The 286,076-nt window shown below is 37.9% G+C and overlaps 22 protein-coding genes across 40 annotated transcripts in view; 13 read left to right on the top strand and 9 right to left on the bottom strand.

The window, feature by feature from the left end:
• The window catches only part of wwc3 (WWC family member 3), a 39,744-nt gene extending 12,415 nt beyond the window's left edge, over positions 1–27,329 (top strand). Inside the window, exons 2-23 of one of the 3 annotated variants that reach the window (XM_057338764.1) lie at positions 7,970–8,079; positions 8,499–8,702; positions 9,789–9,865; positions 11,949–12,028; positions 14,995–15,124; positions 15,569–15,700; positions 15,801–15,874; positions 18,810–19,058; positions 20,412–20,501; positions 20,782–21,329; positions 21,409–21,529; positions 21,843–21,920; positions 21,998–22,084; positions 22,178–22,373; positions 23,069–23,230; positions 23,836–23,939; positions 24,036–24,183; positions 24,277–24,441; positions 24,591–24,683; positions 24,768–25,004; positions 25,611–25,738; positions 26,215–27,329. In XM_057338764.1, the coding sequence (XP_057194747.1) occupies positions 7,970–8,079; positions 8,499–8,702; positions 9,789–9,865; positions 11,949–12,028; positions 14,995–15,124; positions 15,569–15,700; positions 15,801–15,874; positions 18,810–19,058; positions 20,412–20,501; positions 20,782–21,329; positions 21,409–21,529; positions 21,843–21,920; positions 21,998–22,084; positions 22,178–22,373; positions 23,069–23,230; positions 23,836–23,939; positions 24,036–24,183; positions 24,277–24,441; positions 24,591–24,683; positions 24,768–25,004; positions 25,611–25,738; positions 26,215–26,281 (3,280 nt within the window). In that variant the 3' untranslated portion in view covers positions 26,282–27,329. Of the gene's footprint in view, positions 1–7,969; positions 8,080–8,498; positions 8,703–9,788; positions 9,866–11,948; positions 12,029–14,994; positions 15,125–15,568; positions 15,701–15,800; positions 15,875–18,809; positions 19,059–20,411; positions 20,502–20,781; positions 21,330–21,408; positions 21,530–21,839; positions 21,921–21,997; positions 22,085–22,177; positions 22,374–23,068; positions 23,231–23,835; positions 23,940–24,035; positions 24,184–24,276; positions 24,442–24,590; positions 24,684–24,767; positions 25,005–25,610; positions 25,739–26,214 lie in introns of all 3 variants that reach the window. The other 2 variants (XM_057338765.1, XM_057338763.1) reach the window with 2 other exon arrangements.
• A 7,530-nt stretch (positions 27,330–34,859) lies between these two features.
• On the bottom strand, positions 34,860–50,904 carry lurap1 (leucine rich adaptor protein 1). Of its 2 annotated transcripts, none has more exons than XM_057337977.1 (3): positions 50,576–50,904; positions 50,174–50,377; positions 34,860–40,738 (listed from the first exon to the last, which is right to left on the bottom strand). In XM_057337977.1, the coding sequence occupies exons 2-3, from the start codon at positions 50,360–50,362 to the stop codon at positions 39,896–39,898; spliced, it is 1,032 nt and encodes a 343-aa protein (XP_057193960.1). In that variant the 5' UTR covers positions 50,363–50,377; positions 50,576–50,904; the 3' UTR covers positions 34,860–39,895. The 2 variants fall into 2 exon arrangements, with proteins under 2 accessions (XP_057193960.1, XP_057193958.1); XM_057337975.1 differs by having other exon boundaries at positions 34,861–40,738; positions 50,174–50,380; positions 50,576–50,902.
• A 2,163-nt stretch (positions 50,905–53,067) lies between these two features.
• Positions 53,068–56,834, top strand: ttc22 (tetratricopeptide repeat domain 22). The gene is made up of 7 exons (XM_057337973.1): positions 53,068–53,773; positions 53,849–53,904; positions 53,977–54,092; positions 54,714–54,829; positions 55,100–55,261; positions 55,692–55,844; positions 55,924–56,834. Exons 1-7 carry the CDS (start codon positions 53,213–53,215, stop codon positions 56,449–56,451), a joined length of 1,692 nt encoding a protein of 563 aa, XP_057193956.1. The 5' UTR covers positions 53,068–53,212; the 3' UTR covers positions 56,452–56,834.
• Positions 56,835–56,878: 44 nt separating this feature from the next.
• Positions 56,879–60,155, bottom strand: ttc4 (tetratricopeptide repeat domain 4). The gene is made up of 10 exons (XM_057337974.1): positions 59,870–60,155; positions 59,657–59,774; positions 59,387–59,548; positions 59,160–59,237; positions 58,862–58,986; positions 58,431–58,517; positions 58,000–58,247; positions 57,763–57,847; positions 57,590–57,672; positions 56,879–57,507 (listed from the first exon to the last, which is right to left on the bottom strand). The coding sequence occupies exons 1-10, from the start codon at positions 59,978–59,980 to the stop codon at positions 57,402–57,404; spliced, it is 1,203 nt and encodes a 400-aa protein (XP_057193957.1). The 5' UTR covers positions 59,981–60,155; the 3' UTR covers positions 56,879–57,401.
• Positions 60,156–60,929: 774 nt separating this feature from the next.
• On the bottom strand, positions 60,930–62,931 carry zgc:172121 (uncharacterized protein LOC337599 homolog). 2 transcript variants are annotated; one of them, XM_057337565.1, is made up of 9 exons: positions 62,816–62,929; positions 62,614–62,725; positions 62,477–62,544; positions 62,191–62,363; positions 61,959–62,065; positions 61,726–61,887; positions 61,385–61,590; positions 61,167–61,240; positions 60,930–61,075 (listed from the first exon to the last, which is right to left on the bottom strand). In XM_057337565.1, the coding sequence occupies exons 2-9, from the start codon at positions 62,683–62,685 to the stop codon at positions 61,011–61,013; spliced, it is 927 nt and encodes a 308-aa protein (XP_057193548.1). In that variant the 5' UTR covers positions 62,686–62,725; positions 62,816–62,929; the 3' UTR covers positions 60,930–61,010. The 2 variants fall into 2 exon arrangements, with proteins under 2 accessions (XP_057193548.1, XP_057193549.1); XM_057337566.1 differs by having other exon boundaries at positions 61,959–62,062; positions 62,614–62,931.
• Positions 62,932–62,941: 10 nt separating this feature from the next.
• nme7 (NME/NM23 family member 7) lies at positions 62,942–96,557 on the top strand. Of its 2 annotated transcripts, XM_057337564.1 has the most exons (12): positions 62,942–63,214; positions 66,336–66,437; positions 66,525–66,691; positions 71,771–71,881; positions 73,551–73,601; positions 74,077–74,284; positions 74,483–74,588; positions 79,289–79,353; positions 79,982–80,050; positions 81,318–81,419; positions 95,745–95,852; positions 96,484–96,557. In XM_057337564.1, exons 1-12 carry the CDS (start codon positions 63,212–63,214, stop codon positions 96,514–96,516), a joined length of 1,125 nt encoding a protein of 374 aa, XP_057193547.1. In that variant the 5' UTR covers positions 62,942–63,211; the 3' UTR covers positions 96,517–96,557. The 2 variants fall into 2 exon arrangements, with proteins under 2 accessions (XP_057193547.1, XP_057193546.1); XM_057337563.1 differs by lacking the exon at positions 96,484–96,557 and having other exon boundaries at positions 95,745–96,475.
• A 2-nt stretch (positions 96,558–96,559) lies between these two features.
• atp1b1a (ATPase Na+/K+ transporting subunit beta 1a) lies at positions 96,560–103,717 on the bottom strand. The gene is made up of 6 exons (XM_057337567.1): positions 103,497–103,717; positions 100,905–101,033; positions 99,012–99,167; positions 98,493–98,677; positions 98,017–98,100; positions 96,560–97,934 (listed from the first exon to the last, which is right to left on the bottom strand). The coding sequence occupies exons 1-6, from the start codon at positions 103,588–103,590 to the stop codon at positions 97,677–97,679; spliced, it is 906 nt and encodes a 301-aa protein (XP_057193550.1). The 5' UTR covers positions 103,591–103,717; the 3' UTR covers positions 96,560–97,676.
• Positions 103,718–115,781: 12,064 nt separating this feature from the next.
• dpt (dermatopontin) lies at positions 115,782–124,112 on the top strand. Its single transcript, XM_057338163.1, has 4 exons — positions 115,782–116,200; positions 122,659–122,784; positions 122,965–123,072; positions 123,239–124,112. Exons 1-4 carry the CDS (start codon positions 115,911–115,913, stop codon positions 123,303–123,305), a joined length of 591 nt encoding a protein of 196 aa, XP_057194146.1. The 5' UTR covers positions 115,782–115,910; the 3' UTR covers positions 123,306–124,112.
• A 12,507-nt stretch (positions 124,113–136,619) lies between these two features.
• On the top strand, positions 136,620–145,171 carry zbtb11 (zinc finger and BTB domain containing 11). The gene is made up of 11 exons (XM_057338855.1): positions 136,620–137,145; positions 137,881–138,092; positions 138,206–138,437; positions 138,521–139,536; positions 139,652–139,709; positions 141,660–141,895; positions 141,986–142,382; positions 142,531–142,648; positions 142,743–142,901; positions 143,465–143,640; positions 143,951–145,171. The coding sequence occupies exons 1-11, from the start codon at positions 136,836–136,838 to the stop codon at positions 144,466–144,468; spliced, it is 3,432 nt and encodes a 1,143-aa protein (XP_057194838.1). The 5' UTR covers positions 136,620–136,835; the 3' UTR covers positions 144,469–145,171.
• A 1,616-nt stretch (positions 145,172–146,787) lies between these two features.
• On the top strand, positions 146,788–169,815 carry dipk1ab (divergent protein kinase domain 1Ab). Its single transcript, XM_057338350.1, is given in 7 exon segments — positions 146,788–146,854; positions 146,857–146,888; positions 146,966–147,049; positions 165,332–165,466; positions 165,677–165,784; positions 166,442–166,618; positions 168,431–169,815. Coding segments are annotated over 7 exon segments (1,416 nt in total). The 3' UTR covers positions 169,244–169,815.
• Positions 169,816–170,003: 188 nt separating this feature from the next.
• rpl5b (ribosomal protein L5b) lies at positions 170,004–176,828 on the bottom strand. Its single transcript, XM_057338351.1, has 8 exons — positions 176,714–176,828; positions 176,188–176,257; positions 175,987–176,102; positions 175,559–175,693; positions 171,501–171,703; positions 170,879–171,056; positions 170,607–170,695; positions 170,004–170,164 (listed from the first exon to the last, which is right to left on the bottom strand). Exons 1-8 carry the CDS (start codon positions 176,714–176,716, stop codon positions 170,068–170,070), a joined length of 891 nt encoding a protein of 296 aa, XP_057194334.1. The 5' UTR covers positions 176,717–176,828; the 3' UTR covers positions 170,004–170,067.
• A 504-nt stretch (positions 176,829–177,332) lies between these two features.
• Positions 177,333–225,394, top strand: evi5b (ecotropic viral integration site 5b). 7 transcript variants are annotated; one of them, XM_057337606.1, is made up of 21 exons: positions 178,125–178,362; positions 188,566–188,792; positions 196,933–197,122; positions 198,389–198,613; positions 199,302–199,376; positions 199,565–199,690; positions 200,073–200,216; positions 200,443–200,532; positions 201,739–201,836; positions 201,921–201,981; positions 202,077–202,130; positions 203,058–203,090; positions 203,464–203,613; positions 204,132–204,263; positions 206,546–206,686; positions 206,885–207,043; positions 207,373–207,519; positions 207,921–208,016; positions 216,482–216,577; positions 220,392–220,512; positions 223,736–223,821. In XM_057337606.1, the coding sequence occupies exons 2-20, from the start codon at positions 188,647–188,649 to the stop codon at positions 220,473–220,475; spliced, it is 2,247 nt and encodes a 748-aa protein (XP_057193589.1). In that variant the 5' UTR covers positions 178,125–178,362; positions 188,566–188,646; the 3' UTR covers positions 220,476–220,512; positions 223,736–223,821. The 7 variants fall into 7 exon arrangements, with proteins under 7 accessions (XP_057193584.1, XP_057193589.1, XP_057193583.1 ...); XM_057337601.1 differs by lacking the exons at positions 178,125–178,362; positions 220,392–220,512 and adding an exon at positions 177,333–177,432 and having other exon boundaries at positions 223,736–225,391; XM_057337600.1 differs by lacking the exon at positions 220,392–220,512 and having other exon boundaries at positions 223,736–225,390.
• Positions 225,395–226,834: 1,440 nt separating this feature from the next.
• Positions 226,835–232,205, top strand: gfi1ab (growth factor independent 1A transcription repressor b). 3 transcript variants are annotated; one of them, XM_057337609.1, is made up of 7 exons: positions 226,835–226,907; positions 229,198–229,391; positions 229,794–229,994; positions 230,199–230,584; positions 230,672–230,809; positions 230,954–231,119; positions 231,386–232,205. In XM_057337609.1, the coding sequence occupies exons 2-7, from the start codon at positions 229,280–229,282 to the stop codon at positions 231,562–231,564; spliced, it is 1,182 nt and encodes a 393-aa protein (XP_057193592.1). In that variant the 5' UTR covers positions 226,835–226,907; positions 229,198–229,279; the 3' UTR covers positions 231,565–232,205. The 3 variants fall into 3 exon arrangements, with proteins under 3 accessions (XP_057193592.1, XP_057193590.1, XP_057193591.1); XM_057337607.1 differs by having other exon boundaries at positions 230,196–230,584; XM_057337608.1 differs by lacking the exon at positions 226,835–226,907 and adding an exon at positions 228,976–229,114 and having other exon boundaries at positions 230,196–230,584.
• A 12,616-nt stretch (positions 232,206–244,821) lies between these two features.
• On the top strand, positions 244,822–252,313 carry glmnb (glomulin, FKBP associated protein b). Of its 2 annotated transcripts, XM_057337952.1 has the most exons (18): positions 244,822–245,024; positions 245,356–245,481; positions 246,633–246,743; positions 246,837–246,945; positions 247,023–247,269; positions 247,724–247,826; positions 248,648–248,802; positions 249,573–249,626; positions 249,715–249,745; positions 249,841–249,930; positions 250,072–250,113; positions 250,209–250,282; positions 250,403–250,487; positions 250,805–250,914; positions 251,435–251,492; positions 251,600–251,735; positions 251,883–251,974; positions 252,057–252,313. In XM_057337952.1, the coding sequence occupies exons 1-18, from the start codon at positions 244,986–244,988 to the stop codon at positions 252,138–252,140; spliced, it is 1,746 nt and encodes a 581-aa protein (XP_057193935.1). In that variant the 5' UTR covers positions 244,822–244,985; the 3' UTR covers positions 252,141–252,313. The 2 variants fall into 2 exon arrangements, with proteins under 2 accessions (XP_057193935.1, XP_057193936.1); XM_057337953.1 differs by lacking the exon at positions 244,822–245,024 and having other exon boundaries at positions 245,366–245,481; positions 246,640–246,743; positions 252,057–252,311.
• Positions 252,314–252,471: 158 nt separating this feature from the next.
• On the bottom strand, positions 252,472–253,896 carry LOC130556709 (protein SPO16 homolog). The gene is made up of 4 exons (XM_057337957.1): positions 253,821–253,896; positions 253,189–253,360; positions 252,864–252,942; positions 252,472–252,604 (listed from the first exon to the last, which is right to left on the bottom strand). The coding sequence occupies exons 1-4, from the start codon at positions 253,894–253,896 to the stop codon at positions 252,491–252,493; spliced, it is 441 nt and encodes a 146-aa protein (XP_057193940.1). The 3' UTR covers positions 252,472–252,490.
• ghrl (ghrelin/obestatin prepropeptide) lies at positions 252,830–256,128 on the top strand. The gene is made up of 4 exons (XM_057337956.1): positions 252,830–255,284; positions 255,416–255,505; positions 255,610–255,718; positions 255,887–256,128. The coding sequence occupies exons 1-4, from the start codon at positions 255,081–255,083 to the stop codon at positions 255,889–255,891; spliced, it is 408 nt and encodes a 135-aa protein (XP_057193939.1). The 5' UTR covers positions 252,830–255,080; the 3' UTR covers positions 255,892–256,128.
• A 77-nt stretch (positions 256,129–256,205) lies between these two features.
• On the bottom strand, positions 256,206–261,361 carry tatdn2 (TatD DNase domain containing 2). 2 transcript variants are annotated; one of them, XM_057337950.1, is made up of 7 exons: positions 261,192–261,361; positions 260,442–260,773; positions 260,001–260,309; positions 258,668–259,639; positions 258,403–258,530; positions 258,054–258,237; positions 256,206–256,940 (listed from the first exon to the last, which is right to left on the bottom strand). In XM_057337950.1, exons 2-7 carry the CDS (start codon positions 260,760–260,762, stop codon positions 256,800–256,802), a joined length of 2,055 nt encoding a protein of 684 aa, XP_057193933.1. In that variant the 5' UTR covers positions 260,763–260,773; positions 261,192–261,361; the 3' UTR covers positions 256,206–256,799. The 2 variants fall into 2 exon arrangements, with proteins under 2 accessions (XP_057193933.1, XP_057193932.1); XM_057337949.1 differs by having other exon boundaries at positions 260,442–261,361.
• Positions 261,362–262,183: 822 nt separating this feature from the next.
• vhl (von Hippel-Lindau tumor suppressor) lies at positions 262,184–263,893 on the bottom strand. Its single transcript, XM_057337955.1, has 3 exons — positions 263,484–263,893; positions 263,254–263,376; positions 262,184–262,735 (listed from the first exon to the last, which is right to left on the bottom strand). Exons 1-3 carry the CDS (start codon positions 263,677–263,679, stop codon positions 262,542–262,544), a joined length of 513 nt encoding a protein of 170 aa, XP_057193938.1. The 5' UTR covers positions 263,680–263,893; the 3' UTR covers positions 262,184–262,541.
• A 574-nt stretch (positions 263,894–264,467) lies between these two features.
• Positions 264,468–268,945, bottom strand: crbn (cereblon). The gene is made up of 11 exons (XM_057337954.1): positions 268,850–268,945; positions 268,363–268,472; positions 267,899–268,101; positions 267,627–267,785; positions 267,287–267,443; positions 266,727–266,789; positions 266,559–266,643; positions 266,355–266,470; positions 266,187–266,251; positions 265,962–266,093; positions 264,468–265,828 (listed from the first exon to the last, which is right to left on the bottom strand). The coding sequence occupies exons 1-11, from the start codon at positions 268,920–268,922 to the stop codon at positions 265,651–265,653; spliced, it is 1,341 nt and encodes a 446-aa protein (XP_057193937.1). The 5' UTR covers positions 268,923–268,945; the 3' UTR covers positions 264,468–265,650.
• Positions 268,946–269,018: 73 nt separating this feature from the next.
• Positions 269,019–270,446, top strand: zgc:152986 (uncharacterized protein LOC101884054 homolog). 4 transcript variants are annotated; one of them, XM_057338943.1, is made up of 4 exons: positions 269,019–269,165; positions 269,370–269,437; positions 269,699–269,901; positions 270,048–270,446. In XM_057338943.1, the coding sequence occupies exons 3-4, from the start codon at positions 269,706–269,708 to the stop codon at positions 270,341–270,343; spliced, it is 492 nt and encodes a 163-aa protein (XP_057194926.1). In that variant the 5' UTR covers positions 269,019–269,165; positions 269,370–269,437; positions 269,699–269,705; the 3' UTR covers positions 270,344–270,446. The 4 variants fall into 4 exon arrangements, with proteins under 4 accessions (XP_057194926.1, XP_057194925.1, XP_057194927.1 ...); XM_057338942.1 differs by lacking the exon at positions 269,370–269,437; XM_057338944.1 differs by lacking the exon at positions 269,019–269,165 and having other exon boundaries at positions 269,390–269,405.
• A 1,372-nt stretch (positions 270,447–271,818) lies between these two features.
• LOC130556858 (FYVE, RhoGEF and PH domain-containing protein 5) lies at positions 271,819–283,866 on the top strand. Its single transcript, XM_057338177.1, has 21 exons — positions 271,819–271,977; positions 272,649–274,899; positions 275,171–275,273; positions 275,347–275,405; positions 275,629–275,659; positions 276,158–276,264; positions 276,689–276,809; positions 277,039–277,117; positions 277,435–277,485; positions 277,735–277,793; positions 277,936–278,007; positions 278,652–278,720; positions 279,827–279,910; positions 280,034–280,113; positions 280,201–280,294; positions 280,440–280,577; positions 280,670–280,772; positions 280,890–280,999; positions 281,656–281,778; positions 281,869–282,011; positions 282,565–283,866. Exons 1-21 carry the CDS (start codon positions 271,968–271,970, stop codon positions 282,599–282,601), a joined length of 3,924 nt encoding a protein of 1,307 aa, XP_057194160.1. The 5' UTR covers positions 271,819–271,967; the 3' UTR covers positions 282,602–283,866.
• Positions 283,867–285,791: 1,925 nt separating this feature from the next.
• Positions 285,792–286,076, top strand: part of prkcda (protein kinase C, delta a) — a 16,560-nt gene continuing 16,275 nt past the window's right edge. Inside the window, exon 1 of the mRNA XM_057338137.1 lies at positions 285,792–286,076. This exon is cut by the window's right edge and continues 32 nt beyond it. The gene's annotated coding sequence lies outside the window, so the exon portion shown is untranslated.

Below are 286,076 nucleotides of genomic sequence, written 5' to 3'. Positions count from 1 at the left end.
TAAAGCATGGATTTTAAAGTTAGACTTTGAATTTTGATGTCAATTCCACTATTGCACACACATATATTACACAAAGTATTTAGTTTAATTACATCAAAAGTAACTGTAATTAAATTACAGAAAAAATCAGAGTAATCCCTTACTTGCCTTTTTCAAGGGAAAAGTAATTAAATTACAGTAACTAATTACTTAGTAACTAGTTACACCCAACACTGGTTGCAACAGAGGATATTAGGCCATAAACAACATGTACCAGTTCATTCAGTCTCATTTTGACTCAATTGACTCGTTAAGTAAAGGGAGTGTTCATTCAGTACATTCAACCAATGAAAGGGCTCCGTTACTGCGTACATTCGAACGTTATTGGCTCAGCACCTGCGCACATACATAACGCTGCAATAATGTCTTGCTCGAGTAGTGGGTTTTTATTCAATGCATTCAGTGAACCTTAGTCTTTCAAAAAGACATCTCACATAAACTGTAGTACATCTCTTTAATCATGCAAGCATCTTACATACAAGGTTCAATATTTTAATGTGCACACAAACTCACTTCATTACATCTCTAATCTGTACAGGGCAGCGCTGGTTTGTTTCATATGCACCAGCTCATGTTAGCAGATATGTTAACGATGGATATAAAAACGTTTGTGCTTGAGTTTCGAAGTAACTCGCTTGCAATTGCGCCTCAAGTTTTTGTTTAACCGGCGATTGCGAAAAAAAAATAAGACACTTGATAAACCGCATGATGACAACTCGAGGTTAGTTTCACCTTTGTTTCCGCTTCCAGTAATGTTTTCCTCCTCATGTTGAGTTTTCTTTGCCAAGTGCAGTATGAAATGGACTTTGTACTTTGACGCGCATGATAAAAGCTGTACGCTGACTGACTGTTGTTGCGTTTATTTCTGCGTTCTGTTAGACTGTAAGATTAATGCATATCGAGTCAAAATGCCAATAGCTTATCATCGTTTTTGAAATACATTCTATCGCGATTCGATATGATATCGTTTATCGGCACAGCCCTACTGATGACTGGATTTTAGTTTTTTTTTTAGGGGGGGAAGTAGGGATGTAACGATTCACTCAGCTCACGATGCGATGCGATTCACGATTCTGATCTCACGATGCGATTTATTCACGATTTACTCACGATTTATTTTGAAAAAATGAGTTGAAACAAATTAGAAATGAACAACGTCCCTTGCATTATTTCTTAAATGCTTCACGTTTCTTTGTATGATAAAATAATGTTTTGTTTCAAATAACAAAACTAAACTGCAATTTTATAACAAATTAATAATAGAAAAAGTCTCTTTAATATAAACAAACTAATACTGTCTGTGCTTTTCTTGGATTTTTTTGCATTTAAGAAATATCAGCATCCACGTTTAGGTTTGCAGTGAAAATAGCGGCCCCTGCTGTTCAAAAAATGTATTGCGATTCAGTTCAAGCCTCAACCGATTTGAATCGTCGCTCATTATAACCGATTTTCAACCGGCTCACGGTGAATCGTTACATCCCTAGGGGGAAGCTATCTCTTTAATGTTAGTGATTTTGTCATGCGATTCATTAACCAAATGACTCCCAGTGTTTGTGGGACGTTATCGTAGTTGGGCTTTTGGAATCTGTTCTTTTGTTTTTGAAAGCCTTACAGAAAGAGGAAACTGACCCCAGGTTCCTGGTGAGAATGTGGGGTGGTCCTGTTTCCTGTCAGAGCTCCGCGTCTCCCATTTTGTCCAATGTACAGTTTGAGAATCTCGACTACATAGCCATGTTTTTCTTCTGTCCTTGGGAGAGTCCGATAAACCTAGCAGGAGATCTGTTGTAAAGCTGTAGTTTGGGCTTAGGAAATGGACATAGTGCTTGTGTATGTGGTGTTTCCTGCTGTGTTGTATTGTGGGAAGTGAGTTGACTGTGGTTGGGACGGGAGTCTTTGTGTATGTTTGGAGGCCTGTAGACTAAAACTGATGCTTTGAATTGTTTATCTTTGTTGAGTGTGAATGCTTAAGTTTTCCTTGTATAGTTTTTACTTTGGAAAGCAAATATTTGCCAGTATTAGTGGTATGGTTACATCATGCTTCTCTGTAATGTAAGGGTCATGTTGTCTAATTCTGATAAATTCCCATGTGACCCGATGAACTGCTGAACACACTCTGTTTGCTGATCTAGTTTGCTGTTTGACCTATTTTCCTTTTATTTTTTATTCCTTGCTGTTTTTAAATGCTTCTGTCAGCTAAATTGGGTATTGGAACCACACATGATGTCCATGTGCCTCGGTCACAAGTGTAAAATCCCCTCTAGATTTATTTTGATTTCTGTCAGTAGATCCTCCAAAAAACTACACACTGGACCTTTAACAAAGAAGAAACACATTTCTTAAAGGTGAAGTACGTACTTGTTTTGTTACAGTGCTTTGCTTCTTTGACAAAATAAGAAGTCGTAATTGTTTTGAAAGTCTAGTGTGTAATGTTTTGGAGGATCTATTGACAGAAATGCAATATAATATATGTGTCTTCAGAGGTGTATAAAGACATTACATAATGACACGTTATGTTTTTATTACCTTTGAATGAGCTATTTCTATCTACACACACTTGCCCCTTGCATGGAATTCGCCATGTGGTTTCTACAGTAGCCCTAAACGGACAGACTGATCTACAGAGCGCGTTTCGTAAATACATTATCTCCATCAGCAAAGAAGTGAAAATGGTACATGATCTTTGTTCTGTGAGAGCCACCGTAGTGCTTCGAAAGGGAGGGGTGGAGTGAGTCGTTGGTTGTAATTCGCAACCTCACCGCTAGATGCCGCTAAAATCTCCACATTGCTCCTTTCATCTTCAAAACTTTCAAGCCAGGAGTATGTTTCAATAACATCAATAAATTCAACCAAAACAATTACAACAATAGTCTGGTGAGATCAGTTTACATGGTAGTTACACTATAAACTGTTTATGTTGTAGGGCTTACACGTGAATTTTTATATTAGGTTAAAATACTTTCAATTAAGTTGCATTACAATAATCCAATATGGTGACCTAGTTTCACACCATTTCTCTAGAATTATATCAAATGACGAATTGTGACTTTTAAAGTGATAGTTTACCCAAAAATGAACATTTTCTCATCCGTTAGTCACCCTCTTGTCATTTTAAACCTGTATTACTTTCTTTTTTCTGCAGAACACAAAAGAAGATATTTTGAAGAATGTTGGTAACCGAACCATGGCAGTACCCATTCACTTCGATTGTACGGACACTAATGCAAGTCAATGGGTACTGCCGTGGTTTGGCTACCAACATTCTTCAAAATATCTTCTTTTGTGTTCTGCATAAAAAAGAAAGTAATACAGGTTTAAAATGACAAGAGGGTGAAAAAATGATGACTAAATTTTCATTTTTAAGTGAACTATCCCTTTAACAAAGACAAATTACGTGGAGGATGTGTCTGAATGAATAGTTCATACTTTTAGTGGGTTTCATATCCTCTCAAACAATATTTTATAACCTTGCTAACTAACCCCTTCATCTGCCTGCTTCAAAGCACTGCATTCTGGGCTTAATTCCAGGGTTGTCATAGTTGTAACAGTAAGGTTTTGATGGGGGGGATAAAGAGATTTTTGAAATTTGATGAGGATTGCAAATGTGTGAATGTTTGTTCTTGTCTCTTGGCAATGTGGCTGTGTTTGCCAATATGTCCATCAAAAACCTTTTGTCTCTCCGTTTAAGAAACTGTCAAAGGTGTGTTAGCTCCTGTAATATCTTAAATTTAGTTTTTATTTCACTTGTTGATCTCAGTTATCAAAAAATTACAGTAAAGCTCCCTTTTGTTTTTTCTTTTGAACATCTACAAACATAGTTCCTTGCTTTTGTAACTGATATAGGCATCAACTAGGAAACTGGGTTTACACACTCATGTAGCTGAACGGAATGTGTTGCATGAATCTACTCGAGTAGTGGCCGACAGTCAGATCGATGTGCATGCTTCTTCATCTTAAATGAAGAAGTCATCTTCATCTGATTGGGATTGTCATGCACATGCCTGGCAATAATTTCATTTTGGAATGGAGCCTAAAAGGTGGATATTCATGTCTTGATGTTTAACTCTAACTGGATTGCATTGAAATGTGAGGGATTGCATCATCGTGGTGACATCAGTGGGATTTTAAGGCAATTTGCAAAGCAATTTAAACTCTCAGTGCTGAATAACACTTGGATTACAAACGGGTCGTTGTTGTGTAAAGTGTGCGTCTTGAACCGCTATCTATTTGTGATGTTTTTGTTTGATTTAACTCGTCTTTGTTACATTAATCAAATTTACTGATTACTTCATTTTTGTGCTTTTGTTCACTTTGTAAGAATATAGCCATAGAGCGCCATACAGATGTTGTGTGCAAGTTGCACATAAGGAGGGTAATTTGTGTAATCGTCTTTATATATGAATAGAGTTTTTAGGGCTTTTTTGTTAAAAGGGATAGTTTAGTCAGAAATAAAAAATGTGCCGTTTATTCACCCCCATGTCGTTCAAAACCTGTAGGCTATGTGACTCTTTCTTCTGTGGAACTCAAAAGAAGATATTTTGAGAAATGTCCGTACAATAGACATTGGTTTACCAACGTTCTTTAAAAAAGTCATACAGTTTGGAATGATGTGAGGGGGAGTAAATGATGACAGAATTTCATTTTTGCGCAAACTATTCCTTTAACTAATGTTGTCAGAATGTTTAGAAAGAATATCATAAGACTTTTCCGTTTGAAGAATTGAGGAATTAAGGTCTTATTTTACTAACCGTTCACAGATTCTGCAGCAACCCTGGAATTCTTTTCATAACCCTGCTGTTATCTGACACAGTCAGAGAGATGGGTCAAAGCACACAGACAGTCATACAGCTCACCTCAGGGCAAACAGAGGTTAAGTGTTTAGCTCAAGGGCACAAAGACAGAGGGATTTGGATGTGGTATCCTCCTCCTTTGCATGCGTTGGATGTTCATGCTTGAAGTTTCTTCATACAACTTCATCACTCATTAAAATGGAACATAAAGGGGCGGTTTCCCGACTGGGATTAGTTTAAATTGGGTATAGGCCTTAGTTTAATCAGAAAATGTAAGTAGTTTTAACAAACATGCCTTACAAAAAACATTACTTGTGTGCATTTTGAGTCAGCACAAAGGCAGTGATGTATTTTGAGATATGTCAGTACAAGCTGTTTTCAGTTAGGACTGCTCTTACACTTATTTAAGTCTAGGACTAGTCTAATCCCTGTCCAGGAAACCACCGTAAGTGTTTTATGAAATAAACAAACTTCATATTAGTGCCAGTATTTGCTACAAATTCCCAGGGATACAGATCTAGTCTTCGGGGTATTTAAAGAATGGGATTCAGCTTTGTGGCTAAAGTTGACGTGGTGCATTAAATGTGTGAAAAAGTGATTTGTGCAGAGTATCCCATGTCCCGCTGGTGTTTGTGGGTTGTTGGGCAGGCATGCTTTCTGCTATGTGGAATGTGTTTATGGACCGTCTCTTCCTGCAGTGCCTATATTACACACATTTTTGACCCCTGGTGAAGAGATCAGTAGCTGTTGACTGACTGAACACACATTCATTAAAAATCTCGAGGAATTTTCCAGATTCTTTAAATATCTGCGTTGCGGCTTTGTTTGCTGTCTTTGGTCAACATATTACATTTCTGTCAATGTTTTACATTTCCATAATAACATTAAATAGCAAAAACGCAGCTAAAAGCATGCACATCAACTTGAAAAGGGTGCTCAACCAAAAACGAATCGAATGAAAATATATATACAAAGTCGTCACATCAAAGCTCCAAAAATCTCAAAAGTTTGAATTGACTTTCACAAAACGTGCTCGAAACGTCACACGTTTTGTGATAGTCGATTAAAACGTTTGGAATTTTTGGAGCTTTGGTGTGCCGACTTATTTTCACAATAACATTACAAGCAGTGTTGGGTAAATTACTCTGAAAAAGTAATTAATTACTAGTTACTAATTACATATTCAATAGTGTAATTAGATTACTGTACAAATTTAGTTACTTATTACTAATTACTTCTATATCCTACATCAACCTTGACTAGTTAAGTGATTCAAGGATAGACATGAAACAGCTTATTTAATTCATTCAAATAAATAATATTAAACTACACAAAGTACTCTTATTTACTGACCAAAGTATTACAAATGTGAGAATTATACATTAAAGCATTCATTTTAAAGTTAGACTTTGAATTTTGATGTTAATTCCACTATTGCACACACGTATATTACACAAAGTATTTAGTTTACTTGCATCAAAAGTAACTAATTAAATTACAGAAAAAATAAGAGTAATCCCTTACTTTACTTTTTCAAGTGAAAAGTCGTTAAATTACAGTAACTAATTACTTAGTAACTAGTTACACCCAACACTGATTACAAGCAACAAATTCTGGTTAGAAAATATTCAAACACTTGCCTGTTAAAGTGTGAATCTGTTGTTTGTTGTTAAAAGCAAACTGTAACAAAGTTCAATGTAGGGAAGAAAGGAGGCGGGAACCGGCGAACATTAACAAACTTTAATTCAAAAATAAACAAACAATAATCCAAGAATAAAAGGCACACAAACATAAACAAACTTAACAGTTTCCGGGCCCGGGTCCTGTCTCTCGATGGTCCGGTCGCTCGTCCTCTTATGCTCCCGAGCTCCCCCGTGAGGCATGCGGGGACCGGCGGTCGCACAGCTGACACTCGTTGCCACTTACGCCGCCGGCCCTGCCTTACTTGCCCCACGGCTCTCGCCCCGCCTTCCTCGCTACATACCCCCATCACCCCTCACAGGCCGGGGGGCAGCACCGAGCCTGTGCTTACTCCCCCCCCCCTTCTCCCATGAGGGCCCCAGTGACCGGGGCATGCACGGACGAGGCGAGAGAACGGAGCCGGGAGCACCCCGAGCGACAGGGACGAGAGAGGGGAGAGAGGAAAAACAAAAATCCGGTTCCCCGACACGCCGTCGCTCGGTCCTCAGCCAGCCGAGAGGCTCTTCCTCGCGGTGCTATGCGGTGGTGCGGGGACGCTCCGGGGCAACCTGATCCTCCTCCGCCTCCTGGCGGCCGGCGATGGCTTCGCCCCGAGGACAGCCGGCAGCGAGCCGTCCGTTCCCTGCTCTTCCCCTTTTCCTTGGTGGACAGTAGCAGGCTCCGGCCCACGGCAAACGGACCGAACTCCTCCGCTCCCTCTTCTACGGCCGCCACCCCACCTCGGCCCAGGAGCCCGGCAGCGAGGTCTTCGTCCCCCGTCGAGCTTTCTCTCTCCGGCACCACCGCTTCGGGCAGCCGCTGGCAGACCTCCTTCGTCCGTGCTGCCCGAACTCCCCAGCACCGCGAGGCCGCTTGGCGGCGAGGGCTCCTCGACAGCATGTCCCTCCTTCCTCCCGGGTTTCGGCACCAATGTAACACGATTCAATAGAAGGGAAGGAAGGAGGCGGGAACCGGCGAACATTAACAAACTTTAATTCAAAAATAAACAAACAATAATCCAAAAATAAAAGGCCGGCAGCCACCTCACGGTCGACTGCCGGCCACACAAACGTAAACAAACTTAACAGTTTCCGGGCCCGGGTCCTCTCTCTCGATGGTCCGGTCGCTCGTCCTCTTATGCTCCCGAGCTCCCCCGTGAGGCATGCGGGGACCGGCGGTCGCACAGCTGACACTCGTTGCCACTTACGCCGCCGGCCCCGCCTTACTCGCCCCACGGCTCTCGCCCCGCCTTCCTCGCTACACAAACAAAAAAAGAAAGATTTATTGTTTGACCTGTCAGAACCCATATATTCCGTTTTATGCAATGATATCTTTCTAACAAAAATGGCAATTGAAAGGCTAAAGTTACGGCCTTCAGAACAGTTGTGCAAAAAATTCCTGTACATCGTTTTTCTCTGTTTTTAACGATTATGTTCATTCTGGCATTCTTTCTCTTCCTGTAGGATTACCAAGCCCCTGACCTTTGCCGACTGTGTGGGGGATGAGCTTCCTCTGGGCTGGGAGGTGGTGTATGATCAGCAGGTGGGCGTCTACTACATCGACCACATCAATAGTAAGTTCAGCTCTTTAGTTCTGTCATTAAACGACATATTTTACACAGCTGGAATATTTTACACATTTAATTAAAACATGCTAAATACTGTGTGGCCTGACAGAAGTGCTCTGGAAAAATGATAGTTCCTGTTATTTCACTTTGATTGTTCAAATATGAGCTATATCAGTATGTTTATATCAGATAATTTCATAGTTCTTTGATATATTCCATGGTAATAAATTATTATGTTCATACTGTAGCACATTATGATAAATAATACCATGCGGTTACCATTGTGCATGTCCATAAACCATGGTATAATCTTGGTTCCATGTCCCAAAAAATATTTTTCTCAAATCCTTAACTTTAGCCTTTAGTCTTTCTGGCACGCAAGATTTACGGTATTGTGACTGTGGTTTGATGTTTCTCTCCCTCAGAGACGACCCAGATAGAGAACCCTCGTACACAGTGGCGCCAAGAGCAGGAGCGCATGTTAAAGGAGTATCTGGTGGTGGCACAGGAGGCTCTCAATGCCAAGAAAGAGATGTATCAGATCAAACAGCAAAGACTGGAGCTGGTACAACAAGAGATGCAGATCTTCAACCAGCTCACTCAGGATGACAACCGCTCCATCACCAGCTGTGAGATATACATACACGCTCTCATTTTACAAAACTGCATCCTACAAAATATAATTTTCTTAATCAGTGTTTTTGTCTAGTCTTAAGGAAAAATCCAAAAAAAAAAAACGGTTATATTTTAGCATCTTCAGTATCACCCATTTCTAGAATTTGTAAAAAAAAAAAAGGTTGTCTTGAGGTGTCAGCCTAAGAAGATTTTTTCGTACATTTAGTTATTTAATTAAATTCTTGTTTTGTTCTAAAAATACAGCATTTATTATTTTATTAGGTCATCTAATGTAATATGCTTGTGCTTGGAAAATGTAGTTATGACATAGTGATTAGGAATTAATAATTGGAGTTTAAAGATCACATGCATTGCTGATTCAGCTAGATCCACAGCTGTACCAGTCCATTCGTCATATTGTGTGAGACTTCAATGAAGTCATTCTTACTCTAGGCTTGGTTGTGTGTTACTCATTGGCTGGAATTTGTTTCTTTCCTCACCCATACATCCATGCACTCCTCCCTTCCTCTCCCAGCACACCCCTCCCTTTCCCTTTCACCTTTTACTTCCCTTCCTACTGCCATGCCACAGTTTTCATTTTACTTCCTGTCTTTTACTCAAACGCCTCTTTTGAATTCATTCAGACCTGACTCTTACAAAGAAATGTCATGGATTCATATGACTTGGGGCTTTGAGGACAAGGACATGGTACTAACAAATACCATCGAGTTTTGTATACAGTACGCCACAATCAAAACATGATGTGAAATAAAATATATAAAGGCTAAGTACCTTCTGGTGGTCATAATTTACATAAATTACACCTGCTACCTGTATGAACTGATCATACAACCACTAAAAATGACCTTAAGATTAAAACTGGTTTACTGGTAAAACTTGCGAAACTGGTTTAGAAGAATGATTTTAGTACTGTATAAAGATTTAGCGCCATTATTATATGCCGCTCAGTTTGATATTCTAATGCTATCAAATTCTTGATATGATCAAGAACCATGGATGGATACATTTCATTTTATGGTGCCTGTCTCAGTTTTCCCTACTCCTGTAATAGTTTTCTCTCTCATTTTTGTCTTTCATAGCTCATTCTGGTTCCTCTTCAAATGCAAAATATGACCCTGACCAAATCAAAGCGGAAATCGCCTGTAGGCGTGAGCGGGTAAGTCATTATCCTCTGAGAACAATGCTTCATACGTCAGGCCCGGGGGGAGGCAGGGCCCCTCATGTGCTGTGTTAAGGGTGTATTTGTGTGTATATGGGGATAACTTTAGGAACCGGAGGCCTATGTTTAGGTTCACTGCGGTTCACTTTTCTGTAATGGAGTTCACTGAACCTTTCTTGATTTGTGCTGTGCTGTAGGAAGTGTTATTGTGTCAGGAACCTTGGCATGCCCTGTGTATAAAGACAATTTGCATTTGACTTCCCCATATGAAAGGATAAAAAGGAATATATTAAAAAAAGGAGTTCATTCTCTCCTTTGCTTACTCTTGCTTTAATCCTCCTAGTAGCACGGCCTTGTAAACTAACGGTACTGTTTAGTGTGGTAACAAAATGTTTATATGCTCTCCTACTTGTAAGTCGCTTTGGATAAAAGCGTCTGACAAATGAATACATGTAAATGTAAAGGAATAGTTCACCCACAAAATGTTTGGACTCACCTCTGATGTTTCATACCCCTCTGTTGTTGTTTTTCCAACGAACCACAAAAAAGAGATATTGTAGATTTTTTAACGCAGCTTTTCAATTCCAACCTGATCTCATGAGAATTCGTAACTATTTTACAAGGTGAATAATTGTGAATTATTTGAATAAAAGCAATACTGAAGTCCCTACCCTAACCCCGCCCCTGAACCTAATGTAAATGGCACGAAAGCAAATCATACTCGACATTGTGTGATCAGTTCTCTTTTTGTGTCTCATAGAATATATTTGGATAAAAGCGTCTGCTAAATGACTAAATGTAAATGTAAAAGGAATATTAAAAAAGCTTCCGAGCTACAAAACACTGACAATTTGGGGATGCTCAATTTTTATGAGTAACATCAATTTTATAGACTTTTAGATTTTTAGACTTTTTTACTAAATTTACTACATTTTTACTTTATATTTAAATTGAATTAAATCTCAATACTTAATTCCATTCTTCAGTCTTGAATGAAGTTTTTTAATTTTGGTTTAATTATGCATTTTAATCTTAATTTCCTTTCTTAAAGTAGCAGTATGGGATTTTTTTTGATGATCTATTGACAGAAATGCAATATAATATCCAAAACTATTTCTTCATAGGTGTATAAAACCTTTCGTAATGAACAGTTATGTTTGTATTACCTTAGAATAAACGATTTCTATCTACATACAGAGCGGCCCTACACACATTGAATTCGCCTCCATGTTTTGTACAGTAGCTCTAAACGGACAAACAACTCTACAAAGCGCGTTTCCTCTCCCTCTACCCTGTGGTACGTAGTCTGGTTGTCCCTGACTTTACCAAGGAGGGAAAATGTCTACTAACTTATTCTTAACTGCTATCTTAGATCAAACGCCTTTTATCCTTTTTTTTTTAATGCTTAAAATCCACAGACCCTTTATTTTATGCAATAAATAAGAAATCGCTCTTTCTACAGTCTTACTAATGCCCGCATGATATCTTCCATGCGTCAACATGAGAAGACATGCTGTCTCAGCGGAAGACATCTTTTTGTACTGTGGTGGCCACGTTCATGTTTGGACTGTGAGATTGGTTGCAGTTCTCAAACTCACCGCTAGTGGCCGCTATAAATCCCACTCTAGACCTTTAAAATGTATATATTGTCTTGTAAAAATCCCTTGCACAGTCTAAAGACATTACCAGAATAACATTTCACCACTAGCTCTATATTTATGTTATTCTGTATGTGACGAATCTTAAATCTTGAAAATTTGTTGAAGAAAAATCGGGATATTATATTATGCCACACTCTGTCTACTATGGCCTAATATCTAATGTTCTTATTTCTGTGTGCAGATTACTACAGTATGGGTGTTCATATCTGGATGGTTTAACTGTATATTAAATGACCCTACATTCCTCGGTTGTGGTTTTGGGAGGGCTTTGTGTGCGTGTTCAAGGTTCCTGTATGTGTGTTGGGTGGGTCGGGAAATGTAAGACTTGTCTCTCTGCTGATGACTCAACTATTTTACAGTGGTGGCTCTGAGGGAATCCCACTATGTGTTTTGATGTGCATTGACTGTTGTGTTCACAGCTCTCCAGACTCAAACAGGAGCTGGCTCAGATGAGGCAGGAGCTCCAGTACAAGGAAATGGGAGTGGAGACGCTACAGGAGTGAGTTAAACTCGATCCTTCCTCGCATGTAAAATCTCTTGAAAAGTTTTTAAAACGAAAATTCTGTCATCACATACCTGCCCTTTTGTCACCACCTATAAGTTCTTCGCTGGAACATCAAAGTTTGACAGAATGTATAAAATGCTGTCTCTCAAACAATGATGGGATTGATGGGGACCAAAGTTTCAAAAGAAGTCCATATGACTCATGTATCGAGTTGTTCCAAGTTTTATTCCAATATGGAATTTATTGCCATATGATATGTTTGTGGGAAGCACAGACTGAAATTGAAGTTGGTACTCTTTGAAATCATGCCTTGGAAATACTGCTTGACAGCTACGACTATTCACTTTCATAAATGGAAAAGAGCAGTTTTAACAATCTAAGCAAGTATTTCATAACTCAAGTGGCCTCAATGATACAAAAGCAGCACAAAACTATTTTGGGTCATGTTAGAAGTGTTTGTGTTGCACATTTTCATCTGGGATTTCAATGATCAGGTGCGCTGGCTGGTTGATGGCTTTTCTATAGTTTAACCTTTCATTTTTTTAGAACGATTTGGGAATGTGTGCAGGGATTTTACACGAACTCCCATCTTCGTGAAAAAGGAGACTCCACCTCAGGAAGAGGATGCACCAGTTGACTGTGGGTTTCCAAGGCAGGAAGAGAGAGAGAGAGAGAGAGAGAGAGAGAGAGAGAGAGAGGGTGGGAAGAGACAAGGGGGGAGTGGGAAGAGAGGAGGAGGGTGCTTGAAAGCAGTTTGAAAAACACAGAGATATCTGGCAGCAAATTCCTCCATGCTTCCTGCATCCCAGTCAGGGCCCTTATCTTTTAGATAGAACATAACTGCGTTGCTCCCAGAATAGCAAGGTTAAGTCTTTACTCAGTGCTTTTTTTAAGAATCTAAGCAGAATTTCAAAGTTTCACACACAACCGCAACATCATTAACTATTCACAAAAACAAAATGATTTTAAATACTATAGTAAAACATACATGTAAATTTGCATTAATGTCTAGGTGGCCAATCCAGAATTCACAGGATAAGGTTCGGGTTTTTGTGGGACTTCAGATAAACTGTGTATAATTGTTGTATGTAAATATCGTAAAACATTTAGCTATTAAGCCACCATTCTTACACAAAAACTGTTTAGAGTTGGTGCAATAGGAGCCAAAGATTCTATTTAAATATCAAACTGGTCATGGCCGGGTTAAAGGGATAGTTCACCAAAAAATGAAAATTCTGTCAACATTTACTCACCCTCTTGTCATTTCAAACCTGTATGATGTTGTTTCTTCTGCAGAACACAAAAGAAGATATTTTGAAGAAAGTTGGTAACCGAACAACACAAGTCAATGGATACCGCCGTTGTTTGGTTACCAACATTCTTCAAAGTATCTTCTTTTGTGTTCTGAAGAAGAAAGCATGTCTAAAATGAGAAGAGGGTGAATGACGATAACCAAATTTTCCTTTTTGGGTGAACCATCACTTTAATTTACCTGATTTTTACAGTTATATTTAGAACGGTGAAAACAACACACTACTGTGGAATTTTTAATCGAGTCAAAAGCTGTCTTCCCCCTCTGTCTTATAAAAACTGGCAGCCATGTCTGTTCTGTCTCAGCAGTCAGTCGTGTATTAAGGTGTTGGGTGGGAGGGGTGGGCAGATGCTTGTAGCCTAAGGCTCGGGTGCTGGTCAGGCTGGGTTGTGAAAGGTTGGGGCTGGAGGTTTGGAGGAGGAAAACAAAGGTCTTCTTGTGTTGAGAGGTGGAGAGGAAGAGGCAGGGCAGGCAAGCTGACAGTACCTGCTGTTGGAGGACGGTGGCCTGGAGGAAGTGGGGGCTATGGCAAGAGCTCAGTCACTATACCACAAACCAGCTGATGTACAAACATAAGATCATGCTTTAAATTTGCGTGACCATTTTCATCTATCTAAATGCTTAATGACATAGTTTTGCTCTGTCCGATAGTATATGGAGAAATCAATTATTGGACATATTGACTTTCTGTGCATACTGATGGTATGGTATTTGGCATTGAAGCCATTTTTTGCAAAATGTCTATATGAAGAGTTTATTTCCAACATGAGATAAAATCATGTTTCTTTTATTGTGCATTCCAATTAATATCAATCAAACTGCAGTTGGTTTGTTTTTATTCCAGCCATAATAACTCAAAAGATACAGATAACTAACACAATAAAACACAATTAAAACATGATAACATAAAAAACATGATTTTTGAACATTTGTGAGTTATCTCATTTTGGAAACAAACTCTTCATACGCTCTTGTTTCAAGAACGGTATCCTGTCAGGCACACTCTGGACTAGAGGATAAATATCCCACAGTGCTTTGGCCACAGACATTCCCAGACGGGAGGGTTTTAGCATGGTGATCTCCAGTTTCACTCGCCTAATTAATATGCCTTTGAGACCAGAAGCTGGTTTAAGTTAAAACAATATTATTTCAACATAGCTAAATGGTTAACCAGTGTGTAAGACAGGACAAGATTTACTAAATCTAACCTCACATCTATTGCTCTCATCTCCCACAGTTTCCTTCAATCTTTCTAAATTTAATACATTTACATTTTCATTTAAAATGTCATTTACATCACAAAGATGATGTTACAGAGGAACAATTTCTTTGGGATCATTTTCAGAGCAAGTTTTTACAGTTGATAAATGATAAAGCATTGACAGCCAATCACATTCTTGGTGTTGAATGGGCATTAACATGATATTGTATGAATTGGATGGCGGTTCATAACTGCTTTTCCTGGCTCTGCTTTTATTAGCCTGCATTAATCTTTGACACATTTACCACAAACAATATTTAAGTTTTCTTTATTCTGTTTTATTTCTGTGTATAAGAGAGAAATGAACAGCATGTTTACCCCCAAAGCAATTTATCAGTCATTGTTCTTTTTCTCACACTCACACACAGATTCTCTGTTTTTTTACAGAATTGACCGGAAGATGTCCAGCAGTCAAACGAACTATAAGTTAGATGAAGCACAGGCCATCTTCAGTGAGCTGCGCAGCATTAAAAAGGCCATCAGCACCGGCGAGAAGGAGAGGCAGGACCTCATCCAGGTCGGCTACACCCAGTCCATCGCCTTCATAGATTCTGTCATGAAAGAGTTGCTGTTAAAGGTTTACTCAAAAATGACATTCCAGACCATTCACAGTCTCTTGTGAAACACAAAAGAAGATGCAGCATTTTGAGAAATGCCTCAGTGGTTTTGTGTCCAGACAATATAAGTCAATAGGATCCAATATTGTTTGGTTACAACATTGCTCACAAAATCTTCTTTTGTGTAATGTGTACTGAAGAAAGTCACACAGGTTTGGATTGACATGAGGGTGAAGAAATGATAAAAGGATGTTCCTTTTTGGGTGATCTATCCCTTTAAAACCTCCCATCTTCCCTTGAAGTTGCTTTTATTTAGTGAGGTGCTGCCATCTTGTGTTCCAAGAAAGAACCTGTTTGATGAATAATACTGTATTATTTGTAATTTTGTCTTTCATTGAATATAGAGCCTGGCCAAGCTGACATTGAACTTCTGCGACTCCATTAATGAGGTGGCCAACAATGCAGAAACGCTGGGTGACTCCTGTAGTGTTCAACAGTACACTGATACTGGCTGTCAAACGGATCTGATGGGAGAGGTTTGTCGGCGACTGTTTATGAGATAAAAGTTTTGACAATGAAAAAGTCTTATTATTATTATTATTATTATATTTTTTTATGGCGGCTTCTCTCTTACAGTTTGGCACCCCAGAGTCCTCATTACTAGCAGACAGAGTCAAACTCAGTTGGCAGTATGAGGAGGCAAAGAAGAAGTAAGTGGACTTATAAACAGATTTATATTTTATTTTATTTGTTTATATTTATTACAGTGCAACAAACTGGATACATCAGTGTCAATTTGCGACTTTATTTTTTAGATTTTCTGTATAAATATGTTGGTGTCCTTGCTGCTGTAAAACACTGTAGTGTGTAAATGTTCAGAATGGTTGTCATGGCAATGTGGTGCTGTTGCTGAAGTGTTCTGGAGTAGTTGTCAGGGTGAAGCAATGCTGTTGCTAAGGTAGTCCGTGTGGTTGTCAGGGTGATGCAATGATGTTGCTAAGGTGGTCTGAGTGGTTGTCAGGGTGATTCAACGCTGTTGCCGAGCTGTTATCAGTAATAATTGCATTGTAGTACAGTTGCTATGGAATTATGAGTTTTTGCTTGGTGGTTGGTTGTAGCGAGGAAGGCGGGACGAGAGCCGTGGGGCAGGAAGGCGGGGCCGGTGGCGTGAGTGATAATGAGTGTCAGCTGTACGCGCACCGGTCCCGCATGCCTCACGGGGAGCTAGGGAGCATAAGAGGACGAGCGACGGGACTGCCGACGAGAGAGGACCGGGCCCGGAAACTGTTAAGTTTGTTTATGTTTGTGTGGCCGGCAGTCGACCGTGAGGTGGCTGCCGGTCTTTTGTTCTTGGATTATTGTTTGTTTATTTTCATTAAAGTTTGTTAAATGTTCGCCGGTTCCCGCCTCCTTCCTTCCCTTCTATTGAGCTTTGTTACATTGGTTAACTAAAAATTCTGTCATCTTTTATTTACCCTTATGACATTCAAAATCTGTATACAACTCTTTCTTCTGTGGAACACAAAAGAAGATATTTTGAGAAATGTTTTTGTGGTTTGTGTCATACAATGGAAGTCAATGGGGTCAACGTTCTTCATAATATCATTTTGACTTCAGGTTGACTAAGTTAACTTATTCATTCAGTCTTTCTGAACTTCATGAAGGTTTGCTGATGATTCGCCTCATCAGGGGAAACTCACTAGTGGCTAGACTTTACATGCAATAATATTGCTGCTATTACTTTAGATTATAATAGCTTGTCTTGTATTAAAGTGCATGGGTGGATTGGTGTGGCCTACATTGCAGTTGGGAACTCCTCTATATTTTAGGAGGTATGGGTGCATTAGCTTTTGTCCCCATGCAGGCCACTTTACAAGATGCATGTTTCCATGGCAACAGAGCTACTGTAACTGCAAAGTGCCAGCTATGACATCAGAGAGAGAGCGAGAGAAAGGAAAAGAGGTGAAGCGAGTGAGTGAGAAAGCTGTGGAAACTTGCATGCTCTCTCTGACTGACTCACAATGTGTTAACTCCAAAACGCATAAACACAGTTAATTCACATGAAAACATAAAGCTGTCATTCCTTTGCATCTCATAATAAATGCAATTACACTATTATTACTTTAGGGTGTTATTCAAATTATTTCTTTATTTAGAAATAAAGCCCTCATCAAATCAGATTCAGGTTTTTTTAGGCTTTCTTTTATTTCATTAGCCGGGTTTCCATCCAAAGTTGCGAATTTAGCTTATGCGCAAAATTGGAATATCGCATAAAACATTTTCGAATAAGCACCGTTTCCATCCAAATAGTCAACCGTCACTTCCTAATAAACTGCCACTAAATATCAGTAAGAAAAGTAAGAGAAGCCACGGAATATAATGATTTTCATATAGAATAATACAAGCGCAAGCAGACGATTACGAAACACAATAAATGCGGTGCTTTTGTGGATGCCTGCTGTTCGGGAAACACAGTCGTGACAGTTCTAAGAGGCAATTACAGAAATACTTGACGACTTTGCTCAGGCATTTAAGAATGACCATAACAACATTTCTTATGCTGTGTAACAAGATCAGTTCTCTGGTTAGTCAGGTTACGCCGTCTCATAGTGCAATTACGTGACTTTTTGGAGGAATTTATTCGGCAAATGCGATTCCATCTCCCATTATTCGCATGAACCCTTTTTCGCAAAAATGAAAAACCACCTCAAGCGAGCGTAAAAACTTTTTGCGAATTAAGGGTTTTTAATTCGAAATTTGGCGAAACTTCAAAATGCGAATAAAACCAGAGTGATGGAAACCAGCTTACTGAGAATATATAAACATTCAAAATGTAGTCTCTCACTTTCACCAATATGGATCAACTGTTTTTATTACATCATTATGCTTTAGCTATATCGATATATTTTGATTCATCTATCAGTTTTAAATGATCTCCAAATCCAGCGTTATATCCACCGTTCATTTAACATTCATCACCGAAATGTAGTGAACAAACAAACACAGCTGAACTTCGCGAACGCAGTGCTCTCACTCTCTCTTGCTTCAGCTGGTTGACGTGTTTGCATGCTTCTTCTCCCGCTCTCCCTGGTTGATGCGTGGGCATGCTCTTTCTTCTCGCTCTGGCGGGTTGACGTGTGGGCGTGCTTTTCCGGGAGAATTGTCCAATAAGGGACTAAGAAAAGTTGTTACGAAACAGATTTTCATCTTCGAAAAAAACTTTCCGAAACCTATACTGATCGAGCACAGAAATACTATGTGATACTGTATGTCCAACTCGTTTTTTGACAGGTTGACCATGTTAAGCATGATAAGCCATCACGTTTAACGTTGTAAAGAAGTCAGAATGCATGAAACACAGTGGCACCCCACCTTTAAAGTTTTGGAACCTCTTGTGTATCCAGAGTCAAAATGTAACATTTCACCATTTTTGTTGACAGAAAAATTCAATAAAAATAAATATTTCTTACCAGCCATTAACCTGCATTTGCATTACTTTCACTTATAAAAATGTATTTTGCAACATTTTGCTTTTATTTTGCTGTTTTATTCTTTTGACATGCAGAATTGTATATTAGCCTCAGTGTGAAATTATAGAGTTGTTGCTCTCTGTGTGAAATGCTTCCTCTGTGTCTCTCTCTCTAGGATGTCCAGTATTCAGCATCAGTTGGCTCAGTTGGACAGTGAGAGCTGGTCTGGACGTGCAGAAGCTGACAGGGATTGGGACTGTCTGCTGCTGCTGCGAGAGAAAGAAGCTCTACTGCAGGAGATCACTTTGCTCAGCCAGCAGCAACACTCACCAGAGACTCTGTTTCAGCTGCAGGAGGAGAAACAAAAGCTCGAGGAGGAGGTGCACAAAGCCCAGATTGTCCAGAGTCAGGGAGCCAATCAGAGGTATAACCAGAGTCATTTTATACATTTTAAAGGAGACATATTGAATTTGTTGTTTTAAAGTAAAATAGTTTAAAGGAATAGTTAACCTAAAAACGAAAATTTGAGGAAATCAAAATTTAGCAAAATGAAAATAGTTACCCACACTCATGCATCATACAAGACGGACAAGACTTTTATTTTATAAAGATATCTGTGAATTCATATGCATATAATATATTAATACAAACAGGTCCAGTGCGTGAATAAATGTCGTAAGCGAAACTATAATATTACAACAAGCATATCGTCGCTGTCCTTCTGATACCTTGGATCTCCAAATTCAATGTTTTTTATGAAGAGGAACTGCATTTTTAAATGATTAAATACTGTGTTGGCAAAGTTGAGCACTTTTTAATCCTTTTATTGGTTAGATATTTGGAAAATCCAGTGACAAACATAAAGGATGACTAATAATAAGGATTCATGAGAAAAAAGAAAAATCACAAATGACGGTGATACAAGGATTCAGAAGGACAGCAGTTATATACAAGCATTAATTTCAAATATTACGACACATTTGTAACTTCATATCTCATTGGCCTGCGTCTTGTGACTAGTTGTCATATGTTGTTTCATCACAAGACATACAATAACCAGTGAGATTGGAATTTGAGTTATTCCTTTAATTTACAATGTTCTGTACGATTCTGTAATTTTCACAACACAGACTTAACAGCACACCCAGCCTGTTGGAATATTATAGAAATTAATCTACAAAAATGTGTAGTTTAGAAATCATACATGACATCCAAACCATGATAACGTCGGTCACTTATACAAAATGAATGCAGCAAATCTATTTGTGCCCTAGAAGAAATAATATTTTTGGACTTTGGATATACTGTATGGCAAGCCAAAAGGTCCATCATGAAAAAAATAAAAATGGCAAAATCTTGAACAAAGTAGAGCATGTTTTGTAAACATTAAATACCTCTATTCCTAACATGGCGGTAGAATTATGTACTTGTTATCTGGAAATCTTGCAAGCAAAATAGTTGAGTAAATGTTTTCTATATGCCTGTGAATGTATATACGGGTGCCCTTATATCCCTATTGAGCACAGCAGATGTGTTGGTGCCGGATCAGGTGAGACACATAAGGGTCATTTCAGATTGCGTCAATATTCATCTGCTTCCATATACCACCTGCATGTTTTTCTGTTGTGCTCTACATATTTATGTCTTTTCTGAATATCACATTATGAGCCACAAAATGTTTGAGTGAGATTTTTTTGATGTACTGTACATGATTGAGCCCCTTTTAAATGTGGCAAATCCATAACATTTTTACATGATGTGTGTATGTGCTTTGTAGGATATTACTGCAGGAGAAGAGGAATGTACTTATGAGACATCTCGAGGAGGCCACTCGTGTCACCACGTATCTACATTCACAGCTAAAGAGGTCAATCGCAAACACACACACACACACAGAGTTTAAACCCTCATGAACTTTCATCTGGGAAAAACAAAAGAAGATATTTTGAGAAATGTTTTGGCGGTTCTGTGTCCATCAATAGAAGTCAATGTGGCCGACATTGTTTGGTTACCGACATTCTTCAAAATATCTTCTTTTGTGTTCTGCAGAAAGAAAAAAGTCCAACAGTAAATGATAAAAGAATCTTCATTTTTGGGTAATCAACCCTTTAATAAATCAACATCAAACCATATTTCTCTTTGTATAGTCTCTCAGCCAGTAACCTGACGGTGTCATCCAGCAGCAGCCGTGGCTCTTTGGCCTCCAGTCGTGGGTCTTTAGCCTCCAGCCGTGGATCTCTCAGCTCCGTCAGCTTCACAGACATCTACGGCCTGCCCCAGTATGAGCGTCCAGAGGGCAGCTCTGATGTTCCAGACCCGTCTTTCCGCTACCTTCTCCCCTTAGAGACCCACAGCAGGGACGGTTCGGCCTTCGGCCCCAAACGCTCCCACGACACACCGCAGTCTCTCACCTCCCTCTCCTCTCGCTCCTCCCTCTCCTCCCTCTCCCCTCCCAGCTCCCCCATGGACACCCCGTACCACTCGGCCCCGCAGGACTGTCCTCTAGCCCAGATGACTGAGGAGTACATGGAAGTGGCCAGCAGGGGGCTTCTGGAAGGCCTGCGGGGTCAGACCCAAACCCATCTGCAGACTTCTCTTCCTGGGGAAGTAGAAGTGGGAGGCCCAGGCGCTACACACCACCTGGAGGAGAAAAGCCATCGTGATGGAGGTCTCCAGGGAACACATAGCTCCACGGGTACAGATATAGTAATGAGAATTTTGACTGTATCGAGTTTTTTTGTGTTTGTACATACTGTATTTGTGATTCTGTATAGGAGTGACTCTGCGCTGTAAAAGTGCGAACAGGACCAGCAGAAGAGCAAGACGTGTGTCTGCAGGAGTGAACGAAGACGTTTTGGCGACAGATAGTGGGGTTTTTGAAGCCTGGAGCAGAAGGTTGGAGAAGATTCTCTTTTAAAGATTTTAAAGGGACAGTTCACCCAAAAACAAAAATTCTGTCGTCATTTATTCGCCCTCGAGTCAATCAAAACCTGTATGTGTGTCTTTCTTTTTTGGAACACAAAACAAGATATTTACAGTCATACAGGTTTGGAATGACGAGGGCAGGTAAGTAAAGAATTTTTATTTTTGGGTGAACTATCCCTTTAAGGATCAAAGCCACCATTGCTACAGTTATTTAGGATGATGAATAAAAAAAAGCAGGAATTGTTAAGCGTGGCTTTAACATAATTATTCTTACCTCCAGCAGGACAGAAGAAGTTGATGAAGTTACTTTTGCTCAAGATGTCACACCCTCAGAGCCGGTTCAGATTCAGCTTGGCCTTCTGTAAGCATCACATACACATTTACCCACCATTCTCATTACGCACCATTCATTTTTATTTTTCACCTGCTCTTTTCTAGATACGATTCCAGTGGCATGTTTTTGCTGCTGCATGTCCTTCAGATGAGAAATTTAAGTAAGGCCATTGCCAAAGGTGGATGCAAAGTGTAAGTTGTCCTATCACATACTCACACCCCTCTATTATAGTGATGTGCCCTGCAAAAAAGTGACCTGTATAACTTAATTTTTTTCTTTTTTAGATTTGTAAAGATTCATGTTCTTCCGGTGGACTCCAGTCGGCCATGCACATACTACTGCTGTAAGGCCCAGGAGCCTCAATCTCTTCTCAGCTTTAATGAAGGTTTTCGGATCCCCCTGAGTGCTGGAGGCCCCGTGGCCCATGCCTTACAGCTAAAGCTCTGTGCTGTCGGGCCACTTACTCAGGAGGAGCTGCTGGTAAGACTTTCCAAATGTTCATTTAATCAGCATTTCTACATGTATTGTGGCCATTCCAGTCTAACATCTGTTGAATTTCAACCAAATCAAACCTCTGAAGTGACAGAAAGCAACAGCAATGTGAAGGACTGACAGCATGACAAAACACATGAAAACTGTGATAAAAATGGAGTTTATCACATAAAAAATATGTTTTAGCTTTTTCTAAATACATGTACAAATATTACTGTTGTAATATGAACATGTTTTCTTTGCAGTAATTTGAGGTCAAATAGAGGCCATCTTTTCTGTTATTTTTACCTGTTTCTCCAGTTTTCATTTTCTGCAAATAAATGCAAATAGAAACAATATTTTTGTTTGAAATTTTGTAAACAAAATAACAAAAATAATAATTTTATTTAAATGCATACCTATAAATAGTAAATTCAGAAGAACTGAAAATGGCCTTTAAAATAGCCTCTTAATTTATTCTGTAGCTGTATATGTTAGTTATGTAATTTTCGATTTTTAAAAATATTTAAAAATAGTTTGATTTGATGAAATTAAAGCATGATCATATATTGTACATAGCATTAGCAACATTTTTGTTCATTTTATCAGCCCTACTGTCTTTTAAAACGTTACAAATTCTTGTAAGTTCTTAAATTCTTGTAAGAATAATGTGTTAATCTGATCAATACCTGTTTGTACCTCAGGGTTCTGCTCAGGTCTCGCTGACGGACTGCACAGGCAGCACTGAAATGATCTTCCAATGGCACAAACTGCAGATCCATAGTATAGAAAACTACAGGCCTGAGAACAGAGGCCTCAGTCAGCCCAGTCGTAGAATGGAGCAGGAAGGACAAGGACCAGCTGAGGTGAGAACAGAACACGTCTTCACATAAGGAGGGCCAAAAATCCCTCCAAACATCCTTCTGATTAATAAGTATAATTGCTTTCACTACCCTTGTCGACTCTCTGTGCTTTCAATTTTTTTAATACTTTAAATAAAAAAAAGCTGTTTTATTAAGACTTTTTTTTCTTATTCTTGTTTGCGTAGTTCCAAATTTGTTTGTTTACAAAATAATACATTTAAAAAATATTCACGCATATGTATTTAGTTAAAGCGCCATAAAAGTAACTCTAAAATTTGCACACTGTTTTAAAGCCATCTAAAAGCTTTGTGTGGTTTTTTTATTTAAGCCATTTTAGGTGTATTAGTTTGACTGTAAACTGTCAGTATATGAAAAAAAACGAAATTACGTCATACGTGTTATTACATGTATCTAACATACAAAAACCTTTTCTTTCAATTGCAGGAGGCTAAATAATTTAGGTTTAGAAAAGGTTACCATTTGATGTTTTGAAAAACCATCCTTGTTGCATACATTACTGTAATTATTTTAATAACCCACCATAATGTTTTCCTTATTTTTCCTGGGAAAATAATGTCGTCTTCTCTCTGCTGCCCATTTTCGTGTAGCTGTCAGTGGTGACTCATTTGGAGGACATGAAGAAAGAGTTACAAAGAAGTAAAGATGGGCTGGAGGAGTTGGAGAGGAAGGAGGAGCAGGCCGTTTCTGAGAGGTCTACACACTACCTGCCTTTACCAATAACGTTTGACTGTCAAAAATGATGATTTAAAGTATGTTCTCTCCTGTCTAACTGCTGTGTGTTGTGTAGGAGTTGGCAGGCTGAGTCGGTGGACAGTGGCTGCAGTAACAGTACAGCATTTGTCATTCCCTGTCCTGAGAGTCTGTGTGCTGAAGGTATCTGCACGACCTCTGGGAGGCGCTGTTTACAGCCCACGGAGAGAAATACAGTTGTGAAGGTATTTTGAAAGCACATTTTGGACAGTGCATTTACTTTTTACATTTATACAAGCTATGGAAAAGGCTAAGGATATGATTTGTGTATATTTCAGGTGGACAAGGCAACCAACACAGAAGGTGTCTTTCCAGAGCCAATGAGAATGCGGCCGAAGGAGAGGGCAGGGCGCTGGGGTCACAGCTCACCATTCATGCGCAGCAGTACAATAGTGAGATCGCAGACATTCTCACCTGGAGCACGTAGTCAGTATGTCTGTAGGGTAAGTCAAAACATATGTTTCACACATACACTTGACGGTTTTGTTGTATGATGATGTTCGAGAAGATGTTTTGCCAAAAATGAAAATTCAGTTTTTAATATCACCTTTTATTTCGAATAGCTATTTACTTAGTATTTTCTGTTTCTCAGTTGTACCGTAGTGACAGCGACAGCTCCACTCTACCAAAGAAATCCCCCTTCATCAGAAACACTCTTGAACGAAGAACTCTGCGATATAAACAGGTTAAAATGACATACATCGCACATTTTCCTCAGTAACGTTTTGGATCATGGTGTTGTGCTAACGTGTGTTTGATGTAACTGCAGCAGTCTCACCGCTCCTCTCTGGCTGAGCAGCCCACACGTACTTCTCTGGACCTGGAGCTGGACCTCCAGGCCTGCCGTACTCGACAGAGGCAGCTGAGTGAGGAGCTGGCGGCGCTGCGGGAGCTCAAACTGCGACTGGAGGAGCCCATGCAGGGTCCCCGCGGTCCCGCAGATCTCCCTCATTGGGCTCTGCGGGACGAGCGGTTCCGAAACCTGCTCCGTGAAGCTCAGAGACAGGTACTGGACTGTTTTGCACTACACCGACTGCATATATTGTAACATTATAGCAATAGCCTAATGCTTTTAAGTCGCTTGACTCAAATTCTCCTGAAAAAAAAGAATTCTATAAAAGATTAAGAATTCTATATTAGGCATGGGCCGGTATGATATTTTGACGGTATGATAACCTTTAGCAAAAGTTTCACGGTATTGCGATTACAACATTAAAATGTGCTATTTTCAAATGTCTGCGTATACGAACAACAACTTTTCAACTGTTCACAAATACATTTTATTTTTAACCAACATTCATGGAACATATATGTCAGGTAAAAATTAAGTATAATACTCTTTCAAAAAATGTATTTTTGTCATAGCCTATATATTAGGCCTAAACATCAAACATTGCATTACATGACTTAATTGTGTATTTTTGCCTTAGAAACTGTATCACAGAAAATTTGAGTGGTTTTGAAACCTTGACTCTTTCAAACCTCTGTATTCCTTGAAACCGGTATTCAGCCCATGCCTAGATGACATACCTATTAAATGTTGGAGTCAAATTTATTATTCATAATCTCTCGCTTTTCTTAATGTCTCTGTGTTTTGGCATGTTTTTCTCAGTCTAAGCAGAGCAGACAGGAGCAGAGGCAGGAGGAAGCCGCTGAGAGGAGGTTGCGCAAAGCCTCTAAAGAGGTTTTACAAATGAGGGGCCAGAGCCACAAAGAGCCCCTTCCTGTGCAGACTTTCAAGTGAGTCCATCATATCGAGTGTTAGGCCAAAAGTTGAATCAAAATCAATTTGAAACCTAAAATAATTCAAAACTTAACTTTGTCGTACAACACTACAAAATGCACACCATACTGCTTTCAAATTACTTTTAGATTTGACAATATAACTCCAATATTTACAATAATTTAGATATCTGAAACTATATGATAGATTATGGAAATTAGACCATTGCTCTTTAAAATTGTATTTATAATGCATAATAAACTATAATATAGTATAAATAAATGCATTTGTATAATATACAGCCACAAAAAATAAACCACTCGTTTTTTTATTTACTCTTTGTAGGTACATGTTTAAGTAAAATAAAATAAAAAGTTTTGTCTGTAAACTATCTAAAAATGCTGATTGAAGGCATCAGCATCAGCATTAAGGAGTGGTCTCCTTCATTTTTTCCATAGCTGTATGTATAATTTCTCATTCTTTTCTGATACAGAGAGAAGATGGCTTTCTTTACTCGACCAAGATTCAACATCCCTCCCCTGCCAGCTGACGACGTGTGAGCGCCCCCTAGGCCACACTATCAAATATGAAGAATCTGTCTTTGTTTTTTGTATTCATGCCCATGAAGTAATTAGAACAGAAATGTAGTTATTTCAGCACAAAGATGAAAGTTATTCGATATGCAGCATTGGAACAACAGAAAGCTGTACAGAACAATCGTGTGTGAGAGCGTGTGTGTTATAGTAAGAATGAACACGTACACCTATATTTTATGTAATTATTGACATCTTGGCCTCCTGCTTGTTTAATGGGGGGAAATAACAGTTTTATAAAAGAACAAAGCATCTTTTTTACTCCTGTTTGATGTACTTCTGATATTTCGATGTCTACGCTTAAGGCTGGAAGACGGGAACAAAGTCAGTTTAGACAAATTCACTGTACTGTAACTTATTTTATAGTACTTTTCCTTGAAGGAAATAAAACTGCTCCCTGCTTTTTAATGTATTTTATAAAGCTTAAAACAAATAGCACTTACTGTAAGTGTTTTTGGACGTACAGTAGAATGGAATTTTTGGCTGATTTTGTTTCTGTTACCTGACTCTTTAAAGTTATTTACTTAATGTCACTTTTTTGATCCACTTTTATTGCAGTTGTCGTTGTCCCTTGTGCTGTTATTCTATTAAAATTATTAATATTAATTATTACTTTTCAATATATAGATATGAAACACTGTTTCAGTTTTTTATGTTATATGTAAAAACATCTTGAAGCATTAAACGGTAAAAGTGCAGCTGTTGGTGAATAATGATGAGCTTAAGATTGGGCCAATGCTTTGTTTTGTTACAGATGTCCTTCAATATATTTATATCTAATATTTAAATTATAACATTTGCATTTATAACATAAGTGGATTATAAATGTATAAATTGTCCAGTAGGTGGCATTTCCAACCGGTTCCTGTGTTCAGATTTGACATTGCAAAATTCTTACATTTATTATTGTGACGGTTATTGTTAAATATGATCATATGTATGCATTGCCTTTTTATGCCCTAATATGTACAAATCAAAGAAAAAGCAAGTGATGCCATAAATTATTTCAGTCCACTCCAGCACTTTCCCTGGCTTTGATGTTTTAAATAGATGCAATGCACATTCATCAGATCTGGAACATTAATGGAAATTTTAACACTATAAACATAAACTGTTGTTTAAAAATAGAACGAAATTGCTGTTCTAATCATTAATGATGTTTAAAGCCACACGTGGGCATAAAAGCCCCTCATTAAAGTTTCACTAAAACCGCAATTATCGCGATTATCAAAATTTTCCCCAACAGAAATGAAAGTGCCGCATTTCTGCTGAAACAAATTAAGTAAATCTGTTGTTGATAATCCTTAAAGTAATCAAACAGGAAAATTCTAAGTGTTTTACACAGTGTTGCAGTGATTATTATAAATGATTTATCCGTGCACACATTATTTTTTCAAAATTTATTTGCACTCGTAATCTTTAATCAAAAACATTAAACTCCTCTCCCCCTCTCAACAACAACTCCTGACCACATGACGTCAGCAACAAAAAAGAGGTAGGACTATACTCACTGTCCAATGGCCAGGCATTTTTAGCCCAACTTACAACAAACCAATCAAAAATGGAAAGGCAAAATAAAGCCCCGCCCTACATTTTTTCACATTTCAGAAGCCGTTTCACTCGGATATACGTCACGATACGGAAAAGAAGTCAATCTCAACTTCTGTTCACGGTGACTAAAAAAATAGACACCATGGCTGACAGATTTTTCCTTGCCACTTTTGGGGGCGTCATCATCGTCATGCTTAATATCATTAACAGTTTTGTTTCCAAAATAATTCAACGTTCCAGAAAACTGCTCATATTATCTGGTGTTCATAGGTAAAGCAGCTGTTGGACTTTTTTCTTTCAATCAATCAAGACTCCCCACATTCCCAGCTATGAATCTGAGCTTTGGGAGGCCTGGTACGTAAGCACTCCTTATCACTCTTGAATGATTCTCCATGGGTCAAGACTGCTCCTTGTCAGTGTGGAAGATGGTGTATGGCCATATATACAGTATGTGGACACTCAAATTGTCTTTAGTGCACTTACAATACACATGACCGGTTAGGTCTATATCTCTGTCTCTGTCAATAAAGCTGTTTCATACACAAATTCCCTACTGAGACCCTAAAAGTCATGACCCCAATTTAATCTGCTGAAAAACTCCCTAGTGGTTCCATTGCCTCAACTGTTCAATACAATGTAATTATGTAATGCATACGGATTTGCTGTTCTTATTTAATGAAGTCTTTACTTGTTGTTTCATGCCAGATGGTCACCTCTTGACTCGCCAATGGTAATGGAGCATGTTTGTACAGGTTCACTTAGGGCTGTGGGGCTTTCCTTTAACACATTTTTAGCAAAACAACTTGAAAATGCTATATTCACAATGCAAAGGCAGATAAAGAAGGTGAATCTGATATGACACACATGCAGTATATAAGTTTAAGGTGCATTCAAACTGGCATATTATGTTTTGGATTGAATGCGACAGTAAATCAAGAATCCAGAAGAAGTGTACAAGAGCAGCTTTAACCTAGGTGTGTAAAGACATCTTTAAAAGTGAAAGGAAAATACTGCTGGAGCATAAAATCCAGAAACAGTGGGTCTGTGTCTGAATGTTGATGGGTTTGCTGTCTGCTCAATTGAGGGAGAGGGAGATAAGGCAGATGGAGAAAAATGCACATGTGAGAGTTGTTTTAAAGCCAGGAGATACCAACCATTCATATGTAAAGATTAGAGTCTGGCAGACGAAGGAGGCCGAGATTCCACTTAAGATATTACTCCTGAGGTATGCTCAAAATGCTGTCAAATCTCAGAGAATTATGTTTCAATGTCTGACCCACAGCTGTTATTCTATAACAGAAACATATTTCATATCTTTTCCCACCTGTGCAGCTTGACTCCTGAGGTTTTTGTGGCTGTGAAAGGAACAGTATAGAAATGTATTGTTTAGAATTATTGTTCACTTATAATGGAAGTGTAAACAGATAATAAAGATAGTGCAACCTTGTGGATATTATAAAAAAATGGTTGTAAGTAAATAATGAGTCTGTTTATAATGCTGAAGTGAATAATGTCAACTGTAATACCTGTTTTTGTAGATAGATTCAAATTTTTATAGAAAATATAAATATTTTTTATTTATTGTTTTTTTTAATGTTAGTTTTTGTACATTTACATTTATTAATTTGGCAGAAACTTTTATCCAAAGCGACTTACAAGTGGAGAGCATATAAACATTTTGTCAACACGCTAAACAGTACCGTTAGTTTACAAGGCCGTGCTAGGAGGATCAAAGCTGGAGTAAGCAAAGGAGAGAATGAACAAAGTTTTTTTTTTGGACAAGAGACAAGACATAAGCAGTTATTGGTTAGTCAAATAAACGTGGAACAGGTATGTTTTGAGCTATTTTTTGAAAGTTGTGAAGGATGCTGCAGTTCGGGAGGTAACTGTGTGAAGTTTTAAAATTTGACATTTTGCCTTTAAAAAGACACTTAAATGAAAACCAAAAGTTTCATATTTCGATAAAATAAGTTTTAATGGTTATTAAAAGTATACGTAGGTTATTTACATTTTTACTTCATGGTTATACTTGACGATTTTAAGTAAATAAATCAGACGTCTGCAGAAAATGATTGCGTAATTTTTCAAAGTGACATGAAACCAGCACGAATACATGGTCTAGGAAGTTGGCTTGAGTTTTCAACAAGATTCTAAAAACATTCATCTTTTTTATCATCTCGCACGTCCATTTTTGTCATTGACTGAAGTGCTGTTGACAGATGAGTCATACACAGGATTCAATGCTTATTACGCATTTGTCTTTAAAAGTCATCTAATACAAGCCCCCACAGCCTCCCCCTAAAACATACAGGCATTAAAATGCCAAGTAAAGTAATCTCATCTGGTGAACGGCAGTTATCTCTTTCTACACAAACATCTTCCTGCCAGGCATGCGCCTCACCTCCCAGGAAATACTTCTTTGATATCATAGCAGTTATAAAAATAAACGGCAGTATCCGATTTGATTTATCAGTCAAGGTCAGGCAAAAGCTATCAGGTTTAAATGGTGCAATGTCTTTATCTAAGCATTTGCCTACAAAAGATACATCTTATTAATAACACATGCATCTTCGTGTAGATATTGTTCAAAATTTCAAATATCTATCTAAATAATGTAAAAAATAGGTCTTTCTGACCGTTAAGTTTTCTCAAACAGACTTGAGGATTCAAAAATAAAGTAAGGGAGTTTTGTCTTTGCAACAGCAGGGAAAAATAATGCTCAGTAAAATTATAATAAAGATACTAATCATTTCATCATCCATTTTTAGGATTGCAAAATAAATAGGTTTTCTGTTTAATGTATGTTGTTGAGCCAATGCAGTAACTAATAATATTAATAATTTTCAAATGAGTTTGTTTGATTTGAGGAAACTTGACCTTTGTTCGTTAAATTTTTGGTACTCTGTTGTCTTTTGATGTCATTTGATGTATACTGTATATTAATCTGGCATGTGAAGCAAAACCAGTTGAAAACCATGAATCACCTTCTAATTTTAATTGAGATTTTTTCAGAAATGCATGATATTCTCACAGTATTATTTGGAATATCTGCTCTCAAAAAGAGCGAACAAGTTAAAATTTGGCCTTCACTTCTTTTGCTTTTTTTGACCCTGTAAATCTTCTGCTCCATTGTGCTTCATTTCAGCATCAGTAGTCAAGGAGAGACCAGTAAAGACAAGGGACAAAGTCTCCCAGTTTCCCTGCTGCACTCTCTGTGACTGGAGTCTGTGTTTCTCTCTAAACTACACGCTGAGATATAGACCTGCCCTCCCTAGTGTATAGTATAACAACTTTACACCTGTTTCCAATTACTGTGGTATTTAAGGCACACATGAATGGCCGTTTAGAGACAGAGTGATGATGTGGAGAAGACTGTTTAAATATTATCCAAAATAAATGGGATATTTATGAGATATACGTAAGAAGTACAGCACTGTATTCAAAAGGATTCTGTTTGAGCAATACCCGATCTTACTCTTGAAAGTACTTTAACAGTTATGTAACTTAAAGTACAGTAATTAGGTTGATTTAGCCTTAATTAAAAAAAATTTTTGAAAATGTAATTTTTTTAGGTTGTCTGACAAAATACTGTAATTTAGCAGAATAGACTTTCAGATAATCTCATTAAATTAACAATATTAAACACATCTCAAAGCTTTATCTTGATATTAAACATGGACATGGAAGGCATGAACATCATTTTAGCCTATATAAGTTTCTTTGTTCTTCCAAACGCAAAGGAAGATATTTGGAAGAATTTTAGTAATCAAACAGATCTCATCCTCCATTTACTGCCATATAGGGAAAATAAATACTATGGCAGTAAATAGGGGATGAGATCGGTTTGATTCCTGACATTCTTCCAAATATCTTCCTTTGTGTTCAGCAGAACAGAGACATTTATACAGGTTTGGAACAACCTGAGTAAATGATGACAGAATTTTCATTTTTGGGTGAATTATCCCTTTAAGGTTGTTCAAGTCAGCATGAGACAGCATGAACAGTTGCTACGGTGTTTTCCCCCTATGTTGGTGAATAACAGTGTGAAAACCTTCTGGAATGAGAAGAAAATATACAGGGAGATTTGATTGGTTTGTCGGAAGTTGTAAGCAAATCCAGTCCCGCCCTCTTTATAATCAAATTAACCTTAGCATCCAAAAAAACTGCTTCCCTAATGATTCAATAATTTAAAACAAACTCCATGTGAATGTCTGAATTAATGTAATGTACAAATCTTCTTGTGACGTTTATGTGTTTGCGATCTCAATCTATCTTGAGAGCGTGAGCTTCATGTGGCCTTTCAACTCTCACAAAGAAAGATAAATAAGAAGTTGAGTTGTTATTGTGTTCTTCTGTCTGTTATCCATTAAAGTCTTCAGGAAATCAGAGGATCCCCCTGCCACTGGATGATTACATCATAGTGTGGGAACAGCGCGGCCTGCTTCTGCCCCTTTGTTCGCTTCGCCCTCGCTCCCACTCAACTGGACATCTCCAAAAGAAAACACCCCTCTCTGCCAAACAGCAAAAACATGTTTTATTTAAATAATATTTCAAAAACATTGGATGAACATATTACACTTTATGGTGTGATGTTGCCTCTGGGTTACAAAGCACAAAATGTATATGAAATGGCGATTAAATGGTTCGTTTTAAAAGAATGGCTTTTGATGATAAAAAGCTTTGATTTGGTACATTTTATACAAGTCAACCAATCTATTTGTAACTTTTACTGTTTCTCATTTAAAGTTCCAGTGTATGAAATTTTGGGGCATCTAGTAGTGAGGTTGTGAATTCCAACCAACTGCTCACTCCACCCCTCACCCCTCCCTTTTGAAGGACTATGGTGGCTGACACTAAACTCAGATTTTTGCTTCTTTTTATCATTATGTGCAGTTGGGATTTTTTAGATATCACATAAAGAATCAATTCACAAAACAAATGCTAGCTTTGTTTGGTTAATGATTATAGCATACTGATGGTATAGCCATAAATATCTGCAAAAACCGTAATTCTACAAATGTTTGAGCTGATTTTCTATCTCGCTCTCTAGTGGATGTGGATGTTTCTGCTGTTGTGGGCCGGAACAAAAAAGGCAGTGAAGAAAGGCAAGCTGCGGTTAGGCCACAGTCAAGGAAAGACTTACGGCATTACTGTCTGTCTCATGTGGTTAACTAAAGAGTTTCTCTGTGTCAGATAGCTCCACTGGGGACTGCTGCTTTATAAGAAAATAGTTTTGTAATAAACATCATAAAACACCACTGCACATTCATAATAAATATTTGAGTAAGCAATGTAGAATGTATATAAAACGGGCTTTACTGCTGCATGTCAGAGTGATTTACACAGTACATTCTCCATGATTTGTAGTTTTTCCAGCTACTATCTGGAAAATACTTGCAGACGTCTTTTTTTTAAATCAGCATGAGTAAGCCCTGGATAAAAGATCGAAACCAAAATAGCTTCTCAAATGGACAACCAGAATGGAAAATGAGATTTTCTGGCAGGCATCAGTCATTGTAAATCATAAGATTTAACTCTACACTACAGGTGCCAAACCTTTTCGGTGCTCGGGTGTTTTTTTCGAAAATTATGGATGAGCAAATGAATGGAATCTGAAACTGAGAGTTATACACGAAACCTGTAATAACAGCGCAGTGAAACATTGTCATCTCTCATATGAATCTTTGTAAATCTGCATCCTCTCCATGGTTTTTCAAAGGACTTTCATAGTCCTACCAGACTGCAAGCAAAGGGGGCATACATTTGCTATTGAAATCCCTTCAAATCTTAAAGTATAATTGTAAATATATTTATTTTGCTTCAGAACCCTCACTAATGTTATTTAAGTCAGTGAAAAAAATCTACGCTCTGAGTGATGTAAATAATTTTACGTGATTTAATATTTGTGCCCAATCTACAAATCATATGGTCCTCATTTTTACTTCTTGTGTGATTGTTGGAGAGCGCCACTGACTCTCTGTGGCTCCAGTGGCTTCTGGGATATGATCAGTATCTCACCAGCCAGTGTGGTTAGTGGAGAACTCGGCAAACACTCCTCTATCCAGACATAACAAATATGTAACAATATTTGGTTATGCACATTGATACAAAGACTGCAGAGGTTTATTATAAGGCCTTTCCATCACACAACTGCAACCACAATTAAACAGTAAAATAACCCTTAGGTCAAAGCCATACAGGGGGACTTGGTTGCTATGGCAACAGTTGATAAATATTTAACCTGTCGTATTTACATATTCTGTCCTATTGCAATTCGTCATTTCTGGAACGAGAGGCCCAAGCCTAAATTTAATTTAATTACAGTTTTAAGTGATGAAACCAGTTCTATATTGTTTGTGAAAAAAATAAATGTTTTTCAATAGCATGTTTACAATATGTGGTCAGTGTATACTTTTGCATCCTTGCTATTTAAAAAATATATATAAAAAACTAGGCATTTCCCACAGATCTTTGGGCAAACAGGATGTAACAAGCGAAAAAAATGTGTAAACTTTGAGCGGCTCTCCTTTTGTTGAGTAATGGTCAGGCGATGACAAACAGTAGCATGAGATCAAGGGCACTACAGGAAACAAGGACGATTTTCTTTCATCTTCTGAGTTCCTCATTTCTCCTGGCCAAAAGAAAAAAACTTACTGGCATTTCCCCTACAAATTGTTCTCCAAAGGTTTCCAAAGCCAAAAGCATCTTAGCAGAGTCTTACAGTACGTGACGTGCATATTAATCTAAGTAAAGACACATTAGTTTGAGTGTGGGAAGCGTTTTATAGAGTTATTGTAAGAGATGAAGCATGAGGCAACCTATAGATTTTCTTCCTTTTAAAAGGTTGAGCAAGTTGTTATCTAATTGACTGTATGTGTGGGACAAGTGATCATAGTTATAAAATTAGCGAATGCGTACAGTATTGGATACATTTACAGTATCCTTAAGGTGAATATAGTACAAAAATTTGAATTACAAAACCAAGGCCTTCTTCAGATCCTCTGTTTGTCTCAAGATTCTTCTAGCTCTCAATATTTTTCTCAATACTTTTTTGGCTTGTGGCCACTGTACATTTTTCTGTGTTTAAACATACAGAATATTTTTATGACTGCTATGTACGTTTTTTTGGTACAGGTTTGGCAACATACTAAATCAGTGGTTCTCAAACTGGGGGCCCCCAAGATGGATCCAGGGGGGCCACAGATTTTGTGGCATTTTATGAAATATAGAAATTTATCATAGATTTTATGCAATCAAACATCAGAAAAATGACACCACCAACCAAAATAATTGAGGTTTTAGCATTGTATAACTGAATGTTTTTGGTTTAATTAAAATTCTAAGTTTAAGATTATACGTCTTTATATGGGGGGCTGCAAAGCGATGCACTTAACACAAAGGGAGCCTTACAACGAAAAAGTTTGAGAACCACTGTACTAAATATATAGACTCCTCTAAATAGCCGGTCTGATTTAAAGGAGTCATTTGACACGGCAAAAAATAAAATTATCATTTGTTTTACATGTAATGCAATGTGTATACACGATTTAAGGTTCAAAAACGCTGTATTTTCCACATACCGTGCATGTTTGTATCTCCTTTGCCCCGCCTCTCTGAAACTCGCATATTTTTTACAAAGCTCATCGCTCTGAAAAGCGAGGTGTGCTATGATCGGCCTGTTAACCAGTGCGTAGTGATTGGTCAAATACTGCAAGCGTGTGACAGAAATGTAACGCCTCTTACCATATTTGGAACATCAGGTTCCAGAGCAATTGTGCTGACAGGTACGCCCGCCTTACTTGCGTATACATTTGGGTGGTCTTAGTCAACACATACCACGAACTGACATAGATTTGTGGGGGTGTGGTTACACGAGGCGTTTCAGGCAGGTCTGGGTGAGCATTCGCTTTTAGATACAATGCATCCTTTGTTCCGACACTTTAATTTTTGCAATTATACAGTACGTGTCTAATACATGCATGGGCAACTTATAACACACCAAAGACACAGAAAAACACGTATTCATGCCATATGACCCATTTAAATAGCTGACAACAATTGGAAAGTGACTTTCTTGGGATCTGGCATAGTGTGTTCATACCTGCCAACAATTTTGCTGAAGTAGGAAATACAATGCCATTGAGTGAAACTACTTTGCCCTGTGCATACTTGTGTCATAATCGAACACAATCTCACGGTATAATCAGATGTCAAAAACAGTCAATGCATATTTTTTTAGGATTACACAGCCCCCAAAACTGACAGCCGTGTGTGATTCATACTGTCAGATAAACCCAGAAAGCTGTTTTAAAACACAAACAAGTTTAATAGGCAGAGGAGGTGCACACATGCTTGTTGTATGGAGTGTGGTGAGGTAGTCTGTACACAGCCCATTTAACAAGAAGGGTTAGCCGACATGCTAACTAAGCACAAATCTCTCATTTGGAACCCATTAGGTAAATTAAGACCTTGCTGTGCTGTTTTGCCACCAAAATTGTCAATGCAAGAGCTTTAAAATTAGTTGTTTAAAACAAACGCTGTCATTAGTTTTGCTAAGAGGAATTAGCTCATACTGCTGACTAGCAAAAAAAAAGGAGATGCTTCAGTCCAAACATCCATTTATAATGTTGAACTTCAAAGTAATAGTTCATCCAAACATGAAAATAATGTCGTCATTTAATCACCCTCTTGTCATTTCAAACATGTCTGACTTTCTTTCTTCTGCAGAACACAAAATTAGATATTTTGAAGAAAGTTGGTAGCCGGCACCCATTCACTTGTATTGTATGGAAACAAAACCAAGTAAATGGGTACAAGTTAACAATGTTCTTAAAAATATTTTTTTTGTGTGTTCTGCGGAAGAAAGTCAAACAGGTTTTGAGTAAATGTAACATTTTATTTTGCTGTGAACTATCACTAAGTATTTATTTTAAATATACATGCTCCTCGGTGAGGGTTGAGTTTTTAGAGTATAGCCTATGACTCTTTCTTTTGTGGAACACAAAAGAAGATATTTTGAGAAATGTCTTTTGTGTCCATACAATGGACGTCAATGTGGGCCAATGTTGTTTGGTTACCAACGTTCTTCAAAATATCTTCTTTTGTGCTCTGCAGAACAAAAAAGTCATACAGGTTTTGAAAGACATGAGGGTGAGTAAATGATGAAAGAACGTTCATTTTTGTAAGAACATAGGACTTAAGATAAGAGGTTTCTGTAATGTTTCCTTTAGTATCCTTTATTACATTTCTGTCCATCCAGTGCAAGTCTCATTTCTCAAGTCTCAAATGCACTCTCTCTCTCCTCTCCTGAATCATGCTCGTGCCATCTCACACTAATACTGTATCTTCACCTGTTGCCTGCCAAAATTCATCTCTTCTCCTCCTCTTCACACAGTGGCTTCTGAGATTTGTACTGTCTCCATTTCCTAACCAAACAGCTGAGCAACACACACGCACAAGTTGCACTCATATTCAGTAGTCATGGAAACACTTTCCTAAAGGCACAGCCATTATTAACTGAGAGTGGGTGTGCGGAAGAAGAGAATAGTCTGTTCAGAGTTTAGTTAGAATACTGTCCTGTTATTCTCCACAAAACAAAGCCAGAAGTGCATATGCACTGCACGTAATACAAACGGAATACACAGGTTTCACATGTTTAAAATGATATCAAGTACCATATTACATACAATAACGGCCTATGTTATTTTTGCGAATACTGATAGTACTGCAGTTCAGTATTAGATCAAAAACATTTGACAACAATGCAGTTCTTCTGGCATACAAATATAGGCAATGCAGGATCATATTCAGTGAAAACACTGTGACAATCCAAATATAGTTACATCATATATAGAGATGATTGAATTGGATAGTTAGCCATCTCGGAGCAACTTTAAATTAAAAGTGCACTTTAGGTGCTAAATGTCATCCATAAATTTACAAATGCAAAGATCACAGCACGACCACTGGCCTCCATGCATTTGTATAGTGTGAAGAATATGACTCCAATGGAACTGTGCAGAGATGATATACTTGACATCTTTCACAAAACCGAACGGATCTCAAGGGAAAACATAACTATTTGGGTGGCAAGTTCCTATGAATTTGTATGATGTGAATTGTACACAATTTTAAGAAAAAGCATCGTAAAGGTCCACCAAAAAATGTATAAATGTGATCGTACAAACTCACACAAAATATGAATTACCACCAATTTGCTAAAAAGTAAAATAGTTATGAGTTTCCATGAGACTGTGTTGTCAGTAAATGATCTGGATGTACCTGATTTACATTAGATTTATATTACAGCATTTTTACTGATTTATTACATAAGCATTCTGACAGACAAATAGTACAAGCAGTTTTCATATAAACATATATTTTTCAAACAAGTAATGGATTGTACAAGTAATTGTCAAAGGCAACTCAAGGGTGTTGGTGATTTTGAACTCTGCCTTTAAAAGGGTGACATTGTAACAGATGGGAACATGCTTGGTATTCCGAATGGGTTTGTTCTTTGACCTTTAGATGTTAACTCAAAGAAACCCACACTGAGATGTCAATGCAGAGAAATATAATACTTTGGTAGTAAAACAGGGTATGATTTAAACATTCCCTCCTGTTTGAGTAGAGAAAGTGCTACACTTCATTTTGTCCATTGTTGAAATCACCAGCAAGGACAAAATGGTCGGCAACAGGATAAAAAACCATATTCAATCTACGAAGTAACAAAATAAACTATGGTTTTTTAACCTCTTGGATTGTTTTAGCTAAAGCTTTGGTCCACTCTGATGTTTGGGGGAAATTATAAATGTGAGCATTTGTGCATCATTGCTGTGATGAATCTCTATATTTTTGTTAACTTTAAAGTTTTTGAAGACTTTAACAGCTTTAAATCTCAGACAGGCTTAAAAGAGAAATATATCTGACAGGAATAAAACAAAAACAAATAAAAAATAATGAAGAACGCAATAAACTACTGATTTGGTAAAGACAATGTGACTCATTAATAAATACTTGTGCTAAAGTTGTTTAGATTTCAGAAAATATTATGTTTCACGAATAAAAAAGACACATCTAAACCCTAAACATCTACACAACTTAATGAAATCAATTCTGGATTCTTCAACATTGACCACAGTCTATTGATGTAACAAGTTTTAGCATCTTTCTGTTTCTCTAAGTGACTTAAAGCACTAGTTTACCCCAAAATGAAAATTCTGTTATGAATTATTCACCCTCTATTTGTTCCAAAGCTGTATAAATTCTTTTGTTTGGTTGAACACAAAGAATGATATTTGGATATTTGTTAGCAACTGACTGTAATTTTTTGTTCTGTTATTTTGAGGAATTTGGGAAAGCAAACTGTTCTGGGGCACATCTGACTACCATTTAAATTATTCTTAACATTCTTCCAAATATCTTTCTTTGTGTTAAAGGAGTAGCTCGTTTTCAATTACAGTTTCAACATAATTACGTATTATGTGAAGTCATGAACACGCATCGCAAAACAGAGTAAGGCGAGCATTTGTGTTTATAAAGCATATACATTTTTCTTTTAGAAAATGACCAATCGTTTCGCTAGATAAGACCCTTATTCATCGTCTGGTATCATTTAAAGCCCTTTGAAGCTGTAACTGAAACTGAAACTGTAATTTTGACCTTCAACCGTTTGGAGTCCATTGAAGTCCACTATATGGAGAAAATCCTGGAATGTTTTCATCAAAAACCTTAATTTCTTTTTGACTAAAGAAACAAATACATAAACATCTTGGATGACACGGGGGTAAATTATCATGAAAATGAACTACTCCTTTAAGTGGATCAAAGAAATGTATACAGGATTGGAACAACTTGAGGGTGAGTAATTCATGACAGAATTTTCATTTTGGGGTGAACTATCCCTTTAAAGAGATTGAGGTTGGTGTAATAAAAAACCAAGGTTTGTTTTTTTAAACAAAAGCTCAGTGGTGAGCAAAGAACAACACCAGGTCAAACCCAGCAAATCTGGTTTGATAATACTGTACATCATTACAAAAATGTGACATCATCCTGGGACTGCACCCAACGCCAGTGCGCATCATACTCCAGCTGAACTTTGCCATTCATTTTGCAGGTCTCCGGCTCGACCTTGCCATTCTTGTACGGTTTCATCTTAGGGCTTAGATTCTTCCCCAGCTTCTCAGCCAAACAGACTCTGGGTGAGTCTGAGCCAACAATTTTCTTCACTGCTTTGTCCAGGATTCCATTGGTTTTGTTGGCCTTTGCATTATTAGTGTCATTTTTGACAGAAGGGTGTGGTCTTCCCGTCTCAGACAACGCCTTCCAAACCTGAGCATCTTCTTTAGGAGCATTGGAACTGACTTGTGGAGATCTTGTACCAGATCCAGTGGCATTGGAACTGACTTGTGGAGATCTTGTACCAGATCCAGTGGCATTGGAACTGACTTGTGGAGATCTTGTACCGGATCCAGTGGCATTGGAACTGACTTGTTGAGATCTTGTACCGGATCCAGAGCCGCCGCTCATCCCACCTCCGGGACCTCTGGAGACCTCTGTCCCAATAGGGGTACCACAGAGTATAGAATCAGTGCCGCTGGAGGGGCAGTGCTCATCCAGATCATCGGCTAACGTGTCTAAATAGCTGCCAATGGAAATGTTGTCTAATTTATCATGGGGATCCTGCAGGCTGCTCCAGCTGCCCCTCCAAGATGTGTCGGGGCCCTCCCCCAAGCTATACTGGCTGCTGGTCAGACTGCTACAGCGGCTGGTGAGTGCACCGCGTTCCTCCAGAAGCCATTTTACTGCCTCAATGCCCTCGTGTAATGCTATCAACTGGTTCAGGATCTTGACATCTGCCGCTCGTAGATGAGCCTGTCCACAAGAGGAAATACAAAACAATTAGAAATGATGCTTTTTAAGAGTGATATCTAGTCAATAATATCTACAAACAAACTTACAATCATTCAAAAGATGTAGAAAATTAAGATGAGTTATTACAGTTTTAAAAAACTATGTGTCAGTCTAGTTTTTTCAACCCTACACTTTAAAAAATCCTGTAAAAAATGGTAATTTTTTGGCAGCTGGGGCACCAGCAGTATGACAATGACATTTTTATTTGTATAGCACAATTAATTACAGCTTCTGTCGACCAATGTACTTTCCAGTAAAAACACAAACAAGAAGATTATAAAATCATGCAAATATCCCATCAGCCATACGCTTAAGAAAATAAAAATGTCTTTAGCCTGGACTTAAACATATTATGAGAACCAGCTTGTCTAATAGATAGTGGCAAGGCATTCCAAAGCGTGGGGCAGCAATACAAAAAGCACGATCACCCCTGCACTCGACTTAGGGGTGAACAATAGATCCTGCTTGGAAGCCGAATGGATCTAGTAGGTCAATACTCAGTCAGTAACTCACAGAGATAAGTAGGGGCCAAACCATTTAGAGATTTATAAACAAGGAGCAAGATTTTAAAATCCACTCTAAAATGAACAGGCAACCAATGTAGTGAGCGTAAAATAGGAGTAATATACTCCCTCTTTTTAGCCCCACTCAGAAGTCGAACCGCAGCATTCTGAACAGGCTGCAAGCGAGATAGAGCTGTCTGGCTAATCCCAAAATAAAGTGAGTTACAATAGTCCAGTCTAGATCAAATAAAAGCATGAATTACTTTTTCAAAATCTTTAAACGAAAGAAAAGGCTTTGCCTAAAGGCCGAGAGATGGTCCTTCCGTCCACGTTCGTGCGCCGTCCGCATGACGCATTTTCGTCATCAGATGGGTCCGCGGATGCGTACAACAACGCATGCACGAGGAAAGTGAACTAGTCCACTAGGGGTCAATACACACACAGAAAGTGTGCAGTGTGCCGTTGTCGAAGAAGAATGGTACAAAACCAACACGCTGAAAGCAAGAACAGTAGCTAAGAAGCATATCCTTCTCCATACTGTTTGGTTGTTGTTCTTGTTGTCTTGCTGTTTGCTCGGATTGATTGCAATGGCCAATGACTTCCTCTATCATTAATTTGCAGTGGGTCTGTGAATGACGCGACTCAGCGCTGCCCTCTGACGGTCTAGTAGAGAACACATACTCATTTGTATTGTGCATGTGTCGGACTCGGACGCGTGTTTGTGCGCGAGACGAACACGGACGCGGAAAGTCAAGTATACCCGCGGCTTTAGAGAGCAGACACAGCTGAAAAAAGCAAGCTTTAACAACTGAAATTAAGTTTTTCATGTTTTACTTCTAAATTTGCAGTCTTTCTCTGTAATTTGACGTTTTTGACCGTATTTCAAAGTTTGTGAAAATCTTTTAATAAAACGGTAAAATTTCATACATTTTTCATACAGTTTGGAAATGAAAGATGTTTTTTTTAACGTTTTTTTTATAATGTTTAGCCTATATTTTTATTACAGTTAAAAATGTTTCCATTTAACGTTGTTTTCATTAACAGTATTTAAGATGCAATCCGTAACTTCCACCTCTATATCGCCATCACAGTTTGAAACATGAAAAGTCAAATAAAGTCAAATTGACATTTCCACTAAAATCAATGAATAACTCATTTTTGTTTATTTTTGGTTTATTTAAGGTTACGGATTGCATCTTTAACACTAAAAAGCAATAGGTCAACAGAACGGAACATTAAAACAGTACATTAGTGCTGATTGTTGAACAAATCAAATCAGCACAAGTTCTATGCTGACTGTAGCCGGAGGTCCATTACAGTAAATGCTGTTGAGATTTATAGATCTTCCTGACAACATCCATCCTAATTCCCATAGCAAATAGGCTAAGTAGTTTTTATCTTGCACATGTCTAATGCAAAGCATAACCTTAAGCCAGACTGAGACAGAATCTGCAAACTTTGTACTTATTCTGAACTGATTATTAGGAAAAAATAATAGTAAAATAATAATTTGATAATTAAAAATCATTTTACATATGAATTCGCCAAAACATTTCATAATAAATCTGTAAATTAATAAATGTTGTCCATAAGGAATAGTAATAAGAATGTCAGCATTGTTTATAGAACAAGATATCTTACAGTATATGGAAAATTATTTACATTCACATCAATGTCTACAAATGTCCCTTTGTTCTGGGTCCTCTGCGGTCAAATCAAAGGATATTGATCCTTTAGGTGGACTTAAAACAATTTAGATTTTTCCTCTCCTCTCTATATATATTTCTTAATAGATTCTCATTGTACGAGGCATCACATCAAAATGTGAAGAAACTTCTCAGAAATTCCATTACAACTAATACCATGCTTAATTTGGCAGCACTTTCAGATTTTTAGGAAGTTAGGCATTTACCACATGTAATGTGATCTACAAAGTCTTGAACTTTCTGGCACGCTGAACAGTTCTCAAGCCTAAATATATATCAGTTCCCCTAAAACACTCCCACTAACTCCCAATCAATCACACATCTCTCTAAGAGCTACTTGTGCAAGATGTCCTTTTAAGATATAAAAACACAAAACATAAAGAGCCATGAGAAGAACCCAGAGCAGCTGTCATGCTATGATTATAATCCATTAAAACAACATCATTTTCTGACAACATGGTATATTTCAGATGATAGCAAATGGTGGCTATAAATAATGTTCTTGAAAACAAAAAAACTCACAACCGGCTTTAGAACAGTTCAATTCACAGAGCCTGTCATATTCTTATCCTATACATGTAATTTAAAGCCCATAGAGATCTACTGACGTCAACCACACTAATTACAGTAGAAAAAAAGAGAGTAAAACACTTTGGAAAATAAGAGCGTGGGAGAAAAAAGGGTTGGGGAGTAGAGACAAATTTAGAAAACAAAATAAACATGCTGAAGAATGTATAGCTTAAAAGCACTGTAAGTCGCTTGACTCACTTTGGATAAAAGCTTCTGCAAAATGCATAAACATAAAGGAAAATATTGAAAAGGGTGAAAATATTGAAAAGCAATATTGCATTGCATTAGCAGCTCAAATGTTGCGGGTTTGATGTCCAGGGAACACAGATACAGATAAAATGTGTAAAATATGTCAAATGTTTTCTAATGTAAGCAAGCATAAACTATATGACTTTGTACAGTAAACAGGGAAAGCTATGTACAATAAGATATTTTGTGACCAGATTGTAACAACTCTGCTTTGGTTGGGTTAATGTGATTCTGCATCTCAGTCTGCGTCTCTGAAAACTAATAAACATACTCATAAATATTCTCTCTGTCTCAGCTATGATGTGGTGAGCAATAATCTGGCCATGCCCAACTCCTGTCTGTCTGCATCTCTATAACTGTAAAACTAAAAGATACAATGGCAATCCCTTTGGATATCCAAAATAAACAGTGTCAAATCGTTTTATTTCAAATTTGTTCACTGTAAATTTAATTGAAACATCTCTGTTGAATGCAAGATAGGGATTTCCAAAACATCATGTTTTTTAAAATGACTAGACAGGTTTCCGCAATGGTTCACCTGACCCTGTCTGAATGCATTTCATAGGAAGCGTGTACATAAGAAAGACCCATTCTTGTGTGAAAAAACAGCTAGGCTTTCAGGTGTCAAGATGTGTTTTGGAGTTAGACTATTTTTAACTTAACACAGTCTTAAAGCCACAATATGGAAGAATTTTGTTACGAAATATCCAAAAATCACTTGCACGGTGTGATATATTTCATGCAGTTGTGTACTTACGTTATCCCAAATGTTCCCAAGAATGTGCAAATCCAGAGAAATTCCTATTTAAAATAATGACCCGTCCCTTGTCTCCCTTGTATTTGTCGCAGTGACTTAATATCCGGTGCTCCGCACTACCCTCAGTTTCCGGCAACACGCAAATGCGGAAGTGGTTATACAGCATCTGGGACGCAGCATCTGTTGTTCTGTTATTATGGATCACGATTACTCTTTGGCGAGTAAAGGAACCCCAAAAAAGTGTAAACGTAGGCCAAACAGGCAAGCAGGCTTATGGACAAACAAAGAAATAAAACAAGGATTAATATCGGCGTGGCGTTTTCTAAATGGAGAGAGCTTCGCGACCAACTTGGACTGGACAGAGACTCCGCTCTCGCATGTGTTTTAATAGACAGGTAAGCACAATTTTTCTTGTACACGAAATACTCATTATTTTAATTAGTTATGAATGCAGTTACCCTATGAAATACAGTATATGTCACACAAAAATATGTAGCCAATAACGTTACTTGTAAATGCAGTGGGTTCGTTCCTATTTACTTTTTAAACGACGACTGTATGACTGTGTTAAACAGGTAAAACTGTGTAGCATTACGCTACCAAATCAATGGACAAAGTCCAATATCAGTCGCGGGCTAACGTAGCATTACATTCCTCGTTTCTTGCAAGCTAATTCATTGCGATGACATAAAATGAAATTCATTCATTACCTCGCCCGTGAACATGATGGGCGATCGCAATACGCCTCTGGATGGTGGAAACGACATGTCCCATGATTCAACTCTCTTACATAACGTCATTTAGCTTCACCTTTTGTTGTTGTTTCGAAAGTGCGCTATCTAGCGGTCCAAATATTCCATATTGTGGCTTTAAAACCAAACACTTGTGACAAGACAGAATATCAGAAGTGACACTTAAATATTCATCTGAATGTGTGTGGTTGTGGCAGCACATACAAAGCACATATAGTCTAACAACTTCAGTAAAACAAACAGTCTAACAGCTAAATTACAAAAAATTATGAGGAAAAAATCACATATATTAGACTCTTTAAAGGTCCAGTGTATGAAATTTAGCGACATCTAACGGTGAGGTTGTGAATTGCAACCAATGCCTCCACCCCTCACCCCTCCCTTTCGAAACACTACGGTGGCTGACACAGAACTAAGATATTGTCACATTTTCTCTTCTTTGCCAAAGGAGATAAACTATTTACGAAATGTGCTGTACAGCAGTTTGTCCATTTAGGGCTACTGTAGAAACAACATGGTGAATTCCATGCAAGGGGACCCGAGGTGAATGTAGATAGAAATAGCTCATTCTAAGGTAATAAAAACATAACACTTCATTATGTAAGGTCTTTATGCACATCTAAAGACATAGTTATGTATATTTCATTGCATTTCTGTCAATAGATCCTCCTTAATCTTACACAGTAGACGTTTAACAACTAGTGTGACCATTTCATGACTCATCTCTATTTTTTCAGGAAGATTCGAAGATATCATTAAAAAGTGAATTTATCCTAAACAAATGAAAACTATCATTATAACCCCGTTAAAATATACTGTGGCAACGATCACTGTTTTTATGAACCGAAGCTTCCATCCTTCCAGTCTGCAAAGCCACAGTGTGACCCACAGACTCTCCTCAGGGAGAACATTCCACAGTGTCTGAGGCTCACGCTGGAGAACTCTCTTTATTCTCACGGCCAGGAGAATGCCATTTCCCCCACTCCTTTAAACCATACATCTTGTGCTCAAATCCCTGAAGCTCTGCAGAACTCATTTTCCATGCCGTAGTGTCCTGCTCTGGTGAATATCACACCACGTTGCTGTGTGTGCGTGCGTGCGTTAATGAGTAGTAATTTATCTAACTGAAGGCCACTTTCTCTTATTACACAGTAGCACAGTTACAAAAGGCACTGATATATCATAACATTATACAATAGCCACATTTTACAATAACACATATTTTCTCAATTATGGCTTTCTGAGTTTGGAAAAAGCACATCAAAGATATGGAGGCTTTTAATCCTTGAGTCACGTACAGTATGTGAAGAATGTTGACTGCCATTTTTGACTACTCCACCTTGAAATACTGTAAAGTAAAACCACAGCAGTAAATTTGCCTCAATGATTCATATTGAATTTGACAAACTATGTTACTCAACAAATACAAGAATTAATAGGATTAGGCCTACCCAAAAATATGAGACCAAAGAAGACATTTTAAGAATGTTGGTAACTGAACAACAGCGGTACTCATTTACATTTATATGGACATAAAACCAATGCACGTCAATCCAGTACATCAGAGATGACGTATTTTTGTAGGCTAACCCGGAAGTAAGCGCCGCGCTGGTTCCCTCGACCGAAAGCCTATGTATTTTTCCCATACACTTTTGGAAGATCGCAAAAAATAAGCTTGGTGATTAACAAAGGTTTATGATGTTGACACGTTTTGTCTATCAAGATAATCTTTACAAATGATCACAACATTTGTTACTTTTGAAGCCGAAATACAATCAGCAGAAGTAAAAAGCTAACACGATGCTATAAACAGACTACACTCAAGGGCGCTCGATATCAACGTCACCACCACCAAGCCTCCGACAACTCTTTCAAACCCTGTTAAAAATGTGTTCCCTGGCAAGTAATTACTCCGTGAATGAATCCGCATCTACGTTTTAAGAGATTTGTGCCCATGTTGCATTATTTGTGAGCTTTATATGCGCGATGACGTCTAATGTCACGGCAAAAGGAAATAGTTGCTTTTAGCAACTTGTTAGCAACCGCCGTTTTTAAGACACAATAAGGCTTTCAAAAATCACAGTTGGGTTATAATTGGTGTGTTTTATGTCATAGAATAAAACGTGAACATATTTAGAGGTTTTGTTTACCACAGACCTTATTTCAGGCGATTTACCAAAAACCCATTCAAAAAACCCATAGACTTTGGGGCGATGGAACCGGAAGTCCTAAAATGCTAACTCGCTTATGGGGTTTGCATACAAAAATATGTCATTCCTGAGGTTCTCAATGGGCACTGCCATTGTTCGGTTACCAACATTTTTCAAAATATCTTCTTTTGTGATCTGCAGAGGAACAAAAGTAAATGTAAATGTAAATGTAATTGATGACAGAATATTCATTTTTGGGTGAACTATACCTTTAAAGTCTGTATTTTTTTGTCATTGTGGGGTCGAACCTTCTGTTTGACAGTGCCACTAGTGGCAGAGAAATAACCCACTTCACCTTCAGAAGAATCGTAAAACTTGCCTAGTCAATATGCGTCCTCGCTCTACACCACAGCAATATTACATAACTGACAGGATCTCCTATATATCAGCATGCCACCTATCGCTCTTGTCTTTTCTCTAATCTCCATGTGCCTCTCTATTCCTCTGTCTCATCTCCCTTCCCTCCATCTGTCAGCACAACATCCCCTGTGTTTCCCATCTGTGTGTCAAGCAGGGAGAGAGAGAGTGGCATTCACAGGCGGCCAAGATCCTGAAAGTCATTCAGGAGACCTCCCTCTCTCTCTTTCTTCATGCAGATCACAGGTGGCATAAATAACACGCTGCTTGTTGGACTTCCTGAAAATGATTTTCAGTGTTTTGTAATGGTTCACATACAGCTTATTTCGGCACACACCGTCATACACCTATTACGGTGCACATGAATGAATTGTGCAAGTGTGTGTGTGCAAGTTTAGTTATATTTATGAGGGCCAAATTTGTGAAAATGTCCACACATATGCAGTTCATATAACTAGAGATGCACCAATATATCGGCCAATAATCAGTATCGGTAAATAAAAGCCATTTTTCACACTATCGGCCAAAATATAGTTTAAAAACAGACGATGATCAAGGCCGATATATTTATGTCAATCAAAAGAGGACAGGAAAATGGAATGAATTTGTGGTCTGTAAAAATGTTAGGAAACATCACCGTTTTTTTGTTCAGTATTAACAGTCATTACATGAATGGATAACATTCATAAAGTTAAGAAATATTGATTTCATCTTCAGAATTGGTATCGGCAGATATCACTCTGAATAATCGGCTATTGGTATCAGTGAAGATATTTAGTGTCGGTGCAGCTCTAAACATACCCAAATCGACTTGTAAAGACATTTCATGTTGTCTAAAAAGCTCATAAATAGGCTAGATTATGTTTGTCTGTTAAATCTAATAATGTCAATATGTTTTTTTGTGAGTGTTACGTTCATTGGTAGGGTAAATATGACCTTATTACAATAACTATTGTGTCTAGCTTTGCAGTCTACGTGTGTCACTGACTAACATACTAATAGGGAACACTGTGAAATGGCATCAGGAGAAATATAAAACCCAAAACCATGTCTTTACGCTCAATGCAAATACACAAATACTAGATTGCAAGTGATTTTTTCATGTAGTCTCAAACCACTTACTCGTAAATTCTTGCCAGTGTAAATCAAACCTGTTCTGGCTTTCATTCTATACACAAATAATCTAAATTTGGGTCTATACAGATATCTGATACAGCAAACCACTGACATAATGTCTTAATCACTGAAGCATCCACAGCAATCGTCACAATGATAAATTAATAACGCTGGCTTTCACAATCCGTAATGTAGCTGGCAGTACAGTAGCATACTTCATGACAGCTTTAAGGTCTTTAAGAAGTCAGTTAAGTGCACCATAGCAACAACATCAGGGTCCATTTCCTTAATGGCTCCACATTCCACTGGGCAACAAGCTAATTTCCCTAACTACGACAATTCTTTATACAGCTCAGGGCATATCTGCCCCAAGAGCTTAAAGTTGCGTTGGGTTACAGCATAAATGCATATCAACTATAAAAAGAGCATCAACAAAGATATGTGGTTGCAAGCGATTTACGTAGCTGTTTGTTAAAACTGTCATTTCCCGTATGACAGTTAGGAGCTTGTTTCAATGTGCAATTTACCGTTTGGCAACGCTGTGAGAAATTCTTTTGTGTCTGGTTGATTTGGTTTGTGGAATGTGGGTTGGGACCCTTCGAAATGAGAAAACAACACAGGGTTCTACTTGGGAGTTCTGTTATGAAAAAACGCAATTACTGTATGTGGGTAAGAGCTTCAGTTTTTCAAATATTGTATAGAAATTAGACAAAATAAATGAAATTCTATACATATGTGACAAACAAAAACAGCAAACAGAAATCAAAGAGGCCAGATGCTTTATACTTCATTAAGTTGGAAAATGAAATTTTTGATGGAGAATAAAATTGTTTTATTACATTTTTATTTAGTGCTCGCTTCTCTTAATGACACAGAGAGTCTGTATTTCGGATGTAAACATTCTTTCCTAAGAAATGTACATTAACACATGCACACATGCACATCCATGTGGGTAAAAAATGACGCGCTTAACTTGCTGGGCAGGTCTAACTAACACATGGGTCAGCAGCTGTGGAATCCACAGTATACAGTGCAACCAAGTCCAAGTCATTTAACTTTACGTGTTGTCACACCATCCACATACTGTATGTAGCATGCAAAGTGTTCAAAAGAGGATCACCTTGTCAGACACTCTTTGATAAGAGATTTAGAGAATAATTTAGAAAAAGATCTTACCATTTCCAGCTTCAGTTTTCGGATCTTCTCGTCCAAGCCCTTTTTCTCTGTTTCTTTGTTTTCAGTCTGATGATGAGAGATAGTTTTGTGGTCCTCTCTCATCCACTTGAGGAGTCCTTCTGGGGTCTTTCTCCCAACTTTCACCTCCAGGTCCTTCAAATCTGGGACTGATGTATTGCTTTCCTCCATGATTATAAAAAGGATCTCCTTAAAGGGAAAGGAACACGGGAACAGCTATGGATTGCTTGATATGATTTGCTGCACAAATACTGTCTCTGACAGTATCATGCTTAAAACCCCTATTCACTACACTTTAAATAAAATCGCAGTCCAAAAATCCGCTCGTGCATACGATCAATTACGTAATGCATCTGAACGGCTCCATAAATTCAAGTGACATACCTGATTAATGTCTGAAACGTTCACGCCAGTGTTTTCTTTCCCAAATGCAGGATATGTTGTCTCCTTTACTGTGAAACGCAGAGCACCTGAGCATGATGCGCGTCTCCTCCGAGATTCGTCGTTTGTAATGTATTCCGTCTACACGCAGTTTAAACTCCACGGTTGTGCTAAGGATGCCATGACTGCATTCACGTGAATAATAGATGAAGTCAGGTCTTGACAGGAGATTTGCTCGGGCAGTATATGTCCTGATGTGGTTGAATCATACTGCTGCTGAACTGAATTCCACCTGCATGACAGCAAGGCTAAAAAACACATCGCAGAACGCATATAAGTTCAGCGCCGTAAATACTGGAGTAGACACGACCTGCGCAATTCACTCCAAGGAGACGTAACTGGTAATATCGTGCACAATACTTGTTTTTTTATTTTTTACATAATTCTCGTTATAGTTACCACACATTTACAGTGTTTAACCAAGATATTTGACAATGTGTTCATGTACGTATAAAAAACGTGAAAAAGATATAGAGCGTGTGCTTTATATGAATATCTGTCATCAAATGTTAATTCACGTGAAATTAGATATTTTCCTGTGTTTGGAAACAGGAAAATATGAACGATATTACAATTATTGGTAACACTTACAAGAAGTATTTATTATTGGTGGTAAATGGATTAGCTAACACGTTAGCTAATAAACAATTTAGTTTTTCAGTATTTATAAATCCCTGTTAATGTTAGTTCATGTCAATACAGTTATTCATGTTCATTCATGGTGCATTAACTAATGTTAACAGTGACAACGTTTGATTTTAATAATGTATTAGTAAATGCTGAAATTAAGATGAACTATAAATGCTTTATTACTGTAGTATTGTTCCTTGTTAGTTCATTTTAGCTAATGCATTAAACAACTGTTAACAAATAGCACCTTATTTTAAAGTGTTACCAACATATTAAATATGTTGAGGTTATAAATTCCAGACTGTAGTAGGCTACTTCTGGTAAATGCTGAATATTCAGCACCATTATCTGCTAACTTTCCCAACTGACATTTAAGATTTTTCCACCGCAGTTCAATAAGTAATATGCTTCCCAACCCGTCTAAACAGGAAATGGTGATTTTTTTGTGGTTATTTTTTCCATACCAATGATAAACGTTATGATCTGGACCACATATTATAGGTATGCGTTCATTTCATTTTCTGTCACACTAATGTTTTCTCAGGACTAAGACCAAGTATAGATGACGTCATTAAACATATGCCGCAGCTACTATCAGGATCTCCCCTCTGTTAGAGTCATCATGGACAAAAACAGAACAGGAGTGTGCTCACACAACAGCACATATTTCCTGTCTGAAGTAACCAGAAAATGTCACTGTTCATTGATACCACCTTCAAATGGGGCAGATGAGACAGAAGAGAGAATTTCTTTTATCTATACAGAAATATCAATTCTAATATCGACTTTCAGTGATCACTCTGCTTAAATGCATAGTTCATACCAACATACATTCATGTAATTCAATTCAAATGATTTTCTTTCTTTTATAGGCTATGATTTTGTAGAACACAAACTGAGATATGTTGAAATGTCTGAATCTCGAATGTTGAACGGTGGCTGAGACTATAATCACTAACATTTTAAATGTAATACTGTATATTGTGTTCCATGAACTAAAGAAAGTAATTCTGGTGTGGAACACCATAATGTGAGTTGTTTTACCTTAATCCATTTTATGTACATGAAATGTTATTAGGCTACATTAGGTCTCCACATTTATTAACCAGGAGACATGATTGACAAGTGTTTGGCAACTCCTTAAGACAATAAACCATTTTATTTATTTTATAAACCATCAACTCAAACTGTCAAGATCCAAAAACATCAGTGGAGACAGAACTTTTTCATGGAGACATTTTTGTCCATGCTACCTTGTATTCTTAACAGTTACAGTTTTTTGTGTAGGCTACATGTTCTCTATATTTGGTGAAAGGTTTCAGTCTAGTGGTCAAAGTGAGAATTGCATCTACAAAATTCAAATCATTAACTTTGCTGAAACTGAACCTTTTAGATAAAAAAGTGTATAAAAAGTCAAATTTTAGTTTTTCTGATCAAATAATTACCTAGTTACATATTTTATAACGCACAGTATAACAATGTTTAAGGTCTAATCATGATTATTGGGAGAGAAAACAGTACAAAGGGTTTAGGCTTACTGTCTTTTAATCCCGCTTACAAATCAGATTTATAAATTTAACATTTAAACTACAAGATTAGATTTTGCACAGGATTTTGCTTGTTTTTTTCTTTCAGCTTTTGGCTAAAGACAAACCACATGACACCAAGGTAGGTCTGTTAACTTTAATGGGGTTTTAGAAAGCATGTCTCATACATCACACACTTCCTCAAGCCAACACCCAAGATTTCCTCATTATTTTAAATAGTTCATTTAAAACAACAAATGTTTACAATGGGTGGGAAAACCTGTTACAGGAAGCAAGAAAGTACACGCTCTGTCTTGCATCTTTTTCTCCTCCTCTTCAAACCTGTATTTCTTGTCTCACATAGCTGAACTAAAGAGCCTCTATATCTCAGTCAATCATTGTTAGCTCGTGTGTGCATTTGACCATGGAGGACAGCACAGAAGAAGACATCGACTCTCTGATCGAGGGAATGGCCTACATCCCTGGCCACTTTCATTTGGAGCTACATCTGAACGGTGATCCCAGTGGACCGGCTCTCCTTCGACAGCGAGACACCCAGCTCAAGAGCGAGAGCCTGAGGGCTGAGCTGGAAGCTGAGACAGGACGACTGCAGTATGCCGTACGCAATATGCTGGGCCTGCTGGCCTTTCATATGGATGAACTGGAGGTGGCAGAGGAGGCCTTTCGCACCATCTGCCAGGAGGATCCTGAAAACCTTAATGCCTGGGCCAACATGGGATACGTTTATGAACGCATGGGACGTGAGCTGGAGGAGGGGGAGTGCATGGAGCGTGTGGCTGCCCTCATGGGCCCCGAGATGGGAGAGAACCAGGCGGACTGCAGGCTTCGGGTGGCACGGTGTTTGGCCGAGCAGGCGTACGCCCATCCTCATGATGTGGAGCTGGAGAGAGATGAAGATTCACGGGAGAGGTTGACAACTGCGCTGATGTTATACAACCGTGCACTTGATTATGGAGGGGAACAGGTAAGGACATAGTGTAACAGTCTTCCTAAATACAAGAAGTAGATACTTCGATTTTGAATTTGTCTTTATGTGCAGATACCAACAGAGGAAAAAAGAAGCTGGAACTTCAAAATGGCAACAATTTACATAAGGTAGATTTTCCAACAGTATATTTTGTAAGAATTTGACTGCATGAGGTCACTAAAACTTTGCTTGGGTTTCAGGTTAGATGGTATTGTGAGGGATTCAAAAGACACTGAAGACACAAGATTAATCTATTTCAACAAGGCCCTCAAGCTTCTCACAGAAACTATCAAATCTGACAATACACATCTCAAAGGTGATTTTTATCCATTAGACATAATGAAGATTTTAGTGCTGTCAAATCGATTAATCGCGATTAATCTATTCCAATATATACAGTATATATATATACATATATTTGTTTCTATAATGTGTGGCATGTATATTTATATGTATATATAAATGCACACACATACATGTGTGTATATATAACAAATAGTTATATAAATAAATGAATATTTAAATATACATTATGTATAAACAAATCTATATTACTCATATTTATATACATAATATACTTAAAAATATACATGTATGTTTGTTTATTTATACACATATAAATACACACCACACACATATATTATATAAACACAAACATTTCTTTTGGAATAGATTAATCACGATTAATCGATTTGAAAGCACTAGAAAATTTTCAAAGCTTATTCTATGAACACAGTCAGTTCCTCCATTAAGAGACAGTCAAACAGCAGCCTTTCCAGTTTTGTGTTGTCACTTGGAAACTTGTTTCGATCTTACATGGCTTCTTGGCTCCAGCTGACATTCATGCATTTCTTTCATGTATCTCAGATGCCAAGCAATAATTTACACGATGTCTAACGGCAGTTTCTTTCTTCTCCGCTCAATCATCCGTCTCTAGCCCTGGGCTGGTGCTACATAGGTCTCATGCTGGAACGAACGGATTTCACCACAGTGCCAATGTCAGTTCATGACTGTGGTTTCTCTGGATCGGACCCGCTTACATGCTATGGATCGGTACTGGATGTTAGATCTGGAAAAATATTTTGACTGTCGTATTTTCCGTTAATAAAACAATATATTATGAAGCTAATGTTATAGTAACCAAATAGGCATTTTCACTAGTCTGAGGTTATTCTTGTGACCACATGTGACGTGTACGTTTACTGTAACTCAATATGTGCAATATGATTAACTGTAAACTCATAAATAACAAAAAGACTTTGTGATTAATAATGCAGCATAATAAGGTCAAAGTAATCATATTTTCACTGCTCATTTCAACAGGCCATTAAACTCGCTGCAGAAGATGCATTCATACTCAACAGGCTAGGGAACGTGTTTTTCCTGTCCGGCAAACTGGACATGGCCACAGGTATCTGTAACATGGCATTGAGCATCCTTCCGGATGCTGAGCTCAACTGGCAAGCCTATTGCACACGTGCCAAGGTGAGAACTGCATGTGTGCCACTTAACCAACAAGTCATTCAGTAATTCAAAGTAATTACATTTCCATCTTTTTACTAACATATATATGAAAATATATGAACAAATGATGATTATTTCCTTACTTCCTAATCAACTGGGTTATTCAAACGAAATCACATGCATTGGATACATACTTAACACACCTCACATGCCTCTAGATAAAGGATGACTATGTTTGTCCAGACAAACAGACAAAAGCACTACTCATCAGAACCTCACCCTTGCGTCTCGCGTCAGACTAAAAATGTCAATATAGACCTTCTGAGTGTTTCAAATGTTTAAATGTAATTTCTGAAAAATATCTTTTGTCCTTTCTAATGATCTTCACGGGCACCCTTCCGATTATTTCTTAACCAATGAAAGTTATGAAAGCTATGTACTTTCTCTCCAGCTTGGCGTCACAATTTACGCAAAGGATCTGGATAAAGCCAAGTGTGGTCTAGGTGGTATCCCCGACCGTAAGATTCTTAAAGAAGCCCGTGTTGACCTGGAACGTGTTTTGGCTGTCCGACCCTGTTTAAGGACTCACCTGGAGATGGGTCAGGTACGGTCAAAAATGCCATTTAGTTACGAAAATAATACAGTCTCTCTTTATAAATAACACATCAATCACCTTTGAACAGGTTTACTACTACATGGGTGTGGACGCCCTGCAGGAGAGCCTATTGGTTGATGAGATAGCAATAAATCACGCCCTGGTCAGTCTGGCAAAAGCATTGCAGTGTCCATTGGGCTCCACAATCTCCAAACTACAACTCCTACGTGGTCGCTGCCTGTTGCTGAAAGGAGAGGAGAAGAATGCCATTGACTGTTTCAAAAAAGCGCTTGAACTGGAACACCCCAGTGTCCGAGATATGGAGGTCCTGCGCTGTCTCCTACAGGCAGTTCTCGTGAGCTTCACCCAAAGTGGAAGGGACACGGATGATGCTATTGTCCAGTTTGAGGAATGTTTAAAGCAGGCAGAGGAGCGATATGGGAGGAATATAGTCCAAACTGAGTTGAAGGCATTGTGCCGAGCACACACAGATGAGGTGACTGAGTTATCAAGGGATCTGGTGAGGAAGGGGAGGCTGGAGGTGGTTAAAAAGTTGCTGCAGTGCGTACAGCCACAAGGAATAAAGTACACACTGGGCAGGTCCATGTCAATATGAAAACGGTCTGTGGAGTAATGAAAGACAACCATAACATGATCATGGTCTAAATGGAGAAGGCATTACTCTGATGGGCAGTTGTGTTATATATTGTATGTTTGGAGTTGTGCACGTTACACTTTAAGAATACTGTAGCTACTCATTTCAAAATTGAAATATTCATTTTTGGTTGATGTTATACAGTCAACGAATTGAAACAATTACATGTATTATATTACTTTTGCTTAACTGTTGAACAATCCACTTTGGAATGTTGTCTTTGACATCTTTTCCTCCAGCGCATGCCACAAAGCTTGAACAGCCAGTTATACAAGACTTGAGTGTTTTGAGCTGGAGAAAAAACTAGTAAAAAAGTATTTTATACAAACCCATACCAAAAAAGTTTTGATGTACGTGTTTTGATTCAACTTTTTATCCAAATTTGCTTTTAATATAATATGAAACGTACAAAATGACAGAAATGCTAAATGAAAGCATTTTTGACAGTCGTCTCAGACAGCTGGATCTAGTATAGTAACTAAACAGCATTTAGTGGTACATGTGAATGACTAAACTTCAATGAATGACACATTGTACATTGTTTCCTCATCATGGAAACTAAATCAGTAATAGGTTAATGTAATGGGTGATGTAATGTAAACTATGTAAGGTGGAAACATTTTTTAGACTAATTTATTGTTCATCATTACCAGAACATTTTTATGTTTTTGTTTTAAACACAGTAAGAATTGTTTTAAAATATTATTCATCAAAAATGAATCATACATTTTAGCTTGATTTAAGAAACCTCTACACAATTCACCTACATAAAATAGGTGGAATATGCTTTATACAGAATAACTTTGCAGCTGAGGAAATCACATTCTTGCTGTGTGCTTGCTTCTCTTTTCCAACGGGTGGGGTGAACAAAATGTCATTTATCTGAAGGCTGATTTATGGCCAACGTCTCTTTAGAATTTCAATCTCTTCACCTTTTTTCCCGATAAAAACTGCTTACAAAATGGAGAGCCTGATACCAGCACGATAAAGCTAGGTGTTCCTGCCTTCACTGTGCACCTGGAAAAAAACAAAACGGAAAGAAAAACTTCAATTTAGGAAATGATAAAACAACATTTTTTTTTGAAGTCCTCTGATATACCTTTGGTTTTGGAGGACGCTAAGAAGTGGCTTTTCGAGATCAACTTGATAAAGATTTCCTTTTTCATGGTCCTCAAAAAACAGCTGAAAGAAACATGAATGTACACAGTTATAAATGGACCCTAACCAAGACAGGATAGCATTTTATTCAAAGTAGTGTATCTTTGGACTGACCTGAAGATTTTGTGGCCGATATTTTCTTTCTGTATCCCAGGGAGGCAGTTCTTCACCAAACATGACTGCCAAATGGTCTATAAAACTAAAGAACAAAATTAAAAATGTTTGCTGATCTTAATTTATAAAGAATTACTCCAGCATTAACGTCCTCATAAATGCAATTTGTCAACTAGTGAAAGATGCCCACACTCACATATTCATATGCATATAACACTGCTGGATTTCAAAACAAACCTGGAGTTTTCACAGAAGGCAGATATGAAGTCGGTCTGCTCATGTTCAGGGTAGAGGAACAGCACTGGCCAGTAGAGGACACCCTGCTCATCCATGTAAACATGAGCTCCTGTGGCCTCCTGTGAGCTGATTCCATCAAGCTCCAGATCAGCCAGGGCTCGAGATGAACCTCCATCACCATCATCATCCTCACTGTCTGAACCCTTGTGTTGTGATGCCTCGGGTTTCAGGAGTTTGATGCCACGCTCCTAAGGAAAAACAGACATTTAAGATTTAAGTCCTTCATAATTATCAGGGGCTTTAAGAGTGATTGTCGTCAAGCTCACGCCCATGGGGCAGATTGGCACACAACCAGCTCATAACATGCAAGACCAAGAGGAGAATGGCAGAATGAAGACCACCTTTGTGTCCGCGGTAGTGAAAATTCTTACCTTAATAGCAGCTAACAATGCGTCTTTCTCGTTCTGCTCCTTCTTTGCTTTAACCTTAGCCTTTCTGGCATCTCTCTCTGCTTCTCTCTACCATACATCGAGCATAAACCAAATTAACATTAATGCTTTTAAAATAACACGTCTTTATTTACATTCTATTTAAAAAATAACTTATTAGTCATATGGGTCATTCCGTGTCAAATCAACCAAATTTTGAATATTATAATATATATATTATAAATTAATTGATTACTTAATAACTATTCATCGGTGGAATTTCATATTTTGGCTTCCATCTCTACTGATGTTGCTCTTGCTTCTGTAAAAAGAAAAAAAAAAAACATTGAGCTGGGGACCTATGGTTGAGTTGACACGGAATGACCCATATATTAAAAACGATCATTCTGATTAGACAGAACAGGAGTTTATACCTTCTGCTTGTCTGCTTTGGCTCTCAGCTCCTGTAGATTCTTGTCAATGGGCAGCAGCCTGAGACCCTCATCACACCACTGTAATGCTTCTGAATAATGATGCAGCTCTATACAACATTGTGCTCCTAAACACACACACAATATACACAAAGACATACATAAGATTCTCTGTATATGGCATTTGGTACAAAAAAATGCCATGGTGGATTCCCACAACACACCAACAAAAAAAGTATACAATGCATTGAAGTATGAAGTAGTTAGTTTCACATGAAATAGTTAGTTACGTATATTTTACCTCTTAAAATGGCTTTAATGTGGTCTGGCTTTAGTTTTTTGGCAGCTGTGGCATCATTCAAAGCTGAACGGATATTGCCTGGAAAAGGACATTTTAAATGCGTACCTTATAGCACTGGCGTCAAACAGAAAAACCTCTTAACAGAATAGTTAATCATCATTTTTTGTGTAACACACTCTTTTGAATAGTTTGGTCGGTGTATTTGCAAGTAATTTGTAAGACTGTACCTAAATGGAAATGCGCAGCTGCACGATTGGTGTACAGAATAGCACTGAGTTCGAGGTCCACACAGTTCTTCTTCAAACCTTCTGTGTAGGACACAACAGCTTTCTTAAAGTTCTTCTCTTTAAAGTACTCATTCCCCTCATCCTTGTAGTTCCTGGCTTGCTCTGAGAAACACATCAGAATAGTTCCATGTATTATAACTTATTTTATTTCCATTTTAAAGACAGTACTGCATATAAAATCAAGACGTTACCAATGATTTAATAGCCTACCTTCAGGTGTTCTGTCATCATCATGAATAATAGACTGAATGCACGCAAGATCAGGGTGTTTCAGTGGGTCTATCTCCTCTGGAGCTGTTTTCATGAACATGGGCACCTTATCAAACTCCTGCGACATGCAATGTGTAACAGTTAAGCTGTAAACTCCAGTAACGTGAGCCTGTTGTCACGTTTACTGTTCATTAAGAAGCTGACAGTTCTTACCTCCTCCCAGTTGCCTTCATTAAACGCATTTTTGTACTTCTTTGTCTTGAACGACTCCATAAATTCATCCATGCCATCATCACTGTCCTCACCCTGCGCTGGTGCAGCCATATTTTTCTCTTTATAAATATTTCTTTAGGACTAATTTTTGCATTAGAAATAAAAGTAATCGATGTGTTTTATCTTGGAACAATGTTGAGAAGACCTCGCGAGCTGAAATGCTAAATTTTCAAAATCCACAATAAATCCGTAAACAGTACAGTTTACCACATGGCTTAGGCAAGACTCTGATGCGTTACACAGGTCAGAAACCCTTTAGCACCACCAGCTGGTCTGGATGACGTTACATTTCAAACAGAAAGCAGACTGAAAAACGAATATAAAAACAGATGTATCAGCATATATGAAAATGATTTATACTCTCTGTTGGATATTTTATTTACTCTTGTACATAGTTCAGACCTAATTATTGTTTGCATCAACTCAGTGTGGTCTTTTTTTCAGTTCTTTAGTTTCATTTGAAAAACGACTTGTCAAGCAAGAAGTGGTTCTGTGGATGTTTTTATAAGATTTTTATGATTCCACTTACGGTACCAGTTCTAAAGTGCACACATATATGCTCACTATGATATCTACTGTATAAACTGAGAGTCAGGCTATATTTGCTATGGCAGCACATTTCTTTATAACGTATGTTTATCATTTCTTTATAAAACCAGAAATATGTATTGTTTATAAGAGTTTTCTCATGGACCTGTTAAAAAATCTTGAAAAGAAAAGCAGTAAAACTGTTGATTGAATGATTATGTGTGTGGATCAGAAATGTGTTCGCTAGAACTATCCTACAGCAACCTTTTTCTCTTTTACTAGTTCAAAGGAACTTTTTTAAATATCCAGCTACATTGCTTTCAATGATTCAGACTCTTGGTGCTGTTAATCTAACATTTAGTTAAAATGATCTCAATAGAAATTACATCATGAATGCAGAATCATGTCCATACGATTATATAGAGGAGACATCACATTCACAAAAATCATACTAATGTGACTCAAGTATGTTGGTATTATTTTAATTTAAAAATAAAATATTTATACAACATCTGTGCATTATTTCAGAGTCGCACTGTTTTAAAAATTAAGGTTACACATGTAGTAGTTCTTTCTTTAGCCCTGTTATATCAGCAGGCCCGACACGGCAACAGCCGCCTGTTGAGAAAAAAGTAACCACTTCAATTATACAATATTAGAATTAGGAACAATCATATGCCTTTAGAGTAAAGAATATTTCATTACTTACCAAACCACATAGCACCTCTTTCCTTCCAGTCAAGAGTTAATTTAGCAAATGATGTCCATTTTTTTGTTTGCCATCTACAATTTACACAATATCCCAAAGTGGTATTTATTTAAAAAAAGGAATTAAGGCATCTCACACATTTTGAATGAGATTTGACATTATTTTTTCTATTAACGTAACTATTTGGTCTATCTTCAATGTCAAGAGCCATTAATTACCCTGTCTTGGTATCCCAGTCCTCTCCACTGTTGGGATAGACCACCCAGCTGAAATCTGCTTTTTTGTGTGACATGGCAGACTCTAGCAGAGGGGTCACCAGAGAAGGGGGGCAACAGTTTACCCCCACAGCAACTAGCTGTGAGGACCTACATGCCACCTGAACTGCCTCCGAAAACGTTCTCCCACTTGAAATATGATGGCTGTCCTGAAACAGATCCAAGCAGTTTTACTTTATCTAGCAGGGTCTCCCAACTGTTGCAAATGTGTGTGTTTTAAATGCAATTTATCACTTATGATGGGGTGCATGGGTATGCAGGGGTGTATCCATTGTCTCAGTCACCTTACAGGAAAAGGAAAGCCAGGCTTTAGTGTCAGGAAATTCTTTGAGAACTTCCACTAATGCTTCTGCCTCTTTAAGACATGGAATTGTTTCCATGGCAACAACATCAACTCCAGCCTTTACCAAACACCGGATCTGTGGACGATGCCAGTCTTTCAACTCCTAAGGGAAGAAAACAGGCTCTTGAAATGTTAATGCGAAGGGAGCCGGGGTGGAAGGAGATTTTGCCTTACCTCCACTGTCATTCTGTCCTCATATGCCCCAGTGTACTCTGACCCATCGTGTAGGAACGCTCCATATGGACCCACTGAGCCAGCAACCAATGGTTTTCTTCTGTCTTCTAGGGGAGGTGTGCATTTGATATTTGGAATCTTTTTAATCTCACCTTAGCTCACATCTGTTTCTGACAATCATGTAAATAATGCTCTAAATCGCATGAAAAACAGCTGTCGAAGTTAGACACACCTGATGACATGTCCTGAGACATGAAGTCCTCCACTGTGTCTTTGGCCAGTTGAACTCCTGACATCATCAGCTGCTGTGCCTCCTCAAGTCCAAGACCAAGATGTTTGACAAATCCCTCAATGCTGGCCTGATATGTGGCTGTTGTTATGACATCAGAACCACTTTGGAGATATCTTTCAAAAGCACATAATTTTAAAGGAAGTCAAATTAATTTAGGCACAAAATGAAAGATCCTAGATTAAAGTTTGTGGGGGTTTTTTTGTTGCTATTTGATGCATTGCATTACCTATAATGGACCTCCTTAATGGCTTTTGGGTTTGTATGCAGAAGTCTTGCACTCCACAGTGGATCTCCCTATAAACCCAAACATGTGTGATTACATTGATAATTACTGAAATGAACAGTTTGTATTATAGTAAGTACCTGTAATTGAAATCCATTAGCCTCAAGTTCTGTTGCTAGACCGCCATCTAAAATCAGTGGTCTGCGATCCATTTTAAATGCTGTTGTGGTATGCCCACAACGGGCTAGAGACCTTACAAGTACAAAATAAACTCGATTTTAAAATACTGACACCGGACTTTGTCCTAAATTCCTATAGGTTTGAAACATTTTAAGCTCATACTTATTGAAAAACGTTAGGGTTTAGCCAAGTGCTTTAATATTTCGCCAAAAAGTTAAACACAGCTTAAACTGAAACTAAGTGTCAAAAGTCCAAACCATAACAGACCCATGTGGTAGTTGGCGGTAAACGTCAGAAACTATTACTTCCGGGTTACGAGTGCAGCCGAATAAGCAAAATATTGGCTTCGTAAACGTCTGTAAATTCGTCTAAAAACAAATTAAATTGGTAAATGTTGCAACACTGCAGGCTATATATACACGTTTACAGAAGATTGTTTATTTAAACGGCATCGGTTTTGTGGTGGCCTGCCTGATGTTGCTATGGTGATGAGGCTTAACAGCGAAGCTAAAGGAAGACAATCAATCGCCTGTTAAACGAGTCAACAAAAAGTGTTAAATGGTACGTTGGAAATTATTGTATTTTTCTATTAAAATTCAATGTTCTTGGGTTGGAACTCTTATAAATTGTGAATATTTGTTGTTGTACGCGGGAAATATATACGTAGTTTAAACACCAATGTGTTAGTAACCTTAACCGATCTGTTTGTGCTGCATGCACCAAAATGTAAAATATCACTGTTACTGTTACTGCTATTCTTGTCTTTTGAGAGAGGAGCGTGGGGGTGCGTGTTTAGAAATGTTACAACATGAGTCTTGGCAAAATAAATTACAATAAATTACTTGTTGAATTATTTATAAAATTGTGGTGTGTTATGGCGGTACGGGCACATTATATTTTGTAAATACGCTTTGAATATCTATTTTAGGTCGTAGGTTTGTTTAACATCACGTGGCGCTGCGCAAACCGTTTGGCGAATGATGTCAAGCCATCGCGAGAGCGCAACGTCTGTACCTACTGAATGCTCTCATATGATCTGCCACTAGATGTCAGGAGCTTCATACGTTAAAAAAAGTTTTTAAAAGCATTTAGAAAGGTTTCAAAAGAAAAACTCCGACTCTATTAAAACTTTATGGCTCTTTTTTCAGCTGAATATGGTCTGCATTGGCAGTCTGGGTTTTCAGCTCCCTCTTTCTTAGATTTAAACATCTAGTTAAATAAATTCAACCAAATTTCATTAAGTAAAATAACATGCTTTTTTAGTGTCATTTGCACTACAATCTAAACTTTGTTATTCTCTGGGTAACATAATGCGTTTGTCCGTCATCTTCTTGCTCTGTTGTGCACCTACATTGTTTTATTTTCCAATTCACATTCTGTCTCCTTAAGTAGTGTACATCTATCCATCTCCACGCAGACAGCATGAAATGTTTACAGTCATAGCATAGGGCAACAGCGGGTGTCTGAGAAAGTTTTAGCTTCCAAGAAGAGCTCTGAGAGGAAAGCCCTATTTTTTCAGAGGTGTTAGAGGTAGTAGATAAGCCCAGCTATTTTCCAGTTCGATCTGGCCGGGATCATTAGCCAGAAATTTGTGGTTTTGTTGTTCAGGAATGTTCATTTGAAGCCATGTGTTCCCTCAATGTAGAGGAACAGCTGCAGGTTTTTATTACAGAACAACAGATACAGTAACATTGGATGCACATCATGGTTTGTTGATAGTACTAATATTAGCGTAACTAACATAATAGCTTTCTCACCAGCAAAATGTCCCAATTGATTTAACAAAAGAACCCTAAATCATGAACTTGATATTTATGTAATTTTATTTCCTTCATTAGTTAGAAAAATGCACTGTAAATTGTATAATGTTAAATGCTGAGAAATAGTGTTAAAGCATATTCAATGGCTATATTAATAAATGTGTTTATTGACCCAGTGTAAAATAGAGTGTCATCCACAAATAGTAAGGATGCTTAAGTTACTATACAGTACTGAGTATATAGAAGAAAAGTGTTTCTTAACCTGTGCCTCTGCTTATATGAACAAAGAAGGCTGTTCATTGTCAATACTATCTCTGTCACAGCTGACAGAGGTAAAAATAGCCTTTGCTTAGGAAAGGGGCCCTGCTAGATTTAAGATAGACCACTCAGTTATGTTAAAGGGATTCTCTGAGACCATGAAGTATGAAGACCTAAGTTAGTTAGGGATGAATGTTGACAGGTTTTTTCTATGAACATTGGAAAGCATCTCTCTAAATCAAAGTATTGCTGTTGTATGAGGTAATCATTTAAAGGTCCAGTGTGTCATTTTTCAAAGGATCTATTGACAGAAATGCAATATTATATACTTAACTATGTTGTCAGAGGTGTATAAAGACCTTACCTAATGAAGCGTTATGTCTTTATTACCTTATAATGAGCTATATCTTTCTACATACACCATGTGTCCCTTTGCATAGAATTCGCCATGGACAAAAAAAGTGACGACATCTTAGGCCCGATTCACATTTCACGTCTAAACCGCGCGGAAAACGCGAGGCGCCTCTTTCTCTCTTCCAATGACCAGCGGTGCGCACGCGGCACTCCGAAAAGTTGAACTATTTCCTATTTTCCGCGTCTACATTTAAAATAATTTCGCGGAAAAGACGTGAAATGTGAATCGGGCCTAAGACCTGTGTCAAACGCCATAGTGCTTCGAAAGGTAAGGGTGGAGTGAGCCGTTGGTTGCAATTCGCAATCTCACCGCTAGATGCCGCAAAATTTTATACACTGGACCTTTAAGTATCTGAAGATAGTTTCTGTTCATTAGTGTTTATTTATTTTGGATATCTGAATATTATTAATAGATATCATGAGTTACTTTAACAGGATTTAACTTGCAGTATCAGTATTCTGCCCATGCCCTGCTCTGAAGCACGTGTCTTTTATATGCTAGATTTCACCCACAGGGTGGCGATCTCAAGGAAAAATGGATTTAATCTAAGAACTCCATGTTTGTGTTCAAGGGTACCTCTGAAATGGTGTCAAGGTGAAACCAAGCACCTGCTATGATACATGTCTTTTCATATGTAAAAGATGTTTAGGATTTTCTATGTTAGTTTTCTATACTAGTTTTTTAGAATAAACAAAGAGATGCACTGAAATGCTGTACAACACAAAACTCACAGCGGATGAAACTCATTTAGGGTTTTTAATACACAAAGCAGGATTTTAGATCAATGAGATTTCACTATGGGTTGGGCTACTCAGCATGGCGTGACAGAAATGCAAATCAAGCAACTGACAGATTTTTTAGGGGTGTTTCCTATTGCCTATGTCACTAACTGTAGATTTGAAATATCAGCCAACATATTGAATAGAACACAAATCTCTTAATCTGCCAGCGTTTCTATATCCGAGCATCTCTAATGTTTGCACAAGTATACATTGCATTCATTTGGGAGCAGTAGTAACAGCTGGATTTTGGTCCCCATCTGCGGCGAAGCTTCTCATGGGATCAAAGGCTGATTTAAGGTCTGAACCCCTGACTCAGCATGTTAACAGGCCCAGCTGCCTGCCTGTGTTGAAGGTCAGAAAGCGGCTATTGCAGCTCCCTGTCCAAGCAAGAGGGTCAGCTCGGTGACATTCCCCCGCCGGGCCTAGCTTCACTGTGTGTTTTGTTGTTTCTGTCATGTTCCACACAGGAGGAACGCTTTGCCTTTCTGGCTGAGTGGTACGACCCCAGCGCTGCTCTCCTGCGACGATACCAGCTGCTCTACTACCCTAAAGATGTCTCAGTGGAGATGGTGCGTTGTGTTGCTCAGATTTCAGACTTAGACATCCAGTCGGGTTTGAGCTTTGTCCCCTCACAAGCATCTTTCTGTCATTTATAGTTTGATATGAAGAACCAGCGCACCTTTCTACGGCGGACTAAGTACGAGGACCTCCATCCAGAGGATCTGTTTGTTGGCAACCGAGTAAACGTCTTCTCTCGTCAGCTGAACCTCATTGGTTATGGGGACCAATACACTGCCAACAAAATGGGCAGTAAGAAGGAGAGGTACTTCCCCTGGACACACTACACAACTGTGTTCCCTATGTGCCATCTTTTAAGGGCACCATTGTAGTAAAGAAATTGTTCACATGAGCATTCTATAATCATTTACCCACACTCTATGTAGTTCTGAAGACCAAAGGTAATTTTGGAGGAATGTCCTGGTTGCTCTTGGGGAGTGAAGGACTGAGGCGTCCTAAGTGTACACATCGAATCAGTTAAAGTGAAAAAAGCAGTTGAAACAAAAGACAAATAGGTTTAGAAGCAGTTATAAGCATAGCTAAAATATTGGCACCCTTGCTTTTTTAAATAATGTAAAAAAAATTGTGAACATCCTAAAATAAAAATATGCTTCATGAAATGAAATTTTAAGGAAGGAATCAATCTAACTGTTATGTACAGTTATATTTGGATACTCATTCTAAAGGATCCCTTTAGAAAGAAAATGTTGAAATTATATTTCTAAAGTAACCAGAACATTGGATAAAGTTGCTATCACAGTAATAGATAATAGACAACCAGGAATGTTGTCCTACAGTTGAGGGGCAGTTTTTCCCACAAGTCCAATGAATTGTATAGTGACCATCCTGGTCTGACTAAACAGCAGTCAGTTGAGCATTCAGTTCAAGCAGGAAGTGTGTATTGCTTTGAGGAATGTACACCTCTACAGTCTGTCCAAATCTGTCCCTTTGTAACCTTTCCCAAATTTATATTCATGTCACACCAAAATGAATCTCCCAGGAGAGAATGAGCAGTGTGACATCAGTGTAGATGTGATAAATGTAGTGCGATTCATTAGAACAGTAATCAGTGTTCGGTGATATGCCCTTGACTGAGAGGAGCAAGAGCAGCTCATCTTCACTTCATAAGAATATTTAAAATGGACATAACAAGGCAGCTAATGACTTTATCATGCTAAATAAAAAGTAGGATTAAACATGCTTTCTGACAGCTTGGCTTAAAGCTACAATCTGTAACTTTTTTGGTCAAACACTGCCTCCTCGCGTTTCCCCAGTGGTAAGCAAATCGGTAAACGGTAATAAAGATTTATAATTTGGGATGTTGTGTACAATATTGCGGGAAATGTTTGACGATATTTGCCCTTAAAGTGATAGTTCACCTAAAAAGAAAATTCTGTCACCATTTACTCACCCTCAAATTCCAGGTTCCAAACCTGTATACATTTCTGTCACGATTCTCGTGGCTGAAGAACCCAATTGCAGGCAGGCAGTGGATGAAGGGGTTAACAAAGGATATTTATTATAAAAAACACAAAACAAAAACCCACGATGGGGTGCAAAACAAAACAGGAACTAGGAACACGGAAACAAAACAAGAAATCTAAACAAAACACTTCCCACGAGGGGGCAAGAAACAGAACTAAATCAAAAACGGGACATAACGACGAGGCAAAACGGGAACCACTCACAAAATCCAACAGACACAGGGTAAGTACAGGAATGATCCACGGAAAACATGCACATACAATCCACGCACAGGACAAAGAAAAGAGGGTATATATAGGCAAGACAAACGAGGGATATTACACAGGGCAGGTGGGAAACATTAGACACGGGAGGAAGGCAATACATGAGACGGAGGGGCGGGGCCAATGACAAGACATGAGAAACACATGAGATAAAAACAAACAACTCATGGTTTTCTCACATAAAACCTAAGGGCTCTGTCCCGATCCCGCCACACGACTAGAATTTCATAAACAAGACAGTGGGACCGTGACAGAGCCCCCCCCCTTAATGAACACCTCCGGGTGTTCACCAAGGGGTTGACTAACAAGACCTGACAGACTGGACCAAAGACAACAACCAGACAAACATGGTGAACAAGACAAGGGCAGACAAGACAACAAGACTAAAGGATTGGGGTGACTTAATAAAATAACAAACATGGGAGGGGGGTGGGGCAAAACAAGAGTTCATGGGGGGTAAACCAAAAGGATTGGGGGGAATAGTCCCAGTCCCCGGCTGCGCTCGAGGGCGCGGAGTCCTGGGGGACTTCGGATAAGTCCTGGGGGGACAGTCTTTGACCCTGGGAGTTTCCCAGGGGCTGGCTTGGGCCGGACTTGAAGACCGGCTGAGACGGCCAGGCTGGGCAGGGCTTTGCGCCGGGCTTGACGCCGGCTGGACAGGGCTTGACGCCGGCTGGACAGGGCTTGACGCCGGCTGGACAGGGCTTGACGCCGGCTGGACAGGGCTTGACGCCGGCTGGATCGCCGGCTGGGACACCGGCTGCACCGGACTGGACACAAGACTGGACATCGGGCTGGACACAAGACTGGACACCGGACTGGATGCCGACTGGATTACCGGACTGGACGCCAGCTGCTGCACCGGCAGGGAGGGAAGTCCTCGCTGCCCGCCGCTGCCTCTTTCTCTTCAGCCGAGCCACCCGCCTGGAGGTCGGCTGAAGGAAAGAGGCAAAGGGTGCGGCTGGCTCAGGCTGGGACTCCTCGGACGTGGACCCCCAGGATGCTCGCCTCCCACGCTTGCCAACAAAACTGGCTGGTGGTGAAGAGGCTGCAGGAGGTGAGGAGGAGGACGGTGTGGAGTCCCCCAAGGTGAGAGTACCCACCACACGGTCCTCCGGGATGGCCGCCAAACCGGGACGAGAGGAGATTGGATTATTGCTGGGAGAGGAGTCTTTGCCACACTCCTCTCGAAGCTGCAACCGTTCCACTAAATGTGGGAACGGCTGGTAAACCAACTCCTCCCGCTCCGGAAAAGATGGTGGGTCGTCCATCCCAGCCATGAGGTAGGCACTCACCAGTACCTCGGGGATGGATGCCTTCCTGGCCTCGACCTCCCGAGCATAGTCCTGTAAGGACCGATGGCACTGGGCAGGGAACGGGCCACCTCCGGCGTGTGACTGGGAGGCTAATGCCTCCCACCATACCGGATTGCCGGTACACGGCCACCGGCTGGTTGGGAGCCTGTCCATGGGGCTGCCTGCTGGGTTCAGTTGTGGCTGGTGGATTCTGTCACGATTCTCGTGGCTGAAGAACCCAATTGCAGGAAGGCAGTGGATGAAGGGGTTAACAAAGGATATTTATTATAAAAAATACAAAACAAAAACCCACGATGGGGTGCAAAACAAAACAGGAACTAGGAACACGGAAACAAAACAAGAAATCTAAACAAAACACTTCCCACGAGGGGGCAAGAAACAGAACTAAATCAAAAATGGGACACGACAAATTAACACGAGGCAAAACGGGAACCACTCACAAAATCCAACAGACACAGGGTAAGTACAGGACTGATCCACGGAAAACATGCACATACACGGTACAATCCACCAGCACAGGACAAAGAAACAAGAGGGTATATATAGGCAAGACAAACGAGGGATAATTACACAGGGCAGGTGGGAAACATTAGACACGGGAGGAAGGCAATACATGAGACGAGAGGGGCGGGGCCAATGACAAGACACGAGACAACACATGAGAGGTAAAAACAAACAACTCATGGTTTTCTCACATAAAACCTAAGGGCTCTGTCCCGATCCCGCCACACGACTAGAATTTCATAAACAAGACGGTGGGACCGTGACACATTTCTTTCTTCTGCTGAACACAAAGGAAGATTTTTGGAAGAATGTCAGTAACCAAACAGATCTCATCTCCCATTGATTCCCATAGTATTTATTTCCCTACTATGGCAGTAAATTGGGGATGAGATCTGTTTGGTTACTGGCATTCTTTCAAATATCTTCCTTTGTCCTCAGAAGAACAAGAAATGTAAACAGGTTTGTAACAACCGGAGGGTCAGTAAATGATGACAGAACTTTCATTTTTGGTGTAAAACGTAAGGCTAAATATGTAAACTAACATGCAATTTTATGTTTTAAACCAAGATAGAGGCAGCTTTAAAAAAAGTATGTTGTCATTTTTTACTAAGCCTTATATTGTTATAAACCAGGGGTCACTAACTAAAGGACTCCGGTCCGAATGCGGACCGCGAGATGCATCCGTCCGGACCTCAAAGACTTTTGACATAATAAAAAAAATGAACGCCTATGCATCGACATGCACGAGACCGGTTTGTCTCATTTGCTCGGAGTCTGTTGCGGTTGTCAAAATTGGAAACCTTAAACGGCATTATGAAATTAGACGTGGACACTTTGAAGAAACTTACCCGCAGCAGTCCGAGGTAAGGACACGGAAAATATATTAGCTGAAAGCCCAGTAGGAGCGATCTACACGGGCCCACCCTCACTCACTTACCGCCCAACAACAAGCATATGAATGTTCACTAAGAATACAGTGGATCTTAGGAAAACATAAAAAGCCCTTTACTGATGGGAAAAAAGTAAAAGAGTGCATGGAGGCTTCTGTGAAACACTTTTAGAAGGAAAATAAAGACATGAACTAAAAGAAAATATTAAACAAACCCCCCTTTCAGCTGCAACAGCCACAAGAAGAACTGAAATGTTATCAGAGGATGATCAGTCACGACTTGATGCTACTATTTGTTAATCTCAGTTCAGCAGAAAACAACACTTTAGTTTTCTTTTAAAGTTGTTGATGTTGAAATGAATGTATGTTCAGTGCAGGTTTGGAGATTAGGGCATTTTGCACATGTTCCTTCATTATATTGTTGTCAGACATCGTTATGCCATCGTATAGATATAAAAAAAACATCTATTCATATTTTTAGGTATTTAATTGTCCGGACCTCGGCTGGTAAGGAGGGTTCGTTTACTGGACCTCAAGCAATTTTAGTTGAAGACTCCTGTTATAAACCATTATGATTTTTATGTCATTTGTGAAACAAAAGAGGTGATTTGCATGCTTTGCATATAGTTAAAGGAAATGAGAAGTGCCACTGTCTAATTCCAAAAAGACCATACAAGCTTTGCATATGACTCATGTGTTATATTCTAAATTGTCTGAATCCATTCAATAGCTTTGTGCACAGACTGAAAAGTTGTTCCACCGAAAGTTATAACAATTACATTTTGGGCCGTTTCTAAATCAAATGTCACATTTGAGCCATTTTATTAACATTGAAGTAATGGAGCTTTTTTCACCCAGGTAGTATTTTTGTCTAATGTCTTTTTCAGGACATTGGCTATGATTAAGCCGGATGCAGTTACCAAAGTTGGCGACATAATTCAAATGATATATGATGCCAACCTTATTGTCACCAAAGTCAAAATGACCAAACTTACATGGTAAGCCAAAAACATACATTTGATATATTAATTGTGTTGAAAGTCTGAATGAGTCTGAATGAGCTTAACTACAGCATAGGTACAAAGGTTGGTAAAAAAAATCTAAGAAAGACATGCTTCAAGCAATTTGAGACTAATTATGCTAATTCAAAATTTGAGATGTTAATAGGAACCCAAGTGTGAATTCTCAGAACTGGTAAAGGGTGGAGATTTGACAGGTCACATGTTCAGGAAAAACGATGACCTGCTTAAATGTTGGCTTGCTCTATAGGTTGGCACATAGATTGTCAGGAGTGAAAGTAGAGATGTTGTACACTCTGTGGGTTCTGTTTTCTGGTACGCTTCTTCCAGAAATGGATTATAATAACAGAATAATGTATAAATCATTAACTGAGGTGAGAGGGAAGAGCACAGTAGAAATGTTGCAGTCTTGACAGATGCAGGCACTTTCATAGTAACATCACGAATTAGATGTCTTAAATGTTTAAGTTTAGTCTAGACAGCAATTAAATTAGATGGAAAGCAAATGAAGACTTCTCAAATCTTTCCTCTGAGATTTTACATATGTTTACATATCATATTACTTATGCTTCAGTAGTCTCAAACAAAGTCTGTGATGGCATACAAAAGTCATATTCTCATCCAGTCTTTAGGACCAGATTTCCTAACCTATGCTCTTGATATTTTATAGCTATTTTTATTCTTATGTCAACTCTAGTCTTATTTGTGCATAAGTTAATAATGAAGCATAACTTAAAATATATATTTTTTTAGCAATGAAAGAGCACAACAGTACAGTTTTCTTCTGGCTGATTTCTTAGCCCATTTTTGTAAAGGCCAGGGTACTGGGTACAAATCTCAGCATATAACACAAAGATTAGACATTTATATGCTGAGGTGACCCAAGAACCAGAGTTTACAATTTTCCTCAATCAAAATTGTGTCCTTGAAGACACAAGCCAAGGTTGCTTTGGCTCATTACAGTCAATTAAGTGGCATTTTCAGGGAATATTAAGAACAAAATGGCTCTTCGTGTCATTGTGTCTCCATAACTACAAATGTTGGAATCCGATTGAGCTGTCACAGTCAGAAGTTCTGTGAATCAAAGTATCTTATTTGTTCCTTTAAATTTCATATTCAGTTTCAGTGTAATAACTGTATATAAAATTCAAATTTTTAGGTCCTAAATGACAAGGCTAACTTTTTTCCTTGTATACTTTCAGACAACCCTTCTATAATAAAAAATTTGAGAGCGTTACAAGTGATTTAGTGCTATACATTTTTCGGAGAATAGAAAGTGCTGATGGTTAATCTTTCCTTTTCCTCTTGAAAAAGGCTGACTCTGTGATTTTTGTCATTGGTCGTGTTGTTTTAGCCTGGTCAGGTTTTGCGGTATTTAACCTTTCCTCAAAGAACCAAACAGCTGTTCATTGACAGAAGCAGAGTTTGTCTGAGTATGAATTGTTGCATGGAGAGTTTTTGGCATAAAACGTCATTTCAGAAATGAGCATTATAAAAAATCATTTTTATAGTCAAGTACAAGATGAAAGGCACTGTTTAAGACAAACTCAGGGTGAAAGATACAGTATGTGCAGATCTCAGTGTCACTGTAGAAGTCGAGAAATTAGTTCACTTATTAACCCTGTGTACTTTTATGGCTTTCTTACAGGAAGCAGGCAGCAGACTTTTACACGGAACATCAGTCAAAATCTTTTTTCAAGTGAGTCTCACCTGAGTGAATGATTGACTGGACTTATATGTAAGGATTTTGAAGGAGACATTGAGTCACATTGAGATTTCGTTGACATTGTCACAAAGACTTCGTAGGGACCTTCCTTTGACTTTGCATGTGTTTTTAACAGCAACACCGATCACGAACATTGCAGTTGGATATAGACATATGTAGTGTATTGTGCTGGATTCACACGAGCGGTGGAATTGCCGCACGCCAGCCGCCTTTAAGCCGATGTGGCTGCCGTTCACAAAAAGATAAAATAATTTATCTTCAGCTGCGCATGCCGCAAAGAGCCGTGCCCATGGAAGTTGCGTGATTTTGGATGCATGAGCGTACCACCTTGCGCACCGCCAACGAAGCGGCCTGCGTTTTGCCGCTTACCACATGTTTCCCTTTGAAAATTAACTGGACAGACGCGACTTAATAATTGTACATTATGTTTGTTTTTGTTCAATGGCAGTAATCTGGTCCAGTTTGTGAGCTCTGGTCCGGTAATCGCTATGGAGCTGATGGGAGATGAGGCCGTGTCGGTCTGGAGAAAAGTCCTTGGCCCGACTGATTCTGGTGTGGCTCGAAAAGATGCAGCTTACAGTCTCAGGGCCCAGTTTGGTACAGATGGCACAAAAAATGCAGGACATGGGTCAGACTCATTGGCGTCTGCAGCGCGGGTAACAAACGAGTAGACAGCAATTTTAGATTGTCATTGGTATTTAATCAAGCTGGTCATAAATAATTTATTGTGGTCTAGTGATATGCCAATAAAGGCAAAAAAAATGGTAGCGTTTCCATTCTGTGTATTTATGATACTCAATTGTGGCTTTGTATCTATATGTAGTAATAAAATGCTGCTTATTTTTGTCTGTTAGGAGCTGGAGTTTTTTTTTCCATCCACTGCTGGTCATGGCCCCTCCAACACAGCCAAGTATTCAGACTGCACATGCTGTATCATCAAACCTCATGCCATCTCAGAGGGTAAACCCAAACACTGATGCAACCAACTGATTTCAAATGAGATATACCATAGTTAAATATTTGCTGTTTGTAATGTGTCGTATGTAGTGTATTATTAACCCATCCCTGTCTCTAAGCTTTTCTGATAGGGCACAGTATCATGAGAGAACCATGACATGGCTGATATTTCATACTTCATCACTCCTGTCCCAGTTACTCGCTTACAGCTTTGTTCTCATTAAAGCTCCGCCCCCTCTGCATCCACTCATCTTGAATTCTGACCCAGTGTATACTTAAGCAAAGTCTACGTGTGTACCTCAGATTTATTAATTACCCTTTGGAAGTAAATTGACACAAAATAAAAAAGGCCTTTGGGAAAGGCCTCATTTCATCACACTAGCAACTAACTTTTTTAGTTATCCCAGAATCCTTGTGCTTCATTTGTGGTTGTCTTCTGTTTATATAACTGTCTTTATCCTTGCCTGGTCTGCTGTTGTTTTGCTTGTTATTATACGTTGATGAGTGTAGAGGACCCCAAAGCCACCGCGCACTCCTAACCGAGCCTTCGCTCTGGATTTGTCCAAATCCATCTCTTGATCCCTGTTCATAGAGCATGCCGCCAGGGCACTGACCTGTGAAATCTCAAATCCTCTCGATAGGACTGTGGTGGATATTTCACATAGTGGCCGTAGACTAAGCGGGCCGCTAGTTGGTTTTGTACATTGCTGGAAGCTGATTAACATGAAGGGAATGTTACACACTCATGCACAAACACACACACACACACACACCGGAGCCCCTGATATAGGTTGCCCAATCAGTCACAAACACAAAGAAAATGTGCTTTGAGACTTCAAAGTTTTGACCAACTTTATCTGTTGAGTTTTGGGATGTTTTAGAGTGATAATACATTCATAAATTGTTCATTTCACTGTCTTGTAGACAACTCAACACATTTTGAATGTCAAGAGTATCTCACATAAATGTTCAACAAAAAAATATCTGATAAATCTAGTTTTTTCTAAAGGCAGTGACGTCTCCAGCTTTTGATTGTCATAGCTTTTACTGAATTTTCCCACACCTACATTCGTGTCTATAGAAATATACACACACTCCAGCATCAGTGTCTGTGAGCAATGATTTAGAGAGGATTGCAGCCCTTGCTTATTTATGATTTGGACCCCACCATGCTTGCAAAAGAAGTAAATAAAAATAGGCAGTAATGAAAGTCTTTGCCGAGAGAGAGCAGCTACATGGCTGTAATTAGACAGATTATGTGGCAACTGCTCTGTTTATTTGGAAACCGCTTTTAGATTATAAACTACAGAAGCATATTATTAAGTCACTCTAAACAATCTGTTAAGTGTAGTAACACTGATTTTTACTCACAATTGTAATCGTAACCTTAGAAATGTTGTCCTATTGCCCTGCAATGAGGGGGGACCCACAAGGTTCCATATTGGGCCCAGGCTTTGTCCAATGCCCCATGTATTTTTATGAGGACCAACCGTCAACCTACAGTACTTTTTAATATAGCAATCACAATGAAACTGATAGCAAGTTCTGTGTAACCTTGAGAATAAGTACATCATGGAGTATGAAAAGTGCGAGTGCATTCTGCAGCTCTAGGTAAGGTGTAAAGGTCATGATTCTGTGAATTCCCTGTGCCTGACATATACTAGCAAACAGCATGCTTTAATTAATGGGTAATCATTTACTCAAAGCGGGTTAGGGTCATATCGCAGAGTTTTAGTGCAGATTTACTATCCCATTGTTTCTAATGTTTTTTTAATAGAATATAATGATTAACCAGTACCTGGTATGTAGTGTGAAGTGAGATTTGCTAGATGGGTAATGTTACTTTCAGTGTTGGGCATTGTTCAATAATAATTTTGAGATTCACGCCACATGGTCTACAGCAAGTCAGTTCCCAAATTGTAGGACATCTGACAAGTTCAGCCTATTGATATTAGAGCATCAAAGTAGTTTTGGCATTCCATTGAAATTGTTAGCCAATAAATGGCAGTCTTCTGGTCAGTTGGTTGAAATTACATGCTTAAAGTAAAACTCATATACAGCATTGACCTTCACGAAGTTTATCTCAAGATGACATCTTGACATCATGACATTTCTTCAACTGGTTTTGAACTGAAAAACCTCTCAACCAAAGCAGTTTGGTTTGTTGAGGGCTGGCTTATGACTGGAATAAACAAACGTGTTGCCTGGCAGCACTGATACCATTGCCTAGCAACAGGGCTGATTGTGTATAAAAGCTGCTGTCAGAACTGGAACCTTTAGGCCCGATTCACATTTCGCGTCTAAAACCGTGCAGAAAAAGTTGAAGTATTTACATCTCGATGCTGCACCGCATGCGCGTCGCGACCGTGTCGCCCCCTGTTTGTGCGCCTACTGCGCATCTACATTTAAAATAACGAATATGTGCGCGGAAAGGACGCAAAATGTGAATCGGGCCTTAGGGTCACCAGCGGTGCTGAGGCAGAGTTAGGGATGCATAAAGATGTCATTTCTGTGACAAAACTGATTTTTATGGGGTTTTTATTGCTAATAAGGCATTCATGCTCTATTTCAGCCGCAACACCTATCCTCAGTTTCTTAAGGAATGTAAAGTATAACATTTTAAATATGGTAAAATGATTCTGATGGTTTGTCATTGCTCTTTTCAGCTGTTTCACGTTTGATTAAGCGCTGTGTAGTATTTTCGTCAGACTTTGCCCTTTCTCCTGGTACTGGTGAATGCCAGCTATTATGCCAACTTGTCAGATTCAGGATTTACGTCCTTTGTATCAGCCAGTTTAATTGCTCTGTGTTAGAGACCGCAGTAACCCCTTCTTGCCCATAAAACATATCAGAATGCACTGTAAAAGTATAATATTACCTTTGAGGCAGTGCAGTTAATTCACGCAGATACAGGTCATACAAGTATAGATCCTATGCACTTAAATAGAGAGTAAAGTAAATCTAAACAGGTAACATATTTCAAGTGTCTTCCATTACAGTGACATCCTCTTGTTTATCATTGGTTGAAGAAACAGATAGTCTCACTCTAATTTCATGCCATTGGTTGAGCCACTTTTGCCGTGTCAGGCTGAGCAATTTTTAACGGCTTCACAGTATCAGAATTTTATATTATTTTAAGATAAATATGACACACTTTAAATAGCTGCATTTAAAGTCTTTTTTTTCACGCTGTGGAAACACAGAGACACAGAGAAACCTATTATTTGATACTTCTGAAGTAGAAATCACAAAGCCCTAACTGTGCTGATGGATACACTGTGTGCTTTTTATTAATATAATCTTTCATCACTCAGTCCAAAGACTCGCTCTCGTGTTATTGAGATCAAAGTCTCCCCTTTGAAGTCACTCCTTCGTGATCTCGTGAACTGTTTGTTGGCCTTTAACTCGGCGTGATCATATTGGTAAAATAGAAGTTCAAAAGTCATGCCACTTAACAGATGCTTTTTATCCAGTGTAACTTATAATTCTTTAACTGTAGGGACAGTCAAGGGCACAAAGTCAATGTAGCAGAGTCACATGAGTTTCTATGTTACTGTTACTTGGTGTTTGACTTGAAACCTTTGCGTTAGCATCTCAAGAACTTAATCATTAGACTTCCATTTAATGATTATTCTTCTAGAAGCACAGGTTATGTTTTATGTTACGTTAAGCATGTGAATATACCCTCTACACCTTGCTGTCCTTAAAGGTGTTACATAATATTCAGAAGCATTAAATGAGTAAGTTATAGATTAGTTCCCCAGGGATACTCTAATACCACAAGTTACTGTATCTTAAAGGGACAGTTCACCCATAAATGAAAATTCTGTCTTCATTTACTCACCCTTAAGTTGTTCCAAATCTGTAAGCATTTATTTCTTCTTATGAACACTGAGAAAGATATTTGGAAGAATGTTTGCAACCAAACAGTTCTTGGCCACTATTGACTACCATAGTAGGAGAATTGCTTTATAAATTTCTTTGCTCTGTTGAACACAAAAGAAGATATTTCAAAGAATGTAGGAAAGCAGTTCTGGGGCACTTTTGACTATTGTAATGGTAGTCAATGGTGGCCAAGAGCTGTTTGGTTACTGACATTCTTCCAAATATCTTTCTCTGTGTTCATCACAACAAATCAATTTACACAGATTTGGAACAACTCTAGGGTGAGTAAATGATGACAGAATTTTTGGGTGAACTGTCTCCTTAAGATATACTGTCAGATTTTATTATGCTTTTTGTAAAAGGTAGAAACGAGTCACTTTGCATTAAATATTACTTTTTATTTCATTTACTTTATTTATAGAGACTAGCACATTTTATTAACCTATTTGTTCATCTATTGATGAGCAGTAATGTCTAGCTCACATTCAGAAGCTAAAAACCACCCTAAATTCATGCATACTTCACAAATGAGCGCTTTGAAGGGTGTGGTGAATAACTTTTATATTAGTGTGTGGTTTGTGTCATTGGTGTCATAGACAAATATAATTGCATTATGGTGTATAAATTGGTGGATAATGAAGTATAAATTTGTTTTCTTTAAAGTTCCACTGTCTTCCTGTTTGTTGTTTGTGTTGATAATGTCTGTATTCATTTGTGCAACACAGCTTTCTGTTTTCATTGTAGGCCATTAGTGCATTTTATTTGTTGTGTGGTTTAAATGAACATCTTTCATTTATAGTGTTTTCTTGTTTTCCCAGCACTGACGGGAAAGATTCTTAAATCAATCACAGAAAATGGATTTGAGATCACTGCTTTACAAATGGTAAGTGTTCTGTGGAAATTTTAAAGTTTTCAGTTTTGGTCTGCTGATGTTGCTAAGTAACTAATACATGAAATGCTACAGATAGATTGTTAACTAATAATTTCAATAATTATATTTTATGTAATACATTTTTAATACAAGATTAGCTAAGGTTTAATAGAAACAATGATGTAAAACTGATAACATTTATGAATGTAAAAAGTCTCTGTTCATCAGAGAATGAGATCATACAACAGTAAACTTGATTGTTTTTTCCCTTTGGTGTAACCTGACCCCACCATCGACCATGTAATCAGTGACGAGATCAGTAGCCTCCCACATGTCCAAATGAGTCGTTAGCTGTCCAATTACAGGGCTGCAACTTGGTCACATGACCCTGCTGAAAATAGTGTACAGAGGATGCCCCTGGGCTAGATGGGATCAATGATGGTTTTGTTACTATTAAAAAGCTTGTATAGCCAGTGCTGAGTGTGTGCTTTATTAAAAAAATGATGTGATAATGTTATATTATCTCCTTAAAAATATTATTTTGATTGCATTGTGTAAATAATTCATGTAAATATTTTCTTGTATTTTCAGATTGAATAGTGTTTTATGTATTATTTATTCGGTTTTTATAATGTTGCAGTTCAGCGTGGATCGAGCCAATGCTGAGGAGTTTTTAGAAGTTTATAAAGGGGTTGTAGCAGAGTTCACTGTAAGTATAGGTTGCTTAACTTTCTGTACTCGCTATAAAAGATTTCTAGTGAAGAATGCATTTATAAGCCTCATACTTGCTATGGGTACTATATTCTGCACTTTAAATTGCTGTTTAACCATTGTAACTATACAAAACCCTGTTACAAGTGTAAACCTCTGTTGCCCTGTGTGGTTCAAATGAGATTATGTTTAATTATTCAGTGAGGGAAGTGGGCGTAACTGCATACTCTCTTGTCTCTCAAACCCCTCTGTAAAAGCATAGGCAAGGCATGTAAAAATAAACAAATTCTTGCCTCATGGCAATTTTATGTTTACTAGTTTTTTCTCTTCCCTTTGAATTTAAACCGAATCATCTATTCAAATAACGTCCACCCAAAACATTTAGACCAAAAATAAGCCAGTTCTGGGTTGAGGCCAGAGGCTATTTTGGAGTACAGGGCCTTTACTGTTGCCATGGAAACTGTCTCATCAACATACTGATTGCCTCACATTTACCAAAGCTCAGGCTCAGACTGCACGCTGCAGGTGCAAGGTGTCCAACACATACCCTGACTTTTCCACTATTCTGATCTGTACATGTGTAAAAGTTTGTTTGAACCTGCGAACAAATATGACGAATAGATTCCTCCTTATTTTTATTATCGCACATGTACTGAATGAAACACAAGGTCATGCAACAGCACAGCTCTTCTTGGGTAGCAGAGGTTGCAGTTACCACTGATAGTGAAGTGGAGACTTTGGATGAAATGGGGACAGCTTCTTTATCTTCATTCTGTAATGATAACCCTACACCAGCCGATTACTCATGTAGGTTATAAATAGTTTACGATGGTCATTTAGAGGATGTTTAATGACTGCGAATGTTGTGTTTGTAGATCTTGAAAGGTCTGGTTTAAAATTGTTTTGTAGTGTATAAGCTGCTTCCAGTTATAATTATTCTTAAAATAAAAAAGATTCCATTGTAGACGACGTAGATCGGAAGTTAAAATGGACGGTTTAGTGGTCTGTGCTTGTTGGGCACTCCACTCCAATGCAAACTGAAAACTAGTCTTGTTGCTGCTAACCTGTTCCAAGAACAGTAACAACAATTGTTGGCTTTGACATCCTTTAATTTATATTTATATTAAGCGGTGGACTGGTAACCTGAGTCTTCCAGCTGCTCCAATGTTATCCCAAGGTCTGTTCAGATAATAAGCTCTTTCATTGGTAGGAGCACAGCAGGTAGAGCGGGGAGAATAGTTAACTCTTCATTACTTGTGTTGCAGAATATGGTGGATGAACTTTGTTCTGGACCTTGTATGGCCCTGGAGATCCATGCTGCCGACGCACCCAAAGCCTTCCGTGAGTTTTGCGGACCGGTAGACCCTGTGAGTGACAACTTGAATCAAATGTAGTAAAAAAGGTGTATTAGATTTACAAAACAGTTAACACATGCACAATATAACGGTACCATTCATATATGGTACAAACATGTATAAAAGTCCATTTATGGTCATATCAAGGTATAAACAGAAGACTTAATAGTCCCTCAGTCTATTGGACCCATTGACCTCTTTTACATTATGTATCATGTACTCTTAAGCACTCTGAAGGCATATCGCCTGTACCCTTAAAAACCAGCTTTGTGTCTGCACGGCTAGTAGAAATGTACACCTCCGTCAAGATTCCGTCTCGTAAAAAAGATTAGTCTGCTCTCTCATGTTGCACGACGACTGTTTCGGTTCTCGATGGCTGCTGTCCAATTTGTTCCTAGTGCTGGAGGAAGCCTGGTACCTTCAGTTCACACTTTTGATGTTCAGTAAGATAAGAATTACAATCATTGCTTCTTGGAGTCCTTGGACTAGGGTTCATCGGCCTTATACTAGTACTAAAAGATTTGATAATGTGGACTTTGTCGGTTTCCCTGAAGTGCTCCATTACAGTCCATTTCCTGTGAATCAACAAGTGCGGTTAGAGAATTGAATTATAGGCTCTGCGGCGTTTAGTGTTTTAAAGATCCCATCAGAATTATTCTTGTGGATTTAATTCATTTTAAAGTGCTTTCCTAGAAGTTGCGACAATTGTTCCTTGCTAGAATAACCTAAATTATGAATAATTTATATTGCACTCATCTACATTTTTCCAGTAAATTGTTCTGTAAAATAAAATGCCTCCAAGACTTAGCAAGACCACTGCCCACAAACGTGATGTCAACTAAAGTTTATAGACTTCTTTACCCTTGTTTTCCACGCCTCAAGTTCCTGTTTTAGGAAGAAACATAAAATAAAAAGGAATTAACACAGGGATCATGAAAAAGTGAATTAATCAAACAAACAGGCTGCCGAAGATTAAATAAATGATTGCCTATTTTTAGAAGAAGTTGATAACCGGCCAAGTACATGGTATTGTAAATAATTCACAGTTTATACTTTACACAAGCGGATGTTCCTCTTTTACATACAGTTGTACTCTTTGACGCGACTGGCTTTGATATGCTAAACATGAATGTTGTGACCTTTTACAAGGTCAAAATGGATTGCTCAGTTGTTGGCCCCCGGAAAAAGCTCTGTACTTCTGAATTGACAGCCTCACCCTTGATCCAGCCCCTCCTCTTTCACACACAGAGTGGGAGAAAAAGAGCGTGAGAGTGTGTTGTTGGTTTTCAAATGCATGTCTGCCTTTAAACATCTACATGTAGTGTCTTACATCATTTAAGAAGTTTTGTAACTCACTTGGGAATGTTGTGGTTTTTGCAAAGATTCACTAATGACTTTCTTTTTATATTGTTTCCTGGCTTTTCCATTCATACTTGATGCTGGTGTGGTTGCATGTCTCTGGTGTATATGCTACGATGGGTAAAACACAGTGAAAATGTGTGTGTTTAGAATAGGCAAACTGTTCCTGTTGACATTCTAGTATAGACACTTCCTTTCTAGTCACCAAATCACACATTACAATAAACAAATACACAAATGAATTGTGTAAAGACACCTTACGCGTGTTAGAGCATGTATTACAACTTCTTGAGTCAATGAACATTTTGGAATATTTGTGTGCAAATGAGTTTACAATAGGTTTTCAAAGGAATTGTCTCAGTTTGCGATGACATGTTTTGTCTTTATATTTGTATATTTTCAGGATTACGTTTGTCAGTCCATTCTAGATGAGTTATACGGTTAATGGCTGCAGTTCTCTGACTCTGAGTTTAGATTTAAGACCATTGCACATTGAGTCCGAAATTTGCGTCCGAAATTTCCGCACGTTAAAAAATAAATACGACCTCACGTTGTGTCAATCACATTTACACACTGCCTCCGATATTTTCGTCCGTCATAAAAAAATTCGGACCGGGTTAGATTTTATGCGTTTTTCGCATCCGTCAAGCATTTTGAGTGGCCTTTTTTAACAATTCAGAGACACCGTACAAACAAGAGCCAAATACGAAAAACGCATACGAAAATTTCGGACTGTATGTGCAAAGACCTTAAGAGGCGGAAAAAACTGTTGAATGATTTTGCTCATCAGAAACTTGTTATCTTATATTTACTCCTTATTCCAAGTCATCTGAGTAATATTTACATTTACATTTAGTCATATAGCAGACGCTTTTCCCAAGCGATTTACAAATGAGGTAAACAATGGAAGCAACTGGAACAACATAAGGACAACAAAAAGGATAAGTGCAATAAAACTGGTCTCACAAAGCCTACCACAGTATAAGGAGCAAAGTTATTTTTTAAATTTTTTTATAGAAAGAGTAGAAAAGAGATAGAAGTCAGAACTGATCGATCAGGTGCTGACAGAAGAGATATGTAATCTAAGTCATTATTCAGCAATAATTTTCTAATCCAGTGAGCTGTTAACTGCTGAGACTTGACAACTGAACGAGTTACTCATACAAAGCTAAATTACTTTAGAAAAGTTGTTTGGACTACTTTAATGCAGCTTTTAAGGTGCTTGTCATTCTTTAGCTTGATAACCCAGTCCTTTTAATATGGAAAAGACGATATTCTTTTAAAAATTGTTCCACCAAACAAATAAAATAAAGACTACATCACATTGACAGCATCTACATTTTTGGTCTGTTTGTTAAATGGATTGTGTGAATGAAGGAGAGGCTTTAATGTTTGAGAAATATTGTCTGCATTGTTTGTGAAGGATTAGTTGTAGTTCATAAAGGGAGAATTATGTTCCTCACTGCTAACTGATTCTGAAGGCAGGCATGTTTTTCACAAACACAAAGATTGTAATAATACAAATTGGAAAGTTTTGGAGAGATCTTGACAGTAGAAGTGTCCCAGTTTTGTAAGTTTGGTGATGTGTGTGGTAGAGGTTGGAAAGAAAGGTCAAAGCATGATTATGTGGTTAGGTTGTCTAGATTCAGCATGCTTCACTAACCACTGTTTTGCCCGGTCACCCGGAGGTTCTCCTACTGTGCTTTCTCACTCTTTGTCCTTTGTTGCTCCGGCCGCCAAAGGCATTTTAGTTGTGTAATGTCTTACCAAATGGCACTCAGTGTTGGGTGTAACTAGTTACTAAGTAAATAGTTACTGTAATTTAATTACTTTTCCCTTGAAAAGGTAAAGTAAGGGATTACTCTTATTTTTTTTCTGTAATTTAATTACAGTTACTTTTGATGTAATTAAACTAAATACTTTATGTAATATATGTGTGTGCAATAGTGGAATTTGACATCAAAATTCAAAGTCTAACTTTAAAAATCTGTGCTTTAATGTATAATTCTCACATTTGTAATACTTTGGTCAGTTAATAAGAGTAATTTATGTAGTTTAATATTATTTATTTAAATGAATTAAAAGAGCCCTTTCATGCCTGTCCTTGAATCACTTAACTAATCAAGGTTGATATAGGATATAGAAAGTAATTAGTAATAAGTAACTAAATACTTTTTGGAAAGAGTAATTTGTACAGTAATCTAATTACACTATTGAATATGTAATTAGTAACTAGTAATTAATTACTTTTTGAGAGTAACTTACCCAACACTGATGGCACTGAAGTGAGAGTAACCTTGTAGAGTTATTTTTGATTCAGAAAGAGGCAGAGTTGTTAAGGAGTGTCACAGGATCGTGTGCCTTGTTGTGGAAAAAGACAAAACGTCAAATATTTTTCTACGTGCACAATGCTTTACTGTACCAATTGACCTAAAGGAGTCCCCAAAATGTTCTTGAATATACTCTCCCATCAATACAAATGGAAAGAGGCACTGTACTGTTTTTCTCGCACTTCTAATCTGGCTTTACAGAGCCACAGCATACAGTTTGACCAGCGTGGTCCACCTTGCGTATGAATGAGCTTTCAGAGCCATTTCTTTTTAATGAGACAATGAAACAGACTCAAAAACCAGAGCTACGAGTTATCACTTTAAATCAGTCTAATGACTCTCACTGACTAAATCGGTCTGAGCAGATCTTGACTAACTGACTGAACTTTACGTTTTTACTTTTGTCATGTCAACTCGAAATGAACCGAGAACTGTGTTATGATTACTTCCTGTATGGCCTGTGATACTTAAAGGTACAGTTCACCAAAAAATAGAAATTCTGTCATCATTAACTCACCCTCAAGTTGTTCCAAATCTGTATAAATGTCTTTATTTTGATGAACACAGAGGAAAATATTTGGAAACCAAACAGTTCTTGGCCACTATTGACCACCATGGTAGGAAAAATTACAATGGTAGTCCAAACTGCCCCAGAACTGTTTGCTTTCATTCTTCAAAATATCTTCTTTTGTGTTCATCAGAACAAAGACATTTACACAGATTTGGAACAACTTGAGGGTGAGTAAATGACGAGAGAATTTTTATTTTTGTGTGAACTGTTCCTTTAAGTCAGTGTAGTTGCTGACTGGTTGCTCTTATGATGATGTGTTGGTAAACATACACATTTTGTTGTTGTAATAAAGGCTACTTGAGCTTTAAAAAATACATTGAAATGCACATTATTTTGGTTAGTTTATTAAAGTATGTAGCATATCATTATTCATGCCTAATGAGAAATCCATGAATTGGAGAGTTATTAGTTTTCCATCACTCTTTCTTAGCAATCAAATCCATTTATATGAAAATAAACACCAACAAACTTTGTTAAACCATTTCTTTTGGGTTAAGAGGAGAACTTTTGCTGGCAAGTCTTGCAGCCTCAAAAATACCATGAGAGTTTACACTGACCATAAGCCAGCCTATAATCTATTTGGTCGTGAGCTTTGAGAATTTGGTCATGTTTGTATTCATTGTAACTTATGTCAGATGTAAAGATGTTTCACAAATGTTTTTGTAATGATCTCTGAAAACATTTGTTGTATTTGTGATGCCAGTTTTTAGGAATGGTATCAGTGATTCTGGAACACTGTGATTCTCTCCAGTACCTTGATGTTACAGATATTCTTATCATGTTAATAACGTATGAAAGCCAACACTGTGTTATTTGTGACCGTAGTAAAACCTGATCTTAGTAGCTTTATGAACTCAAATGTTCATAGTGTTGTCCTTTCGTATTTCTTCTAACTTTGAAAGTTTTGTTCAGTGTAACCAGATTCTCTGACTCGGATGTCTGCCTTGCCCTTTACTAGGAAACAGTCTAAAAAAACGTCCTCGAACAAGCAACCCAAACGTGTGAAATTGTAGTCTTCTGTATTAAATGAAAAAATAATGCCTCGGTTCTTTTTTCCTGCACTCTGTAAACACCATATAAATTCAGATTGTTATTTTCTGCTCCGCTTGATCCATTTACATTTTTCTATCAGTATCAGAACTGATGATAAGCTCAGAGACTAACTTTAGTCCAAGGTTGAAAAGCAAAGATGAGCTTGTTTTGTTTTGTTTGAGAACACACAAAGGTCCCCTTCTCTTAGTTTTACTTAAGTCTCATATGGTGTTTGAGCTCATGAATAATGTGCCAAAAGATCGTATCGACTGACAAAGTGCCAAAAGATCGTATAGACTGACAAAGTTCAACCGACTGCCTGTCAATGACTGACTGGCTTTCAGCTCAAGGTGCCAAAATACAGTAACTGAAGCTCCACTTGGAAACGTAGGTAACCTGTAACACGGTAAACAGTGAGAATGTAACCGTGTCCGGTTGTTCGTCACAGACTGTGGAGATAAGATACTAGATGTGTGGACACGTCTGCTTTAGACAATACGCCGTTAGTCTTTTTTATTGCTCTGCTTTTTGTTTGACATTTGAAAAGGCGCATGTTTCAATGACCTTCACATACATCAAAACTAAACACAATGCTAAAGTTGGTTTATGTGGGTAGAAATGTTTTTATGTAGCTCTATAAGAGTTATTTTTAGTGTGATCTACGTTCATTTTTTGGTAGTATCTGATGTGCTTTGCCTAGTATGGTGGTGTGTTGCCTTCTACACTTATAAGGTGTACAGCGGAACAAAACTCCATTGACCCTGCATTGACCTACACATGTCGACTGTACTGTCCTGTTAGGTGTCTATTAGAAAAATACATGTGCTACAAAAGGTTCTTCAAAGCGAAGACATAGAAAAACCACTTTTGGTTCCACAGTAATGTTTTTTTACATTACTTTAGCAGTAATGTTATTCTCTGGTAGTTTATGTGCAAAGCGTGATTCACCCAAGTACAAATGATTGAACATTATGTCATTTATGTCATTTCTGTGAATATTATAATGTTCTTCTATGTTGAAGCAAAAGTGTTTGAGTTATGCATTTTATCTCTGCACTACCTGGGAATTGAACATTTATAATGCCATGCTTTACCAGTTGAGCAATTTTATTTTCACATGTGAAAGTAACAATGTTTAAAGGAACAGTTCACCCAAAAAATGAAAATTCTGTCATCTACTCACCCTCAAGCTGTTCCAAATCTGTATAAATTTCTTTGTTCTGATTAACACAAATAAAGATATTGTAAAAATGCTTGTAACCAAACAGTTCTAACCCCCCATTGACTACCATAGTAGGAAAATTACTATGATAGTCAAAGGTGCCCCAGAACGGTTTGCTTTCCTACATTCTTCAAAATATCTCCTTTTGTGGTCAACAGAACAAAGAAATGTACAAAGCTATTTTCCTACTATGATAGTCAATAATGCCCAACTGTTTGGTTACAAGCATTTTTCCAAAAGTCTTTCTCCGTGTTCATCAGAACAAAGACATGTATACAGATTTGGAACAACTTGGGGTGAACTGTCCCTTTAAACGTCTTTCTGCAAAGTCTGCATTACATTGTGGCAAGTTCACAAAACAATTCATTCTGAAATCTGTGCCGCACAAACTCTTACTGTGAGATTGACGTGATCGGAGACCTTAGCATGTACTGTAATAACATCAGCTACTCTTTCTTTCCTAATAGTGGAATCCTTCAAAAGCTATTCAGAGCTTCAGGTGTTAAACCATTACAACCCAAGTCACTCATTTTTTGGTTTAAGTGGTTGAAGTTTGATTATGTTGACTTTACACATTTGTTTACACATTGAAAAGAAAAACATTTAATATCTAAATATATAGATATACTGTATTTGACATATTTTACAATACAATTAAGGCATTTGAAGCTTTGTAGTTTTCTTAACATTTTGTGAACAAAGAGAGATTTTGTGAGAAGTTAGGCAAGCTTTGTCACAACATATTTTTAATTATTTAATTATATTCAATTTATAAATTATTGTGTTTTTAAAGAACCACCCATAAATTGTTTATTAGGTAGGTATGGCAGAAACCCTACCTTGCACCCTAACAATATTTGCTCATGTACATTTCCCATTGTAAACCAAATTGTTGTTCATCATCATATTAGATTATTTACTTAGTCAGGGTTAAATTGTGTTCTCAGAGGGTGCTGAATGCTAGCAATGTGTAAGGGCTGTAAGCATGCAGCCAAAAAGCAGAGCTGTGGAGACCTGCGGTTTCCATGGTAGTGTTCTCTTGGGAAGCTACAGTGTCGTCATCCCACAGCATCGATTGCTGCTTAATTAAGGCCCTCTTACATCAGAGTGGCACCAGGAACACTGAGTGAGTGAGACATGTGACCGTGACTCAACTCGCGTTCTCTCACTCAATGTGCCCGTCGTTTGACATAGATGAGGGTTGAGCTACCCTTTCCCTCACATTAGAGCAAGAAATGTTTAAGGTGACTATTAGTAGTTTGAAATAGCTAATAAATAACACACTACGTTAGCCAAAAAACTTGTCATTTTGTCAATTGGTAAAGTACGGAGCCCTTTTAGGGACATGGGGGTGTAAAAAATGAGAGGGAAGAGAAAAATATTTTTTAAAGCTTTTGTGTTATCTCGCAAAAGTTTTGCGTTCCCCGAGAAACATTGCGTTCCCTCACAAAACTTTTGTGTTCTCTCGCAAACATATTTGCATTATCTCCCAAAACTTTTGCGTTCTCTCTCATACATATTTGCGTTATCTCGCAAAACATTTTGCGAGTTCGGACAAACACTTCATGTTTAATGTCCCGCTGGCAGGATTTAAGACTAGCTCCGTACATAAACATTGGTCTATAGTCGCAGATTCCCGGACCAATAACTCGTGAGCTAAACGTTCTTATAACACAAATGACACCTCATTCTAAGTAACATAAACAATGAACTTTAACTTAATTTCCCACAAATCGAGCCTTGATCTCAGGCGGGAGCCAGCTGAGACAAGACCGAAGGGATCGTCTGTAAAGTGCAAAACCCGAAGATCATTAGGCTACTAAAAATAGTCATTAACTTCAGTGCTACATACTGTAGAATAAGTAAAGCCAGTTTCAATTCAGCCGGAGAGCATTAATGTGTAAACTGAATTTGGTGAGACTACAGTGTGTAACATTTAAGTTATTAATGACTATTTTTGTAGTAACGCTTTTCGGATTTACAGCCACTTTGCAGACGGTCCCTTCGGACTTGTCCGTGTCGCCTGCTCATATACAGAAATCAATTTATATTCTCGTTTTGAGGAAGACTAGGTTGTAGATCCTTGTCTAAGGAATTAGGTGTTAGTTGTGTTATAACAAAGTTTAGCTCACGAGTTATTGGTCCGGGAATCTACTATGAACCGCTCCATTGTTAATGTACAGAGCAGGACAACAGGACGTTTTAATGTTTTGCGAGAGAACGCAAAAGTTTTGTGAGAGAACGCAAAAGTTTTGCGAGGGAACGCAATGTTTCTCGGGGAGCGCAAAAGTTTTTGCAAGATAACACAAATATGTTTGCGAGAGAACGCAAAAGTTTTGCGAGGGAACGCAATGTTTCTCGGGGGAGCGCAAAAGTTTTTGCAAGATAACACAAATATGTTTGCGAGAGAACGCAAAAGTTTTGCGAGGGAACGCAATGTTTCTCGGGGGAACGCAAAACTTTTGCGAGATAACGCAAAAGCTTTAAAAAATATTTTTCTCTTCCCTTTCATATTTTTTCCACCCCATGTCCCTAAAAGGGCTCCGTAGTAAAGCAATGCATTAGCAGCACAAAGGTCGTGAGTTTGATGCCCAGGGAATACACACATACTGATAAAATGTATACCTTGAATTCATTATAAGTCACTTTGGGTGACATTTGGATGCATCCCTCTTGCCACCACCTGTGAGGTGTTTTGTTTGTGAACACAATGATGATGGCAAGGCATTGTGATGTCACTAATTCCCCAGATGATTTTGCCTGAGACTGAGCTTTCGGTGTCCTCATTGGACACCACCATTAACAGCCTGTCTCTCCCAGACGTGTTAAAAGTGCACAATGACACTTGATATCGCCTTGTACAGCTAGTGAAACGTTTACATAGCCAGGGGCGGATTTAGTGATTTGGGGGCTCTAGGCAAATCCATGTATGGGGGCCCCAACTATGCGCCATTTTACTTAACTGCAACCCTTATTTTTCTTCCTCATCAATGCACACAACTTTTCACCCCTAGTCAAAGTAACAGGGGAAAACTAAGCTTAATAAAGCAGATACTCACTAATTAAAAAATAATAATAATGATTTCCCAAATGATAAATGGGGAAAAATACATCTGCAGGGTTTTTCCTGGCTCAAAATGAGGCGGAGGTGGTGCAACGCTCATGTAGGCCTACCGTCCCTTTAAGTGTCTTAACAAAACAGTTATATTAAAGTTCTAAAAAAATTTGATGAAATGCAAACTAATAAGTTATATAAAGCATTAAATTTATTCAAACAAACAGAAAAGTTGAAAATTTTAATATAAGCCATTTTTATAAGACTTTTTAGCCCATAAGTAACCAGTCTAACTAAATGAGCAATGCTCATTCACACCCTACGTTCTCTTGTAGTTCACTGTTGAACGATTCACTGATCTCTTACATTCTGTGTAAACGAATTGGTTAAAAGGAGTCATTTGTTTGCGAGTCGTTCTGATCGCAATGTGCGTTCATACTGGCGAACTCGCTGTGTACAGAATAACGCTGATTCAACGAGCCAACTTCACAGCTAAAAACATTATAATAATGTACAGAAAGTTAGTTTAGGAAACCATTTCAAGAAATTCAAGAAAATGTAAATTGAACGTAAAACACCTGAACAGCCGTGAAACACAGCTAATACAGCTCCTAATATAGCTCTTTTACTGAACTCTTCAGCGTCTCACTGCTGGTAACGAAACAGCACCTCCATTGTGGCGTAACTGCAGTTACAAATGACAATCTGTTTAATAATGCACGCAGTGTTTTTTGTGAAGACACTCGACATATTTTAGAATTGAGTCTGAGGCGGCACGAAATTTGTTTGAGGTGGCCGCCTCCAATTATCTGGGATTACTAGCCTATATACAAAGTGTGCCCTCTCTCCGTGTTTTTTGTGGTTTACGACCTTTCATGCATTTAAATGTGACCAAATATCTGTACTAGTGCGTACAGTACGGAGAGCCTTCGTACAGATGTAATAACGTAAAACATTAACAGGGATATGCTGACAATTTTGATGATTACTTAGGGCTCTACGTGGCTGCTGACATGGCTTATTGGTTAAATCCGCCCCTTCCTTTTGGGGGCCCCTGGTAGCTCGGGGCCCCAGGCGATTGCCTACCTTTGCCTAATGGTAAGTCCGCCCCTGTACATAGCACTGCTAATTGAGGTAGTTTGTAAACATCATTCAGACATAGGATTAGAGATTTAAACAAACCCCTGACCCAAAATGTTAACACTTGACAACAAATCTTAATGGTGACCCTGGAATAAAAAACAAATAAATAAGCTTTCAGTTGATGTATGGTTTGTTATGATGGGACAATATTTGAAAATCTGGAATCGTGAGTGTGCAAAAAATAAAAATATTTATTATATAAATCAAAATTCTAAGCTTTACATAGATACCAAACTTCGGGGTATTCCCGAAGAGCAGACAGCAACAAGCGAAGTTTGTAGGTGGGTTTCCAGACGATTTTGCTGCATCCACTCACAAAAGTGTTTGATATATTTACGGATACACAAATTTTGATATATTTACGGTAGAAAATTGACAAAATATCTTCATGGAACATGATCTTTACTATCCTAATGATTTTTGCCATAAAAGAAAAATCGATCATTTTGACCCATACAATGTATTATGACTGGTTTTGTGTTCCAGGCTCACATTTGACTTATTTTTCTAAGCAACTGGATTTTTCCCAAATTGATTGAATTAAGTTAGATAACTGAACATAAAAAAGTCGTGTTGTGGTAAAATAGATTAAAAACATAGCAGACATTCACATGCTGAAATCAGAGGTATAATTTCACTTCACAGTAGCACCAGGGTATTGCCCTGAAAATGGGCCCTGTTTTTTCAGTAAACAGAAAGATGAGGGTTTGTGAGGTAATGATTTTTACCTCTTCCTAGCCGGTAGTCTTTCGTCAGCGTGTCCGCTGTATTGACGTTCTCTTTATGTTCTGTATGACAGGGTGGGTGATAGTGATGGTTTGGTGTGTATTTACAGTGTCTGGCAGTGACTCTGTTTGTAAGAAATTTGATTTGATTGACGTCAAACACTAATCATTATATTAATATCAAACAGTCACTCATTAAAATGTGTGACACATTTTCAAAGGAGATCTATGTGAGAGAGGCAATATTAACCTGCTTATTTCAGTAGTCTGCGTGTGAGGGCCTGGCTGGATTTAAGTTCAGTAGCCGCAGGTCAGTTGTGGCTAACTAATGTAATTATATTGTGGAGGACACTGCAAATCAGCCTGGTATTTAATAACACAAAATTACCACAATACTACTGCCAAAATACATCTCTCTATACTACTGCCTCTATACTACAATACTACTGCCAAAATAGCATCTGTCGCTATTTACACTTAGTGCAAATAGCTGCTGCCTTTATTTATTATTACATATAGGAAATTATAGTCTGTATAATATTTGACCTGTGTTTCTCTCTCCTTTATCTTAAATGTGTGCTTCTCTGTGATAACCATGCTGTGTGTGTGCGCATGCGTATTTTGTGCGTATGGAGTTGTGTTTTATGCATTTGGGTGTATATGAACCTGTGTGCGTGTCTGTTTTCTGTGTCTGTTTTTTTGTTTGTTTTTACTTGTATAACTTTAATGTTTTGCTTATAGTCAATATGTTTCATGTACAGCTGCTTTGTAACAATGAAAATTGTAAAAAGCGCTATATAAATAAAGTTGAGTTAAATTTAGACTGCTAGACTGTGTATCGCTACTAACACACATGCCTGTGGATTTTTTTGTCTGTTTTATCTCAAAGATGAGGCGCATTTCCATTTAAGCAACCAGAGTTCTGTATTGTCACTATAAAGGGGCAAAGTCAAATCATAACAAAAAATACGAATGAGATCGTAGGAAATAGGAAGATACATTTATACATGTGAAAGATACCACGTATTAAAATACGTTAAATTGAAAGTCGTGCTGGGTAACATGAACACGAATTGTGACAATGTCACGAATTCCCGTGAGACTGTGTTGTGTATGTTAATACAGTTATCATTAAGGCTATCTCTAAACGTATAGTTCTTTGTGTGAATGGACCTTAAAGGGATGGTTCACTCAGTTTTTTATTTTATTTTATTATCATTTACTTACCTTGAATGACTTTATTGTGAAACACAAAATAAGTTATTTTGAATAACGTTGGTAATCAAACAACATTTGGCCCCATTGACTTCCATTGTATGGCCACAAAACCACTTAGACATTTCTCAAAATATCCTCTTTTGTGTTCCACATGAGGTAAATAAATGACTGAATTTTTATTTTTAATATCTATAGCCTCACAACCATGACAAGATTTTCTTGTGTTTTGAGAGAACATACAGCACCTTTAGATAAAGACAAATGTAGCCAAGGCATTTATTATTGTAACGTCACTTTTCAAAATGTGTTTGAAATACGGTGCCAAAAGATTAGAGTATAATAAACAAGCATAAGTCTCTAAATCTCTCCTGCTTCTTCCGTTTAAGCAGGTAAATCATACAATGCTGTCTTTATTTCAACCAAAACACCAATTTTAGCACCGACTTTCTCTGATGGCCATGTGTGGTCGCCGTCTCTCTCAATGCTTTGTTGACATGTTTGAACCGTGCAGGTCTTAGCAGGTACTATTTTACTGAAATGGAACTTCAGAGATCAAAATGGAGTAACAAGATGGGTGTGGCTACAGAAAGCCAATTTATTTACATTTAGATAACCCATCCCCCATGGGGTGGGGTGTTGAATTTCCTACTGGCAGAGATTAGCAGAGGACAGTAGAGCCAGCAGCTTGTGTCCTTGGGAACATTTCATCACATTCTGTTTTAGCCTTAGCCAGTTGGCCAGCTGAGCTCTGAATGAGAAGCACATGTGAGCGAGAATTAAAGTCAAGACCTGGTATTAGTCCAACATTCTGCTGAAAGGGCAGTGAAATATAAACTCAGAGTAAACTCGGCCAAGACCCCTTGAACTTCTGTCATGCTGTATAATGGCAGTGGAGGAGGATTTATTTAACATTCGTGGACCTTTCCGAAGTGATGTAGACTTGATCTTATACTTTTAAAAAATTTCTTACTATTATAAAATGATTTCTGATTTTGTTGCATGTCTGAGACTTTCAGGTTTTTTGGTCTGCTGTTGTTGTGGATGTTATTTTTCCGTTTGACGACTGAAAAAATGTGACCAAAGATTAAGATTCTTTTATCATTTACTCATCATCATCATGACTTTCTTTCTTTAGCAGAACACAAAATTATTTTGACGAACGTTGGTAACCGAACAACACTGAACCCCATTGACTTCCATTGAATGGACACAAAACCACTAAGACATTTCTCAAAATATCTTCTTTTGTAATCCACAGAAAAGAGTCATTAAACAGGTTTTGATCCACATGAAGGTGATTAAATGATGACAGAATCGTTATTTTTGGGTGAAGTTTTTGTCTTTAAGAGACAAAGGTGATTTGAAAACATCTTTAAAAGCTAAACTGGTAAGTGGCTTTAAAATCATATGGGGGATGGAAATAGTTTTATAAATAGCAGATGTTTGCAGTAAATAGGAAGTGTGTCCCGGTAACGAGAACAGGCACGTGTGAGTAACGCAATGCCATGGATAAAATGTGACGTTATCTGATCTCATACTGTTGGCCATGAGTAACCATCACAACACACGCATCATCATCACAAATGTTTTCATTCTGTCGCTCAACAGAGAATTTCCTGTTGCTCCATTGTTCTAGCATAACCCATTAAGGAGCTGTCATTGTGTTCTTTGTTCGCTTACAGGAAATCGCACGGCATCTTCGGCCCAACACTTTACGAGCTCTCTACGGCAGAAACAAAGTGCAGAACGGCGTTCACTGCACAGACCTACCCGAGGATGGGATTCTGGAGGTGAGCACATGCAAATCGCATTCAAACTGCAAAAGCTACACAGTCACATTTTTGTTCGCAGTTTAGAGGCAGAACTTGCTTTGATGCGCGTTGGGAAATATTTCTGGAGCCCACAAGAACAAAACGGCATCCATGTCTCATGACTGTCCACCGTAGGCTGGTGTCACGTCTCACAGGAAGGGAAGCAGGCATAGGTCGGTCTGGTCGGAGGAAAAAAGACATAGTTATGCCAGGGAGTGGGTTTGGCCCGGTGGACGTCATTGTTTCGCACAACTCCTGATCTGTTCAGCCTCCTAGCACAAATGGCCCCTTGTTAATCATTTGCCTGCTGACCGACTCAGCCGTGACATTCCAAGAGCTCAGGCCTCAGAGGCCCGGCACAAACTCTTCTGCGCCGAGCTGACACACACTGCTGTAACAGGCACGATTCAGGGAAAGTCAATTGTTTGAAACTTAAACAAGCTGGTGACTTGTTGCCGAGGCCTGATAAAGTGCTTAGTGAATGAAGTTCTGAATGCGCATCTGAGGTTATTTTTAGTGTACTTAGAAGGCTGCATTTATGATATGTGTAATTGTATAAACAGTTTTGTTGTGCTAATGTTGTTATGAAAGACTGATTTCTTTTTTGCAGGTCCAGTATTTCTTCAAGATTTTAGATGGGTGAGCAACTGTGACGCTATTTAAATAAAGAACACTTTAACAAAATCTCAGTTGTCTGTCCATTTATTTTTTCAGGTCTTACCCAGATTTAAATAACATTACAATCTTTTGACAAGTGTTCCGATGTACAACATTGACTTTTAAGAATTGTTTTGTACACAAACAAAATATCCTATAACATGGGGTACTGCTTTGCATCAGATAGGTTTCTAACCTTTAACCAGTGACTTTGGTATCTGGGTTCAAACATATTACATTTTCTCCTGCTGACAAAAATTGTACAACTGCATAAATATAAAATTCTTCCACCATGAAAATGGCTAAAACATTCATTAGAAAGTAACACCACACATCATGTGATGTCTCCAGAAAAAAGGTATAAGTACTGAGTTGCCATGGTGACCACTGGCCACTTCAGTCCTCCAGGCTAGACACACATTTCTACACTTAAAAGAATATAAGCCTTACACAAAAATTGTCATTAGCCCCAATTTCCCAAGTTGCAAGACAATCAAACGAAACGTCAAAAGGTGATGTACAAACATATTCCCCACAATCAACGAAAAATAAAGAAAGGAAAAAAGAATTTAACGGAGTGCAGTCATTTACACACATACACGCAGATCCGGGGAGTTCAGAGCGTACCATGCCAGTATTTTCAGTTTTTAAGTAGACAAAAACGAACACGCTCTCACTCAAACTCTCACATGTACTACCACATACGCACACACACACCTTGGACCGCTAAGGCTTTCTCACATAAGACAACAGAAATTACAACATGGCTTGGAAAGGACCACTGTATGCAACTACTGCACTGCAAACTCCATAAAGAGACCACACTAGGAAGAAATACTCAGGGGACAGAAACACTGCTCGCTACATCAGTAGTGGAATTACAATTTACAGTAATAAAATGAACGTCCCATGGCTCACAGAATATTCTCATTTACAGTAGAATAAATACTTTGCTATTGCTACTCTTCCTGTCATTTACATTCTAACCCTAGACATGCAGAGAAAGCTAGTGTAAAGCATACAGATTAAGTGTAGGTCCCGTATGTTGTGAACGTTGGTTGTTGTTGTTTTTTAATCCAATTGAATGTGTCTAAATGATCACGTTTTGAAATGGGCAGAGTGAAGGTGCTACTTTCGTAGCTATGGTCATGACTTGATCAGCATTTTGATGTCAAAGCGTCCCTGAGAACGGTCTTTCTCACTGTAGTGAATGTTTTCTCCGAATACTTTGCACTCGATGCGCATCTCGAAATCCTTGGTGATGTTCTGAAACTTGATGGCCACGAGAGGTTGGAGGTACTGCGGCTGTAGCAGCTTGCCGTAGTAAGGATAATACTGGAGAGGGAAACCAGCACCCATTCCCATGTATTCGATCGGTCCGAGCTTATCTGCTTCCTCGTCTCTCTGTTGAGAAAAGGATCGTTCGTGTTAGATCTTTCTCAGGAATGCTGTATGGAGGTCTTCTTAGATGTGACTGATGTCTTACCTTGGCTGAGCAATGGATTGGAATCAGATTGCCTTGATAGTTTGCGTGGATTGGCACAGGAAGACTGTCATTGTTAGCTGGAGCCTGGGAGAGAGTTTAAAGATTAAACGTACTCATGTTGCAAATAACAAATCCGTTTTTTACTTTACGAGCACATGACGCACACAACATGGCAATAAAATGGTTCATATTAAAGGAATGAGTTTAAATAAAATGATAAGACTATTCAACAAGGTAATAGCTAATGGGAAATAATAATAAACAATACTCCTAATGATTATTGTTAATTCCTATCTGTTAATAAATCTCAACAAGTTAACATAACTTAATTTAATACAAACCAATTAACAATGAGCGATAGTATTTTTAAAAATGAACATAAACCTTCATGACATTTCTTATTACAAGTGCCGTTTCTAACAAAAAAAAAACATTTTTCATGAAATAATTTCTATTGTAACAAGATTAAGACTCACCCGAGGCCTGAAGTTGACAATTCTATTGAGTTTAACAATGAGACAGGGTTTGCCTTCTTTAAAGCCATAGGTTTTGTCCGATGAGCCTGAGCAGTCTCTTAGCATGGACCTATCGAAACGGCAAGCCTTCCTGATGCCATCGTCGCTCTCCACATCTCCGCGATTCGTGTAGGTTCTGGGTACGACTGGATATGAAATCCATACAAGTCTGTTAATGCAACTGTATTAACTGGTTCCTACAACAACAGCTCATGAACATGCAAGACGGCAAAATGAGTCAAATAAAGCTCCAATTGTCTACATAAGCAGTATGATTAAGACGTGAACTTTGAAGTAAATGAAGATCATATGACTCAGAGCTCAGGATGGTTGTAGATCACTTCCTAGACGGTACCCATTTCAGTGATCTCTGGCTGACCTACTTAGGTCTCTTCAACATGCCAGCACCTTTGTTGTTTTTATACATATGATCTATAAACACACATACATATATAAAAAGTATCTTAGGACTCATTGTACCTCCACAATCCTCAAACTTTAGTTGATCGATCTGTTTCTCACTGCCGTACGGCAACAGAAACTTGTCAATATTTTCTATGTATCCCTTGTAACTATTCTCGTCACTCATGGAGAAGGTGAATTCTGCTTTTTCCGAGCGCGGGTTGTGTGATAGACCTGTGAAAAAGTAAAATGGTTCAATTTAGCTAAACCCTTCAGAATAACATGCAACAAATTTTCATTCAGAAGTGACTCTCTTTAAATTATCTCCCCATTGCAATGACATCTGACAATGCCCTTTAACCACGTCCATTCATTGTCATAGAAGTTTGCTACTCAAATCCTTAGCTTGGCAGTAATTTTCCACCAGCACAGGCTCACAGCCAAAATGGGGAGTGGTATGAGCAAAACCAGCAGATGAGAACGAGCAAACAGAAACCTTATATTGGCTGTAATGCCAGGCTGCCTTTCAACAGGCCGGCAATGACGTCCAATTCATGTGCTTGCAGCTATACTATAGCACAGCTAGCAGAAAAGAAGAGCTTCAGAGTGTTGCGTGTAAAAAAAGTTGCTTAAACAAGCTTTCAAGTTCACACAGACTCGGCCTATCCAGTCGAGAGTGTGTGAGAGTCTCCCAGCCTCCCCCTCCTCTCCACACGCTCACATGCTCCTCTAACACAATGGAAACTTTTAGCCCCGAAGAGGCGGGACTTGCGCAGGCAGCCTGTCTTTTCACCGGCCTTCTTCACAGCGAATAGCAGCACACCATGGTGATCTCCACTCATTCCTACTCTTGTTGTCTCTTTCACCAGACTTCAGATCTCACCGGTGCCTCTCTTAAAGGGGAAACAGCTCTTTCTGGCACAGACGTTTATGTTCGGTCGTGAATAAATCTAAATTTAAAGCCAAGACGGGAGTGTGCACTGTGCAAACATCCACTGGCACGGCTGGTGTGGCAAATGCCTGGCAGCCTGAGCGACGGGCAGGCTAACAACGTCTAAACTTCCACAGATTACGGAAAGCACAGCACACAATGCTCTCCACTGTTTCATTCGCCATTTTTTCAGCCAAAGCTCAGTTGCTCAAGTTTCCTTCCAGCAAAACAGGCTTACGGAAAGCTTGATAAACCTTAAACCTGTCGTAAACTATTTTAGTGGCATGTTTAAGTGCAGACAGGGTGTCAGAATTACAAGATATACCAGTTCAAAGACGTGTAGATGTGAGGAATGGGGTCGCTCTCAGTACTCAAACAGGAAGCTTCTTCTGTCTAGGGAGTGTGAAGGTCATAATGGCTTTCTGTGTCTCTTTGTAACTTCTCCCTTATACCCCCCCACAACCTCCACCCTCTCTCTGAGGTCAGACAGACCTTCAGAGCTGTCACAAGGTTTACAGAAACAATGTTAACATCCAGCATTATAGAACAGTTTGAGTGTGTATAAATCAGACTGACCTTTCCGTTTTCCATATCAGTACCATAAAATAGTATGTAATGTTCCATCGGTGTTGCTTTTTTATAGCTTGTGATGGAGAAGCTTTTTGTGAATCATGTCTCCAAATTGAAAAGGACCACAACAGTTTTCAAATGAAGGTATGTATGTGCATAATGTTAGCAAATGCCTTTGGCAGTTAAAATATTTGTGGTTTCTCTTTTGAAATGAAGCCATGCTTGAAAATAACAAAACACTGTTGGAAGCACTAAACGTGATAATAGAACATCCGAACCATCAACAACTTGACAACATTGTTAAAACTTTGTTGCATATATACCGGTCAAAACTATTTTTCACTTTAAAAAGTACACACAGTTCATTCTGTAACTCTTAGGGTTGCCACTTCATTCTCAGGGCTCTTTTGGGCCGATACTTGTCTTGGACGTGTAATATCTTTAACATCATGATCGATTTGGTTCTTTACCTGGGGGTGCCACCCTGTCCTGGTATGTGGGCTTGTAGTTGCTGAGAGTCAAAAGCAAGGCCTGGATGGTGCCAATGAATATTCCAGCCAAGCAGCCATAGAAGATTACATAGAAGATGAAGATTTTGACTGCAAGGAAAAGCAGACGGCATAAAATTAACAAACTGTTTAAAAATGACTTGGTTTTCATTTCAGTTTCCACAAACACACGCAAACATGATCTTAAATCTATTCAATGACATATTAAAAAGAATCGAAGTTTCATTTTGTTAGATGAGCCTTGAGCATTTAATAGAAAATACCCCCAGACTAAAGTTTTACTATAGTTTTATAAGAACATTAGAAGCTAATTAATTTCAGCATTCATAATAATTAGTGACAGTTTTGTTTTATTATACAAAATGTGAACAAGTGGTTTTGTTTCCAAAAATGTGCAAACTATTTCATGTCACAATCACGTCACAGGCCTTTCTAATATCCAAAGTTGAAGTGAACAGCTGTCTTAGGAGCCTTGCATCTTCAAAGTGACCGTATCAATGACAAAATCAAAACTTTCCAGGAATTCATCACTATGCAGTGTCTGAGGTGACAGTGACACCATCTTTAGTCCAGCTCATACATTACTCATAACACCACCTCCCAGAACTCAAATGTCCCCTGTATGACGCAACAACGGAAGATGAGCTCTGAACTGCAGCATAACGTTCGCGTGCCAGTCTGTACGCTTCATTGATAGTAGCAATGGCCCCCAAATGCATTTGCTATAAGCCAGTCCCTATTAAACATAACTGTGGTTGCCTGTGTGTCTTACACTTCCTTTCCTCCACTTCTGCCAATAAAAACCTTAGAAGCATTGTATTCAAAGTTGAATGTGTTTCCTGTAGATTTAAGTTGTGCTGAACAATAGTTTCAAGTGTGGGCAGAGAAAGAAGCTTGCCCCATCTTTTTTTAAATGGCTTTTTAATGCCAACTGAAGGCCACATTCACAATGACAAACAGAAAAAAAGCACAAGAAAACAGGAACCTTTCGGCTTTAAACCCATCGCAGTTGTCATGAACAGAGGTCTCCTTTATGTAACAAAACTGCGTAAATATACTTTCTTACAGATTTTCTTATGGCACGTGAACGTCAACCTGCGTGACAAAAAACTGCATATCACAGGGGGTAAGCGACAAATGACGAACTATTCATTCATGTTTATCAAGTAGGAGGTTATATCGACACAATGAAGTCAAACAAACTCTTTAAAAGAACAATACAAAGCTTTACTGAAATCACACGCGTCAGAAAATGTATTTCCTAAACTGACAGCTTCCTCTTCCTCGCTTAACTCGTACCGTTTACGCAATAGTGTTTGGATACTTCATGCCAGTAAATCTACATATCCCAAGCATATCTTACACTAGACATGTTAGTTCAAAAACGTACAACTTTAGGAAAGTTGTTACAGCTATTTATGTTTCTTTCAAAGCACTTAAAAGTAACGTTACACACAGTGACACTAGCAGGCTAAGCTACATGTGACTGCCACACTCCACGTCAGAGTAAACTCAACCCCGTTTCATGATTTTCTCCTTTATTTCACTGTTTAAACTGAACATTTGTATGATTAAAGATGATTTATTTCTACAACTTTTGTAAGCAGGCCTTTGCGAGTAAAACAAGTGTACGGATCGATACAACCATCAGAAGTAGTTCAGACATAGGCGCAAATGTTCAGAACTGATAAAACGATCAGTCGCAGATGGTCGGCCACTAAAAGCCTACATTTACATGACATAAATAGCCAAAAACCCGGCCACAGGGTGATTTATATTAACTAAAAAACCGTGTTTGAGTCCTCTCGAAGAATGAAAATACAAAATCACCTGGACACACGTTACTGTTATTTGCTTCTGTTTGACACTACTCACAACTTTCATGTAACCTGAACCACTTAGAAAAGTATACCTTATAGACAACTACTCGATTTTAGATCTATACATGATAATCTATCATATTTTAGGATATAGCTGACAGACCGTTTCTGTACTAAACCACAACAGAACTCAACAACATCATCTCGACCTTCAAAATGACCCTTTAACTTTCAAAGAGCCCTTGCAATTACGTTACATTCAACATCTAATAAAAACAAATACAGAAAACATTTTACTAGTGGGATGTTCGTGATTTGTTCATTCAATAATTAGCACGCGCACAAACTTGTGGCTAAGTAAACGTATTAGTCCGTGATCGCTTGATCATTTATTACAGGACTATAACTCAAACGTCAATAATAATACATTTCACAAAAGAGAGCACGTTCTGAAACGACGACATTGCTCTGTTTTTTTTAATTCTCGTAAAAGTACAATCTTGTCATAATACAGTGTCAGAAAGCCGCCACCTCGAGGCGTTTTTCCCCTTTGAAAACGAAAGTCACGACTCAAATAGCGTGTGAAGTCAGCTCAAACAGGTGTCGAGTCTTTCCCAAGTCAGTAACGTTACTGTGGTTCTATTTAACGTTGTGCCGCATCAATATTAACATCCTTTAAATAGTTTAATCCAAATGAAGAGTCGCTGAAGAGGAAAAACATCTTTAGACTTACACCAACTGGCGCCTGTGCGTCCTAAAAATTCCTTCTTTTCTGAATTCCAGATAAAGGTCTTCCATCCACCATCACCATCTTTATTTGCAGACATTTTCGGTATGTATTTCCCTTTTTGGTTATGTTTAATTGGGCCTTAGTGACTTCACAGCGATGTTTCCCCTTTCTAAATGTTGTAGAAAAGGACGAAGTCGTACCCGGTACCTTTGCTTGTACTTACTGTATTTATAGTCCGGTGCTCGACTCCGCCTAACGGCTGTTTTAATAAGTTACCTTCAAAAGAGGGAGGGCACATTCTGACCAATCACGGGCCGTTTTTCATTTGCGTAACAGCTTGTAAATGGGGGTGGAATTCATGCTCGCATGAGCACAATTCAAAGCCGTTTGTTCTTTCAAACTTTGTGAACGGGTTTCTTTACCTAAAAAATATAGCTCTTCCCACCCTGTTGTCATTATAATGCCATTGAGTGTCGTACACATTTCCATATCCTTGTAAATGCTTGAATTATGTACTGCATATTTATCGCAGATATCGAGGAAATGTCAATGGATGGGAGTTGACTGCTCACATAAAGTTTGAATATTAACAAATGTAGTGTTTACTTTCGTGGCACGCATTAAAGTACAGATGGCGCTATGATACAAATCACATTTTCATTCTCTTTTTAAATCTGGATTCCATGAAAATGAATAATATGTGAATTATGCTCATCTTGACATTTTTCTCTTTCATGCTGTTTGGGAGACTTTCCTGCTGAACTGTTGTGGAATAGCCAAGTTCAAGTATCTGATCTATGCCCCATTCAAGGTCATTTGTGGGAGGTAACAGAGGGAGTTTAGAGGTGAGTCCACCTACACTGAGTCTGTACACGTTGCTACAGAGTAAAATAGTTCTCTCTGCAGGTTGTGGGAATAAATGTAATTTCACTAGATGCTCTTTCTCATAAACCATAGACAAGCCACAACAAGTACTAGTCCTGTGCTGTTATTATTCCTTTTTAAAGCCCTGAATACTGAGAATACTGGTTCTTTCTGAGTTTTGGGGCAAAATCTGTTTTGCCCCAAAACTCTATAGAACATCTATTAAAAAGAGTGAAATGATGATTGCTTATCAGAATTAAGTGAAAAGGGAAAGAACACAAGTGTGTGGAAGGGTTTATACTTGAGTTGCAGTGCCTCCTAATGAAACAAATAGGTGCATTTAGTTGTTGTCTTTAAAAGGTGGGTGTGGAGCATCAAACATGTGCATGCAGGTGTTTTAACTGAGCCAAGTATGACCTCTAGTCCATATAATTAGTTTCACTGCCAAGCATCTTAGTATGTCTTATGAAGCGTCCCAAAGTTCTTTTTATGACAGAAGAATATGATAAGCTGTATAAATTATATAAAATTGTATAAAAAATTATAATCATATAAATACTATTAAAAATTAATGTTGATTTTTTTATGATAAAACATATACTCTGTCACTGAGCCAGTACAGAACTTCCTCGGAGCAGCCTTAACTCTGTTATGTGCAGTAAATACAGCAAAGGTATGTCAAAGTTATTGTTACAAATTGTAAAATGTTTTGAAAGAGCTGAAAATAATTGTGTTGATTGACACATTAGCCTCATTCCCATACTGTTTCAAAATAATATTATGCACAGAAGTTTTTCATCAAATTAATAGAAATAAATGTTCTTACTGGCCAGTAAGAAAGCAATAGCTTTGTGTTTACACAGATCAGGCTATTGGCAAGTCTTCTGAGAGGTGTTGCATTCCAGCATAGGTTTGCTGACTGAATTTAGCATGACCTCAGTCTATCAGCAATGTCTTACCTGCAACAGCGTTGAAAGATGGAATGGTATTGAACAGAAAACCCCGTTCCCCTCCCTTTGACACTATAAACTCCACTATTACTTTCGACTTCAAAAACATCTCACTTTACTAGCTGACAAGTTAAAATGACGACTATTTTTAGTTATTGCTTTTTGGTGTCATTGTAATCACAATCGTTGCATCGTCTATTACTAGGAGCTTTTTTATTATTTTTGTGGAGCACAGTTGTGATCCAATTAAAGCTGTTTAGCTTGATAGTCTCAAAGACTGCCTGGAGCACTAGACGTTTTAAAAAACAAAAAAGTTTGTGGCCTCATTTGTGTTTATCTTAGTAATTGCACTGGGTCACATTGCCACTAAAGAGTATGGACGGTGATAAGGGTTTTTCCCCTGGCCGCATATTGGGCCTGGGATAGATATCTGTCAACCTCAGCTGACTGTTGTGATCAGCAGCGTCAAAATTCGGCTGTGGATACCATTGCAGTAAATGACAACAAATATGGTGAAAACACTGTAATATTTTAATTATTGTAAGGGAAATGTATGTATTTTGTACATATCCTTGTTTTTTTAACTCTGAAAATTTTTGAAATATTAGAATTTTAGCTATATTGTGAAACACTTGGGGAAAACACTGCACAAGCATAGTGTTTTGGTGCACTATATACCACCTCTGTGTTATATTGACATAGAGCCATTGCTCTGGAATGCAACCCCTCCTAAATAAAAAATAGGCTTGATGAAAGGTGGAACACATTTTTTGTATTCTAATAATAAAACATATTAAAAGCATCACATTCTTCCTCTTAGATAACACAGTTACAGTGTCTACACTGGACGCGACACTACAAAAGACATTAGAAACGCATTATAATTTTACATTTTGTTCACACTGGATGTGGCGGTACGCTTGTTCTTACCAATAAGAACAAGCAGGTTGTCATGTTGCGTCGCGCCTGTCGCAACCGGTGTAGACATGGTGTAACACATCTTGAGTTAAGGCTGTATTTTGGGTGTGAGCTGATACTAAACGTAAGCCTGAATATTACAGATGTTGTATTATGCTTTCTACTGTGACATAGTATAGTAAAATTATACAATGACATATGTCCAGTTGTAAATTCTCATTTTTTCTTTTAAATATAAAGATGAAATTAAGCACACCTGAAAGCATGCCAATATAATAGAAACAGCTATCATCTACGTATTTTAAATAATGCATTGATCACTCTGAGTGCATGTACAGTATGTCTGTTGTATCTATGTCTGTGTATTTGCAAATAAGTATATAAAAAGTATATTCATAACAAATCATAACGCTTTTATGTAGTTTGGGTGCAGCCATGCCATCAGGATGGCCTTTACAGTGAGAAACACATAGAGGTCATTGAGGTTGCATTACACAATATTACACAATACTTGTACAATAAAGTTCAACATTTTGCAGACACTTTAATCCAAATCAATGCATTTGAGGTGTGCATTTTATCAGTCCATGGATTGTCGTGGGAAACAAACCCATGGCTTGTATACTGTAGGCCTACGCCTCTATGATTTGTTTATGTTTGCACTGCACCACCTCATTTGCATTAAAGATGCTGTACGTATACCTGTGGTAACACCACAAACTCAGATGTTGTTAATCTGAGCTGTTGTGTTTTGCTCTTTCACCTTACTGGAGACGACAGGTCAGCAGGGTGTCTGGCCTCGGTTCACCATGTACAATTAGATGAGCCGTCTAGGAAGCAACAATAGAGACAGCCAGCTAAGCACAGAGAGGGACACAGCCCGAGGGAAGTGTGAGCCAGACCAAATCTGCATCTAACTGATCGATACCCCTCCCGCTCTTAAAAACAGCATACTATTTGCTACTGTGCACTTTTACGAGTTTAAGTTTATAAGCATTTGTGCCTTTCGGGACTTGCGTACAGTATATCATAACTTCACATCCATAAACTCGTTTTGCAAGTTTTTGTTTGGTTGTTTGTTTTGCTTCTATTTTTATTCATCTTGAGCACAATAATATGCTGTGAAACAGAAAGTACTGTGTATACCTGTCAGATTTAAAGATGTCTGTCAAGACTAGGTTTGGTATTTGGACACTTCAGACAGTCTTGAAATTGTCTGAATTGCATTTCTTAAGAACATTATTGAATGTATGAAGTTCACACACGTGCCTTCAACAACAATTCATCACCTATAGATATGCTTCACTGCATTCCATAATCAGTGAGACAATCTATAGTTTCATTTTAAACAAACAATAGCATACTTTTTGGAAAATGGTTTGTTAAAGTATGCTTGTGCGTTAAAGGTCCAGTGTGTGAAATTTAGCGGCATCTAGCTGTGAGGTTGTGAATTGCAACCAACGGCTCACACCACCCTTCCTATTGAAGCGCTTCGTGTCTTTGCCGAAGGAGATGTATTTATGAAACACGCTCTGTAGAGCAGTTTGTCCGTTTTGGTCTACTGTAGAAACAACATGGCGAATTCCATATAAGGGGACCCACAGTGTATGTAGATAGAAATAGCTAATTCTAAGGTAATAAAAACATAACGCATCATTATGTAAAGTCTTTATACATATTGCATTTCTGTCAATAGATCCTCTAAACAATTACACGCAGCACCTTTAAATTTATCAAAAATATACCACTTTTTTATCTTGTATTCATTGTCACACTATTGATGATGGGTTTGTGCTTGTGCCAATAGATAGAATAAATTCAATATATTGTGTATTAAGTTATGTTCAAAAATCTTGAATTTATGAATCAGAAAAGAGAACACAAACTGAGTAAACTGAAACCCATCTATTTTGGACTCCATTTCCACCGGGCACTCCACAGTGACATGTGAGAGAAGCAAAGTCAATACTGTGATTTAAACAGAGCGATTGGTCTTGACATTAAGTTAACTCACGCTCCTCTATGCTGCAAGTCACCGATAGGTGGAGACCACGTTAACTCCGCCCATGAGTGGTGACTGTTTTAATGTAGTGCTTTAGTCACTCAGCTGTGTAAAAGTGCCGGTAGTGATATGCACATGAAAGGTCAGCGAGAGAGAGAATGTCACAGGGTCATATTTGTCAATGAAGAGTATAAATAAATGCAGTTATGAAAGAAGTAGATGCTGAATCTGTATTTGTATCTGTTGTCAAGTCTATTTACTTATTTTTGTCATGTTTCTCAGACATTGATGCATTTAATGTGCAGTTAGAGCTTAAGGGCTGTTCTGTAACAAATGACTCTTTGCAAATTATTGTTTATCTAATGGTAGCAGAGAGTGAGGGTTAAAGCGTCTCCTTAAAGTCTTCTACAAGTTTCGCATCCATCATGTACTTCTCTCCTATTATTTCCTTGTCAGGGCAGCTTACAGTAAAATGCTCACCACCTTCACAATGGCTCTTGACACTTCTTCCAAGAAACCATGATGCATTGCTCTAATGAGGTGGGCACCCTGGGGTGTTTTTTTTTCTCTGGAGGACCTCTTAATTATGGTGGCAGTGGTGTCTTAAAAAAAGCAACTTAGAGTATATTCAATCTGTATATTTATTTAATCAGTATGTGTGTTCATTGTGGATCGAACCCATGACCTTTGTGCAGCTTTCACAATAATCGAGTTACATGAGATTCTATTAGTGGGGTTAATAACTGGTTTTATTTATGTATGTTGGTGGCTTTAGACTTGGCTGATATCAGATTATTTACTTACATTCATCAAGTCAATAATTCCCCCAAAACTTATTGTTTCATATGCCCTCTTTTAAGCTTTGGTTGTTTGACCAAATAGTATTTGTCAGATTAAACAATTATATTATTTGCTTTGATAAGGCTATCGAGAAAGCTCTGCACTTAGGCAAATTGGTGTGAGATAAAAACTTTGCTCTGTAAAAATATCTCTAACATTTACAGATGTTTGGCACGAAGCTGGGTCATGGTAGTCAGATGTATGTGGTGAATAAATGATCCAAGTGTTAAAACCTGTTTAAATAATATACAGAAGAAACACTGTGCACAGATGTTATGCTATTTTCAGATCCTTAATCAAATGTCTGGATGACAAATGTGTTCAAAATTAACATATATGAAATTAAAATGTTAATAAATATTAATAAACTACACACATGTAAGCAGAAATAGTGCTGGTGTGTATTTGGGTCAAAGGGGTGGGGATACAAAATGTGCAGCCACACATAAACCGTGATAACCACATGAAATTGCATGTGCAAAATGTGCAGGTGTCTGCAACCGTATTTTGCACCCTACTGTATTTACTGTTTCCTCTGTCAGGTTTGAAAAGCTGCAGTAACTGCTTCAAACATTACAAAGCCTTACAAAGAAGTTGGTACTCTGACAAATCATACATCCCTTTGAAGCCGTTTGAAATAACAGGAGCTTCTGTCAGGACCACTGTCGTTAAATATTTAAACAAAAGCAGATATGGAGGAGATGGGATAGAGGTGGGCTTTGAGTGTGGCACGATTAAGCAGCTGATAAGGAGCAAAGAAAGGCAACTTAAATAGGACGCAGTCTATGTGTTGCAGTAGTGAACCGTGATAAGCTCATTAATAAAACCATGTTAGTATCGATAGGAAAACACACAAGAAACATGTGGGAGATGTTGTCTTAAAAGTTAATTGAATAAGTTCTTGTTCCACTATAAATGAATTTTTGCTCCACATAATGGAGAAACATGCATGCATTGTATTGTTTTATCTTTTCCACTCACTAAGTAAATTTCACAATAGTAAAAGTTTGAGAAAGCATGAGAGGCGTACAGCGGTAAAACTCAGTGCTTTATGACATACAATATATGCAACATTTTATGTACATATAAACTAAGTCAAGCCAGTCTATAGTCATATTGTTTCAATGATGTGAATCAGATCTGGATTCCAGTCCAGCGGTAGGCCTAAACCAGAACAATTTATGATGGATGTTGCTATTGTTATTATTTACCATTTACCTTTCAATTCTGTAGGCAAGCTGGTGTTATGTGCTACATTATATTGTTAATGTTGTGTATGGTAAAACAAAAGAAATCAGGAACCGTTAAAAAGTGAATGAATTGAGGAATGAATACTCACTGCCTGAAGGTTGAATCCCACTGCCCTAAATAAATGTACTTTTTATGGAATGATCAATCTAAAAATACTTGCCTCTGTGATCTGCCCCATTGTTGAAAACTACACAAGATGTGAATCGCACGTTATTTCCGAACATGTGCTATTATTTATTTTTGCTTACTTTGACACCGGCTATCTGATCCAAGTCACCGTGCCAGATTTAGACAGACACAAATAATCTTTGAAGCATGTTGCATTTTAAGTGAAAAAAGACCAAATTGTGAAGAAGTAGTTTAAGAAGTATTCCAATCGTAGAAATGTAACTACATTTGCTTTTACTTTCTACAAAAGCGAAAAATGTTTTTATGACATCTGATAAAAAATAATTTTAGTCACAAGGAGGTTTATTAAACAGGGAGAACGCATTTTTATATGGCTGAGGTATCAAGATGTACTTTCTTGCAAATACCTGGATAGGATATAAATAGTTTTATTTATTATTAGGAAATTACTGTTACTGTTATTAGTCTTCAGATTATAGCCATCCACTCCAATCTCAATGTTGTATTATGAAGTACAGTAATCTTTTGGTCTGCTTCGTCTTTTTCCACCAAGATGAATCAAATTGCTAGTATAATATTTTCACTAATAACACATGTTATGTCTATATCTGTATCATATTATGTAATGTTTTCACAATGTATTCATTGTCAATATTGTTGTAATGTATTGTAACTTGTGACATACGTCTGCACTGTTTTGTGTTAAATGTATGCTTTGTAGGGATGTAACGGTATCAACATTTCACGATACGATAGTACCTCGATATGAAGACTACGATACGATATTTATTGAATTTTGTGCAGGAAAAAAAACAAAACAAATGAAGACTTGGAAAAATGTGGCATAAGTGTTTATTAAACTATGACTGAACAAAGATCACATTTATTATTTTTAGATTAGGTCATTTTAAAGTGCAAAGAACAGTAATATAATAGCATAAAAATTAATAACATAAAAATTGAGAACATGAAACATGAAAAAATTAAAATGAAAAAAGTTTGAGTTGTTTGTCAACTTTTAACAACTCACAACCAGTCAGGTACTCGCCTCATTCACTGCTTCACTCACACACTCGCCTCATTCACTGCTTCACTCACTGCTATTTTTTTTCTCCTCGTATCATCATGAAACTTTTCGGGGTGATGTAACAAATGGCTCTTCATATTAGTCGTATTCCCCGAATTGTACTTCACCGCAGTCTGGCAGTGTCTGCATATTGTTTTTTGTCTGTCCGTCACCTTTTCTCGTTTCTTGTTACGGGAAAACCGAAATGCTTCCACACATGCGATTTATAATTCGCTTTAGCTTCAACTAGAGGTGGGCGGAATGGCCAAAAATCTATTTCAAGGAATGAGTAATTTTATTTCACGGTAACGATATATTTCATGAAACAATCTCCCATTATAATTCTATATTTTATACCTCATTTTTCTTAGATTGATTTAACTAATTTATTTATTACAGTTCATTTAAATGCTCACCATAGTTAAAATGTAGGTAAGTTATGAAAATGTACTAAAGATATCAAATTAAGTTCTGATAATCAGATGTATTATTTATTCATATTTATCTTCTGGCTATATCATATGTATACAGTAGGAAGATAGACAACATATATAACAATAAAGTATGAATATGCACAAACAATGAGAGTACAGTATATGACTAAACTGGTGTTCATGGGGTCTGTACTGTAGGTCTTTATCGCTCTTCACTCTCTATTAGATGAGCACTTTTAGTGTGTTGCGACTCTCTGTCTTTAGGTTTGTTTATTCTCGGGCTTGTTTTTGCACTGCGAGTCTCTGGTGACTCCTCACGCGTCTCCCAAAACTGGAGGTAGAAGCGCGTCACATCAAAGCGCTCACGCGCTCGCGAGCATCATCGCGCATTTCAATGCAAGTTTCACCTTGGCTCGCCTGAAGTTAAACTTTATAAAACTATTAACAGCTTTTCAAAACAACCTGACTTCTGAAATACGTGTTGAGAATGAGCTTTTTTAAATGCTGGCGCAGATCCCTGCACGAGCACTGCGGGTGAGAGAAGCGCCGGACTGGAGCGCATCACTAAACTACAGACTGAAAGAAGGTCAAAAGAATGTTTGATACGTTCATTTGTTACGGGTGGATTAATTCATTTGTTTTTTCAGAATAGCGCCTAATTTGCAGAGCGCCGAGTTAACCACGCCTACTTATTTACATTCCACGGAATACGTGGAATAGAAAAATCTCTTACGGTTGACATTTTATTCCGCGGTAACGGAATATTCCATCATTCCGCCCAGCCCTAGCTTCAACAATTTGTAAATCCGTTTCTATGCCACTAGCGGCATGGAAAAAAAATGCTATCGCGATACTTCGATATTTACAATACCGTTACATCCCTAATTTGGGTACAGTGTTAAATGTTTGCACAGTGGTTTCCGTGAAAAACTCTTTCATTCTGTGCAATGTAAATGTATTGACTTTGACTTTGACTTAGGTCTTAAAATATTCAACCAGTCACCCCACGACATTGTGGTTTTGTAGCTCTGTTAGTCACTACGCTGGTACAAAGTTTGCTTTGCATCCAATTGCTGATAAGATAAGTTAATGTTTAAGCAGAACAATATGATAACCTAAAGAATTCTGCAGAAGCCACAACTGCCAATTGTTATCTGAGCTTCTAAGACAAATGTTTGTGGTTTACTAGATTGACACTATGATCAGGGCCCTACGCAGGATTTTGGAAATACCGAGGTCCAAAAACTGAATTTGTCCCAAACAAAAAAATTCTGTTTCTTGATCTACATATGTGCATTTTAAAACGTTTGGAGTGCAAATTACATAACAATTGCTAAAACCATCTCTGTCTTTTCATGTTTATCAGTAATGAAAGTATACACATGGTCAATTGATATTTTTATACAAATACTACCAGATTGAAATACAACCTGCCTTTCATAAAGGATCATAATGCATTTGGGTTTGAAATTACATAAAGGTAAGAGGTTTCCATTTTTGAGTGTACTGTCCCTTTAACTTTTTTGTGTAACTACAGAAGTTGCAGCCACTTAGATTTTTATGAAAAATAGGTCAACTTAAAATAATATATAAACAGAATTAAAGAATGAGAATTGGTTTAAAATGGATGCATTTTAATTATTTGCAAATCATATAGTTGTTTTAATAGGCTAACCACAACCTATAAACACACCTGAGTCAAAGCCACGCAGTTTAGCATGAACTAGTGAAGGTCTGGTAATGTTTTTGTCGCGTAAAACTGACATTAAACACGTAAATGATATGTTTTTGGCGTTTTGTAGTTTGGATTACTGGATATTACAATCGGTCGTTTATTACAATCGGTCCATATCGCTCAAAACGTGAGTGCAAACCAGAGGTGTAAAGAGTACCTGAAAACCATACTTAAGTGAAAGTACAGATACCTTGCAGTGAAAATTACTCCATTACAAGTTACAAGTCACCAATTCCAAAACCACTTCAGTAAAAGTCTTTGCGTATCTGATTTTAACAGTACTTGAGTATTTGACTCATACTGAATGTAGGCTCAAAGCAGCACTAGTCCTCAACACTTAAGAGACTTGTCAGTGAAAAACAAGAAACAGTCGATTCGTGAGGAGAGCAATCGCATTTATTTTCTTAAATCATAATAAGACTGAACACCTCAAAATTGTAACAAATCATGGTCGACACCATAACCTACATCTATTACAAACACCCAAGTCTCATTTAAGCTCAAGTGCTCATAAGTAAGCCAACATTCTTCAAAAAGGTCTCTTCAATATAACGGATAAATAAAATAATGTTAGGTAAAATTAAAAAGTCAAAGGCAGCGGTTGTCAACTACCTGATAATGCACTCGTATTCACATAAAGAAGTAAGGGCAAAATTCACAAGAAGTACCTTCAATGCCCTTTAAATGGCAATATTAATTCTTCTGTAGCAAAAATAAACTGCTGCAAAAAAAATATAGGTGCCATGCAAAATGTAATGTGTAATTGCATTAGTCATTACAAATGTAGTGGAGTAAAGAGTACATATACTTGTTCAAAAATGTAGTCAAGTAGAGAGTAAAAGTTGCTAATATCTTTAATACTCAGTACAACTACAAAGTAGCCAAAAAGATACTTAAGTACAGTAACTAATTACATTTACTCCAATACTTTACAGCACTGGTGCAAACTCCCGGGCGCTCTGAAAAGAGGGAGAAAGCGATGCAGTCAGCGTTTTGCACACATTTTTAGACGCGACATGTCAATGGCCGCTAACATTTCTATGATAAAACATTAAACAGTTAGCTACTTACATCGCGCTCTTTCACAGTAGAAACTGAACTCGAGCTTGACTTCTGTCAATAGCAACTCTCGCCTTCTTTCATTTGATTGGACAGTAATCCTCGCCTTTCTTCATTTGATTGGCCAACTCAATCAATCAATGTTAAATAGCTGAGGTAGATCAGATCTGAGATCAGTTATCTAGGCGTTTTCTACTAAATTGGCATTTTTTTCACGTCAAAACTACCGAGGTCTGGACCTCGGGGACCTCAATGGTGGGTACGGCCATGACTATGATCTATGATTTTTTATATTTCAGGGGATCAAACTAGATCTGGTCTGAGAATCTAAACTTTGCCGGATCGCTTTGTCGGTCTGAACTGCAATTAAAAGTGTTGAATTGACACCTTGAATATCTTGTAAGTCAAAGGTCACTGCCATCATTCTTCATTCTAAAAGGTTAATGCTAATCTTGTGTCTGTTAACCTTTGGTAGATCTTTTTTGCTGTTTTTGTGTGTTAAAATGAAATAAAGAAGGGTAAAGGAAGAAAATACAGCTCATTGTACTCCCTTTGTGACAACATGCCCCAGTTAGTTATATTAACCGAAGCCATTAAATGTTGCTTTTAGCAATATTTAAACAGTAAAACAATTATGAAACACACACATATATATTTACAAACCTACAAACATAAATTTACATTTATTTTTATTATATAATTCACCACAGTTTATACCTTATAGCTACCACAGTACCTACAGTATATAGCTACTAACAGCATTGTGACAACTTACCCCTTCCTCTGCTATGGTCAGTAAAAAACATACTGGTATGACATATATTCCTAAATGATTCCCAAGATTGTTTGACTCTTTTCACACTGTGTATTTTATGCCAGAGTAGTGCTTGGAACAAACGTTCACCCTCAGAAATGCTATCTTCATTATATTAAACCGTTTACAATATGAGAAGTTTCTCTTTAAGACATCCCGCTCAGGGTCTACAGGACATTCATGGGAGGAGGCTAGTTACATCCTCCTTAACAATATGAGAAAGTTCAGTCTCGGATCATAACTGTCTGCTCGTGTTCAAGCCTTGGATCCAGACACAGAACATCTGGCCAGCACATCTCAGAGAGCCTTGAGGACAGAGGAAACATTGAAAGGTTCCACAGTGTTTCACTTCAGCATGAACTCAGCTCATGTTCTGCTAGCTCTGTCCCTGCTGATGCTTTTGTCCAGAGTCAACGCTCAGTATGGCTACCCGTATGATACGGGTGAAGAGTGGGTGAATACCTGGCGCCAGGGCTTTAACTTCCAGTGTCCCCATGGCGAGGTGTTGGTGGCCATCAGAAGTTACTTCAGTGCGGATGAAGGCTCTGACCGCCGGTGGACCTTTGAGTGCCAGAGGACTCCCCATGGCTGGGGTGAACCCAGTGAGTGCTGGTGGGATGATATCAACAGAGCGGGGATGGAATGGTACGTGTGTATGAATGCGGGTGCTAGTGTGCTGTCTGTACTTGTAAAGGTGTGTGTGTAGTGTGATTTGAAACAATTCTGTCAAACTATTTGCAAAGTTCTGAAAACAATGAAAATTGTGCATGCAAGAATCAATCTAATATCAAGTGTGCAGCTGAGGATTAAAAAATAGGTATAGAAGGTTCTGCACAATGCATCATCTGCTTTTTCGGGCAGTTTGGAATGGTCATCTATTTTTTTTATCTTGCTCTTTATATGATTTATATAAGGAAGTTCTGTGCAATGCATCATGTACTCTGGTTTTTGGACAGTTATTTGGAATGATTTGTGTAAACAGCTTGCACATGCCTTTATTTAATCCATGCCTGAAAATGTTTATTTCATGTTTAGGTTACACTAACTACATTTTAAGTGTTCTGTTTCTTATATGATTAGACTCAGATGTATGATGTTTAGAAGAATTCTTGATAAAACATAACTGCATTGTTTTCAGAGTTGAGCGGTTGGTTGCTGTGGCAACATCACGATTATTTGTTTGTCATTGGGAAAGCAGCTGAAACTTTCTCAAATTGGACTGAAGAGAGACAGCAGATGTTTGGACCCCAGGTCAACCGTTCTAAACCACAAACCTCATAAGAGATATAACGGCAACGTTTAAGAGCCTCGTGCAGTGCCAAAATGAAACAAACTGCTTGAAACATATCTCATTCATACCACCTGCACGGCACATTTGTGAATCATTTTAGTAATGTATCATTAAGAATAACACTATGTCAAATTACACTTCTACTTTTTAGATTTGTTATTATTTGTTGCATTAGAGCCTGTATTTGGGATTTGTTGAAGGGTCTTGTTTAACCCATTCAGATAATGTTCCAGAGGCACAAAAGACATGATTTTGCATTTGTGCATTTGCATTTATTCATTACAAAAGAAATTCATTCTTAACAGTAATATCAATCCACCCATCATCTGATACCATTCATCCCTATATTAGGGTCACAGGGAGAGCTTGAGACTTTTCCATCTTAGGTCAGGAGATTTTTTATTTGTTTATAAATACAAACATGAATCACTAGATCTATCATGTTTTTTTAGAAACCCGTTATTCCCCAACAGAATTCAGATGGGCACAGGCTTATTTGACACATAGGCCTATTGGTGAAATTGCAAAATGATGCATTATACCAAAGTCAGTTTGCAGAAGACGTGCCACTGGCCGGAAATGTTTGCAGCTCTGGGGGGCTACTAACGTCAAGACAACAGGCAGATATTACTAGAATCGCTGGCAAAAACCTGAATTAAATAGCATATTTCCAATTAATAATTCAACTTGACATGAACTGTGCCACAACTTGGTTTGCTAAGATTAAATTGTGCTAAAATCACCCTTTTCGAACGACCATACTAAGCATTGCATTTCTCTTCATTTATTGTAAAGGCAGTGGCGCATCTTGTTAATATCTATTATCTTTGATCACACCTCCTTTGTTTACATTTAAACACTCTCTTGTAAAATATCTCTGCAGTATGATGTCATGTGATATTATGACTTGTCTTATTAATGTCACCTCTCAGCTGGAGGTGATGAACTAAAAAGCGAACGGTTGCAGGGTCTGAACGGATTAACAGTGTTCATTCCCATTACTGCAGAACATCTTGGGCCCATCTATTTCTGACATGTTATTATTTCAAAGCATAAAAGCAACTGTGCTTTTAGTGAACAGTCTTGTTGTCCAGGAGACTCACTCATTACTAGTGCCAATATTAAACATGTGTGTCCTTTTACAGATGTTTTTTATTTTAATGCATTTTTGTTTATTAAAAAACATATGGTGTAGTTCATATAAACTCAGAATTTGTCTGAAACATCCAATCTGGTTTCTGAAGTATTCAGCTTGGTGTCAACTGATAATTGTAGAACAGTCTGCTATGCTCTCTCTCTCTCTCTCTCTCTCTCTCTCTCTCTCTCTTTAAGTAAATATAGGCTAATGCTAATTTAAGTGAATGCTAACATAAAAATAGCCTCAAAGCCTCTCAGCACATGCAGTTCTGATTGTGGATTACAGCTTTATCAGTTTAAAATGAATGCATAAACTCTTCTCTCATTTTTGCCATGTTTACACAAAGACTTAGGACTAACTGCGTAGAGGAAAATCGGACCATTTAAAGGCTTATGAGACTAGCATGAGCGGCATTAAACAGTGAAAGCTTTCTTGTTTCAAATCAATTCAGGAGGTTTGGAAAAACAAGCTTGCTCTCTGGTACTAGTGGTGCTAAACGCTAACATGCAACACAATGACAACGGTTGTTTGAGTTAAAGATATAAAGTAAATATATTTGATCATATAAAGATCATAATCAACAGTGAATGTATTTTTATTTCACTCTTTGTTCAGATAATCAAACTTAGTTTGTGAAATAGAAAATTGTATAATTTATGATGGATTTTCATATTCTAAGATCTAGGCCTTTAAAGGTGCTGTGTGTAATTTTTAGTGGCATCTAGCAGTGAGGTTGCGAATTGCAACCAACTGCTCACTCCACCCATCCCTTTCAAAGCACTACAGAGGCCGGGATAAGATTAAGACGTTTTCGCTTCTTTCCCGAATCAGATAACGTACAAAACGCGTTCTGTAGAGCAGTTTGTCTGTTTAGGGCTACTGTAGAAACAACTTGGTGACAGCATTCCATGTAAAGGGACCCACGGTGTAGGCTATAAAGATAGAAATAGCTCAAAGGTAACAAAACATAACACTTCATTATGTAAGGTCTTTATACACCTCTGAACACATAGTTATGTACAGTATATTATATTGCATTTCTGTTAATAGATCATCCAAACAACTACACTCCTGTCCTTTAAATGTGACTTTTAAATAACAAAGAACAAAAGAGACTTAATTTGTCTGACAATACTGTATCTTGCATCCAGACTCTGGCTGACCACAGGAACGTGAATGTTTGCCCAGAATGGTTTGAACTGAAATTGATTTACAGCCATCTCATCATTTTTCCTCAACCTTAAGGATAAAACGACAGTTGCTTGATTTCTTTAAATGTTTGAAAAGTGATAACATCGTAAATGTCTCAGACACTATTTTTTTCAGTGCTGTTTGGCTCAGGTTCTTCATATCATGTCCAGAAAGACATTTCTTTACGCAGAACACTTAAGACCACTTTGTGACTTCCTGACAAAAGTATAGCCTTATTTGACCGCTTCTCCAGCTTGTTAGAACAGGAAAAGTCTGGTTGCTGGGATCAGTCTCAGAGGGCGTAAGCAACAGTGCCAAAGGGCCATTCAATGTTCCACCTAGCCCCCCCCCCCCACCTTTAAGAGCATTGGGGGGAGATTTTCCAGTGGGTTAATTGGACTCAGCATAGTTTTCCCTGATCTACTGCCCACTTTGGGATATTTTCGCCTGAGACCTCAGCCCCCTGCTGTCTGCCGTAGACTGTCAGTGGACTATATGTCAGTCTTACCGCACACTTGGAAATTATATTTAAGAAGTCATACAATGCAATCCTAATTCAAGAAAGAAAGTAGTACAGAAAAACATTAGCTAGCAAATAATCAGGCTCAGTGAGAATACTCTCTACGTCCCATCTTTGACATCATTGACTTCAGGCAAATCTTCCGTTCTCTCACCCTCTTCACCTTATAAGAACAGTCACTTTGATTTGCACTATGAAGTAGATGACATTCCATTGGGAGAATGTCTTGGCCTACTTGCTATTGGTGGAACAGTTGCCCATGGCGTTAGGGTTGCTATGACAACTGTCTGGCGCCGCTGGTGGCCAGGGAGCAACGCAGAGCTGCTTGCGTTTTTGTTGTGATGACAACTGTTTGTATAGGTCATAAACAAGTGGCAACCCTAAATAAACCCATATTTACAGAAAACCTAAAAAACAACACCCTTATAGCAGCCAACTCAGGGGTGACATTTTGATGACATCACTTCCAAATGTGGAGAAACAATTGTTGGGTTCAGTAAACCTAGAAAATGTCCATATTTGACCCAAACAACCCAGCATGGTTTAAGTGGATACTTTATTCTAACTATAGTTTAGATAAACCAATTTATTGAATAAATAATGCACAGAAACTGCTGGATTTTGCACAAAGGTCATTTTAAAACGGCAATCTGTAACTTTTTTTGTTTAAAAATGAACAAAAACCTGTTGTTGAGCAAGTGAAGATGTGTTTTTTTTTTTAATTGTCTCCTTACCTTAACCTAAACCGCAACTGTAAGCTTATAAAAATGTTTTATACATTTAGCTGTATGATTTCACAGAAAATTTCAGTTTGATGTTATTTGACTTTAATAAAGAACATAAAGTAACCTGCAATTTTAGGTTTCAAACAGAGATGGCGATAGAGAGGCAAAAGTTACAGTTAAAGTTGCAGTTACATTTAAATTACATAAAAATATTTGGCATTAACAATGTCCCTATTCTAGATTTTTTTTAGTTAAGTTGGTTATTTTATACCTTCACTGTAAACTGCAAAATGTGCTCCCTACAAAGATAAATAAGTAACTTGAACATAGAATTTTTAGTTATCAAATTATTATTGTTTTGCATATACTAAACAAAATTAGCCTAAACATGTTTCTAACGACGATTATTTTGTTGACTGGACTTAGATTCTCAAGTTTTTGGCCACAATGCGTCAGAAAGTTTGCCAACTTACAAAACGGAGTATTCTGAACAACCAATATTGCAAGAGTTTGAAAGTTCCCAAGATGCATTGCAGCATGTTCAATTCTGTGTTTCTTATTTGTTTTTCTTTTAAAGATTAGTGTTTTAGTTCCTGCTGGCTTAATTTATGCTTTAATATCGTTGTTACTGTTAGTTATCTGTTGTGTTTAGAGTTTGTTTAATGAATGGTGGTTTTTGATTGTTACCATGGTTGAGGTGTGTGTGTTCAATATTGAGGTGTAAGTGCATGACACAGCAGCATCATCGGTACAAATGCACTCAACACAAACTGTTGCACAGTTATTTGATCAAAGTTTTGGTCTGTCTGAGGCAGAAAACATGTACAATTGTAGTTAAACACCAATAAATTTGTTTATTTTTAAAAAACCTATCAACTGTATATTCTCTATTTATGTTCGACCAACAAAATAAATGTTGTTCTGTTGTTCATAAGGTAAACTTGACTATGATGTGACAGCTGATACCTTAAACATAATTTTTTAGGTTGGGTGGACTTCACTCTCTGTTTGTTGAGTTAACTCAAAAGCGTGCTTGTGATAGGTTGCCTTATTATTTTAAGTTGACTCAACTATTTTTATTTACAGTGTTCAACATTTCTAATACCGTGAATTCAGAACTAATTTGATCGCCACATGTCACTTTAGTGTTTAAGAGGCTCTAAAACCATAACCAAAGAGTAGAATACCAAGAGGCGAAACCCTATAGAACGTTCCATTGCAACAAAAGCTCCCTGAGATGTCCGCCATTTTGGGGTGAAAGCGATTCGGCTTTTTGCTGTCGTGATGGCAATATCAGCTGCTTTGTTAAAAAAACATTAAATCTGAAATTCAACCTGAATGATGATCAGTGTTGGGTGTAACTAGTTACTAAGTAATTAGTTACTGTAATTTAATTACTTTTCCCTTGAAAAAGTAAAGTAAGGGATTACTCAAATTTTCTGTAATTTTATTACAGTTACTTCTGATGTAATTAAACTTATGTGTAATACTGTAAAAATACTTTGTGTAATATATGTGTGTGTGCAAGGAATGGACATCAAAATTCAATGTCTAACTTTAAAATCCGTGCTTTAATGTATAATTCTCAAATTTGTAATACTTTGGTCAGTTAATAATACTACTTTATGTAGTTTTATATTCTTTATTTGAATGAATGAAAAGAGCCGTTTCATGTATTTCTTTGAATTACTTAACAAATCAAGGTTGCTATAGGATATTGAAAGTAATTAGTAATGAGTAATTAAATACTTTTCGGAGAGAGTAATTTGTGCAGTAATCTAATTACACTATTGAATATGTAATTAGTAACTAGTAATTAATTACTTTTTCAGAGTAACTTGCCCAACACTGATGATGATATACATGATGACAAAAGCCTTGGCTCACTAGAAACCATGTCAGTTATAAAGCATTTTCACCCCAAAATGGCAGCCGCACTGTTTCCCAAAAAGTACCAGAGTTTCGCCTCTTGGTATTCTATACTCTTTGTCATAACTCTTCCTGTAGACGTAGAACAGAATGGCAAATGTTCCTCTCACTGTTTCTGTATAAACAGGAAGATACTCACCATACAAGGTCAACAGCTAAAGGCAGACACGTCATATGAGACTGACTCCTCTAAATACATTAATATTCAAAAGCTTGGTTACGAATGATTCATTCATTCAACAAATACCAAATGTTATAGTTCAGCATTTTTTCTCTTATTTGAATATTCTAAATTTCTACTGTCTACAGGTCCTCCGTTTGCACTAGCAATGGGCTGGTTGCTGGCGTGCAAAGTCAGTATTTTGATGCGGTTTTGGACCGGGAATGGCAGTTCTACTGCTGTCGATATGGCCGCAGATGCCCATATACCTGCTGGTGAGTTTTTCTGCATAAACACACTCTAAGGACCCAGTATTATTTAATATTGAACCGACATATTAATCACTGGTATCAAGTGCATTCTGGTTATTAGGTTAAAACTGGATTACAATTACTGGAGATTTGTCTTGTAAGTGATATCTTTCCTTTAATTGGGTTCTCGTGATTTATTTACAGGAAGACGCATGATGTCCCAGAGTACCACACGGAAGAAGGGGAGATGGTAATCCCCAGTTATGGCTACTTTATCAGAGGGGCTCAAACCACCTTCAGTGGTGTAATGAGGTATGTATGAGCAATTAATCTTCCTTTCCATTCAGGCCTGAGCATGTGGTCCTCATGTATTATTATAAAAAAATCAATTTTATTTAAATTTGATGCATTACTGTTACTGTTAGTGCATAAAAATAGTTCCTTTAATGGTCACCAGTCTGTTTTTCATGCTTTACAGGGATCGGCAGTGGAAGTACATCTTGTGCCGAATGACCGAATTTGATTGTGAATTTGAAAATTTCTAGTTTGCATTTTTAATAAATATCCTTGTTGACATGTGAACACAAATATGCTCACAAATCGCCCCAAGAACACTTTATTTAGCTTACTAACCTGTGTGAAGTAAAAATAGTCTTTACTTTAAGAATCTTTTTCTTCTTAATGTAACCCTAAAACTAACGTTTGCTGGTACGATCTCATGTAATCTGATTACTTTATTTTATAACTTTCATGGTACCTGATAAAACAAAAATGTGGTAAAAATATAGTATACCCTGACAATTACCTTTACTGTAAAAAACCCGTAATTTTACAGAATTTTACAGTTCTAACAAATTTTGCTAGTTTTTTTTAAACATGGTAAAACAATTCAAATTACAGAAAAAGACTGCAAATTAACCAAAATAACGTGAAAAACGTGTAATTTCACTTTTTTTCTGGTGCCCTAGCTGCCAGAAAATGTTTGTTTTTTATGGGACTTTTCTACAGTGTTGTTTTGGCTTTACAACAATTTCTGTCTGCATGGATCTGTACTAATTTTTGCTCCAATTTCTATAATAATTATGTCTGTGTATCATTTTTAGATATTTTATTTTTTAGATATTTTATTTTAATAAAATAATAAAAAAACTGCATGATGGTGACAGCATTTTGCACAATTATTAATATGATTCCAACAAATCATCCAATTCATTTTGGAATGGTTCTTGTTTGAGACCCATTTCAAAAAACGCTCAGATGGAGCCATAGGAAATTCTGAATCATCTGGATAAAATGGTAGAACTAATAAATCCCTTCTCTCGTGGTTTTCAAGAGTGTTTTTTCTGAGTTGCAACACACATAACAGAGGAGGCTGTTTACCTCTTCATCCTTCCGCATCTGTTTTCTACTATGCTAAAGCCAGTACGTTTTCTCAGAGGCATTTGTGGCCAGTTCTGATCTGCTCTTTGTGTGTAAAAGTGTACAGATGTGTTTTAGAGGTATAAATACTGAATACAATACTGTGTAGTTCTGGGCTACAAAAGAGTGTCTATGAGAAAACATGTTTGTGTTTGGGTGTGTCTCTCTCAACAAGTGGGACAATTATAGGTAATTATAGATAAGGGTGGTTGGGTTTTGTGTACATGAGGAACTTTTAACAGAGCTGCAAACACAATCCTCCTTATATGTAATGAGTTGCTGTTGTAAAAAAAGGTTGTCTATTGACATCAGCCTGGATCTTGCCGTGCATCTCTATATTTTGTCAGTAACTGACTATAGTGATTTTGGACCACAGTACTTGTTTTATCATCATTTAAATAATAGCATTTTTATCATCAATTAAATTAAATATATGTTTTTATCTCCTGTCCATCTGCACAGTGATGCACATTTTGCTTCCCTTTGGTTTTCCATAGTTTGCTTAGGTATTTTTAGCCATTTGAATAAGCACCAGGCACTTAACAAGATAAACTGTTTATATATATATAGTATAATATATAATATAATGTAATGTTTATTGCACAAAAATCTGAATGAAGCCCACACAAAATGTGTATTTAGAAGGTAACATGGTTTTAAATTTCCCGTACCTTTATCAGTAAAGGTCATGGGTCTATCCCCTGGCAATAAACAATTGCATAATCATCTTCAATGAGCTTCTATTTAAATAATTTTCTAAAAACATATCTTTCAATGACCACTCAAAAAAAAGTTGCATTCCTGATCTGTGATAAAGGTTAAGGAGAGGGCCACTGACACCACCATTCCCTTTGCTGCCTACTGAGCAGACGGTTGGGAGTAAGCCAGTGGCTCTAAACACGGTTTATTTATGGCAGCTGCCGACTTGAGGCATTGAGCCAAGCATCACAAAATGACACGGCTGTCCCCAAGTCAAGCATGGCGACAGTCGACACTTGGTCAGCTGCCCTAGACTTACTGTGCACTTCTATTGGAACAGTCCACTGCAGATGGTTTTATATAGGTCAGGCTACCCTTTCATTCAGTCTGGTGCACTTTTCTTTGCACCTTCATTGCGAGTTTTAATTACACAGAGTTACACATACTGTTTATATTATCAATAGCCAAATTCTGTTTGAATGGCAATGTTGTAATTATGGTTGTTTGCAGCAACAAGAATAAAACTTTAGTCAGAACTGTAATGGACTTTGGAACCTGTGCATAACTGTAATTATGAGATAAATACAATGAGACGCCATAAAAAAAGCCGGAGAAAATAGACAGATGCTAAATCCAGTAAAAGCTCTGAAGAATTATTGACTATGAGTTAGCCAAAGAGGTACTATATAGCTTACATTTAGAGTATTTGCTGTGTGTGTACTGTAAATCAAACTGTGACAATTATGAATAGATTCTATACTTTTCTGAACCAAAAAGAAGATATTCTCCTTCCGTTTATTATACCATAAAATGCTTGTTTTCCATGATATAAAAAAACATAAAATTGTGACAATAAGGCCACATCCACATGAAGCCAGAGCTTTCCCTATCCTTTTCACGGCATCGTCTCAAGAAATATCTGAGTACACACGCCGCTAATCCGACTCAAAACGATGTAGTATACACGCCAAATCAGTATGTGGCGCTGTAATTCTGCCACAATGATACACTGAAAACGGAGAAGAAGATTTGTACTATGTACTATGGTAGTCAATGGTGGCCAAGAACTATTTTGGTTAGACGCATTCTTCTAAATATCTTTCTCTGTGTTCATCAGAGCAAAGAAATGTATACATTTTTGGGTGAACTATTCCTTTAAGTTAACATGATAAGTTGAATGAACAAATTCAGAAACTGTAAGGTGTGTCAGCATAAAAATTTGAAACATCTATCTAAAAAAACATTTTTTACAGTGTTGATACAATCAATCAATGTGGGACAATGGGGCAAACAGCATCTAGGTTTGAACCAAAAATAACTTTGAACTACATTGTATTTATTTCTCTGTGTTGTTTAGCAAGACAAAAAAGAACATCTATACGACTGAAGAGAAAAAAAGCTCCGCTGTGGTATAGGTCAGTATAAATAATACCATCCCCATGTTTCTCAGGAGTATATATCTTCTTACAACTCTGTCAGGCTAAGTTATCTATTAAAAATACTACACCCCTAACCACTTCAATGTGTGAGCACTCAGACAGAGACTCCTGAAGTATACTGTAAGTGGCTTTAATTTGTTTTGCCAATAACTATTTGGGCTAAACAGCCAAGGAAGGAGGGACAACCAGCCCTGTGGTGAGAATTCAAAGAGGGCCCTCAAATGTCCTCTGTGGTAAAGTCTAAGCAAGAAGAATCACACCGATAAACATTAGTGTATTTTACTAACCTCCCTCAGTTGTGCAATAATCATGTTTCACTTAAAATGACAACTATAACATTGTTAAGATACACTGGACCCTTGGAATTAACCTTTGAACCTCTGTGACCTCTTTCATGACCTCTGTGGTTGACAGTGGGAGCGAGCTGGAGATCTGATTCATTCGTGTTAATGGTTCTAGAGCACTTTTGTGTTAACCCAGTACAGGAAACCTGATGCTGCTGACCTTACATACTCTGACTATGCCTGCATCGTCCCTCCTCTTTCCTCATATCTGCCCGGCCTCCCTCCTCCATTGTTCTTTGTGTCCAGTCACAAGACAAGTTAGCAGTACAGGAAAGGTGAAAGCAGAATCCTGTCTGATAATGTTTAATTTCCAAGCTGTCATCAGGTTTTCATTGCCTTACGCTTCTATGTAAAACAACACAAGGATACATACTGAGTACACAAGAACACAGGCCCAGTGACCTCTACAATTCAAGGTCAAACTGACATAAATTGTAATATTTTCTCTTATATTTTCTGTATCTGTGTGTTAGCTGTTTATTCAAAGGAATAGTTAACCCAAAAATGAGACTCTTTCTTCAGCAGAACACAAAAGAAGATATTTATCCCCATTGACCTCCATTGTGTGAACACATTTCTCAGAATATCTTCTTTTGTTTCCACAGAAAAATAAATCGTATACAGGTTTTGAATGACATGATGGTGAATAAACGATGACAGAATTTTCATTTTTGGGTGAAATGTCCCTTTAAGAGGTTAGTTTATCCTAATATAAGTTATTTCAAATTATTCACCCTCATGTTTGAAACCTATATATTACTTTTTCCCCCTTGAAACACAAAAGCAGATATTTTGAGAAATGTCTCAATGGTTTTATGTTCATAAACTCAATGAGGTCCACTGTTGTTTGGTTACCAACATTCTTCAAAATATTGTGTTCTTCTTTTGTGTTCTGCAGAAGAAAGTCATACAGATTTGTAATGATGTGAGTAAAAAATGCAATAATTTCTGTTGAACTGTTCCTTTAAGGATATATTTATACGTGATTTGACCCTTAATTTACTTTTTTCCTAATAGTCAAGTGGATTAAGTTATATTTTAACTTCAATAAAACCATAATGTACCATATAAAACACAATTCCTAAAAAGGATTTTTGCACTCCAAGGTGCATCACAAGAGTAGGCAGTGCTACAGGTGACCGAACCAATTCTAAGAAATCTGTCCAGAATTCTTTTCATCATAACTGCATGCCTGGATACACAGGGAAAACAATTTTCAATCCTTAAGAAATTACTTTCTCCTTGAATACAAGGTTACTTTCCATGAATGGTGTATTTAGATTTTATTGCAGCGTATGCTTTAAAGAGAACAAATACTGAGAACAAGAACTGATGTTGATTTCGACCAGATAAAGCATTGCATTTCAATAGGCTGTTTCCAAATGAGTGCTTTTGGAATGTTTTATTCACCATCGCATCTAAGCAAAGTCAGGATTAGGTCACATCTATTGTAGTCATTTGGGAAACAGCCTGCTGGTGCATTCTGGGAAACAGAGAGGCCCCAAGTTATAAGATGAACCGTTAGTGCCTGTTCGCACTCAAAAGTGAACGTGAAGTGAACGACAAAGAACTTATTATTAGGGGCCGTATTGTGTAATGGTGACTGCATGGTTGCTAGATTGAAGGGCATGAATCACAGGTTTACGGCATGCGATGGCACAGCCTAATGGGATGCCGTGACCAGCCCCTAACTAATTCTCATAACCCCGGTTTAGATACTGTGTCACCAGAATAAATGAAGACCTTTCCTGCTTTGTTTCTACTGTCTGGCAGGGGCGGACTGGCCATCTGGCGTTCCGGGCGTTTTCCTGGTGGGCCGCTAACGTATGGGGCCGGAATGGAGGCAGTGGCCGCTAACGTATGGGGCCGTAACGGAGGCGTTGGCCGCTTACGTATTATAAATGCGTATATAATAAATATATATAATAATAATCAGTATATAATAATAATAAATTATATGAATGCAAAAGACACGTATGCATGCAACCCCCCCTCCCCCCGTGGACAGATTCGGTGGAGGGCTGATGCAGGCCTAAAAATGCCAGAGCCGAATTTTCTTCCCAGTCCAGCCCTGCTGTCTGGTCAATATTTACCATTTATTCCATGATGCTTTTAGGATTTAAATAGCACTCTGAAGTGCAATGTAAGTGATATAAAAAAGGTTCATCACAGATAAACCATCCCTAGATATTTGTGACTCACTGTCAGACATAAATGAGTGTCTGGGGTTTTGTAGGATCTGCTGTATGTGTTAGGTGAGAGTTGACAGTGAAGTCTATGGAAACAGTGGCAGTACTTTGATCCTGTGGCACTGTATTAAAACTCCACTCTCAAGGCCTGGGAGTCTATGACTGGCTTGCGTAATGGAGTGAGGGGGGATTTCAGGGTGTTACACTTGGCTGTGGGCCCATGGAGAGACGTTTTCATTTTTTCAGCATGCTTTAGATTATCTCTGTTCTTTTACCCACTTTAACTGTTTCACAGTATATATTTAATACATTTATATTTAAGCAATTCATAAATATATATATATATTACTGTATATTGTATTACATATTACAATATATTGAATAATACGAAAGAAATTGCTGCTTTTGTCCTTGGTTCCAATACGTGAAATTGTATTATTTATAGGTCCAGTGTTTGAAATTTAGCGACATCTAGCGGCGAGGTTGTGAATTGCAACCAATGGCTCACTCCACCCCTCCCTTCCGGAGCACTACGTGGCTGACACAGAACTAAGATGTCGCCACGTTTTCGCTTCTTTGCCGAAGGAGATTATTTACAAAAACGTGCTCTGTAGAGCAGTTTGTCAGTTTAGGGCTACTGTAGAAACAACATGGTGAATTCCATGCACGGGGACCCACGGTTACATAGAAATAGCTCATTCTAAGGAAATAAAAACATAACACTTAATTATGTATGGTCTTTGTAACCTCAGAGGACATAGTTATGCATATTTTATTGCATTTCTGTCAATAGAAGCTACAAAAAATTACACACTGGACCTTTAATATAATGCATTATATTTTCCAGCATATTCCCATGTATTTTGTTTCATAAGGAATACGGTTTTATTTGCATACATTTTCATTTACATACAGGACACAAAATATTTAATCAAGCTTGTAGTTTTTATGTAACATTTATATTTTACAGTGTATATTTGAACTTATTTACATATATTTACCCAACAAAAGTTCGGTTAAAATGTACATATTGGTATATAGTATATAGTCAATATTTTATTCACCATTTTGGAGTCGCTATTTCTTTTTTAATGGTCCTGTGCTAAAAAAATATTAGTTGTTGTCCTCCAATTATTACAAAATCATAAAAAACTGCATGCATAAAACGACTGTAAATGTTTAGGTTTTTTGTAATAGTTTATCAATACTTTATTGGTTTACACTTTACAGAGCTTCATGCTAAAACCGCTTGTAAATGTCAGTTGTCCATACACATGAGTAGAACTTTGCAGAAATGCTGTTTGCATTTCAACACAAAATCAAACAGGAAATTTACTTTAAATGCAAAGATCAAAAATGACTTATTTGTGTTAATGTTCAATTTTTATTCCGTTTGGTTGAATACATCACAGGCACGCTTCTAGAAGGTCTTGCTCGTCTTTCAAGGTTATACTTACAGGCCCATAAATTTCTGGTGCCTCTGGGATTTTTCCAGCAGTACAGAAAGTCACCTTGAAGCATACATCGTCCTCTCCTGGACACACCTGAAACGGGGCACTTGTCTATGGAAGGACATTCCATTCTTCTGAATGCTTTTGAATGCTGAAAAGCTCACCTGACCTTTTTAGTCTTATGTAACCCTTGAATTACAAGTCACTCTAAAAGACGCAAATGGAGTTATTGTTTATATCATTTTTAGCTTTCTTGTATTGTCAGCAATAATGATGTTCAAAAACTCATTGAGGAAGTTTTTAGTCAAGGACTTTGACATTTTGACATAAATAAGCTGCATTATTAGGAACGTCCAGTAAAATATGCAGTTGGATGTGTTGATTCAAGACTTTCCACGTGTCTCTGATGCAATGAAAATGTTTGCTTTGAGCCCTATAAGAACCCTTGTATCCTTTCACTTCCTTACAGGAAAACCAAGACAAAAAAAACCCGAATCATCATCTATTGTGCCTTGGGGTAATGAAGATGCCATGTTGTCTAACGATAGATAAGAACAAAAGAAAATTCCCACATGAGATCTTATCAATGCTTCAATAACTTTCTTCTGCAGAACACAAAAGAAGATATTTAGAAGAATGTTGGTAACCAAACAACATTGGACGCCATTGACTTGATCCAATGTATGACCACACAACCACTGAGACATTTCTCGAAATATATTCTGTATGTTCCAGAGGAAAAAGTCGTATACAATTTTTGAACAACATGAAAACTTTCCTCCGGGTGGCCGAGTGTGTTCCCTTTAACTATTTACGTTTCTCTGAGTTGTGTCTTTCATTAAGACATTATTCATTATTATACTGAAGCTATGACTAGAATTATAAATGAAACTGCTTTCTTTTTCTCTCCACTTCCCCTTTCGCAAATCCATTCATTCATCAGTGTCTCTAATTTGTGTTTATTGCAGCACTTCTCTGGCATCATGCCATCTCTGTTGGCTAGCGGAGACTGTGCTGCAATGTTAAGCCCCAAATATAAAAGACTGAGTCTGATCCTGGCAAACCAGTTCATTCTAGTAAAATGAACCGTTAGTCACCTACCCGGTATTTATTGCTAGCTGCCCCATTTAACTGCACTATAAACAAGCAAACAGCGCTGTGGCATCTGCTAATTTAGCCACACAATTTCCCACAGTGCATCACTGATGCATTGCATTCTACTATGTCCAATCATGAGAAAAATTAGCACCCCCTGCATAAACAGACAAGCATTACACTACAACAAGATAATATTTTGATGTACAGGTTTTGAGATCAAACCTAATTAATAACCTAGATTAGATTAACAAAATAATACAAATGCAAACACAATTTTATTTAAAGGTAAATAAAGGGCAGGTCTATTTATTTAACATTTACCACTGAGGAACTTGTGATACATCACATCAGTTTCGGTCAGAAAAGAGATCTGATCAACAGATTCCACTGTTTTATTGCAAATGATGAGAAGAGTCCAGAATCACTTTCCTTTGAACCCACAAGTATATTTTGGGTCTGAGAAAGACAAACAACTACTTTCCCAGCTCAATTATTGTTCATTTATGGACGGAGGGACAAAGACTACTGTTCTTTAAGAGAACATAGAGGACGTGCGTAAATGTTGTGAATGGGCTTGTTCCATAGTTAAAAGCAATTTTTGCTGTAAATATGCTTTTTTAAAGGGAATTATCACACAGTATAAACAGAATCCCTTAAAGAAATAGTTCACCTTCAAAATGAAAATTCTGTCATTATTTACTCTTGTCACTTTTTACCTGTGTGATTTTCTTTCTTCTGCAAAAAAAAGAAGATATTTTAAATATTGCGAAACATAAGCTCTCTCTGCCAATCTCATATTAATATTGAGTACCTATACAGTTGTATTGCATACGTTGTATCTTCAAAGAGTATTTAGTTTGATCAAATTTATAAAAGAGAGATACAGCTGTACGATTATTTCCGGAAAAACACGAGCTGCTAGAGGTGGGACTAGGGGGGAGAGTGGGATGGAACTACAGCACGAGCAAACAACACACCATCACATTAATCCCTTCGTGTTTTGTACATTATGCACGTACACGCCGATTGCCAAGAAAACACAGACGTATGACTTAGTTTGACTTACCCTGTGCAGTTCATGTCCGGCATATTTTAGCACTGGGACTGCGCCATCTATCAGTTTCAAAGATCTCCAAATCCAGCGTTATATCCACCATTTATATAACATCCATCACTGAAATGCCGTGAACAAACAGACACACCTAAACTTCACTATCGCAAGAGAGGCGAGCTGCAGCGCAGAGCAACCCATCTTGACGCAGCGCAGATAACCTTGATGGTAAGCGGGTCTCGCTCGTCGGTTGGCTCGTGGGCGGGCTCTTTCTTTCGCCTTGCCGTGCTTTTCCGGGAGAATGGCCAATAAAAGGAATATTTCGAAAAGTTTTTATAATTCTGGATCCTGTGTCGTCACAGGGATCCAGAATTATAAAAAACTTTCAGAAACAAGTAGGAGTGCTGGGGGAGTGTATCAAGTACAGAAATACTACGTCATACGTCCAACAAGTTGACCATCTTAAGCATGAGAAGCCAGCACGTTTAACAGTGCAAACAATCAGAATGCATGACATAGCACGATACCCGGTAACCAAAAACCGTTGTTCCCCATTGACTTCTACACAAAACCAGTGCAAGTCAAAGGGGACCAATGGTTTTCTATTACCAACATTTTTCAAAATATCTTCTTTTGTGTTCTGCAGAAGAAAGGAAGTCATACAGGTTTGAAATGACAATAGGGTGTGTAAGTAATGACAGAATTTTCATTTTGAAGGTGAACTATTCCTTTAAGGCCTATTTATATGGGCCAGAGGTTATGTGACATTGAGCATTTACCTGTTGCTCTGCTTTATTTTCTTCTCCACCTTTTGCAATTTTGCAAAATGATTATAGAACATTAATATTTAATAAATATATAGGCTACTGGATGCAAGTGGGTCAAGACTAGGCTTGTCTCCTTTTATGGTGCCAAAGTCATATTTCATATACAAAAGCAAATTTAGTAAGCAAAGCAAATCAACTCTTATTAAGTTAATAAGAGATGAAACACTTCAGTGCTAATGAACTGTCTCAATGGAGCACTCAAACCATACACCAACATTTGTTGTAATAATCCACGAATCCACTATGAAGTTTGGGATGTTCATGTAAAGGAAAACTTGAGTGTACTAAAGCTATCCATGGCTTTTATAATATAATCACTATTCAGTGACAGTCTATTCTCTAGACATCCCTTTTTTAGTCACAATAAAGTCATAGACTCCTCAGGGGCCTACATGTTGCCATGTGCTCTAACAACTGGGACGCACCAAGAGTCAGGGCGCCCCCTTTCTGCAGACATAAGGTCAAACTTTTTTAGATGATTTTCATCTGATACCACAAGCAGAATGTCTCCACACTTTGTATGAGTCTCACATGTATCCGCTAAAGAAACGTAAGTATATATTTCAGTTGACTCTCTAAGCCACTAGCAGTCATTAGACTGCAGGAATTTGGAAGTTTTTCTGCTTTTCCAGCTGTGTCTGTGTAAGCACTTGTGTATGTCGGTTATTATAGAGTGTGACTTTATCAGTTCAGCAGGTCGAAAGTGTGCAGGGAGTAAATGGGTCTTCTCAATGGAAGGAATGTATCAGTGATAAGGACGATGGCTTGTGGACAAACTAGTAATAAGCCTTCACAGAGGAGTAGGTGATGAGTCATTTTGGTTGCCTAGCAACCCTCCACAGGGTTGTGGGTTATTCAGTTATCTCTGTCAGACAGTGTTCCAGTATACCTAGATGGAAAGTAAGTGGGGGGTAAAGACACCTCACACGATTTATTAAGAAGTATTTCTAGCTTCACCCTTAAATTAATGTAGTCATACAGGCTCAGAGGTATACATTGATCTTCATTAGGTGTTCACGGAGGGATTTGTAATCAATACCTACCCTTAGGAACGTATAATAATTGATTTTTATGCCTTTTGACCATTTTAATATTATAGCATTTTTTGTATTTAATATTTTGGTTACACTTTATTTTACAGTGCCCGTGTTACACTGTAATAATACATTTAAGTAGGCCACCTGAGTAATAAAAATGAACTACATGTAGACCAATTTGGAGTCGACGTCACGGTTACGTCACTGCCAGCTGCGCGCGCATACTGGTTACTGGTGGCAGAAAAACAGTGGAAACAAAGCAGCAATGAATGAAATGTAGGAGACAATTCCTTCAAAAATGTGTTTTTGTGTTATTGAATGTCAGAATAGGAATGGCAAAAATTATGGTGTTATTTCCTATGGAATACCGTCGTTGAATATGACATTTTAAGCTAAACAAGCCATTAAACGAACAGGCTGGACTGAAGAAATCACCCGGAATACTCCGTTCTCTGTGTTTATTTTATTTCAGGTAAGGTTTTCTATACTGTTGATCACACACAAGTGCAAAATAAATTATGTAACGTTAGTTAAGACCGATAATTTAGATGCTTTCTGCCACCAGTTCGGCTCCGCCCACAGAATCGCGTCACACTGTTTGCAAACAAAAAAATGGTCTATAGCAGGAGTCTTCAACTAAAATTGCTTGAGGTCCAGTAAACGAACCCTCCTTACCAGCCGAGGTCCGTACAATTAAATACCTAAAAATATGAATAGATGTTTTTTTATATCTATACGATGGCATAACGATGTCTGACAACAATATAATGAAGGAACATGTGCAAAATGCCCTAATCTCCAAACCTGCACTGAACATACATTCATTTCAACATTATCAACTTTAAAAGAAAACTAAAGTGTTGTTTTCTGCTGAACTGAGATTAACAATAGCAGCATCAAGTCGTGACTGATCATCCTCTGATAACATTTCAGTTCTTCTTGTGGCTGTTGCAGCTGAAAGGGGGGTTTGTTTAATATTTTCTTTTAGTTCATGTCTTTATTTTCCTTCTAAAAGTGTTTCACAGAAGCCTCCATGCACTCTTTTACTTTTTTCCCATCAGTAAAGGGCTTTTTATGTTTTCCTAAGATCCACTGTATTCTTAGGAAACATTCATATGCTGGTTGTTGGGCGGTAAGTGAGTGAGGGAGGGCCCGTGTAGATCGATCCTACTGGGCTTTCAGCTAATATATTTTCCGTGTCCTTACCTCGGACTGCTGCGGGTAAATTTCTTCAAAGTGTCCACGTCTAATTTCATAATGCCGTTTAAGGTTTCCAATTTTGACAACCGCAACAGACTCCGAGCAAATGAGACAAACCGGTCTCGTGCATGTCGATGCAGGAAGAATAAATGCAAATCTCTCGACCCATTCATCTCGCAAAACATGGTTTTCGGCGTCAACTTTTCTAACTTTTGAAAAGGACATTGTTTTTCAGTCACTGACTGTTACATCTGTCTGCGCGCTGTGCAGTGGGTCTGTCTCGACTCTCTTCACTCAACGACGTCTGAACTAGCAACAGTGCGCATATGTTAACTGTCCGTGGCGCCGTAGGACCCAAACTGCTACTGAGCGGACCTTGATGTGCCTGGTATAAATTTGATTGCATTAGAAAATAATGTTAGGCGTTCATTTTTTTTATTATGTCAAAAGTCTTTGAGATCCGGACGGACGCATCTCGCGGTCCGCATTCGGACCGGAGTCCTTTAGTTAGTGACCCCTGGTCTATAGGGTTAGGGTTTGGTTCAGTGTTAGTTACATGTAATTATGCATAATTTATAGTAAATACTATAGTAAATACATGTAACATGTGTAACAAGGGCACCGTAAAATAAAGTGTTACCAATATTTTAAATGTATTACGATTTCTTAACATTTTGTTAGACATATTATGTATTAATAATTCGTGAAATAATCTATTCATTAAATTAATAGTTTTATAGGCCTACGTTTTTATTTATATAGCGCCTTCCTAGCCACAATGCACTTTACAGAATATGGATAGGCTACAGAAGATGTCACATAATAGCAAACATAACGAACAGTAAACATGACACAAAATATCCTTGGACTAAGATCGACCTATGATTTCTTTTAGCATATTTAATAATTACGTCAAGAAAACATATTAATCAGGGTCTATGGGGGCCATATATATTTACTTTGACAAATTAATGTCTAACTCTAAGAGAGTAACATTATCCTTTGGGTAAAGAGCGCCCTCTGCTGTTAACGTGATAGCCTTACACACGAGGCCTGCTCATCCGCGTTTCCGCCATTTCAATCGCAACATCCGGTTGTGCAGCAGCCATTTTGTCTGTTCATGCAAGTCCACCCCACACGGTCAAAACTGACGTTCCCCCTTGGAAAACATTTCAGAAATAACACGCGCGATACTTTTCCTGTGTTATCCATGGACGTTGAAACGGGCTGAAAAAATACCCGACTGAATTCTGTGCTCGAGAATATCACTCATTTTCCGATGTGTCTTATTTTTGTCGAGTAAGTGTCATTAATCGGGGACATGTCGAACGAGGAGAGCTATTTAGCTATCCAGCGCTATTTGACTGATGAACGGGAGCCGTACGCACCGGGCACGCACGGCAACACCAAGAGGAAGATCCGCAAAGCTGCCGCCTGTTACATAGTGCGCAATGGGATTCTTTATTATCAGAGGCGACAGAAAGGCCTGGATGAATTCTCGGAGTTGGAAGTGGTGCTGCAGGCCGTTCGGCGGAAGGAACTCATCACGGAGGCGCACATTACGTCCGGAGGGGAACACTTCAACCAGCAGCAGACGTGGGAGATCATTTCTCAGAAATACTGGTGGAGAGGTACACTAATATCAATATCAGTGTTTCTGACTGTGCCTAAAGCATGTGATGCTCTTATCGTAAAAAGTTGTGACAGGTGTCATCTCCTAAATATTTCCTGCCTGTCTGTCATAGCAACTGACATAGGAGCTCAACCGATTAATCTTTGACTTTGACAGCTGTCTTTAAATATTGAAATATTAATGGGCATAAGATCGAGAACGAAAGTTACATGGATCTAGATAGGCAGAATTAATTCTAGATGCACAGAAATATTAATTCCATAAAAAAATGCACACTACCGTTATTTTCGGGTCACTAGTTAACGTCTTATTCCATATTTTACAAAAAAGTTATAAAACAATACAATTTTAACTTTGAGATTGTGTTGTGACACAAAATTGAATAGTTGAATGAATAGTTATATTTTAGGACCTTTAGTCACTCTTTACCTAGTATTTCTAAAAAAGATTATTTTGTCATTTTATCAACCTTAGGTTGTGAGGCAGAATTAAAATAGTTTAATCTAATCTAGGTGCTTATTAACTACTTTTTGTCCAAGTCCTCAATTTCAAAAACACTTATTAAAAATCCTTCTGTGATGAAAGAAACTAAAAGGCCTATGTTTTCGCGAATTTATTTTTGTGGACAAAGCTAATGTTAGACAAACTCCCTCCGATCAAAATATCAAGAGAAACATTTCACTCAAGTAGTCCTAAACTTTGAACTGGATTGTTCTTCATTTCTACAAAACAGGTATTCTAAAGCAAGTAAAGGATTGTATACGGGAGTGCGGTCATTGCCAAAGCAAACAAGAGAGGGTACGAGGGAGTCCTGAGCATGCCACGAAACAAGCACCAATCAGACGAAAGACTGCAGCCCAGGTCAGTGAGGAAGAAGACGATGACGCAAATGGTGAATTGGATGAGGAACAGCCTGCTGTTGTCGATAAACACGAACTGGTGATTGTGAGTACATTATGCCCACATTTGTGCCATTGAATCAAAATATGTCCTTTGAACTTTGCTTTCGTTTTATTGGTTTATAAAGTTCATGATAATATACAGTATGTTTCTTATAGGTGGACAGTACTGGTGTTGTCAAGCAGTTCTTACCTAAGCATGGGCAGACCATGCTGGACAAGCTAAACCAGCAGCGACTCAAGAATGAGTTTTGCGATATCACTCTGCTCATCGAGGGCGAAGAACATCGCGCACATAAAGCTGTATTGGCGTCCTGCAGTGAATACTTCTACGAACTCTTTGTGGAGAAGGGTGCTGTGACCAGTCATGAAGCTGTGGTCGACCTCTCGGGTAAGATGACCGCAGTTATTTTCTTGAATCTTGAATGATGAGGTTGCCTTCGTTGTCATGCGATTTCCATTTTTACCCACCAGGCTTCAGCAAAGCCAGCTTTTTGCCGTTGCTGGATTTCGCCTACACTTCCAATCTGACCTTCAACTTTTGCGTGATGGCGGAGGTGGCCACGCTGGCACGGCACTTACTGATGGCCGAGGTGCTTCAGATCTGCGAGTCTGTACATAAGAAAGTGGAGGAGCAGAAGCTGATGGTCTACCAGAGAGGAGACATCCACACCGTGGTGGCCAACCAACCTGTAACCCCTGAGCCAATCCCATCCATTAATTCTGAAACTTATGTGGTAACTATGCAGAGTGACGGTCAAGTTGTTGCCCACACGGGGCATCCCGAGGCAGGACAGTCCTTGGCTGTAATAACCCGTGAAGATGGGACTGCTGAATCCCTCGCGTTGCTCGCTGGTGCGACTGTAGATGGACAGACGATGACTGTTGTTACTCATAGCGGACAGGCTGGATCAGCCGAGTCTCTTGCGATGGTGGCCCACAGTGGCGAGGCGGTCGATGGCGAGACCATGACTTTGGTGACTCACTCTGGGCAGGCGGGCTCAGGTGAGTCTCTGGCTGTAGTGCAAGCCTGTTGGTCTGTAGAGGAGCCGCAAGTTGGTGACACTCCTGTAGCAGAGAGCATGCAGCCGGGAACCTATCTTATTACTGTGGATCCTGGCAAAGCTGATGCTTCTGAAGTTGTGCATTTAGCTGCAGCGGCGCCACCTGTTGTGCAGGCTGAGCCCACGCAGCCACCCGAGCCAGCGGCACCGCTCCCACAGGAAGCTCCGGCACCAGTCAAACGAAGGCCAGGAAGACCACCTAAAGTAAAGCAGCCAGAGCCTCCTCCCCCTCCAATGGAGGACCCTACGGAGATGGAGGGCATTGAAGATGCATCTGCTGCTGATGAAGAGAAAACGGAAATGGAAAGCATAGATCCTAACAAGAGATACTTGAGAAAACGATCTATGAAGGAAGGAAGCTATGTTCGTCTTCATATGGGTCTTGAGAATGAGGAGGAAGAGAATAGCTCTTCGCCCCCTATGAAGGTATGCAGGACGTATATCCATCATAATCATAAATAGTCCATATGTCTGTTACTTTTTTAATGTAAAGTATTAGCATAAATAAAAACACAATATCTGGGAATCTCACTGTCCCCAGATACCTCAAAAACTGGCCAGGAGAGGTCGTGTGGTTCAGACTATGAGGCAGATTTCTGGTGAGTAGGCATGTGACGATATTGTGTTTATTCATATCCTAATAAACGATGGAACGTTTATTGTGATATACAGTATTATTGCAGTATTTTTATACAAAAACAGGTTGAAAAAGGTACAGTTTGTAACAATTTTGCAGTAAAATATCCCAAAACCACTAGGCCAGTATTATATATTTTGTTCAGCTGAGTACTTACAATATCTCAAATGTATCCAACTACTTGAAAATCGGCATTCTAAACAGTGACACGGGCTGTGCAGTCGCCTGTCAATGGCGTCATATCCGCGTTACCCTTTGTTACCGCCTTTACTGACGGGGAAACCGCATGACAACAGTGTCGTGGACAAATGCGGAAGTAGTGTCTAGCGTCTAGCAAGCCACTAGCTTGTTTCGAGCAAACACTTATTTATGGACCACAATTACATGCAATTATAAAACTTTATTACGTTACCTCATCCGCTAACATGATTTCTCATTTCCGTCTGATTGATGGCCATCAGCGGTGGAGTTGAAGACAACAGATCCCAACATTCCACGCTCCTTCAAATCAAAATCAAATCCCTTTATTGTCACTCAACCATACACACAAGTGCAACAGTAGGTGAAAAACTTGGGTGCAGTTCCGACCAACATGGCAGTATGACAATATATTCACAGCGTCATCAAGCTACGCCGTTGTTGTTGTTTTGATCGTGCGCCCTCTAGCGGCGTTTTTTTGCAAACTGTTGCTTTAATAACAAATGTTACAACTTTTTTGCCAACAACAACAATACCCTTAAAGGGAACCTCCGACCAGAATTGAAAATTCTGCCATTAATTACTCACTCTCAAGTAGTTTAACATCCCTAGGACCTCCGTTTTTCCCCAGACACATATTAAGGAAGTTTTGGAAGCTTTTTGACTCCTCCAGGGATGGCAACGCAACCAAACCAAAGCACGCGTTCCCGAGAGCCACACAACGCATGCTTGTGGCGATGACAGCGTCAGCTTCCAACACTACCTTAATTTGCGTTCTGGGGAAAACGGAGGTTCTAGGGATGGTAAACTACTTGACGGTGAGTAATTAAAGGCAGAATTTTCATTTTTGGGCGGACGTTCCCTTTAATTATTCAAGTATAAATATTAATTTAAAACAATTTAATTTATTATCAATTTTAATTTAATCAGCATTTCTAGATCTATTATGGCCATTTAAGTCCAGTGCCTGTTGAATTTCAACAAAATCAAACCCAACAGCAATGTAAGAGACTGACAGCATGACAAAATCTTTTTTCACATAAAAAATAATCTATTTAACTTTTCCTAAATACATGTACAAATTACTTTTGTAATGCTTAAAAGTGAATAAATATGACGGGAGAGATATTGTTAGTAGTTCGCATAATGAAATCAAAATGATGATTTTACCTAAACCTGTACCTATAAATACCTAAATAGCAAATTCAGAAAAGCTGAAAATATTTTTTATTTGCATTTGCAATCAATTTTTGTCTGGGTGGGGATGCTTTAGTCTAGATAAAAATGTATAATGTGTTTTACTATAACAGGGCCCAACGATACTTTGATTACTTGTTCTTATTTTATCACTTACTGATGAGTTGTCTACAACCATATTTTACATTTCTGTGAGTTAGGCTAATAGTTTTAATTGTAACATAACCTTATTTATTTAGAATTCTTTTATTGTGCTTTAGTCACTCTCGTGTAATGTCTGTTTTATTTATACTCAAAGCCCCTATTTTCATTCTTACCCTCTTACAAAGTTTACACATAGTGTTAAAATTTGAAAAGGCTGATGACAAGTTTGATGAACATAAGCTTCATGTGCGCTCTTGAAATCTAAACAATTAAGATCATAAGAAATATTCACTGTTTTTTAAACTGTGCACAATATTGAGCCTTTTCATTATTGTGATGTATTGTATTATAATACATGTCTTCATTTCTACAGATGAGTTTTCAGAAACAAACCTCGAGTCTGCTCACGATATTGCAACTGCAGCAGAGGAGTCTGAGTCTGTTACAGTCCAGTCTGAAGCCGTAGAGGAAGGGACGCTGGTGGGAGACCCAGTAGGAACTGTGGAGGGAGAACACGTGTGCAATGAGTGTGGCATGGTGTTCCAGAGACGTTACGCTCTCATCATGCATGCTCTTAAACACGAGAAGACTCGCAGCTTCAAATGCAGCGTATGTATTCTGCCTTGACCTTTTGCTTTTCTGTCAGGTTGGAGGTTGTTATCAGCAAAGCTACACCTGACCATCTTTTTAACCTTTTAGATCTGCAATAAAGAGTTCCAGTATGCAGCCTCGCTCCGGGCGCATTTGGCCCGTCACAAGCATCAGAAGACCCAGAGAGGCAGCGTGACGCGATCCACGGTGGCAGAAAATTCTCAGGAATCAGAAGACTCGGCGAAGTACCGCACCAAGAGGGAGTTCGTGTGTGACATCTGTGGCAAGACGCTGCCCAAGCTGTACTCTCTCCGTATTCATATGCTGCACCACACAGGGGTGAGGCCGCACAGCTGTAAGGTTTGCGGAAAGAGCTTTGCCACCAAGCACAGCCTGAAAATGCACCGGGCGCTCCACGACTCGCTCAAGAGATTCCACTGCAACCTCTGCGAAAAGTCTTTTGTCACCAAGAGAAGCCTGGAGGAGCATACAAGCATTCATACAGGTACGCACATACAAAGTCATTTGTTTGATGCATCACATTGTTCAGTATTAAGCATAAATCAAATTGTTGCGGGAGCACTTGCGCTCCTAGTATTAACAAACTCACCCTGCAGTAGCGAATGGCTTAGTAACAGCAGTTTGTTTGACAGGTGAATCAAAGTACTTATGCACAACCTGTGGAGCGTCCTTTCACCGTGCGTCCGGACTGAGCAAACACCTCAAAAAACATCTACCCAAACCTGAGGTGCGGTCGTTCCAATGTACTCAGTAAGTCCTTAACAGCCCAACACACACGCAAACTTCAGTGCCTACGTTAAACCACCTTCCCACATATCCGACACCTTTTATTTCTTTGTCGTAGATGTGATAAGAGCTTCTTTGAAGCAAAAGACCTGCAACAGCACATGAATAAGCACTTAGGCCTGAAGCCCTTCCAGTGCCAGGTCTGTGGGAAATGCTACAGTTGGAAGAAAGACTGGTACTCGCATGTCAAATCGCACACTGTTGCAGAGCCTTTCAGGTAGGAAAAAGAGCAATGCCACTCTTGACACCACAGAGCAACTTGTATGTTCATTTTTAAAGATTTAAAGCGTTATTGTCATGCATGTATAGACGGTTTCAGCGGCAACAACATAAACAAAGGTAATGTGGCCCAAACCTAACTTCTGTTAAGCTTCCTTTAATTTAATGCAATTAGTATACAATGAAATATTAATCTAAATTAATAATGACACTATATATTAAACGTAAAGTAAATTGTTATATTACAAACCAGCCGCTAGCCAGACCGATAACCAAACACAAACCGGGAGTTAACTTCGGGCCATGCGCGTGCGTCGGATGAAACTGTCTGCACATAAATGGAGATGTGATGAAAATGATGTTGTGGTATAAATATGCAAATACACTTTTTTCTTTTGCTATACATTTAATCACTTATAAAAAAACATGAAATAACATTGTACAGTCTAAACGTGCTCAGTTTAGGAAACACCCAGTTGCACGATACCTGACTCTAGAGTGAATTAGATGCTTTGTAGAAGAGGACGACAAACTCCATGGCATGCGTTTTGTCTTTGGCAGGTGTAATGTGTGTGGGAAGGAGTTCTTTGAGAAGGCCCTGTTCAGACGCCATGTGAAAAAGGCCACTCATGGAAAGAAGGGCAGAGTGAAGCAGAACTTGGAGAGAGAGTGTGAACACTGTGGGAGGAAGTTCACTCAGCTCCGAGAATACCGCCGCCATATGAACAATCACCAGGGTGAGTGGATAGAGCTGCATAAAGGCATGTTTTAAAGAATAATAATGAGCATGGAAGAAGTTTTTGTTCAGAAATACCTGTGGTATTTTTTCATGTTGCTGTAGGTGGCACTGCAGGTCTCTGTATGAACCGACTAAACAGGAAATTACACAAATGAATCACTAGTTGAATCGAATCATTTTTCTGTTGACACATTATAATCAAACACCCTACATATGCTTGTTTTGTGTCAGTCTTATACTGAACTGAGATTTTATTTGATAAATCACTTTATATAACCGATGTCATGTTTCTCTGTTCTTCTTCTCAGGAGTGAAACCCTTCGAGTGTCTAACCTGTGGCGTGGCATGGGCAGATGCCCGTTCACTAAAGAGGCACGTTCGCACCCACACGGGCGAGCGCCCTTACGTGTGCCCATTGTGTCAGGAGGCCCACATAGACGCCCGGTCACTGCGGAAGCACATAAGCAAGTTCCACGGAGACCAGTTGCCCGGCAAGATCATGCTAGAGAAGGACACACTGCAGTTCCATAACCAAGGCACGCAGGTAGAACACGCCGTCAGCATCCTCGGTTCCGATCTGCCTCCTGAACTCCAACCTCCACAGCCTCCCACCACAGAGGAGATAGAGACTGTGCTCATCACCGAAGAAACCGTGGAGGCTGTGCAGGCTGTTAGCGAAGGCGCTGTAACAACTTTATCAGATCAGAGCATTATGCAAGTGGTGAACTACGTTCTAGCGCAGCAAGCTGTTGTCAAGGTGGAAGATACCCCTGAAATCATCCAGACCATGGAAGTGGAGGTAGCCCATGTGGCTGAAGTGGAGTGAGACGTTAGTACTCTGATATGAGCGGATTGAGGTTTTGTGAATTGGCTTCTCAGCTTCTGTTGGGAAGTGCATCATGGACCCGACGGTAAAAGATGACTGAACGTGATGGCAGTCTTATTCTTTTCTGAAATGATGTAAAAAAGTTATTTTTGTTGTAAAATGTAAATTAAAGTTCACTTAAGGACTCTTGAGTTTGCTGGCATCAACCTCTCCACCTGGGGTGTATGATTTTGTGTGTGTGGGCATGATGTTGATGCTTGATTTGTATCATAATAAACTAGCGTGTACAGGTTTGCGTAAACATAGGAATAATGTTTAATAATGTTATAATACAGTCATAAGCATACAACAAACAGTGTTAATTCCATTGTATACATGAAGCTTTTTGTAACTTGCTCATATTTTGTATGTATTAGGCTGAGTGTGATGGTTTTTTTTTCTTTTTCATCCATCGCAAGCTGACATAAAGGCTCTTACAGGCCTATTAAATGCGCTATAGGCTCAAATCCGTGGTATAATATGGTACCTCTCAATCCCAGCTGAGTACTATGTATAGCAGCAGAAATGTCAACCAAATAAAAAAGCTCATTGTCTGCAGGGATGCACCATGTGCTATATTGTCTGTTTTTCGTTGTATCTGTTATAAGTGTGAAAATATGTGAAGCCAACACTGCCAACAATACACTGTGAAAGTCACTTTACAAGTTTTTTAAAAGTGTGATTATGATGGTTTTAATATAGTAACGGTAGATGGTGGAAATATTGTAGATCTAAATCCATTTATTTTTATTACATCTATGGCTGTTGTTGGGACAGTAGTTTTAAAATGTGCCTTTTTGTTGAAACTAGTGAGTTTGGTCTACAGTAGACTTTTATCATTTCTTTCATGACAGTTATACCACATGTAAACTATCATGCATTACAAAAATTAACCATGGTTTTACTAGAGTAACCATAGTAACAACAATTAAAATATTTTACCACTAAAAATAATTTGACCAATTTCTCACTTTAGTCACCATAGCGTAACCATTATAGTAAACTATGGTAATCAATCCATCACTTTGGATGTGACATTTCCAGTCAAAACTTTTAAGTATAAATTCTCAGAATGTGTTTATTACCAATATATTGAATCATCTGTTTATACACTGCCCATCCAAAAAAAGAAGTCACCACCTGGATTTAACTAAGCAAATAGGTAAGAGCCTCCCATTGGATTGGAGGTCTAGGTTCAGCAACGTTATGTGCCCAAAGAATGAGGTCAGCTGACTGCCTGAATATACTGAATGACCAGTTTATGCCATCAATGAGTTTTTTCTTCCCTGATGGCACGGGCATATTCCAAGATGACTATGCCAGGATTCATCAGGCTCAAGTCAAATTGTGAAAGAGTGGTTCAGGGAGCATGAGACATCATTTTCACACATGGGTTGGTCACCACAGAGTCCACACCTTAACTCCATTGAGAATCTTTGGGATGTGCTGGTGAAGACTGCGCAGCGGTCCAACTCTCCCACCATCAATACAAGATCTTGGCGAAAAATGAATGCAACTCTGGATGGGACAAAATGGACATTCTGGACTGCAGAAGCTTATCGAAACGATGCCACAGCGAATGCGTGTCATAATCAAAGCTAATGGCGGTCCAACGAAATATCGCACGTTTTTGAGATGCACAATACTTTGTAGGATTTCTTTGAATTAAAATGGACAAACCAGAAGCAATTATACCCAACAAATGTAGAAGGGATGGCTCTTCATTGACCAAACAATAGTTTTTTTCAACGTGCCCATTTATGAGGAATACAGACCATTAGGATGTGACAATTCCGTTATGGGTGTAGTTTACCATATCTTACCTGACTATGGACAACTATGCTTTAGAAACTTTGAGACTTCACATGGGTATTTAAACCACCAACTACTGACATCTGACCTTGATTTTTTATCTTTAGGTTGACATTTGACATTTACTCTATACTTTTTTGCCTGAATAAAACCAGATGTAATTTTTATAAGGCATACAAGAACTATCCTAGTGTACAGTCTTAAAAGGCTTGACTGCCTAGTGCAAACTGTTTATTTAGTTTTACTTCAACTCATGTATCTATGAGCCATAATATTGAGAAACCCAAATCGATGTGACATTATTTCTCAAAATCACTATTTATGCACATTCTTATCCGGATATCATGTAAATATCAAAGAACACCGTGTAAATGTGTACAGACATCACTACAAATGTGCACAAACTTCCTCAGATTATGTTAATATCTGATGTGAGCTCGGTTGGTCATCCAGTGGATGCGCGCGCTGATGTTGCTCACCGCGCGTGAGGTGCGGCGCTTGAACGCGGCTTCAGAGGAACCTCGCAGAATCCTCATCTCTCTCTCCATGGCGAGAAAGACCTTGGCTTGGTAAAGGACACTGGTGGCTTTAATGTAAATGTGTTTTACATAATCGTCGTTATGCACTAATTCTGTATTTGTGCTAGGTTAGTGTTGTGAAATGTGGTGTTTCGATCATGGCACGGGGTCTGATACCGTGGATCTGGCTGAAGAGACCCGTCTATATCCAGGTAAGACGCGTTATAAACGTTATGCCACTTGTTCCGAGGATCGCTATAACACATACGACGATTCGTCTGTGCGCATCTGTGTACTTTGAATAATCTGTGCCATAATTTCGAGTAAACGAGGCAGGAACGCGGTTATCCCGTTTGGACTCTGAAGTTTCTGAAGGCTTCGTTTCTTCCTAAAGCTTCACTTCATTGTTGAGTGAATGTACCGCGTTTTACTTACACAATTCTGTTCAACCACGTTTTGTATGTAATATGTATGAGTGAATACATTACATTTATCCATTATTTCAAAACGTTCGTTCGTTTTTCTCGTGCTTCGCGATGCGATGGATAACATCGTCTGGTCAGTCGTTGCTGTAGCAACCGCGCTGCTATATAACATTTTTATAGCTGTGCTGAAAACATTTCTCTTACTTGTCAAAAATGTAATCTAATACAATATATAACCCATGAATTCCCAAACTCATCGGGGCGCTGTGTTCATGTGCGTCAAAGATTGACGACCTCATTTTACACCTCTTCTATAAATACTGAGTAACGTCAATACACGTGCACACTCGATGTATTCATCGCAAGAAACTTAACCTTGATACAGTGACAGTGGCATGTAAGGCAGGCTCGTGTAAAGTTTTGCTTCTGAACTGTCAATTCATTTGACAAAACAAATATAAAAAAGCCTTTTCACTGATAATGTACGTAGATTTAGCTGTTCCTACAGGGTCTATGTGTCTTTTGGATGCGATAGTGCTTTTACTGGAATTACATCACATTTTCTACAATTGACACGAAAAAATGGAAAGTTTGACAAAGTTGGACTGTACTAATTGCACATAAATTGGGATGCCAGAATCATAGCTCGCCACTTTCCATGGGTGAGCAATATAAGGCTCTTTGACTTTTACTGTCTTTTTACCAGCAACTATAACATCATTCCTTACCATTATACCTTTACACATCATAAACCATTTATCCATATTTTTTGGCGACTATATAGGATCCCATAGAACATGCATACTGTGGCGAAATATTAACCAACCGTTACTGGAAAAAAACGTGTACCTTGAATCCACTACAAGTCGTTTTGGATAAAAGTATCTTCCAAATGTAATGTAAATTAAGGCATTCTTACGTGTCACGTAGTCACTCTGCTGGCTAAGATAAGCAAGCTTCTCTTTCAAGCAAGCAAAATGTCATTCTTTTTTTTTCCCTGGAAACATTTTATTTTATATTTATTTTGTCCGTTTCCTTTATATGCTAAGTGCGACACAAACACATCACAACCTCAATTTCAGTAAATACAAACCGATCAGATCACTATAACTAGTATGAGTCATTTTTTCATTTAAATTCTTTGATTCTAAATATAACCAGCAATAAATAATAAAGCTTCAGGGACAGCAGTGAATGTTGTCTAAAGATCTTCCATCTCAGTCTTGTGCTGTAATTACAAGAAAAACAAGTGCTGAAGTGTAATCCTGATATACGTTGTTTTGCACCTCTAAACTGAAGAGATGGTTTGAGGGATGAGCTGTGCTGACTAGAGAAGCAGCCCTCCTTTAAGCATTTGTTTATTTTCTAAGGAACGTAATCCTGAATGCCTTCAGTGCTCTCCCCACACCCAGAGTTTGGCTCAATGTGAGGTGTTTGCTTGCTCCAGCATGAGAGTGCAAGAGAGACATTGAGAGCGGAAGTTAACATGAATGTGAGTTGTTTATGCAGTCTTCTGTTACCAAAACGAATCTCAGAGGCAGATATGAACTGCTTCGCACTGGTCTTTTTTGGGGAAAAAGGGAATACTGCTTTAAATGGTGCCTGGGGAATGTAAATACGGCTTCACTTGTTTTCTGAAATTGCCTTAAAATGGTATAAAATTGTATTTAATATTGTTCATATTTCTCTGTGCTAAATCCTGATGCTCCCTGTGCAGATTTAATTTTCGAAGAAAATAATAGAGACATTATTATAGATCTGTGTATGCCCAGAGGATCTGCTTTGGTTGTCTGACCTTTGGAACTACTGTGGACAATCTAAAAACAATCCTTCATTGGGTTTAAATAAGGCATTTTGTTTAGTGGTCATGCACTCAGGGAATTTATTATGAAACAACAGCTTTGTGCTCGGCAGCATATGGTATTGTGTTTGCTTTATAAAATACATGAGATTACTGCGGCTAGGTGTTTTAGGACACAGTAGCACTTGTTCCAGAGGTGATGCTTCTCATATTATATGAAATTCTGTCTGTCAGTTAGAGGCATGATTCACCAAAACTGTGGTCTGTTTTAGATCCAGCCCTTCAGAAATGCATACGTGATAACCAGACAAATGTTAAAAAAAAATATGAGCACATGGCATTGCTGTTCATGTGTATTATCATTAAATGAAAAATGAAAAAATATAGGCCTACAGTATATGCATATACATACATTCATACATACATACATGTTGTTTTCAAAAAAGTGCGAGTTGAAGACTGAAACAGTCAAAACCACAACGCCATAAGGAAAGAAGACCATTCAATGGAGAAGACTCCACAGGGAACCATCAGACAACAAGTCCAGACAGACTTTCAGATATCAAAGACAATAGGAAAACATGCGATCCACTACAATTAGACATAGCTAACTCGATGCAGCTGTATTGTAGTTTCATGGGCTTCCGTCCCACAGCATGCTTTATTTCTTCAGAATAACACTGATCATCAAGTGTATCACAAGTATCAAAATGTGTTAAATTTGAGGTCATACATTGCAATAAGGGTGAAGCTGTTCTATCAAGCCACCCAGAGAAAAGCAGAATATTTTTTATGTGACTGACTCACATACAGAGCACTTCTAGCCTAAAGACTTCAGCTATTTTGAATAAAACCACATGATAGCACAGTGTGTCACGGGCAATGCAACGTTATATCTAGTTATACCATGGTCTGTTTTAATACTGGATTCTGATTGGCTGGAAGGTGTGCATTAAAAGCCTTTAACGCAGGGGTAGCTCCAGTCAGTTTGATTACATTTAGAATTAACTGACAAAATAACCGTCATTTTCACCTGATTGATCTAAAATGACACTGTAAACATCAATAAAAGCTTTAACTTGGCAAATGTTGGTATAAGCGTGGTATAAGCCCTTCGCGTCGTGTGGTTCTTCGCATCCACGTCATGCATTAAAATCCTTTAATGCACGGCTAGCCATGAATTATCCCTTACTTATTACACGGCTCGTTGGAATGCTTGATTCTGATTGGCCAGTCGCGACATTTGCAGGTTCGTTATTCCCAGATAACAACCTCTCAAAACTAATAACACACGGTAACCTGGATGCAGCAAATCATTGTGACAGTTTTTTTTTGAGAAATTAAATATAAATATGTATTTTAATAACATACAGTATATGACATTATATTTACAAATGATTTAACCAAATTGCTTGTTCATGACATTTGAATGTCGTTTCTTACCTTAAAACCGAAAGTAAATGGCTTTTCCTCTCTGAAGGTCTGCATTCGGTAATAATGAGCTAAGAAAATATTTCAAATTCACATTGTAATAAGCGGGATAATGTACAAGCAGTCCACTGTCATCGCGAAATAAGCCCCTTCAGTGTGATACAAGACTCTCCGCTTTGCGTCAGGTCCTGATCACACTGTCGGGGCTTATTTCTGCGATAACAACCGGCTGGCTGTACATTATCTCTGACATATCAATTTGGTTGAACAAGATCTAAGCTCTTGGAGTGCCTCTAGCCTTTAAATGCATCAGAAAAAAACTCAAAATTCTTGTGAACACCTTTTAGGCCTCTGCTGGTTAATGTTTTTAGAGTTTGTTTTAAGTTAAGGTATACCTTATCTCTCTTAAAGGGACAGTTCACCCCCAAAATCTAAATTCTTTCATCATTTACTCACACTCATGTCATTCCAAATTTGTATGAATTTCTTTCTGAACAAGAAAGAAGATATTTTGAAGAACGTTGGTAACCAAACAACATTAGACCCCATTGACTTCTATTGTATGCAGCGCTGAGACATTTCTCAAAATATCTTCTTTTATGTGTTCCTCATATGAATCACATGCTTTTGAATGACATGATGGTGAATACATTTTGGGGTGAAGTGAACTATGCCTTTAAGTTGAAAACGTGTACCTTATTTCATCCATATTTCAGTGTCGTCTAGGGTTTTGGTATGAGCAGACGACCATTCTTCTCCGTTTTGTCCCTGTGAGAATACAAAACGAGGTCTCCTATTTACAGTGAGTGTCAGGCTGGTGCTCTTAGCTTCCAGTGCAGCCCAGAGGAACTGTGTCACATTCAATGAGGTTATATGGTGGGACAAATTTAAATATAAAAATATATATATATTGCGAGGACAGCGAGACGACAGTATACGATTAGTTCGTTTAAGTTATTTTGAATGAAACCATTATTCCAGAGATGAGCTAAATAGACTTCCCCCAGAAACCAAACCCGTAACTAAATCATTGTCTCTTTACAAATCTTTTGCATACATTTTTAACAGGATAAAATTGAATTAGCCAGGACTGACAAAAGATCCAAAGCACTATGTGGAAAAAACAACAAACATTTGTGACGCAAGTCTTCCCACCTCATAAAAGAGCAGCTGCTTTAAAATGACAGCTTGCGATATAGCGAGCGCGGAGGGTGAGATTTAACTTTCCGTGAATTGCAGTGAGCTCGTGCAGAGACTTAAAAGCCTTGCGCTACATGACAGCATGAAGACATCTAGGTTATCTGTCACTGTTATCAAAGATGAAACTGATCATCTTTTGCATAAGTCTCGCATAGTCATATCTGTGTTTTGTTGGAACGCTCTGTCCTGAGCTCCAGTTGTTAGATTGATGTAAACATTTTGGACTGTTGCAGTGTTGACTCAGTGTGTAGATAGATGCGTCCCACGAGGCAACAGGAGTGGGAGAAGCAGAATGGAGCATCTGATTGCTGGTTGTTCTCACAGATATGAGTCAAATTAGACCTGCAGTGCCTGTGTGACGTCTGCTTCCATCAGAATGTCATCACTTGGGAGCTGAGGAAATAAGAGAGTGAGAACTAACGCTATCCCCATCAGACTTATAATGCACCAGAAAAGCTTTCATTTGTTCTTCATGCTTTATGTATTCCCCAAGAGAGGGAGAGAGAGATGATTCTTGTAAATGTTTTATCTGCAGTTTACGGAGTAAAAGAAAATTATTTTTGTTTTTGAGTCCATGCACAGCAGCAACATCTCTCTCATACTCTCCATCTATCCTTGTCATTTTGTCTTGTCTGCTTCCTCTATCTATCTGTCGTTCATCGGCCTGATGGGGAGGGGAGCATTAGGGAGAAGGCAGCAAGAAATCGCTTTATGATCATGAATTATGGATGAGAAGAGCCAGCTATGAAAACAAGTGTCAGTGCAAAATTCTCCCCCACTTGATCTGCTTCTTCCCTCATGTCATCCCTCGGTGTGCCGCAGAGGGGTTTGAGGATTAAAAGCAACAGACATGCTTCGTATTCCTATTATGTGCGGAAGGAAGAGTACCTGAAATTGAAGGCTGATCTTTTTGAGTGAAAAGAGTGAGCTTGGAGCTGTGGGCACTAGAAGATTGATTGCATGCTGAGGCTTTAGTAAACTTCAGAGAACGCATCGAGCTGTTGGTCCCTCTGAAACTCATCTCACAGGGAATAAAGATGCTGCTGTCTATCCAAACAAGCTGTCAAACATGATCAAACGTAATTGCCAACTATATTCCAGGCACTGAATGTTTCATTGCTAATTCAGAACAAATGTACTATTAATAGATCCATTTAGGCATATTTTGTGATACAACCGTTTCTATTTGTAACCCTTTATAGTGGGGTGTCATAATGCACCGTTATTGACAATAATCGGGACTTTATAGCTGTGATTATTGATATGGTTGATACTACGCATATGATAATATCGTTAAAAAAAACTTTTTCTTAAGAGCCACAATGGCTAAAAACCTAAAAACACAAAATTATTTTGTAGTTTTGTTTTCAGTTTTATTGTAGTTGTGTTAAATGTCTAGTGTATGGAATTTAGCGCCATCTAGTGGTGAGGAATCAACGACTCACTCCATCCCTCACCCCTTCCTTTCGAAGCACTTGGTGGCTGACACAGGACTAAGATGTTCACTTCTTCGCCAAAAAAGAGTTACGGCTAATGCTAACGCACTAACTTCAGCGGAACGCAGGAAAGGAGTCCAGATGCTAGTTTTTTTTTATGGATGTGAAAGGGTTTTGTTAGCCGTTATGGTTTCTCCAATTAAAAAAGTATTACAGACCCTTTGATCTCCCTGTAATAAGAGTATCTCTGCTAGAAACTTCCAGACAGGTTTGTTGAGCCAAGTTGGAGCTAAACTCTGTAGGACACCGGCTCTCCAGGACCGACTTTGGACACCCCTGGTTTAGGGATACTGTAGAAACAACGAATTTGTAGAAAATGACCAATTTCAGAGGTTTTCAGTATAAAAGTAAATCAGGTTTAAATGTCAGGACTTCCTGTCGGGACAAAAGTAACGCTTGTTAATTTTCATATTGTTCATACTGTTAAATTGTTATAAAAAGGCTGTTTCAAATCTGTATTGACATTGCCAATCCAAAAATATTTCTTAACAATTCAGTTTAAGTTTTTACTGTGGGGTGACATTATTCTGACATTATACTGAAGTCATTCTACATTTATACAAAATACCACCTAGTATTGATAGACCACACCTTTGAGTTACTGACCAGAGCAAAAATATATCTGTATAAAAAATTATCTTTTAAAATTACATTTTTCTAAAAAATGTTATCGTCCACGCTCTCCCCTAACGCTTCATTATGTAAGGTCTTCTTTCACCTCTGAAGACATAGTTAGGTATATTATATTGGATTTCTGTCAATAAATTCCTCCAATTGGACATTTGATATTTAATGATATTTTGTCTTGCTAACTTTAGTTTTATTTTGAGCAATTTTGTTATGTGCTTTCATCATTTTATTATTTATTTGTTTGTTTAGTTTTTATATATATTTATATTTTTTTTTTCAGTTTTAGTTTTAGTTTAGTTTTTATTTATTTTCAATTAATAATTTTAGTGCCTCAACTTAAAATTATATTTAGTTATATATATATATTTTTTTTTTCAATAACAGAAGTGTCTTAATAGCTTCAGTAAACTGTAATTTAACCTTGACACAAAATTAACTTAGTTTTTTGTTCAATACATAATAATATAATTTTGGGGAATTGTTTTGGCCACCTTATACAGTAATTCATTTAAAAGGGTTATGTAATGATAAACAGAAAGGCTGGCTCAGATTAAATATAAACATAATATACATTATTTAAAATAAAATAGACTAGTAAGAAGTTACACAAAATCCTAAATCAAACAATTTAGTGTGGAACAGCCTAGTGTGACTATAGAGACCAAAAGAGTGAATCGTGTGATTTAAAGTTGATTGTTTGGAAGTACGAAGATGTTGGCCGAGGTTCTATTACTTAACAGAGCTACAGTTCTGGTAGGAACAAGACTTTGGTTACTAGTCAGATAGTAGAGATGGTGATCAGTACTGGAATTAACCATCATTCGTCATTTATCTTCATTTCATTCCAAAACTGTATGACTTTCTTCTGAAAAACATAAAAGATATTTTAAAGAACGCTGGTAATCAAACAACATTGGGCCCATTGATTTCCATTGTATGGACACAAAACCACAGAGACATGTCTTAAAATATCTTCATTTGTGTTCTTCAGAAGAACGAGTCACATACAGGTTTTGAATGACTTGAGGTAGATAAATGATGACAAAATGTTCATTTTTGGGTAAACTATCCCGAAAAGGCGTTTGTTACATGACTCAGGATGGATGCTGAGGTATCTGCGACTGGGTGAACGAATGAGACAGAAGCCCTTCTCCAGAAAATAGACACAGGCAGCTGATGCAAAAACAGACAACAGATCATATATAGGATCAGACAAGAGATCAGGTCTAGTGACAGAGAGCTCTAGGACCAGGGGCAGTAAAGTTCCACCTCTTTATGGTCCTGAAATTAGACTTAGCTCCTTCTTCCTAAGCAAAACAAAGCAAGAGAATTTACTGAAACTGTGAGGTGCGATATCTGTCATATTGTTGGTGATCAATTTCAGGGGTCAAACAACTGTTTATCATTGAGCCTGGTGGCTACCCGGTAAAACCAAAACAGCCCTCAACCACTGGTGTCTGCATTGGCCAGGTTGTAATGTTAGGATGGGATGGAAGTGCTAGTAACAAAAGCAGAAGATAACACTACATCTGGCAAATAGCACAGGGACATATAACAAGTAAATATAACAAAAAGATACAGATTAGGTTGATGATTATGATTATTATGTTTTGGTACAAAGGACTGATAAGCAAAGCCTTTGTCAACCAGATGCGGAACTACTTGACCTGCATGACGCAACATTCTCTCATTTGCCTTTATGTCCTCAGAACAACTTTGATTAAAACATTAGATAAAAGCCTTTGAGGATCATCAGGATACCAATGTTTCTGACCACCTTTTCCACAGCCACTGGTCCACACTCACTCACTCAGCCACTAATGAAAAGCCAACACAAAGCCTCAATCAATAACCTCTCATTACCCACTTCTGTTCGCCTCTCCCTTTGGTGATGACCGATGTTGTCCTGAGGATGAACATGCCACATTAGCCCAGTTGAAATTAATGTCTCGGTGCATTGACTGAAAAGGTCAGGTGTGGGTTTGTTTTTGTTTGTGGTGTCTTGCTCTTGTAATGGAGCGGGATACGTTGGATATACAAGGATCGATCTGGGAGAGAATGCATTTTGGCAATAATTTTTACAGCATGTCTCAACCATAGACTGTATAAAACGTGGATGTAGTGTCCGTGATGTCACCCATGGATTTCTGAGGAGCTTTTTTGAAGCCTAAAGTGGGAGAAGCTGGCCGTCGCTATCTTAGCAGCATGTCATGAAAGGCCAAATTAGCTGTATAGACCAAAATCATTTTTTGTACCAGGCTGTTAACATGTTTTTTTTCTGCTGTAAAGTTGGGCATTTTATCACGGGGCTCATTGAGATTCTGCTCTCTTTTGGAGCCAGTCTCTAGCGGCAAGTCGATAAATTGCAGTTTAAGTCACTTCCATGTTGGCTTCACAAGAGAAATCGGAAGGTTGAGGTTTGGTCTCAACAAGCCAAGCAAGTGCTTTTTGGATTAAACAGACTAAACCTGTGTTGATTTTTTAAATATTTTAAACACCAATAATAGTTGTCTTAATATGCCATTTAACAAGTTTGATATGCCAAAATATAAACTAATATTTATTATGTTAAAATTCAGAAAATGTATTTAAACTAAATAGGTCTTATAGAATAAACAGATGAATTAGATGTCCTAAAGGAATTCATTTATTTTAAAAGGAAATCATGCCCTGGACAAATTTGCATGTCATGAAATTGACCCATTTGGGTAGGGTAGAAAATGGACAAAAAAACGTAATGATTTGGCAAAAAAAGCCAACTACAGCAAAAAATAATATACAAATACGCAAAAAGCTTTGCATAAATTATTTTGTATAAAGTACTGTATACATTGACTGCAAGTTTATCACCTATATTTATATTATTTATGTTAATTAATATTATTAAAATTATTAATCATAATATTTTGTTGATTTTCTTTTGTAGTAATATTTTAGCTCTCGTCCTGGGCATCAAAAAGCTTTGAGCTTTGTGTGTTATCCTTAATGGTGCTGTGTGTCATTTTTTGAAGAATCTATTGACAGAAATGCAATATAATATACAACTATATCTTCAGAGGTGTATAAAGACCTTAAATAATAAAGCCTTATGTTTTTATTACCTTAAAATGAGCTGTTTCTATCTACATACACCGCGGGTCCCCTTGCATGGAATTCGCCATGTTGTTTCTACAGTAGCCCTTAACGGACAAACTGCACTACAGAGCTTATTATAGAGCTTTGAAAGGGAGGGTGGAGTGAGCCGTTGGTAGATGCCGCTAAAATTTATTCACTGGACCTTTAGAGCATCTTTAATATTATATTAAAATAAAGAGCCAAGGTTGGAACATAAAAATATTATAGTTTTAGTATTGTGACAAAAGAGGTTTGAGCATCTCAGATAACAGGCTATGGGGCGATTCACATTTCGCGTCTAAAACCGTGCGGAAAACGCGGGCCCTGCCGCTTTCTCTAGTCAAATGACCCGTGGTGCCCGCGGCACTCTGAAAAGTTGAACTATTTCCATCTCGATGCGGTGTCAACGCGCCTAGAAAAATGTGCGCGCCACACCGTATGCGCGTCGCTCCCTATTTGTGCGCGCCTGCCGCGTGTATACATTTAAAATAACGAACTTGCGCGCGCAAAAGACGTGAAATGTGAATCGCCCCTAAAACAGAACAGTTCACCTCCAAGTTCCACGTACCGAAGGCTTATAATGATAAGCAGGAGCAGAGGGGCCTTTTAAAAATACTAATTGAACGTTTATATGAAGAACCCTTGGCTCAGATGCATCCCTAATGTGGGTCTCATCCTCATTAAGCATAATAAAGTCTACAAAAACTCCACTTTTGTGCCTTATCTACTCCCCCATAAAAAAGACTGACCCACGGGCTCATGTGGTGTAACGGCTCATGTGAACTTTTCTCTGTTTCCTTCACCGATGTGATTGAAATTCCACGCAGTCTTCAGTTTAGCTGAGGGCTGGAGTGATGTGGGGGCTGCTGCTAAATTTTTCACACTCTCTCGTCACATCATCTGTGAGTTCACAGCAGCCGAGAAGCCAAATGCTGTTTGATACATACAGACGTGCTTCCGCTGACCGGTATGCGCTCGATGTACTAAACGACGAGGGCTCGCTGACACTGTGATCATTTGTTAATTCAAAGTGCTGCCATGGAAACATTTCCAGTCACTAGGGGGAGACCCATGAACCAGCGGCAAACTATAAAGCTTTTGATGTCGGGTACCCTCTGTTTGATATATGAGTGTTGCTGCTGAGGTTGAAACAAACGCAGAACTTGTTTTGAATAGTTTACATGTGTTGAGGGCATTATCTTTAATGTGCGTGTTTCGTAGCATTGAGGTTATGGATTCCTGGAGATAAGGGGTAGATCCGATTAATTGTTTTAATTATGTTATTTCAGGCCGACTGATTCAATCATCACTTTATCTTTGGACGTCTCAGGCTTCCTTAGTTCATTATACAAGATAGGGGCATGCATTTATAATTTATTACATCTAACCAAAAACGTAAGAACATTAGAAATACACTTTGCGCTAAACACATTAAACTGATTACTTGCAGCTGCAGCTGAGTCTTATGAATTATCCTTAGAAGAGAAATGGGTCATTCTCAGGAAATGGTGCCATTTGTGCCTGAGCATTTATGGACTATTTACATTTTACAGTTATTGACATTAGAGGGAGAACCCCCTGTCATTGCACCAGACCATGATCTCACAGAAATTCTGCGTTTTGTGTTTAGGTTGTCTTGGACAGAATTGTTTACCATTAGTGTAGTGCACTAACAAAGTAAATAGGGTCAATTTTGATTTCATGGGGACAAAAATGAAAATTCTGTCATCATTTACTCACCCTCTTGTCATTTCAAACCTGTATGACTTTCTTTCTTCCACACAACACAGAAGAAGATATTCAGAAAAATGTTGTTAACCGGTACCCATTCACTTGCATTGGTTTTGTGGTGTCCATACAATAGAAGTAAATGGGTGTCGGCGCTGTTCCGTTACCAACTTTCTTCAAAATATATTATTTTTTGTTCTGCGAAAGAAAGTCATAAATGACATGAGGATGAGTACATGATGACAGAATTTTCATTTTGGGGTGAACGACCACTTTAAGATGTTATTTGTATCTTTTGTTTCAGTGTGAAAACAAACATATTGCAGCTGTCCATATTTTGTTATTTTTATTTTTTGCCATAAATCATTATTATTATTTATGTTTTTCACTGGGTTTTGCTAATTAGAAAAGTAATAAAAGTGTTTGTTAACTTGCACAACACAGTATTTAATCATTTAATAGTGCTTTTTTAGTTCCCTGAAATACAGCTAATTTTAGAGTTTGACAATATCAAACAGACTTGCAAACATTACCTGTAATAATCAAGTGTTGTATTAACAAGCATGTCTTGGAATTATTTCCATAGTTCCTTCAGATTTTTTCTCAGTTTTTCAGTCTCTTCATGTAATCACAGACTGACTAAAACACAAGCAGGTATAAATAAACCTTTTAATTATTTATGGTTTGTTTGTGAAGCATCTTATGTGCCTCAGACTTGCAAAACGCCTGCAAATTCAAAATTTGTGTAGCACAAAAACGTTTCCTAGGAATGACCCAGATACGATTCATGTGGTAAAACTGTAGGATCATCCGGAACTTTCAGGCTTTCAGACATCCGGCAAACAGCACAGAGAAGATTGCTGTGGGAGGAATTCACTGATGAGAAAAACCTGATTTAAGTTTGATGAATGAACTTCTCCCAAACCTTGACTCTGGGCTCAGGGAGAGGGCTGCCTACTAAACTGAGGATTCTCCCTGCCTATCGCCATGGCGACAACTCCTCTGGGTCCTGTGAGGTATGAAAGGCTGTGCAGGACGCTGGCCTGCCACAACTCTCTAATGCCTGTCATCCTGGTTTAGTGAAGCAGTGAGCTTAAGACGTGGGGTGGTGGTTGAACCCTGAAGGGCACGAGATTTAAAGAGTAGAGAGGAAGATGGATTCTCCGATGGAAATGGCAGAATCTCACTGAGTGCCCGTAGCAGAGCGGGAATGATGGCCTGTCATTAGGGGAGCCACTGAAGAGAGAGACAGAGAGAGAGAGAGAGAGAGAGAGAGAGAGAGAGAGAGAGAGAGAGAGAGAGAGAGAACAGATTAGATTAGATACAGACTAACAGATGAGACCAATAAGTGGGTGACTAAGAACGTTCTTACAAAATTTATAGGGAAGAACATGTATATCATCTCCCACTTTTGCTGACTGTAAACACCGACCACACGATAGGCTCTTTGGAGCTGACCAAGTTTTAAAATGGAGCAGTTCAGATGGTCAGGTGTAGTCCGGTCAGCTGGGACCTGAAATCTCTTTACATTATCAGGATTTTGGTTATTGGTTTAGATTGGCCCAACATAGGATATTAGTGTTTGTACGTCTCCAGGCTCTGAAAATAAGTGAATTTGCTTTATCAAAAGAGAGCACAGATTAAATCTTACTCAGCCATGTGCCATGAAATAGGAGGCTGATTAAAAGAGGCTTAGAAATTTGGATGTTCTCTCAGATAAAACATAATCGCAAGATAGAAACTGGAGAGCTGACACAGTGCCATAAGCACATTATATGCTAGCTTGAGGAAAAGGGAAGTCCATCACTGTCAAACACACGTCTCATCATCATTAATAGACACAAGTGGCTCCATCAGGTCTGTTATTTGCCTGCTAATGCCCTGCAGAAAGCAAAATTGGCAATATGCTATGAGATCATTTATTCAAGAGCATTAAACATTGCAGGATGAATGGCAGCGTATGAAGCGTTCATTATAGTGATGCTGTAAGTAAGGGTCCGCTATATGGGCTTTATAATGGTTGACTGCGAGTGCTATTGCTTAAGAGGCTATATGACTAATATAAGTGACATATTTAAGAATATCAAATCACACCAAGAACCATAACTATAAATGTAGCTGTAAGGTTTTAAAATTTTTACAAAATTTAAAGGTATAGTTCACCCAAAAATTTTAATTCTGTCATAATTTACTCACCCTCATATAATTTCACCTGTATGACTTTCTTCCGCAGAACACAAAAGAAGATATTTTAAAGAACTGAACAGTGACGGCACCCATTCACTTGCATTGGTTTTGTATCCATTCAATAGAAGTCAATTGGTGCGGGTGCTGTTAGGTTACCAACACTCTTCAAAATCTCTCCATACAGGTTTGAAATAACAAGACTGTAAGTAAATGATAACAGAATTTTCATTTTGGGGTAAACCGTCTCTTTAAGAGAATAGCGGAGTCCACACCACAAGTATAATGATTGCAATACAGAGGAACAATATTGTTGGGATCACTTTGACAGCAATAAATCCGTTCACATTTAAAGCAACTGACATTTAAAATGTGAATCTGCAGCACACAAGCTTAAAATAAACATAATGGCATTGTGTCATATTTGTATTTAAGGTTATCTTCATAATTTTCGTTCTTGGTGTGAATTGGTCTTGAGACGTACTGTAGACAAAATTGGAAAGTTTTTTTTCCGCAAAATATTCACTCACAATTTGGAACTTCGATGCTAATGCTGTCTATTCGCTAAGCAAGCTCATATATCAGACGATGCAAAAGGCCTGAAAATGAATAATTTTGGCTGACGTATCAGCCAAGCTCATTTTGACGTTTGCAACCACAAATTACCAGCTTCTCAGCGGTATGGTGCAGTATACGGTTTTAAAAAACCTAAAACCTTGTCATGAATTGACTTTTTGATAAAAGGGAATATTTTCAATGGGGACCAACAGTTTTCTGTTACAAACATTTTTAAAATATCTTTTTTTGTGTTCTGCAATTCATACAGGTTTGAAATGTTTGAAATAATTGCAGATTTTTGCAGGGGCTTTTCTTCAAACCATAAAACTGCTTAGCAATTTAAAGTGAAATACTGTTAAAGGAACAGTTCACTTTCAAAATGAAAATTCTGTCAACATTTACTCGCCCTCTTGTCATTTCAAACCTGTATGACTTTCTTTCCTGCGAAGATGCAAAATAAGATATTTTGAAGTATGTTGGTAATCGAACAACAGCGGTACCCATTCACTTTTATTGTATAGACACAAAACCAATGCAAGTCAATGGGCACCGCCATTGTTCAAATATCTTCTTTCGTGTTCTGCAGAAGAAAGAAAGTCATATCAGTTTGAAATGACAAGAGGGTGAGTAAATGATGACAGAATTTTCATTTTTGGTTAACATAAACATGTCTTACAGTTTCACTCACATTTCAATATTTGGGGCCTTTTCGTCACTCTCCAGAGCTCTTATTTTCAGCATTTCAGACTTTACTCATACTCATACAAGCTTAGAATCAAATAATGACTTTACAGAAACAGATTAGATGTTGCATATTGTGGAACATCATTACTTCATATTGAACCTGAAAAGTGTATTAGCATCCAGACTACATCTTCGAGCCATCGAGCTACATCTTGGTACCTCATGATTTTATTGTACAGGTCAGGGCTATCGTACACATAATGGTTAAACACTAGATACGTTGATACAGAGATGCATGGCTGCAACAGTTGCGATTAATAATTGAGCGTTTCTTATAAATATTGCAGGCAGTATAGCTGTTTGCACCGAGCTGTGCAGAGTTCAGCAAACTGCTCCTCTGAGGTTTGCTTTGCACTGAGAAACAATGTGTGCTTTTTCAAAAGCAATCCAAAAAATAGACAGGGGTTATCACCACAACATCATATTTTACTTTACTATTATTAGGTTTCTAAACCAAGTAAGGGGTCTAACTAGTATATTCGGGAATCATAGCCACGGTCATACTGAGTTGCTCCTGTTGCTTTAGTTGAACGTGTGCGGGTCAAGAGCACCTCAAACAAACTTTGCATACAGGCGGCAAAGTCTGGAAAATTTTGACAAGAGCTTGGAGCTACAACCTGACTCCTACAAGCACTCAGCAACAAATGGATTCCCTCAACAAATGGAATGGAATCCCTCCACCACCCCGGCTCCTCTCCTTGAGCCAGCTTGCTCCCGCAGTAACCCGAGGGGTGCGCTCTGGGTTCGGGCCGGTTCCGAGCTCGGTGCACTCGCCCCGATCGGGGGGGGGGGGCTGGTGAGAGTGCTCCGCCCTTACAGAAAAGACACACGAAATTCACATGTACAAAAAACACATGTGATCACATGTGAAATGTGTGTTTTTGGAACATTTTGGTGTGAATTCCATGTGAATTCCCACGTGAAACCCATGGGACAACATGTAAAAACCCATGGGATAACATATGCGACATGTCTCCACATATGTCACATGTTCTTCACGTCACCACATGTTGCACATGTCATCCCATGGGTTTTTACATGTTATCCCATGGGTTTCACGTGGGAATTCACATGAAATTCACGCCAAAATGTTCCAAAAACACACATTTCACATGTGATCACACGTGTTTTTTTGCACATGTTGTATACATGTGATCACAAGCGAAAAACATGTGAAATTCATGTGTCTTTTCTGTAAGGGCGGGTTTGGCAGGAACATTTGTGATTCTTTTATTTGCATTATTTGCTATAGTATGTACCACAGTGACACCGAGATAAATTATATTTTGTAACTTTAGACTTTGTTTCCGATTTCGTTTTTAGGAAAAGTAACTTGAAAGGGGTTTTGTCCAGAGGAAAAAGAAAAACGTCTGCATAAGCAAAGCACTCTGTCAGAGGAATGTGCATCTGAAGTCTAATGGATTTTGAAATATACCTCCATTGCATCATAATTAAGTTTGTGATGTATTTTTACCTCATATCACACTGCTCTTTTTAGAAATCCAGGTAAAAATGATATATTTCATGAAGTGTAGAGTGCTTGAGCCGAGGCGACTATTTATAGTGGATCACACATCACGTGTGGCTGTCAGAATGATAGTTTCCCACTGCTCCGTGCTCCTTTAAAGGTCACACATAAATAAAAGATTTGAGATCTGTGACTACCTTGTTGGTTGTCATGATTGTTCCTGTCTCTTGGGTCTTACTTTTGTTTTTAGTATGTTTGAATATATTAAAGTATGGAGGCTTTTTACTAGCTTTAGGCATTGGTGAGTTAGTAAAGCCATGACTAATAGATTTTAAAATGAAATTTGTAATTTGTGCTGCTGTGGGGTCTAGAAGAACTGCTATTTTTTATATTCCTTTCACCATCTATGAATAGTGCACTTCTACTATTTCTGTTGCATGATGCTGCATCCACATCACTAGAGATCTGTACAAGGCACTTGGCACAGTCCCCATGAAATCAAACGTTTTATTTTTATTTTAGGATACAGGAATGATGTTAGCTTTAAGGATATCTATAAACCAGTGTGCTCCAAACCATTAACAACATTTAGTTTTTAATGAAATAAGCATTCAGAGCAGACTCTCACTTCTGCCAATACAGTTCATCATTTTTATGACATTATTCTGCAATTCAGCTTCTCATCGAATTCCAGGCTGGGGGGGTTCAAAGGGGCAGGGGATGCTTAATATGTCCTGCCCTAACTTCCAGTTTCAATCAAAATAATGTAAACACATCAAACAAAGCTGAGCATTTTAAGGAACTTAAAGGAACAGTTCAACAGAAAATTTACTCACCTTCAAGTTGTTCCAAATCTGTATAAATTTCTTTGTTCTGATTAACGCAGAGGAAGCTATGTGGAAGAATACTTGTAACCAAATTGTTCTTGGGAACCTACCATAGTAGGAAGAATTGCTTTATAAATGTCTTTGAACTTGAAAGAAGAAATTTTGAAAAATGTAGGAAAGCAAACAGTTCTGGGGCACTTTGTAATTTTTCCTACTATGGTTGTCAATGGGGTCCAAGATCTGTTTGGTTACAAGCATTCTTTCTAATATCTTTCTCTGTGTTCATCACAACAAAGAAATTTACAGATTTGGAACAACTCGGGGTGAGTAAATGATGACAGATTTTTTGGGGGGGGTGAACTGTCCGTTTAACACTTTAACAAAAGTGACTGACAACATCTTTATTTTGTGGGTCTTAACCCAAAACATTTTTACTCTGTGAACATAATCTGAATTTCTTTGGTGAAATGGAGGCTGTGTTTTTGTCCCTGTAAGCTGTTCTCTTCATCTGACTCATAGCAATCATGTTATTATCACCATCATGGCAGTACAACCTCCAGCAAATTGTATCAGCCCATATATAAGCACACACCAGCATAATCATGTCTCCAAAAACTGCCTACTGAGGAAATATAAGCTTTACTAAATAGTCCAAAACAAGCAACATGATGAAAACTCTAACAGTTGCTGCATTAATAAACAAACTGGCTGAACAGACAATCATTAATATATAAATGAAGTATTAAGTACGCTTTTATCCAATTGATCCTTATGTTTAGGGTTTGAACCCAACACCTCTACCAGTTATTTGGCTTTAAAGTATGTTTTATCTAAGTACAGCTATTCTTTATCACACAATATTCCCTGTGATTCTTTGTTTAAATGCAGGCCCGGTTTTCCTACCTTCACATGAAGTACCTGTTCTTTTCCTGGTTGGCTGTTTTCGTGGGAAGCTGGGTGGTGTACGTGGAATATTCATCTTACACAGAGCTGTGCCGTGGACATGAGTGCAAAACCTCCATAGTAAGTTTCCAGCTGCAGTGATAAACTGGATTTGAAAGCTGCTGGTGACTTTTGCAAACATTATTTAGAACAGGGGGCCATCTAGGGGAGAGTCATTGTAAAATATGAAACTAAAGTGGATCAGGTGACCTTTGAGATTACCATTATATGAAATGGAATAATTAAACAATGCCAGTAAACTTTGATGTATGTTTATTTCCATGTGTTTAGTGTGATAAATTCCAGAAGGGTGTGATTGATGGTTCTGCCTGCAACAGCTTGTGTGAGAAGGAAAATCTTTATTTGGGGAAGTGTCTCTCTGCCAAACCCAGCAATCAGGTCAGACACACAAGACTGTGGTTGTTCCTAGTATAACATACTGTATTGATTCCTCTCTTAAGTTAAAAAAAATATATTTTTGATGTTTAGTTATTATTAATTTGAAACCACGTTTTTTTTGTGGAGGTCTGTACAATTGAACTATAGGCTACAGTATGCAGGATTGCTGTAATTTTAATTATTTCTTGTAGTTCAGTGTTCAATATATTTTCTACCTGCACAATACACTGTAAAATTCTTGTTAAATGTTTAGGTATAATGAAATTGTAAAAGTCATTTCAACTTAGTATTTTAAATATTGACATTTATTAAGTTGCTGTAACTTATAAGAACAAGTTGAAATGTAAGTTCAAATTTTAAGTTCAAGTATATCACATACCATTTACTCATTTAGCAGACGCTTTATCCAAAGCGACTTACAAGTGAGAGAGCATTTAACATTTTGTCCATAAATTATTGTAAAAATATATCTTGCTATGACTTACCGATCACATTTTGCTACAGTGTTTGTCTTGATTAAATTAATTTATCGTTGTTTTTAAGAACCATTGGACCAAGGACATGATCACATGATCATTTCCACTTTAACACACACTTTATACAGTATTTTTCTCTGATTTCTTAAACTGTTCTCAAACTGTCTACTTTTATATTTAGGTCTACTCTGGCAGTTGGGGGGATATGGAAGGGATCATAAAGTGCCAGATGGAAGAGGTCCCTCATTACGATCTGGGTGTAGAACTAGAGCCCCGGAAAGACTTTGCCTCCTTTAACAGGCCGACCAAAGGGACATCTGTGGAGAAGTTCAAAGAGATGGTGTTTAGTCATCTGAAGGTCTCAAATTCAAATGCACTACTGTAATAAAACATTAATGCCTTAAAAACGATGTTATCGATTCAACCAGTGTTGCTGTGTCTATATGCAGAGCGATGATTAGATAGCAGCACAGAGCCACATTATTTACACTTTGAAAATCTATATACAAATGGCTTCATCGTTTACTCATTTATATGTCATTCCAAACCTGTATTGCTTTTTTCTGGAGAACACATAAGAGGGTATATTTAAGAACGCTGGTAACCAAACACCGAGGCCTCCATTGACTTACATAGTATGGACACAAAACCACTGAGACATTTCTCAAAATATCTTGTGTTACATGATGTCATTCGAAACCAGTATCGAATCAGTGCTTCGAAGTGCGTATCAAACTGGCTAAGTCACGTGATTTTTAGCAAACGAGGCTTGGTTATGTCAGTACTGTTTCGAAACGTTTCAAAACTCAACGACATTTCGCCACTAGGGGGTGTTGATCTGAAAGTAAACTTGTAAACCAGTGTCTATAGCTGACTTAACTGTAAATCAAGAAATAAAAAAATAATAATCTATGGACAGTGATCTTGGGATAAGAATCACTCAATCAATTTGAAATCTAGCCACTTTACTAAACAAACAGAGCCATATGTTGTATTATTGATATATATAGTGTATGTCAAATGCCAAATTTTCCAACATATAAAATGATATAAGATATAAGAAAAAAGTCAAAGGTCAATTGTAGCCTGTGGGACCATTTTGAGAACAGCCTTGTGAGGTATGTGATGGCAAATAACACTTATCAATGCTGAATCACATGCACTCTACCACCTTCATTTATTGGATGGGCATAGGTGTAGCCAAAACATACGCTGTTCTAAAGGATACTAAAATTTCAAAATAAAAAAAATACATAAAGAAACACTATTTTAAATGACTCCGAGAATGATTTGAAGACTAACGCTTCAAGCAAGATTCGACCCTGAACTACAACACACCAGTCAAGAACACTAACCACTACCCCACACACTCCAACACACACACCTACAAACATACAGATTGTAATGCCTCAGCCATTGTCTAAATCGTTGTTATATAAGTGTATTAGAGCAACACGCAATTATGACCACTAGGTGTCACCGTGGAGACGGGTGTTGGAATGTTTCGAAGCCCGGACAGATATGGCACATTTGATTCAACTGTTTCATTGTTTCACAAAGCCTCTCTCTGCCCATCACTACGAAAAACTAGACATCACAAGACCGCTACAGCTCTCAAGAGACACACGACGTATATGTAGGTTACAAAAAACTAACCCTCACAAGACCAAGCACACACAAGGCCAATAAATAGGGAGCAAATAATGAGGGCAACAGGTGAGGGGCATGAAACAATGACAAGATAATTAATGAAGAAATGAGGAGGCAGGGTCAAGAGACACAGGAGAGCACATGGCACACCAAAAACAAACAATGGCCATGTGCTTCCACACAAAACAGGTGGGACTGTCAGGACCCTGACACAGGACTAGAAAAGCATGAATGAGAGAGGCAGGATCGTGACATTTTAATATAACACTTAGATGTTTAGGAATTTACAGTTTTAATTTTGCTTCATGAATGTGTAAATATGTACACTGAGAGCCTCAAGCCTGAGGTTGTTACAAATCATTATTTTACCACTTTTCTGAATTGAGTCATTTGAACCATCTTTACCCGTTTTTAAATTGTAAATGTGTTCAAATTAAATGTTATTTTGCAGATGTTTGCTCTATGCTATAGTTGGGGGAGAAACGTTTAATATATTGCATTGATGCTTTCCCCCTCGCAGGCTAAAGTTGGAGACCATGCCAATTTACAGGACTTGGTGACCCTTGTACTTGGAGTTGCTGACAGCAACAAGGATGGCCAGATCTCTCTTTCAGAAGCCCATTCAGCTTGGGCTTTACTGCAGCTGAATGAATTCCTGCTGTCCGTCGTGTTGCAGGACCGAGAGCACACCCCCAGACTGCTGGGCTTCTGTGGGGACTTGTACGTCATGGAGAAGGTGCCTTACATACCACTCTATGGCATCAGCCTGCCGTGGTTGGTCGAGCTGTGGATTCCAGCCAGTCTGAGACGAAGCATCGACCAATGGGCCGCACCATCCTGGCCACGCAAAGCAAAGATAGCCATTGGTCTGTTCGAGCTCGTCGAGGACCTCTTCCACGGCACGTTTGGAACTTTCCTAATGTGTGATGTAAGCGCTGCAGGGTTCGGTTATACAGAGCGCCATGATGTAAAGGTTGTAGACGCAAAGCGAATTGTCCCTGAAGCATCTTTTCAGGAAGTGATGCGAGAAAGGCGCTGCGACGAGGACAGTGACTGCGTGTACGGGAGGGACTGCGTCACGTCTTGTGATCTCACTAAACACAGATGCACTACAGAAGTCACGCGGCCTAATCTGGCTATAGTATGTAGCATGCTGAAGGACTATGTTCTGTATGGCGCACCTTCAGACATTAAAGAGGAACTGGAGAAACAGCTGTACGCATGCATTGCTCTTAAGGGTACCACTGAACAGATGGAAATGGAGCACTCTCTGACTCTCAACAACCTCAAAACTCTGCTGTGGAAGAAAATATCCCACACTAAAGACTCTTAATATATAGCTATAGTGAAGTGAACTTATTCTATACACAACAGACCGAGACTGTCCAACTAATATCACACAACCCACAAATCCTTGAATCGAATTATTCAGATTATTTTTGCGCCGCAGTGACTGAGCCACTATATCCTTCATTGCCCCTTGTTTTACATGACTCAGACTTGACTAAAACCCAAATCATAAAAGCTTAGGCAGCAATGCATGTCATCCACTGCCAAGAGAAAATGACAAATTGCTGCTCTTCCTGTGGATCCCTGTTCAGGAAACGGAGACAATCAAACCGAGTCTGGTCTATAGCGAGAAAGATATTGATTTTAAATCCTGCCTATTAACTATAAGAAGGATCTAGACAATTTGCATGAGTTACAATAATTTTTAGACTTAACAGTGATTACAATACAGTTCAATAACAAATCAGTTATTTAAAATAAGTTAAACTGCCAATTGAAGTATTTGGTGACATGTCACAATCTGTTTTTACACCGTGTTTGTTTTAAATCTGTATGCACCCTTATATAAAGAGATAGGACTCAGGGCCTTGGAAAGATTAAAATTTTTAAAGTATATTTCAAACATTAGTGTGACTATTTTTAAGTTTCAATCAGAGTTGTGCTGCCATAAAAGATTGTGACCATTTGCGGTTTTCATAATTGTTTCAATGCCAATGATTTCTTTAGGTGTTGAGAATTTATGCACACAATGTTTGCCAACAAATAAGAGACTTCTACTCAATGAAGTATGACTGACACGGAAGTCTTTTCTGATATTTATTAGAACAAAGAATTTTTGCACAAACATGAGGAAAGCAGAATACAGCTCTAGTCCTCCTCTGCAGCCTGGGCCCGAAGGAAGCTGGCCTTCTTCTGGGCAACACGGTCTTTTCTCTGAGCCAGTGTGAGCTTGGCACGATTCCATCTGTCAAAAAAATCATATTAAGTAAGTAAAAGCACAAGAAACTTACCACACAGTAAGTTTAAACAAAGTAACCATTTAATGGGTGTGCGTTATCAAGTTTTCCTGACCAAGCACCAAATGTTTTATCCCCATTCCCCATTCATACATCGAAACGCATGCATATTCTGAAAAAGTCCAGCATGGTCAGCTCTAGTAGATCTGACAACACCGAATGCCCAACAACTACCCAAAGCTGCTCTCAGTCCCGTCTTGAAAATGCCTGCATCAACTGTGCAAATAAAGGACCAACTACAATTCGCTCAGTCTTAACCACTATCATCATCAAGCAGCAGAAACGTAGTGTCAACAAATCTCACCTCTGAAATTTCTAACATTAAAATACCACAAATAAAAGGAAACCAGATGGCACAATGACAAACAGAACGAGTAAAAACATCTGTACCTCTTCTTCTTGACTTCACGCTTGGGTTTCTTTTCGTGCACTGGGTTCTCTCGGATTCCTGTGTGTGCTTTTTTGTACATTTCCTCAATCTGAGGGAGAGAAGTTTCTTAAGCGTTAGAATTCAGTGAACACATCACAAGATTAATAACATCTGATTACAGTTGCACTGATATATTTTAAGAAAAGTCAGTGCAAGGCTGGGACTAGGTTTACGGGCCTGCCCGGGAAACTGCTCCCTTAAGACATATCTCAAGCAAATAAACAGAACGTACTGCATCAGGGTTGACTCCGTTCTTGATGAAGCGAGAGAACTGTTTCTTGTAGGCCTCCTCATCCTCCTCCATCAAGTATTTCATGTACTCCGCGACGTTCAGGCCCATGATGTGCTTGCGGTGGACCTCGGCATTGAACTCCTTGCTTTCAGTGTCATAGCCAGGGAAACGCTTGGTGCTAAAGGAAAATTAGAAACTCTTTTATATGTTGAACATTATAGATTCAAGAAATACTAGGGAAAATACTATGCTTTTTAAATACTAGGGAAAATACCAAGATTTTGAACACGGATTTCCAAGCCATTTTTGGGTCAAAAAAGAAGGAACCTATGCTGGGTTGTTTTAACCCATTGACCAGGTTTGTCCCTTTTGACCAAAGACTTTTTTTTAAACTAACAAACCACAATATTGTAGCCTCTTATGTAAACAAACTGCTCTCAGCCCCGTCTTGAAACGCATTCACATCAGTTGAGCAAATGAAGGACCAACTACAAGTTGCTCAGTTTCAAGAGGTTTCATCATCAAGCACACAGAAATCTCTAAATAAATTACTCCGTCTATATTTCAGAAACATTAGTAAACCAGTTGAAATTAATTTAAAAGTAAGTGGAGAGAGATGTACCTGTGAGGAATAGAGAGACCTCCATCCACTGCCCCATTCAGGGCTCCGAACACCTTGTTGCCGGTAGTGGTTCTGGCCAGGCCTGCGTCAAGGTAGCAAGTGAAAGCCCCTGGCTGTCCATCAATGCTCTCCACATTAAACTCATCACCGGTGACCTCCACCTGGCCTTCGTACACCTTATCAAGGCTGAATTTGTTCAGCAGCTGAAAGAGTGCACATAGTAGTCTGGTTAAAACAACAGTGTCTATGCATCAGTTATACACAGTTCAATGAAAATGATAATGTCAAAAACAGTCCTCATTCACAAGTTTACTTAACCCTGAAGGTGTGGAGCCTCAAGGGCATTATACATTGAAGCAGGTACATTCCAGGGTTGTATATTAACAGGGCTGGGAGCAAAAATAGGGGCTTTTTTGGCACCCGAGGAGTTTTCTCATAGGTCCTACACCTATTGGTGGAAATACACGCATTCTGTGTTTGCGTCAGAGAAACTAAATCAGAGTAGAACCCAGCACAACAGAAACTAAGTGATGCAACTGTACATCGACTGACTGAATATGTATGGGAACAATATTTTAAGAGAAAGTTAATGTTAACTGCATTAACCTGTTGCCTTGTTTGCTGTTTGTGTTCTTTTCACAGCCTCTAATACAGGGGTCTTGAACGTTTTTCGGGGCAAGGACCCCTTAGATGAGAGATGCATGGAGCAGCCCCTTACACTAAATGTGTAAACAGAGCTTTTTATATAGAAACAACCCTTTTTGTCACAGAAATATTATGTTATGACATTACATTAGCACTATTATGCATGTTATTGTTGCACATACATACTTTTCTGTGTATTATTTTTATTGTTAATATAGATCGATTATTTTAAGGGATTTGCAGCATCATACATTTTCATTTTACTGTGAGATGGACAGTTAAACATTTACTTGCCCTGAACCTTAGTTTTTATTAAGGCTTCAATGAGATGACTGAACCTGGTTAATGGCACAAATACTATTTGAGTGGAGGTAGAGGTTGTCTCTAGATGCGAAAGAAATCAGTGCAGATGTTATGCATTGTGTGGTAAAAGCAGTAAGCGTAATTATTTTTTTATTTTTTCCCCGCTTCTCTATGCGTTACAGAACACACCGCTATTTTATAATTCTGAGCTCCGTCGTCTTTCTAGTGGATCAGCATTGTCGCGGCTGTTACACAAAAATTCACTAGTTTTCCACATTATTTTTGGGGCAACTTGTTTGACGTGCACCATCAAGTACACAGTGCGCGATTCATTGATTTTAAACATGTACGATAGTTTTGTCAGAGTTTACAATGCTGAAGCGGTGTGGTGTCATTTGCCTGTCAAATTAGCGCTTTACAGCTTTAACAAATTTGAACAGAAGTACAGAAATATATGAGAATACACTTTATGCGTCCTCTGAACTTATCGGAAGGGAGACTGATGCACTGATTCTAAACTTACAGTCTTGAAAGAAAAACATAGGTACTTATTTGCATTAGTTGAAGACCCATGCTCTAATATGTAGAATGTCTGTATTATATATTTAGTCTTAATTTCTTTCTATATTCCATCTACATCACCCAAATCCCACGAGACAACAAAAACAATGCAGATCACAGCATTCTTATTTAATCGTTTTGCTCCTATAATGTGTGGTGCGCCATGATGTGACAAAGACGGCACACCACCCACGAACAGCTTTTCAAACAGAAACTGAAAACTTTTATTTCACTGTAGGCTACATTTATTATATATGGGTTCAATATAAACAAATGTGTAATTATAACTTATGCGATTTTAAAAATATTTATCGTTGAGAAATTGCTCAAGCAGGGGGGTCTAAAAAAACATTTAAGGTGGCACGGCACTAGATATAATTTTATTGCAACTCAAATATTGTTGTATTTATCTTCACAGTAATTAAAAAAGAATAATACGGTTTTGTAAAAAATAGCTGCTGACATTATCACCTGAAAGAGTCTACTGGCTCCACTGGACCTATTTTTTCTGTTCTACTTTTAAAGCATCCGCACACTAGGTCTCCTACCACTACAGTCACTTGCACAAAGCCTGTTTTTTTATTGAAATTATTCGTATTGCAATGATAGTGTTTGTAATGCTTTTGACAGATAAAAGAAAAGGGTCAGCAGCTTCTGTCAGCAGGCTTTCTGATTGGGTATCGTTTAGTTCCACGTGACAATCAACAGAGTTCTTGTGCCTTTGTCCTCAGGGTTTCCCCCACACATCAGGATTTCTGATCGAAATATTCAACATGTTAAATAATCACGATTCACGATCGGGGCGGCTCCAGTGTTCCTCCAATCAGGTTCATTCACTCTTAACACACACCACACCACAGGGAAATCGGATAAGATCATTTTTAGAGCCATTTAAGATCATCAAGACTTTACCTAGGATGGGTAAGGGGAGAATTCAGCCCGATTATTTTGCGGTGAGACCCCGGCATTACAACGTTACCTTTAGATCTGCTTATGTTGCATCAACGCATCTTTTTGCAGCGTTGCTCTTTAAAACCAACCACTGACATGTCTGTTGAGCACATGAACGTCATGGCCAATCAGAGGCTAGCTTTGTACAAGCACATGTTCTTCGAGTTCTGGACTTATCGCAAATGGCATCATTGTAAAGAACAGCATGCAAATCAGAAGCAAGTAAAAGTGTGAAGTGTAGTCAGACTCATTTATTGTCTGTGCACTTGCAAGTGAGCTTGCACTAAACCAAAGTCACTAACTTCAGTAATGGCGAATGTTTTAGCTCACTTTCTGTATGTGAAATCTTGACTTGAGGCATAAAACAGCAACAAAACCGTCTTGTCTGGGTAGCCAATAGGAACATTGTGTGTCTTTTCTATTAATTAACATTAACAATGATGATGATAACATCAAAGGAAATCAACAATGTTCAGTGTTTCCCACATGATTTTGACAGACTTGTGGCGCTGGTGACATCACGAAATGATTAGCATATGTGTGACGTCATCACGTCGTGTTTGCATCTTGTTAGTGTTAGCACTTGATATCGGTTTTTCTTCTACTCTCAGATCGGTCACATTATTCTGTATTTTACAACTGAATGCCACCAGTAGTCCATTTAGCTGCAGCTAAAATCCTGATTTATAAACTCATCTTCAGACAAAAATCATAAGTACATCTACATTAAAGAGTGGCTATATGCTGTTTGACCTTTCTCGACAATGTGTTGCTGCATTAAGGATGCTTCTTTGATTTTAAATGCAAGTGATAGTTAAATACACTACACGAGAGGCCGAGGGCTCGCACACACACGGAGCTCATCGGAAGAGAGTGCATGCGAACACGAAAGAGGACACGCGCGTACGGCGCCACACGCCACTCACACCAAACAAGTCAGGAAAGAGAGAAGATGCGGAAGCGCTGTTCATCCACTAGTTAATCGATCACAGATACAGTCATTATCACGGATGGATAAAAAATTACAAAATGTGACACCAAATATACTTGGGCGGCCATTAATATACCTGGGCGGACCGCCCAAGTAAATGCATTGTATGTAAAACGCTGATGTTTTTAATCTTGCACAGATACAGGTCCGATTTCTTGTCATAAAGCCTCCATGTACTGCAACCAACTTTTTTGGTTGCCTTGCACGCTTTCCAAATCAAGTTTGGAAACACAAACCAACTTATCACAAAAACAAACATCTTACAGAATCAACAAGGATTACACTTGAGGACTACTAGCAAGAAATACATTTAATCTCCAAAGACATTTTCCCATACTCCGTTCCAAGTGAAAAAACAATATGCCTTCACATACAACACAAATTACCAATCAAAATTGAATTGTGAATCACCAATTTTTACTGAACAACTGTATGTTGGAATTTGATTTGATGACCACCTTCAGTAAAATTGTAGTCTTTAGGTTGTCCGGAAAACGATAAAATGTCTAATCATTAACGTCAATGTTCGGTTTGTGTGATGAGAGTAAGGTGCATAGCAGAGTTCTATCAAAGTGTTTAAAGATGTCAACTTGGGAACGAGACTTACCCTGCGGGCGAGAAGTAGACCTGTGCAGTAGGCTGCAGCGTAATTGGTCAAACCCACACTGATGCCATACTTGGGCAGCTCATGGGAGTAGGCCGCACACACAATCATGTCACCCTCGATCTTGGCATAGGCGATCTGAAGAAAAACATCTCAATCATAATTTGCCTGTATGCAAGAAAATCAAGACTACAGCCCAAATTTGTCAGGGCTGGTCAACTGGCCAATCTGGAAGAGTGTTTACATAAATAAACATCAACTATAAATGTATGTATGACAACACATTTGTGAAATGTTGATCCGAACGCGTGTCAAAAGGAGGAACCGACAAACTTTCCTTATTTTCCTCCCAAAAAAAGCAATGATCCTAGGCATTTGTGGAGTTGTCTCAGAATAAGCTCTCATACGGAAAAGAACAGCTTTAAACCAACCTGGCAGATAATGTCCCTGTTGGTGAAACGGACGATCATCCTATACTTGGGTGTGTTGTACTTATTCTTGTCTTGGATAACTAGGCGCTTGCGGGCAAAGTAATCTGTTTTACCCTCTGGAAAGCAAAATAAAAGTAAAATCAATATCAGGTATCCCTTTAAGACTTTGTACAAGTTCTTTTTATAAAGACCTGCATTTACCTCTCCTTCTCCTGAACTTCACCTGGTACCTCTTGAAGTAGGCCTTGTTCTTCACAACTTTAACAAATCCCTAAAAGATTACATAACAGCTTATGAAAATCACATTTCAGAACGATGTAAACCATGCAAAATGTTGCTGCAATAAAAACTGACTTGATCTGATTGTTAAAGCTCCAATCAGATGCGCATGTCTACAAGTTTAGCACGTTAGCATCAAACATGTCAAGCAAGTGTCGGAACGCTGTTCAATACTTCATTCATGCATTTTGAGAACGTGTGAGATTTTGAAAACGATTAATACTAAAGCAGACACGGTCTACAGTATGCATCGCTCTCCAATACTCATGTGGGAAGGGCTTGAAATCAGCCATAAGGCCACGTTTGGATTCGTACCGGACTCTGTTTGTCCGAGAAAATCTTAATCCATCCTTTTATTTTCTGACATAACAGTAAAACAAAATGGCACCAAACAGACAATCAACCTTTAGGGAACATGATAATCGTAATATTGCGGCGCTGTACTGACCATTTTGCAGACTTTTCAGTCTCCTAAGCAGGAGCCTGGAGCCAAACTGGGGAGTTTCGACTCCGCCGCACTGGAAAAGAAAGAATGATGTGCGCATGCGCTGTAAATACTGTCCGCCGCAAAGCTGGTGAGGAAATCCGAAGAGACCTCTGCTGCTTTGGATGAATAATTGCGATTATGTTTATATACCGCACACTTTGAAAGTCTAATTTAATTTAATATCCAGTTTAAGCACTTTGTTGCAAAAAAAACCCCAAAGAAGTAAAAATTGAATTCAGCTATTCATTTTAAAATATTTCTTTATATTAAACTTTTAAAGCAGTGGCCCTTGACATATATATTGGGATATTGATTTTTTTTCATTTTGTTAGTTGTAAGTATTATAATAAATATCATATATAAATCTGTTTTTGGACAATACTGACAGTTTTTGACAGCGGAACTAGGCCTTACAGACACGCCTTCTCAGGAGAGATGATGAACACATTATTGGAGAAAGTAATTCTCCTTTGTACTTTTAAAATAGGTTCCACGTAGAGAAAGTCTCATAGGCTGGATTTATGCGTCAATTATGCATTGTTGCGAAGAGGAAGGCGTGTCCTACATCAGAAAGAAATGAGATTCACGTCAGCACAACCAGGGAAAACCAGAAAAGTTGGTTGTCTGTGCGACGTCTTCTGCCACCCGTGTATCCGAACGGTGTCTAGTCATTAATTCATGTAAGTCTGTTAAAAGTCTATTTTTTATAGCCATCTGATGGTGAGTTGTTTATTTGATTTGTATGTCTAGTTTCTTTTTACAAAGGTAGCATATTATAACAGAATACAAATAATAAACGGGACAAATGCAGCACATTAAGGACAATAGTGACACAACATGATTAAAAAGATAAAATCCATTTGGGTTTACTTACAAAACATTGCATCAGATTTTCTTTTTGACATACAGTATCGCTTCAATACTAAATTTATCCTAAATATTGAATTCAATAGTGTTGTGTCTACATAGCTGTTATCCTTCAGTGATATTTCCTGCATATTTCAATAACGTAAAAAGAACACAATAGATAAGATGTCTTATTATTATTAAACATTATATTAGACATTATAGAATATGTTTGTTATGTCTTTATATTCAGAGGTTATCTTTCATGGTTCTGTACATTGAGCAGTCTACATTACATAATTGGACATTTAAAATGAACTTTTATAACAAAACAGTGAAACGGTCACTAAAATTGTTAGACGTCGATTTTAATGGTTATTGTTAGTCTTCTGCTTCATACTTTTGGTTGCTAACAAGTTATGTTTATGTGGGACCTTCTATGAACAGCAGAGGGTGATAGAGAATCAGTAAGTCACTCAGGCAGCGCATGTGTACGCATGCGCAGTTCTCTTCTGTGCAGCGCATAGCCAATGTTCTGGTGGCATGAGTGACTGCTGGAGGAGCTGCAGTAACTGCTCTGCTGTCTGCGCATACACGGGCTCATACAATGAGTCTATGGACTGAACTGTCGAAATCCTGCCCCGGTGTAAAAACTGACCGCTGACGTCGGGCTTGAACCCAGTGCGCAAGGTTATGCAACTTTAACTCGCTCCATGGAAAGTTAATATTTAGCTCAGACCCTTGGGATCGAAAAAGGCTTCAAGGTAAACAATCTGAGACGTTTTTGTGTGTGTGTGTGTGTGCCTGTTGCGGTAGGAGTGTGAATACCGACCAGCGTCCGTTGGTTGTTGTGGCTGTTTTCGTAATAGTTGTCAATTTAATTGTTTTATTCGTCCTGTTTCATCTCATATCCTACAACCTGTCAAAGTACAGTCAAAATACTAAAATAAAATTCAACAACGGTTACTTATTAAACAGTCTATACAGGTTGAGGTGTAGACTGTCCGTTAGCCACCACTGCTAACATTTTTAGCCAGAGTCAGACAGCTGTGAACATAAAAGTAGACGTCGACATGTGTGTATATTATAGTATTTTGTTATACAGGCTCATGCAGGTGTAACCTGCTATATGTTACCAATATTTCTTTGTTGTAATGCGATTTACTTCAAGTCTTGCGTACAAAATGTACAGCTGATCTTATGAGGTAACGTTACTCGCTGGGTTGTTTGCCAGCAGATATTGAATAACGGGTATACATATCTTCATAGCTATTTTAATATTATTTTTGCTTTTGACTATTAAGTTCACGTGTAAGCAGCATACACTACTATCCCAGGTCATCGGAAGTTACCGCACGTGCATGTGATCAAAACATTGCCATGGGTCACAGTGCCACGTTTAGATGTCTTGGATGGGGTGAGAGCCAGGCATCATGTATTGATCAGAGAAAACCAGTCGAGTGTGGTCATATTAAACAACCAACAAACATGATCTATTGTGTTTTGTGGTGTTTAGAGAGGAAGTTATCATAAATGCCTGAATGGCACAATACAAACCTATGCTATGCAGCATGGGTGTTTTCCACCTTAATATGTTGCTTTACCCTTACATTATTCAGTGCATCTGGAAGGTTTAGGGGATTTTGAGTTGGTTACCACCTATATAGTTGGAAGGGTGTGCTAGTAGAACATCTTAACTTTGTTGTACTTTGTGTTGTGACTTCAACATTATGGAAGATTTTCAGAAAGAACTAAATTGTGCCTCCTGTCTATTTTGTTTGCTCTTTAAATGGACTCCACAACTGCGTGTTTGAAGGTTTATATTGTGTACATATTTTTAAATGTTTTGGATGGACTATATATTCATGTGTTATAGAGCTGCACGATTCTGGATACACTGAGAATCACAATTCTTTTCTTTCAAATTGAGATTGCGATTCTTTTACGATTCTGAATGATGAGTAATACATCATTTAGTAGAGGTTCTGTCAAAAAAAAATTGGGGTATGTAATATGTAGGACTTTGGTTCAAAATTATTACATATTTCATGGTTAACCTACAGTAACTATAGTGCGAATTTTTTAGAAGTAAACTAAAGTTTTGTTTACTTTAAATGCAAAAGTTTAACTTCCTAAAAAGTATTAATGCATTGAATTAACTTGTATATGAAATATTTATACTGTAAAACAAATTCATAAGGTGACACTTGCAATTAAAGGTCTTTAGAAAGATTTATCAATTTGCCTGACATCTACAGACTGCTTGAAGGGGTCTTTAAAGAAAGACACTACTGATAAATGTAACAACGCAGTATTATCTCCTGTAAACAGTATAAAATAACCTGAAAACATGAAATGATGAAAACTTGATGAAAAGCTCTAATAGCGCAGCTTCTCTATTAGCGTAAATACAGTGATAAGCGCCACACACTCTCGTGACGTGTTTGACCGTAATGACGGATATAACCGCAATGACGGATATAACCGCGAACTCGGATTTGTCCGCGGTACAAACTGCAGTCGTTAGGTTCGTTTGAAAACCTGTCTAGTTAAGATGTGAAGCATAATAATTAAAACAATGTAACACTATCTGAAAGACAATCATAAGAGCAGTTTTGTTGTCAGGCTGTATTTACTTTATATGTTGGTCTGTTATTTAGTGTGTGATTAATTTGGGCAGAGTGAGAGCTTGTAAACGCGGCCCATGCGTGTGAGTTGGCAATTCCAGTACTTCTGTGATCATTTGACACACAAATAATGATAGTGTGTGGTTGAAAAGACAGTTTGTGACGTCGTTACATACCTAATGATGATGATGCTTTCTCTGCTTCTGCAGCAGCACCAGCACACATTGAAGCGTTATGATTTTAGTCGGAGGTGTAAATTAATAGACACGAGAATCGTTGATTTTCATTCATGAGATCGCGTGGGAGCCCGAATCGATATCGCGATCTTTAACGGCTAACCGTGCAGCTCGTTATAATCTTTTTATTGCTGTTGGATTTAAAGGCCATATTGAAAAACAGTCGATGTTCCATATTTTTTTACAAAATGTGAACATAAAGACTGGATAATACAATAAATTGTTCAAATGCCTTAGAAATACTGCCAGAAACGTTTAGATTAGCATGTTTAGTTGATATGATAGCATGATTGATCCAGTGTTTACATTTTGCCTTTAATAGTCAATGATTATTCATGACTAGTTCAAATTCGCACCATACCCTTCACCTTCATCCTCTGACCCTGTCACGGTCTAGAACCACGAGTGAAACAAACCACTGGATCTTTAACTCTGTCTTTATAGTGATTACAGCTGATCCTTTCTGATCGCCACTGATCCACTTTAGTTGCGAACCCGTACAAACTACAAAGTTATGTGCTATTGTACATTCAGGAAGTGGACTGAGTATGACCTGAGGTATGGGTTTCATACCTGATAAGATTTTCGTGATAATGTTGACTGTAACAGTAACTTTTGTAGATCTTGTGTGTGTTTTTGTGGGAATGCTAATGCTTGTTGTTGTGGCCCCAGTGGTGTTATTCTATGTCTCAAGGTTGTTATGTTGGGACCTGGGTAGTGCTTACAATGACTTGCCTGTACTTGCTTTCTAGAAGAAGCCTTCTAGACCCTTGCTTTTGAACTTATATTTTCCCAGTAGCCTATAAGGGATTGTTTATTGTACCACTTACACCTTTGTTAGCGTAGTTCTGTTAGTACACTGCTCCAGTGTATTTCATAATATTGTCACATTAAATTGCTGATCTGTACAAGAATGTTTAGGTCTGCTTTAAGTGGCCTTTGAGCAAATCTGCGTGGCTTTCTCATTTTTTCCCATCGCCTTTCTTTTCTTTCTCCCTCTCTCACTCCAGCCAAACACACACTCACAGTCTCACATGCACATGTAGCTTACATTTGGGCTAAGCAAATGGAACTTGTGTTAGCTTTGCAGGCAGGCGTTATTGCAGTTCCCCTTCTTTAAGACTATCTTGTTATCTCAGACTGCATGACCGAGTGGAATTTCTAAGCAGTAGCATTTAGTCAGGTTGATAATGCAAGCCTGTCATATGCAAAACATCAAAAGGCCTGTATACTGAAAGAGAGGGGAAGATATAATGAAACATAATGGTATACCTTGATCAGGCCTAGTGGTTGTGTTCCTGTCTCTCTCTCACTCACACCATTCATAATCTAATAGGGGGCATGTTTACCTGCCGCACATCATTTGCTACAGATTTCGACAGATCAGATCTCATTGATGTAAACAACTTGAGGAAAAAGGAAAGTACAATTTCTGTTTGATCGGAGCAGGGGAAAAGATTGAAAATTTGTTCTTGTAAACATTGTGATTCACTTAAAGGAGAAGTTCAACAAACCAAAATAACGACTTTAATCGATATATTCTCCTATGGTGCGCGTTCACGAGAGCACTTCGATGCATGCGCATTCGGTTTGAGAATATATCGATTAAAGTCGTTATTTTGGTTTGTTTTCTGGTGTCTGGAGATGTCTGGATAACATACCACCTGCGAGACAGCTCCTGCTGCAGGCCCATACAGAGAACATCTTTAAACTTGCTGTCATTTCTGAAGACCTTAAACATTCCATTACAATAAGTCCCTAAAGCGCTGTTCTAAATCAATGGTTTAGTGTTACATAATGTGAGAGCAGACCATCTGGTCTATGTGGGAAGTCTATAGACAATACATGAAAAAGTCTGTGGCTGTTATGTCTTAAAGGAGATTTATGGGATAATGCAGTTTGAGCTCTATATTATTACAGAAAGGACATTTTTACAGGACGCAAAAGTGAAGTGCGAATTTCTGTGCCACTAGTAATTTCAGCCATCTGTATTACATTTGGTTGGATAGTCAGATAGTACGTCTACTTTTTTGAATCTCCAGGGTTCATGTTGCTAGATATAACCATTTGTTATATGAAATGAGTTTGTTCTGTTTTGTTGCTGTTAATGCTTCTTTATTTACATGTAACAGCTTACAGATTGAATTTGTCCTGTGAATTACCTGTCCTTTATCTGCCTCATGCATTTTCCCTCTTCTCAACAGGTGCTGCAAATGATAAATCGCTGTTTTCCAAACCAACCCCATGCACCGTTTGTTGGTTGTTGTGTTAAAGCTCTTGATGTGTGTTGTATGGCAGCAGGTTGGCTCCCCTGTTGACTATTTGGACAGCTGAAACAGAATTTATAACAGACAGTGGGGGACTCAGCGCTTTGGATAAAGATGTGTCTGACTCCTGCTCTCTTTGCTTTAAGGCCTGGACCTTTCTGTTTGCTCATTCTCACTTGTAACTGTGAGTTTTTATCTCTGATTGGTTTTGACAACTCTTTTTAACCAATAGCATTGATCACACAATTTGTTTGGTTGTTAAGAATTTACTTGTTATCATCCAGTTGTGTTGGTTACATCTTTGCGATTGTCGTGCAACGTCAGTGCTGTCCACATAAAATCTTGCTTATTTAATTTGGCAAAAAATGTTAGTCAGTGTGACATTAACATAAAATGCAAGTCTATCTTGCAGGAACAAATGCTGCTATCATATATTGTGAAACATCAGTGTACACTGTCTGACTCTCAAAGTCTTTTATTCTTGGATTTGTCAGACAGCTCATTATTTTCATTACAAGTAAATTGTGCAATGTTGAGGCTTTCTGCATAGCTAACGGGAATCACCCTGTACAGGGTCAGCCTAGGGATGTTTCACCAAAAACACTGGTCATTTCTAGCCTATTTCCTGTTTTTCTATGCGACACAGGATATATGCCAGCATGCATGTTTGGTTTGTAAGTGGCTTTACATAATGTCATACGCTATTATTATTGTTTTCAGACTCTGTCTTTAATGAACACGGTCTTCACTGCCTCTCACTCTGTTTCTGATAAGCTGGCCGGTTTAATGGGTTGCTGGAAAGCTTTGTGTTGACTCAGCATGTTTAGAGGTCTGTGTATTCTGTTTTTCCTTTTAAACCTCCAGCAGTGCGGATAGAAAATGCATGCACATCACTTTTTTGTTCTGCTTCCAGGATGAGCCGAGGTCTGGCTGTTATTGACATCAGCCTAGAATTTTAAAGCAACACTTTGTAGTTTTTTCGACCTTAAAACAATGTCTCTAAAATTATGTCAGTGGTAGAACAACTCTTAACTGGACGAATTCTACTCAAGCTGCTATCTGAGCAGCCTCATAGCGGCTACAACCACACTCTATAAGTTTTGTGTTCGGGTCGGTACACAGAGCCCCGCCTGTCCCCTGCCTGCGAATGAGTGCGAAATGGTTTCCAAACAACATTTCTGCATTCACTGGTTTCTTCAATTTAGTCAACAAATTCACATGAATTGTGCTGCCCACAGGGAAGCTTGTACAGCAACATTATTTACGACACTGGTAACAATTGCGCTTATCAACCACATGGCTCAAAGTTCAATAGTGTGGCTTTAATATTACCTACCTATACCGGGGTCCTAATGGGGTATTTTTGCATTGAAAATGTAGCAATGCACTAGTCTTTAACTTGATAAGGTGACTTAATATGGTGTCTTACTATTCTTGACACGCTGATAAGTAAAGTAGTATTGCAATGGTCAGGAGTATAAACAATAAAAATGGACGCAGGGGGGCGTCATTTATAAAGACCTCTTAAAGGGATAGTTCACCCTAAAATGAAAAACTTGAGAGTGAGAAAATAATGACAGAATCACAATTTCTCCAGTATCAAACATTTGTTAATATATTAAACTGTAAACTGAACTACTGAAGTTTTAATCGCTTTCTTGACTTAACGTGACTTTATTTAATCTTTTAATATAGCATATTGAAATTGTTGTTTTCTTCTACAAGATCCGAGTTGTGCAAGATTGCTGCACAGGTTTCAAGTTCTTTTTTCATAACGTCTTTCAGATTGTTTTCTAAAAACGGATGTCATTGCAATGTGGCAGTGTTGGCTTTTGTTCACTTCTTTAATTAATAGCAAATAACCCCACTGAATGAAGGCAGGCACTTCATAACCTCTCATTAAACACAATAAAAATGCATGAGGCCTCTCTTCTTTTGTCTTGTTCAGCAACCATAGCCCAGCGCCTCTGCATGAATCATTTAGGAGGTCAGGGTAATGGAAGTGATATTGTTCTGTTTCCTAGCAGATGCTCTTCGTCTTAGTGTATTAAAGTACTAGGCCTTATTTCTCCTAAGATGCTGAGGCGAGTCTACCCATATGATCATGCATCAGCTTAAAGAGTGACATGTTCTAGGGTGCAGTGTTAAATTTAGTTCCTCACTTGCTATTTAAATACTAAGCCAATAGGAAGCTTCTATGGGCAAGAGTATAAAATCTGTTTTTGGTTTTTGAAACCAGCCAACATTGTATTTGCATGTGTGTGCTGTGCACTGCAGCTCCTTGTGCACAGAAACAGCTGTGTGAAACTGTGAATGTGGTACAGCGGTATCCACTATCCATGTACAGAATGCTGGAATAAAGGCCCACAGGGGTTGTAAAGAGGAAACAAGCAAACCTGCCCTGCATCGAAAGAAACCAGCTGAAGCTAAAAAGCTTGATATGACTTTTCATGCCAGTCCACTCCAGATCATCACTACTCTACGTATATGATAGACCACTGGATATGTGTGAGATCTCACTCAAACACTGCTGTTTAGTTTGTCATCCTCAGCTGGAATGTTATTATTAAGTATGAGAATATGCAAAACCTGGATTTGAATTGGCAGAAAATATTTGGATATTTGGCCATGGTCTTTTTATGCATTATGAGTTTGACTTTTGTACATTTTGAATTCGGGTGGATGAGTGGTAGTCCAACTTTTTCAAGTTATTTGCAGGTTCATGCTAATATTCAGTAAAACACATTAAATCGGTACACCCGACGCTAACATTCAATTAGCTCTATAAGACACAGGTGATAGTTCACCCAAAAATACAAATTCTATCATTATTTACTAAACCTCAGGTTGTCCCAAACCTGTATAAGTTTCTTATTTCTGCTAAACACAAGGAAAGATGTTTAAAAGAATGTCAGTAACCAAACAGATCTCATCCCACATTTACTGCCATAGCAGGGAAAATGAATACTATGGGAGTCAATGGGGGATGAGATCTGTTTAGTTACTGACATTCTTTTAAACATCTTCCTTTGTGTTTAGCAGAACAAAGAAATGTATACAGGTTTAGAACAATCTGAGGGTGAGTAAATGATGACAGAATTTTCATTTTTGGGTGACCTATCCCTTTAATGCCATGCCACTAACAAAAGATTTACGAATATTAACTTCTATATTAACTTTATATGTCACCTATGAAAACATAAAACAAAACAAAAAATCAGGCATTCTTTTTAATCCTTTATTCATATCTGAACTTTGTCCTGTTGTTTCCTATTCCCGCCTCTTTCTAAAGCGCTATCTAAGAAAACGTTGTCTTAAACCCTGAGAGTTTCAAGTCATTTAGGGAATATTATTACATGGTATATTTTGTTTTTCAGTGGTTTAGGAGACCACAAAACCCATGCGTGCGCCACGTGCGGTCATAATTTGTCAGAAATGGGAGGTCGCAAGAGGAAACGTAAGCTGTATAATAGAGGATTCAGAGAAGTGCTTATGCAAATGAGAAACCTGCTTTGCTGTGCAGAGATAGACTTCCCCTGAGTTTATCATTACAGCTCACTTGTGTCACGAAACTCGGCGCAGTAAGCAGGAAAAGGGCTTTTTTTCTCTGTTGGGTAAATTCCAACACATGAGTTGGTGATACAGCAGCTGTAAATGACTGTAGTGACTGACACTGCTACTGTACAGCTGTTTGTCTTAATGATTCTGCTGGAGCACTTTGACCCGTAGTGACAGCGTGACTTTAAAAAACTGCTCATGACTTCAGAAATCGTAACTTTTAAAGACAGGAGCATCTCAGAGGATTCATGATTTAATTTTTTTATGGTTTCTCTTGTGGCTTGGTTAGTGGAATTGGTTTATGAGGGGACTTCAGTGACATCTTTCTTTAGGTAAGAGCAATGTGAAGTTTGTTCTTTTAATAAAGGAAGGAAATCATTACTATTAGAGTAAATTAAGTACAATAATCTCGTAGAAATAGATAAGGGATTTCAGCCATGATCTGGAGAAGAGTTTGGGACTTTCTGGAATGGTGTTGCAAGATTTCACTGTTTGGGCTATTGATACTCTTTTTGCTTTGTGCTTTTAATAATTGTTTCGAGAGAACCTCTATGATTCAGAGCGAGTCATTTGTGCACTCTTATCTTTTAGTTGGAAAGTACACAACTACCTCAAACATTTTCTTGAAAATATCAAGTGACACATGTCATCCAATTCGGGTGCACACCTAACTAATGACCTAGTAAACCATTCTGTGCTTGTGGCTGTAAAGAACTTTTCATAAAACCCTTACACAGCAGTTTAAAGACTCCAAAGGGGAAGCCAAAGAAAAGTGACATCTTGGTCAGATTTTTTGTCAAAATGTTTATTTTCTGTTTATTTTGTGTGATTTATTTGTTTTAAAGGGATAGTTCACCCAAAAATGTAAATTCTGTCACCATTTTCTCACCCTCAAGTTGTTCCAAACCTTTATACATTTCTTGGTTCTGTTGAACACAAAGAAAGATATTTGGAAGAATGTTAGCAATTTTCAGTTCTGGGACATGATTCACACCATAGTAGAAAGAAAACATTTCTGGGGCACCTTTATCTTTCCTACTATGGTAGTCAATGATCTGAAAATTGCTAGCATTCTTCCAAATATCTTTCTTTGTGTTCAACTAAACAAAGTAATTTATATAGATTTGGAACAACTTGAGGGTGAGTAAATGATGACCAGTGTTGGGTAAGTTACTCTCAAAAAGTAATTAATTACTAGTTACTAATTACATATTCAATAGTGTAATTAGATTACTGTACAAATTACTCTCTCCAAAAGGTATTTAGTTACTTATTACTAATTACTTTCTATATTCTATATCAACCTTGATTAGTTAAGTGATTCAAGGATAAGCATGAAAGGGCTCTTTTAATTCATTTAAATAAATAATATTAAAATACATAAAGTAGTATTATTAACTGACCAAAGTATTACAAATGTGAGAATTATACATGAAAGCACAGATTTTAAAGTTAGACTTTGAATTTTGATGTCAATTCCACTATTGCACACACATATATTACACAAAGTATTTAGTTTAATTACATCAGAAGTAACTGTAATTAAATTACAGAAAAAATAAGAGTAATCCCTTACTTTACTTTTTCAAGGGAAAAGTAATTAAATTACAGTAACTAATTACTTAGTAACTAGTTACACCCAACACTGATGATGACCTAACTTTCCTTTTTTGGTGAACTATCCCTTTAAAGGGTGCTATGTGTTGTGGCAGATAAGCATTTTTTAATCCTTTTTTGTATTCACTCTTGGATGAAATATGCTGAAAGATTGTCATGAATTCTACTTAAAAGCTGTGATCTGTACATTCCAAAAACGTTTTATTGCCAAAAGCCTGTTTAGAAGTATGCTCTACACTCCAAACCAAGTATGAAAACCGTTGAATATGTTTGCGGTAATATTCAGTTCCAAGAGTTTGTTTGTCACATTCAAATCCTAATAGTCTGCATGCTAATTATTTGGACAGTACAACATTTTTTTTTATTGACGTTAATCTTTTCATACACAGGAATGCATGTATAAGTGTATTGCTATTGTATCAGGTTGAAGCACCCTTGAGTTTTTAGCAAATGTTGTTGCAAAATGTAAACTCTGAAACAGGTGTGGAGTGTGACCGCATTTAAGAGTGTAAACTCTCCATTGTCCACCCCTATCTCTTGAAATGTAAAAGAAACCTATTACTAAGGCCACCTTGCCAACACTGCCTATGATTTTTGTTATGCTTTCTGGATTCACTTTTACAATTTTAATAAATTATTTTGTTGTTTTTGTTGTACCGTAGGTGGCGACAGACAAGGTAACAGGCAAGCTGAGTTCAACTCTTTCATGGGTGAAGAACTCAGTGTCGCATACGGTGAGTCAGATGGCTAGTCAGGTGGCCACGCCCTCTTCGCTGCACACCGCTGCGGCATCGTCAACTGCCTCCCTGTCGTCGCCCTCCTCGGCCTCCCCATCCCAGCTCAGTCCGGATGAGGTGGAGCTATTGGCCAAACTAGAGGAGCAGAACAGGTAAAAGCTGGACGATTTGTTTCCAATCTTCATCATCTTTGTCTAAAAAAAGCATAGCAGTGTAACACATTGCTGATTCAATGTTGTGCCCAAAGCATGTGAGAAAAGCATTGATTGTCATTTTGGATGCATTGCTTGGTCAAAATATTTGCTGTTGCGTACATAAGATAAGCTGAAAGCTTGGGAAAGAATCACATATGTAGAGATGTCTGAATGTCTCCTTTGAATATTACACATACCTTTTCTCTTATTTCAGGTCATGAATAGATGAATGGAATTTGTTGTGTTTATAGCATTCCTTCATGCTTAACAGCAGGAAGTTGTAAAGGTCCTCTGGCTTTTTCTTAACGAAGCACTTTTTCAAATTTTTATTGGGCTTTAGACTTGGAGGCCGTTTCAAGTATGTTCACCCTTGAATTTATGAGCTCTAGTCTTGTCCAGATTCTCTGATAGTGTGGTCCGAATTTAGACAGCACTTAAGTACATTGTTATGTCAAGAGTGTTGACATGTTGCTAACACAGTGAAGCCTTCGCTGGGGTGATGGCACAGTGCTCGTCCAAATAAATATAGATCCTGTGAGAGATCAAGGTCTGTGAAATCTGCCTGTCACTCTTACTGTGTCCCTCCTTAAATCAGTTCTCCCCTCTATGCTGTCTTCACGTGTTAACTTTCTTCCACATACTGTAGTAGGATAGGAGACGCATATCAAATGAAACAAACATGGATATGAATGCAGATGACCACAGACCTCTAGTCACAGATATCCTCCGACTGGATGGAGCTAAAAATCAGCGTCCATGCCCATTATGCACTGTGACTTTTTTGCACAGATTTGCACACATTCACCAGCAATTATTGTTGACTCATCCAGACTGCAGATCAGGGCAGAAATCTGACAATATTGAGTAGTGTCTGTCAAATAAATCTGGTTTACATAGGAAATATATATCTTATAATTCCCATCATATTTAGGCCTAATCCACACGTACACAGGTATTTTTATAAACTGAGTTTTTCCTTCTTCATTTAAAAAGAATGCATCCACATGAAAACGCAAAAACACAAAAAATAAAGCGCTGTCAAAAGCATGCCAAACCAACAGGTGGCGATATAACCCTATCCATAAAGCTGTGTTGGCCAATCAGAAGCCTGGAATCTGACGTCAAACAAAGGAGATAGCGGCACGCATTCCAATGTCATATGCCAAATCTCCGGTTAACACTGAAACCGAAGTTTCTAAAAATCTTCTCCCTGGCAGGAGTTTTCAGAAAAGTTCGGTTTCAGTGACCGAGTACTGCGATTGCGTGTGGACAAACGGCCAAACCGCGTAGAAAAAACTGCGGTTTTGAAAATACCCGTGGGCCTTGGTCAGTATGTAGACTGAGTTTGACCTGTGACCTTTATTAAATGGCAGCATGGGTGCAGTGCACAGAACAGCTGACCTCTGACATTAGCGTTCATCAGGACAGCTGGAGGCCACAGCTGGTCCCAAAGCAGACTAACAATGCCCATTCACCTGCTGTCTGCCACAATACTCATACCATTAGGAGAATGCTGTCTGGAGTGTGTTTAACAAAGCAGTGTTTAAAAAAGAAGCAGTGGTTAAAAAGCTTATGTTACACACGTGAATAACTGACCATCACATTTGACAAGTCAGTATTTTGGTGTTGTTTACCAGTAATTGTGTAAAATTGTGTCAGAAGACTTGTTTACATGAATATATATTCTTATAGCTTATTCTTGTTTTTTTCTTGTTTTAAAGAAGGAGCATAGTCCACCCAAAAATGAAAATTCTGTCATGAATTACTCATCCTCATTTTGTTCCAAACCTGTAAACATGTTTTGTTCTGTTGAAGACAAAGAAAGATATTTGGACGAATGTTAGCAACTGAGATTTTAGGGCACCATTGACTGCCATAGTAGAAAAAAATATATTGTATTTTTTTTGTTCTGTTAAACACAAAAGATATTTTGAAGAATTTATGAAAACAAACAGTTTTGGGGTACCTCTGACTACCATTTTTTTAACTACCCCAGAAATCTCACATTTTTTTCACAAATTGCTAACATTCTTCTAAATATCTTTTTTTTGTGTGTTCAACAGAACAAAGACATTTATACAGGTTTGGAACTACTTAAGGGTGTCAATTCATGACAGAATTTTCATTTTTGGGTGGACTATCCCTTTAAGCTTGAATCTTAAACAATAGTAAGGTTAAAAAAATAAATTTTTGCTGTGTAGACATCAATCAGAACATACAAATTTCAAAAGCCTTTTTTCAGTGACCGGAATCGCATTTGAACTTGGCTGTAAAATGTAAATGGGCAGGTGGACCTTTTTGTGAGATTTTGTGTTTGTGGATCATAGCCCCTCCTATTTCCTCATGAATTATTAATAAGGTATGGAGTGCAGGTCCATTTAGGGATGGCTACCCAGTCCACGCTTGCTTTGGGCTCAGTGTTTTTGCTATCACAGACTGGTTTCAGTGTTAGAACGGAATCGGAGTGAATTGGCTCGAGTGCAACACCCACACAGCTTTCTCTGCAGCACAGAAAGTAGGGCAGCCGCTCCGAGGATCTGTGGAGCGTTTGGAGCTCTGATTTTTCACATGTGGGCACATGGGCTTGTATTACCACAGGCAGAAACAGGGCGTAGAGTGCCACTAACTGACACTTCCAGCATTACCAAAGAGTACCAATGTGTTCCCTGGGAATCGAACCTATAAGTTTTGCTTAGGAAAGCGAGTCTGTTTATTTCATAGTCATTTCTTTGTCTTCATGTATAGTATTTATAGTGACAAAAAGCTAAAAAACAAAAAATCTTTTAAAAATAATTTATTAAACTGTAAAATATAGACCTAAATGAACAATTAGTTTTTTGCTGAAAACCTGTTTTTGTCATGGTATGGTTGGCATTTCCATAGAGTTACCCTAATACATTTAGAGCAGTTGACACTGTGGAGACACAGATTTGAACTCCACTGACAGGGACTCGAGGTCGAGGGCCTTTGTACTTTAAAGATAAGCTTCGTATGTGTGTGTATACGGGTTCGACGGAGAGAGTGGGGTGACAGAGACCGTTAAGAGAGGGTGGGAAAGAAGGAGCTTGACTCGCAGATACACGCATTGCCAATTAGGATTACTTGGAGGACTAGGAAAGACATGCGGATTGCAGAATGAGCTTCCCATGGTGAGCAACTTCACAGTAATACCTTTGATCAATTCTCTATCACACAACACAGCAGATGTAACCGAGCCGAGCGGAGATCTGCAGGCAGCCACAGATTTTATTAACAGTCTTTTTCTCTAGCGGTGTCTTGTTTACTGTTTGTCTGAGTGTTTAATTCATTCGTAGAACGGGTACTTTGCATTCTGATTTCTTCCGGCTGCTTTTACTGTGTGAAATCATTTAAGAGTGGACTATGCAGTGTTTGTGTCCTGTACAATCATCAATGTTGCAGTTTAACCAGCAGTGAATCATTAACAAAGGCAACAACTGCAATGCAAATGCATTTTGTCTTGAATGTTTATTGAATCAGGTAGGACAAGACTTTTAGCGTTTTGACATTTTGAATATTATTTATAACTGTAATTGTGTTTTTTCTGGGTTTTCCCTGGAAACTTCTGACCTTTGGGTTTCCCTGAGTAAAGTACATATGCTTACACATTAGAGCTGGTGCTCACATGGAGATTCGGGTTTGTGCCAAGCTACCAACTAGTCTTCATCCTGTTGACCCCTGTCCAGTATTAAGCTCCAATAAATATTGAGGTTTGCTTGGAATGGCCCCTATGTTTGACTTAAGAAGTAAGAAGTATTGTCATTGATACTGACTGCATTCATGGTTAATATTACAAAACAGTATGTACAGTATAATATTTTATCTAAATGTTTCGGTAGCTTGGTGAGACTGATGAGACTTGGTGACTCAAGAGTTAAGCGGTGACTAAGGCAACCACAACCAATTGGATTACATTCCCATGTATCCCTGTGCAACTCATGACTGGAATTTAAAGTAACCTCTACCTTATTCATAATGCAGTTATGCTGCTTGGGTTGAAAAATATAGAGGAATTTTAGTGAAAATGTCATGTTCTGGATGACTTCGGTTAAGACAGATTGTGTCTTCATCCCTCTGCCCACTATACCATCAGTAACACATTCAATTTCACACTTTGATAACAACCCCTCAGCTGTGAACCCTTCGACTTCTCACCGCCTTTCACCCCTAACAACCGTGGCCCCCCTCGTGTGACCCAAATGCGGCTGTAACTGAATATGGTCTCTGAGCCCCGGTGATGACGTCACCTAGTGCTGCCTTTAGAGGCCCCGGTCCCTCTCTTTTTCCGAGATCATGTTTCCATGGCTTTGTGTCTGTGCTGTCAGCTCTTAAATGTTAAAGGTTATTCTAGAACATTGCATGCCTTTCTTTCAGCTGATCCAGGGCCAGTATGACAATAAGAGCAACTCCCGACTGTTGCTTATAACCATGGAGGAATGTTTTTTTCATTTAACTTTTAATATGAGTTTTATAACTTTGAGTTTTACAGCTTGCTCGTAGTGGGGAAAGTCTGTTTTTTTATTATAGGCAGACGCTAATGTGACTAGCCTTAAGGAATGTAATGATAAAGCTCACGATTTACAATACAATACAAAACACAATACTGGGTTCAGTATCACAATATTTAAACAGAATTGAAATAATAGATTTATTAACAAAACTTGAACAAATTTTGATAACATTTTATTGAACTATCTGTATGAAAAATAATAATCCTTTAATAAATGATAAGGTAAAATGAAAATAAGGAAAGGAATTAAGAAAGTGTGCCAGTTCCTTGAGGTACAGTAAATATTATTTTCTTCTTACATCTTAATGTCATCACCTATTGTACACAATATACAGTTTGTTCAATTTAATCTCAGTCTGTCGTAAATTTGTAAACAAAGTCTGACTTTTGTGTCAAGTCAGTGCCCTAAGTTTGCTAACAGTGACATCACCGATGTTGGTTCATAGAATGGGCGGAAGTCGCTTTTTATTCTCTGCCCAGAAACCTGTTTGTCATTCAGTTGGCTGACAATGAACTTGGACGGCTTCCCTAAAACTGGACGGGTTTTTTTTCTTGAAGCTCACATTTTTATTAAGCTTTTATGTAAGTGTGACTGTTATGGAGCGAAAATTGTGCCTAAACTTAACAAACAAATCCAGCATTTTGCAAACAAACGCAACCTTTTTTGCAAAAGAAACTAAACTCTGAAACAAACAGAAAGCGTTTTACAAATACATAATGCAATTCGAGAGAAAATGCAAAGGTGTAACATATAAATGTACTGTGTTTAAGTCTCACCTTTTTATGAGATTCTCTCAGCTTGATTTTCTCACAAATGTGACGTCCAGATTTTCTCACAAATGTGATCGTCCAGATTTTCTCACAAATGTGACCGTGCAGATTTTCTCACAAATGTGACCGTACAGATTTTCTCACAAATGCATGTGCAACAGCAGGTGGTGCTATTGAGAATTAGTTTCTATAGGAAGAAGCCATGAACATTACCTTGAGTGCCACCCTTGCCAGTGCCAGAAACTAAATTAATTTCATTCATCAAGTTTCATTCAGTTAGTCTCATGAAATTTATTGAAACTGTTAATAATAATCAGTTGCTGTTTTTAATAATAAATAATGAATTATGCATTGGTTTTAATATACAAATAACATACAACAAACTGGATGCATTTGCAATGTTGTCACCCCTTCCACCCCATCTCATTCTCTCGTTCTTGTTTCCCAACTGTTTACGTTCACAAAACAAACTATTTTTTCAAGGATACTTTCTTATAAGGGAATTTTGACATAATTTTGTGTTTATATCAGGGCCTGCTCTAGGCATGGGCAGGGGTGGGCTGAATCCCCCTAAACATCTGTCTTGCCCACCCAATGAGAATCAAAAAATAACACCAAAAATTGTTGTATTTTCTATTGGCTGAAAGCAACGTCACTCTTCACTTCACTGCTCTGGCTTTAGTTTGTAACAGAGAAGCATGCTACATGCTACAGGTGGAAGCAAAATACTGTGCAAAGGAATTTTAGACGCACTGCACATATGTAAAATTAAGCATGTCAAATTAATTGTGCAGTAAAATCAGATTCATTTCTTCGTTTTTGCGGTCTTATTTTGTGCTGTTAACAAACAGCTATTATTTGCTTGCAATATATAGGCTAGATTTTAACCTATTGACTTTCAGTAATGACTGAAAGCTCCATCTTCCGAAGCTCCCGCTTCAGAAATAAATCTGTTTCTCTCCATCTCAAACACCCCAATTCACTCTGCAGGTGGTAGCGAAACAATGTGCAAAATAGTTCAGTTTAGGCGCGATGCGCGCTCACGATACCACATAAAAAACAGCAGACACGATGTAAAGTTCATTGTGCAGTGTAATCAGATTAATTCATTCAATTCATTAAAAGAAATTAAACAGAAATCAGTGATCGTTCAGTGAATGGGGAATGTTCTTAGCCCACTTTATTTTGTAGGCTTCTATTTATGTCCAGTTTACATAACCGCTTTATTTAAGGTGTAAAACATCAATGAAATGTTGTCTGTTTTTTATATTTATATAAAAATAAATCATTTAAATCCTGCATGTATTGCAGTCATATACTGCAGTGTTTGTTGAATTCCAACAAAAGCAAACCTCAAGAGTGACTGAGCACGATAACAAACTAATTTAAAAAAAAATCTGGGTTATTTCATAAAACATTTTTTTACGTTTTCTAACGTTTTCTTAGTTTTGTGTTGCTTAAAACTAAATATGAACTTGTTTTTGCTGTGTTTCCGTTTTAAAAATGCAGATCATCTTTTCTGTTTTCACCTGTTTTCACCAGTTTTCACCCATTTTCTCCAAATAAATAAAAATAAATTATATGAAATTTGGGAGAAATGTTGTCAAAAGTTCACAGAAATAAACAAAAATTATCATTTTACCAAATCACATTCTTATCAGAAAAAGAGGAAAATACTTTTTAAATGGACTCTTAATTTTGTCTGCAGCTATACTGTCTGTGTGGTTGGGGTATATCCCCACCCAGGATATCTGCTAGTCCACACTTCTGCACCTGGCAGGAACCGGGCCTGATTTATATTTATTTATATTTTTATATGTCATTTTTTTGTAAGATTTCAGTATAGTATTTTGCGCTCTTTCTGAGATGCGACTCGGTTTTTAGTGATTTTTCTGCATGAAAGTTGCACTGATGCATATGTTTGACTTTTATACATAACAACTCATAGATAAAAAGTATTTAACATTATGTCTAAACACTATGGCATTAAAGTAGAGAGCTTTCTAGGCTATAAAAGATGGAAAAGCAAATAAATCGTCGTGGCAGTTGTTTCAGTCAGTCGTCGGCTTTGTTTGGTTGCCATTAGCCTATTTAGGTTTAAAATGAATGCTGCTATTTTTTTGGCTATTTCAAGCTATTTGGGCAATTTTTGCAATAAAATAAACCAGCACAAAAAAACAGTAATATAAATCTAAGTCAAACAATTGAACTATCTGCTGTTTTGGGAGAAGTTGCATAACTGAGAAAATCTGCACGGTCACATTTGTGAGAAAATCTGCACGGTCACATTTGTGAGAAAATCTGGACGATCACATTTGTGAGAAAATCTGGACGATCACATTTGTGAGAAAATCTGGACGTCGCATTTGTGAGAAAATCAAGCTGAGAGAATATCATAAAAAGGTGAGACTTAAACACAGTACATTTATATGTTACACCTTTGCATTTTCTCTCGAATTGCATTATGTATTTGTAAAACGCTTTCTGTTTGTTTCAGAGTTTAGTTTCTTTTGCAAAAAAGGTTGCGTTTGTTTGCAAAACGCTGGATTTGTTTGTTAAGTTTAGGCACAATTTTCGCTCCATAGGACTGTTACCACTTCACTTGATGTGATGGATTGTCTTATTGTAGATCTGTACATCAAGCCTTGCATTCATATGACATCCTTAAAGTAAATTCATGTTTTGCCTTTGTAGGGTTTACGTCATAAATCACTTTTTTAATTTTGGTTGTGTTTCTTTTAAAGCACACACACAATTGTTTATTTACCCTTTAATGACTTTTAATTGTTTTCTTTCTAGGTTGTTGGAGACGGACAGTAAGTCTTTACGCTCTGTAAATGGCTCTCGGAGGAACAGTGGCTCCTCGTTGGTGTCCAGTTCATCAGCCTCTTCCAATTTATCACACCTAGAGGAGGATTCGTGGATTCTGTGGGGACGATTCGTCAACGAGTGGGAAGACGTGCGGAAGAAGAAGGATAAGCAACTGAAGGTAAGAAGATATATTTGTACGTCAAATTTATGCCATTAACATAGAACTACATCATGCAGATATTCAATCAAAATAATACACAATATGTTTTATCGGTTCTTATGCCAACATTTAGAGATGCACATAAAGTACAGATGTAGTGCAGTTTTAGGGTAATACAAAACACTGGGAAAAAATGAGTTTTGTAAAGTCTCATCATCTTAATGTTTTGGGAGAGAAACGCTTTATGTAATGTAAAACAAAGTCATTCATAAAACTCAAAAACCTCCTTTCAAGTCCAAAAATAGCATACATTGACATTTATGTTCTAATGTTCCCTTTAAAAGTATTCTAATTGTTGTATTTGCACGTCGAATCCCACTATCATCCTTTATCCATTTAGTGATTTTTAGTACCTTCCCTTGCTCAAATAGTACCTTAGCTTCTTGAATATTCTCCTAGCACCTCTAAATTCATGTATTCTGCATTATGCTTTGCATATCTTGCTCCCATAAAACAAACAAAAAATGATATAAAGCTCTGCTAGATCATCATATTACCAGCACCCACTTATGCAGATTTCACAGAGCCGTGCACAACATCGTCAGTTACTCAGAACATATTGAGTTCAGTAAGACAAAGTGTATGCCACTTGTGTTACTGTGAACGACCCCTTCTTAAGGGGCTATAGTGGTGGATGTCTTCTAGCCAAGCAGTAACAGAAGGCTTTTGTAAGGACTTGTGTTTTAACAAAGGCAGTCTTTAGCACGCCCCAGAGTGCTTTTGAAGAATCGGAGTGCTAAAATGGTGTGTAGGTGGACTCTTGTCCGCTGGAATGACCAGCTGTGTTCCGAGTCAGTGTTCTGCTGAGCAGATGAGCACAGGAAACAGCTTAATCATGTCAAACTGAATTCTCTCACAAAAACGCCGAGCTGTGCTGTAGAAATCCCTGACACGGTTATATTTAGTTAGTTAGCAGCATAAAATTGTTATCCTGTACTCTTGGGAAAGCTAGCAAAATTTTTAGGGGTAATCTTTTTTTTTTTTACTCGCTCTTAATAGGTTCGTTTTTATTTACTGACTATCATATTGTTTTGTTACACACACACACTGAGAAAATGTATAACTTGAATGAGCTGTACATCACTTTGGATAAAAGCGTCTGCCAAATTCATAAATGCAAATGTACATTTTAATGGCAAGCTATCTAAAACCCCCTGCCACAACCGGTGTTGTGTTTTGATCTGTAGTGATCAAATGGAATCATTGGTTAATGTGTGTTTTTAGGATTTGGTTAGGAAAGGTATCCCCCATCACTTCAGAGCAATAGTATGGCAGCTGTTGTGCAACGCCCAGAATCTGCCCATAAAGGAACAGTACTCTGAGTTGCTGAAGATGACCTCGCCGTGTGAAAGACTCATCCGAAGGGACATCGCCCGGACTTACCCTGAGCATGAGTTCTTTAAGGAGAAGGACAGTCTGGGACAAGAGGTGCTCTTTAATGTTATGAAGGTAGGTCTTCTTGCTGGCCATCTGGAGTACTGATGAGGAACGAGTTGTCCTAAAACACTGCATACATCCTAGCAGTACATATCTCTCTCATTTGTTGCTCTGTTTGTGTGTATATGTGACCCTGGATCACAAAACCAGTCTTAAGTAGCACGGGAACATTTTTAGTAAAAGACAAAAATACACTGTATGGGTCAAAATTATCAATTTTTCTTTTAGGCCAAAAATCATTAGGATATTAAATAAAGATCATGTTCCATGAAGATATTTTGTAAATTTACTACCTTAAATATATAAAAACTTTATTTTTGTGAGTGGATGGCCTACCACAGTGCCCCTGATTAACAATTTCAAAGGCAATTTTCTCAATATTTTGATTTTTTTGCACTCAGATTCCAGAGTTTTAAACTGTTGTATCTCAGTCAGATATTGTCCTATTCTAACAACTCATATAGAAAGTCTATTTATTCAGCTTTCAGATTATGTAAAAATCTCAATTTCGAAAAATTGACCCATAAAATTGGTTTTGTTGTCCAGGGTGTCACATATGTAGTTTATGTAGTATTGCAGGATTTGAACCTACAACCTGACATAACATTTTCAAAATCAACTCACTATAGGAAATGGCGCTTGTTTTGCAATGTATAACTGATCGGAGCTCAGCATTTACCAGATCTGTCTCGCTTTGCAGGCTTATTCTCTGGTTGATAGAGAGGTGGGATACTGTCAAGGAAGTGCTTTCATTGTTGGCCTTCTTCTTATGCAGGTAACGGAAGAAAAATGACTTAAAACAGCCTAATGATTTTTAACAAGAAGTATTATCGCCCATCTTTTTTTTTATAATAAAAATTATGATAATTTAAGTTTTGTTCTCATTAAAAGTTGTATATTAAATATTTCTGTATCTTGCCAATGTTTTTTAACATTTGATGTTTAAATGTTGTTTTTTCACAGATGCCAGAGGAGGAGGCTTTCTGTGTGTTTGTGAAACTGATGCAGGACTATAGGCTCAGAGAGCTCTTTAAACCCAGTATGGCTGAACTGGGTCTTTGCATGTACCAGTTTGAATTTATGATTCAGGTCTGTGACTATCCACCTTTTCAATTTATGGTCCTTCATTATCATTTCAACTAGTAGTCAACTGCTAGTAATCAACATTATGTTATCATTTATGCACCCTCATGTCATTCAAAACACGTATATGACTCTATCTTCTGTGGAACACAAAAAAAGATATTTTGAGGAATGTCTCAAAATGTCTCTGTGGTTTTGTGTTATGAGGTCCAATGTTGTTTGGTTACCAGCATTCTTAAAAATATATTTTTGTGTTCTGTAGAAGAAAGTAAGTCATACAGGTTTGGAATGACGTTTGGGTGAGCAAATGATTTTTTTGGGGGGGGGTTGAACTGTCCCTTTAAGAGGATCTAGAGTTCTCACTGTCTGTTTTGGTTTCTTCTTTCAGGAGCAGCTCCCAGAGCTCCATGTGCACTTCCAGGCTCAAAGTTTCCACACCTCCATGTATGCTTCATCCTGGTTCCTCACTATCTTTCTTACCTCGTTTCCTCTTCCTGTCGCCACTAGGATCTTTGATATATTCATGTGTGAGGTAAGAAGACTTATTCTCTTTTTTCTTTTCTTTTTTCTCTCTTGCTCTTGTTCTTCCACTTCATGTCATTAATACATTTAGCCACATGTTTTGCATGGAGGCCTAAGCTAGTAGAAAACAGCATGTTTATTTTAATGGTGCGTGACTGCACCCTGCTGGAGCCATAATGTTACTGCAGATATATACTTAAACTTGAGTTTTCACCAGTAGGTGTCTTTCTTTATAGGGTTTAGAAATAGTGTTTCGTGTGGGGATGGCCATCCTGCAGATGAATCAGGCAGAACTCATGCAGTTGGACATGGAGGGGATGTTGCAGGTGTAGTATTTATAAAATGTTTTCTATAAACTCGCACTTTATAATAGCTTTTAATGCTAGCTTGTAATGATCTAACCTAACAAACCATTTGAGTCTAGGCTTTTGTTAGGAGTATACAAATGTATAAGGTGTAAAGATTTGCAGTTAAGGTATTTGACACTTAAAGTACAAGTATACAGTATGCTAAAAGGATCTCATGTAAAATTTAAAGAAGTAAAGATTTACAAACTGTAGTGTTGTAGCATAGTGTCGTATATTATAGTAATTACGGTATACATTTTGTAGTATAATATAGTATTCTGTAGTATTACCTGCAGTAAATACTGTATACTTTTTTTTTCAAAAGCACTACGATTAAGAATTTATACTATAGTATCTTACAGTATTGAGAGGAGCAGAGATGACGTATTTTGTAGGCTAACCCGGAAGTAAGTGCCGCACTGGTCCCTCGACCGAAAGCCTATGCATTTTTCCCCAGAGACTTTTGGAAGATCGCAAAAAATAAGCTCCGTGATTAACAAAGGTTTATGATGTTTACACGTTTTGTCTATCAAGATAATCTTTACAAATTATCAGAACATTTGTTACTTTTGAACCCGAAATACAATCAGCAGAAGTAAAAAGCTAACACGATGCTATAAACAGACTACACTTAAGGTCGCTCGATATCAACGTCATCACCACCAAGCCTCTCGCACCGCTTTCAAACTTTATTAAAAATGTGTACCCTGGTAAGTAATTACTCTGTGAATGAATCCGCATCTACGTTTTAAGAGATTTGTGCCCATGTTGCATTATTTGTGAGCTTTATATGCGCGATGACGTCTAACGTCCCCGCCAAAGGAAGTAGTCCCTTTTAGCAACTTGTAAGCAACCGCCGTTTTTATGACACAATTAGGCTCGAAAAAATCACAAGCGGGTTATAATTGGTGTGTTTCAGGTCACAGAATAAAACGTGAAATATTTAGAGGTTTTGTTTACCACAGACCTTATTTCAGGCGATTTACCAGAAATCCATTCAAAAAACCCATAGACTTTGGAGCGATGGAACCGGAAGTTCTCAAATGCTAACTTGCTTCCGGGTTTTGCATATAAAAATACGTCATCTCTGAGCCTCCCTATTTGGTTCATTTTTTTCTTTGTAACACACATCAACATAAAATGTTAATAGTTTTTCTAGTTTTAATATTTCTACATCGTTTGCAGCACTTTCAGAAGGTCATCCCTCACCAGCTGGATAGTGGACCAGACAAAGTCATCCAGGCTGCTTATCAAGTCAAATACAATGCCAAGAAAATGAAAAAGTGAGTCTACATGCACTACAAGTCTTTTTTTCTTTTTGTCTGTTTTCATACCTCTGGCATTGATTAACTGTTTTTATGTTTTAGATTAGAGAAGGAATACACTACAATCAAAACCAAGGAAATGGAAGAACAGGTGGAGATCAAGGTGTGACAAGTCCCACAAGTTAGCTACGTGTTGTAACCAAATAATTCAGAGTTTAACAGTTGTCTGACAGGGTTTTTGTCTACCTTCTATTACAGAGACTACGAACAGAGAACAGACTTCTGAAGCAGCGAATAGACACTTTGGAAAAAGTAAGTCATCAGGTGCTTTAGGGAGGGTTAAGGTAAACTGTCATTCGCCAAAACAAATGCGTACATTCACCACCGTTTCTTCCCATATTTGCATATCTTAAATTGGTTCATTGCTCATCTCCTCGCATCCATCGCTACGCTCACGTGTCACCAATACCAAAAGCATGCACACCTGACAGGGTGTATCATAACTGGCTGTCTGGCATGGATGTCATTAAAAACCTGTCGAACATTTAATGTTTGTTTATCATGATCTATGAAGTTGGTAGAGGTACAAGAAGAAAATCGTGCAGGTGCTTTGGGTGAGCACATGGCTATGAAATAATTCTCCAGTACCATATAGGCCAAAGCGGCTGTTCTTGAGCCCGAACATGCAGTGCTGCATGTTGGAATACTCTCTGCTTGTTTGTCATGCATGAACAGAAAATAAGCCAAAGGTCAGAAACCAAAAACAGCTCATTGCTTGTAAACCACCTTCGCCTCCATCACCTCCCAGCATGGGTTTTTTGTTCAACTGAAGCACTAACTCAAACATCTAAAATAGTTGCCTGAACATTTTACACAAACACATCAGCAGGTTTTTCCTCACACGTAGTTTATTCTTACTCTTCTCGCGCTCAAACTGTCTTCTGCTTGGCCTTTTTTCACCCTGTTATGGTGCCACAATCTTTCTTAGTTACCTCTGACATTGTTTTTATAGCCACGTAGTGACCACCACGCTCAAACCATGTTCATTTTCTACCCCACACCACCATTTTTCAAAGCGGCTTCTGTAATTCCACGGATTTGTCTATTAAATGTGCCTTTGTAACAGCGTCCAGTAGGGGTATGAAAAAGAACACTGTTTTCTGTCAAATCAATCTTATTGTTTTGTTCTGTGTCTTATTTCTCTTTGCTTTTTCCATTGTGGATTTTCTTTGTTTTTAGGAAAGTGCTTCTTTGGCAGATAGATTGATTCAGGTACAATTTTCACTCTCTCCTCCACCCTTTCAAACTGTCATTTCCTTACAAAATCCCACCGGTTCTATCTTTAGCTTTGCTTCATTTCCTTAATTTGCTTAAATCTAAAATAAAGGAACCACAATCTAGGATAAAATAAGGCAAATTCTGACTTATGGGAATAAGGCATCACTATGCTTGTTATCTTTGGGCTGCAGTCCTGATCATTGGTGAAATACAGGAATAATCCTCATTAATAGTTCAAAAATGCTAAATCGAAGGCTAAAACTGCTAACAGCATGTTGCCACAACAGAGCTTGAGATCCAGCATTTATTTTCCCCATCCATGCGTCCGTTTCCGCCTTGTGCTCACCCCTCATCCGTAATTGGTCAGGGTCAGGTGACACGAGCCCAAGAGGCGGAGGAGAACTATCTGGTCAAGCGGGAACTGGCCACGGTTAAACAACATAACGAAGACACCAGCGCGCAGCTGGAGCAGGCACACAACACCATCCGACAGCTCCAGCAGCAGCAGCCCTATGCGGTAAGGACCGTTTGTAGACATCGCTACTTTTGGATGAGAGGCCCGTGATCTTCAAACGCGGAAAGAGTCTGGGTTGCCTAGCAACAAAATCTGTGCGACTGCAGAGCTAGCAGCTCTTGTAACGAAGCTGTTTACATGCATGACTGCAGAGCAGAACAGCAGGGGTCATTTGCATGCACAACTCGAAGTTCTCATGGCTCATGGAAGTGTTTTGTCGACCTATAAATCTACACTGTCTACAGAATGACAAAATATGCCTTATCAATTTTTAACACGCGCATGTTCAACACAGAGACGGGCGGATAATGTGTCATGTGCAGCGGGAAAAGTGCTGTTTTACATAATGCTGTGTCGGGGTCTCATTATGATTTAATGGGGCTGGTGCGGTTAAAGAGAGAAAACACTTCTGTCCGCTGCCGTTTTTGTAAATCGTCTGTAATTCCAGCTGTAACGTGACAAGTCAGTAATATTAAATCGAGTCGAGTTTGTACTGAGTTTGGATTCTTTTGATTGTTTAGAAGATGAACCCGCGGTACTCTGAGGAGTTTATTCTGCAGTTGGAGAGAGAGCTGGTGCAGGCCAGACTTAAGGATGCTGAGTCTCAGTGTGCGCTGAAAGAGATGCAGGACAAGATCCTCCACATGGAGAAGGTTGTAAAACTTCACTAACACTTATAACCCACATACTGTACACACCCATAGACAAAGAGAGGAAGTTTTGAAATTATTTTACCACATGATACAAATTTCTCGCCCCTTTTCCATGATGTATCCTTTTGTATGACTGAGCAATCTGTTTACCAAAAGGAATGAATACATAATCTTTATTATTCTTTAGGAAATTTTGAGATGTTCTTGCACCTAAATTCAGTTTCTTCATATGACTATTTAACAAATAGGGCCATCACGATATCAGATTTTTACTACACAAAATTTTTTAATTTTTTGTTACTTTTTTGGCCAGTGAATTGCACCTAAAATACAAGTGAAGGGAGGTGGTGAAATATTGTAACCATTCTGGCACTTACAGCAAGATTATTTGGAGCAGACATTACTTAAGACAAAAATATTATGATATGTGTAAATATCTATAATCATAGTTTTCAAATCCATTAAAGATGTCATGAACTGGGCTTGTTTATTGTTTTATACTGTTGTATGAGGTCTACTTATGATGTTCCCGTGGTTTTTACATACAAAAACATCAAAATCAATAAGTAATAGGCTATCTTCTACCTGGGTTTTGAAGCCGACTTGACAAACGCTCGGTTTTAACGGGCGTGCCACATTGAAGACTTGGAAGTAAACGCCCACTGCTATGATTGGATAGCAGTTTGCATAGTAAACTTAGTTGGAGCCTTCTGTGAATTTGGTTAGACACGTAACGTTAGGTTACACATTAGCCCTATTCGCACGGGATTAGTATTATCTGGGGACATTGTGTAATTTAGAAATGACCTCCCCACATCTGTATTTCATGTGGTGCATTCGCACGGGATAAGTGAAGCCTGTGACTCAAATTTACTGACTTATTTCCCGGATGTGATGGCAAGGCTTTGCGTATTGTTTGTATAGCCTATAGTTGTATGGTGTTTAATATGACCGTACCTGTCAGCATTTGAGACCCGTGATTGCGAACCGGACAGAAGATCACCGCGATCGTGGGTCTCAAATGTTACGAGAGTTTCCATGATAAATAAACAAACTGGAGACTCCCAGTAACTTATGGATATGACCCAGCACCCGAAATAATATCAAAACACTTCAAAACAGCCTCCATTATTCGCAAACGGTGGACAAAACCTTGAAAAATGATATATGAGCCCGCCAAATCACGGAGATGCCGATTCGCACGGGACTAATATTGTAGGTAATTTGTGGGGGAATTTTTTACTTTACAAATTACAGACATGGCCGATTCGCACGGGATTAAGATCACAGACAAACTCTGCAATTATTACAAATGACTAGAGGTCACCAGGTAATACTAATCCCGTGCGAATAGGGCTATCAGAGCATATCAAGCGATCTCTAACAACAATAGTAACGCATAGTACATCATTTTTTACTCGCATAAGATTGCTGCGCCTTTCCTATCGGATCCAATATTTACAGCACAGCACTGCTTTTTCATTTTAGTCTCTCCGCAAATTTAGCATCGACCTGTGCCTTGTTCACAAAGGAATCCGCGGTGAAATCCGATGGAACCGAGGAATCCGAAGCGAACAAACGCTCAATGTTTTACCCACGTGAGCTGGAACGTTTTTAAAAATAAACTTCAACCACGCATTACTAATGTCGGAATCCGAAGGAAGGTTATGCAGCGACTATGTTCTTCCACAACCAGGCACGATATTTTGCGATCTTTAACTGCATGTTTATTGCTTGCTCACTCTATCTGGTTCCGCGCAACTTGTGTTACTTTAGTACTGTCATGCACGAACCAGTGGGCGGGGCTAGAGAAGTAGTCATTGATATTCTTCTGTGGAGGCGGTGTTCTACCTATCTAGATGGGGCCTTTTCCAGGACCTGGCATTCGCTGGGCCTGGTGTCAATAACAGTTGTAATTTTCTGTAACAAGGGTGTTTTCAGTTCTGACACTTGCAGGATGTTCGCTTGAATACAATTCCCTCTTATATAACAAAACCTTGGGTTAAAATTGATGTCTTAATTCATGACTCCTTTAATATTGGGACACCATTAATAACAAATGGCCAGCACAGGTCTGATTTTTACTATTTTTTTTAGAGTCACAGGTAAATAAAATGTCAGGAACTGCTCTAAAATGCAGAAAAAATCCAAACAAATTTTTTTGGCCCCTAACTGGCTATTCTGTAAAATGTGCCAGTTGCTTCCGATAAAGGGACTTTATCTGTTTTAACCATTAAAAGCACTCAATGTGCTTACTTTGTGTATGTTTGTTTCTGTTTCAGAGAAACGCATCGCTGCCTGATGAGAATAATGTGGTACGGCTACAGGAAGAGCTGATAGGTGTAAAGCTGAGGGAGGCGGAGGCTCTAACAGGCCTTAAAGAACTTAGACAGCAGGTCAGAGACCTGGAGGAACACTGGCAGGTAGATACACATGTGTAGAAATTCATTCTCCCATGTAATACTGTTGCTTGCATGAACAATACATTTGCGAACTTTAAATACAACTTTCGCATTTAAGCTCTACTATGTTGGCCATGAAGGAAGTCTGCTGTCTCTCACCTTCATGTCTGTATTTAACTCGTGATCGTCTGTATAAAGCTTTGAGTTTGGTGTTTGCAGAGGCATCTGGCGCGCACGGCAGGCCGCTGGAAAGAGAGCCCACGGAAGAATGCAGCTAGCGAATTGCAGGACGAGCTGATGAGCGTGAGGCTCAGAGAAGCAGAGGCGCAGGCCGAGCTCAGAGAGACCAGACAGAGGAGGCTGGAGCTGGAGACTCAGGTCTTGACCCACAGTTCACTTATATGCTCACACACCTGTCAAACCCATGTGGTGGCAATAAAGAACAGAAAAGGAACATAAGATTATCTGATCAAGGGTCCTTTTCAGTCATTGTTTGCATTTCATTCTGCCACCTGAGACTGATACTACTAAAGCCAACATTATTTTGGATTCTGTTCTTCCTACTGATTTACATTTTTGGCTTTGTGACATCCTCTTTTATTGCCACTAGAGGGAGACAAAGTGACAAAGGTGTGAGGGTAAACTCTTTTTTCCAGTTACTGGTCGAGTTCTGAACATATACTGTATGTTATTGTACCAAAATACAGAATCAAATACATGGTAACCAATTGCGGCGGGCGGAACAGGAGGCACGACACCTACAGGAGCAAGTGCAGGTTTTGACCAACCAGAACAAGATGGTGCATGCAGAGCTGCAGGAGACAAAACGGAAACAGGCTGAAATAGAGTGCAAGGTGAGGATCATATACATGACATCAAATAAGCACCCACAATCCAGCCCACAGCTTGGTGCAAAAATACCACTTGTACCCAAAGAGATTGAAGAGCACTCAGATTTCACAAATGCATGAAGTCATCTCAAATGTATTTTGTGGCTAACCTTTACACCCTTTTTACAACAAAACATTGACATTTTGCCTCTCATATATTTCTTATTTCATCTTCATGGTTTTGTTGTACAGATTGATGACTTAGTTTTAAATAGAAGCCAGAAAACAGGAACTGCAATAAACTGTTTTGGAACGGGGCGTTAAGTGTGTTTTTACTTTAATGGTTGTCATTTTATTAAAAGTTAGAAATGTATGCTTTAAATGTTCCTGTTCACAGTACTTCTCTTTTTCTCCATCCCAAATAGAATAAGGAAGAGGTAATGGCAGTGAGATTGAGAGAAGCTGATAATATAGCTGCCATGGCTGAACTACAGCAGCAGATCTCCGAACTTGAGATTCAGGTACTAATAAGGATTAAAATCACTCGTGATCTGTCGGTTCAATCAAGCAAAGCAAACACAGTTTACCAGTCTGGCAGACCATGGTCACGCCACAGCATTGTTTTGATGAACACAGAGAAAGATATTTAGAAGAATGCTCCTAACCAAACAGTTCTTGGCCGCCATTGACTGCCATAGTAGGAGAATTTCTTTGTTAATTTTCTGCTAAAGTTCAGTTACGCACAAAAGAAGTAGGGATGCATCAATATGTAAATGTTGGCCGATAACGATAATTCTTTAACATTGGAAGCCGATAACCGATATGCGGCCTATATATAATATCTAAATATTAATACAAATTCCCTAAGACTGAAACAAAAGGCAAAAAGTGGAAACTGCTTTTATTTGAAAACATTTACTGCAGAAAATAAGGTAACCATTAGTTCTCTTTTTTCCCCTGAAAATCATGTACCAAGCCTACTTTACACTAGTTAACGATTCCTTAACCTGCAAACTTTTCTGATATATTTTTTATTTAATAAACAAATTATAGATGTTCTGCAGAGCATTCCAAAAAATGTTCTTAATAGCCACATGTCTAACAGGTCTCAAGACGGAAAGCATTCAGACAGCAGTCTGATTCAAAAAATATGCTTCTGGTTCTATAATTTACACATTGATAAATACTGTATCTACATTAACAATATTTTGCTAATAGCAGTAAATGAATGATCACAACAGAAAGACAGTACTGTGCTGTATTTTAACTGTGAGCAGCGTGCAGCAGAAGTTTAACCAGAGGAAATCATTTATGATTTATCCGCTATAATATTAAGCGATAACATTAAAAATGACCATGTATTGGTCGATACCGATATGACCGATAATTTATCGTGCATCCCTAAAAAGAAGATATTTTGAAGAATGTAGGTAAGCAAACAGTTCTGTGGCACTTTTGATTACCATTGTAATTTTTCCTACTATGGTAGTCCATGGTGGCCAAGAACTGTTTGGTTACCAGCATTCTTCCCAAAATCTTTCTCTGTGTTCATTGGAACAAAGAAATTTAAACAGATTTGGAACAACTCGAGGGTGAGTAAAGGATGACAGAATTTTTTTGGGGGGTGAACTTTAAAGCTTTGTTTTTTTTATTGTGTGATTGAGGTTTATGACAAGGACTAACTTGGGAAGGTGATTAAATGTTGTCAACAAATACTACAAATATGATAAATTCACCTAAATGGCACATACAATGTATGACACTCCTGCTTGCTATTATTCTTTCCCTGGTTAGATGTCCGTACTTTAAAATTATTCAACAAATTGTGACGTTTTAAGTTGTGTTTAAAAGTATACGTCATTTCAAGTAAGTGAACTGACTGACACAAAATTCTTGCATTACTATAAATACATGTCAGCTGTGATTGAAACGCCTGTCTGTAAGAGTAACTGGATGAAGTGTCGCATACGTGTGTGATCCGTTTAAAGGAAACGCTGCTGTCTGAAAGCGTTGTGTTCCTTGTGCAGGAAGACCGAAATTATTTTGAAGATTAGCTCAGTATGTCATAAGTGGCATTTTATATCAGTGTGAGTTGTGTGGCTTTCCTTCCTGAGACATATAAGATGGGGTTTTTCGTATTCGAAACTAAATCTCACCTTTTTTTCATGAGTCTATTCATTTGCATCTCACTCTGAAGTTTTTCTCTTCAGAGCTTTTCATTTACCTGTTTCTGAAGTGTGCTGACGTGGGACAGTCTGTCTATGTTTATAGCTCTCTAAACATTTGAACAAACTCGAGTGACTTTGTGTGCTTAAATTGCATCAGTTTGTTGCCTATTAGATGAACATGCTCCTCCCAGGCATGTGTAGCTCTTAGCTGTGGTTCTGTGGTTTAAGCTACCTACATGGTTTTTACCCTGAGGGCTGCGGGCAACAGATCTGGCTCACCATGCCATATTTCACCTTGGTTGTTGGCACAGACAGCACAAGGTGAGAGAGAACGAAAGAGATAAACTGCCAATTGTTCTCTGCTCTTGATGCATAGGCCATGAGCACTTGTCACTTGTCTCTTTGTTCAATTTAAGTTTTTCCTGGCTCAAAATGAGGCGGAGGTGGTGCCATCCTTATCTTGTAAACACACGCACGTGTAGGCCAACCGTACCTTTAAGTGGCTTAACCAAACACTATATATTAAAACATAAAAATTTGAAGAAAATGAGAATAATTAAGTTATATAAAACATTACTTTTATTCAACCAAACGGAAATGTTTTTAAATCAAATAAAGCTTTTTATCCTTTTCAACTAACTTTTCAGCCAACTAAATTAACCAGTCTTACTAAATTTGCAAAGCTCATTCACATCCTGCATTCTCTTGTGGTTTTCACTGATTCACTGATTTTTATATTCGCTAGTGAGTTTAAACAGTTTAAACGAATCGGTTCAAAGGAGTTATTTGTTTACGAGTCGTTCTGATCGCAATATGCGTTCATACAGGCGAACTCGCTGTGTACAGTATTAACGCTGATTCAACGAGCCAACTGCACAGCTTAAAACATTATACAATGATGTACGCCACATTAATTTAAAGGTCTCCTCAGACGAACACTTTCAACAAGTTGGTATGATTTATTAGGGTCTTCATGAAATGTCTGGAACATATTTTGCTTAAAAACACTCAATAGCTGTGTAAACAAAACCCTTCTTGCCTCGTCAAAAACAGCTATGCTCACAGCAATCCGTTTTGGTGCATGTCTCTTTCACTGATAATGAGTTACAGCGAACCCCATCCCCCTTCTGTCCGGCGTGTCAACACAACACACGTGTAGTACTGCCATGGCAATGGTTTAGCTAAATGATATTTCCTGAATTCCTCTGCGGTTAGTTTCGTCTTAAACGTCTCAAATCATTCGTCTGGAGACAAAAAATCAGTCGCAGCAAACAGCGCATCTTAATGCGCTTACGTTGTGCGTGTATGCTTACCTAAAATCCACGGAATCCACTTCAGATCTCAGCGGTATTACATGGATTTTAGCGCTTGTCATTGACAAGTTATAACGTTACACACACAACGTGAGAGCTAGTTTGCTGTGACAGATTTTTCAGCCTAAGCACGAATGATTTGAGACATTTAAAACAAAACTAACCCCAGTGTTCGCCCCTGTTCATTAGCAAAACAAACAGCTTGCCGCAGCTAAACATATTAACGCACATAATGTATTAACATTCATACAGCTAAACTCCAAGTGTCCATCTGCACTTATATACAGTAAGTTTAACACTGGCTTTGAATGTTCTGTTTAGCCTGTGACTGACTTAGCTCCCTTCGCTATCATATGCTAACGTTATCCTCCTATATATATGGTACATTTACGTCAATTCAGACTGTTGATAAATATTACTTACATCGGCAGTTTTGTCTCATTCAGTCGGTCTCTATCCCTCTTGAGGAAAACTTTGAAGCTAATCCTGCTTGTACCGTCCCAGGTTGAAAAAGCACTCCGGTTTGAAGTGATTCGCGCAAACAACCAGGTTTTTACTTATTGTTTCTGATGGATTTCCACAAAATAAAATAAATTCACTCCCGTCTCTTCTGAGGTTTGGACTCTGTGCAGCGACTACATTGCATGTTGTCCACGAACTTTAGCCATGGCGTCACGTTCACCACTGTCGCTTGTGAAAACAACAATGGCGGAGCGCGGTGGGTGGAACTGTGTAGATTAAGGAGCGGTAACATTATAATAAAATCCGCTTTGGACGTCACAATCGGAGCGAAATCTGAACGGCTCGATTTCTCGCATGCTTGCAGGGAAAGGCACACCAAAACAAACTTACTGGGTTCTTATTTTTCGCGTTTTCTGGGTTGCTAGATGCACCTGGCACCCGATTATAGCACTTAAACACAGAAAAAGTGGGGTTTTCATCTGATGTCTCCTTTAAGAAATCTTTTAAGAAATTGAATGTACTTGGATGCAAAACAAACAATATTCACCTGAAAAGCCGTGAAACACAGCTAATAATACAGATCATATTAGCTCTTGTACTGCAACTCTTCAGCACCTCGGCTGATATCGAAACAGCACCTCCTTTGCAGCGTAATGACGCAACTGCAGTTACAAATGACAGTCTGTAGACAGAATACACCCGACATAATTTTAGCGAGAGTTTGAGGCGGCGCGAAATTTGACGGAGGCGGCTGCCTCCAATTTTTCTATGCAGGAAAAAACCCTGTAATGCAATTATACTGTTATGATTTTCATTGTGTGATTTCTTAAAACTGGTTGACACTACTTAGATCTGCAGCCAGGGGCGGCCTGAGACTAAAAAGTGGCCCTGGACATCTTCACCAGGAGCAGCCCACAACAACAACATACACCAGCGTATTGATGCACAAATCATTCTATAACAGCACAATTTGGAAACAAATGTTTCTAAGGACCTTTTAAAGACACATTGCAAAGCCAATTAAACAACAAACATTAAACAGTAAAGGCCAGTGCAGTCCAAACAACAAACAGACATGACCTTTAATCCTCATAATCCTCGTGACCCCCGGCTCTGCATATTTTGCATCTCTCTCTGTTTAACACACCTGATTTAAAATATGCAATATTACAAAATATGCAGAGCGGGGGGTCGCAAGGACCAAGATTAAGAACCACTGCTATAATTTTTATTGTGAAACAGTTGGCTTTGTAATGTTTGAGTTCCCATATCTCACTACTCCACAGTCATCAAACTGAATACGCATTGGTTTCTGTTAGTGCCCGCCTACCGAACTTCTGTCTTCCAGTCTTCTTCAATTTAATTGGCTGAAACGTCTGTCGTCTTCAGTTTGATTGGTTTAAGTTCTGTAATTTGATTGGCTAGAATTCTCTAAACCCTGTTTGATCGGCCAACCTTTTGACATTGATGAGCACTGTGGCTATAGGGCACAGAAATCAGAACTATAACTAGTGAGCGAAAGAAAATATTATTATTTCTTTATATCCTTACAGTGAGATTTTTTTAATTGTAGCGTAACACATAGTCTTAATTGGAAAAAAGATACATTAAACAAACCTCAAAATGTCGTAATTTGCATGTAAACAGCATTATTAAATACAGTCTTACTGTATATATACGCTCGGTTATTCTGCTATGAGTGTCTTTCACGCAATTTGCCGAACCCACTTATTACATATATTACAATTTTTTTCCTATAAAGGAACTGAATGTGTTAATGTAGTTACAAATGCTGTAGGTTAAGTGCTAACAAATCAATTAGTTGATTGACTAATCGCTGTAATATATAATGAAAAACCAACTTGTAGAATTTGTGGCTCTATCACAGTTGCCGAAAACCTATTTATTCACTCACCTAACACTCGCCCACACTTAACTTGACGTCCCATCAATGGAAAATATAACACCATGATGTCAACACAGACTTATTTCTCTGGACAGATTCTCTATGAGTCACCTGTGTGTGTGTCTTAGTGAGTTTGTGTGTGTGTGTGTGTGTGTGTGTGTTTTAACTGGAAAGATCCACTTTAAAGTAAACCTACAAGTCTGTCTGTCACCAAACACCCAAAACGCCAACACACTAACCCAACTCCTCTACAGACAAATGATGTAGACACCTTTCGGAACACCCACACAACATGTCCGGCCCAAGACGGATAATAGTTATTTTGAGTAGCGTGCAGGTTAGATTGATGCTCTGCGTATCTTTTTACAGACTTCAGTCAGTGTTGCTCTTTATTGTTATGATCTCTTGGCTAACTAAGACAAAGTGGAGTGAAGTGGGTTTTTTTGTTTTAACACTTAGCTGAGCTCAAGGTTGAAACAGCTGCATGCATGGCCCATGGGGACCGCAGTTTAGCTATCTTCATTACCAGATGAGAAACCACTTCCTATCAGGCTGAGCAACACACTGAGCTATAATCAAAGCTCGCATTTTGCTTTACTGCTTTGCATTTATATAATCGGCTCAGCGTGATTTAGCTCATTTAGCTCAACGTGTGTTTTTCAAATAAATATGTGAAGAAAGTGTTAAAAGAGAAATCTCTGTACTATAGTAGTTTATCTGACAGAACAGTGACAATTAAGAGTTTCACATTGTAAATGAAAACAACGAGAGTGGGAGTGTTTGTTACCATGCCAACCAAATATCGAACAACAACAAATGTCCTTAAACGTATACTTTATTTCACTATGGAAGCTTTTCTATCAAATGTTCTTTTGTTCATGCTGCAAAGTTCATTGTAGGGTCAACAATAACAGTAGATTTTTTTTATGCATTCATTTCCATCAGATTAGTATTGCTCAATTTAACGAATCAGATCAACTTTTAAACTTCGTCAGTATTATGATTTGTTCAAGTCATTGTGGCCCAGTTCTCTTCTGCTTTTTGAGTAAGACAGTTATGCTGTTTACCTTTAAGTTATGAAAATCAAAAAGTCGCTATTATTTGTACCATAACCCTGCTGAAAAAAACAATAGAAACCATCACGGACATTCTAATGGTTTCCATTGAAATACCATACATTCCACCAATAGAATCTATCACATACAAGTAGAACCATTACAGTTTCCATTAAAACCAATACAAATCCCTTTAAAACCACCAAAACCATTATAACTTATTTAATGGTTTCTATTGTTTTTTCCATTATTGTAAAATTACAAAATTCAATTTTGTAGTGTGTTTTGGGCAATATTCCAGTAGGATTTAACATCCCACCAATAGAATCCATCGCATAATAGTAGACACCATTACAGTTTCCATTAAAACCAATACAAATCCCATAAACCACCCTGCTGAAAAAACAATAGAAACCATTAAAGAAGTTGTAATGGTTTTAAAAGGATTTATATTGGTTTCTATAAGGGTGTCTACTGGTATGCGATGGATTCTATTGGTGGGATGTTAAATCCTACTGGAATAATGCCCAAAACACACTACAAAAATGAATTTTGTTATGGTTTAAATGGAAAAAGCTATTGGGTTTTAAGGGTATTCTAATATAAACCATTAGAATTTCTGTGATGATACTTTTGGGTTTCTATTTTTTTTTCAGCAGGGCAGCCCTCCCAAGTTATAATGGTTTTATAGGGATTTGTATTGGTTTTAATGGAAACTATAATTGTTCATAGTGGTATTTTAATGGAAACCATTAGAATTTCTGTAATGGTTTCTGTTGGGTTTCAATTTTTTTACCAGTAGACACCATTATAGTTTCCAATAAAAACAATACAATTCCCTTTATAACTATTAAATCCATTTGTTCTATTGTTGTTTTTCATCAAGGATTTTACGACAATATACCCTAGTTTTGTCTATTCCCCTTTTAAAATGTGTTGTCATAAAAGGATTAAGTTGTATTCATTTGCTACATTTTTAAAAACTGTATAAATTTTGAAGATGAAAGTCAGATTGAGATGAGTTCATGGCATCACAAACTCCATTTGTCAGATGTCAGGCTAAGTAACATAAGTAATTTGACTTAACGTGATAAAAACGTTCTATGCACAAATCACAAATTTTCTAATTTGTATCTAAAGTTTCTTGTATTCCCAATAGTTTCGGAGAAACACTGCAGCTTTCGTCACCTTTTCACAGATGAGTGCATAACATCATAAATTAGATTTTCGCCAAGATAGGGACAAGTCGAAAACTTGGGGATGATTCGGGGAAGGACCAGAGTTGTGCTTTACGGGTTCTTATCAACTACCCCAATAAGTGGGGTGTGGGGTTATTGAAGTGAGGAAGCCATTACTCAGATGTTTGATGTGTAGCCTGCCACCTGCTGATCTACTACAGCCGAGTGTAAGGAAGTCAGCTAACTGCCTTTCCCTTATCACCACAATGTGAGGGTGGGGGGAGAAACCTCAAGAAAAACACAGATTCTGGGAAAAACACTTCAGATCCCTCACCATCCCCGTCCTCTGCCTATCACAGCGCTGCATGCGCAACGTAACGCAGACCACAAAAATTGAAAACACCCTTCCCTGTTAGGAGGGTGTGCGCGCATGTGTTTATCTCACCTCATTACTCCATAACACACCCCTTTCTGCACCTCTTCCCCTGTATCTTGCTCCCCGCTCCGTCCTGTGTGGCTTGCCATAACTGTACTGATGCACAGGAAGACAGCTTTTTCCTCACGTTTATACTGTATGTTTTGATTCCCTTTATAACAGGTGTGAGGGTAAACAAGCCATGTAATGCGTACGCTTAGCTGTTCAATACCACAGCTCCCATGGGGCATTTAGCAGCAGTGAAAAACACAACAACATTTAAAGCTTCACAATCTGTACATACTGTCAAAACACATACTGTCTATGTTAACCAATATGGCCGCCGCAGCATGTGACAACTTTCCCTACACATTTTTCCACTCGCTTAAGTATTTTTCTTAAGTATTAAGTGGCATTTTTAATGTTTGACTTGTGACATATTGACCCTTCTATAAGATTGAATCTTTTCAAATGTTTCTTTTTATTCAGAAAGAGGAAGGAAAGGTCCAAGGCCACCTAAACAACACAGACTCCAGCCAGTACATCCGAGACCTCAAGGACCAGATAGCAGATCTCAAACACGAGGTGGGGTGCATGTGTTTACGCAAGACTACTTTTTTATATTGAAACTAGGGCTGCAGCTTATGGAGGACTAAACCTGCAAAAATTATAAATAAATGAATGTATAAATAAATAAATATATAAACGAATAAATGTAATAATATGAAAATAAATACAGGAATGAATGGTTTGATAAAACAAAATAATTCGTTTTAGCTATTATTGATCTTAGCTTTAACTTTTCTTTTCATTTTTTAAATTGATTTATTATTTTTTGTGTCCATTTTTAATTATTTTTAATTATTATTATTTTTTATTTTTAGATTATTTTATTTATCATTTCCTTTTATTTTTACATTTATTTATTTATACGTTTATTTATTTTTATATTTATTTATTATCGCATGTATTTATTTCCACTTTTATTTATTTATTCTTGTATTTATTCTTACTTTTCTGTGTCTTGTATGATAATTAGATGGGTTGGTCTTGCCTACTATTGGTTCAGCGTAGATTGAAGCGTTTGATCGATTACTCTTGACTTGTTTTGGACTAACGTCACGTCACTCACTGATCGTTTGCTTCGTGTATAACGTTTATGGCGTGCGCACAATTAGCTAGAGAGTTACAGCATTTAGCCAATGAAGTCGATAACCATGCATCAAATGACTATGTGTCATTCAGATTAGATGCATTTATTGAGGATTTATTACAGATTGACGGAGAGATAAATGACAAAGTTCTTCAAAATCTGTGCGAGTCAGGGGGTGCTAAGGTGGTGACCAAGTTCCGGTTACAGGTCCTCTGCCAAAGAGGTGCATGAACGACCTCAGCAGATTCGTCGATTCTGAAAGCACAAGACGACTTGATATTAAGATGTCTAATAAACACAGACTTTCTTGTTACATGATTTTGACATTCTTGTTAAGATTGCAAATTATTGGTATGATCGCCCGTAACGGCTGAAGCGAGGTGAAAAAATAAATAAAGCGATTTGACACGGGATTCGTACCCATACAATAAAGCGAGGCAGCGTGTCACTACGGTAACAATCACACTAAGCTATTTCGCAATGCTAGCTGCTGCGGATCTTTGCAATAATATCAAGATGTCACACAACAATATGCAGCTGGATGAATCAAGGGAATATGCCCGTTTTAACTTGTGACCTCTGTGTTATTTATCTCTTATGGAATGTAGTTTACGAGTACCGTTTAGTAACCACGTCTTTTTAGAAGGAATGGTTTCCATTTGATGGCCCCTGTAGTGAAAGAACGATGCTCATTACTACCGTGTTAACTTGTGACTTAAGTTCACTATGTCTCAATTCATTTACATTATGTTACATCATGTTACATTAAATCTTTACGCTTTTTCTAACCGAAAGGCTGCTTATAACTATCACTTTGACAAAGCGTTAGCTTGCGACTTCGGTTTACAAGCTCATCTGTGTAGTTAAACCTTATTACATTTTGTGCTTTATGATTTTCACCAGTTGAACTGTAACACCACCATAGCACCCTCTGACTCGCACAGACTTTGAATGTGCTGCAAAGAGGCTAACAACCGAGGGAGAACTTTGTCATTTATCTCGCCGTCAATCTGTAATAAATCATCAATAAGTGCATCTAATCTGAATGACACATAGTCATTTGATGCATGGTTATCGACTTCATTGGCTAAATGCTGTAACTCTCTAGCTAATTGTGCGCCCGCCATAGTTACTTAACGTTATACACGAAGCAAACGATCAGTGAGTGACGTGACGTTAGTCCAAAACAAGTCAAGAGTAATCGATCAAACGCTTCAATCTACGCTGAACCAATAGTAGGCAAGACCAACCCATCTAATTATCATACAAGACACAGAAAAGTAAGAATAAATACAAGAATAAATAAATAAAAGTGGAAATAAATACATGCGATAATAAATAAATATAAAAATAAATAAACGTATAAATAAATAAATGTAAAAATAAAAGGAAAGGATAAATAAAATAATCTAAAAATAAAAAATAATAATAATTAAAAATAATTAAAAATGGACACAAAAAATAATAAATCAATTTAAAAAATGAAAAGAAAAGTTAAAGCTAAGATCAATAATAGCTAAAACGAATTATTTTGTTTTATCAAACCATTCATTCCTGTATTTATTTTCATATTATTATATTTATTTATTTATACATTCATTTATTTATCATTTTTGCAGGTTTAGTCCTCCATAGCAGCTATCGATTATTTTAGTAATCGAGTATTCTACTGATTTTTACATCGATTAATCGGGTATTCGGATGCTAAGTGCTTTTTCTTTATTGAAGAGCAACTCTAAATATACAAGAGAAAATAAGACAGGTCTCTTAAAATGAACAACTAATTTGTTTCCTTTTTAGAAAAATTAACATTTATTGCTGAAATTGCATACATTAATATCTGCGAAAACTAAACCCATTTAGTACATCCCCATTGCCATATTACATTCAAAATGCAATATAGGCCTAATACAAATGTATAAATAAGAAACATTAATAAAAATAGAAAGAATAATTTCAAAGGTAAACAACTAACTTCAGCTTATGCATGATGCATTTAGTTTATCTAAATTAGTTTTAGTTTCTTTTTTTACTATTAAATAGTAATATATTTGTCCACATAAAAATACAGAGTTAACCGGACTTTTATTTTGGCAGGTCGTCGGAAGACGCTTATTTTTTAGTGTGTTAGCTTCACTCAGTAAAATGTTCTGAAATAAACTCTCAGAGCAACTCTGGAGATGAAGTTCATGTGTTCATGGCCTCATAAAGCGCAGACGCAGACAAATTCATGAGCATCACGCATGTAGCACGTTAAACTGTGCAGTTCATTCACTCAGACACGCAGAACAGACAGATGGCATGTGTAAATAACATAATTCGGCATCCACTAACATTAGTCCGCATATAGTTTGATGGACTCAATGCAGCCGGAAAACAAGTTTCACTCGCAAAATAGACTAAAACGAAGTAAAATAGCAGTTCACCATTTCAATAAGCTATCACTTATTTATCAGCATGAGAAATACGTGTGAACAGACTAAAATGCGTGTGTCTCGTGGTAAATGCGTGAGACTTGAGAGCCCTGTAACATGAATAGAGTTTAGCGGGCTGTGCGTTAGTAATAACGGTCCGTGGGGAAACGCAGTGCTCCATATGTACTGTAGTTAAATGGATTAAACGAGGCTTCGAGGCAACAAAATTTGAGTTTTTGCATTCGAATTACTCGAGTTACTCAAGGAATTGTTTCAGCCCTAATTGAAACATATATTTTTTATGCCCAAATAACATCTTTAATGGTGCAGCAAGTCATTTTTACACTTCTGGAAGCAAAAGTGATGAAATGGAGAATTGGGATTAAAAACCTTTTAAAGTACTTTTCTGGTCATGTAGAATTTTCTGTGATCATTTAAACACATTTGTCGACGTGGTTTTCTGTAGATATACATCTTTTTGTGAAAGTGGAAAATGTTGCTTGGTGCACCTTTAAGCAATAGCCGCATATACTGTACTGTGCGCCCACCAAGGTTTCTATCTTGGTATCAAAGTCACCTTGGCATCTGTGATCTTTTACACACCTAGGTAAAAAGTTGCTCCTTTTCCTGCGTGTTGTACATTTTTGATCTACTATTTGTTTTGCGGTTAGCTTCTTACTTCTTGGCAAGCTTTTTAGCGCTTTGAACAGATTTGTTAGTTTATTTACATTTTTTCATGTGTTAACTACACCCTGCACATGGCCTCTTCCTGCACTCCGGTTTACCCGCATACGCCCATCACACTTCTTTGTGCTGCATGTGTCTTTTTCAGTTGGTGTCACAACCACCCAAAATCTATACTTTTGCTGGATCTGTGATGAAAGGCTGTGCTCAAGTCACCTGTTGGGAGCAGTAAGGACAGATGTAAAAGAAGTATGCAAGCAGCTTATGGGGTACTCTCATTTCCTGCCTTTTTGTCAGGTTTCAGGTCAAGGTTTAGTTTCATGCCTGTCCTTTAATATTGACAATTAGTATGTGACAGAGCAGTATATTTCATTCCATTAATTATTGCCTATTTATGCAGAAAGCAAACCCTATTTAAAAAATTGAAGTTTTGCATACTTTATTACACATGCATGCTTCTTAGTTTGGGTTAGGTATTGGGCCCACTTCACTTTTTACTATACATCCATCTGGTTGTTCTAGCTTGAAGTCCTCGTAGCCTTTGTCCGGTTTCTTCAAATCCTTTAAATGGACTCTTTGCCCTAATGCATTATGGGAAGTGTGTGATGTTATGCTACAAGCAGATGTCCACGTGATTTACTGTCATAGATTCCATGAGAGCCACCAGTTCTGCATGAATTCAATCTTTGTAAGATTCCATTTTTAGTAGCCTGTGGTTTTGTGAAGTGTTTGTGGCTAATGTGTTGTTTGGTTTGTAGACCACTTCTGATAGGGAAATTGTTTCTAATATTGTCGGTTTTGCTGTTTCTGTAGTACTGATACATCTCAGACTCTGCCATGTTATAAACAGCTGCCAAGGACGCGTTATGATTAGAAGCCTAAAGTCCTTAAAATCTAATGTTCTAATGAATTTGGACACAGACAAATGAATAAATACTTGTTTCAAGGCTAGCTTTCTGAGGAATCCAATGTAAAAAAGGATGATGCTATGTTTGAGTGATTTTATGCAAATTTACAGTCATTTGGATGTACCTAAACTCTTTATGTATTGTGAGTATTGTTTTGTATGTTTTGTACTTGTTTACAGACCATCATGCATGAAAGCATGACCTCAAAATGATGACGATTCTTCCTCGTGCTTATTTTCAAATTGTGAGGTTGCGTAATCGAGTATGGCTTAAACGTTTATCTTACATTAAAATGTTTTGTTGGCTATGTGTCATTATACAAAGAGATGTTAAATTTATGCAGGGGTGCACGACAGAAGAGAACAGAGCGTGTTCAATTGATTTACACAGGAGGAGGATGTAGTCTGATTTTCTTCCTCCCTAATACTGACAACAAAAGACTGGTGGTTTGCGGTCAAACAACTTTCTACTAAATCGTCCGTTCTTGGTCGTCTCAAATCCCTATCAACAGAGTGCAGCAAGACGGCTTTACCTCATAACCTGCCTGGTTCCTTTTCATACACAATCAGGCAGTGGCACGAATCCTGTCTGAAGCCACAAACCCTTGTGAACAAGACTGATTTGGATGCCTGTGGTTGTGGAGTTTGAGAGAGGATTGAGTAAGGGTGCTGTTAAGTTAACTTTCTTTTTTTTGTTTGTTCGTTGTAGGTTGGAGATACAGTATCTCACAGAAGTGAGTACACCCCTCACATTTTTGTAAATATTTTATTATATCTTTTCATGTGACAACACTGAAGAAATGACACTTTACTACAATATAAAGTAGTGAGTGTACAGCTTGTATAACAGTGTAAATTTTCTGTCCCCTCAAAATAACTCAACACACAGCCATGTGTGTCTAACATGTCTAAACCGCTGGAAATAAAAGTGAGAACACTCCAAATTGGGCCCAATTAGCCATTTTCCCTCCCCGGTGTCATGTGATTCATTAGTGTTACAAGGTCTCAGGTGTAAATGGGGAGCGGGTGTGTTAAATTTCGTATTATCGCTCTCACTCTCTCATACTGGTCACTGGAAGTTCAACATGGCACCTCATGACAAAGAACTCTCTGAGGATCTGAAAAAAAGAATTGTTTCTCTACATAAAGATGGCCTAGGCTATAAGAAGATTGCCACGACCCTGAAACTGAGCTGCAGCACCTCTGCACACCTCCAAGATGACCACTGCCTTGCTAAAGAAGCTGAGGGTAAAGGTGAAGACCTAAACCCTATTGAGCATCTGTGGGGCATCCTCAAACGGAAGGTGGAGGAGTGCAAGGTCTCTAACATCCACCAGCTCCATGATGTCGTCATGGAGGAGTGGAAGATGACTCCAGTGGCAACCTGTGAAGCTCTGGTGAACTCCATGCCCAAGAGGGTTAAGGTATTGCTGGAAAATAATGGTGGCCACACAAAATATTGACACTTTGGGCCCAATTTGGACATTTTCACTTAGGGGTGTACTCACTTTTGTTGCCAGCGGTTTAGACATTAATGGCTGTGTGTTGAGTTATTTTGAGGGAACGGCAAATTTACACTGTTATACAAGCTGTACACTAACTACTTTACATTGTAGCAAAGTGTCATTTCTTCAGTGTTGTCACATGAAAAGATATAATAAAATATTCACAAAATAGATACTGTGTATTGAAGGGTGTTAGAATTCACTCTGCTTATTTTTATTCACTTATTTTATCCCTGATGAAGATCAGCCGTGTTCAAGGTTTGAAGAGTTGGCTTAGTCATAACCTTAAAACAAAAGGACGGATGTCTCGTATCTGGTTGCTATTTAAATCACGTAGTTGCTAAACAGCGAGAGGTTTCCAATCAGCCACATTTGCACCAAGCAAAACCATACTCGAGCATATCTCTCAGCATCACAAAGTCACGACTTGTCATGTTTGCGGCCTCACTGCTGTTTGGTGCTAGCTTGTTCGCTTTTTTCTTTTCTTTCGAAAGCCTTCACAGCCCACACATCACCTCTCGCATGTGCACTGCATTTGAATGCAAAATTCACAGCGTGCTCTTGTTTTGAAAGCTTTTGGAAGTGTTGTAGTTTGAATAATATAAGGAGGAATGCTTTACCGAGTTGTTTTACTGATTGTGGTTACACTGAAATGCCCATAAATGCGTCTCTTCCCACATGTCTGTCTTTGTGAGGCAGAAAGTTCCAGGTAAGAGTATGCATCGCTATCAAATATGTTATAGCACAGATTCTCAGTTCAAACCCAAATTTCACCTAAATAAGTTGTTTAAGCATGAATTTTTATTATAATTTGATACACTTGACGTTAAATTATAATGTTATATGGTTTAGCCCTTAAATCCAGATACCCTGCTGACATACCTGCTTACTATTTTCTAGTTGAAAATGCATTTTATGGAGACATGAGCGAGTATTTTACGCTTTCTTTGTGCATGTTTCAATTTATGGTGCTATTTAGAGAACTTGCATTGGTGTGTTTCGTTGTTATCATTGTCTTTGTGATGAAACAAAGATATTAAAGGTTTTCCTGACATATTTTTTGACTCTTCCTTCTCATAGATTCGATGTTTAAGAGGAGAGAGGGGCCTTCCCGACAAACCCAGTTTTGATGGGATTCATATAGTCAATCACTACGGTGGGGACAACGACTCGTACCAGTCCTCTGATGAAGATGGAGTGAAGATGTCACCCCACCTGACTGGTCGTCAGATTCGAGGCCGGATCACACTACATCCAAACCTTGAGGATTCTGAGAGTGAGGATGATGAGGATGGAGACGCCCTACAACTTACTGTGCCCTCAAATGGCAGCTGTAAGACAACTACAGTGTGATCGTGCTCATCGATGACAGAGACTGTCATCTAAAGACTGGGAGGAAGAGCATGAAGCTCGTATAAAGTGCCTACATTGCGTTGAGCATGGGGCTGAACCTGAGAACTTGAAAACTCAGAACTCATATCTCTCATTAAGTCATGGTTTACATCTGCATCTGTTTTGTTTCTGCCAAAATGCGTCAGATGTTTGTCGTGGCACTTTATTATTTTTAGGTGCAACGTGCCTTTCTAGACTCTTCGAGATCATAGTCATGAAGATCATCATATTGTGGCAGGATATTTGCAAACCTCAAATAGCCCACAACTGTTTCGTATAAGAGAAGAGACATTGTATAGTATAGTGTTTTATGCGTACGGACGAGTTTTCATTGTCATAGCTTTTATTTTTTAAATCATGCTTTTTTAAACAATGAGACACCAGCGAGTGTTTGCTGGTGGTCGGAACGAATACAAAATATATTAAAGAATGGAACACTATCATCTTTAAATAGACATTAAACAGTCCCATATCAATACAACAGTGTCATATCCAAAGTTTGCAAGCTCAATGTGATTCCCTCTGGCATTATACGATTGGGTATTGAAAGTGTCTTTGTGAAGTGTTTGTCCGACATTCAACATAGATGTAAATATGTACATGTTTTTCATCTTCATTATTACTTGAAAATATGTATTTAGTGGATGTTATGTCTATATTGTAATGTATTGTAAAGTTTAGTTGAAAGGGACGTATTACTGATTTTGGGAGGTCTTCAGAGAGACATTTGCCTGCCACACTTCTCTCCAGTAATTGTAATGTACTGTAGCTTTGATGGCACCGGTTCTCCATTTCAGAAGATGGAGTTTTGTTTTCATGCAGTTGTTTTGGTGCCTGGAAAGGTTCTTTGAAATTCTTATTTAGTTTTTTTAATATGCATTATGTTGTGCATGTTATGAATATACATTTTCATTTATCCCAAGCCAAGCACTCTGTGCCAGAGGCAATGAAAAAACAAGTCCTCTACTGTCCTTCCTTTTCATTTTACAATCCCATTTAAGTTTTTTTTTATTTTGGAATTGGTTTGCATTTTTGCACAAATGATGAATTAGACTTCATATAGGTAGCATAAACCTGCTGTTCAGCTGATAGAGATGGTGGCATCTGAGAGCAAGCCTTAAAATGACTAAGATTGATGCCATGTACACTATTTGACCACCTTTTAAAACTGCCAGTCCGCTAAAATAAAGACTTTGCGAACGAAATTCTTTTTGCAGTGTGTTAAACACTAATGTGATTTATTTAATATAAAGTAAAATCTTTCAACGATGTGTGATAAAATGATTTAGGGTGAATTCCGGTGCCCCAAGAAGCAGTGGGTTACAGTGCATTTTATAACAGCTAAGGTCGTTGTGTCACGACGCGAAGCGGATTGCGTAGCTGTTATAAAATGCACTTGTTGTAACCAGAACTTTTATTTAGAGGTGGCCAGGTAAGACCCAGTGATTTTATTAGGGTGACCAAAAACTCCTTACAGACAGAAATTCTTTAACTTCTACTGTAATTTACACAAATTCTTCATTAGTTTGCTGGTAAAAACCTACACAACGAACGTAAACAATTTATTTGCAATGCTTTCATGTGCTAACATTATTTTAAAATAATTTGCTAGCTATCTATTACAGTAAGTTAGCATTTTTTATAGAAAATAAACATTGCAGTACCCCAACTTAAACTTTCGGGAAATGTAATTAATGAATGAAATCCAGTTAAACCAGACTGATTTTACTGACCTGATCCTTCTGCTCGCGATGAACTTTCATGGTACACAGACAGTACACTGTCACGAAGCGATTAGCAGCTGTTCAGCTATAGCGCTCAGACTGTTTGCGTCAGTGCGTTAGCGTATGACATCATATTAACGCGAGAGTAATGTTCTCGCGTTACTTTCAGGGCATACGCTAAATGATCTGCGCAGAACTCCGTAAACTCCGACACACATTTTACAACAGAGGTGGCCAGATAGGTGGCCATCCATCATTCAGGGGTAGCCGTGGCCACCCAAGAGCCACCATGTAGCTACGCCCCTGTTGTAACCCACTGTTTCGTGGGGCTTATTTCTTTTGTAAAACGGTTATTCCATATGCGTAGCAAGGTTTCATAAAATAAAGTGATAATGAGGTCAGCAGTTATAAATGGGGGTAGAACGGCTTAGAACTTGGCTCAACCAATCAGAATCAAGCACCAGAACTGACCCTTTATACGTTTTCTTTTTATTGTTTTAAAATTAGTGTTTCATTTTATTATGTCACGTTTAAAAGAGACAAATTTGCAGGTTTGCGTCTCTAGAAATCAATGAAACGCAAGCAAGGTGTAGGCCTATAGGCTAATTGTTCATTGTCTATATTTTTATTAACCTCGCATTCTTTCAGGGGACAGTTTATATTAAACGTTTATATTACATGAAGAAAAATATGAAGAGTTTATTTCCAAAATGAGATGACTCCGTTTTCATTTTTTTTTCAAAAATCATGTTTTTTATTGTGCATTCCAGTTGATATCAATCAAACTGCAGTTGGTTTGTTATGATTTAAGTCATAATAACTAAAAAAAAAAAACAGCTAACTAACACAATAATAACATAATTAAAAAAAACGGAGTTATCTCATTATGGAAACAAACTCTTCATACATACATAATGTACATTCATAAAGGAATACGTACGCTAATAAATAATCATCTGCTGACAGCACAGCCCTCTTACACCGCATTACTATTGAGCTCTGTCGCAAATAACGTTATTCAGGAAGCTTTTTTGTCTTGCGCTTCAAACCTATGAGATGGGCTGCGCGCTCTTTCGCTTAAACTCACGACTGCACTGAAACAGAGCAACTCATTTCTCAAAGAACTACGTGATCGGGTGAGTTGTAAAAATCCTGTCAGCAAATGACCCTTCGTTGAATTTCGAGTGATGACTGTACTATAAACCTTCGTTGAATTTCGAGTGATTACTGTAGTATAAACCTTAATGCTTAAATCAGAGTTTCGCTATATCAAATCACAGTTGGCGCGTCCCCGGATAGCCAGTTTCATTATAGCTACAATGCAAACGAACGAAAAAATAAAGCCATTGACTCATCTCAGCACTGGAAAACGTAAGATGCAAATTATAAATGTTTTTAGGCTGTAAAGCTTGCTTCCCACTCGTAAATGTTATTTCTCTCGATGATGTTTGACTCAATATTTTGTCAAAAGATATAAGATAGAACGTTTCCATGGTTACTTCTCCATATTGGTTGAAGAAATAATCATTTCTATAGCTGTAGAATATTATTGGGGTAGCCTATGTGTTTTATATATCGTATAAATAATGACAATTCACTCATTACGCATTAAACATGACAAGGAAGCAACTAAAGGTCAGTCGTTTTGTATTTAGCATATTTGTTTGTTTATTAGTTTATTTTATGTGTGTTTATTTAATTGAGATGGTTTTGTCCTTATTATTGGACGGAATATATAGGCCGACAGTTGGCCGGAGTAGCAGAAGTATTTTGAATCGTCACCGTAAACACTTTCACCTCTATTTGTTACAGCATTATTTGTGCAGCAATTATAAGCTGTATAACACACATGACTAATAACAGAAAACTAAATAAACATTAAAAATGATAGGCTATTAAGAATATTAAATAGTGTGAAAGAATTGTAGCCTATACATTTGCAATTACAGTGCATTGCAAATACAGTTTAATGAATTGTTGTTTAAGATGAAATATCGAAATGTAAGCAGTTCATACACCATTAACTGAGTCTTATTGTACTGGAGAGTAGAGTCTAGTGCAAAAATGTAATTTGCCAATCGTGATGGAGGACACAGTAAATGAGAGACAATGTTTTATAATCAGCCCAGATACAGTATTGCCTAATTCTTGCATTATCAGTGTCCTATCTACCGAGGCCCGGATGCCCTGAGGTGGCATGTCTAATCGACGGAGGGCACATTGCACTTTGATTTCCTGTGCTGCATGGTTGACCAGTGCAAACTCTATTGACATTGCAGCCTGATGTTGACTACTGATGGCAGGGACAGCTTTCATAAATGTATGCAGTTATACAAAAATGAATGAAAGCAAAACGGCTTTAAAGTCATAATTATTTTGCAGTTGTGCGATTAAATACTTTGAGAGTGACAGGCTGCAATAGGCTACCGCACTCAAGGTGAGAGGAGAAGTGAACCGATTCATTGAGCAGACGGCTGTCACGAGTCAAAGGCAGGTGAGGCGTAGACTGACGGATTGGATGTATGGGCACCCACTGATTGTCTGCTGCACGAGCTGAATGCATGTCCCTGTTGTGTCCACGACAGATTACCGGCGTCCACTCGGAACAAGGCGGCTCTGTTCACTGAGCCATCACGAAACTCGAGAACGCAATGTGGCGTGTGTGGACAGCTTTATTTCGATACATTTATGTTTTCATTAACGCATTAGACATATGCTTTTACCCAATGCATTTTTTCCGCTGCATTCATCTGAACTTTTTTTTTTAAATCAGAATATGTGTTTCACGGGCTCGTACCCATGGCCTTTGCTTTATTAACGCAGTGCGTAACCGAGCTACAGGAATAGTAGCCTATTGTGCATTTGCTTGCTTATGCCCAATAAATAATTCTACATAAGGTCAGTCAACTTAAGATATCAATTTCAAAAGTTGTAACTGCAGTTTTATTTATTGTAAATTATTGTGATAAGTGTGATTAATTTATTGTAATAATTGTAAATATTGTATAGTGGTCATATATTATAAAAAATATCCCTGAGAGAAAAATACACACCTTGTTTAAATTTTACATTTGCATTTTTTTAAACAATTATTGTTACATTAAAATGCCAAACAAGACGGAGAAGGTACTGAGTAAGTCTTGCCGTCTCCGCGTTTCCTCTGCCCCCCGCAGCTAGGGATTGAGTAACGCATTGATAAAGCAATGTATCACTTATCCTGATAGCCACGGTTCCCCTAGGACCTGTCTGTCCTCTCAGAGAGGGGCGGACCAATCACATGCTCAAGGCTGGGTGGTTGTCCCTTTAAAGCACCTGTCTTCATAACACCTGGCAGACGAGAGAGGTGCTTTACGCATGCTCCCACTCTGCCATATCCCCCTTTACAGACGCGCTGCTCTTCAACCAATGGTCTTCAAATCTTTGCAGAGATAAAAGAGCCGCCTCATCTGTGGATCTGACAGATCATCACTAATGACAAGAGGAAGACGAAGGAATCAGCGGAGACAAGATGCCTAGATCTTTTTTGGTGAAGAGCAAAAAAGCGCACAGCTACCATCAGCCACGGTCTTTGGAAGATGACTACAACAGACTAGATACTATTTTAACTCAAATATGTGCAGGTAGGTCAAAATTATTTGAGTTTGTCAAAAGTATTAAAATTGGAATTAGAAATGATAAAAGGTTTGATTTACTTATTTATTGATGCCGAATAATGATTGATTATGTTGTTTATTTGTTATTGTTTATTTATTGCTGATTTATTGTATATTTCGTTAAAATGTTTAATATTTTATTGTCCGCTTCTCAAATCTATTAATAAATATTACAATAGAACGAGGCCGGTGTTAACTGATAAAATAGCACACGTCAGACTGGTTGTGTTGTGTCTAGTTTTGACTTTTGTGTGAAGGGAAATTTTCGAACAGTCTTGCATATGTTGCACGCAGATGTTTGTTCATTGACAGTTTTGAGATAAACAATTACACACCTGCGGGTTTGACAGAAAATCTAACTTATAACAGAAAGCAAAACCGCAGACGAGTTGGAGTGCAGTACGGATGCCTTGACAAGCGACACGACTGGTGCCTGTTCACCGGACTCTCACCTGGCGGATCCAGCTGATCTTTCCTCAAAGTCTCCTCTCAGCTGTGGTGGAAGCGTCTGCGACCGCTCCTCAGATTACGAGGACTTTTGGCGACCTCCGTCACCATCAGCATCACCCGGTAAGAATATATTTCGTTCACGTTGAATTATTGCAGATAAATGCATTATGTACAGAATTCTTGGTGGTGCATTTATAACCTCAGAAAGTCAAAGTATACCCTTCCCTTTCTGGAAAGCTGGCTGTACTAGGACATAGTATGTCCTGAATTTATCAGCATTCTATTTTCAATGCTTGAAAAACTGAAACGTTATTTTTCCAGCAGAGTCAGAAAAATCCCTTTCGCCCTCCGTTGAGGAAACGCAGCCCTTCCCCGTCCCCTTCAGACCTTACGCATGGAGTAGTTACTCTGGATGTGAAATCAGACAGCTGATTTCCAACCATCGCCGCTCTCTGGAACTAGAAAGGCCTAGTCCACCAACCTATTATAATGACCGAGTGGCCGAGCCTTCTCTTTTCACGGAACGAGGAACTGGCACAGGCATTTACAACAGTTATAGCTCCAGTGCCAGCCTATTCGAGCGCGCATCTGCCGCACTTTACGATGACAGCAGTGTAATGGTAAAAGGAGCTGAGATGAAGGCCAGCTCCGATGTGATGTGCAGTCGTCTCCTGCTAAATGGCGCATACAAATGTATCAAATGTAGCAAGGTAAGTGAACGAGTAAATATTGCTCGTGTTTTGTTTTATATAATGGTAAGCAGACATATTTTAAAGATGGCCCTGTCTATTCCACAGGTGTTTTCTACACCACATGGCTTGGAAGTTCACGTCCGCAGATCGCACAGTGGAACGAGACCGTTTGGATGTGACATCTGCGGGAAAACGTTTGGTCATGCGGTCAGCCTAGAGCAACACAGAGCTGTTCATTCACAGGTGAGTTATATACGTTTTGTTACGAAATTAAGTAAATATGCGTTATGCGTAAAATGACTGCGTAAATGCGTAAAATGTGGTCAATTAACAAAAGTGGTGTAAAGAAAAAGGAATGACAAATGAAGACGTTTTTCCTGTTAATAGGAAAGAAGTTTTGATTGCAAAATTTGCGGGAAAAGTTTCAAAAGATCATCGACTCTGTCCACTCATCTCCTGATACACTCCGATACACGACCCTATCCGTGCCAGTATTGCGGGAAGAGGTTTCATCAGAAATCAGATATGAAGAAACACACATTCATTCACACAGGTAGGCTAAATATATATATATATATATATATATATTAAAAAATATAAAGAATCTTTTTTGGCAGATAACAAATAGTTTTACTACAAACCTTATACCATGGTTAAATGATGGTTATTTGTGGTTAGTATGATTTTACTACAAAAAACGATTACTAACCACAGTTAATTTTCGATAACCAATCAAGTTTTTAGCATTTCCAGTTTGGTTGCATAAATATGTTTTAGGATAAAAAAGCACCAAAAGCTGACATGCATTTTGTCTCACAGGAGAGAAGCCACACAAATGTCAAGTGTGTGGGAAAGCTTTCAGTCAGAGCTCCAATCTGATAACCCACAGTCGAAAACACACTGGATTCAAACCGTTTGGATGTGACCTCTGCGGCAAAGGATTCCAGCGCAAGGTCGATTTAAGAAGACACAAGGAAACACAACACGGACTGAAATGAGGAAACACCTTTACGGACCCAGGACTTTACCCAACACTATTAAACAACTCGTCTGAACTTTGTTAGGTTTCTCAGATTTAACATTCAACCAACATTAAATCAGTTTTAAAGAAGGCTTCGAATAGAGTTTACAATAGTTGTAGAGGGCTGTTTATCCTTTGTGTGATTTGCCTACGAGTCAGCAGCAGGCCAGCAGGTCTGGCAGCTTTCATGGTGATGTTGTACAGGCTATATAGGATATCTTGATTCGAATCAATCGCCCGCTGCAAATACTTGCAGGGCATGGTGTCTGAAACCAAAATATTATCACCAAAATAATCAGGGAAGAAATATAACCGCCGCGAGAAAGGACATTGTATCACCCAAAATATCAGCTGAAGGAGAGAAAAATCACCGCACCTCAAAAGAATGCCACTTTGTTTTTAACGCTGCAGAGGGAATGCTGGCACTACAATAAACTGCGTGATTTGATCAACTAAAGGATTGTTTGTGTACTGCTGCCCAACCTAATATTGGGCATTTTAGCAACTGGTCGAGCTTTTACCACATCTGACACAGCCTTAAGTTTCATCCTCTAGTAGAAGATTCGTTTTCTTGAGGATAAATATATAAAAAATACTTTACGCAATTGTCTAGAGCCTTTTCAGATACAGTACAGGTATATAAAAATTTATAAATATTTGTTTTATATCATTTACACTATTTATTGAAATAAAGAATGTTACGAACGTTATTTATCTTTTGTAAAATTGTTCCTTTTTTCCTCATTCATCAAAGAACTTATAGCCTACAATGTTTAAGTTAGCTCAGCTCATATAGTGTCCTACAAATATTTAACTAAATTGTCGATAATTTATTTCGGGGCTCTAACACAATCTTTTTTATATATATTTTGTTAAAAATAATACGTTTCGTTCAATAAAACATGTTCACATATATCCGATTTTGTAACAGTCTTGTTATCATGGCTTTGTTTTACATTATGTAGTTTGAACGTGATAGAGAAGTTAAAAACATCAATAACCTGATAAATTGAGTAAGAATTTTGTAAATGAGCTTGTTTACAAGATTGTGAGGAAGATTGAGCAAGGTTAATGACGATAATTAAAATGAAGAATTAAGGTTTGAAAAAGACGATTTATAGACTGAAAATGTCACAAACATAGAACGGAAAAAAACGAATTTCTACATAACGCATTAGAAACCATAGAAGCTCCAAAACTTCGCCACAAAAATCAATCTATAAAATGCCTATTTCAATGGTAGAGAAAGAAAAAACAAAAAATACGTCAAATCAAACGAGATCATTTTAGTGTTTTAAAAAGATAATTTGAAGACAAGAAAAACATTTCCTCAGGCGTTCTTCGTATTATTCGTTTAATCTTTAACAACAACAACAAAAAAATCTATTAAATTGCTTTTCTACCTGATAACCACACAGGCCTAACGCTGATTTCGTTTAGAAATATAATAAATTGCACGAAGCAATGATGAAAAACGGTTGAAAACGTGTATAAATACGTTCATTATTATTGATCTAAAATAAGGTGTAGCCTAACTATACCACATTTCTTATTTGAAAAAATAAATCAAATATTTTTTCTATCAAAATAAATGAACTACACTGCGTCAACAAATTACTATGCATACTTAGTGATTTCGTAAGAAATGGTAAATCTAAACAGCTTGGCTCTTGGTAATCTTTTTATTTACACTCTAAACACTCATTTGATCTCCTCTGTTAACCAAACTGAGTGTAAATAAAGACCGTTTATTCAGCAGAAAGTGTTCCCTCTACACCCGCGGAATAATAGGGCGGGTCAGCATTCTGCCCCGGGATATAACGTCAATTCATCTATAGGCACCTGGCTGGCACATAAAGGTAAATAATGTACGCTTCTTTTTTCAGTTCCAATACAACTGCGCTACACTAAACTGGCAGGTTAAAATACAACTTAATACAGCCTACCCTTTTCCCAAACTGGCCTATTTTTGGGTGGTCTTTTTCTGTTAGACCCTTAAATTCTTGATTGAAATCACTGACTAGCCTGGATTTCTATGCCTCAAATCTTACTGCATTTAGGATTGAGCAAATGCTGAATATTTTAAAACCCAGAAGATCTGACTGAGAGGAACATGAAAATGCTTCAGAGAAAAAGACACAGCAGCGTTTATTGCTTCAACGTCCTGCTGCTAAGAACTGTCCCGAGGAACCAGAAGAAAATTTGGTTTGTAATCTGTTCCTCATAAGACATTTAAGACAAGATTTTCCACTCTTGTCAACTTCTAATGACTCAACATATGTTTTGATTTTATCTTGCATTGTGTTTATTTGTTATGTCTAAAGACAAAGCTATTTGGGAAAATGAGAGTGGAGAGTGTGGCAGAGTACCACAGGGATTGCAGTGCCTGTACGAAGGTTAGTTTCCGCCGCAGATGTTTAAATCCTCTGCAGTTCACTCAGAAGGAAAGTGCAATCTGCAAGTGCACCATTAGGCCAGGCCAGATTTCAGTGAGGGTTTTAAAACCGATGCCCCACAGCCTCCAGGCATATCAAATATGAATAGAAGAAGTCCTGAAAAGAGCCCAATCAATTTCAGTGGTCAAGTAATCAGAGCACTTCATTCTTTGGCTCAAAAAAGGCAAAACAGAGACAAACAGACATATATAGAAACAATAAATCATAAAAATATAAAGGTAACCAAAACTGGTGTTAGTCACAAATGATTCATGCCTTGTGATATTCACATGGTGGTATATTAAAGTTATCTAAAAAATAATGTTAGTTACACATAAAATATAACAATTTTCATATTTTATACCCTGGCTTTAAATGAGGGGGCCATTTTTTTATTTTTTTAATATTTAAAGGCTTAATCCAGATAAGCGGAGGTTCCACTGAAATCCTATTTAATTCTTTAAGTACAGGAAAGTAAACTGGCACTGTTTTGATCAATACTGTGATCAGAATGTTTGAGAGTCAAATGGACTCACATTTGGTTAAATGTAAAATTGGACAATCATAAACAACTTAAAACAATAACATTACACGTATTTAGTGTGATATTCTCAACGCAGTTGTCTGACTAATGGCTGATCACAGCAAAACAGGAAACTAAAGAGATGAAAATAATTTTCCAAAACCGACCATCATTGTGACATCATCAGCTGACATAAATACTATTGATTTATAATGTGGTAGTTGACAAATGTGGTATAATGTGGACAAATGTGGTAGTTGATTCACATTTCATTCACATCACATTTAAAAAGCCGGAGCATCATGCAAACAATCCAATGTAAATAAGTATGTATAGAATGTATCGCCTAGTATTTTTAACCAAGAAAAGTTAGTCTGTAGTTGTCTTCTCAGGTGAACACAGGTGCCAGAAGAAATGCTTGGTGATGTGGGGGCCATGGAAGTGTCTCAGGGAGACGGGGCTCAGATAGTGTTTTCTTTTGTTGCTGTGCTTTATTCATTATTTACTTGATCTGAAAAATAGACAGCAAGACAACTGCACAGCTGTCATCAGGCAGCAGGGCGGAGATACAAATTATTCATGATTTTGGAAAGAAAGATAGATAGAATAAAAGGAGAGAGAGAGAGACGAATGCAGAAGATTTTGTTCGCATAGATGACAGAAGAACAATTTGCACAGGTTTACATGGACTGGGATATAGTGGAAATAGAGGTGTTTACACCTGACCATAAAGATCAATGGCAATAAACATTCATAAGTTGGCAGGACAGCATCTTAAATATGTATTAGCTTCAAAATTAACGAAACCCTATACACAAAAAATGGATTTTCATGAAACAGGATGCAAACAAAAAAAGCAGATATTCTTCTAAGTTGTAGCTTTTCTCTACTGTTTGCATACTAAGATTAAAAGTAAAAACAAAAGACAGTAAGACAATAATAAATAAGACAAATTAAAAAGAAATGTGAAAACTACCTCCTGTTTGCCATAAACCCTGAATCGTGTTACAGTGAGAAAGTCTGTCAGTATTCTGTGTATATCTGCTCTTATGCATCACTCCAGCCTAACAAGACTCATGGGAACAGGAACATTATTTAGTTTGCTTTGCGATGTCCCGGCCGAGCCAGAGTACCACGCTTTGTCCAACCACGGCACACACTTTTGTTCTCAAACCCTTGTTGTTTTCAGGACTGTTTAACAAGGTAAGTCTCCAGTGTCCTGAAGTCAGACACTCTAAAGAGCCTCGAAATGGGAATATGCGAGAGGGAGTGTGAAACTGGGATAGCAACATCGTACATCCCCGTGTCTGGGAATGGGGGGACTTTGGTAAGAATGGGCAAAACCAATGGTGATGGCCACAATTGGTAGACATTAGGCCTGGGTGAGCGGCCAAATGTGAGCTGACGTTTTGCTTCAGGTTAAAGCCCTGAAAGCTTTTCCATTAGTTATCTCGCAGCGGGGCCGCACCAACCCCTGCACAGCACGCAGCCGGCGTACAGAGCCCCCACCACACGCTGAAAGGCGGGTGCAGTAGGTCGCTGCTCATTTAAAGACATGTTTATCTGCTTGATTTAGCATTACATATCACTACCACTATTCGGATGCTTGCTGTCGCTCAAAAGAGACACAGGGGGATGTTCAATATTTTTCAGTGTACCTAGGCAGTTTATATACAGTACAGTAGATAATGTTTGCAATATATAAATATATTGTGCTGCTTGATATTTGTAAAATTAAGTTAAGCATTTAACAAAATATAAATTCTTTCATCACTTACACATTTCAAACCTAAATGATTGTTTTTTTGTTTTTTTAAGAATGCTGGTATCAAATTACATTGGCCCCCATTGACTTCCATTGTGTGAACACTAAACCACTGAGACATTTCTCAAAATATCTTCTTTTGTGTTCTAAATAAGAAAGAGAGTATTGAACAACAAGAAGGAGAATAAATTGTGACAGAATTGTTATTTTTGGCTCTGAACTATCCCTTTCACTGAAAGAAATCATTTCTAATCACATTTTCTATAGAGACTTTAAACCCACGCTGTTATTAATAAGTAAAGTTTCCATGACATTCTATCTATTTCATGGTAGGAAACAATTTCTTTAGCTGGGGTACAGCACAGCAGCTTTCTTTCATCAACATTTAAAGAGTAATCTAATAATATATGAATCCTGACAAAAGCACTAAAAGGATTCATGTTAGTAAAAGGTAGAACAAAAGGAAGCTGGTCAGAAACAAATACAATGTGACAGACGGGCCCAGGCAATAGCGCAGAATTTAAAGCTCAAAATATATTTTTTAGATAAGAGAGTACATTTGCTCCTCTAATAATTCAAGATTTTCAGCTCTATTCTCCAGGAAACAAAATCTATGAACCTTGGGAACAAAGATACAATTAACAGAACACACATGGAACTAATAGCTGGGCATGTTGTCACAGTACATCTGGGTCATAACACATGTTGTTAAAAATACTTTTTTTAATTTACACAGTAAAAATATAAAAAACAACAGCTATATAGTAGCCCTTGTGGCAACTAGCCCCGGCCTCATTTACTTTGGTATTTGTTTGCACCCCTCTGTTAAAGAAATGGCTTTTTATATTTATCTTGTCTGTTTTTTCAGTTGCGTCCAAAAAAGGTTGCTAACCGATATAATCTTCCACTTAACCAGGCCTGGCTAAAGCAATGCACCTCTCTAAAAAATTCATAAGATCCATTTCACAAAATACCAAGCCAGGCATAAGGATGTATCAAACTTGAAAAGAGAAAAAGACAGAGGGACAACGGCAAGTTGATATGTGAGACAGAAGAGTGCAAAAAGAGAAGGGAAGCAGTTGTGGTGAGAGAAATGACAAAAGATTTGTTCGCAGTAATAATAAAACATTTATGTCGAGGCTTGCAAGTAAAGTTCCTTTTGATGTTCTGATTTAATGAATGATTTGAGGCTCAGCCGTACGTTTGCTGAAGCCTGTGTAGTCATGTCACTCCGCAGCACCATCAAGCCACCGAACCGCTTCTCAACAGATCAACCAGTCTGGTAAGTACTTCCACTGTCCCTGAGGTCCAGCACACACACACTCACACAGACACATTCTCATACTAGACTCAAAAATACACTCACACATTTGCTCACTAACTTAGACGTGTTATGTTTCTAAACTGTTTCATAAAAGGCTGTTCCATGTACTGCACATATGGGAACGGCTGTGATGTTATTGTATTGTTGTGTGATCATGGTTGCTGTTTATTCTCTGATGGGCAGTGAAGTGTGAAAGAAAGAAAAAAGTGAGCTTTATCAAAGCAAACACAATGTGCAATTGTGTACCAACTACTACAGTATCTCACTTTTGTCCAACACAGTGTTCAGTTGATATATTTCACTTAATCATATTAAATAACATTTCACATAAACTCGGTAAAAATAGAGCAAGAGACAATGCAATCAATGACAGAAGAATATGAAATTAGAGTGTATCTATGTTACCAAGATAATAACAGAAATGTATATAGCTAGTAAAAAAATGATTATAGAAGTAATTTCCTTAAATAAATAGTTTACCAAAATGTAATTTATTTACCCTTATGCCATTCCTAGTATACAGCCATGGAAAAATTAAAGGGATAGTTCACCCAAAAATGAAATTCAGAAAATTCTGTCATCATTTACTCACACTCAGATTGTTCCAAACCTGTATACATTTCTTTGTTCTGCTAAACACAAAGGGAAATATTTGGAAGCAAAATTGCAAAAAAATGCCCCATTGACTCCCATATTATTTATTTTCCCTACTATGGCAGTAAATAAGGGATGAGATCTGTTTGGTTACTGACATTCTTACAAATATCTTTCTTTGTGGTCAACAGAACAAAGAAACGTATACAGGTTTGAACAACCTGAGGGTGAGTAAATTACAGAATTTTCATTTTTGGATGAACTTTCTCGATTTGTTTTCTCGATCTTTTTATATGAAGTTTGGGAGAAATATTGTTAGTAGTTCACAGAATAAAACAAAAATGATCATAACACATACCAATAAATGTTAAATAATTTTGAAATGGTCTCTTAACTTTTTCCGTGGCTGTACTTGACTTTTAATTCAGCTGAACTCAAACGAATAATTTTATTTAAAAATGCTGTTATTTTCTAATCAACATGTTGAAGCACCAAATCTGGCAACATGTTTTGTTTTTGCTTTTCTTAGAATGAAATAAGGTGGTCACAAAACTCAAATAACTAATGAGATTCAAAGTTATTAGTGATTAGTGCTGGAATGTGCTTGTTTTGGTTTTAATATTGCTAAATAAGCTCAAAATATTCAACATTATCTCAAAACTGTATCGCTTCGCTTAAGAAGACACTTTTACACCCACTTGGATTACCTAGTGTGCCTTTCAGAGATTTAATTTTGCATCATATAATAAGATAACAATGGCTTTTTAAATGTAAAATATTTTCTTTGTTCAGCTAAACTGAAAGTTCATATACATCTGGGATGAGTATGAGTCGAGTATGAGAAAAATGTTACATTTTTGGATTAACTATTTCTTTAAAAAAATGTATACAATTGTGGGCTTATGCTAATACAAGATTTATGGGATGTTTCGACAGGGTGAAATAAAGTGAAGAATCACTCTGGCTCTCTGGTAATAGACCAAAGAGAGCTAGAGAACAGCATTACAAAGACAAAGATCTGGGTTTCAGAGGTAGATGAGACTGGCTCTGCTCATTTCCCTGCTGCTGTATGATAAATCATTAATGATCACAACCAGTAGCCTACCTGATCTGCTCAAATAAACTCCTACTGGCTTTACACAGGCCAGCTATAGATGCTTGCATGACATCAAAGAAGAGGCGTGCCTGCACCTACTGACCTCCAAATCACATCAGTGTGTATGTGTGTGTTTTCTAAGTAATCTTTTATGATCTATTCCTCACCAGTATTCTGTATTCAAACTCTGTGTTTACATGCTCTATAAAATAATATTTAAAAAAATAACAGGAAAAGCTTTTGACCTAAACGAGAGACCATAAAGAGACATATTTGGCAGAAGGAAGAAAAATCCCTTGTACACACACACCCACAGATAACAGGCGAGAGAAAACAAGCCTAAAAGCTTCCATCACCTCAATAAAATCATGGGAACCGGTGCACAGTGTGTCAGCATCTCTCAACACCAGAGAATGAGCAGACTGACAAAATTGCTTTGACAGTCTGTTCACATGTAACATCTCCACCTTGTTTCATCGGGGGATGCCCACAGATCGTAAGGCACAAGGTACCTCACAAACAAACTCCTCTGCACCGGTGAGCACTGACACACAGTTTGGTATTGATCACAGGCAGACGGAGTGTCTCTCCTTTATAGGAAAGGGGCTGGTGTTATTCATGTCAATTAAGGTTCTCACACTGTACGTATTGATTGGGAACAACTCGACACAAGTTTGCCATGAAAATGCCGATTTACAAAATGGCAAGCAGGCTACAGCAATAGAGCAGGGGTATGGTATAATGGATTTGTTGTTTCCTTCTCCCCATGGTCCCTGTCTCCATACTCCGTGCTTTGGCAATGCTTAAGTTGAATATGTCATTTTTGCATTTAAAGACACTGCTTGTCTACAGTACACCACATTGTATATGAATATCTGGACACTGCATGCTTTTTATTTGCTCTCTTGAAATGGTGTTAAATATAAAAGTTAACTTATTTCAAGGGACAGTTCAATGAAAAATAAAGATTCTGTCATCATTTAAAGGGAAAGTTCCCAAAAATGACTCCACCCGCAGGCTGTTTCAAATCTGTATACATTTCTTTGTTCTGATGAACACAGAGAAAGATATTTGGAAGAATGTTAGCAATTTTCAGTTCTGGGACATCATCCACTACCATAGTATAAAAAAAATATTGTCTATGTTTTTGTTCTGTTCAACGCAAAATGGGATATTTTGAAGAATTTAGGAAAACAAACAGTTCTGGGGCAGCTTTGGCTACCGTTAATTTTTCCTACTATGGTAGTCAGTGATGTACCAGAACTGAAAATTGCTAACATTCTTCCAAATATCTTTCTCTGTGTTCATCAGAACAAAGTAATTTATACAGGTATGAAATTACATGAGGGTGAGTAAATGATGACAGAATTTTCATTTTTGGGTGAAAAATCCCTTTTAAACCTGTATATGACTCTTTCGTCTGTGGAACACAAAAGGAGATATTTTGAGAAATGTATTAGTGCTTTTGTGTCCTTACAATAAAAGTCTATGGGGGCCAGTGTTTGGTTACCAGCGTTCTTTAAAATATCTTTTTTTGCTGATCTACAGAAGAACCAAGTCATACAGGTTTGGAATGACATGAGGGTGAGTAAATGATGAGAGAAACTTCATTTTTGGTTGAACTATCCATTTAACAAAAGAAAACTGCACAAAAGCACCTTCTATAGTAGACATTCACATTGGGGTTACGGCAGATTTTGGCAGACAGCATCAGCTCTAGACATAGCCTCTAGGGGCCTTCGAAGCCACTCCATTGCCAAGAAATGAGACTGAAAGTGGCAGAGTAAACAGTTTTGTCAGGATGCCATTTAAAAAAAATACTAAGTGCTAAAAAGGTGAACTATGTCAACCGTCATGTCTCTGAATGTGTGTGTATCTGAGACGAGAAAGCATTTAACTCAAATATACCCTAGTGAGAATGCCTGTCCTGTGTAAAAATGGTTGCAATATGGTTCCTTGCAATATGCAAAACCATCATCCAAATATCATTTAATGAAGGAAATTTCCTGACAAATTTCTTAACGCTAAATTCCACTGAGAAGTTTACGCTTGGAAAGCTGATGTGTCCGTGAGGAAGTCAGGTTACACTATTGTTGTCCTGTTGCTGCCGCCTATTAAAAATACATGGATATATGATAGTAGTGACCTGAGACAGCCCTATTAGACAAAAACAAAAATAAAGTGGAATAAGAGGCTGCACTTCAAAATGTGAATTTGGTGAATACAAGTACTTGAAAAGTAAACCAACTGAAAAGTCACCAAAACCAGATTATCATACCTAGTAGACATTTACAGTTACTGAATCCCATCATAAGTAATCCAGCCTGATTTTACAGGAATTCGTAACTATTTTATGAGGTGACTAATTCATATGAATTTGTAAAAAGATGTACGATTGTTAGACAAAAACAATAAGGAAGCATATACCAAAATGTACACATTTCATACAAATTAGCCCCCTCAAGTACAAATTGCAGAGGGGGCAAATTTTTATGAATTAATAGATTTTATTTGCAATTTTGTAAGATCTGTTGTAGTGCCGGTGACAGTTAGGTTTAGGGGTGAGGTTTGGTTTCATGTTTGCTTTTGTCTATTAATTGTGCGTTTATGTGCAATTCACATCGTACGCATTTACAGTATACGAATTAGCCACCTCATAAAAATAGTTACGAATTCGCCGTAAGATCAGGTGTGTAAATCTTCTAAATCTGAACAATATCAACTATTAGGGATGTAACCAGAGGCGGATACAGAAAGTAGATGATAGGTGGGCCTGTAAAATTGTGGGTGGGCCGGAATAATTCGCATATCCCTTTCAACCGTAGTAATTTTTAAGAAAAATTAATGGACCGGTGTTCTGTCCCATTGTGGCGTCAAATGCAATTCACTAAACTTCGCTCTGCATCACCGTGCAGTTGATTTAACAAGGTCCCACGGCTTTGCTGTGCATGGCTTTCCCTGTATGCGTCAAAAGTCCGCGAAGTCACCGTCTCTTATGAAAGTAAACTCGGTGTGTAACCTCAGGAGAATGAATGCATGCTTTACAAAATATGGCACCTTTTGTATTGCTATATTCAATCCATTTAAACTGTTCATACCAATAAGAACTGAAGGAGCGTGGCTTTCCATCAATTACGGCAGTGGTTCTCAAACTTTTTCGTTGTAAGGCCCCCTTTGTGTTAAGTGCATCGCTTTGCGGCCCCCCATATAAAGACATATAATCTTAAACTTAGAATTTTAATTAAACCAAAAACATTCAGTTATACAATGCTGGAACCTCAATTCTTTTGGTTGGTGGTGTCATTTTTCTGATGTTTGATTGCATAAAATCTATGATAAATTTCTATATTTCATAAAATGCCACAAAATCTGTGGCCACCCTGGATCCATCTTGGGGCCCCCCAGGGGGCCACTGCCCCCAGTTTGAGAACCACTGAATTACGGTAACGTTAATCGGATATTTTCTGTTCTTCTATCGCGGACAGATCTGGAGGTGGACAAATTTGATTTACTAATTCGGAAGCTGGCTGAGTGAGAATTTCAGTGAAGGCCGAAGCACAAATGCTGCCATTAGCACTCAACTCATTGGATGTTGCTGTGTGTATTTCACCTTCATTTCCAGGTGCCTCGGTGTGTGTTTCTTCAGTTTATTGATCTAGACGTGGTTTTTTGAAAAATTGCCATGTTTACAGGCAGCGATATTGGTGCTCAGCGTAACTGCCATCACGTAAGCACATTCTTAATAATATTTGGATATTATTATTAATAAACAAACAATTAAAATGTTTTCACTTAATTTATACAATTCAATTTAGAATTAAGGTTAAAAAATAATATTTAATCATATTAAAAATAAGTTTCTTGGCTCTGACTGGGTGGGCCACCTGTCAATCTGGGTGGGCCTAGGATGTAGACTCACCATGAGCCCTTGAAAATCGATTATATGTGACGATTCAAGTCAGCTGAGATGTTAAATGAATTGCAATACATGTTTTGAACGCTGTGTTTACTTGGTAAACGCGGATATGCTGATATTTTTTTAAAAATTAAAAAAAATCCAAGTTAGGTATTTGTTTTGTTATTTGACATAAAATATATTTTTATTTTACAAAGAAATGTGCAGAATTTGAGAAATAATTAAAGGACAGTTGTTCATTTCTAATTAGTCTCAACTCATTTTGAAAAAAAATCTTGAAAAATGAATCATATCGTGAGATCAGAATCGTGAATCACATCGCATCGTGAACTGAGTGAATCGTTACATCCCTATCAATTATTGAACAAAAATGTTGCAAATTGATCCAAACGGTGTTCAACTATGAAAATCCACAGTACTTGTTAAATATACTAAAATTAAACAAGTAAAAAAATAGTGCTATATAGCACTAAAAGTGGTTCTTGGCTCGTAATCATAGGCGAACCACTTTTAGTGCTATATAGAACCATATTTTGGTGCTTCAGGGGTTCTTCAGCGGTTCTTTGGGATGACTGAGGTGCTACTGTATATAGAACCGCTGAAGAACCATACAGGGGCTTAACAGGTTCTTTATACGGAAACCGTATCGGTCACCCCAAAGAACCTCTGCAGAACCACTGAAGCCCCAAGATATGGTGCTATATAGCACTAAAAGTTGTTCCCCTATGATTACGAGCAACAGACCACTTTTAGTGATATAGATATATTATATATTTTAGAGTGTAGTTATAAGTTAAACGATTACAAATTGCCTCTGCAACACACAATGACTGCAAAAGACCATACAGGAGGACCAGTCAAAGGCAACAAACCTGTTTGTCTGTCAACACAGACATCATTTTTATGTCCTCAATTTTCATTACACAGACTGTTCGCTGTCAAAACACTAAATCAGCAGTCCTCAATTAGCTAGGGGCAAATCTGAAGCCAGCGTGCAAACAGCTTGTCCTTTCCTGTTATATTTACATTGTGCCTTTTGTTAAAGCCTTTCACCACAGCGTAATAGACAGCGTCAACTTCGCAGCTGCTGCATGGTTAAATCCTATTGCTCAAACCTGGTTTGTCTCCATACACCTGAAATCAGGGTCTACAATATCCATACAGGAAGTCAAAGACACGGCTCAGGTTACATGTGCATTGGAGAAATGCTGGACTTGAGAGCGAGCGGACAGTACACACATGCAATTTCACATGCGCTTTCAATACAGCAGGACATGATTAAATAACGTCAGGGCTCATTTGATGGCTGTCTGAGAGAGCTATTGTGCATCAGCATGGACGTCTGTATGATCCTATATTGTTCGGTCACGTCCAGTTACAGCAGAGATTTTAATTACTGTACCCCAAAGCCAAACATCATTTGTTTGTGTACATATTAAATGACTGCTTTCTAGGGCATTCAAGAGATTTCTGTTTCGTTCCATCTCTGTCAGATTGCCTTAATCCTATTAGCAGACTCTCAGCTGCAGTGCTTACTAAGAGGTTTATAAGGGTCCTCTGTCAGATCGCCTTTTGCTCGATTCTTTTCATACATCCTGACCTGTGTTATAAACCTAGCCCCTCTATTCTTTTGTGCAGAATTTTATCGCAGATGTCACTTGGATACCGAAGACAAGCGACCTGGTTATAATCCTGACCTTGATGTGTCACTTGCATGGATTGTTTTTAAAGGACTATCGCTGAAAATGGCGGCGAATCAACTTGAGGACGTAGTTCAGAGATGGGTGAGCAAACAGAAAATAAAGAGTGAAATTGTTGCAAAATGCTGTCATGTTGCCAAAAACTGTGTTTGTGCTTATATTTATTGCATTTGTTTACTTTATAATATTTTCAATGTTATAGTATTTTGTTTCTTTAACCTATAGAGAAATCATATTCAATTTTGGTTTGTCTCATACAATGAAAAAAAGTTAAACCAGGCATTAAAATTAAATTTAGCACATTACAGATTTAATGATTATGAAGTGCATAACAAAAAGATAACATGCTTTAAATGGTTTGTAAAGTTGTATTGTTTTGGGGGAATCGAAAATGACTATATTCTATTTTTTACAGAGAATAACTGAAGAAAACGACTTCAAAAATGAGGATCATGACCTTTTCCTAAATGCAGGTCTTACCTGCATTGCCCAAGGTAACAGCGCTCAACTGCTTGACTTCATAAAGCAGGAGGCCAATCAGGTAAATGCATTTCTTATTTTTTCATGATATAAAGGAATAATTCCCCCCAACTCCCCTCCATCATTTATTCTAGAAGCCAATGAGGTCCAACACTGTTTGGTTAGCAACACTCTCCAAAATATCTCCATTTATGTCAAACCGAAAAAAAATCATTCATACGGGTTTGAAATGACATGAGGGTGAACTGCCCCTTTAATGCTTTAATGAAATTTGACAGAGATTCTCTGAGTAAAATGGTGTATAACAAAATATTGCAGTGACATGTCTAGCTCATTTCTGTGACACCAGTCCACTTGGATTGGCAGAACTCGATAGGCTGTTACTCTCTCAAAACCACCACTTTGTTTTTCTTCATAACTGACTGTTCCCTTGACCCTTGGGTGTGGAAATGTAATTTAGTGGAGAAGCAGTCAGATTCCTTGCTTCACTGGAAGCCTTCTTAGGAGCAACACTTGCATAAGTGCTGTGTTGATGTACCCATTTCTTGCACTCTTCACTTTGCGATACAAGTAGCAAACATTAAGAATGCTGTATCGAAGAATGCTGCATCCATAGTAAACCAAATACAGAAATATGAAATATGGTCATATGAACAAATAAATTAATTTGGTGTTTTTCAGGAAATGGAAATAACACTGTACTTTTTAAATGATTAAATACTGTGTTGTTAAAGTTGACAAACACTTGTTAATACTTCATATTGGTTAGATATTTGCAAAACCCAGTGAAAAACATAAAGGTTGACTATTAACAATGATTTATGGCAAAAAAAAGGAAAATCACAAAATATGGAGATACAAGGTTCCAGAAGGACACCAGCGATTTGTCAGATTTCTGTTTAGATTTCTGGGTATTAACAGAATGCTGCAGTTCTATTATTTCCACTTGGGGATTGGGGAAAGTTTAATGTTCAGTATGGCCATTATACCCAAGGAAGTCCCGCCTTCCTGTGAAAAAGGAGCCAATCATCAATCATTAAAGACTAAAGATTCTCTGGGGGTGTTGCTCTGGACTTAATATTGTGAAATATCATTGCCTTTGCACAGGAGTTGAATGCCATTACCACACACATTTAAAAATGTATATTTAGTATGCAATCAAACATAAAGTGTTGCAATAATACTGGAAAGAAAAAAGATTAAATCTTCTAGCACATAGTGAGGTCTATGGCCTGCGGACTACTGCCTGCACTGGTGAAGGAGGTGCTGAGGAAAAATCACAGTTGTGCTCATGGTGAGGCTATCCTCGATCATCTCATACTGGTAAGACAGCACTTGCTTTATTCGGAATATATTGATTGATGTAATTTCGTAAAGACCATTGTAAGAAAATATCAAACATAACATTTATTGCAGGTCTGCAATGTCAAAGAGCTCCTCGATATTTTACTCCAGCAAGTGAATGACATTGATCCGGACGCTACTGCAGACTCCATCACTATTCTCATGCCGCTTATTCAGACAGGTAAGAGGTAACCGAACCACACATAAAGATAAATGTATACTTTGAATGCATTTTAAAGGTAATTTGTTCCCCATCAGTGCTGTTGAGAATGGAGTCAAAGGCATCTGGATTAGCTTCGGCCCTGGATTCTCTTCAGAAACAGATTTCAAAGCTGCCTGTACCATATCCGCACAAACAGGAACAGGAAGATGAGTATGGGCTCTGCCGATGCTGCAACGCAGCACTGACCTTTGTACAACCCTTTGTGCAGGAAGTCAAGAATCAACACTTGAACTCAGCAGCCACCAACCAAGACACAAACCTAAGACCTACTCTTCTAAAATTGTATGCATTCAAATCAGTCTTTATCAATGCAAACAGCACTAAGCTATATACTGTAAGATGTTTAGAGTAATGCTTAAGAGAATTCACCCAAAAATGAAAATTATTTCCAAACTGTACTTGTCCACATGTCATTTTAAACCTGACTTGTATGACTTTCTTTCTTCTGCAGAACACAAAAGAAAATATTTTAAAGAATGTTGGCAACCAAACAACACTGGCCACCATTGACTATTGTATGGACACAAAACCACATTTCTTAAAATATCCTCTTTTGAGTTCCACATGAGAGTCATATACAGGTTTGAATGACATACGGTTGAATAAAACGATGCCAGAATTTTTTATTTTTGGGTGACTTATCCCAAAGCTCCATTGAACATAGTGGTTTTAAACAAAGTATAGAGGCCTCGTGTGATGCTTTAACAGGATGGCACCTTTTCTATTACGGTTTTAGCTGCATGGCGAGTTTGAGAGAACCTCTTCTTCAAGCTCAACTGGACAGAGAACAGAATACAATGGATAAATCACCCCTGTGGAAGTTTGCTACAGAAATAATGGTACTTTTCAATCAAATCAAATCCAATTTTATTTAGAAAGCACTTTTTTAAAACAACAATTGTTTTCCAAAGTGCTGTACAAGCATAATCAAAATAAAAGCAAATAACTCTTTTTTTATACAAAAAAGAAAGTAACAGACATTAACATCGAACAGGTACATAAAACAGCTCTCATACAGAGTTAAATGCCAAAAAATAAGTTTTGAGACTGGATTTAAAAACAGCTAGTGTTTGGGCCAGCCTGATATATAGAGGTAAATTATTCCAAAGTTTTGGAGCTGCGACAGCAAAGACCCGGTCACCCCTGCCTTTTAGCCTTGTTCGAGGTACAACCAAGAGTAAATGGTCAGCAGACCTAAGTGCTCTCACTGGATTATGCAGGCGAATTAAATCAGAAAGGTACTTTGGTGCCAATCCATTTAATGACTTTTAAACTAAAACCAAAACCTTAAAATCAATTCTAAAACAAACAGGAAGCCAATGAAGAGATGCCAATACAGATGAAATATGTTCACGTTAATAAATGAGCAGCAGGATTTTGTACCATCTGTAAACGTTTGAGGGCGGCCTTATTAAACCTACATACAGGCTATTACAATAGTCAAGACGGGTGGAAATAAAAGCATGAATGACTCTTTCAAAATCATTAAAAGACAAAAAAAGACTCGACTTTGGATAACTGCCTCAACTGGATCAACTAGATTTAATGACGGAATTAATTTGTTTATTCAATTTAAAATTTTATCACTCACCTAATCAGTTGTTAGGCTTAGACATTGTATGTTTCAAAAAAATCTAATAACTCATGCTTTTCATTCTAGGCAATCTTAGCAATGATTCAAGAGCCCTTGCCAAAACTTGTATTTGGCATTGCTGTGAAAAGTGCTGCCTGTCACCCAATTGAATCGAGAGCTTGTATGGCTTACTTGCTCTTTGTCCAGCTTATTGCTATGGAGGTGTTTCCTGCAGTGTTTAGGTACGTCAGGAGCTTGTATGGTTAACTTGCATGAGTCCTTACGAAAATTAAAGACGCAATAACGTTTTTGTTGTTAGAAATATTGTCAGTGGTTTTTCAACCCATGTGAAGATAATTGCGTTAAGCAACCTGCAATTTTATTTTTAAAACAGAGATGGCGATAGAGAGGCAGTTACAAATTGCAGTTTTAACCATCATTTTTTTGTTTGTAAACCATATTAACCACAAATTTACTATGTTCTCACCACAATAACCATAGTTGTATCATGGTATTTGTAGTAAAACTATGGTAATACAAATGGTAATCAATCTGCAATTATTCATACTTTACTACAATAAAACTGTGGTTACCTTTTCTAAGAGTTGTAGCTTTTTGCAGAGGAAGTGTTTGTGTTTAGTTGAATTGCAGTTAGACCTCAAAATGTCTCTCCATGTGTTTACATATACCAGAGTAAGGACTGTTGAGACCACAAATCTCTTGGGCTTTATAAAGCAGTTAAAAATCCCTTTCACTTGCAGAGTTTTCTTTTTTTACCTAAACATTTTCATTGTAAACAACAAGGATTTAGTGCCCTCCGACAATTTATGATAATTATTTTATGATCATTTGAACATACACATTACAAACTTGTTGACAGATGGAATTTAGGAACTGCATTAACAAAGCCTTTCAGGAGGCACATATAAATAACCACTATACCTTTAATGTCAACAGATATCAACACATTTAATTTTTTTTATTAAATTTAATTTATAATGTTTTATTTCAGCCCTGTTTTTATCCTGCAGTGTAATATGGAATACATCAATCTTCTGTTGAGTAGGTGTGTAAATATACTTTTTAAATTAAAATAACAACGTAGTACATTGTATTATAGTAATACAATTCCCTTCCTGCCTTTTTCATTTTAGAAAGGATGAATCATGGATTTTGAAAGGCTTGGTAAGATGTGAAATTACACCAAAACAAATGTGAATTTACACTGAATGTGTGTATTGTACTACAAAACATGTATTTTCGGGGGGGGGGGGTTTCAGGACTTAAATGTAAAAAGTTTGGAGAGAGTAACAGACAGCAGTCTCCATGTGGAACTCTTAGAACTGAAATCGTTTCATGAGGTTCCACAGGTATGCAAGACTATGTATCAGTTTACTCAAAATAAAGAAAATAACGTATTTTAAAAGTGTTACTGTTATACAATTTGGTTGTTTATTTTAATTATAATTTCATGTTATAAGACACCTTTTGTTATTTGTTCACCAATACAGAACTTAGTTAAAATCATGACCGACTGTCCAATTCATCACTTAGTAAGTACACGAGACACAGCTCACGTTTGCATCGTATTTATGTGAACGGAGTGGACGGATTTTAAGTTTGTGATTATTTTATCTTCTCCATCCAGAAAGGAAAAAGTCTTGTAGTGTTCCAGCTCTTTATAGAGAAGCTTAATAGTGAAGCCAAGCACAAGTTCTTCAGGTATGACCTGTGATGCTATTTAAGGATTTATTTAAGACATGTACTGTATATAGTATATAACTAAAATTGAACATTCTATAAAGTCTATGCATGACGTATTTTTCTATCGTGTACACGCAGACGCATCATGAAAACAAGTCATCATGCAGGAGTAGAAAGCATCATCATCAAAAACATAAAGAATCAAGTGGAGCTGCTAAGAAAGGTAGTTGCCTTACATTCCTCCATCATATTTTCTGCTTTTTATTTTTCTAATTGACGTTGAGGATATTAAACAACATTGTATATGAAGAGTTTGGTTCCAAAATGAGATAAAAAATCATGTTTTTTATTATGTTATCATGTTTTTATTGTGTTAGTTGTATTTTTTTCCTTATTATGGCTTAAATCATACCAAACCAACTGCAGTTTGATTGATATTAATTGGAATGCACAATAAAAAAACATGATTTTTGAATGATTCTTTAAACAGAGTTATCTCATTTTGGAACCAAACTCTTCATATGTTCATTTGCTTTAAAGTCAGGTAACCAGGTCGGTTGGTTTGAGGGGACGCGGTTCGTCTCGCTGCTCAGAGACATCATCATTCTCCCACAGGGCCATGAAACTGACTTACTACATGGAATGGACAGGTGGACAGACCCTGTATATCTTTAAAAAAAGATTAAAAAGCTAATTCACACCCCAAACTGACACACAGTCGGCATAATGCAACTTCTCATTATCTTTCATATCAACAAATCATTGACATGAGTCGTAACCCAAGTACAGACTCCACATATGGCAGCTGTCTCTATTCTAAATGTTAGATCTCCTACCAACAAGATACAATCCATCCCTACTATAATTTATTTATGTGTAGTCCAGGTTTACTTTCACAATCTCTCAATACAGAGCAGATGGTTAGCAGTCCGATATTTTGAGGCAGATCCTGTGTCATATCTAAAATGATACTAAACCTGAGTGATTGACATATCTCATTTGGATAGCCTGTCCCTGATTAATTCATTAGGCCTTTTGCCGATTTGCAAAACTTTAACCACTTTTACCACAATGTAACTGCTTCAAACACACAAAGTGGGCTGGTTCTGACAAAAACCAATGAAGTTATGATTTTTTTCTTTGATGTTTAAATATTTCATTATTTTAAAGGATCATGGAGTCTCTGAATATTCTGAGGTACTTGTTACTACTGGAAAGAGAGAGATGTGTAAGATTTTCGCACTGAATCACACTCAACATCAGCATCTATTTTATCATTATCATGTTATTTTAATACTAAGCCTCATATCTTTACATGCGTATATTTGTTTTCAGACCAGAATGTGGACAGACTTGTGTGACATTGCAAACAGTTACACAAAGTTATTACGAGTGTGTCTGAAAATGTCTAAATCATACTATGGGACAGAGTTACAAAATCTACGAGAGGATAAAAAGATACGGGCCAAAGGTAACACACACTCATTAATTATCAATGGCTTATTTCAGGTCTCTTTCTTTTTCTTGTTATTCTTTAATTTTTCCATTATCGTATTGTACTAAATCATGTGAAATAAAAAAAGTGTTTTCCTTGTAGTAACATATTCATTTCCCACAGAATTTAAAGAGGCCTCTGGGAATAGAAACGTCCAGAGGATGATTGTGAATGCTGAGATGCTTGGCAGCATGCCACGTGATACACAGGACAAGGTGAATTTATCAGAGCAAATAATCTGAATAAAGAAAAAATGGTTTCAATAGGACATATAACACAAAAGTATATCAATTGCAGGTTCTGCAGTGCGCCCTGGTTACGTATGACTTAATGGAAAGCCTTGTGGTCCGTATAGAGGAGATCATAAAGAATCCAGAATGATCAAGAAAGTGAATCAAGAATGATCGAAGTGGAACAATTACATCTGTTTAAACTTGAACACGGCATTTATTATTTTATTTATGCTTTTTGCAATCACAGTATCTTGAATATTGTTTTGTGAATCATTGCTTTTAAGGGCTTTTCAGCACAAATAAAAATAGCTTTCTCTTTGGATCCTATTAAAAGAACATTCTTGGTATTCTTTAAACAGTAGAAACGGTAAATAAAAGTTCTGGGCCGCTGGTAGGCAACACAGAGTTAAGTAGGCTACTATGGTATTACACTGACACCTGCTGTTAAAAAGAAGCATAGCAATCAAAGAGAACCCTTATGGACAATACTGCAGAATTTCAACGGAGCTGCATCTCCTTAAGCATTTGCCAAACAGGACTGTGATCAATGATGTGAGCACAGGCCAAAACCATCTGATCTCTTAAATTCTCTACACGGGGTTTACTTGTGGCCTGAAATAAAAAGGGCATTCAAATTTTTGCAGTTGTCATACTAATAAACAGTGTATTGTTTGTCTAAGTTAGGCAGACATGCTGGTATAGGATGCCTAATAATGTATATTATCGTGTAACATTTATAATGTTAAACAGTTAACGTGAACATTAAGCATGCTTGATTAACTTCTGGACATTTTCCCATATCAAATAAATTAATTGATTAAAATGACCATCAGAAAAGCACCTAAAAATACAGACAACCAACAAAACTTACTTCAGCGATGACCAGCATTCCTTTGACTACATCACTAGTATTATGCACAGGTAAGACTCTGAGGTTACAGCCGAGAAATCTGTGGCAAAAATTAAATGACAGAATTGTTTACTTTTTCTATACTTTTAATACTGCAGTCTAACAGAACATGGTACAATATTGCAGAATGCATGCTATTCAAAAGATATGATTTAATATTACATATTTGAGATTCATCAAGGTAAATAGCATCATGGAGTTTAATCAGAGAGAATCTTCAGATGCCTTTTCGCCTATTTGTCCATGCATGTAGGTAGAAATGAATTTGCTGTTAAAAATGATGCACCTATTCTGCACTGATGATAAAATCTCCCACTCCCTTTTTCCGTAGACTGGGGCTTGAAGCAGAAGGAAACTATTTCTGTGGACCTGCATAAACTTTTCAACCCTCTCAAAAACTTCGGCATTCTTAAGTTTTGCAGGAAACTCCTCGGGTGTGACAAGCAAGAATGCTGTACCTGTGCAACAGAGAGGTGAAACCAAGGCATAAATGTTTCATCTTCGCTGTGTTCCGCGCTTGCTTTGGCTTGTTGCCGCGATGTCAACGCGTCGCCATATTTGGGAGGACAAGACTGAACTATAAACACAGAAGGAAACGGGAGGAGCTGTGATTTTTGATTAATGAATGGCATTAGAACGTTTTTGTACTCCACGAAGATGACAAACCATTCATATCAGTTGTAAACTGTAAATGTTATTGTGCTTTATCTATATAAAAAAACGCACCTTCCCGTTTACTTGTATGTATTTATGACAGTCTTGCCCTCCCCAATATGGCGGCGAGGCCGATGTTAACTTAACATAGAACTCTGCGTCAGATCGACCGCAGATAAATTTACGACATGCTTGCCTGATATAACATCATTTAATGTCTCATCAGATCAAATAATTTAATTGGCTGAACCTATTTTTATTTACCTGACGTTGGAAATACAAAAGAAGAGGGCAGAATGCTGTCCGAGCGACGAATTCTGTGCTGTTGTGCTAATAACATCTGCGAGGGTTCATCGCACTATAAAGACAATAATATATGTTAAACAGTGAAACATAGGCTATAGTTAAATAAGCCTTACGTGCTGATAATATGATCAGAGCTGTTGATGCAGCGCTTCAGTCAATCAATCAAAGCTAGCTAACAATTAGCATGAGCGTAAACAAGACGGTAGAATCAAAAATGTTCCTCAACTAACTAAACAAAGATGAGAACATTAAACCAACAACCTGAGGCGAAGTGCTGATTATAACAGTTGTTTTCCAAGAGTTGCTAGTATTGCTTGCCATTTCAAGTTATATTATTGTACTTAATATTCTGCTCTGCAAGACCAAATGGCACTAAAAGTAAAATAAAAAGTAAAGGTTATATGTTATTTATTTGGTGTGTTAAGTCTGTATGGATTTTCTGGATAGTAACTTAACGGTACGTAACGTTACGCCTTCCTGCATGCTGATTGGTGAGTTACAGAATCGCACGAAAAAGTAGAATAAAATAAATAAGTCCTAAAATATATTCATCGTCAAATATATTTATCTCTTTAAAACTTTTTTCGCTTAAAAAAACTTATTTTCTCTTTAAATGTTTGCCTGCTAGTAAACGATTAGCACGCTATACCAGCCTTGGACACCAGGTGCCACTATCAGTATGCATAAAATCCTTTGCTCATTACGATGTGTTAATATGTCGTTAAATACATTTACAAGACAAAATCACGTGATACTTTGTTTATTATATTGTGTATGTTCTTGTGGGTTTCAGAGGAATTGTGAGGACTGTCAAACAAAATTCCTGTGACAATAGCTCAGGGGTCTAGAAACACATCCTCTCTGACAATATAGATATTGACCTATCGGACACATAAGTGGTGTACCTCCAAATGATGTTTGAAATTCCAAGTTTGATATCATCTGTTATCATATTCAACACCCTAGAGCAAATATATTTGTCACATAGGCTACACATTCAGTAATCTAATGCTTATGAGTTTAAAAAATGTTATGCATTCAAAAGCATGGATTTGTTTGCGTTCAGTTTAACAGTTGTAGACTTTAATGTTAATTGTTAAACAAATGTTATTATAAAAGTGAGAAGCAGACCTTTGTGTGTAGACCAACAGAAGCTATTAGATCATCAGAGAGGTGAGGCTGGTATCTTACCAGAACTTTTCTATTTCTTTTGTTTCTATGCTTACAATATATAACAAAGATTCTCAAATTAAGTGCTATGATTTTATAACATCCTGCAGACTAAACCGTACATTTGCCAAGACCAAGATGCCACATCATTGGCGTGCCAGCCACATGTTTGTGCTCTTATGTGCTTTTTCGCTATGTGTTGAGTTTGTTAGTGGTGGAACCAGCTTCCTCAGCCCAGCCCAGAAACCACAGGTGAGTGGCTAAAGGTCTAATAAATCCACCCTAAAGTATGTCTACAGCAATCCCATTTTAACCATGAAATCTATCATAAATTCTTGTTGTTTCTTAGCATTGACATTTATAGTGAAGCATTTCTTTTTAAGGGTCGAGGAGAAAGAAGACCACCACGGACGAGCAGAAGGGATGCTGGTGATCCAGAGATCCCAGTGCTTAGAGAAGATGGCAAGTTCATGGTAAAAACATGGCATTGTCCGATATTATGTGAACCATAAAGAGGATTTGAGATGGGTGTTAAGAAATGAGTACTGCCCACATGTTGTTCTCACCATCTGTTTAGGTGAGTGCTCCATTTGAACTGGGCATGTCTCTGAGTGAAGCGGAGTATGAGAAATACGGCACTGTACTGCAGAAGATACTGGTGAATCTTCTTAGTAACTCTCCTTTCGGTAAGCCTAAGTCACTCTTTAAGACACGTTTAAGAGCATTTTTCGAAGAAGTACATTTAAATTGTTTTAGAAGTGTGGGGTTAAATATACCTGGTATATTATTAATGTATACATTCTGGATCAGGGCTCTTGAATAAAGCCACCATGTTTACAGTTTGTTTGTTTCAGAATGACTACCTACTGGTCCTGTAGGACTCAAATCCTCAAAAACAACAGAACATATTAATTTAAAAAATGATCCAACACCATTACCTGGAATAAAATAAAGAATAAAGTCGCAAATAAAAAAGATATACTCTGTCTTAAGCCATTTTCTTAGCTTGGTCTCATGTGTGAAAATGTTTGGCTACTGTTGTACTGCATTACTGTACCTAATATACAATATTTTCTCTAAGGCCAATGATCAAACTGTAATATTTAACAAGTGCTGCATAAATCAATATCTTAAAAAAACAAATCACATTCCATTTGTGTTGCATATGCATATACATTTATTCAATCTTTCAGCTTTGGAAAAAGTTACATTTATATAAAACCAACAACTTGGTAAAAATGTTTGTTGTGGTTTTTCGCAATCTGTTATACTTATTTTGTTTACATAACCATTTACGTGATGACGCTTAGAAAAAATTATATAATTATAATAGCAGAAGACACAAGCAGGCATTTTATGTCACTCATGTCAAACAAGCATACATAACTTTTAAGAATGTAAGCGGACGAATTAAACAAAACCCGAGAACGGAGACAACAATATTAAAACAAAACTAACGAGGTTTTAAAATAACTAACGAGGTTTTAAAATGACTAACAGATGTGAAATTACCACAACAATGCAAGAAACTGCAAAAGCGCTGCACTCAATAACAAACTATTACAATGGAACTTAAACTGTTGCAAACGGTTTTGCAGACAGTGTTATGTACACCCAAGAAAAATGTCAAAGAAATCATGTACTTAATAACAGACTATTTAACTGGGCAACTGATGCAGGACTAAGCTTGCCACACATTTGCTAACAGGTTGAAATACAAGAGGCGTACAGAAGCAATGGTTTAAGGTACTGAAATGGAGCTGTCAGTTACAGACCGTATATATGTTTAGTGTTCTGACGGACTGTTTGCAGTACTGTGGGTAGTTGCACTCCCTTCAACAAGCTGATCTCATGTAGTGTGTGTATGCCCATACCAGGATGAGCAAACCGGCATATAGACCTGGGCACCTACAAAGAAGAGAAGACTGTATGTGTTTAATACAGACCACAAAATTAATGAGACATGGCAGTCAAGCTTAAAGGAACAATACGGCATTTTTAGGAGGATCTATTGACAGAAATACAATATAATATACAAAACTATTTCTTCAGAAGTGTATAAAGACCTTACGTAATGCACCATTAAGTTTGTAATACCTTAGAATAAGCTGTTTATATCTACATACAGAGCGGCCTTACATACATTAAATTCGCCGCCATGTTTTGTACAGCAGCCCTAAACGGACAAACAACTCTACAACGCGCATTTCCTCTTCCTCTCCGCTTCGGTATAGTAGTGAAACGGATCGCGGGATGATCGGTTCGGAACGCGCTCTACGGTTCGGAACGCGCTCTACGGTTCGGAACGCATGTGACCCGCTGATTAACTAAAAGTTTATTCATCACTGAGTAAAACGCGCTCTCGCTCGCTCTCCAGTTTCAGCTCCAACGCGCTCTCTCTCTCAAGTATCTGGACGAGTACAATATTAAAGCAGTTCCAGATAAACAATGACACTCAAAACTGCTCGGTCACACAGCTAACATTACAACAACATATCTTGGTATGTTAGTATGTTACTCACATACTGATCCGAATCAAAGTAACCTCCTCGGGGGTGATTTTTAGACGATCTTTCTCTCCAATGTCTCTCTGCTAAAAGCCTTAGTACCGCGGGTCCTAACGTGTCTCTGCTGGAAAGCCTTTATAATATTAACACAGGTCCTAGCTCCTGCCTGACTTTTATCCTTCTTTTTATACTTAAAATCAAGACCTTTTATTTTATGTAATAAGACATACTGTAGCTCTTTCTACAGTCTTTCTAATGCCCGCAAAATCTCTTCCCTGCGTCAACATGAGAATGACATCTTTTTGTACTGTGGTGGCCACCGTCGTGTTTGGACTGAGCGATTCGTTGCAAATATATAATACAATGCTAGTGGCCGCTGTTAATCAAAAACTGCGCCTTTAAAGCAATGGACAAAAAGAGGTTTGTTAGGTTTCAAATGATTAATAAATTTAATGAAATAGATGTTGTTGTCGGCAAACAATGTGCACTCAGTAACACACACACACACTGTTACCTGTCTAGGTAGGAAATACGGTGCATCCGTTTCCAGTAAGATTCTGTTGAGTGGAACTTTTCTCACGGCGTCCCGAGCCTCCGCAGCACGAGAGTATGTGATCAGTCCAGTGAAACCCACGCACAAATTGGTGAATTCCCTTAGGAACGGCTCAATCACAGAGTAGCTGTTGGTGAAACAGTGTCTAACACAAACAGACACAGGTTAGACACAATAAATACAACCTCCATGCATTGAAACAATTGTCGGTTTTTCATTATTCTTTTTTTGCATACAAAGAGCCATTAACATTGTTATAAAAATGGCCTCTCAATGCAAAAAAAGGGTTGAGCTATGAAGGAAAACTAACCGATGTATTTTGTAATCTCGGGGAACACACGTCTTCATAATTTTCAGCAAGTCGTCATCAGCATCACGGCAATGTATAACAAGAGGTTTTCCGAGTGAGACGGCCAACTGCAACTGCCGCTTGAACACCTCAATAAACAAAGACACATACTTTAACTGTGCATTGTAAACACCTGTACAATAACCTGTAATGTTTTTATAAAGCTAGTATGAATTTGCTATAGAACTGAAATTAAGTCTGAATGTTGCATTTCAGTGTGCAATACCTCTTTCTGTTTCTTTGAGTCAGTAGAATTCTTATGCGAGTAATCCAGACCGATCTCTCCAAATGCAATGGCCTTAGGGTGACGCAGAGCACCCATGATGCTTTGTTCATGAATCTGGTTGTACTCCTTGGCAAAATGGGGGTGGCAACCAAAAGCCCCCCACACTTTCTCCTCTCCTAACAGTCCCTCCCAGATGGCATCTTGCTGTGTAATTCGTGGGTTACAGAAGTCTGCGATGCACCCCTTAAACTCCATCGGGAAACTACTTGCATACTCGGTCTGAAATTTTTGAAAACTTCCCTGGAAACCCAGTTTCCCGTAAAGCATGTCAAGGTGACAATGCGTGTCGATAAATCCAAAGTCTGCATTTGAGTAGTCTGGCAGCCAAAGGGGCTCCGAGCCAACCGACACCCTGCGGGTGGCATCATCCATAGCAGGATTAGTCCGTAAGGATGCGTAAGCATTTGAGTCTGAAATCCTCCGTCTAGAAAGAGGTAAAAAACTACAGCTGGCAGGTGTAGATGGGGCAGAGGATATGATTCTGTGTGTCCTGTCGGGTACAAGGAAAGAATCAGCCAGTGGAGAAGAAGAGGCGCTGATGACCGACTGCTGTAAATAAGGGGAGCCCCTAGGCGTGCTACAACGCAAATAGTTCTCGGTAGGTTCAAGAACAGAGGCTGTGTTCGGTGTTGAATGCTTTGACAAAATCTCCCTGGCAGGAGGGTTATGGGTAGAGTCAACTACTTTACATCGGTGTTCCCGAGATTCCAGTTCCCAGAGGTTTTGGGGGAATTCTGAAGGCATAAAGGCTGGTGAAGGCATGTATTCCAATGGTGGAAGTGTATCCAGAAGCTCACAGGCTTTTCGCTGCAGCTTTGGCTCAAGCAATTCTTCTTGAGAGAAGACTTTAACTTGCTCCGTGTCCTCGAAATCCGACCAATCTGGCGATTCTGACCGCTTTAAGATCACAGTCTGTGCATCAAAAACATGTTACTGATCAAGGGGATTAATGCAACTACGTGTGTGTGTGTGTGTGTGTGTGTGTGTTAGCAAACTATACATACAAATATGTGCTTAAATAAAGCAATGCTTAGTAAATAAACAATACTATATTTTAAACAATAAACAATACCATTTAAAAAAAAATTGAAATTTAGGTCAAGGCAGTTTATTTTGAAGTTTGTCAGTAAAATTTCCAAACAAGAAAGCTTGCGATTCACAATTTTAACCACATACAGTATATGGAACCTAAAATTCAAAATGATTAATTTACTTATTTACAATCCACCTCATTTGAATCAATAACTAGTAAACAGTCCCAAAAAAGTCGTACCCTAGTGTCTGACTTTATTTCAGTCTGGTCATCTTCAGTGTCTATGAACTCGAGCATAGGATTCTTCTCATCGAATGAGCAGCAGCCATGGACATCCACAGACTTGTTTTCCTCCTGTGCCTTCACAGGTTTGTCAGGAGTCTTCAGATAAGGCGGCTTCTTAAACCCATCGCTGGGCGACTTTTTGTCTACATTCCCCATCACGTCACTCAAGGCTTTAAGGTAAATTACCTTTAACGCCTCCTCGGGACTGCTGCGTTTCCTATCAGCAGGAGGTGTAGGGCCTAAAGCAGTGCCCAAAGCAGTGTCCTATTTGCAACAACAAAACAGGCAAAATGACCGCTCTCTTGATGTAACTTTTTATATAGAGTAGGATTGATCTATGCATCACTGCAGAGGAGTCTGCTCTGTGCAAAAACAGTCTGCAGGTCTTAGGCTTACCTCTCCAAGACTGAGTCTCTTCTTCAAAGACGTGTGGCATCCAGTCATCTTTAAGCGTGTTTTGGGTGTAACTATAATCTGTGGAGTACTTGCTGTTTGTTTCTGTGGTGTGCTAAGACACATGTTTTCCATTTCACCCAGTCCGCCTGACCCAGTGGATGTGTTCAAGGCAGGCCCATCCTCGCTCACAGCATCATCCTGACCATCTCCATCCCAGCATGTGGGTTGTGCCACACCCACACTGTTCTTCATAAGCTTTCTGGGGGAATCCACGGCCTTATGAAACCATGTAAATTTCACCTTTTCCCTTTTGCGGTTCATCACACAAGGATCTTTCCAAAGACATGAAACAAACATAAGAATCCATATAAATCATGACTTCAGATCAATGAAAAACACAGATTTTCTTTTAAAAGCAAATCAAGCCACAAATCTATAAACATTTATAAAGTGCATAGCATATTAACTAATAGTAAAAGGCGAACAGAATCAGTCAAATTAAACAATATGGATACAGATTAATTAAATCACTATTCACACGTCTTTAAAACGTGATATGGAGGATTGCTAAACATCGCTAGGTAACGACCTTTTTTTACAGTTGTATTAATCTTTATATACACGATTATATACACATAACATAACGTAAAACGCGTTAACGTGTATACGTAAAGCACAATCAAGTTTACTACAGAACATAGGTTAACTGCTAGCAACTAGAAGACACCCCATTTCTGACCTAAAACTGACCTCTGGAGTGCCAATCAAAACCGACAAACAGCCTAAAGATGTTTAATAGTCTTAATTAAACCCGATTTAATCCAGTAAAGGTCGACATTTATATTACAAACCTTGAGACATGCACAGATGAAGAACGTTAAGGTGGATCACGTGCGTGCGCAATTAGCTATGAGTTCGGTTGTGTTAATCATCATCACCGTCAGAGGTCCGGATTCACGAAAATGTTCTTAAGACAAAAATTAAGTTGAATTTAATTAAGTTTATATGAACGTACATAGGTGTAATCGCGAAATATAAAAATAATGAGATAAGAGATAACTCCGTATTAAACAAAAATCATGTTTATTGTGCATTCCACTTAATCAAACTGCAGTTGGTTTGTTTTGATTTAAGCCATAATAACTCCAAAAAATACAGCTAACTAACACTACAAAACACACTAAAAACATGACAACATAATAAAAAACATGATTTTTGAATTAAAACAAAATGTAGTTATCTCATTTTGGAACCAAACTCTTCATATAAGAATGTTTTGTGAATAGACTCTGGAGGGATTAAATGTGAGCACCTAATTTTTAATCAATGACTTAAAAATAACTACTATTCTATATTTCACATCGTTATTATAAAACAATACTATTATTTTCAACATTTAACAAGATCTAACCTGCTGTACAATGGTATAAATATGGTCAAATTTTTGTTTAATGACCTGGATATAGTGATTGATGCTTAAAGGTTCTTCTTCATTTTACACATCTTTTTGCTTATTATTCAAAATCCTACAACATTATATCAGGGGACCACAAAGAAAGGCCTTCTGGCCTCAGGACGCAAAACCACAAACCTTCTTGCTGGAAGACAATAGTACACACTGAGCTGCTGTGCCACCCTTATTTCCAGGTTTAAATTAAAGAAATCCCCAATAGTTTAATAATTGTAAAATAGAAATAACTACTGAATTGCTTTGATGCAACCTTTTTTTTGACACACATATTTAAAATATTTTAGTGACTTTATTTTTACAAATCTTTTTACAAAGTGGTTGTTTACAAAATATAAAGTTAAAGTACATATAAAGAGAATTTTAAACAAGAATTTACATACAGTATTGCTCTCAGCTATTGCTAGGCCTACTAAAGAAAACCACACAAAATCAGCATTTCTGAAGTTCTTTTATCACTGAAGTCTTGAAAGCATTGCTTTTTTGTATTCTCAACAAATGCCTGTTTGAAAGCATCCATTTGCTTGAGAAAATGTTTCTCATGGTTTCAGGTTTGTCACATTTTACCATGGTAGCGTCGTCAGTTTTATATGGGGCTGATGCACAGGCATGCTGAGCAGATTGAAAGATTTTCATACGTTTTGCTCTTCTCTGTTCTCCAATAATTTCTGTTCTACTCTTTGACTAATCTGTCGTAGATCAGCATGAATACTGGGCCTTTGAGTGAGGTCTTCTTGTAGGCATCGACCTATCTCCAACCGACAGATATCTTCACTGCGAACCAGCCGCCGCACAACTTGCAGACAACGTTCTCGCAAGGTCAACACTGGTAAACACACAAAAATAAAGTAAATTTTTTGGCATTACCAAATGGTTTGCTGAAGCACTGGACACAAAGATTCCTGTTGCACTAGGCCTTTAAAATAAAGTGTTTTGTGGCACTCTTTTTCAGCACTGTTTTATAGAGCTTGGTTGACTGACTCATCTTTACTGGTCTCAATATAGCTTTTTTTTACGTTTTAAAGGATTGATGTTTCTTTCTGATAACTGAAGCAAAAGTACCCAATGGGTAATATCCCGATTTATGGATTGATTTAACAATACCCCACTCTAGGTATTTTCAGAAAATAGCTATTTAACAATACACCGGTAGAAATTAATTGAAAGGCAACTTAAACCTTATTAGAACTTCTTGAGTGCATATAAGAACACTTTTAATGTAAAATAACCATGTCAGGTTAAAAAAGATTAGTAATGACTTTCAGTGTTTAGCAAATAAATTAACAAAGTGAACCTATTATCAATGTAAAATTTTATGAAACAAAACAATGACATATGCTATACCAGGCAATGTGATGTTGGCAATTGAGACCTGTCCATTTCCAAGGGGGGTTGGCAGGTACATCTCTTTATTATTCACCAACATTGGATCGTCTGTCTCTGCATCCCGAAACATCCATGGGTGGCCTGCCAGAAAATAAAAATCCGTTCAAATAAATAACTTTACTTCAGCGTCAGTACAGTGCAGCCTCTACGACCATACGTTTAATTCAGAGAGTAGCCGGTTTACGCACCCATATACGTTGTCATTCTTCGTCCTGTGTAAGGTTGAATATTTACGTATGGCTGTGGCTCTCCGCGAAAGTTAACCCAGATAGGCTTTACGACGCGCGGACTGCGGTTGCAAAACACTACGTAGGCAGGCAGACGGCTAACCAGCGATCGGACCAGCGGCAGGGGCTGCTGCCCCTCCTGAAACTCTTGAGGCATCGTCAAAATACAGCTGCCAGGCCAACAAAAGCAAAACTATACAGACAATTTTCCGTATAACTATAAAAATACCGTAATTACTTAAAGGAACAAACCTACGTGAAACGGCCTAGAGCACCAGGGAGTGATACAAAGCGAAAAGAACATGAAGTACCTAGATCACATCTCGCAGTACGTGACTGTCAACACACGTGACTTCTGTATGTTATTATGATCACGTGATCATCGCAGGGCCAACAAAGACGACTGTGCAAGATTGCAACATGCCCCTCTAGTGGTTTGGATGAGAAATGAAAACTTTCTGGGGTACGAAATTATTTTTTGAGATCGTTATTCTGTTTCAGTCCATTTTAGTGTTGTATAAAATTACATTTTACGCCTGACCTAAAATAGCGCATGTTACTAAAATAACGTATTTTATTGTTCCTGTAACGTTAGCTGCAAACAGCACAAAGGATAAACCTAGGGAACACATAACGTTGCTGACATAAAATATGTTGTTGAAACTAAGAAGTGTTACTTAAATTAATCCTATATCTATAGTTATGTCTGTACCTTGAATTCACTGCATTTCAGAACCAAATGCATATAAAAATGTTACTAGGTTAATACAAATTGTTATTGTTTGTGAGTCCAAAATTAAGTTGACCTTTACATTTAACTAAATTAAATTTTGTTAAATCAATGTTTATCATAATATTGACCCTCTGCATTACAATAGTAAACCCCTTTAGAGCCTGCAGATGCGATGATGCCAAACTTTAACAATTGTGATTGCTAAAAGTGAGTTTGATCAAACACCGTCACTTTTCAGAAGCGGTTTATTGGCAAGAATTTAACAGTGTCAATCTGTTGAACAGTAGCATTCCAGCTTTGAAAATTAGCGTGTAATGATGCATTTTCATATCTTACGATACCTACGTATTTGATTACTGTATAATGTACACATGAGTAGAATGAATTTACTGCATAAAATGTGTATTTTGTACTCCATTTCATGAAGATGTGAACTGTTTGTTATTTTTATGGATTTTAATGCAGACTGCAGTTTATCAATACACCAACCCCTATCTGGATGCACATAGCCCTCAGCATGTGCTTGAATCTCATAACACATATTCATCATACTACCCAAATAAACGGTTTCAAAAATAACTGAAAAAAGACAAAGCAAAACCGAATATACACAATATTTTCAGAAGTAGTCGTAATATTGGGTCTTAATGTCATAAAGTGGTACTCCCTGATATTTCCCGTCATAAAACCGGCTGCCAAATTCAGCCAGTTGTGTGACGTCACGTGAACTTACAGCACAAACACATGACATCACATAGCATCTTGAGAATGATTGGTTCAAGCATTTTTTAAACAGTTTTGTGCAAAACAGGTACAAGAGCATCTGATTGGTTGAGGTACTCTACTGATAATGATTGAAAATTAGGCATGAACGGACTCTTGCTGTTGAGATAAATCCACCCCTAGAACATTTACCTCATTTTTTTGTCAACTAAATTAAATGATCACACTTTTGGTTTTTACAACTACACAGGCTCTAGTCACATATGACATGATATAGAAACACTGGCATATAATATTTGTTTTAATGAGAGAATCAATACCTGTTATCTAGGAAGTAATACCAAGGGAAAGGTGCTTAGAAAGTAAATGAAGTAAATTTCCTAAAGAGCCCACCTGTTATGATATTGCACGTTTCAGACTGTAATACACACGGCAGAAGGTGTGTAAAGGCAACTACATGCTTTCTGTTGTACCTTCTACTCCAGTGTCTTAAGCGTCCATGTCTCCTTTCCCTTCCTCTCCCTATTCGTGCATTCATCTATACAATCAAACTCACAAACAAACTTTCCTTTCTGGGTGAGGTTTTGGAGTCTCGTGTTTTTAGAGTGACCCTGCATGGGAATATACGCTTGTGGGTTTGGGTTTAAGATCACAGATAATCCACAGATCATATCACAGGCACAGCAAGCGTGACCTCTCGACACCCTCCTCGCCTTGCGGGATAGTTGGTAGCAGGGCAGAACGGGTTAGACCCCAAAAACGAGGTGGACTGAGATCCTTCTTCACTGCTGAGAACTTCCAGCCCATGTGAGAACCGCAGGTTCTGCACTGAGCAATTGTCCATGCATACCTAAATAAAATTTAAAAAAATTATATAATGACTCCTAATGACAGCTAACTAAAATCTATTTGGGTAGATTCTTAAACCCTTATAATCAAAATTAAGTTTCAACTCAAACTGATACTCGAAAATTGATTCTCACCCTGGAAACCAACTATGCAGTGTGGAAGGACGCCCAATCAGGTTGAGGTTGTTGGCCTTGTAGACCGTAAGCGTCTCATGAACATAACCATGAGGATTCACATATGCTGCCATTGGCCCATACAGAGACAGACTGCAGAGGGAGTGCCATTTTCATTAGATTTCAATGAATGAAAATTCAACTTCAAACTGTGAAATTCACATTTTGGGAACATCAAAGTCTGACCTGAAGATCTCATTCTTGCTAGTTATCTCAGTATCCTGACACTGTTTACAGCATAAAGAGGTGCACTGAAAACAGACAAAATGTATCAAAATACAGATGAAAAACCTTATTTTTACTTAACAAAATTTGAGACAAATTAAATGTGCATGCAAAGGCAGACAGACATACCCTGTCCATGATGTCCAACTCGCAGCGAAGTCTCTGAATGGCGCTGCCAATCTTCAGCAGCTGCAGTCTGAGAGCATCATCTATCGGCAGACATGCGGCGACCCTGTACGAGAAATCTGCAGAGTGGAGATTTAGAACTACTTGTGAGTGTTTGAGGATCCCAAATGCCAAAATGCTTTTATTATAAGCGTATATGTCCTGTACCTGTGGGATTTGTGGGCAGGGACTCATCTTTGAGGTTTTCATCCCATTCATGTAGTTGTTTCTTTACTCTACTCATAAGAGTTTTCTTGAGTGTGACACAAACAGGCCGTCATCACCAAGTTGAAATAAGTTTGCAAAAAATTGTATCTATACCAAAATTGAACTCACAGAGTCATAGAGGGAATACACCCAAGGGGGCCATGAGGTCATACTAGCAGAGTTCATTTTTTTCTATGAAGAAAATAAGATGATACAGATGAAATTCATTTAATAATTATAATTTATAGTATTTCATTATTATTACAGATGTTAGTCAAAATCTGCTAAAGGGGAAATATAGGAACAACAGTTTTAAGTAATTTTCATTATTATTAACAGCAGGGTCTGCATTTAAAATGGGATATAAAATATTTATAATAAAAATATGATAAAATTGTATCACTACCTTCTTAGTTATGTAAGATTAAAGCACTTCTCTTAAATTATATCATTTATAATTATTATAAAATTATAATTTTACAATAAAACATGAAACATTTTACCTGATTTGTTACATTTACCCCTTAGCAGATTGTGACTCCTATAATAATGAGTATTCAAAAAATTATGTTACTAGCAGAAGCTGTATGTAAAACTAATTTAAATGATTTGACTTATATGATGTTAAACTCCGTTTTAAACTAAGAAAACCTAAAACACACTAGTAGTATGTCAGTGATATGTGTTACCTGTCTACAGGTCTGGCTGCACCGCACCTGCGGTGGTGTCGTTTGTGTGTGTTTGGTCTGTGGCGTGTGTGAATGTAAACGTGGCAGGAATTGCAGAGCACATAAAGGGTCTGGCAGGATCCTCTCAGGTAAAATCTGCACTTTTGCCTGACGAATCCTATAAATAACACAACATTTTTTCAATGTTTCAGCGTGTTCAGTTAAAACTAGCTTATTGGCCTATATTATTACAATACGTCTGTTTACCTTAACCTGCTTCTGAAATTTGAAGAGTATAAGCTACTTAATAAAAAGCAGATGTGTATTACATATACAACAGTGTTATGTGGATGATTCCCACCCGTCTGCTTGTGTGCGTATGTCATGCACTCTGAAGCGCTGCCGTCCAACAGCTTTGATCTTCACAGTCTCTATTCCGTACTCCTGTTCCTCACGAAATGCATAGATCTCGGCAGTGGTCCCAAACTCTGCCTTCATCTCTGTTCCACTTGTATCAGGACTAAGACAGATAGAAATAATACTTGTACAAATCTACAACAACGTCTAATGTTTATTGATTATAGAAGCTACTGTATATAGTTATAGAAGTATATTACTGTGGTTTTGCGGTACCTGTGTGCAAGCACGGCAAAAGTGCGATCCTGACTTATGAGGTTGCGAAACATGCTGACCTCCTGTGGTCGGAATAGCTGCAAGGGCAGCGTCTGACCTGGGATCAGTATGAGAGCAATGTGAGGAAGAACTGGCAGAGTCTGCACGCTATCCTCATCATGCAGGGTACGACCGTGAAACTCCTCCATGTCTGAGCCCAGATACTAGATAAATGTAAACAAAATCAAACATAAATGTAGACAAACTCAAAACAGAAGATATTATTTTATTGGCATAAATACTATTTTGTATATGTTGTATATGCAGCGTATCAGGACAGAGCTACAATTCTTTCACAACATTTAAAATATTGTTATGCAATGTTAATAAATAATAAGATAACATTAAAAATATATTTGTTGACCTCCTCAGGTATGATCACATGACTTTAGTGTTTATGTGTATTGAAGATGGATGAAACTCACAGCGTGTGAGGTTGGCAGACTCGTGTCAAAGTTTATAATACTTGGCTTTTCTGCTCCCTCACCATCTCGATCCTCCGTCTCCATGTCGTCTTCCTCTTCTTCCTCGTTTTCTGTAGACAAATATAAAAACTGCTACAGTCTAATGCTTTCAATTTCATCTATTCCAGCCTGCTTTCGGTTTCTCGTGTAGTATCTAGTCGTTTGAGGACATTGGTCATGCTGATAGCTTCTGTTTACATACACAATAAGCTTTTCGCCAATGTATATGCCGCTGATGTTACATAAATACCTTTACTGATAAGTGCGTACCTTTAACTGATCAATCAGAGCCTTTTAAATAAATCAATTTTAATGAAAAGTCGGTCAGCTGTCATGCACGTCGATGTGTGCAAATTCTCCCTTTCTGTTTTGAGGAGCACAATAAAAAAGCATGCTTTTCATTCTGCTAAAGCTCCTTGTTTAATAGGGGGTTATCCGACAGATGTACCTGGCAGAAGCTGTAGTTGGTTCCCCATTTCGTCGTTTAAGTTGTTGTCGCCTCCGCCCCTCTCAGCAGCCATAGCCCGTGTGTTTACAAACCGCACGCAGCAGCACAAGCATGAAGAAACACAGGCCGAAAATCTAACAGCGCCGTTGTGTGGATGGATGATGAAGATACAAACGCTTTAAATTACAACGTAGAAACAGCATTGGTGTAGTATACGAAAGATCTTATTACAACTTCCCTTTAAATAATTGCATTAAAGCGTTTTTCTCAGTTCTGCTGGGTTTTCCACTGATTTAACCGTCATTAACATACTTTGGTAAGTATGCTGGAATATATAGTTGTAGCGAAAAAGTTTGAATGCATTGTATGTGGACACTTAAGACATGCTTGTATAAATATAATGCGTTAGACACCATAGCAAAACGCTTTCAGATTATTAATCGATTAATTATGCTGTTTGCCAAATTTAGTGGAACATTTATAAATACATAAATACTTGCACCTGTGTCTACTCTCATAGACCTCGCATTGGCGCTGAATCGGCGCCGCCATATTGGTAAGGGCAAGGCTGCACAAAAACACATACGAGTAAGCTGCTGTTTTGTTTTTAATTAAAAACACAGTAACGGTTACATTTCCCAACCAGTTTTATTAGTGTGGTTTGTGTATTTATAGTCAATTTTGTGTCATGGGGCATTGTGAAAACTCAAGAGGAAAGAAGCAGCTAGCTTGTCTATGTGTGTTTCTGAGCTGAATTGTCAGTCTGTATACATGTGGCTTAATGGGCTTGATGCACAGTCGCATGTGCAGTTTGCACTTGTGTATTTAATATTCCTGTTTGCTCTTTAGGTGGTCGATGGCAACCTGTGTTATGCTTCTGCTCTGCGTGTGCGCCTGTAGTTGTGCGAGTGACTATTACTCCTTGCTAGGAGTTTCGCGCTCTGCATCTGCGAGGGAGATTAAGAAAGCTTTTCACAAACTGGCTCTTAAATACCATCCTGATAAGAACCAAAGCCCTGATGCACAGCAGGCGTTCACACACATTGCTCAGGGTATGTATAAACCAAAACACCTGCATGCATTAAGGGCACTCACAAGTGTTCACCCTTGTATACATTTACTTGAAGGGATTTTAGATTTATTTGTATACTAGTCGATACACATTAAGGTTAATTATGTGTTCCTTTCCATCTCTAAGCATATGAGGTGCTGTCTAGTAAAGAGAAGAGGAGAGTGTATGACCAAGTGGACCACATGGCAGACCCTGATCAGGGCAGCGACAGCAAGACAATGGGGAATAATCCCTTCAATGACAAAGGAGGTTTCTATAGCAAAAGCAGTTTCCAACATTTTAGTCTGCAGGAGCTCCTTCAGATGCTACAGCTGGATGATGACTTATTCATGGGCGAAGAACCAAGTTATGAAGGATGGAGTTATAATTTTGGGGATGATGATGATAAAGTCTTCCTCAGTGATCTTTTCAACATCATGTGAATTTCAGTGTTTGTGTATCTACACTAGTGTGTGTGTTTTTATATTTACTATTGATATTTTTTACTCATTTGACAAACGTTTGTGCAATCTGTTAATAAAACTTGAAAATGGAACAACTTCAAAATAGCATTTTCTGTAGAACTAAAAATATTGTAGTAACTAAACAGTGACATTATCCACTGTTCTGATATTCACCAAAAATGCGCAGATAATACATTTATGCCATTGTTTGCCATTTAGACTTAACAAACACATGCTTATGCATGATTAGACTTGCAGTCTTTTACAGTCGGACAACACTGAATCCCTTGTAAACACTTAACCTACTTTATCATGCTCAGCATTTCCTGCTTGAACTGGAAAGGGTGGAGTTTTAAGGGTGTTTTTTCCCCTCTTTGTTCAAGTGATGAACTAGGATTTTGTGTCAGTGTTTTGGCCTCGGTTGGTAGCGTGTTGTGTGTATGTGAAACTCTCTGTGTTGGACTAAAGAGACTTAATGCATAAGAGTAGATGTATGTTTTGCATTTTAAAAGTATTAAAGTTATTATTAGTATATAGTACTGTATATTTAAAGGGTTGGGACACTTGCCACAGTGACAAAGAGCATCTGAATACAGACAATACAATGTTGAATGCAGTCAGACACAAATTATGCTTGATGTGTATAGTGAGTAAAAGATATAGGAAAAGGAGAGGTGTGGACTTGTCCCATGCCAACCTCTCTTGAGAACACCATGGTCTTGTTTAACCATAATTTGATAACAATAGAAGGAAGATCAACCATTTTAAATATAGCCTATACAGTCCCCAAAAAACACTGTGTACAAATAACTTTACAGTACATTAACATATTAATTTGATTTCTCCTTTAGTAGACATACACAGACACATAGAAAATATAATTTTCATGCCTATCCTTTGGATTGGGAACCATTCTGATCCTTGAGGAAGGAAGGATATTTTTGTAGAACTGTTGGGAAAAGGTCATGGCCTTATTTGGGCCTATAGAAATCACTTCCTACTATTAATCACAAAATGTAAAAATAACTGCCACAGAGTTTACTCCTTATTGCCATATCTTTTAGTTAAAACTATATAACCACAATGAGGCAACACTTACTAATTGTAACACAGTTGGAAGCTATAGATTTATTGCCTGTTATATTCACAGAAAAGTTACATCTGTTAAATAAAATGTTATTTTAGAGGTTTAATTGGTCTTCTGGATAGGCTTAAATCAGAATGTGTGATGTGAGTGGCTAAAAGTTTAAAATTCTCTAAACTTTTAAATTACCCCCCTCCAAAAAATTTTTAAAAACTCCTACATGTACATTTTCAATTATAAGCTTTATTTTAAAAAAGTATTTTTGCTGCTTGCAAAAATACTTGACGCCCTTTCCTCAGGAAGACAGGACACTCCACCACCCCCAACTCCACCCACCCAAGGCTAAGCGTTGTCCGTGAGTGTCTGTGAGTGTGTACTAAACGCCTGCCGTCGTGCAAAATGTATTGTGAGAATGTAGTATGAAGTTGATATAATCTGTTATAAAACCTCCTGGATTACAATCCAGTTATGTCCACATGGATTTGACGTTATAATGAGATACCTGAATGATGCTCAAGGATGAGTGCAGGTGAGTTTACATCAAATATACTTTCTGGAAACTTTTTTTTTGTCAGCAAGAATTTTTTTGTTTTAAAATGATATTGTTGTGATATTGTAGTAAGTAGAACATTGGGCTTAGAAACGTTTCATAGGTAAATTGTGACAATAAAGTCTAAAAAGATACAACTATAGCAAACATTAACAACACGTTGGGCTTCGTAAAATGTTTTTCATAAAGTACAGTATACTATACTATAAAGGGCTCTGGGTTTTACAGTATGTTTATTAGACAAAGATAAGAAGTTATAATCTTCTAGATTCTGATTATAAATCAATGTTGCATCCAATAAAGTATAAATATTAAACTTTCAAAAAGAAGTTTAAAGTTTGTAAAGTTATACATTTAAAATACAGGTCTTAAAAATAAAGGTGCTTTAAAGGTTCTTCACAGCGATGCCATAGAAGAATTTTTTTTTGTGAAACAGTAAGGTTCTTCAGATGTTAAAGGTTCTTTATGGAACCTTTTGAAGCAATTTATTTTTTAAGAGTGTAGTTGGGGGTTTCTTAACTGTTGGGGGTTTCTTAACTTGTTAAGGAATTGTTTTTTTGTCCAATGGGTTTTCCAGCAACATACAGCAGTTCATGGTAATAATTTTAAACTAAATATGAATAATAACTTATACATTCTATTTTGCACAGACTTTCAGGAGTATGGCCTGGGCACCAGAGCACACTACCAAGCAAAAAGACTCTTCAAGGGCAAGTGTCATATGCCTATGCCTGAAAAGTGCTGTGATAAAGCAGACCTCAAACCTAAAAACCTTCCCCAGCATCATCACAGCTCAAATGTTTCTGTAATGTTGGCCCAACCTAACAAATCTCCCAGACAGCATATGACGGAAACGCATCGAAAAATAATGCTGGACCAGTGGGGCCCACAAGAGAGGAAGGACTTAAAGACAAAACATTTCCTACATACAGAAAAGTCTGTACAAAGAGATGAGACAGAACAGGATGTTATTCTTGACCAGGTGGATGAGTTGGGATGCGGAGATGAGCTGGCGCAGGGAATTGACTTAGATTTGGTGGAAGGTTTAGAAGAAGACGAGTCAGAGGAAGAGTCGTTGGAGCTTCACTCTGATTCATGCTATAAGAGAGAAACACATTATAATGAAGTGGCAGAGCAGATACAAGTTGACCAAAAAGCATGGGGTTGGACTGAAAATAGTGTATTGACATCATATAAAAGATCAAGTGATGCTCATTTGGCCCCTAATGGAATTTCTAAACAAATAACAGGGATGTTGACTGGCATATTATTCAATGACAACATTTGTTTGGATAAAACGTCCCTTGAAGGATTTTACCCAAATGGAATCTACACAAATGGCATGTTTTCAAATGAAGACACAGATGAGATGTTCCCAGACATCTGTGATGCAGGTGAGGCATTGGCAGACAAAGATGGACTTTCTGAGTGTGACCTCTTTGACCACACGGATCCTCTTCCAATAACAGAGACAGCGAAGAATGATGGAGCTGTAATTGCGATCAGTATGGAAGAAGGATCGGACAGCTCCGTTCTGTCTTCATCTTCCATTGAGGAAGATGACGATGAAGTGCAGCAGGAAATCGAGAAAATGGACGAACAAGGAAATAATTTGTCAGACATAAGTTCTGCAAGGTATCTCGAAGGAGATCGTCTGTCTGTCTCAAGTTCTCAGACGTCAGATGCAGTCCCAGATGCAAATGAAAAATGTTGTAGCAAAGATGAAGTGGAGCAAAATGATGCCCTAAATGAGCAAGCCAACCTATCACTGGCTGCTGATTGTGACCTTAAGGTCACCCTAAATCCTGACCTCAACAGTTCCCTTTCACTTGTTCAACAGCCGCCTGAACCCAACGTTCAAACATTAACGCAGAATCAAGTGGAAGACGACATTATGCAAGAAGAAGAGGTTCTAAAGAACCTTGAAACGAAGGAACTGGACCAAACTGTTATTACAGTAGAGGATTTATATGAAGAGACAGAGCCCATAATGCAAGCAAAGGGCTTCCTGCAGAACAGGAAGTACTTTATGACTCGCTCTATATCTGTGGAAACCCCCAGTAAAAACCTTGACCTAACAAGTAGCCCAGCAACAGGAAATGGGCGACTTTTGCTACACCCACGTTCCTTCTATACAGACCATTGTTTTATTGGAGATAGCAGGCCTGCACTGACTGGCTCATTAGGATGTCTTTCTCAACGTTTCCACACCTCCGCAAACTTAGATAAAATGTCCAAATTGGCCATACCACCACCATTTGAACTGGCTTCCATCACAAAGCGTCCAATCAGAAAAAGTTCCCCATCCCTGCCGAGCGAAATCTCAGCCACTTGCAAGAAGCCTGATTTCGGGTTGAAGCGTTACCTTTTGCCTTTACGATTCCTTAGGAAATCTGATCGGAAAAGCCCCATCGATAACCGCTCAATCTCTTACAGGTCCTCCTCTGAGTCGAGCCCACAAGGGTCTTGCAAACGCTTGGATTTTATCAGGCACAACATGGGCAGCCCTGAGTTGCACAGAACCCCAGATTGTACACCACCTATGTCCCCCTCTTCCTTTCTCTTTCACAAGAATAGGCAGAAAACAGGACTAAACTTAATGCTTCATAAAGATTTGGCTTCCAGTACCACTTCTATAGAGCCTGATAATATCTTTCATCCCCCTTTTGAACCCGTACCATTGTCTAAACCTCGATCTTTTTCATCTCCCGATTCATCAGAATACGAGAACGTCACGAACACTTCGTCTCATTATGAGAACGTGCAGATTCGACTTCTGAACCCTGTCATCCAGAGTCAACGAAATCAGGGTTCAAACAGTGATACTGATGGCTACGTGGATATGAGCAGTCTGACAAGCTACCAGAGCAAAAGTCAGTCATCTGAGCTAGAGACAGATAGGTAGAATCAATACTTTCTTATATTTCGTACGTAAAACAATGCATTGAAATGTTAGCATTAGATGTAAATCAGTTGCAATAAATTCAGCAAGCCAAAGTATTTATTTTATTTTACTATTATGTATTTAATATAATTTCCTCATTTATGTATTGTTTTTATGTATACTGTTTTTATGTTTACATGACTCTATTTCTTCTGCATTTTCGTGAATTGTTTTAATTTGCACTTATTCGGTTAATGGTTTGGTTTGTCTTATCCTGATTCTACATAGCACCTACACTTTCTGTTCTCCTAACGTGAGGCCTGATGGAACAGTGGGTGTGTCTGTGGGTGTGGCTTGTACACAAGAGAAGACAAAGACACTTGACAAAATGGTGAGCTGTTTGTTTGTGGGAGGTTCTCCGTGTTGTTAAAGATAACTGCAACTCTATTTTTATTATATTTCAGACTATCAGTTGCTCCAGGGCATTTTATAATGCTAAAGAGCTGCTCGACAGCGAGGCGCAGTAAGTCATACAAAATATTATAAGTGGACAATAGTGCCATACATTTTTTTAAACTAATCATCATTTAAACTATAAAGCATGCCTTACAAAGAAAACAATATGTAGAACATTGAGTTTTACATTTTGTAAAGTTATTGTTCATTTCATGTCAATTTGTTGATTTAACATGTACACCACCATCTTAAATTGTAGATCACAATTCCTTTCTTTTCCCCCTTTAAAGGCACGTTGGGACTTTACAACTTCTCTGTGAGGTGGGTTTATTTATACATTAATTTGAGACATAAATTAATTTTGTTCTTGCCTGCCCTTTTTGTCATAAAGTGATATAATTTATTAATTCTATAAATAAAATTTCCAGCAAAACATAAGATTTATCTTTGAGTTTTTTTTAACAACAGATCTTCTCTGTGAGGCATGCATCAAAGAGCTTGCATCTTGCAAATTAAAAAATAAAATACCTCACGCTTACTGTAGCTGATACAGTAATCATTGTTACTATACTGTGGCTCAGTGGTTAGAGCGTGGGACTAACAACACCAAGGTTATGGGTTCGATCCCAGGGGATTGCACATAGTCAGAAACAAATGTATAGTACAATGCAATGTAAGTCGCTTTGGGTAAAAGCGTCTGCCAAATGCATAAATGTAATGTAAATGTACTATATGAAATACTAATATCATTGTTTACAATGATCGAAGTCCTACAAAACCTGAAGCCAAGATATTTACTCTGATTCTCTTTCCTAATAGACTGTTAAAGCAGATGAGAGGCTGATGAAGGTGTGGACAGAGATACCTGATATTTATTCTCTCCACCAAAATATACATACACTACTAGAGACCCACATGAAAGAATGGTAAGCCACAACCCCCTCGCTCACACACACACGCACGCACGCACACACAGACACATCTGGTTTACTATCTCCGTGCATAGGCGTAATATTTTTTATACTGTACAAACTGTATATTTTATCCCCTACCCCTAACCCTACCCCTAAACCTAAAGATCATAGAAAACTTTTTGCATTTTTAGATTTTCAAATAATATTGTTCTGTACAATTTATAACCTCAATTTTGGTCCCCACGGTGACACGAGTCCCCATGTGTTGGTGTGCATTCAGGTGTAGGTCCCCACCGGGATATAAAAACATGTCCACACACACACACAATGTTAATGTACAACATTTGTAATGTCCTCAAGAGTGGGTTTTCAGGGTGGTTTAATATATTTGTGAGTCATGAGACATTTGTCATAATTTCATCTGTTCACTCGTCAGGCATCAGTATGAAGGGATTGCTGAAATCATCCTGGCAAAGAAAACAGAGTTTTACGTTTTCTCCTCTTTCATCAGTAACTATGATGAAAAACTCAATTATGTGGAACATATAAAAAGCACAGTAAGGGAGACATTATGTTTTTTCTTTTTTGATGACTAATTGAACCTAATATATTTTATACATCTGTTTAATGTGCATGTGTACTGTAAGTGTTTAAAGATGTTCGTGTTTATAACATATTTGTGAATGTATTTCAATTACTTTGAAAGTTTATTTGAAAGTGCAGTGACTGATTTATTTGCATTTGTGTATATGTTTGTGTTATGTTCGTTGTGTGATTTTTTTTCAGCTATCAGATGCAATGAGCCTGAAAAAGCAGTTGCTGGTGGTCATTGTGCGCATCTTGCAGTACCGTATGCTGCTGACAGGTAACCCTGCCACCTGAATTCTTAATGTGATGAATTACTTTACCCAAAAATGTAAAAAAATAAATAAATTCTGTTATCATTTAATCACCCACATTTTGTTATTTTCTCCCTTTGTGAAGAATTTTCGAATAACTATTTTCATGCTGTAAAAGTAAATATTATCCAAGTTAGTGACATACAGTACATAACAACTCCTTTCATGCTCATTTGAAGAAAGGAAGTCATGCGTTATTCATAGCAATTGCAATTGTCTGGATTTTCTTTAACTACCAAAATCAACCCAATCCCACATTTTTGTGTTTCCATTTTTTAAACAGACTATCTGAATAATCTCTCACCAGACTCCAAGCAGTTCCAAGACACACAAGGTAAAGTGCAGCACTTCCCATAAAGACAAAAGTATCTTATCAGCTGATTTTTGCCATTATCACATTGTCTTTAATTGTTGTAATGAGTTAGTCATTATTTCTAATCCTGTTTTCGTTCATTTTAAAGAAAATGTATGGCTTTTCTTACCCCTGTTATTCATATAAGGAAGGGTGTGAGTTCTGTTAGTATAAGCCCAACATTGCTACTTGTTGATTTAGACCCCCTGCTTCTTTTTCTTTTCTGCTCAGACGCTTTGGTGGTGGTCTCTGATATTGCTTATCAGGTTAATGACAGCCTCAAGAATGGAGTGAGTACAGTAAATGTTTGTGTATTGGTTTTAATGTGCTCACAGAGAGTTCATAGTAAATATGGGTGTGGAGTCAAAGCATTACGTGTGTATCAGCTGTCCCATGTAAGAGAGTTACATCACTCTGTCTTTTATCTGTCAGGCGGATCTCTTGCGATTGGTTAATATTGAGCACAGTGTTCTTGGTCTGACAGATCTCATACAGCCTGGGAGAGTAAGTAATGCAACAATTGATCATGTAACACTGTGTACACATTTTCCTATCAAATTCAGTTATCAAATAATTTAAGCTTGTTAAAGGTACACTCAGTATTTTATAAAAAACAATTCACATAAATAAATATCACATATGCCTAAGATCATATACACTCACATAAAATGATATCACAAGTGCCTTAATAAAAACGGTTTTATTTCACACGGGGCTGACATGTTCAGATCATGTGACCAAGTGCATATTACTTGTTTTAGTATCGGACACTTTGGCTTGCCGAAAAAATGAATCGTGGCTGCCTGTAAATGGTGCATTTCTATGATGGTTTCAGGAATTTCTGTATCCCCTACGAAATTAAAATATATGCGCATACTGCAAAACAAAATGCAATACATTAAATAATACATTTACATATGATAGAATCAAGTGCTTATATTTTTATTTTTTATGAAAAGCAAAAAATATTTTATTTATTCAATGTATTGCAGTATAATATTGTAATATATAAAAAATTATTATTCCATATATTTAAAAATAAACAATAAATGATTTATTATATTTTCTTTGCATTAGGGATAAACCTAAGAACTATCTTTAAAACAAAATTGTAAATAATATATGTCTTATTTTTATAACTTTTCAAGGTGTTTGTTAAAGAGGGCACCCTGATGAAGGTCAGCAGGAAGTGCAAGCAGCCACGTCACCTTTTCTTGGTAAATATCATTTGGTTTAATATTTTGATTCTACACAAAGAGACACACAGGGTTTCCTGGCAGGATGTTGTCCTGTGTGTGTTTATGTCTCTACATGTGCTATTGTTTCGCCGGGCTGCTTTCAGCCCAAAATAATCCTGTGGGAACGAGGTCATGGTGATAAAAGTTTTAAGGATAACAGAACAGAGGCTGACAGGATGGACATGACATGTGCTGTCAAAAATAATATGTTTTGCAGGTTTTTAGCCAGACAGATGGTTCTGCAGTGAGACCAGGGGCCAGTTGCATAAACTTAGCCGCTAAATTAAGACTGCGTATTAACAACTAGTCTCACTGACTAGCAATTATTTAAAACCAGTCAGTCTTACTTTTCAGATTTCAATTAGACCAATCTTCCCTTTTATGTAACTGACTTTAAGAAGTTATGTCCAGTCTTGAAGAAAAAAACTGGATGACTAACTTTTAAGACTAGTCTAAGTAGTTTATGCAACTGGCCCCTGATGTGTCCAGAGTACTGAACTCAAATGTCCCTCATATTTCAAATATATTCATATTTAAAAACCCAGCTAAAGTAATTTTTGTGATTTACTGTCTGCTAAATAAAACCATCCTACATAATGTAAAGAACATTCTGTGAAAATATAACCTTGATATTCTTTTTGCCAATTGTTGTGCAATATGTATCAGACGGTCTGTGAACAGTCTGTAAGCAGTCGTAGGCGTGCTGTCTGCGACTAACATTTCATAAAAACGCAGAGGATTAACCTCTTAATTTATTTACTGGCTTGCAATTCAACTATAGTAACTTTATATAAAAAGCAATTCAAACCCAGAGTGGAGAAGTAATGTTATTGGGCAATAAGTACTTTAGTGAGCACATCATATGTGTCATATGGCTGCCTATTTCATAATCAAAGCCGTTCTATTGCCTTGACATGTGTGCATGTTTTTGTTGCCTATTTAAGATAAGGGAGTATGTTGCAGGTGTACCTGTTATTGTGCGGTCAAGACCTTATACTCCCCCCTTGTGGTGAAGTTTGACACAACAAGCATGCATAAGCAATCCCACAAGCTTTATTCTAATTCTTTAATTTGTAAAATTTCAGATGAATGACTTAATGCTGTACACATACCCTCAGCAAGATGGTAAATACAGACTCATCAACACATTGCCACTGGCTGGAATGGAGGTATGACCAACAACATCCTGCGAAACTTATTTAATCATAATGGTTTTTGGAAAAAGCCAAAATTTTGTTTCCATATTTAATGCTCAAGAGTCGAATTATGCCATTTGTCTAATTGTCTTTCAGGTCAGTAAACCACCTATAGAGAATGCTCAGAATGCATTGAAGATAGCAGTAAAGGACATTAGCATCACTCTGTCTGCTGGGTAAATAACATAATGTACTCACATACTTAAGCATGCAGTCCTTCTAGGCATGTATGAGATGTATCTGATGCATGTTACTGTGTGCAGCTCTTGCGTCGAGAGAGATGGTTGGTTTGTTACACTTAACCTGACATTAGTGGATCTTGGCCCGGTGTCAGGACGCCCAGTCGGCTGTCTTGAGGTGAGGATGCTATACTAAATAATAGTATACAACAGTCTTGGAATTTGCAGATTGTTAAACAGGCACATTTATCCAACAATAATGACAGGTGGTTGTTTATTTACATAAAGATGAAATTGATGATGAAATTCCATGTGTTTTTTAGTTAGTGGAGAGGCCAGAGATGTGTCTGGGTGAGAATGCTCCGCCCCTCATGTCCGTTTCCCAGGTGACAGCTTGCATGAACTGTCCGTCTCATTTCAGTCTGACAAACAGACGACATCACTGTCATGCATGTGGCAAGGTACAAACTCACAGGTTTTTAAAACATACACACATAGAGAACCACTCTTGAGCTATATAAATGATGATTGTGTCGTTTTGTGTCATTTGTAGGTTGTTTGCAAAGATTGTTGCAGAAACAAATTTCCCCTTAAATACATGAAGAACAGACGAGCCAAAGTGTGTGATTATTGTTACACTGAGCTCTGTAAGAATGGTATGTACAAATTAATTAATTTCTTATAGCAAATATGAATCTGTGTTAAAGCATTTTTTTATGTTCACAATATTTATGTCCTTATGAAGACAATTTGTGTGTCCATTTGTTTGAAAGATGTTGTCACTGTAGTGGAGGGCACCAACAGGCCGCTCTCTGCCATGTTCCAAAACATTCATCCATCCAGTCTGTGGCGAAGCCGCAAGGGTCAGATGTCTTTTAACCAGGTAGCTTCATCCACGCACCTCTCTGTATCTATGCCTCTTGACTAATATCTTTATGAATTTATTTTTACACAAAATCTATACTGTAGATGTTACAGTATACCAGTATTGTCAATAACCATGATATTAGAAACATAATTAGCGATATTATATTAATACCTCACATATGATAATATTGTAAATAATTCAGCACCCATTTAAACATTTCGTCTTAACAATCACAATGGTTACAGACTCTCTCTCTTATTCCCTACACTCATATAAAACATATAAATAAATATATAATAAATAAATAAAAAGCAAAATTAAAGATGAATTTGACTAATAGCAATATTTAATAGATTTTTTTAAATTGTGAAAGATGTGATTAATGACTGACTATGGCCATTTATCATGTAACTTTAAGAAAGTGTCTCCTAAGAAAATATCTGTTTAATGCAATCTTCATTGCCTCAAACCCCACAGGATGAATTTCACAAAAATATCTTACCCCAAAATGAAAACACAAGATAAAATTTTACTAGTCTATATAAAAGAAATTGGATAAAGTGATTAATGAAAAATACATTTTAGAATCAAATTGTTCATGCAAAACTTACTTCATTTTTGGTTGAACAGATTTTTTGAGATTTGTACAAATATAGGGTCTTGTTGACTAGGTGACAGGGGCAGAGGGTGTGATGAGTGGGACCCTGCAGCGGTACAAAAACAGTAAGAGAAGTTGGAGAAGCTTGTGGTTCCTCTTAAAAGACAAAGTTCTCTACACGTACCCACAGTCTGAGGTAATGCACAAGCACTTTTTATATACATTACCTACAACATGCAACTAAACTCTCTTCTCACTCTTGTTCTCTGATATTTTCTGTTATAAGGAGAGGCTTGCATGTGAGACTTTACCTCTGCTGGGTTTCTCCGTGAGGTCAGAGGTTGAAGGAGAGAGCAGTGTGTTCCAGCTGTACCACAAAAGCACACTCTTCTATACTTTCAGGGCCCAAGATAGTCACACTGCACAGAGGTAAGAACACGCACACACACGCCGTGCACTTTCTTGTTCACACGGTATATTTGCATTTTGTTATTTAGTAGTCAATTTTATTCAAAATGACTTACAAATGAGGAACATCAACACAGCAAAATCGATAGTATACTGTATATAATCCACACTTTAAGAGTGTGGATTATATATACACATGTGAGTGTTCATTTGACCTTTTTTAACACTGTCGTTTTTACTGTGAAGTTATTTATCAAACAAGATACAACAATACTCATAGTACCACAATCTTCAGTTTAAAAAAACTGGAGCAGAAGTAAGAAAAGGTTTCCTAGCTGTCTTATATATATATAATCTATATATAATATACATATGTACATTTATTGTATATATTTGCCTGATAATTTGATCTAAAGCAGCTTACAGTGCATTTAAGGTTTATTTTATTACAAAATGTTGAATCCATGACCTTGGTGTTGCAACTACATTATACTAGTTGAGCTATACAGAGTTAGTTGCTGTTGAACTAATTATGTCGCTATTTTTAGCTAACTTAAAGGTTTTTTGCCTGCAGATGGGTCAACGCCATGGAAGAGGCTACGGTCCTGTAGAATCAGCTGTCCTGGTTGTGCCATATTTCATTTCAGCAGTTATATCTGTCACTGAGCAATGCATTTAAACGTCAAACTCAAAAATCATTATCCTGTGTGACCAACAAGATTGAATGAGTCTAAGTGTGGAATCGTTGATCTCTGCAAATGTGACGCAACAGATATATTTTTGGAATGGCAAGGGAACAAAATGCTCACACTCAGACATGCATCTTGTGCCAAATTCTTCTTCCAAAGACCTTGTTGTTGAACACTTTAAAACCAACCGCATATAGCTGAACCTAACCAACAGACTTCTAAGTGTTCTTTTACTGTATATATTATATAATATCTCAGAGCTTTAAACAATTTTGAATATTAGTGAAAGCTAAGAAAATATGAGATCATGACAGCTGGTTGGAATTTAAGACTATTAACTTCAATCAATGACCTGTCTTTTTTAGATTATATTTATAATACTGTCTAAACTAATGTATTTTATTTAAACAATGACAATTTTTGACATTATATATTGTCATATAGCAACAGAGCTGGAATTCTTGTTGCATTTCTGGTGATTTAATTATGCATTTCTTTACCTTGCTTCCACTGTAGCAGACTATAATAGTATTAACTTGCAATGTAGAATATCTGAAATGTCCATGGCAGTTTGTCATTACAAATTGTATAAAATGTTACAATTTCATGAGAACTAAAAAACATCTTTTTAATTCATTTAATATTTATGTGTTTTTCATTTGTGTAGTTCTTTCACAAATGAAGCAAAATGTTTAGGTAAGAGGAAGAAACTTGGAGTGGAACTTTGGACAACATTCTCACCACCTGCATACTGTATAACTTTTATCTGGACACCTCAGCAGTTTACAGTCCTATTTTACTGACAGCCAGGTTGTGTCCGCAGAGAACAGAATTTTAAGATAAGATTCTGTGATTAAATAGCTTCAACTGAGTAATTAAAGAGTATATTACGCATTGAGACTGTGTGTGTGTGAGGAATGTGAAAAAAAACGTTGCCCTGCTTCCACGTTCCCAAGAGTCTGTGTGACCCAGAACAGAGTGAGAGAGCACGGACGAGAGAGGAGTTTGTTTTCTGGAGTACCTGAAAGTTACGGGCACCTTGCCCCACATAAGAGAAATATTCATCATTCAACTTTCTCTATATCTTTATAATACATACTTCTAAGTCACAATGATCATATGTGTATTTTTGCTTTTGTACCACACACTGATCTTTAACCTTCTGAAAAAAGATCATTATTGTTAATTAAAGCAATCTCTATTAAGACTGTTTGTAGGCCAACCCGCTCCAATTATTTCACTGAGATGCACACTAAACATCTGCTCCTGTTGTCTGCATTAGCATGGAGAAGTTAACTGGATTTTGTAAATAAACAGTATGACTTGTTAATGGTCCCAACAGATTCATCAAAGTCATCAGTTCTGTTAATACCAGATATTTTATTTTAACTGTAAATAAACCTGTCTAACGTCAAGTAATGTCAAAACAAAGGTAAAACATCGCATTCCATTCATTCTCTATACCCCTATTGAGGTCATGGAGTGTGAAGCCTCTCTGGTCACTCTCCAAACGGACAAAATGCTGACAGTTTATAAAAAAAATCTCCTCATTGAGTCTTCAATACCCCAGACTGCAATTTTTGAGATCTAGAGAAAATGTGACACAGAAAATGTTTGTGCGTGGCCATGTCACAGTGACATTGTCATGACACTTTTGGATCTTTAAAATGCCTTATGTTCCTCTGCATTGCAGCAGAGAGAAAGTTGAGAGAGAGGGAGGGGCAAAGATTTATCATTTTCCTACAATAGACGAAAAGCATCAAATCTTTTCTTTTTTCGTTCTATCCCAGGTAACTTCACAGTCTGTTCTCAATCTGTAAGAAGTCTCTTATTGGTCTCTGAAGACACAAAGAGTCGAGTCAAGTGAAGTTTAATTAAATAGCCCTTTTTACAATGTTGTTTCAAAGCAGCTTTACAAAAAAAAGAAAACACATAAGAGGAAAACTAGTGTAAAAAAGGACAAACAGAGAACACCATCCTAATAAAAGCAATGATGATAGAATTTGCAGAAGTTAGTATAATATCAGCAGTCTCCTGGTGAGCGAGCAAGCCAACACAGCACAGTGGCAAGGAACCAAAACTCCAATGATAAATAAATAGAGAGAAAACCTTGGGAGAAACCAGTCTCACCCGGGAGTGCCAGTTCTCCTCTGACGCATTACAACTGCAGTCAGTGACTTTTGAGTAAACAGTCTATGCCATGATTGTATATCGAGTCTGAATGCTAATATCATGCCACTTTCTAAACTGTTGAATAGTGTGCTTGGTAGGTGTACTGCCCCTTGATCTTATCAATTGACAAATAAATTGATCCCTATAAAAAGATATTCTTTCTTTCTTTACATTTCCAGTATTTTTTATACATACCCTTTTATTAGAAACCATTTGTTTTTCATTTATCATAGGTTTGTGGTGATGCGAGTAAGAAATGTGGTTTCTGTTTAGTTCACTACTGGTGGTAACTTGTGTATAAAACATCACTTATCTGACCGACATCTGTTTACATGGTGTGCGTGTGTGAGAGAGAGAGAAAGAAAGAGTGTGTGTGTTTGTAGCTCTCTAAACAACTAGTACATTACAACTAATTTCCCCATGCCCTCCGTTAAACGTTTTTTTTCACACAAACAGTCAGCTATTATTTAATGGGCACAGTTGTTACATACACGATTAAACTGTGTAGGTTTGCTCACTCAAAGACATTACATGCAGCCAAGGGGTAGCGAAACAACCCCCTCACAACCACCAGACTGCACCAGATATCTGCACACACATAAAGTAGGCTCTGCAACATACTGTTGTTTCTTTCCAATTTTAAATCTCACCCACACACTTAAATCTAGGACATTCACTCCACAGCACTGCGGACCAAAAGCAGGACAAGACCACATACTCGCAGGAACACTCTACATCAGGGTCTATAGATCACGCCTCCTTAATCCACAGTTGTATACCCTTCAGTGTAGATAACATTCCATGAACACAATACTTGAATCCAGACACAGATCTGTTTCTCATCTCAACACCTCTGAATAAACCATATAAATCTCGGGCCACCCCCATCACTGTGTCTCTCTCCACATGTGTGTGACCAGCAGTGGAAATAACGCTGGCTTAACATCAATACAGGAGGCATCTGAGAGAAGGCGCTCCACCAGTGCCCTTCACGCGTCCCAACCGCGCTAAAATTCACAGAAAAGATCCGTCAAAACGCATCCTATATTCTGCGAGCTGGGTTATTAAAGGTGCATCTTAGTGTGCGCGCAGCGCGCGTGAGAGAAGAGGGGTCGCGCGAAGAAAGGAGAGCACCTGTGCGACGTCACTCCGCCCTACTTTACTCCGAACTCCAAGAGCGCGCTGTACTTCCTCAAACGGCTCAATCACAGAATAAATCAGGCGG

The sequence above is a fragment of the Triplophysa rosa genome, linkage group LG7 (genome assembly GCF_024868665.1).
Source record: "Triplophysa rosa linkage group LG7, Trosa_1v2, whole genome shotgun sequence".
Taxonomy (NCBI): domain Eukaryota; kingdom Metazoa; phylum Chordata; class Actinopteri; order Cypriniformes; family Nemacheilidae; genus Triplophysa; species Triplophysa rosa.
This window is presented reverse-complemented; position numbering and strand designations above follow the sequence as displayed.

What these genes read in the sequence shown, in the direction of transcription:
- rpl5b (XM_057338351.1), bottom strand. An exon ending in GTCTACTTCTCGCCCGCAGG is followed by an intron (nt 171,704 to 175,558) that starts GTAAGTCTCGTT and finishes GCACTCTTTCAG; the next exon opens with CTGCTGAACAAATTCAGCCT. An exon ending in GGTCTCTCTATTCCTCACAG is followed by an intron (nt 171,057 to 171,500) that starts GTACATCTCTCT and finishes ATTTTCCTTTAG; the next exon opens with CACCAAGCGTTTCCCTGGCT.
- glmnb (XM_057337952.1), top strand. Translation starts at nt 244,986, where the DNA reads ATGGCGGCGAATCAACTTGAGGACGTAGTTCAGAGATGG. An exon ending in CATGCCGCTTATTCAGACAG is followed by an intron (nt 246,946 to 247,022) that starts GTAAGAGGTAAC and finishes GTTCCCCATCAG; the next exon opens with TGCTGTTGAGAATGGAGTCA. An exon ending in TAAAAAGATACGGGCCAAAG is followed by an intron (nt 251,736 to 251,882) that starts GTAACACACACT and finishes CATTTCCCACAG; the next exon opens with AATTTAAAGAGGCCTCTGGG.
- zgc:152986 (XM_057338941.1), top strand. An exon ending in GTTCACACACATTGCTCAGG is followed by an intron (nt 269,902 to 270,047) that starts GTATGTATAAAC and finishes TCCATCTCTAAG; the next exon opens with CATATGAGGTGCTGTCTAGT.
- evi5b (XM_057337601.1), top strand. Translation starts at nt 188,647, where the DNA reads ATGGCTAGTCAGGTGGCCACGCCCTCTTCGCTGCACACCGCTGCGGCA. An exon ending in AGTTTGAATTTATGATTCAG is followed by an intron (nt 199,691 to 200,072) that starts GTCTGTGACTAT and finishes TTCTTCTTTCAG; the next exon opens with GAGCAGCTCCCAGAGCTCCA. An exon ending in AGCAGCAGCAGCCCTATGCG is followed by an intron (nt 203,614 to 204,131) that starts GTAAGGACCGTT and finishes TTGATTGTTTAG; the next exon opens with AAGATGAACCCGCGGTACTC.
- ghrl (XM_057337956.1), top strand. Translation starts at nt 255,081, where the DNA reads ATGCTTACAATATATAACAAAGATTCTCAAATTAAGTGCTATGATTTT. An exon ending in GCCCAGCCCAGAAACCACAG is followed by an intron (nt 255,285 to 255,415) that starts GTGAGTGGCTAA and finishes TTTCTTTTTAAG; the next exon opens with GGTCGAGGAGAAAGAAGACC. An exon ending in GAGAAGATGGCAAGTTCATG is followed by an intron (nt 255,506 to 255,609) that starts GTAAAAACATGG and finishes CCATCTGTTTAG; the next exon opens with GTGAGTGCTCCATTTGAACT.
- gfi1ab (XM_057337607.1), top strand. Translation starts at nt 229,280, where the DNA reads ATGCCTAGATCTTTTTTGGTGAAGAGCAAAAAAGCGCACAGCTACCAT. An exon ending in ACAGAGCTGTTCATTCACAG is followed by an intron (nt 230,810 to 230,953) that starts GTGAGTTATATA and finishes TCCTGTTAATAG; the next exon opens with GAAAGAAGTTTTGATTGCAA. An exon ending in ACACACATTCATTCACACAG is followed by an intron (nt 231,120 to 231,385) that starts GTAGGCTAAATA and finishes TTTGTCTCACAG; the next exon opens with GAGAGAAGCCACACAAATGT.
- zgc:172121 (XM_057337565.1), bottom strand. Translation starts at nt 62,685, where the DNA reads ATGGATCGCAGACCACTGATTTTAGATGGCGGTCTAGCAACAGAACTT. An exon ending in AGGACAGAATGACAGTGGAG is followed by an intron (nt 61,888 to 61,958) that starts GTAAGGCAAAAT and finishes TTCTTCCCTTAG; the next exon opens with GAGTTGAAAGACTGGCATCG. An exon ending in GACTGGGATACCAAGACAGG is followed by an intron (nt 61,241 to 61,384) that starts GTAATTAATGGC and finishes TGTAAATTGTAG; the next exon opens with ATGGCAAACAAAAAAATGGA.
- vhl (XM_057337955.1), bottom strand. Translation starts at nt 263,679, where the DNA reads ATGCCTCAAGAGTTTCAGGAGGGGCAGCAGCCCCTGCCGCTGGTCCGA. An exon ending in AAGAATGACAACGTATATGG is followed by an intron (nt 263,377 to 263,483) that starts GTGCGTAAACCG and finishes ATTTTCTGGCAG; the next exon opens with GCCACCCATGGATGTTTCGG. An exon ending in TGCCAACATCACATTGCCTG is followed by an intron (nt 262,736 to 263,253) that starts GTATAGCATATG and finishes TGTGTTTACCAG; the next exon opens with TGTTGACCTTGCGAGAACGT.
- ttc22 (XM_057337973.1), top strand. Translation starts at nt 53,213, where the DNA reads ATGGAGGACAGCACAGAAGAAGACATCGACTCTCTGATCGAGGGAATG. An exon ending in TGACAATACACATCTCAAAG is followed by an intron (nt 54,093 to 54,713) that starts GTGATTTTTATC and finishes ATCCGTCTCTAG; the next exon opens with CCCTGGGCTGGTGCTACATA. An exon ending in CGCTTACATGCTATGGATCG is followed by an intron (nt 54,830 to 55,099) that starts GTACTGGATGTT and finishes TCATTTCAACAG; the next exon opens with GCCATTAAACTCGCTGCAGA.
- tatdn2 (XM_057337949.1), bottom strand. Translation starts at nt 260,798, where the DNA reads ATGTTTGTTTCATGTCTTTGGAAAGATCCTTGTGTGATGAACCGCAAA. An exon ending in ACTCAAAGAAACAGAAAGAG is followed by an intron (nt 258,531 to 258,667) that starts GTATTGCACACT and finishes TTGTTTATTGAG; the next exon opens with GTGTTCAAGCGGCAGTTGCA. An exon ending in CGTATTTCCTACCTAGACAG is followed by an intron (nt 256,941 to 258,053) that starts GTAACAGTGTGT and finishes TCTTCTTTGTAG; the next exon opens with GTGCCCAGGTCTATATGCCG.
- dpt (XM_057338163.1), top strand. Translation starts at nt 115,911, where the DNA reads ATGAACTCAGCTCATGTTCTGCTAGCTCTGTCCCTGCTGATGCTTTTG. An exon ending in AGATGCCCATATACCTGCTG is followed by an intron (nt 122,785 to 122,964) that starts GTGAGTTTTTCT and finishes ATTTATTTACAG; the next exon opens with GAAGACGCATGATGTCCCAG. An exon ending in ACCTTCAGTGGTGTAATGAG is followed by an intron (nt 123,073 to 123,238) that starts GTATGTATGAGC and finishes CATGCTTTACAG; the next exon opens with GGATCGGCAGTGGAAGTACA.
- nme7 (XM_057337563.1), top strand. An exon ending in CAGTCAAAATCTTTTTTCAA is followed by an intron (nt 73,602 to 74,076) that starts GTGAGTCTCACC and finishes GTTCAATGGCAG; the next exon opens with TAATCTGGTCCAGTTTGTGA. An exon ending in GGGTTGTAGCAGAGTTCACT is followed by an intron (nt 80,051 to 81,317) that starts GTAAGTATAGGT and finishes CTTGTGTTGCAG; the next exon opens with AATATGGTGGATGAACTTTG.
- lurap1 (XM_057337977.1), bottom strand. Translation starts at nt 50,362, where the DNA reads ATGGAGGAAAGCAATACATCAGTCCCAGATTTGAAGGACCTGGAGGTG. An exon ending in GAAAACTGAAGCTGGAAATG is followed by an intron (nt 40,739 to 50,173) that starts GTAAGATCTTTT and finishes TCTTGTGGACAG; the next exon opens with GCTCATCTACGAGCGGCAGA.
- atp1b1a (XM_057337567.1), bottom strand. Translation starts at nt 103,590, where the DNA reads ATGTCTGCAAATAAAGATGGTGATGGTGGATGGAAGACCTTTATCTGG. An exon ending in GGACAGGGTGGCACCCCCAG is followed by an intron (nt 99,168 to 100,904) that starts GTAAAGAACCAA and finishes ACTTTTTCACAG; the next exon opens with GTCTATCACACAACCCGCGC. An exon ending in TTGTCAACTTCAGGCCTCGG is followed by an intron (nt 98,101 to 98,492) that starts GTGAGTCTTAAT and finishes ACTCTCTCCCAG; the next exon opens with GCTCCAGCTAACAATGACAG.
- LOC130556858 (XM_057338177.1), top strand. An exon ending in GAGACCCACATGAAAGAATG is followed by an intron (nt 276,265 to 276,688) that starts GTAAGCCACAAC and finishes TTCACTCGTCAG; the next exon opens with GCATCAGTATGAAGGGATTG. An exon ending in CACTGAGCTCTGTAAGAATG is followed by an intron (nt 280,773 to 280,889) that starts GTATGTACAAAT and finishes TTTGTTTGAAAG; the next exon opens with ATGTTGTCACTGTAGTGGAG.
- crbn (XM_057337954.1), bottom strand. Translation starts at nt 268,922, where the DNA reads ATGGCTGCTGAGAGGGGCGGAGGCGACAACAACTTAAACGACGAAATG. An exon ending in CCAACTACAGCTTCTGCCAG is followed by an intron (nt 268,473 to 268,849) that starts GTACATCTGTCG and finishes ATTTGTCTACAG; the next exon opens with AAAACGAGGAAGAAGAGGAA. An exon ending in GTCTGCCAACCTCACACGCT is followed by an intron (nt 268,102 to 268,362) that starts GTGAGTTTCATC and finishes ACATTTATCTAG; the next exon opens with TATCTGGGCTCAGACATGGA.
- LOC130556709 (XM_057337957.1), bottom strand. Translation starts at nt 253,896, where the DNA reads ATGTTATTAGCACAACAGCACAGAATTCGTCGCTCGGACAGCATTCTG. An exon ending in TTTTGTATTTCCAACGTCAG is followed by an intron (nt 253,361 to 253,820) that starts GTAAATAAAAAT and finishes TCTGTTGCACAG; the next exon opens with GTACAGCATTCTTGCTTGTC. An exon ending in TTATCATCAGTGCAGAATAG is followed by an intron (nt 252,943 to 253,188) that starts GTGCATCATTTT and finishes TTTTTGCCACAG; the next exon opens with ATTTCTCGGCTGTAACCTCA.
- zbtb11 (XM_057338855.1), top strand. Translation starts at nt 136,836, where the DNA reads ATGTCGAACGAGGAGAGCTATTTAGCTATCCAGCGCTATTTGACTGAT. An exon ending in ATAAACACGAACTGGTGATT is followed by an intron (nt 138,093 to 138,205) that starts GTGAGTACATTA and finishes TGTTTCTTATAG; the next exon opens with GTGGACAGTACTGGTGTTGT. An exon ending in CGGTCGTTCCAATGTACTCA is followed by an intron (nt 142,649 to 142,742) that starts GTAAGTCCTTAA and finishes TCTTTGTCGTAG; the next exon opens with ATGTGATAAGAGCTTCTTTG.
- ttc4 (XM_057337974.1), bottom strand. Translation starts at nt 59,980, where the DNA reads ATGGCTGCACCAGCGCAGGGTGAGGACAGTGATGATGGCATGGATGAA. An exon ending in ATGAAGGCAACTGGGAGGAG is followed by an intron (nt 59,775 to 59,869) that starts GTAAGAACTGTC and finishes TGCATGTCGCAG; the next exon opens with GAGTTTGATAAGGTGCCCAT. An exon ending in ATCGGCCACAAAATCTTCAG is followed by an intron (nt 57,673 to 57,762) that starts GTCAGTCCAAAG and finishes TGTTTCTTTCAG; the next exon opens with CTGTTTTTTGAGGACCATGA.